Here is a 256,586-nt window from a genome sequence, read left to right as displayed (position 1 = left end):
GGATTCTGCATCCTATAGCCATCTTTGCAAATGCTGTTTCTGACAAGGTCTTCTCTAAGATGCCTGGGTTTTGGAGATAGTTGGTTGGCTCTATAACTGTGACTTTTAACCTCTAAAATGTCTCTAGTTCTAGTTGACTGCCCCAGGAATAAGATTCAAAAAAGCATCTTTATTTTCTAAAAGTGACAAGTACTTGAGAGGTTTCTTTCTTAAGCTTGGAGGGGAACATTATAGGAAAAATATACTCCTTTATAATTCTTTTTTAAACAGAGTTGGAAGCTTTGGCTAATTTAAATGAACCCAGGAAACTTGTAGGGAGCTTTTGCAAAGTCAGGTGAAAGATGCTGCAGGCTTGGATTAAGGTGAGGGTGGGGAGAATGAGAGAGTTGGGAACTGGAGAGAATGGAGAAAGACGTGTGGGATTGATAAGACTTGGGGAAAGACTGAATTGAGCATGGGAAGTGAGCAGCGAGTCCTGGGTTCCTTACATGAAAACATGGAAGATTGTCCATGAAAAGAAGCAGTTAGGTGGAATGTCCCTTGGAAATTATTTATTCTGCATTAGTGATGTCAAGAGGTCCTTTGTGGAAAGTGTCTGGACTGTATTAGAGAAAATCGGGGTGGGGTGAGGTGGGGGTGACAGGTGTTCTTGGTGACTCAGAAGGTGGGTTTTCCTCCACAGATGTCTCTGATAACGGATTGGGGCATGAATGGGAGCAGAGGTCCATTCCGGAGTCCCCAGAGAGGTGACATTTTTTGCTTGAGCTCTGCTCAGGTGTGTCCTCTGGACTCTGAGAGTTTGGGGGGTCAGGGGGAGGGCATACCTCACGCTCCAGGGATACTATGACAGAGATCATTCTGTGGGAAGTGAGGGCAGGGCTGAATGGCTGGAGGGAATATGCTGGGAACGGAATTACCTGTGAGAGGCTACAGATGCAAACAGACACGGCCAGACCCTGGATGAAAATAGAACTCTGACCCACATTCTGAAGCCACCAGTTCAGGAAGCCAACCCACAACCCTTATGACAATCAGCCCCAAATGGCTGGGACGTGATCAGGAACTGCCACCTTCCCTAATGTTTGTCCCCTCCTTCCAACTGAGGACCAATCGTAGAAAGCCAAATATGCTCCCTTAACTAGTCACATAGGATGTCACACTGGTTCCCGCTTCCCCAGGTCCACAACCTCCAATCAAAGCAAGCAGAAGCTTTCCCTTTTCGACTACAAAGCATTCCCACCCCTCTGCCTGCCATGGAGTCTCTGCCAGTGCAGGAATGATGCGGACCCCCTGCTGCCAGCCCTGACTAATAACCTTTGCTTGTGTTCATTTGGGTGGCCTTCCTTTACTCCCACACCTGGCCCCATCAGGGCCACCGTGGAAGATACCTCACTGGGGACTTCGGGAAGGGAAGGTGGACTCAGACCTTGAGCTCTTGGTATATCTCACTGTGCAGGCAGAGGGCTGACACTTCATCAGAGGTGATGCCGGCAACAGCTGGCAATTTGTTCAACACCTTCCCCGGGCGGCAGAGATGACTGAGTAAGAGCAGGGCCTTCGGCTGGGACCGACTCTCCAGGAAGTGATCCCCCCAATAAATCTAGTGCCCTCCTGGCACCACACGTGGTTATCACAGAGTTATTGACTATAGTCCCATGCTGTACTTTGCATCCCCCATGACTGTTTGATAACTGCCAATTTGTACTTCTTAATTCTTTCACGTTTTTTCACCCAGCCCCCCAACCCCACTCCCACCTGGCAACCATCATTTTATTCTCTGTATCTATGAATTTGTTTTTGTTTTGTGTTCATTTATTTTGTTTTTTTAGATTCCACATGTAAGTGAAATCCTATGGTATTTGTCTGACTTATTTCTCTTAGCATAATACTCTCTAGGTCCGTCCACATTGTTGCAAATGGCAAGATTTCATTCTTTTCTATTGTCGAGTAACATTCCATGGTATATATGTACCACCTCTTCTTTATCTCGTCATCTATCGATGGACACTTAGGTTGCTTCCGTAACTTGCCTATTGTAAGTAATGTTGCAGTGAACATAGGGGTGCATATACCTTTTCAAATTAGTGTTTTGGATTTCTTTGTATAAATACCCAGAAGTGGAATTGCTGGGTCATATGGTAGTTTTAGTTTTAATTTTTTGAGGAACTTCCATACTGTTTTCCATAGTGGCTGCACCCATTTGCAATCCCACCAACAAAGCACAAGGGCTCCCTTTTCTCCACGCCCTCGCCAACACTTGCTTTTGTTGATTTACTGATGACGGCCATCCTGACAGGTGTGAGGTGGTATCTATCTTATTGCAGTTTTAATTTGCATTTCCCTGATGATTGGTGACGTTGAGCAACTTTTCATACATCTATTGGCCATGTATATGTCCTTTTTGGAGAAATGTCTATTCAGGTCCTCTGCCCATTTTTTAATTGGATTGTTTGTCTTTTTGGTGTTAAGTTGTATGAGTTCATTATATATTTTCGATATTAACCCCTCATCAGACGTTTCATTGGTGAATATCTTCTCCCATTTAGTAGGTTGTCTTTTCATTTGTTGATAGTTTCCTTCACTGTGCAAAACCTTTTTAGTTTGGTGTGGTCCCATTTGTTCATTTTTTTCTTTGGTTTCCCTTGCTCAAGGAGACATATCCAAAAGAATATTACTCAGGGCAGTGTCAAAGAGTTTGCTGTCTATGTTTTCTTCTAGGAGTTTTAGGTCTTACATTGAAATCTTTATCTATTTTGAGTTTAGTTTTGCATACGGTGTAAGCAAGTGGTCTAGTTTCATTTTTTGGCATTTAGCTGTCCAGTTTTCCCAACACCATTTGTTGAAGAGACTGTCTTTACCCCATTGTATGTTCTTGCCTCCTTTGTCATAGATGTGGGTTTATTTGAGGCTCTCGATTGTGTTGACCAGGGTACTTGTTAAACACACAGACTTCTGGGCCCCACCCCAGATCTGATGAATCAGAATCTCTGGCAGTGAACTGGGAACCTATAAGACTAGCCAGCTCTCTGAGTGATTGTTCTGTCAATTAAAGTCTGGGGACTTAGGCGTTACTGCATCTTAGGTACTTGAGCAATTACAATGATGACCAAGAGCCGATACCCACTGAGGGCTTGTGTGCAGATGCATCCAAGACAAACAAAATTGCAATAAACACAGAAATGGAGGAACGAAGGGCTGTGGGAAGAAGAGATGAATTCCAACCAGGAAATCTGAGAATGCTTGAGGAAGAGATAGAATTTCATCATGCAGACATGGAGAACAGGCCAGAGGTGACCAGCAAGAGAAAAGACAGTATCTCTGTTAACTTCTGCTGCATAAAAACCACCCAAAGCATAGAGCAGAGCCCCGCAGGGGCTGGTGGTGGGGAAGATGAGGACCTTCTCCCTCCATAGGAGATAAGCATAGACTCAACACTGTCCGTAGGTCACTTATGACAGTGATATAGCCCATTCTAATGTCCAGTGAGATGCCACCTGCCTATGGGATAGATAGTATTGTCCTTGTTTCATGGATGAGGGACCAAGGGCCAGAGAGGCCCAGGGGCGTGCTCGAGGGCTGCAGCTTAGAAGAAGGACTTCTGAGGTTTGACTATGGAGTTTGTGAATCTGTGGGGAAAAAAGGGGATTTCTCTGGAGTATTTGAGAAGAGGGCAGCCCCATTGATCTGGCTTTTTTGGAGAGTGGGTTGTGGTGCTGATTTGTCACTATGGGAAACCTGATCTCAAGGCAAGGTGGGCTGGTATATGTTTAACCACCACCTCTGGAGACAGTAGGTGCCCTGGCTTATAGCATCTGCCGATTACTGTGGTGTAATCACTCCACCATGGCCCATTTCAAGCTATCGACATGATGCCACTGAACAGAATAGATGGGAATAGATGCACACAGGTGCTCTGTCAGGCTGGAGAAGCTGCCCCAGCACCCTTGGCCAAGGATGTGGATGAAGAAGGATGCCCAGCAGTCTCTGTGATGGGCTGTGCCATCCTTACAGCGTATCCTCATGCCTTTTCTGAGGAATCTGAGCCATTTGCAGCTAAGAAACCCTGAGTGTGTGGGTGGCGGGGTTCAGTGCTTCTCTTCTACTCTCTCAGAAGTGAAAACATTCAAGATCTTTGCAAGACTGGAGTTTGAAAAACAACTGGGCTCAACATGGTCAAAGGGGCTCTGTGGGCCACAGAGAAGAGCCAGAGAAGGAGAACCTCCTGACCTTCAGGACGTCAGGAGGAGAGATGAAAGGAAGGCAGCAAGAAATGAAAGGGTCTCCCAGCTGAGCTGGGCCTCACCGTGGGGAGACAAAGCAGAAGGAAGGAGGAAAATCCACTTCAACAAGCCTATGCAGAACCATGGCAACCAGATAATTAAGTAAGAAATTATTATAATTTCAACACACAAATAAGTTTTGTGCTGTATGATTTTTATTTGGAATTACATGTAGGTAGGGCATGCCAGATGCCAGGTGTCTTTTCTTGTTCAGGGCACCACAGGGCTTTATCCAGTCCCACCTCACTGCCTGCTGACCCACGGGTGCCTCCTCCAGCCCCTGCCTTCACTCAAACATGGCTGCTCCTAACTGAGCACCATGTCTGTAGGGGGAGAAGGAAGGGGCGTTGTGACTTCCTGCTAGAGAGGAAGTCCAGCTGTCTCTCTCTGATGGCATCCTCAGTGACAAAGAGGGCCAAGATGAGGCAAAACACACCTCATGAGGGGCACACACAACTTGTATGCGGAGAGCGTCCCACCAGCAGACACACTAGTACCAGACAGAAACAGAGGGAGCCACAGAGAAACCTGAGATCCTGTCCAGGGGTGGGGGACCCCTGTTCCTTGATTTTCTTCCCAGTCCCAATATCCAAGGACATTTGGTACTATCGTTATTATTATCATCGTTATTATTATTATTCTCCAGTGGTGTCTCATGGACCTCAGGGCGAGGACAATGCCTGGCACATAGCATCCTCTCAGGGAATGTAGATTCTGGTCATGTAGATGCGTAAAGCAGGGACTTCGTGTGATCTGATCCGTGGAGGACAGACTGAACATGATTAGAGGCAGGAAGCGAGACCAGGAGAACGTGGCAATAGGTAGCAAAGAGCCAGGTGTAATGATGAGGATAAAAGGGGAAGGAACACTCACTTCTGTGCCCTTCCTCCCCAAATCTATAACCCCATCGGAGTGTGAGAAAAAAACATCAGGCAAACCCACATTGAGGGACGTTCTACAAAATACCTGAGCAGCAGCACTCCTCTGAGCTGTCAAGATCATCAAAAACAAGGAAGGACCAAGGAATTGTCACAGACCAGAGGACCTAAAGAGAACTGACAACTAAGAATAATGCGGCATCTTGAAGGGGATCTTGGGACAGAAAAAGAACATTCGAGGAAAACTAACGAAATCCAAGTCAAGAGTCAAGTTCAGTTCTTATTAATGTACCAACGTTGGTTTCTTAGTGGGGGCAAAACTACTATGATAACATAAGATGCTACCATTGGGGGCACACTGAGAGAGAAGGGTATGGAACTCTTACTACTATCTTCGGACTTCTCTGTAAATCTAAAAATATCCTAAAATAAGTTTATTAAAAAGGGGGTAAGGGAGGGGGGTTGGGGAGAGGAGACATTGCTCTCTAGTGGACACTGGGCAGCATTGTGGACAAGGTGTCATCTGAGCTGTTGAAGAGCAGGCCAGGTTTGGGCTGCAGTGGGTTTATAGTGGGAGGAGCCAGAGCAAAAGACCTAGAATCAGAGAGGGTGTGGTTGTCACCAGGACGCCGCTTGTCTTGTTGTGGGGACAGAGTCCTAGAGAGCAGTGTCCAGGCTCTCGGCCTCACGTGGAAAGGTGCTGGCTCGGTTATTAGATGGCCATCAGCTGTAATCAGATGGCCATCCGCTGTGGCTGGGTGGCCATTGGCTGTTACTGGTTAGCCATTAGCCACTAATATAACTGCTATGGCTACGCTAGGGGGATGGTTGGTTGGCAAAGAAGTGGATGGCAGGTTGCAGATCGTGTGGCTACTGCTTCCTGTGTCTCCAACCCAGCCACCAGCGAGACTATAGTGGTATGAACCCCCCACCCATGGCTCCGTTGGCGTTCCTTTTTGGCCTCACCATATTCTGTGTCCACTCGCCGAGAGCGGGACCAGAGACCCTGCATTACACTTGTCTTCCTAGGACATGTGGACAATGATTTCAGCTAGTCTTATTTGCTTTTGACTCAAGGATTCTCCAAATCGGGAGGGGATTCGGCAACCCCAGGCCTCATGAAGGCATGTGCAGGTTTCATCTGCAAGAAGTGTGGTCCACAGGGCAGTGATGCCCAGGGGCTCTGCCACCATGAGCTCAGGATGAGCCTGGGGGTGGGGGAGTGAGGGGATGAGTATCAGTGGCTCCCTCTCCCTGCCCTGATGAAAAACAAGTCTGTTGGGTTGACACAAACACCTGCACGTGGATGTTTATAGCAGCTTTCTTCCTAATTGCCAAAACCTGGAAGCTACTGAGACGTCCTTCAGTAGGTAAATGGTAAAGTGTGGTCCATCCAGACAATGGAATCTTATTCAGTGCTAAAAAGAAATGAGCTATCAAGACATGAAAAGACACAGAGGAAACTTAAATGCATATGACTAAGTGAAAGAAGCCAATCTGAAAAGGCTGCATTCTGTAAGATTCCAACTATACGACATGCTGGAAAAGGCAAAACGATGGAGACAAAAAGATCTGTGGTTGCCGGGGGTGGAGAGCAGAGCTGAATAGGTGCCGCACAGAGGATTTTTAGAGCAGTGAAACTATTCTGTATAAAACTGTATTGGTGGATACACGGCATTACACGTTTGTCCAAACCCCTAAAATGTACACCACCAAGAGTGAACTGTAATGTAAACTGTGGATTTGGGGTGATTATCATGTGTCAGTGTGGGGTCATCAGTTCTAGCAGATGTGCTAATAGGGGTGTTGACAGTGGGGGAGGCTGTGTGTGCATGTGGCGGGGCAAGGGATGTATGGGAAATCTCTGTATCTTCTTCTCAGTTTTTCTGTAAACCTAAAATTGCTCTAAAAACATAAAGCCTTGAAAACAAAACAAAACAAAAAAAACCCCAAGTCTGTTGGGGTGGAGTAGGGGTCCAGGTGAACCCTCTCCGGTGCAGGTTCAGCCGCTCAGCTCCCCTGGAAAGGCCCCAGCTCTGGTCTGTCTGGGAGGTTTTGCCTGAACCGAAGTCATTCCAAGGCCCAGGGGAGCGTGGATTGTCAGGATCCTGGAAGCACAGCAGACGTAACTTGAGACTCTTAGAGGAGTGATTTGTGGAGGAGTCATTTGAGCTGGGATGTCACTGACTTCACCATGTGGCCTGAGTCCCACCCTGGCCCTCTCCATTTTCTTGCAAGTCCTCCCTACGGTAGATGGGAACATTTTGTTAAATATACTTCCACACATGCACTGCTCCCTCTTCATCGTATTGCTGCCACTGAGCTTGTCACTGGGTCCCCTCCCTGGCCTGGAGGTCAGAGTTCGTGTAGTGTGAGCACCATAGGGGAGGGAGTGATCGAGCTACTATGCTGACGTACCCCTTGGTGGGCATCTCTCCTTCCATAAAGTCTGAAAAATAAGATCTCGAAGGCTCCTACCTGCCCTGCAACCCTATTCTGTCCTCATGATGGCTGCTCTGGAGAAAGGAGAGGCTGAGCTGCAAATTCTTGTTCTGTCCATTCCATCTTGATTCCCAAACATCTGACCTGGTGGTAAAGATGAAGCTTCAGGCCACAGGTCAGTCTGCCTTTTGAAAGGAGTCAGACAGTTGCTAAAGGATTCATGCTGCTTCTAAGAGTGGACGACTGTTTGTCCTACAAAGCCCAGTCTGGATTGTCCCCGTGCAGATGGCAGCTGGTGCGATGGGACCCTAATTGGAAGAGGATCCTGTGACCTCCAAACCAATTAAATGATTTCTCAGGAGCTGGGAACAGCTGTGTGACAAGAACGCTTATGATTGTCGCTTTGGGTAACAGGTGAATCTTTTCCTCTCATCAGAAATTGCTTTAGCGATCGCCAGAGGTACCGACAGTGGGTGCTGCACAGTGTCGGAAATTGGTCTCAGGAGAAACTGGAAAAGTGACATTAGCGACATCAGTTTTTCGACAGAGGTTCTAATGAGGCAGAGCTGGGTTGCTGGGGAATACTGCTTCCAGCAATCAGGAAAGTCGCCTGGGCCAGAAATGGGAGAAGGTCCCTCAGACCCCAATCCTGCTGCTGGAACTGCATTCAAAAGTGTCCCTAGAGGCTTTTTCAAGGTGATAGAATATTTTGTATCTTGATTGTGGTTGATGGTCGCACGATTATATACATCTGTCAAGTTTACATAAAACTGTACACTTCAAGGGTCTACGATGTGTAAATTGGTCCTAAATTTCGACACATGTACAGTTGTCCCTTAGGCCTGCCCCACTCACCCAGACCTGGGGAGGCCTTGGTGCTCTGATGTTACCCCCATGTCCTGCCTACAACTCCTGGATTTCCATGGATAATGGTTAAAGGAGGGAAAAAGGAGGAGAAAACAGGGAGATGGCTAAGTCGTTTGCCACCTGGGCTGCCCTTAGCATCCCCTGGGGGCTCTGACGACCCCAGGCCCAGGCCACAGCCAACCTACCACGTCAGGCTCTGTGGGGCAGGGAAGCAGTTTCAGGATTTGTAAATCCCCTGCCCGAGCCTCACCCCGTGACAGCTTTGTGGTAACATTCAGGACCACTGCTCTACAGTTAGGAGAAGTGGTCCAGCTTTTTGATCCTTCATGATCATGCGTTTGGAGATAAGACCACCAAAGGATCCATTTGGGGCCCTGTGCTGTCCCAGCCCGCCATGCCCACCCTGTAGAACATGGGTACACTCTGATGTCCGTCTTGCTGCTGCAGGACACTCAGGGGTTTCTCCCTCTCGTGTGCAAGGACTACTTTGCAATTTTGGGCTCCCCCTGCCTCCTGCCAGCCTTCCCTCTCGCCCTGAGATGTGTGTACATATCATGTCCTCAGAGGAAGAACATGGAACTTGAAACTGAACTCTGGTGAGGTGCCCCGGGGGGCCCCCGGGAGGCCAGGGCAAATCCCTTGGCCTCTTTGAACCTTGAGTTTCCCATCAGCAAGATGGGGGAAATGGATGCCAGGCATGGAAGGACTCACTTAGGAAACAAGCATTCAGGCGCTAGTTCATATTTTTCATGGACGGCTCCTGGAGGGCAGGCAGGACCTCATGGCCTTCATCTCTTGGTAGAAGTCACCTCAGGAGTCACGGTGGTCTTCTCCAGGAATACCCTTCACTGCTTGCCCATTAATTATTATGAAACCTCATTTCTGATGGAGAAAAACACCCAGCTATTTTCAGGCCAGTGGGTTTACTCGGAGTTTGGTGCAGGCCTCTGTAACAGCAGCTGGCACCTGCGGGAGGCTTCTGAAGTGGCCTAGATTTCTAAGTGCTTCTCTGACCTAATGGAAAGGCTGCCACCATGGCCGTGCCCGCCAGGAGAGAGGATGCTGAGCCCTGCCTCCCACAAGTTCTGTTCCCTTCCTGCGTAGCACCGACGGGCATGAGGCTGTTCCCTCCAGAGGGGAAAATTGGGAGGCTCTGTGGGGAGCGGTGTGTTTTGAAGCTTTTTCCGGAATTGATTGTTTGAGGGACATTTTTTTTTAAAGGTCTTTTCTTGAATGTTGGCAAAGTGGCCAGATTGTCAGGAAAAAGCTGTGACATGGACACGGTCCCTTGGCCCTCATTCGGTTCCCCCACATTCTTCAGAGCCTTAAGGAGGCTGCCTGTCCCACTCTAGGGCAGCATGGCTTCCATTCAGGGGCAGCGAGTCTGTCCACGCTGTGTACTCTACTTGGCAGAATGGGAGAGCTTGAAACAACAGAAATCTATTCTCTCACCATTCGGGGGGCTGGAAGTCTGAGATCCCTGTGTCCCACACTCCCTCTGATGGCTCCAAGGGAGACTCCTGCCTTGCCTCCTCCGAGCTTCTCTGGTTGCCAGGAATCCTGGGCGTTCTTTTGTTCGTAGTTGTGTCACTCTGATCTCTGCTGCTGTCATTGCATGGCCTCTTCCCTGTGTGTCCTCTCAGAGGGACATTAGTCACTGGATTTTGGGCCCACCTAACCCAATTGGACTTCATTTTGACTAATTATATCTACAGTGACCCTATTTCCGAATAAGGTGTGAGGGGACCTGAATTTTGGGGGGACACTATTTAACCCGGTACAGCCAGTGTCCCTGGGACCCACTGGGCCGCACGCCTGCAGTTTGGCCAAGGGAAAATCAAGACACAAATCTGTATTCCAGTTTCCCCATTGTCCTGCCCGTGTGTTTTAGATCTGGCTCCGAGTCAGGACCTAGTCAAGGTTTGGGCATAGCATTTGGGTGCAAGGCCTGATTAGTCTTCCTTAATTTAGAATAGTTTCCCCAATTTTTTGTCCTTTGTCACATTGACTTCAAGAGACTGTGATCAGCGTCCTTACAGAAGGTCCCACCTTCTGGATTTTGTCAGATTGTTTCTTCCTAGTGTCATTTTACTTGCTTCTCTTTCATGCAAAGTGGGAGTTAAGACTCAAGTCTTGATTAGACTCATTTTTGGCACGAATACGTCACAGATTATTTTCAATTATTATTTTTTTGATAATAAAAGCAATTCAAATCATTGTGGAAAAATTGAAAGAAAAAAAAGGTAGTTCGCATCCTACCATCCCACAATAAATCCATTTTGGTGCGTTTCTTGCCTGTCTTTTGTTCTCTGCATATATAGAAAGAGCGACAAATAGAGAAAATACATACATATTCTTTGTAAGCACAAAATGAAGCTCACAGTTTCTCTGTGTGGTGAAGTGTGTGTGTGCGCACATGTGTATATGCGTGCCATCCATTATTTGATCAGTTTTCCTATAATTGGGCATTTGTGTAATTTCTAATTTTTGTTCTTTACACATTTGAAAAACATCCTTGCCTACAAATCCTTACCTACCTTTTTTCTAAAACGGACCAGTACCATGCACAAGATTTTTGATGCACATTGACAAGATGCCACAGCAAATTAATGTATACGTCAACCAGATATGAACCTGCCCATTTTGCCAAAACTGCACCCAACCAGAATTTTCTTTAAACATTATTTGACAGATGAAAACATAATGCTATCTAATTTTAGTTTTTTTTGGAAGCCGAGCATGCTTCTGTATGCTCCTTCACCCTTTGTGTTTCTTTTTAGTTTGATTTTATTCTTTGTAGTGTTCTTTATTAAAAAGAGTAAATCTTGTGTCATAGATATTGTTCTTATCAAGTTGTGAAAGGAAAAGCCATCTCCACTTTCACTCACAGCCGCTCTCTCCTTGGCGTCTCTGCTGGAATCCGTGACCTGTTGAGAGGAAGAGAAGGCGTCGTGTGGAGAAAGCCCTTGGCACGATGCCTGGCACACAGGAGGCGCTCAGCAAAGCCTGGGCACTTATTGCCCTTGCAGATGTCCACCCCCGGGGGACTCCAATGAGCCCTCAGGATGTGCCCCTCCTGTGACCACAAGGACCCTGTATAAACACCAGGATGAAGCTCAGAGCCCCTCTGGACCTTGCCTCCCCACCTCCCACTTCATCCGTCTGTCTCCATTTGCTCCTCGTGGGTCCAGATCTGCTGGCATGTTCCTTCGGCTGAACTACAGACATGCTCCTTACTTTGCAGCAGCCTGGTCTGCAAAAGCCCCACCCCAGAATCACCGTCAGTACGAGGTACCTGGCTTAGAGGGCTGCACCTCTGAGAGCTGCTGAAGGTGGGAGCTGGGTGGGTGGAGAGGGAGGTGCCTGCCTCCAAAGAAAGCCTCATCCAGGGCTCCACCAGGTTGATATATATTTTTTTAATTTTTAATGGAAAGTAGGTAGAAATTTTCTGTTTTAAAAACTAGCCTGCAGACAGAGCTTTTTTCCTATGCTCCCAAAGCAACTTCTCTAAATTTTGTGCTGGGTTTTCCACGTCGCAGTCGCCAGCGCTTTGTCCATCTCTTCCAGCCAGACTGCGAGTGCCCGGTAGGTGGAGGCTTTCCCCTTTTGTCGTGGAGTCCCCAGCACCTGGGACGGTGTCTTGCACAGGGAAGATACTGGGATGAATTGCTGACTCTTCTTTCCATAAATGTCTGGAGTAGACACATGGGCTCAGAGAGGAGCAAGAGACCCACATGTTTCTGATATCAGGCCCCTTTGGACGCTAATGTCCAGCCCTTGCTGATCTGAAACCTGAGCCTGGGCTATGGAACAAAGCCCAGGGACTTCCCCTGCCCCCTCAGGTGTTCTTGGGTTTTCATTTCTCAGGTATCCTGAGTCACTTTCAGTTCATCTTGTCCTGGATTAACTTTAAAATGCAACTAGTTGACTTGGAGGAAGAGAGCAAACGCCAGGGAGAGATGGAGTGGGTCTGAGTGAGCTCTAGGGCTGGGAGGACACCAGGATCAAGAAATTAGAGGGGAAGCAGAGACGCTGTAGGCAGAAGAGGCTTCAGGGAGGGTTGCAAGCCTGAACAATTTACAGTACCCCTGTTCCAGTTCTTCCCCATCCCCCTACGTGCTTTAAATCATTTAGGCTCTCTTTGCACTAACCATTCTCACAAGAAAATAGCTGGGTTAGAAACCTGTGGACAAAGAGAAAAAGATGGGACACAGTCATTTATTCTCCAATTTTCTCACTCCTGGCCTCAAGGTGGCAAGATGCCCTCCCTCTCCCTATCTGGGCCCTCCCCAGGAAAGATGCAACTTCTAGGAATAGAATTCAGTTATCACTGCCCCCCACCCCACACACATACACACCACACCAAACACTCTTCCTAGCCCCAGGCTAAGAACCAATCGGTCTAGTTGCCCTAGACCTTGCCCTCACCTTTGAAAGTAGTATCTTTATTGAACTCTCTACAAAGTATCTTATTTGATTCTGCTACTTTCCACCTTCTGAAACCCTAGCTGATACAGTTTTGTTTGGAATTTTTCCAAGAGCTGTTCACCTGTTCTGAAAATTGTGTTACCAGTAGCACTGCCATGGTGATATTTGAGTTGCTAATTCACCCCATCTTTCTCAGTCTGCCTGGCAGAGCAGCCGCGTTCGCATGTGTCAGCGCCGGTTTCCAGCATCATGGTGCTCAAGCATTTACTTGTTGAAATGAATTTTATTATGCAAATTCCTTTCCTTTCCTTCCTTCTTTGTGTTGCAGTTAGGGCATTGTAATCATTGTTTTCAAAACCATGTGTATGGGTGGATTATTCCATTCAGGACAGCGAAAAGGGCATCATAAAATGTTACAAAGATGAGTCATGAAGGCTTTAAGCTGGAGAACCCCTGCTCTCTCTGCCTCTCCCTGCAAGACGCCTGGACTCACTTTTACACTGACCACATCAACAATAAGCAAATAATCATAGTTGCCACTTGTGAATGTCTTCCATGTACTCTGCTGTACATACGATTTCTCCTTTATCACTGTCCTCACCACTCCACATTTACAATTTGATGTATGATAATACCTGTCCTCACTTCCCTTTGCAGCTATAATAAAAGTCAGTATGATAATAAAAAGCACTAAATTTGAATCACGAAAAAAACAACAATAGATACGCTATTAATAGCCCTTCCTGGAACAGGGTTTGGCTGTGCTAAGTTCCCAATTATAACTGACCGGCTTGACCGTAAGGGACAAATCGCTGGGTTCAGGCATCACACAGACCAACCATGCCCTACAGCAGCCCTTCCCACGCCAGCACCCCACTCCTGTCCATCAGAAGCAACACTCCCTCTCGCTGAGGCTGTCACATCAGAACTCAATGCTTAATTTTGCATTAATGTATTATTTACATATAGCAGTGTCCACCCATTTAAAGCGTACAGTTTGATAAGTTTGAGTAATTGTCCGTAAGCATGTGACCATCATTGCAATCCAGACCAGAACCATCCCCTCACCTAAGAAAGCCCTCGTGTCCCTGTGCGCTCACACCCCAACCCCACCAGCCTCATCTGTTTTCTGTCATTATAGTTTTGCCTTCTCTAGAATTTCACATAAATGCTCTCATATAATACATCGTCTTTTCTGTAAAGCTTCTTTCACTTGACACAATGTTTTTGAGCTTCTTCTGTGTTGTTCCATGTATTGCTACGTTGTACCTTTTTGTTGCTTTTTGTTGCGGAGTGAGCACCCATTACATGTATATTCTACAATCTCTTCATCTTCTCGCCAGTTGATGGACATTTGGATTGCTTCCAGTTTGGGGTGATTGCGAAACAAAGCTGCTGTGAATATTCACACGCACATCTTCGTGTGAACATACGTTTTTATTTCTCTCAGGTCAAGATCTAGGGGTGGAATGGTTGGAGTGCATAGTGAGCTGATGTGTAGCTTTGAAAGATACTGCCGTACTGTTTTCCACAGTGGCTGCATGCATCATTTTGCATTTCCACCCGCAATGTATGAGAGCTTTGCCAGTTTTCGTTGTTGTTTTGTTGGTTTTAGCCATTCTGATAGCTGTTCTGTGGTGTGTTGCTGTCGCTTTACTTTGCATTTCCCTGCTGACCAGTGATTCTGAGCATCTTTTCATATGTTTATTGGCCATTTGTATATCTTCCTTGGTGAAATGTCTGTTCAGATCTTTTGCCTTGTTTTGTGTTGTGTTGTTCATCTTTTTATTATTGACTTACATGATGCTCAATTTTTACCAGCTAAATTTTCCCTGTGACCCACTCTGAGGAAGGAAGTTCTGGCTTATCTCAACTGCTTTATCTCCCTAAGAGAGACAGATTTAGTAATACTAAAATTCAAAATGTGTCTCCCTCCAAGTCATGCTGACCGTCACTAAGTTACCTCTACTTCACTGTGCATTTTAAAACCAAAAAAGGGTTTATGATCTGAACCCTAAGCGTGGTTAACATGACTTTTACTTCCCCTTTTCAAGAACATAAATATGTACCAATATTTGTGTAGAAAAACACACACAAAAGCTGACACCTGCTTTTTCTTTTCTTATGTCAACTAACGTTGGGTGATCACAAACAGAACTTGGAGAAATGTGTTCTAGAGCTAAGTCCCTTAGCTTCTTGACACTCTGATGGGTTGTTGCTCTGAGTAAAAAAAAAAAAAAAAAAAAATCCTTACTGAAATTTATGCCTTGGCTCAAGTTGCTGAAGTTTCTCATTTTTACATAAAGCCCTAAACATGCTGGGATACCCTTCTATACATTTGGTCTATGCTTCATCCAGTTTCCTGATGGGACACAGACTAAATCTAATAAGCTTAATAACTTAATAATAGTTACTATTTCTAGACTGCTTACTGAGTGCCTGGCCCCAGGGGCTTCGAGTCCATTCTCTCATCTGGTCCTCACATGAACCGTGATAAATACTGGCTGTTATCCCCACATACAGGTATGGAAGCCCAGGGTTACAGACGAGAAGTAACTAACCAGCAGGGGCAAGGCCAGGTTCGAACATCAGATCCAGTGCTGCTAACCTCTCTGCTGCATCGTCTCTCATCTGTGTCATGCTTGCATCATCCATCCAGTCTTGCACGGTGGGCCCTGTGCTGCACACACAGGCAGGCTCTCCCGCTCTGTTTGCCCTCACTCTGTTGGATGAGTTGGAAAGCTAACCCTGCATTTCCTAGATTCCTTGGCTGGGGATCTTGGCTGTGAATGAGGTCTGCCAGTGACATGCTCCCATGCCAGCTTAGGAAGCGTTATGGGTTATATTGTGTCCCCCAAAAAGATATGTGGAAGTCCTAACCTCTGGTACCTATGAATGTGCCCTTCTTTGGAAATGGGGTCTTTGCAGATGTAATCAAGTTAAGATGAGGTGTTTAGGGTGCCCCGATGCAATATGACTGGTGTCCTTGTAAGGAAAAAAAATGCCTTGTGAAGACAGACACACAGGGAGAACTCCCTGTGATGACAGGCAGAGATGGGAGTGGTGCAGCTATAAGACAAGGAACATTCAGGATTGACAGCCACCACCAGAAGCTAGGAGGAGGCAAGGAAGGATTCCCAGAGCTCCAGAGGGAGCGTGGCCCCTCTGACTCCTTGATTTCAGACTTCCAGCTTCCAGAACGGTTGTTAGACCGCTCAGCTTGTGGCCCTTAGTTAAGGCATCCTGAGCTGACTAATACCAGGAGGAGGACACAGGCAGAAGCTGCTGGTGGGCAAACTCGAGTGGGTGTGAGCTGCTGCAGGGCCCACCTCCCCACCCACTGCTGTCATAGCCTCGTGGCCGGAGGCCGTCACGGCAGTGTCCTGACTCTGGATCTCAGCTGGGAGGCTGGACCACGAAGACTGTCATCGACTGGTGGCCCCCAGACTCCACTTCCTCAGTCCTTCCAGCAACTTCTGTAAGGGCTCAATTCTCTATATTAAATCCTTTTCTGCTCTATTTCCTGTACCAAATCCTGACTAACACATGTTCCTAATGCTGCTAAATATTGGACAGACTTGAAAGAGGAGACGGGTCTCACAGGGCAGTCAGGGCGAGCTACAATCGAAACACAGCTGTAGGGGTGGAGGGTTTCAAACCTGCCTTGGCCTGCCATTGTCTCGCTGATCCCCAGATTAGGTCTTTTTCTGTCTCCCACCAGCCTGCCTTTCTTTTGCAGAGCTGACATCCTAAATACGCCTCACCCCAGTTTGGTTGGCAACCTTGTTCTATTGTCAATTTGTTTGTTCTGGGAACTCTGTTTCCCGAATCCCCTTCCTGGTATGGTTCTGAGTGTGATTTGGCCAAAACTGAAGTTCTGCGAGACCCAAGAGACAGAGGCAAAGCAGCAGCTCTGAAGGCTATTGTTGGTGAGAGGCCCTGAGAGAGGGGGGCAGGCCTGGGGAACTCTGCTCGGCCACACCACCCTTATCCTGGCCCCTCTCCCGACTGCCTGGCCCGCTGACCGGCAGCAGCCCAGGGCCACTGCCAGCTGCCTCCCTGTGACCACCCCCTCTCCTGCCCCCCAAAGGCCATAACCCCTGCTCATCCCTTCTTTGCACATCCTGTTTTTCTTTGTCCCCAGACAAGGGCCACCCTCTACTCAGAGTCCCTGCATTCTCTCCAGTTTAGGGCTTTCTCTCTTCCTTTTGGAATGAAAATGTAACAGGGTAGATTTTGTTCCAAGCCTCTACCTTACTCCCATTTGCTTCATGTGATGAATGTAGCTCTGACGCTTGCCCTATTTTGAGGTTGAGTGCTGGGTTGTGGGAGGACAAGCAAGGATTTAAGGGTCACAGTTGGCAGCAGGATCCCCTGGGGACACTTATAGGGCTGGTGGATGCATTTGGTACATCTCAAAATGCCCAAAGCCAAGGGCAGATCGGAGGGTTGACAAAACCCTGATAAGAAACACCACTATGCTGGCTCTGTCTGTATTGATTAGGGGAGAGGGTTGTTATGGTGATGGGAGAGGGCTGAGAGGGACCGCTTCGTTTTTCATGCGACTGTTTATAGGCAGGGCATCGCTTGCATGAATCACTGTAAAAGTTTTCTTCTTCTTTGAGCTGTGCTTGAGACAGGATTCCTTATCACCATGGACACCACGAGGGAGGAGGAGGCAGTTTTCTAGGTTTTCCAGAGCCAGTCTGTCTTCTTGGCATTGCCCAAAGACCCACAGGGAGCCCACAGGGTGGGGAACAGCCAGGGCAGGTGGCTGGGACTCGACGTGTTGGATTGGTCATTTTTCCATCCATTTCTGTGGGCTCTAGAATTTGTACATTTTGGAATGAAGTGTGTGACAGCCTTTCTGAATTAGTCATCACCCTTTGATGGGTCCAAACTGTTCTCACTTGCAAAAAAGACAGAGAGCCTGGCTGGAAAAAGCACTTGTCACACTTGTGTCATCTGTCCTCAAGGAAAATCCTGGACCTTAGAAATCCTTTTCTAATATTCCAGCTGACACAGCATTTCCGCTCATTTTGAAGAGTCCTTGGGAAACCCTCGCAGTGGCTGTCACAACACCTCTGTCTCCTCCTGAAAGCTCTGGACCACCCAGCCCTTCTCGCCTCGGGCTCAGGGAAGCAATCACGTTTCCACAGAACCCAGGAAGACTCAGGCTTGATTCACACACGCTGCTCTTGACTGCTGGCATTATCCTTGCAGACGGAGGCTGTAATTATACCAGTCACTCTGCCAGATAGACCTGGAGTATCCCCGTGATTAATGGAAGCGATTCACTCAAAACACAAGATGTCTCATTTTCCAGTTGGGTGTACAAGCAAAACACCGCAGAAATGTTGTAGCCTCTACCCCTGCAGCTGAAACGTCCCAGCGGTTTCCTTTCATTTCCATGCAACTGGAAACAGCAGGGGTGTCTCCTTAGTATCCAAAATTATATTCAGGGTGGGAGGGTCAGTGGAGGAGGCAGTAGTTAGAGGTCGCAGGTGGGTTTCTAACAGGTTTTTGGAATATCTGTTTTCAAAAGTCATTTTATATAAGTTCACTGCAGAAACGTTGGAAATTATTTTAAAATAATGTAAAAGAAACCAAAAGTCATCCATAATCCCTCCAGCCACAGAGAACCCTTATTGGCATTTTTGAGTATCTACTTCCATCTGTTTTGGGTGCATACATATAGTAATAACACACCTAAAATATTTTGCTTTTTAACTTTTTTGTTCTGCTTTAGCATACCCAAATTATTAAATACTGCCAGTCAACACGTAGGAAGCATTAGTTACATACCAGGACCAATTTTCTACACTGTACTGATTATCTCATGTAAACCTCTCAAGTGCTAGAAGGAATGATACTTTTAGCTCTTCCATTTTACAGATGAGGAAACTGAGGCACAGAGGGGTTAAAACAACTTGCTTGGGGTCATTAGTTAATACCCGGTGGAGTTAGGATTCAAACAGTGGCAGGCTGGCCACAGAGCCATGCACTTAGCTGCCACCATGCTATGCTCTGGCTTCCAGTGCCAGCAACCATCCTAGTGAGCTGTAAGTCCCTGGTCCTCTCTGTCACAGCCTGGGTAGGCCTGGCACCAAACAGGTTATGCAAACCTGTTTTGAGCACCTACTATGGGTAAGGTGCAAGGTTAACAAACACGGGGTCCTGTCTTCAAGAATCTCCAATTGTAGCCAAGAGACAGACACCATTTCCTGAAAGCATGGCATAACCACAGAATTCATGAAAAACTTCCAAGGAGCACCCTGAGGGCAACAGTGAGAACAGGCACCTGCTATAGGCACCAGCCAGCAGCCCAGCTTTCAACCCCTGAAAAACGGGGGACTGGCTCCAAAGAGTTGGATCTTCACGGGGTCAGCCTGGCCATGGCCAGAGCAGTAGTGGCACTTAGAATCACACAGTGGAAGAGCCACGGTCCTGGGAGGTACACGGGTTGCCATGGTGCCCAGATAGCAGGAGGGGACCAGCTAGAGAGGAGCCTCTATGCTGTTGCCTGTACCCCGGCAGGAAGACATTTATGGGGGAGGATAAATCCAGGTAGGAATCAGGGCCCACCTCAGCCCCAGGAGGACAAGAAGGGGACAGCATTCCTGCCCACGACCTGGTCGCACACAGGTTGGGCTCTGGGAAGGCTGAGCTTTGAGTGACAAGGATGCTCAGGGCAGCTGATGCCACACTCCCAGCCTTGGCCAGGGTCACTCGTCCTCAGAGCTTGCAACCGAGTGACACCTGGGACAGGTTGGGCTACCAGTCCTGTGTTTCCTCTCCTTCACTTGCCCTACTGTGTGGATGAGAGAAAATGGGAGATGTGGAACCCTTTGAATAGCTGAAAGCACCCAGCCAAGGCAAGAGGTCTATAGGTGTGCTTTGCCTGCAAAAAAGTGGGTCATCTTCATTAACGCACGTCTCTTGAAAATTGAGCCTGTCTCCCTCCAGGTTGGTGCCTGGGCTGTGCCCCTCTCTTGTCAGAGAAGTATCGGTGTTGGGGAAGCATCTACTGGTATAATTTCCTGCTAGTAATAGCTGTGGCCCCCAGCATTTTCTCCCAGCAGGTGCTGGGTGGAGAGTCTCTGGTACAGTCTCACTGAATCCACACAGCAGATCACTAGGGCCTTGGAGACGACTTGAATGGCTTTGGGTTTTGCCCAGAGGAGCTGGGCAGCCTTTGAGAAATCTTGATTTGTTTTTGACTTAGGTGTTAAAGAATTACTCTGGCCGCGTAGAGAGCAGACTTGGGGGCAGGGACAAAAGTGGATGTGAGCAAACTAGTTTGGAGGCTGTTGGTGGTCCAGGAACTGGATTCTAGGTAGGTTTTGAAGGACAAGCTGACAGGATTTCCTGATGTATCGGATGTGATGTGTCAGAGAAAACAGAGGAGACTAGATGACGCTAAAGTTGACTTTATATGGAACCGATTCTCAAAGTGCTGCTGTGCACGTTATTAGAGTCTCTGATGGCCGTTGGGAGGTAAGCCAGGCCCCTCTTCATAGATGGGTAAGCTGAGGCCCAGAGAGAGAAGGGGCTTGTCACGTACTGCAGCTGTCGTTTTCTAAGCCCGTGTCATTGGCTGTGCGTGAGGCATTTGTCTCATTTCTTATGTTTTGAGAGAGTCCCAAGAAGAGGGCTATGCAGGCCAGGAGCTGGGGAGTGGGGCTGAGGCCAGCCTGAAAAGAGGGAGGGCACCCACGGCAGGCCCGGGCTATAGTAGGAGCTGTCTCTGCAGCCCTGCCCTGCCTGGCAATGTCCTTTGCCATCAACAGAATGACCACGGTGTCAGCGGGGTCCTCCCCTCTGGCACTAAACTGCAGGGTAGATTGTCCTCACTGTCACCCACAGCTCCTCTTCCAGTACCTTCTCAGGGTGGACACAGTGAGATTCGTCCGTGACATTCAGAGGTCTCTGTCCTCAGAACAACTGGGGAAACCCAGACCCTTTGAGGGTATTTCAGGGAGGAACTGGGAGAAATGCAATACCTGATGGGGCGCTGAGAAAAGGCGTAAGGCACCTTGTCACCCAGTTCACCCCAGTCATGGTCGAGGCCAGAATAGAATCCAGCCCTTGTAGTTCAAGAGACTTCAACACAGGGGCTATTTACAGGCTCTGGGCAGGTTAAGGAAACCCAAAGACCAGCCACAGTGGCAGCGGTCGCCATTCTTGGTCCTGCAGATGTAAGAGGCAGGACAAGCTATTCTCCCTCTATGACTAAGAGCTGGTGTGTGGGGGAAGGGCTGCCCCATGGGTGCTGTGGTCCTGAGGTCACAGCCAGGGCCAGGGCAGGGGCCCGACACAGGAAACCTGCCCTGTGCTTCCATTGGCCAACCTAGCCGGCATCCAGATGGAGAAGCTGAGGGAACCCCTGGTGATGCAGGCAGTCCTGAGAATGCACTTTCTGGTACCCAGGGCAGGATGAAGGCAAATAACCAGAGACGCTTTAACCCCGAGGCAACGTGTACTTAAAAGCCTCATTGATTGTTCCTTACTGCTTACTGTAGACCTGTGCTTAAGCTGCAGCTGCAGAAAATCAAGTTCTCGGGAAAGAACATCCTGGTAGGAATAATGATGAGGTAGTAAAACCCAGAGAATGTGAAATCTAGACTCTTGAGCGCTTTCCAAAAACAAACTTAGATCATCATGGGCTTCAGATGTCAGAGACCTTCCAGAAGGCAGAGGAGCAGACATGAAAACTTTGAAGTCATTTTCAGCTCGAGTATTGACAGGTATGATGCAGTATTTTCCAAAGCGACTGATTTATTTTTGGTATAATGGAAATATAAATCATCTTTCCAGGCCCATTATATACTAGACTATAAACTGGGACTACTACTCTAACCCTTTTCAGGGCAGACCCATCTAGATAATTGGGATGGTGTAGAAGAGTCTTAAAGTCACATAAACTCAAAAATAATTAGAATGCTTTGAAACCAAAAGGAATTCATTGTGAACTATGACTAAATACATGGCCTGCTTAACGTAAAATATATTTTTTAAAAATTAATGCTTTGTTATGCCTCTGTTTCCCCAACTAAAATTGAGATCTCCTCAGGAGAGACTGGCTGGTCTTTAAATTTGAGCAAAATTCACAACTGACTATGAAATCAAAGATCAATACGTATACTATAATTAAACAGCTGTGATTTCCACTTTTTCTTCCTTTCCTTTTTGCATGCCATTTCTTTTAGTTCTACATAGCAAGAAAAAGGATGCAAAAGGAATTTGAAGCCTATGTGAAGGCTTGTGCTACTGAATTAAACCAAAGACATTCATTCATTCATTCATTCATTCATTCATTCATTCATTCAATAGTATTAACAAGGGACACGTCTTCAGTATTTACCCCAGGCTAAACACTATGCTAAGAACTTTAGATGATTATCTCACTCAATCTACATAATGACTATATGGGATAACCACTAATATTACTACTTCATAAGATTTTTAAAGAAATATTTATTGTGCCAGACCCAATGCTAAATGGGGAGGAACAGAAAAAATAACATATTGTCCTGGAATCAAGGGCTTAGTATTGTGGAGGCAGAGACAGATGCATGAACAAAAACATGCATTAAAGTGTTATGGGAGCCACCAGGAGCAGCTATTAGGGTCTAGTTAGGGGCAGAGGAGGGACTGGTCCCTTCTCCTTAGAGTTATTCAGCTGGCTTAGTCCTGGGACTTTCCAAAGGGTTGAAAAGACATAGACCTAGGACTGGGATTTCAACAGACCCTTTTTTAACCAAGGTTTTCAGCCAACTCACTTTTTCCCATCTCCTCTGCTTGCAAGTCCACCTCCCCTTGCACCCCCATTACTGTGTCATCCCCTAGACCCTTGGATCTGCTCACCTCAACCTTGGAAAGAAAAGCCCAGTACTTTTCATCACATGTAGTGATGTAAAAAGTATACTCTCTTAACGGCAGGTACCCTAAACCCTGTCAGGAAAGCCAGCCTGGGAAACTACCATGACCAGCTTCTTAAAGGCAGAGCAGGGAGGTTACAAAGTAAGAATTCGAAAGTCATGGTTAAAAACGAGAGAGTAAAAGGAATTTGTTGTGCTCTTGACAGGAAGAATAAAGGGAAATGAGGCAGAGAGAAGCCAGGATTATTGAGAAAGTCCCTTGGGGAGAAGGTCATAGAAACAGATGGCCCATGCTGTGGCCAAAGAAAATTTCTAAAATGCGGACGTCTTGTGACCAGTTGTAAGTTGTGAACCCTTTCTTCACATCCTACCATCACTTCCCCAACACACACACACTCACACTCACCTCACGCACGCACACGCACAGGCACACACACTTTCGAGAAGTCTACCACACTCAGTAATACCCTGATGCCTTTTGGTAGGAAACTGAGGGCTGAGCCTTGTGTGGGGTAAATGCCCTGTGGCATAGTGACGGGGGTTGGATGCACAAAAAGAATATGAAAATATCAGACTTTCCCCAATTTTACAAAAACACATGGCCATGTGAACACTTTGCTGGGTGTCCCACAGCCAGTGGCCCTGGAGTTGAAGCTTCATTAGCTTTCTTATAGATCTGCCTCTGGGTAGATGTGACCACGGGAAGGCCAGGCCCCACTTGGAAACCCTCAGAGGTCATGGAGGGGCTTTGGGCTCCGCAGGCTGTACAATGGTGGGGAGAGGGTTGAGTCAAACTGATCTAGATTTTAGGGGCAGGCTGCATAGACTGATCACTTTCCTAATCTCAAGAGCAAAGTCTAACCTCGGAGGAGGAGAGACCGGGGTGAAGGAGGTGCTAAAGGCAGCTACGGTCAGATCCTGGAAGGACGAGGCTGAGACCTTGTGTTTCTGGAGGGCATGGGAGGCAGGATGACCACAGAGCTGCAGGGTGATAGGAGCCCGTTCTGCACAAGCTCTCACAGTCTTATTAGAAAATTGTGATGGAGAGATCCCCTGCCCTCCCCTTCTTTCCAGGGCACACGGTACGATCCTTCCTCCACTCTGATTACCCTCATTTTGGAGCTCGGACAGAAGCTAATTCGAGGGCTAACATCGTACAAGCCACTTTGAGTGCAATTTAGAGCTCAGCATGATGAAGGGAGCCATCGGGTGTGTGATTATAAAGAAGCATTCCAAAATAATTAAGGTGTGAAAGGACAGGCCTTCCTACTTAGGGATGAGTGGGTGGACTGGGCGGTCAGAAGAAATGGGGTCACAGCTCACCCCCGCACTCCACAGCTCCCACCTCTGCACACCCACCAACAGGGAAAGCCAACTGCACTGCATTCCAGATGCCCAGCAGCGACTCTTATAACCCTCAGCACCCCTCTCAGCCAGGTGTCTCTGTTTCCTATGGCCACTGTGACAAATTACCACAAGTTCAATGGCTTAAAACAGCACACATTTATTTTCTTAAAGTTCTATAGGTCAGAAGCCCAAAGTGGGTCTCAATGGGCTAAAATCAAGGTGTCTGCAGGGCTACGTTCCTTTCTGGAGGCTCTGGGGAGAATGGATTTCCTTGACTTTCCAGCTTCTAGAAGCCGTGGACGTTTTTGGCTCGTGGGCCCCCTTCCATCTTCAAAGCCAGCAATGCCAGTTGAGTCTTTCTCATATCACATCACTGTGACATTGAGTCTCCTGCCTCCTTCTTCCACATTTAAGGACCCTTGTGGTTACATTGGGCCCACCTGAATAATCCAGAATAATCTATTTTAAAGTCATTTGATTGACAACCTTACTCCTCCCCAGCCATATAAGGTAATATTCACACATTCCAGGGATTAGGGAATTAGGCTGTAGACATCTTTGGGGTCATTATTCTGTTTCCCATAATAGGTAATATTATTATCTCCTATTTTCCAGGTGAGGAAATGAGGCACAGAGAGGTTGTGTGACTTGCCCAAGGTCTCACAGGTGGTAAGCAGTGGAGTTGGGATTCACGCAGGCCCAGGATGCCAGACCCTGTATTCTTAACCTTTCACCATGCTTCCATTTAGTCCTTGTTCGTTCATTCAACACGTTAGGGAACGCCTGTGTTCGTGGAACTGGAAGGGTGTGGAGTACAGCAAAGGTAGCAAAAGGTCCACAAAAGAAATGCAATGGCGGGGGTCATGGTCAGGGATTGCACGTGCTATGGAGGTACAGGGGTGGAAGAAGCATACTGTGTACCCCAGAACAGAGCTCACTGGGTGACCATCTCCCTGTGTTAGGTCACAAGAGAACTGGGTTCAAATCCCAGCTCTGCCACTTATATCGCTGTGCGTTCCCGCCAGCTGCTTGATCTCTGGGCTTCCTCACCTGCAAAAAGATAATGATGGAACCCACCTTGTAGGTTTGTGGCCTCGGCTAAAACGCCATAGATGAAGCGCCCAGCTGTGCCCAGAGCACAGGGGCATTCCATAGGTGCTGCTGTGACTTCTCTCTCCTGGCTCCTCTCCCCAAGGACACTTAACTTCCCACAACTAAGTATTAACAAGGGAAATGGCGGGGAGATTTCTGGATTCTGAGGAAGCAGATCCAGGGAAGCCAAAAAGCACCAGGCAAGAAAACAAGGAGTTCTGGTTTCCTCTGTCCTGGACAGTCCATGTTAGACTGAATTAGGGAAAAATGCCTCTGTGGCTAACACACACTTTAAAAACACTAGTGTTATACTTTACTTTCTTCTATCTCCCCCTTCCTTTCCTTTCTTCCTTCCTCCCTCCCTTCCTTCTTTCCTTCCTTGTTTCGTTCTTTTAGAAAGGGTTGGAAGAGAGGGCAAGGAGAAATAAAATGCCCATTAGAGTCAGAATTCTTTGGTTGCAAGCCACAGAATCTGACTCTGACTAACTTAAATGAACGTTAGAATTTGGTGGCAGGACATGAGGTGACACAGAATTGGAGACAGAGCTGAGTATCTGGGTCTCAGGAGGACGGGAGCAGGGCAGCTGCGGGGATCTAGACAGAGGAAAGACTGGAGAGTCTGTTCAGTGAATACTCTGGCAGTGATACCCTGAGTGGAGCCCTCCCCACCCGCTCCCAGGCTTGGCACTGGGTCCACTATCCATCTTCCTGGGAAGCAGGGTTACCTGGGACACTTGCTGGCTCTTTGTCTTGGCAGGTAGGGAACCTTGACTGAACTGTCCCTCCATACCATCTGCAGAGGGCAAGATGGGTTCCCCAAGAGAGAGAATCAGACAGTGGAGACAGGAACAGATGCCAGCAAACCAACAGCAGGCTGGGGCACACCCATGGGCACCGTTTACTAAATTTGTAAATGTATCTTTCTTCCCCAACCCCTTGTCCAGGACGCTCTTTCACTTCATTTATTCTATTTGTACTGCAAAGTATCATGTTTGTGGCTGTTACCATTTTTTAAAAAAAAGCAGGAAAAAGAAAAGCTTCATGCTTCTCAGGGCTTGGGGAGAGAGAAACACTTTACATATATGTTATTATGGGGCCAATTGAGTTTGGTCAAAATGGGACCCTGAGTGTAGTGCCCTCCTGCTGTGTTAGTATCAGGACCAGCATGTAACAAAAGACCAGTCTGGTTCAAGTCCACATGTTCCAGCTGAGACACAGGTCTGAGAGGCTCAGCTACCTGTTCAAGGTCACATGGCAATTTGGAGGCAGGATCATTGCCAGCCCTTTCCATTAAACGACCTTAGCCTTTGGAGTTGCAATGTCTCATGGGGCGAGGGCGAGCTCCTCTTACCTGTCAGGCACAGCCTCGCCCCACCCTGGACTCGGATGTGAGTGGCGCCGCCTGGAGTTGTGCGATATGTGATGCTGAAACCCCGCGCCCTGGGGTGGACTCCTGGGTGGTGGGAGCAATTTCTGGCTGCTCTTGAACTGTGTACCCCCACAGAAAGGGAGCCCCGCTTGGGAGTCCCAAGTCAGACACCCTCTCCCTTGAGAGTCAGTGCCCCTGAGGGCGTGAAACAGGAAAAAAGGAGAAAGAAAAAAGAACTGCCCCCCTCCCCACTCTGATCTTACAGAACAAGGCACATTTCTCATTTTGAGAGAATCAAAACCCAAATCCATCTCACCCGGAGACCAAAGGAAGAGACAAAGTCAATAGATTTTTTTCTTCTTCAACTGTTGGATCTCGTTTGAAAAGAGAAAGGATTTCTTTCTTTAACAAAGAGAGACAAGTGAAATGAAAAGTCCCTCAGCATGGGAATCCAGAGCGTGGTTTGCCCCAGGCGTCCAGAACCTGAGGGAAGCTAGGCTGTTTCAGGGCGTACAGGTTATTTGAGCAGTGGGTACAGAACTGGAGAAGGCTTGGGTTTCCAGAAGAATTGGGGTCTCTTGTTATCCCATGACTTCCAAATCACATCCTTTGGTTTCAAGGAAGGCAAGGTGGGGTGAACAACTCTAAGCGAAGTTGGCTCTGCAGCCAGCCTCCGTGCCCTTCCTCCAGTCTCTGGGCCTAAATGCTTTGCTCTAAAGTGGTTGGAATCTAAACCCAAACACCTCAATTTACCTTTATTACATTGCTAGGCTGTCTTTGCAGTCCAGGTTTGTCTTCATGAATAGGCCACTTGAGTTAAAAACAAAGCAAAATGAAATAACCCAAGACCCACCAGCAAAATGAAGCAAAACCAATAATGTGTTTCACCAGGAATAAAATATCCTGTGATTTATTTTTAAACCCAGACACACATTGCTTCCGTATCACGTATGTCATATATTCCTCATTTTTTTCTTTCTGATACATTTAGCTATCAATCGGTAGGAGGTTTTCAGAGTAATGCTCAAACATCGTCTTATCCAAGAGGCTGCCCCTATTCTACCCCTAAGAAAATAGACCCTAGTGCCTGGCATATATTCAGTATTCAATAAATAATTGGAATGAATGTATGACAAATTCTTTCACTGGAATTTGCACCTAAATGCACCCGGGGCAGTTGTGCTGATGCCCAAAAAACAAGTGGGTCATTCCATAATATTCCTCGACTAGCCCCCGAGGTGAATACAGTGGGCACAGTTTGGGAAACGATAAAAGAAATGGTACCCAGGTTGCCACTCTGGAGGATTTACTGTGCAGTTTGGGGGGAAATGTACTAGGGATGGCCACAGCCACCTGTGACACAGGTGCCACGAAGCAGGCTAGCCAGCAGAGAAGGAACCTGGGCCTCTGATGACATGGAATGTTGATTGTATCTTGCTCGAGGTGTATACTCTTCTGTCTCTTGTTATGTGAAATAACAAATGACAAATCTGGTTGCATTGGGGGTGTCAGCGACTTGCAGCCCACCATTATCTTATTTAACTAAGGAAGAAATGCAGGCCCAGAAGGACAGCCGTGGACCTAGTCTCTGAGATAACTAGTGGCAGTGTGAGACAAGAGACTAACCTCCCTTCTAACATAGGCCTCATCCTGTCATACCACAGGTTCTAGAACCTTCTGTCATGGCCCCACCCCCAGCAGCCCAGAGCCTCTGTAGTCAGATGTGTCTAAGGAAGCTCATCTGATTTGAATCCAGCAGGCAATCTTCCATCTAATTAAGCAATTATGAGCAGGAAGCCTACATCCCTGGAGCCTACCTGTGTTTTGTGGTGAGTCTTTATAAACCCTCACTGGCTGTTGCGACGGATGCCAGGGGCTGCTGAGACCTCCGGAAGCGGGGTCCTGCTGAGCCACTGTGGGGGCTGTGGCAGTGTCTGTTTATAGAATCCAAAGTCTGCGTTGGGATAATTACCTCCATGTGATTGTCAGATCAATGTGTTCTGGGCCAGAAGGTCTGTTGTTTCTTTGCTTAAGGGAAGAAAAATAAAACCCTTTGGAGATGCCCAATGACTGTGAACTTGAAAAGAGCCTGACTCCTAAAAGTTAGTGAACCAGTGTGGTGAGGCCAGAGCGTGACCAGCAGCGTGCTAAACAAGTGTGCTTGGGGGTGAGGCAGAGAAGAGCCTGGAAGAAAACGTGTCGGTTTTTCTGCTTTCCTCACACACAGACTACATAGACCCACACCCCCACCCCCACACGCACGCAAGGGTGTGCAATTTGCTCAGAAGCAGGCAGCAGTGGGCTTCTGATATGGCACCCTCTGTCACAGGCAACTGCTGTTGGGGAAAATTCAAGCCAGAAAATTCAGGAAGGAGACAGCTCGGGAAAAGCCGGTCCAAACAGAAGCCACGTTCACCGTGACAGCGGAGCCATTGCTGTTGGTCTCCAGGGTCAGCTCGTGAACAATCATATTTCAGCACCAAGGCAAATGTCTTTCTCTCACAAGAACTCCTCGAACAGTCTTCTGCTGCTGCTACAGGTGCCACCTGCCACATGCCTACCACTCAGCCAGACAGCGCAATGCTGCTGTGTAAGTGGGAGGTACCCCCAGCAGAACAGCATTTTCCCTCAAGACCAAAGCAGGGGGTGAGGTCCTCAGGGAGGTGCTCTGTGGGCAGGTCTGAGGGGTCATGTACATTTGTGGCCCAGGGGCCTGTTTCCCTGAGTGGCCCTGTGCAGGGAGTAGTAAGTATATGGGGTGGGGGGCAGAGAGTACGAGTAGTCTTGTGCAAGTGTGTGTGTGTGCCTGTGTATGTGTGTGTGTACACATGCAAATGTGCATGGTTGTACACAGGAAACTGTAGGGATTTGTATGTCCCTGAATGTAGGAAATGCCTCGTGCTTTGGGGGAGAGCAGTGGACCAGGAACCTAGAATCATGCTAATAGAAATGTGAGCCAGAGATATGTAACTTTAAATTTTCTAGTAACAGCATTAGAAAAAAATTAATTTCAAAAATATATTTTATTTAACTCAATGTATACAAAATTTTCATTTCAGTATACAACCAATATAAAATACATAAATGAGAATTTTACATTCTTTTTTTTTCTCTTATGAAGTTCAAAATCTAGTGTGTATTTTATACTTACAGCCACATCTCAGATTGGACAAGCCACACATCAGTGTTCAAAGGTCACGTGTGGCTAACGGCTACCATACTGGACAGTGTGAGTCTAGAGACTTGAATTTGAGTCTCTGCTCGATTTCTTTCCAGCTTTGTGGCCCTGAGAAAATTATTTCTCTGTTCTAAGCATCGGTGTTCCCATCTATATAATGTTAATTAATAATAGCCCATCTCATGGTTGTCGTTTAGTTAGTGTCCTGCATGTTGCCAGGTACCTAAGGGGCCAAATCAGGGCTGCTGGACTGGCTTGTACAGTGGTGTGTTGGAGTTGGGCCATATTGTTTCACCATAGTCAATTGTTAAATATTCAGGAATTTTGTAAACTGGTATTCAACCATGGGTCTCTTGAAATCAGCCATGTGGGAGAACGTTCATACCATAGAAATGGGCAAACGCTTACCAATCAGCCCCTGCCACTCCAGAGAGCTGATTGTTAAACATTTACCTGCACACCACTAAATGTGGGTCTATTTGTGTGTGATTTCAGGGGCGATTGTGGGCCAGAGGCTGCTTCTCTGGCCGCCTCTTCAGGAAGACAGTTAGCAGAGGTATTCAAGTGACATCCTGTCAGTTTCTCTATCTAGTTCAGTAACATTTCTGACAACAACTTTCAAAATGGAAATAATTTTTAATGCAAATTTTTAAATTATAAAAATAAAGCTTCATTTTAGAAAATGTTTAAAATAGGAAAAAGGAAAAAAAATAATTCATAATCCCTCCCACCCTAACATAATCCCTGCCACCATACTGGTGGTGTTCCTTGCAGTCTCTGTCCCTATGAATACATTTTGTTCTCATTGTGATGCTCGTCTTGGCCTGGTTCCCCAGAAAGCAGAGTCTGACACAAAGTTTTCTGTGCACGTATTTTATCGAAGAACGTGATTCCAGGGAGCAGGAATGAGGGATGGGGGAGCAGAGGAGGCAAGAATGCATTACGGAATTAGCCACAGACAAGTGCAACTGGGTGCTGGATCCAAAACCATCTGAGGAGCCAGTCATATGAAGACCTTCCATGGGTGGGGGCAGAAAGAGAGAAGCATGTTTCCATGTGCTCCCAGCCCCCATGGTCAAGGCTTTTCCCTTGGGAACTCCACACAGTTTTGGACTGCCCTTGCTAGATGCTGAGTGGTTTTCCTCTAGCTCCCAGGCAATGGCATTAACAGAGAAACCCCAGGGGGGAGAGGCAAGAAGCATGGAGCACATGATGTAAGGTAGCAACTGTGAGAAGCTGGCTGGAGTTGACCCAGAACTAGTTACCCCAGCATTGGCTAGACTAAGAGACAAGTGGGGCAACTGGACCTGAACAAGTGTTCAATACAGTCTTTGTGATGCACGTGTAATTTTATCCTTTCTTTCCCCACTGAACATTATATATTTTCCATATTGATCAATAGTTCTCATAATTTTTAATGGCTGTTGGTTAATTTTCCAAGTAGATGGAAAGAGGTACATTTTGAATATAACTGATCTCTAAACATTGTGTCATTTGCAAAACAGTGATGTGCCAACCCACTGAGGTGACCTGTGAAGGGTCACTTTATATCTCTGGCTTGGAAGGAGGTGCCATTCTTTAAGTCAAATGGGTAGTGGTAGGGCATTGACCTTCTTGCTGACACTTCTGCTTCTATTTCAAATACCTTTGGAAAACATTGATGATTGGAAGTTAGGAGGAAAAAACTCTACGGATTTCAAGTTTCCAAATAAAAATCTATCCCTTTTCTCCTTCCCCCAGAGCAATACTTTTAGGATTGCTGGAGAACTCTGGATAAAGATGAGCTTAGGATTCCATTTGCACTCATCCACTCAACAAATTATTTATTGAGCACCTGCTAAATGTCAGATATGTCACCAGGCCCTGAGGACCCAGATGACACAGGCATGTAAACAATCAAAGGTCACCATAACAATGCCGTGATGGTAAGCTCAGACACAGGAAGGCAAGAGGAGGTCTGACATTTGTTCATTCACAGATTGTAGTCATTATGAATTACTGGGTAACAAACTGCCCCCACACTTAGCTACCAAAAACAACAATAAATATTAACACACCGCTTCAGTGCATTAGGAATTAAGGAGCAGCCGAGCCGAGTGGTTTTGGCTCAAGGTCTCTCGTGATGCCAGTCAGAGCTGCAGTCATCTGAGGTCTTCACTGGGACTCGAGGATCTGCTTTCAAAATGGCTCTCCTCACATGGCTGTTAGCAGCAGGCTTTAGTTTGTCACCATATGAACCTGGACTGCTTGAGTGTCCATGACATGACAGCTGGCTGCCCCAGAGAGCAAAGGATCCTAGAAAAGGAGATTGAAGCCAGAATGGCTTTTATGACCTAGCCTCAGAAATCACACACCATCACTTCCACCATATTGTGTTGGTCCCACAGGACAATGCTATTCAGTATAGGAGGGGACTACCTAAGGGGTCAACATCAGGAAGTGGGGATCACTGGGGACCATCGTGGAGGCTAGCTACCATATTGGTTCATTGATTCATTCCATTGCCATTTATTAAACACCAGCCAGGAGTCTGGCTGAGGTTACCAACATGGCTGTGAATAATTGAGTTCAGGGACCAAGTGTTTGTTCAGTATCTCCAGTGCCTGGAACACAGAAAGTCCCAGTAAATGCTTATTTATTTTCTAAAGGAAGCAAAATGTAGTGGTTAGAAGCTGGACTTTTGGAGTCAGGCTCCCTAGGTTCAAATCCGGGCTCCTCTTCCCTACCCTGATGATTTTCTAATATATCCTGTGTAATAAGAGTTGGTTTAAAGGACCCTAATTGATACACTCAGCAATTTTTCCACTAATAGCCTTTTGTTTTTCAAACTCCAATCCAGGATTCCCACATTGCATTTAGTTGTCATGTCTCCTTAGCCTCCATTAATCTGGGACAGATTCTCAGTCTTGCCTTATCTTTTATGATCTTGCGACTTCTGAAGAAAACGGTTCAGGCGTTTTATAGAATGTCCCTCAGTTTGTGTTTGTCTGAGGTTTTCTCGTGATTAGTTAGAGATAAAGCATTTTGTACAAGAATCCCGGAAGTGATACTGTGAGTCATATCTGGGATGCATGATATCAACTTGTCTTGTTTCCAGATGTTGACTTTATCTCTTAGTTAAGGGGGTAGAGGTCTTCTTGGTTTCTACTTTTCCCTTTGTGGTTAATAATTATCTTGTGGGGAGATGCTTTGAGACTATGCAGATATCCTGTTTCTCAGTCTTTTGCCCACTAATTTTAGCATCCATTGAGGATTCTCTCAAACAACAATTATTACTGTGCTATTCATCTGTTGCTGATTTCCTATTTCTGTTATTTCTTCTACCTTTGTTCATTGGAATTCTACTGTAAAGAACTGTCCCTCTCCTCCTTATTTATTTATTCAAGCATTTATTTATATCAGTATGGACTGGTGGATTTTTTTCCTATGGGTTATCCATTATTTGTTGCTCAAATTATCTCAGATTTGGCCAGTGGGAATGCCCTCAAATTGGCTCCTGTGTTTGTAGAAAGTTGTTTTTTAGTTTTTGTTTTTTATTATAAAAATAACATATGCCTGGGTAGGGGGGACATGGGACCTCTCTGTACTATTTTTTCAACTTCCTATAAATCTATAATTATTTTCTGAAAGTAAAAAAAAAAAAGTAACATATGCTCATTGAGAGAGACGGATTGATTATTAGAGGAAGACAAAATAGAAGACAAGCAGAAAATGTTGAATTTTTTATTCTGGCTACCAGGAAACAGGAGGCCAAGAACAGCTTGAGTGGCTGTTTAACCAAACAAACTTAAGGTTTTGGTCAAGGATGGATTTTCCGCCTCCACTTTGGGTTGCCCTGACAACCTCCTCCTTCTGGTATTGACATTATTATAAATAAGAAGGAAAAAAAACAGGCAAATGAAGAAAACAGTTATTAGAGGTGGAACCAGTGGTGGTCTGACTTACTTCATCTTCGGGGGTGTGTGTGGAGGGGGGGTGTCCAGGGAGGAGCCTGGGAGGGGCAGAGAGCTTTGGCACTGGTGCTATAGACAGAGGCATGTGGACCAGAGGGAGAGACGGGGTTTCCTACACAGGCTTAGACTTGCGCATGTGTGCTAGAGACATCAGAAACTTGGGGAAGTCATTCAGTGCCAATTAAACCTCAGTGATTGCATATCCTCATTGCCTCCCCTGCTCTTTTTGAATTTGTCAAGGATACTTAGAAGGAAAACCCAGAACCCCACCCTCAGGAAATGGGGTTCAGCCACCCACTCTTCCTGCAGGGCTCAGAGTCAGCACATCAGCCTGGGGCTTAGACCCCCTCTCTCCTTTTCCATCACCAGAAGGGTTGGGACCATCACAGGAGAGTGGAAGAGGGAGTCAATAGTAGTTACTACTCTCTTCCCTTTCCAGATAGGGAAACTGAGGCTGACACATTGTTTCATTGAAGTCACAAAGCTGAGAAGTGTCCAGGATTCAAACTCAAGACTGATCAAGTCAAAGTATTTGCTTGGTGATTACGTCAGTCTCTCTGTGATACATAGTGGTGGTTCTCGAACTCTAGCTTGTGTCACAATCCCCTGAAGGGCTTGTTACTCAGATTGCTGGGCCCCATCCTGGAGTTTCTGATTTGGTAGATCTGGGTTATGGCTCGGGAATTTGCATTTCTAACAAGTTTCCAAGTGGTATTGGTGCTGCTGGTCCATGGACCACACTTTGAGAGGTGCCCTTGGACCTGGAGTCTAGTCTTTGTCAAACAAGGAGTAGGACTAGATTTTTGGTCTTCGTGGTGTTCTGAGGACCCTACATGTTTTCAGAGGTGCCTTAGCCATGGGGCAGGGATATGGTTGAGGGGGTTCAGGTCCCCCATCCTGACTTCAAGCAAAGTGCTCACTTTGAATCTCTTTACACATTAGGGTTCCACGTGCGATTTTACTGGGAAAAAGTTTTCTGCTATTGAACATAATGCCAAAGAATTATAAACTACCGACCTAAAATATGTTAAAATACTGCGCTCCTATCGCCTATTGCTGTGGCTTAAAGCAACAACTATTTTAATACATGATTTTGTGGGTCAGGAATCTGCTCAGCTGGGCAGATCTACTCCTCATGGTGCCCAGTAAGGGTTACTCAGTGCTACTCAGCTGGTGTCCAGGATGGTCTGGAGGGTCCAAGATGGCTTCCCGCACACGTCTGGAGCCTTGCTGGGGGTGGTTGGACATGGCCTCTTCAGGATGGTGTCCTCGGGGTTGTTGGTCTTCATGCAAGTGTTCCAAGAGACAGAAAGTGGAAAGCGGTGCTTTGTTAAGGCTTAGAAACTGGTACAGTGTCCCTTTGTCATCTTCTATTTGTCAACATAGTCCATAGACCTCCCCGTCCCCAGATGCAAGGGGAGGAAGCACATGCCCACCTTCTCAGCGAGCAGAATGTGGTGTGGCTGTCTGTGAACTCAGAAGCCTTATCCATTCCCAAACCTTATACTGATGGTGAGATCCTGATTTTCCAGCCAGTTGTGGTAAAGGAATGGGACTTATTGGGGTGAGTGTATTTTGCATGTGGGAGAAATCTAAATAATTTGAGGCCAGAGGGTGGAACCCCTGCTTTTGAAGTCCACTCATCTTGCTGGCGGAAATCCAGGCAGCCTCATAAAAAGCCCCTGTAGAGAGAAATCCAGCCCCCCACCTCCACCCTAATAGCTCAGCTAAGCTCCCAGCCCACAGGCAGCCCTAACTGCCAGCCATGTGAGTGAGCCACGTAGGAAGGTGTGGTCCTCCAGCCCCAGTCCAGCTCCTTACCCGACACCACATGGAGTGACATGATGCCAAATAGTAATGGTTAATGTTTTGTGTCAACTTGGCTTGGCCCCTGTTCCCAGGTATTTGATCAATTAGTCTGGGTGTTTCTGTGAAGGTGTTTCTGGATGAGATTAACATGTAAATCAGTAGACTTTGAGTAAAGCAGATGACCCTCCAGAATGTGGGTGGGCCTCATCCAATCAGTTGAAGGCCTGAATAGATCAAAGACTGACCTCCCTTGAGAAAGAAGGATTCTGCCAGCAGAGGGCCTTGGACTCAAACTACAACTCTGAGCTCAATGGAACTCTAGTTTCTGATGAATGTTAGCAGGTCCTCAGCTATTAAAAAAAAAAAATGTTTTCATGGTCAATTATATTTGGGGAAATGCTTGGTCAAACAATGCTTAAAATGTCTCTGTGTTGCAGAACTTCTCATATCTTGGCCACGGATCTCTTTCTGTATAGCAGAAAGCTGGAGAAGGCGGATCTGGGCTTATTGCAAGCTTCCTGACAGCGAATATTTACTCTGTTTTGAATGTGGGTCATCCTGGTCGGTTTCCTCTCTTTTAGAGGGTCTCATTTATGGGAGAAAAGGGTCTCCTTCTTGGGTAAAGGGAAAGTGATGCATCGCTTTGTTCTCTTCCATCAAAGCCCACTGTGGGCCCAGACGGAAGACTCCTATGAGAGCTGTCACTCCATTTCAGCCCTCCCCCAGCTTGCCCCTTCCGCCAGGAAGTTTGGACCACTCTATTAAATATTCTAGAGCAGAACCAATGAATTATGTATGCCCTTTCTGCTGGCAAAAGATGCTAATGAGATGCTAATGCATACATTAGTGTAATTTCAATGCAATTCCTGGAGGCTTCTGTTTTGCTCAGGGCCATTGCCCCTGCCCCCTACTGGCCATGGGAGAGGGGGTGGCAAAGGGGCCAAGGAACTGAAGACTTCCCAGCCAGCTCTTCTTGACGATGGAGACCAGAGGACTCCAGAGACTGCTCTTCTGGCAGCAGGCTACCCTTCTTCCTAGATCCAGTCGTGGAACTTGGAGAATGAATATACAGAAGGCTGTTTTCCAATCACACATGCAGCGCAGCATTCAAGTCACCTCCTCCAGGCTGCCTTTCCTGATTTATCCCTACCCACTGTACCCTCTCCTTTCCCTCCAGGCTGAGAGTATGTCCCTCCTTAGTGTTCTGAAGTCCCTGTGCTTATGACCAGCATAGATTATGGGGGGATTCAATCATCTGTCTCCTGCACTAGAGCCTGAGCTCCTGAGAACATGTGTTCAGTGTCTTTCTTCTCTTTATCTCCAGGAATGAAGAGGGTGCTTAGTATATACAGGATGTTCAGCCGTCGTTTGATGGGTTGAATTGAATTGTTCATATGTGGTTAGTTCAATTCAGAAGGAAACTTGGTTATTTTGAGAGGGATTAGTCTTTGCCTTCCATCGGTTAAGCAAATTTAATATGCAAACAAGACACAGGTAGCGAGATGTTAAGCGCTCGCAAAAAAAAAAATCTTTCCCAAGCACTTTAGCAGCCTCCATTTGATAAGCAGTTGGCTAATTTCAAATGATTTAAATGTATTTATTCAAGAAAGTTCAATAGGACTAATCTCTATTTGGAAAAATTCTGTTAACTCTTGTTGTCCTTTACTTTATGGCCTTAGAAGTAATTCATTTTCATTTCATTTCCCTTCCTTCCTTCTTTCCTTCCTTCTTTCCTTCCTGCCTTCCTGCCTTCCTGCCTTCCTGCCTTCCTGCCTTCCTGCCTTCCTCCCTTCCTCCCTCCCTCACCTTCCCTCCCTCCTCCCTCCCTCTCTCCCTTCCTCCCTTCTGTCCTTTCTCTTTATTTATTACTTAACCTTCCCACTCATTTAGATGGGCTCTTGCCCCCAAAATTAACAGAATAAATAAGAGTTGGGAAGTAAATTGATGGTCATGTATCTTGTCTTTATTTCTGCCTTGCTTTCACATTGCAGTTGACGCTGTTACAGCAGAGCGAATAGTTAGCTCTTCGCTGCCCATGATGTAGACCATGGGCTGGCAGCATCGGGCATGTCCTGGGAGCCTGTTAGAAATGCAGACTCTTAGGCCCACTCCAGATTTCCTGACCCCTGGGGGGTTCATATGCATGTACATGTCTGAGAAGAGGAGCTTTAACTAACCTGGATAATGTCCCCGTCCCATACCTTGTAGATGATGTGGGGACTGAACCAAAAGGAAAGCCCTGAGTACATTCCTCTTTGCAATTTATCACATTAAGTAGCCTCCACCTTCTGCACACTGGATCCGCACACTAGACGCGGTTCCTTGTCTGCCCCACCCCCACACCTCCTGCAAGGGGCAGCCCTACATACAATACGAAAGACTATACTTACATTGTACCAGGCAACGTGCCAACTGCTTTACACGTGTGCTCTCACTTAATCCTTACAACACATCTATGAGATAGGTACCATTCCTAACCCTCTACAGATGAGGGACCTGAGGATTAGGGGGGTGAAGCAGGTTGCTCGCTGCCACCCTGCTGGGCGCAGTACTGGCCTAGAGCAAGCGTCCTATAATTGAGGGCTGTTAGCATCCTCCTCTTTCTGGGGTCAGGGTTAACTGGCTACGGAACAGTGCGGTTGACTGATACACTGCATTGTGGGGACCATCTTGTTTTCAGCCCTTGGTGGACACTTGAGTGGCATTTCCCTTACCTTGAGCCGAGGGCCAGGGACAAAATACCTCATTGCCTGCCCCATCCCAAGGCTGCTCCAGCTTCCTCCTCCACCTTCGTCTCCTCCCCTTTCTACTCCTTCCCGGTCTCCTCCGTCATCCCCTCCTTTGCTTTTCCGTCTTCCTCTGCCTCCTTCATTCCTTCCCCTTTTCTCTGCCTTCTCCACCTGTACTCAAGCACTTGAACTCCACCCAGTTCCTTTTTCTTCCTTGCCCCTTCCTCCCTCCTTTTCCCCTGGACTCCAGGTAAAGAATTCCGGGGATGAAATTGGTGGCGGTGGTTTTGTTGTTGTTATTGTTTGGCCAGCCAGATTTTTCAGTCCCTCCTCCCCCGCCCCATCTTCCACGTAGGTGGGAAGGAGATCATTCAGCCTAAGAATGTGAAATTCTACAATGAAAGGCAATATTAGGAAGAGGAAAGGTGGCTTGTCTTACAGATTTAGCAACTCTGTGGGGGAGGGGGAAGGAACTGAAGGGTAAGAAAACTACAGGGACTGAGGAGGGCGGGGAGAGAGACTAGAAAGAAGGGACTCCAGGGTGCCCCTCAGACACAGGGCCTGATTGTTCTGAAAAGTGACTCGTAGGAAAAGCACAAATATGCTTGACATCATCCTCTCTACTTGGGATGTGTTTGTCACCGGCCACTGTGAAGTGAAGGAGGCGCTGACAAGTCCTTCTAGCAACTGCAGGACACAGAGGGACAGTGATATCTGTCTGTTATCAGTGTTGCTGTTACCACCAGCCCACCAGTTCCTAAGCTCCCTCGTGTGCCTGGCATTTGTTACGTTCTTTCCCTTTGTTGCAGGAAAGAGGGTCCTTGGCTTTAGGCAGGAAAGAATTTAGGGGCGGTCCAGGGAGAAAAGCAAAGGTGGTTTATTGTGAGGTAGTCCACTCCACAGGCAGACTAGTGGCTGCCCTTAGGCAAGAGAGCCCCATCCTGCCTATGGAAGTGGTTTTTATTAGGCAGGCTTTTTAATATGGAAATAAATGGGGAGAATCTATGTCTCTTAGTCTCAGAAATGAAGGGTTTTTGTGTGAATTTGGGTTCTCTCCAGAAGTGTCATGGTGCTAGGGGGTGTGTCATTTAGTGTGGAGAATGTATTACAATGACCATATAATGTTGCTGGAGGTTAGCTGGAGATGAATCTCTTCACCATCTTGGTCTTGGCCGGTTCTGGCTGGTTTCTTCGTCTCATCTTGATTTACTGGTCCTTTGTCTTTGGCTGGTGGTTAGTGGTTTTTCTTGGAGGCCCTGCCCCCACCCTGTCTTACCTAAGCCTCACAAACTGGGCAGAGTAGGAAACTGAGGCCCATGTTGTACTGACGGCTGTATAATTTGGCCTGGAAACCACTAACCTAGGCCTTGGGGAGTGGCACACGATTTTCTGTCCCCTGTATATAAAACTATATGGCTCATCAAGGATCAGGGGAGCATAATGGTTGAATTAATTTATTGTCTACTTGGAAGAGAAGACACATGCACATAAATTCAAGGTCTAATGAACTCTACAGGCACACAAGAGATGTGAATAGGTGGTATGACAAAATGCCAAATTAATGGCAAAGATGTAGGAACTATAAGATCTTATTAACGTTTATTTATTAAAATTGCAAATGTCATCAAAAGATGGGCAAGATACATTTCATACACTTACAAGTAAATTATTATCTAGAGCCCATTCTTAGACTAACAATAATGAATTCTGAGTATCTTCAGGTCAAATGTAACTCAAAACTGTTTTTTACATTCAGTATTTCTTCAAATAGGATTATCTTTTTCTAGAAGCAATCACGAGGCCTAAGAAGCTTTTCGACAATGGAAAGGATTTTTTCCTTCCCTGTAATGAGCAGATTAAAAGCTTAATCCCAAGGTCTGTCTCTATGTCCAAGTATAATTGTGGTATGAGTCACACCAGGTGGGCTTTTTAATATACACTCAAGAACTATGTCATTTTGGGGAGAAAAACAAAATTTTAAAAGTGAACAAAAGAGGTCACTTTCAGCAAAGTTTATACCCTGGAAGGGAAGCCCAAAATAGGTACTTCTTAATATCAGGCTCCTAGGAAAATACTGATTTTGCTGCAGGCCACTCAGGGCCAAGATTGCTTTGCGGCAACTTCCGTTGTCTTTGTTACTGACCTCTCAGACATGTGCAAAGATCAGCATGAGTCTTTCGCCCATCAGTGCTAGGCTCATCTTCCTGGTCAGCAAGAACTGTTAAACAAAAATTATGCGTGACATTTGCTACAATGGTCACATTGCCTCTTCTGTCTCAAATTTCCCTCTGTTTCTGTCTTATAAGGACACTTGAGATTGCATTTAGGGCCCACCAGGATAACCTTAAGATTCTTAATTCAATCACCTCTGCCAAGACTCTTTTGCCATAGAAGATGACATTCACAGGTTCCAGACTTTAGGACCTAGATATATTTGGGGGCCATTGTTCGGCCTACCACACAAGCTAATGAAAACATCAAAAGGCACACAGAAAACCATCATTTAGAGAAAAGGCCATAGAACCCCCCTGTCCCTGGAGATCATCATAGGAAATAGTTTGGGGCATATTTTTCTAGATTTCTTTTCATGCATATACTAACAAATGTATTTCTTTTTTTCCTTGCATTTTAAAAATAAAAAAAAGGGATAACTTTTTATACAACCCAGCAAATTGTCTCTTTCATTTAATAATGTATCTTTGTAGCAAGCTCTTTAAGAGGGAAAGCGATTTACTTTCATGCTGCTGTCTTCTTTGATATAAAAATAGCAACGTTTCAGTAAAGCAAGTGACTTTTAAAAAAATTCCATTTGAAATAATCTCCTAGAAATGTCAACGTTAGCTTTAATTCATAAGAGGAATGAAATTTTGAACCAAAATAAGAATAGGGGCTAACTTAGAATTTAGTATTTTGGGTAAATTAGGGAAAGGGCATTCTACTTATATATGGTTGTAGCATGACATTCCTGAAGGTTAAATTACTTGAAGTGTGGCCAGTTACTGTGAGAGTCAATGCTTCCATGGTATCAGTTTAAGCATCCGCTTTAGCGGTAGAGAGATTAGGAAACCTGAAGTGGAATCCTGATTCTGCCATTAACTAGCTGTGTGACCTCGGCAAGTTGTATTCAATCTCTGGGCCTCGGCATCCTTACCTTTGAAGTAAAAGGGTTGGACTGGAAGTTGTCTAAGTTCCTAAGGATCTTTCATTCTGCAATTTGGGATGGGTACCATTCTAGCAGGCTAGAGACCCCATTTTGAATACCAAACCTTTTACTAACTTGCTATGACCTTGAGCTAGACAGTCAGCTCCGCTGGACCTCCGTTTATTCATCTGTAAAATGGGTGGGCTGGACTAGAGTGTTCTCAAGATCCTTTCTAACTCTCACGTTCTAAGATAGTGTGTCTCAAATTTCAGTGTACCTAGGAATCCTCAGGAGATGTTAAAATGCAGTTGGAATCAGCAGGTTTGGGGTGGGGCCTGAAATTCTACATTTCTAGCAAGTTCCCAGGTAAGACTGATGCTGGTCTGGAGACTGCCCTTTGAATAGCAAAGCATTTGGATTTTGAAATGTCAGGAAACTTTGTTAACAACTTGGAAATTCGTGAAAGAAATTACTGTGTGTCCCTTGGGTGGAGGAATGGTCTGGTATTACCTGGTGCTCTAGGGGGGTGTGCCTTTGTCTTTTATTCAGTTCTGTAAGAGTAGAAATTAAGATATGGAATATGGATAGCAATGGGATGAATTTTGTATAATATTGGTACAATGGATTTCAGCCCTGTAGGAAAAGATTCTAAACATTACTTTTTCTTTTCAATCACTTTTGCACAATTAGCAAATTCGTTTCAGTATCCCTGCTTGCCCACATATGTATATGTTCTTGCCCATATAGGTATGTGTTCTTCAAAATTTCCTTTAAATAGGTTTTACCTTTTTTGAAAATTATACGTTAACATCATTGGTCCTTAGCAATTCATTTATTTATTAAATAGCAAGAAACACTTGCAGGGCAAGGGTGGGGGGTGTTACAGGATGGGAAACAAACTCCTCTAGGAAAGCGGGTGGTCAGGCATCATGCTTTCCTGATTTCCAGTCCACGTATTAGGTGAGGAAAACACACTTTACCTCCAATCTTGGCCAAGTAATTAATTCCCCTCCCAGGGCTAGATCACGAAATGGTGGAACACAAAATGTTGTAAGAAGATGCCTTAACCGTTAAGTAGCAAGAGGTTGAGAGACCTGCCCAAGGCCAGTGGGGGGCTGTAGCTACTTTGGGATTCGAACTCTGACCTCAGGACTCCCCCAGCGCTCTTTACACCACCTGCCGCCTAGTTTATTTTGAGGTCGCTAAACTGATGGCTCTCACACATCGTTAATTGTATGAATTTGACACCTCGAGGTGTCTACAGTCTTCTCGACGCCAGACGCGGGGTAGAGGGCGGGGCCAAAGGGCAGGGCGTGGGGAAAGGGGCGGTCTCTGGGATCGGGGGGCGGAGCCCGGACCCGCCGCGCAGACCGCCCCGCCCCACGGGCTGCCGGGAGTCGGCGACTCGGCTTCGCTGCGCTTCCCGGGGCTCCGCCTCCGCCTATCTGTGTCCGTGGCGGTCGCTATCGATAAAGTTGTTGTTCTGCCAACATGGCGGCGCCCATGGTGACTGATTGTGTAGTGTTCGCCTAAGGTAGGAACCGAGGCGTAAGGAGCCGCAGGCCAGAGCCTCGGTGCAAGTTACCCCCTGACCGGGGCTCCGCGGGACGAGAGACGAAGCCCAGTCTCCTCTCCCCCGGATCGGGAAGTTAAAACTTGCTGGGAACAGGAAGGGAAGGTGGGGACTGGGTTAGGTGGTTTCGGAGCCGTGCAATTTCCGAACTGGAAGTCTCTTAGATCCGCGTCTTTAGACTCTGTGAGCCATACACCCCGTTGATAGCTCTGGGCCCCTTTCCAGAAAAACACACGTGCACACATAGGTTTGTACCCAAGTTCCTCTTCCGCACTCTTACCCTACCCCACTTGATCCCCGGATCTTTGCTCCCTGGGCGAGGGGTTTGGACTCTGTTACAGGCCTGCATCTCTGTGGCCCACAGGTCATTGCCACAGCATTTAAGGGCTTGAAGAGCCTCAGAGACCATTTGGGTTTACCCCCTCATCTTAAGGAGAAGCTGAGGGTCCAGGCAGGAAATAATTTGTCTGAGATCAGACAGGGAATTTTAGTAGTTGCAAAAGCCAAGATATGTTTTTTTGTTGTTGTTGTGTTGTTTTTTTTCTTGGTCACAAAACTTTGTTTCTTTAAGATTACTTTTTCCCAGGTACATTCTCATACACTTTGTTTTGGGCGCATCCAAATGACTTCACGTGCTTCTCCATATGTTCTGTTTCTTCGCCTGGCTTCTAGGTTTCTCTGTTCGTATATGACTGTCAATTTGGGTCCCGTGAGGCCCCTCCGTCAGTGATAACATGCCACAACCTCCACCATTCTCAAAAAACTTAACCTTAAGCCCCAAATGAGGTTGAGGTCAGGGCTGACTCTAAACAGAAGTGGGGTGGTGGGGATTGATGCTTTGGAAGGATCAGCTAATATGGTGGAAGAAGATAAGATTCCAAACATCTGGGAAAGGAACTGGAGAAGACAGAGCTGTGAGAGAAAAGGGCCAAATTGATCATAAACACAAGATATGTGCCACACCTTTCACATGTATCCGATGGGCATAGTCCTCTAATAAAATGGCTGCTCCTTGTTATCAGGAATAGGCAGTACCTATCAGGGCTTTGGTTGTGGAATGGCCAACATAGGGCCTGGGATGTAAAGGACAGGAACTGAAGCGAGCTCCAGGAAGTTCTGTGATAAATAATAGCCCTGAATACACTATATACTGAGTCCCACTGAGTCTTGGGAACCCTCTAATACAAAGAGTGTGAACTTTTCCTAAAGGGTCTTGACACATACTACTATGTAGATTGCAGCCCAGAGAGGGGAATCAGTTTACATTCCCACCAGCAGTGTATAATAATGTACGTTTCTTTTAACAGGTTTTTACCAATCTTATAAGCAAAATATTGTCTTAATTTGCATTTTTTGATTAGTTGTAAGTTGATCTTTTTCATATATTTATTAGCCATTTGTATTTCCGCTTTTTTTCCTTTGCTTGTTTTAAAAATTAAGTTTTTAATGTTTCTCTTCTGATATGTGAACTTTTCTTAGAGTAGGATAATCTTTTGTTGTTGCAGTTTTGGCAGTTTTCTCTCGGCTTAATGTTTGCTTTCTAATTTTGTTCATGGTGTTTTTGATATACAGATGTTTTACATTTAGAGAGAGATTATTAATATTTTCCTTTCTGAATTCTTCCATTGCTTTTATTCTCAGGACAAAACATCCTGCACCTTGTAAAGAATTATTAAGTACTCATCTATATTTTTGCCTTGTTTTATGGTATTAAAAAAAATTCTTTATATGGGATTTACTATGGTTTGAGGTGGAGCTCTAATTTGAATTTTACCCCCATTCACTGAATAATCTATCACTTTCTAATCTACTTGTTCTTTTTTCTTTATGAACTTTAAATTTTTTAAAATACCCCGATCTGTTTCAGGATTCTATAGTCTATACCATTGGTTTGTGTAAAGGAAACATTCTTAGCGAGCCAGGTATTGTGCAAACATTTTTAGAAAGCTTGTTCTTGTTGTGTAGACAGGGAATGCAGTTATGCATTGTTTATAATTTGGTGCATAGTATAATAAATAAGTTATAGAAACAGGATTAGAGTTTTAAGTGAAAGAATGACCCTCGTATTGCTCATATTGGTGACCTGTGTGCACTCTTTGGTATTTCATTTGTCATAATGGCTAACCAGCATTGAAACCAAAAATTTGCAAGACTGCAGTTCAGGTCAGTTTGTATTTTTATCATTTTATTGCTTCCCATTGTTTATATTTGAGAGGATAGTTCAAAACACTCTACTTATGTGTTCTTAGGGAATGTAGTCTAGGAGAGAAACAGCAGGCATCTTTCTGCGTGCCCTTTGCTAAACTGGCATTCTTTGACTTGTAAAGATAGAGAAACACTGGCAGGCAGTAAGAGAACCATAAAATCCATGACCCTTGTAGGTCAAATTATGTAGAAACTCAATTCCTAAAAATAAATGCAATAGCCTTAATTGTACAAAGTCTCTCTACATTAGGTTGGTCGTATGGAATTGCTGATAATTCAATTGGTTTTATATAGTTCACCCTTATATCTATAGTCATATCTACTTACTTTAAAATAGCCAAGCCCAATGTATAGGGAGTTTTTTGTTTTGTTTTGTTTTTTGTTTTTTGTCTGTTTCTGATTCCACCCCCAAAGAAGCAAGAGGTGTTAAATACAGTGAGAACTGGTACGTCAAGAATTGGTATGGCAGACCAACATGTAAACTTGTAAAATGCCATCTCTGTGATGCCATTTTATGTGAGTGTGAAGTTCACTTACATAAGCTTGTAATGAACCCTCTTCTTAGCATTTGTGACCCAGTACCTTTGTGAAACAAGCCAAACCCTAGTAGATACGGAAAACATTTTGAGAGAATGGAAGAACTAACATCAGCTTAGAGAGCCAGGCTCTTCCTATATTTCTATCTTGGTTTTGATAGATCTATTATGAAAACACGGCAGAGTTTTGACCATTTATTCATAAATCTTAATGTTTGATGACCTATCACTTCCACCTTTTTAATAGTGATGCAGTATGAAACCTCTCCCAGGGGATCATTTCTGGAATTCACCTTTGGAGGAAACCAATGAAATATTCAAATTGAATTTTGAATCACAGCTGGATATCCTGGCAGGCCCCAACCTATGGGTTGTATTTCTAAAAACCATAACACTCACCACTGTTACATGTATATGTTTATTTGTTTGCTTTCTACCTGTTTTTCTCTACTAGTACATAAGTGCCGTGAAAGAAGGGCCTTTGTTTTTGTTCACTGCTGTATCCCCAGTGCCTTGAACTATGTGGACCTAGTGGCACTTAGTAATATTTGGTAAACGAATGAAGAACTGAATGAATAAGCAGTCTTCTAAATAATGATTATTTCCCGGTTCAGCCTACTGAGTATATTTAATTCATAATATATATGAAAAATGTTAATAATCGCTCAGAGTCTCTGGTCCTCCTGGGAGACCTGTGTGCAGATCCCTTCTGGTATTTGAGCCTAAGGCCAAGCCAAGATATGCTTGGAGCTTTTCGAAGCCTGGACTCTAGGGAGTGAAGCCTGCTGGACAGGCCCTGGGCTGGTCTAAAGGGAAGGGAGGGAGGGGGCTCTGCTCCCCCCACGCTGTCTGTGAGGTTGTGGCAGGAGCTGACCCAGGCAGTGGTCTCCATTTGTTCCTATGGGGTTTTTGTATCTTTGGGGTTTGGGGTCACTGAGCACCTTTATATTTTCCATTAAAAAGATTGTGCTTAGCTCAACTGAACTTCTGAAATATTCTTTTCAGGGAAAGAAATCATCAAAAGAACAAGAGGAAAGCATGTGAATAAGCAGGGAACACTGGGCTATGGTGACTGGAAGGACAAGCTCAGGAGAGGGTTCCAGGCAGCTCACCACTGTGCTTTCTGCCCTCTTTTTCAGGGTCTTTCCGGTTTTCTGAAGAATGGCTTCTGCTTGGCAGAGATTGGGTTTCTATGCCTCGCTTCAGAAAAGACAGCTAAATGGTGGGCCAGGTGTCCTCAGTTGGGGAATGAGGGTGATTCCAGGATGGACCAGAGGCATTTACAGTGCCACGGGACAGTGGACGAAAGAGTATACGTTGCAGACAAGAAAAGATGTTGAGAGATGGTGGCATCAACGAATAAAAGAACAGGCCTCAAAAATTTCAGAAGCTGATGTGAGTATTTTGATAGATTCTGAGAGGGTAGAGAAGAGGGGTTAAGGGTGTGGACTTGGGGGTCAGACTGCCCGGTTCAAATAGTTATTAAGTATGTGACCTTGATCCAAATGATTGAATCTCTCTTTGCTTCAGTTTTCTTACCTCAAATGGACAGGGATAATAGTAGTGCCTGCTGAGGCCTGGGATGCTTGTGAAGGATAAATGAGATCAAAGAAAGGTTGCGCATTTACGAGTTTCCATGTGGTACATAAGGTCCTTGCAGATAGCACCACACCGGGTATTCTGGAGCAGCTTTTCCTGGGGAAGCTCATCAAGACAGCAGCCATAGCAAGTGTGGGGTCCCTCGTGGTCCATTGCATAGTGGGGCAGCACACAGGGATCTGGCCCGGTCGGATATGAGAGATATCTGGGCCCCCTCAGTGGTGGAACTTTCAAGCTGCATCGTCCGAGAAGTACCTGCCCCTCCCCTGCTATGGCCTTGGCCTCCAATCCTGTTCTGCTACCTCAGCATCATGGTTTGGGAGGTACCAGGCCTTCCCCAGAGTGGTCTGAGGCTGGAGTCCAACCTTGCAGTAGCAGCTGTGTGAGTTAGTGGACCCATGGCTTCTGGGCCATAAGCACCAGCTCAGTTCTCTACCTGATTTGCTGAAGTACTTGGCTGGAGCCAGTTTCCATGGAGCGCTCTGCGGGAGGCTGGTCCTTCTCTGCGAGGCCAGCCTGCTGGGGATCAGGCTTGGATGCATTCCCAATTACTGCTAGTCAGAAAACCTGGTCCTGAGAGAGGGGTAGCGTCTGACAAGTGAAATGATAAAAAGGAAGGTTTGACTACAATGTATAATTATGCGATGAAAGCTTGACTTTACTCATTAGGAACTGAAAAGCCTTCTTGGCAATATGATCAGACTCATCTGACTAAATGTATCTTGGAAGCGAACGTTAGGGAGCAGTTTAATTCAGAATAAGGATCGTAAAATTAGCTTTTTTTTTCTTTTGGTTTAGATTATAATTCAGTGACTTCCAAACATTTTGAAGTTGTGATTTTTTGATTTTGTAACATCTCATTCTTCTTAAGCGCGTGTGTGTGTGTGTGTTAATGATTAAATGGATAAAAAAAAACTATGTTTCAGTAATTGGGTAAATAGCTTTAGGGACATTGTGGGTGATCCCCTAGTGGCACTCTGTCAGGGTTTGAATCCGGGAATGGGGAGAGAGCACCTGATGAGGAGTCTGGAGCCTGGGGGGGGGGGGGGGGGGACTGGCTCTGCCCCGGAATCAGTGTGAACTTGGCAACGTCATTAACCTCCTTGATCCTTTTTAACCTTCGCCTTGTTTATCTCGCGGAAGTGTTTTGAAAAACAAATGAGAAAATGTGACCGAACGCATTTTATAAACTGAAATGTTATAGAAATGAAAGATATAAGAGGATAAAAATGTGTGGTATGTCTTTGTTAGGAACTGAGATTTGAATGGATGCAGGTGGGTGTTGAAATATTTATAATGGACCTCACTGTGCTATTAGATACATTTGAAACCCACCCGAATGAGTTTCTAGAAGTTGAATATTTTGCCATCATCATCAAGATCATCATCATAAAAAGAACCTCCGTTTAATGAGTATTTTGCTATGTGTTAGACACCATCTGTCCATTTATTATCTCATTTAATCCTGAAACAACCCTGAGAGTAGGTATTATTATCCTCTTTTGTGGGGGTAAGAAAACTGAGGCTCAGGGGGAGGTTTGGCAGTTTGTTGAGATGCACAACTAACGTGTGGCAGAGCCAGGATGCCGACCCGACACCTTTGATCCCACGTTTCCTGAGCTCGTACTCTCACCCGGACCTTCTTTTGCCTCCCCTTTGATTTAGAGATTGTAGACCGAGCCCAGAAAGGCAAAGGCATTTGCCAAAGGTCTCAGGGCAGCGGCAAAGCTCAGATCAGAACTGGGGCGCCAGGCTCCTCCCTACTGAGCCCTCCTCTTTGTCACCCTCCAGGCTCTTCAGAGCTGGATCTACAAAGAGGCAGAAGTTATCTTTCTCCTGACATCAGACGCTGGCAAAAATAATAGGACCCATTTATAAAGACCATCCTTTTCCCATTGCTTGCAATCTTAATTTCTCTTAAAGGCTGAGATTCCTACACTTTTATATAATTATAAAAATTTTCCTTTCAGTCAGATTCCTGCTTAGAACATTAACTCCCATTATTCCTTCTCTTCTTTCCACCCACAGAGGATAGAATGCATTTCACTGTCACAGAGGAAAATGACTTAATTCACACAGGACGCAAAAGGCAGGGGCAGGCAATAAGCCGACCACCTTTTCTGCAATAAACGAAAATATTCATGAATATTAAAGACTTTTGCTAGCAATACTTTTCTACATATTTCCTTAAACTCAGTTTTGGAGTTTGGCTTAGCTACTATGTAATGAATCACTCACTTTTACATAAATGTAATCTTTGTGGGACAGGCATGCAAAAAGGAGATGCTAATGAAGAAGTTAGATGTGGAAAATATTTGGGACAAGAGTGATTGTTAAATAAACAATATAAAAACTAAGTATATCACTATACTAAAAGCAATGTGATTTTAATAAAAGAAAAATAGGTTTAATGTAAATACGTTAAAATGAAAAACTAGAAATACTTGATATCAAAGGTTTTCTTGTTTTTTACGGGTCCCAAAGAATTCTGTAACAGCTGTTTTCCCATGTCCCTAGAAACGAATAGAGTGGAAGGCTTATTTCTGATTCTGTGCCAAGTAACAGAATGAGGTCTTGCACCTCCTTTGAGAGACTTGTTTACAAGCTGAGAGGATTATCTGTGACTTGACTTCTTAAAGACAGTCCTCACTGACTTCTGAATCTCAGGTCCTCTGTCACACTCCGAGGTTTTCCAAAGAGTTATGGATCCGCAGTTTCCAATTAAAGTGCGTGATCAATGTGCTGCTTTCCATCCATTTATATAAATCAATAGCAGTTGTCACTTCAGCATTTCAAGATGATTTTCTAGTTTGTGTAGAGTAGTTCCAGCCTCCTTATTTATTCCCTTTTCCCTTTTCTTCTTTCAGTCAGCTTTACTTACCACTCGCTGGTAATTTCTAAAGGATGGGCAATACGGAAAAAAGTCTATTTTGCCACATGATTGTGGCTCTGTTAAAAGTTTGTAACTTCTTTGCTGAAGGAAGTTTAAAGCAAGGGGTCAAATGAGATTTGGAAAGCATCTGATTTCTTGTTTCTTCTGCTCCCCTGGTTACAGTTGGCTGTGTCAATTATCAGTCATGCAAATACTTAGCAAAAAACATAACCCTCCCCCCAACATATACCAACTTTCCCTGAAAATAAGACCTAGCCAAACAATCAGCTCTAATGCATCTTTTGGAGCAAAAATTAACACAAGACCCGGTCTTATTTTACTGTAATATAAGACCGGATCTTATAATATAATGTAATATAATATAGTATGTAATACCGGGTCTTTAGCTCAAACCAGGGCTTTGAATTTTGGGTTTTGACATTTTTGTCAATTTACATTATGGGGACAATTTTTTAAAAAGGCAACTTCAAAATGTTAAATGATGACCTTGAGTCAAGTGTGTGTGCAGGGTTCGCAGTAAATGCTGAATAAATACTCATCGTCATTCTTGACCATTCTTTCCTAGATGTCCAAGCCCAAGTTTTACGTGCTCTCCATGTTCCCTTACCCTTCTGGCAAGCTGCACATGGGCCACGTGCGCGTCTACACCATCAGCGACACCATCGCACGGTTCCAGAAGATGAGAGGGATGCAGGTGAGGGAAGGTGCCTACGGGACAGCCCTTTTCTGCTCACTCAGGACGAGCATGTCATAATGTGTGTTCAAGACAAATGGAGAAAACCGATTATATTATAGTTAGGGTGAGGACAGCTGTGGAGACAAACATGAAAAGGTCAGTGTTTCCTTTTATGAATTGGAAGACATTAGAATAAAGCTTCTAGATTAGTTGGGGGGGCAGCCATGTGTTGGATGTTGTGCTGGGGATGGAGATGGGGTGGGGTGGGGGGAAAGGTAGCCACAGATGTGGGTAACACATGATGCCTCCCCAGGAACTAGTTTGCAGCCTGATGAGGGTGAAACGCATAGATAGCTAATCACGTATAGGGGTTGAATCCGACAGTATAAATATGGATCAGATGTAGTGAGTAGGAGGTGGGGCCACAAGATACTTCTCTCTTTGTATTTGATATTTTCTATATTCTCTAAGGAGCATGTAAAATTTTTGTAAGAAAAAATATTTGGAGAGTAACAGCTCTGGGGGAGTTGGTAAAGGCTCCACCAAAGAGGGACCATCTGACATGGATCTGATAGGATGACGAGGGAGGAGGAGAAAGACCCTTCGTTGGCTGATGGGGGTCAGGCCCCTTCCCCGCATTGCCAGTTACCCCAGAGCCTGCTCTGTACTCTTCAGTGACACATCATCTGTCCGATGAGGTGGGAATAATCGTTGTACCTTCGTTAACTGCTTACAGAGAGGCAGGATGGAAGAGGGAGAGGCTGAGAGCACGGACCACGGAACCAAAGGGCTAGGATGCGCATACCTCCTCTGAACACTTCCTTCCTGTGTGACCTTTGACGAGACACTTAATTAACCTCTCTAAGATGCAGTTTTCTTTCATCTGTAAAGTGGAGAGAAACTAGTACCTGCCCATTGGCCTGTTGTAAGGATTCAAAGAGGTGACCATGAGGCACTTGGCACAAACCTGGTGCGTAATAGTAACCAATAAATATTAGCACTGCCAGCGGAGGGCTGGAGACTGCTCATGCCTGCTCAGTCCGGCTCCCGGGAGCCCTTTGTGCAGCTCTGCCCAATTCTGTGTTTATCAGTCACCTTAGGAGCTTAAAATCCAACGTGTCAGGAGTACTGATACCATGGAAATCAGCAAACACTGCAAATCAAGGCTTTTTCCTCCAAAGAGCTGGTTGTTAGACCGTAACTGGCTCTCGCACTGGCTAATATTAACCTGTCAGGGCCTGTACAAATGATATTCGCCATCTCCCAGTTCTTTGTAAAGTTTTTCTTTTAGAATGTGTATCCTTGTCACAGTTGGTTTGAAAGTTTATGCTGAATTGACGGACGTTCGCAGCAAGAAGTATTCCTAAAAAGGAAGTCAAGTTACAAAGTCTCGTCTCTTTGTCCCTTGAAGAGTTAATAACTTTATACTATCAGATTCTGAGATTTGTGTTCTACTTTAAGATGGCCAAAGGTGTTTGTCTCCCTGGTTTATGCCAGGTGTCATTTCCCCTAGACATTGCTTTTCATCATTTCTGCTGTGTTTATTAGAAAGAGGCGGTGTGGAATGAGTTGGCCCTTTGCCTGAAGTATAATTCTTTAACTGTGATTCTTCAACTTGATTTATCTCTTTATTATTATTATTATTATTATTTTTTACTTATGCCAACTTATTTTGGACAATTAGTGAGTGCAGACAAATCACGGAAGATGAAGCTTTTACAGCAAAACTACCTTTATGATAAGGTGCAGAGAAGCCTGTGGGCAGATAGGTGGTTGCGGGGGCATAGGAGGGGATTCTAACTTCCTTGGACGGATGAGACGTTACAGAGAAAGAGCTCAAGGCAGAGTTCCAGGCCCAGACGTACTGGGACCCTTGTAGGCAGCTCAGGCCCACAAGATGGCATGGAGTCACCTACAGTCACAGAGGCTCAAGGTCAGGCTGGATCCAGGAGTTGGACAACCTTTCCAGCTGAGTGACACTGCACATGTCACTTAGTGTCTCTGAAGCTCATTTTCCTCATCTTTAACGTAGAGATAACAGTAATTCTTCTCTCATGGGGTGTTGTGCAGGTTAAATGAGTTAGTACATGTGTCTGACACATAATAAGCCCTTAATAAATGGTAGCTGTGATTATTATACTGATGTGATTTACTCTGAGAAGTCATTCATCACCATTTGTTTTATTTTTTATTTTTCAACAAACAACGAATATGTGTTGAATGCCTATTACGTGCCAGACTTTCACCACCATTTAATAAATGAATCCCTGCCCTCTTCTGCCTGGAGTCCTGTGTGGAGCTGCCTTCTGAGAAGCAGCTTGACTGCAAATCATTATCTGCAATTTGTATTATTTCTCCTGCGATTTGATTGGTGCCTGAAACCACCACTTGCTATTTGCCTTCGGTCTTAGCCTGTGTGATCAGCAGGCACTTATTTTTTTATTTCTCATAATGCTATTTCTTAGTGTACCTTAGAATTACCTCGCAAATCTCTTTGTTCTTCAGTGTTAGTTGCTCTGTGTAAGATGATGAGCGATCTTTTGGGGTTATCCTCCAGGTTTCCCTGACATTAATTCCGTGTTAATTTTTATAGCCCATACTTAAATCAGATCACCCCAAATATAACTGCCAAATTTGGTGAACGTCTGTCCTGCCGTTTTCAAGTGATACAGCAAAAGAGAAACAGAAATCTCTGTAATGGTCAACATTGTGCAAGCCTGTTCAGCTGCCTCTTGGTTTAAAATCCTTCTTTCCCAATGTCGGGACGAGTCAGGGGAGGGATAGCTAGTCTGGAATAACAGGGTCTGACACGTGTATTGATTAATTCATGCAATAGTCATTGAGCACCAGCTTTATTCTAAACACTGGGCTTTCTACAGTATTATAGAGAAACACAGTTGACCTTTGAACAGTGCAGGGGTTCGGGGCACCAGCACCACCCCAGCGCAGTCAAAAATCCAAATATAACCTTGGAGTCCCCAGAAACTTAACTACAGTCGGCTCTTGGTATCCATGGGGGATTGGTTCAAAATCAGTCAGTAGGCCTAAGAAAAATTCAGCCAGCTTCGACTCTTTCCACAGCTTGTTAATTTGATGGTTGGTTTGCTTTGTTCTTGAGTAGAGATTTGCGAGGTAATTCTAAGGTACACTAAGAAATAGCATTATGAGAAATAAAAAAAATATGGGAGTGACCCATGCACCAAGTCTGCTCCCTTCAAGGCCACCAGTGACCTCTGTGGACAGATCTCTGTCCTCATCTTTCTTATCCTTAGCACCATGTAAGACTGTAGACCATTTCTTCCTCCTTGAAACTCTGTTCTCTTGGCGTGAGACTCCACTCTTCAGGGTTTTCTCCTGCATCTTGGCTTCTTCCTCCCAGTTTACTCCACAGGTTTTTCCTGCTCCACTCCATCTTTACATATTGTCAGGCTGAGAAAGTTCCCCTCTGTTCCTAGTTTGCTGAGAATTTTTCTGATGAATGGGTGTGGATTTTTGTGAAATGCCTTTATGCACCAGTCATCTTCCGGAGCTGATATGTGATTTTTCTTCTTTAATCTGTTAACATGATGTTTTATGTTGATTGATTTTGTTAAATATTAAACCAACTTGGGGTTCCTGGGACAAATTTCATTTGGCCATGATGCATTTTTTTTAATGTATGTATGGCTCTATTCAATTTTTTAATATTCCTATGTGCATGAGAGAGACTGATCTGTAATTTTCTTTTCTTGTAATGTGTTTGTCTGGTTTGGATATCAGCGTTCTGCTGGCCTCATAAAACAAGCTAGAAAGTGTTCCCTAACTATTTTCTGAAAGCATTATATATTACTGGTATTATTTCTTCCTTTATTGTTTAATAGTGTTCACCAGTGATGGTACCTGGAAGTTTTAAAATGACAAATTATAATTCTTGAATGGAAATAGCACTATTCAGATCTTCTGTTTCTGCGTCTGTTTTAAGTTGTCTTTTTCTGTGAATTTGTCCAACCTACCTCAGATTCTGTTCTGGACTGCCTTCTCATTTTCTCTCTGTATACTTTCCCTAGTTAGTCTCATCTATCCCCTTTACTTTAAATAGGATAATCTTTAAAATTATAAATATTTCCAACGACAAAGTACAGAGAACATTATGACAAATACCTAGACCTGCCATCCCAATATAATAGATATTACCATTTAATCACATTAACCTCAGCTTTTCCTTTTTTAATTGTTCAGATACAGTTGTACCTCTGCACAATGGAATTTCAGTCCTCCAGTTCAAAGTAACCACTCTCCGAAGTTAGTGTATATCCTGACCTTTGTGTTTTCATGCTTTTACTCTATATATTGTTTAAGGATACATACACATACTTACATGTAGTATTGTGTGTTTTTAATTTTATATGAAAGATATCTTAATATTCTACATATTTTTTCTCTCAGTATTTTGTTTCAAGGTTATCCTCTGTCTCTAGAGCTAGTTCATCCATGATAAGTGATGTGTAATTATGACAATATTTAATTATCCCTTTTTGCATTGATAGAGTTTTAGGTTGTTTCAAATGTTTGCTGCAGTGAACATCCTTGTACCTGACTCATTAGCCTGTGGGAGAAATGCCTTGCTGGGTCACAGAGTACATGCACCCTCATTATTATTACATCTTGTCGAATTGCTTTCTAAAGTGTCAGTGCCAATTTATACTCCTACCGGCAATGAGTGACATTTCTTACCACCCTGCATCCTTGACAACGCTTATTAGCACTAGACGTTTTCCTCTTTGCTAATTTGGTATATAGGAAATGGCATCTAATTGTGTTTTTAATTTACATTTTCTAGAGAAGGTGAGATATTTTCATATGTTTATTGTCTGTTTAAGTTTCCTCTTCTCTGATTGGCTTGTTCTTCTATGATCTGCTTACTCTTCTCTGATTGGCTTGCCCTTCTCTTATCTGCTTGCTGTCCTCTGATTGGCTTGCTCTTTGATTGGCTTGCTGTTCTCTGATTGGCTTGCTCTTCTCTGATCCACCTTGCTCTTTGATTGGCTTGTTCTTCTCTGATTGGCTTGCTCACGTTGTGTGCCAAGTTCCTCTCAGATTGTTTGTCTTTTTCATATTGCTCTATAGGAGTTCTTTATGTAGTCTGGGTTTTTGTTTCTTTGTTAGTTAAACGCAATGCAGATATCGTCTCCCAGTCCATGGTTTGTCCTTGCATTTTGTGAGCCCAGCCAGGCCACAGATTGTAACTTGAGTTTGAGAATGGGCAAGAATGATGATTTGGAAAGATCAGGATTGCGTTTATTTTGGTTTCCTCCTAAAAGAAGTAAGTTGTGCAAAGGAGAGAAATGAGACAAGAGTGTCAATGGGTCATAGGGCTTCCCTACGCTCTTGCTGTAGCATAGAGATGTGCCTGAAAGCCATGGTTGTCACAGTTTTTTGGGGAAAGCTAAAGTTTCCAACAGCTGAGCAGACCACGGACACACAAGTGCATTGAAGTCCTAAGCCCAAAGCAGAATGTGAAGCGATTGTGGAGGGCCGTGCCAGGCAGATAAATCTTCCAGCTTCCAATGGGACTCATGTGGACTTTATAAGTGGAGAGGTAGGTGGTTTGAGGATGATGAATTCATTGGGAATCAGGAGCGTTAGTCAGTCAGTGGTCTACCCGCCTCCCACCTCATAGATTTGTTGCAAGGTTCGTGCAAAATGATCAATGAGAAAACCCTTTAAAACTGTAATGTCATTTTCCAGTGTAACCCAATGAATAACAGCAATAATAAGGTAGTCCTGAGGTTTGGATATTTAAACGGGCTGCTTGAAGCCAGAGATAAATTATTCTCTCTCAGGAATCAGAAAAGGCTGTACTGCCAATCGGTTTCTTCATAAACTTGTACAATGTCTGATGACATATTTAAAGTTTAGTACCATATGGTGATCTTGTTGGTTTTCATATGTTGTATGCACAGATGGTTGGAAAGTAAAATTACCCACCTCCCACCTCGGCTGGTCTCCCCAGCACCTTCTGGGCCAGAAGTGAGGTGATTGAAGCATCAACATGCCCAGTCCCCCTCGCAGACTTGGGCTCATTTGTCTTGGGCAAAAAGCCGCTGGGCACTGCCCAAGGGGAGTTTCCTGCTTGGGCCTCTTTGCTGTTCCCTGCGGAGGAGGAAGGACATTGAGGCTGTGTGTCTGGCAGCTGCGTGATCATAATGACATTGCCTACGAATGTCAGGAAGCGAGGGTGCGTTCTTAGCCACTGGACAAGACTCTGCATCATGTCAGTTTTCGGTTTGCCAGCCAGTCAACAAGTGTGTGTACAGAGACCAGAGTGCATGGCATGGCATTTAGTTTTCAAATTTTCAAATCTCTGTAGCATCTGAAAGTAGAATGTGGGTTTTCAGAGCTAATGTTCTCAGACATAATTTGAGAGAGAGAATGAATTGCTGGTCCAGTGTCTTGATTGGAAACCGGCTGATTTATCTGCCTGTCATGTCCCTCCATGTTCCCAGAGGAGGGCTTCTGCTTTGGGTCTAGATGCTGTCACTTGGGTTTTTTTACTCTGAAATGTTTGCCTGAATTTGATCCCCAATCTGTAATAATGGTGCGTTATTACACTTGCTCAACAAAATTAAATGTTATGTTTCTCATTTCTTGCAAATAAACTGTAGAATCTACTCCAGAGAAACCATGGCACGCTCTGAAAATAGTTTTTTGAGAAGCAGTTACTGTGGCTGCTGTCAATTAGAAGCTGAGTTGGTTTCAGATATAGTTTTGTTTTATGATGAAAGGGTGAGAAGCTGATCGTTCTTAGGAAATTGGGTGGCTCTCTCGTAGTAACCACTGTGCTACTTCTTTCTCCATTGGGAAGTCAGATACCAGCTGCCTCAGCTTTCTTCCCCTCTACGTCCAAAGTCTTCTTAACTACTCCATCTCAATTCCTGTGTTGGAAGAACTGTACCATACATTGCCTGTTTTTTTTTCCTTCCTAAAAAAAATTATTTTAAAATTGTACACAAAATTCCATATTCCCCCTTTAAAAAAATTAACAAAAACATGACACAGATAAGACTGCAGTCCCCTTCGACCACCCCCTTGGGCAGCAATCCCTGGTATTTTCCAGTGTATCCCTCCAGAGCCTTGTCTGTACATTGTCATATGCAGCTGTGCTATCCCCTGTATCCCTTCTCTTAGTCTGCTTGCCATCCATCCTGCTTGACAACCGTGATTCTGGAGGAGACATTTGTTTTTGTTAACTTTGGGTAAGACTATGAAATATTAAGAAACTTTTAAGATTTTTCTAACTTTATGTTCATAGACAGCTTGGGTTAAAACATCTTTTTGTGTGAATTTCATCTGACAACAAAATTAGAAATGAATAAGTACATTATGTGAATCCAGACAGGTTTTTTGTGGCTGTCTTCTGTACTGACTTTATTTAAAAGTAGGGATGGCTCCTAAGAGAATGTTAATAGGAGATGCATTGAACCGCACCATTTTGGCGGTTCCAGCCGAGAAGCCAAGTGGGGCTTAAGTTTTCCCTTCTCGTGGAACGGTTACGCAACAGATACGTTATTCTGCCAATGAAGCAGCCCAAGGAGAACTAAAGCGCAGCTGGAAGCTGCACTCCTGCGTTGTCTGTGGACGTATTGAAGAACTTTCAAGTAATCCAGCACATATCTCCCACATGGGATTTTGTTTTTTCTTTTAGGTCTTGAAAACTAAAAAGAAAAAACTGCAGCTTAATAGTGAATAGAAGGGAATGTTTTTCATCTATGGATTAAACAATACTCAAGAGAAAGCTATATCCTAACGGGTGTTTGTTTGAGTTGGGATTCTTGGCTACCAAGGCACTAAAACCCAGCTCAGATCAACTTAAACAAAAAGGGAGGTTTTGTTTTTGTTTTTTCCGGATCCTGATGTAATTTACAGAATCGCAGGCAGTGTTGTAGGAAGCGGGCCCACTAGGATGGGGACTGAGTCCTTGGAGCATGTCAGGACCCCCGTCTCTGTCCACCTCCCGTTTTTGCTGCTCTCCGTGTACCGGCTTTGTTTTCTCAGCCATCTCCACCAGGTGGAAAGCAGGGCCGCTTGGAGCCCTGGTCTCATATCCCTGTTTATTCTGACCAAGGAGAGAAGAGAGTGTGCCGTCGTCATCCTGGTCTCTGTTGCACACCCCCCACTGCACCCCACCTTCCGCTCCAGACAACAAACAGCGTGGAGAAGGATTCTGGCATGTACCCCACTCTGTAGCTAGGGACGGGTTTTGTGATTGACGGACCGCAGCAGGACGGTATGAAGTTGGAGGAGGAACAGTTGCCCAGAAGAAGGGAGGATGGTGTTTGGAAGGATGGGACGCTTTGGGTCTGCCATATTTAGCAAGAGGAAAAGCAGCCTCAGGTCCAGAAGATCAACCGGATTGGGTGAGGTCTGGTCAGGTTCCTGAAACTACATAGAAGAGACATACCCAGGAATGTTAGAAGCTTTTCAAAGGACATGTACACACACACATGCACACTCTCTCTCTCTCTCTCTCTTACATATTTTGTACAGATATCCATGAAATGTGAAATGAAAAGAAAAGCAGGTCGTAAAATTGTATAATAGGTTCTATTTCCGTAAAAATAAGCCAGCAAGCTCTTACGTATGTGTGCATATGTTTGTGTATTTGTGTTTGAGTGAGGAGGAAAGTGAGGAAGGATGGCAAGGCTGGTGTAACTGGTTACACCAAGGACTCAAGAATGGGGCCGGCAGCCAGGGAAGCAGGTCGCTGTGCCCGTATGTATCACGACTGTGTCATTTCACTTGTTAAAATAAGTTTGCCTTATGTTTACAATTTGAAAAACATCCAGTAAATAAAAACAGAGAGGAGCCTATTCAGACTGTCCTCAGGAGGGGTGTGGCTGTGGGGACTGAATGGGGATAGCTTGGGGGTCCTGTCATCTCAGGCTGGAAAGCCAGGGCTGTCCAGACTTCACAGGTTTCCAAGACTGGGAAGGCCAGCATAGGACATGGCAGAGCAGCCTCTTCTGAGCAACCAGAAGCTGGCGAGATCCACAGCACTGTTTGTTCACCAAGCTCATGTATATACATCCCTTCCAGAAAGCAGATCAGAGTGGGTCAGACCCACACAGAGTGAGTCAGACCCACACAGAGTGGGTCAGATAATATGGCAAAATCTACCAGGCAGTGACCTTGCCCAGGGCAGACAGAGGTCAGCCCCTTCCTGCCCAGCACACAGCTGGCTGCCTTCTGCTCACGGACTGTGTCTGGTCCAGGCAGCTATGGCAAGAACAGACAGCCTGCTTTCAAGTGAAGCACCTGATGTGAGCCATTCATTTTGCAGGAAAGAAGAACCGCTGGGCCCCTTTTATGGAAAAGAGGGCCAGGTAGCTGGCTGGCCCTTTGAGCCTCGTGGTCTGGTTGGTTTGGTTAAGAAATACCTGTGCTTCGTGCCAACCTGCCACAGACTTGTCATACATAACCCACTCTTAGGAGTGTACATGGGTGAGGACATGTGTGGGATCAAGGTGTGTCTGTACCTGTTATCAGTCAGCCACTGTAATAAATGTGCCCAAAGACGTGGGCTGAAATCTTGACAAAGGAACTGGGGCTGTGTGACCTTGTGAGGCGCTGAAGACCAGGGAAGCAGATGAAGCAGCTGCCACAGCAGCCAGCAGTGACACTTCCGGGGCCTGTGGTGTGCTGGGCACGTGCTGGGTGCCCACAGGTATCGTGGCGTATAATTCTCAACAGTTTGAGGTGGCTGCTTTCAGTCACAATTGATGGTTGCGACTTGGAGTCAGTAATGTGCCTCCGGCCCCATGGCCAGTGAGTGGCAGGCTTGGGTTTGGGGCCTGTCCCCTCAAACCACACAGCCTCCTGAAGAGTGAGCCTTTGTTGGTGTTTCCTACTCACGAGCCTAAGGAATTACAGCAGCTCTGACTTTAGATACATAGTCTTCGTTCTTGAGGTGGAATTGTTCCATCAGACTGCTAAAACCCCAGAAATAATAGCGTGCGTAATGGAAGGATGGCGTTAAGGCAAGTGGCTCCTGCCCCTGAGTGGGGTGTGCCTGTTCTCTCACTGCTACCTGCTAAGAGGGACTAAGGAGAGGACAGATCTGGGAACGGGGACGGGAGGGTGAGTCCAGGCAGTTCGGGACACCGTGGTCGTAGGTAGTTAAGGACCTGAAGCAGAGATGGCCGTGGTGATACTTGTGTGTACCTTGCAGAGTCCTAGGCCAGGCAGGGAGATGGAAGAACACTCTGGGGCACAGTGCGGAAAAGCAAAAAGGAGATGGAAAAGCACATGTATAAACAGTATCCCGATTTTAAAAAATTGGATATAAATTTACCAAATTTAGCTGGTTATATACGACTGTATGGCGTAATAGAAAATTACAGGTGAGTTTTAACTCTTTTTGGAATATTTTTCTCATTGTACCAGATTATTTATGGTGAATACGCATTACTTCAGTAATCAGGGGGAAAGTTATTTATAAAAGAAAACAAGACCTGTTTTTTTAGTGAAAACTGTCTCTTTCTGATACGCATGGTGATGGATGAGGTGGTGCCAGCAAGTACCTCTGAGTTTTGTCATTATCCCAAGGAAATTTCTGTGCGTGATTACAAACCAGCCAACCAACCAACCATCCGACCAACCCAGCTCATGGCAGTGGACAGACCAGGGGCTTAATAGGAAGTAAGATGGTTGGTGGGAAAGAGCTGTTTTCTAGAAAAATTGGAGTCTATGGGTCATCCTCATGCACAGGTAAGCTTCAGAAATCTGCCTGGAAGAGAGATTTCTGGGCCTGGGTTTTCAAAGCAGGTGTCTTTCCTGACTGGATAGAGACCCTGGTCTTCCGATGCTGTCCCTCGGTGCCACAGCACGTGTTTCAAGCGGTTGTTCTCGTTCACGGCGTGTAAGTTAGGTTGACAGAACTTGCTATTGAAGCTGCCAGCTGAGTTGTAACTGGTTGTTCATTTGCAGAAATGAATGCCTTACTTGCCTATCCTGGCTTAAGGTAATTGCTTCTGGTGTGACCTAGCTAGGCTGCTCACACTTGCTGGGCCACAGTTGCTCAAACTGTCAAATAAGGGGGTGGGGGTGGAAGATGTATCTCAAAAGCCTCTTTGAGCTCTAAGATCTTGGCATTCCCTGTTCTTTGGAGAGTGGAAATATAGGAAGTGATTTGAAGTGCTGTTGCACACTTGAAGGGGGCTAGTGCAACTGAGGAAGTGAATTTTTAATTTAAATTAATTTAAATTTATGTAACTACATGTGGCTGGTGGCTACCATACTGGCCCATGGGCCAGATTTGGCCCGGCCTGACTTTGACAGCACCGCTCCTTAATTGGAAAATATTAACATGAGGTGGGCATTTTGAACAATACGTTTTTATATATACATACTTTTGAAATTGAAAGAAACTTTTTATAATTTCAGAAGAACTGTTAAGGTTCATTACAGACAAGACAGATAAGAAGAAGAAAATAAAAAGTGTCATGAAAACACCTACTCAGAGATAACTGCTGTCGGTGCCTTGGTGTATAACCTTCTAAATTATGGCACAGAGAGCCAACTGGCTTTCAAAACCACATTTTGAAATCGTCCAGAAAGGGATAAGGCATGTTAGTAGGAGGAAATGCCTGTTTATGGCTCGGAAGAGAATACAGACGTACGTCTTAGCAGTCTGCTGTGCCTGATATTTCTTGTTTGGGTACTAGGTCATCAACCCCATGGGATGGGATGCATTTGGACTGCCTGCCGAAAATGCTGCGATTGAGAGGAATCTACATCCAGAAAGTTGGACTCGAAGGTATGTATTTATAGGCATGTTCAAACACCTCTACACAGAAACCTTAAATTTTTTTAAAAAATCTGTGCATGACTAATAGAAAACAAAGCAAACAGAACACGGTGGCCTGCCAAGTGATACACAGGTTATGTAAATATTGGTATTTGTCTTTTACTAAGAAGTCACAGAGAGGGTTTTGGGTATTCGTTCATGTGTTTATTTTGATGCTTTGTTATATACAAGTTACTCTGTCTTTGAGTATTTGCATTTGGAAGGAAAGAAGGAGAAGGTTGCATTTGTTAAATTTCTACAGTGCTTCTCATTTTCTTGACCATAGTTTGAGCTATATCCATATTCCACATTTGAATTTTCCCTGAAAATTCTGTTCATGTTTTCCTTTACAACTTCGAAGCAAGAGGGCTTGGGCATTTGATGTAGGACTGTATGGCCAGTTTATTCTGGGCGTGGCTGTCTCCAAGGGCACGCTCCCGACCCCTCCTGTACCCAGGCTTCCGTGTCCCTGTGGGCTGGCAGTGCCCATCCCGCCCCCTCCTGATAGAGTCTTGAGGGCCTCATACCAGAACCCAGCAGAAGGTTCTGGGCCCACCCCGTAAACTTTCCTTCCCCACCCCACCCCTCTGAGACATAGAAGCACAGTTCCAGGGTCTGGCTCCTGTATCCTCACCTTCCTTTGCTTTATCTTGACCAAGGCTACAATGTAAAAGCATCCATGGCACCATTCAGTTCTCTAGGGGAAATGATCAAATAAAGTGGATCAAATAGGGCTCACGTTTGATGTCAGCTAGACCAGGGATTGGCAAAGGTATGGCCCATGGGCCAAATTTGGCCCTGCCTGGCCTTGTAAATAAAGTTTTATTGGAACATAGTCACACCCATGTGTTTGCATATTGCCGATGGCCGCTTTCATGCTACAGGGGCAGAGCTGAGTAGCTGTGACTGAGACCATATGGCTCACAAAGCTGAAAATACTAGCATCTGGCCCTTTACAGAAAAAGGCGGCTGCCAACCCCTCTACTAGAGAGTAGCAGCTAAGAAGATGACCCCTGAATCAGGTCACCTAGGTGCAAACCCTGCCTTCTTGCTAGCTAATCACCTTGAGCAAGTTACTTAACATCTCTGTGCCTCAATTTACTTACCTGTAAAAGAGGACAGTCATAGTTCCTACCTCATATGAATGGATAAAGATTAAGCACTGTCTTAGTCAGCTACTAATAACAAATACCACAGTCTGGGTGGCTTATAAACAACAGAAATTTATTTCTCACAGTTCTGGAGGCTGGGAAGTCTAAGATCAGGGTACCTGCAGATTCGGTATCTGCTGAGGACTCGCTTCCTGGCTCATACAGTCATCTTCTCGCTGTGTCCTCACACGGTGGAAAGGGCGACGGAGCTCTCTGGGGTCTCTTTTATAGGGGCCCTAATGCCATTCATGAGGGCTGTGTCCTTGTGACCTAATCACCTCCCAAAGGCCCCCACCTCCAAATACCATCTCATTGGGGGTTAGGTTTCAACATATGAATTTGGGGGGACACAGACATTTGGTCTATAGAAAGCCCTGGGAGAAAGCCATGCCCAGAATAAACTGGGCATATATTTCTACCTCAAATGCCCAAGCCCTCTTGCTCCGAAGTTGTAAAGGCAAAAATGCTTAGCATAGAACCTGGAATAAAATAAGCTATTGTTAGCTAATCAAAGATCACCTAGAGAATTTTTTCATGGCTTTTCATATTTTCAGTCTGCTTGAATGGAAAGAGGATGCAGTAGAAATGAATGAGTCCTTTTTCTTTAACAAAAAGAAAAAATGATGTATTTTCTTATCTCATTTTGTATTAAAGTTGATAAATTCACTTTTCTCCTCTTTCCCAAATATTGGACAGTTTTAGACTTCAGGTTTTGATTGTCAAAGCACTAAACCAGGTTTCTTTTGGATTCCCACAGTTTGACTGTTAAGGTTTTTCTCTTCAGTGGATTTTGAACTTGTAAATGCTTGGCCCAAATCTGTGCAGGATACAGACATGTGAATGGTCCAGCAGTGCACAGAGTAAGGAGTCTGAATGGACAGAGGAAGGGCTCATCCCCAGGGCCAAAGACCATTATGGTTTCTACTAGATTCTGTATCAGTCCAAAGAATAGATATCTTTTAATATGCAGACATTTTCGTTGATTCTTAGTGATTTATTTTCCAGTTTCCCTTCACATTCACATACATAGTTTGTTTCTGGCTCCTCACCCTCTAGAAACCAAACTTTCTTCCCTTTGTTCCACAGTAATATTAAATACATGAGGAAACAGCTAGATCGTCTGGGCCTGTGTTTCAGCTGGGATAGGGTAAGTCAGCCCTTTTTCCTGGAAGCTCTTTATTTTAATGAAGGTTCTGGCTGCACAGGACGTGGTTGCCCGGGGCGCTGCACACATCTAACATCATATGCACCATCTTTGGTTTGGGAGAAGAGAAGGGCGGGAGGCAGAAAGCAGGAGGAACAGGGTAGCGCTCAAGGAAGACGAAAGTGTCCCCAGGAGCTAATTTACCTACAAACAAGTAATTTTCTGTGGGATTAAGCTGAGAGTGTTAACTTTAACTTCGCAGTTGGCTCTGATTTATGTGTGGCAAAAGCTTTGCCCAAGGATTCCTGCTGTTCTCAGCAATAGTTTAAAAACATGACGGGACTCTATTTAGAAGTGATGAACTATCAACCCATCTGGTCCTCTTAGGTGATTGGGTGTTAAGTCAACTGACCATTTATTCACCTTTAGTTCCAAGCTCGGAATTGAGGCTCATAAGAACCCATAGAGATTCTGTCACAAAAATCCTTTCAAACTGTGTATTCACTGGAGAATTCCAGACTTGGGAGGAGTGCACTGAAGACCGCTTGGGTGTCATAGACAGTCACATAAGTATGGCTGAGCGCTTCAACGCTCTGGCCAAGGCTCACCCCTTAGACATTGATGGGTCGCCTGTTAGGTGACATGGACTCCTGTTTGGCCTCTCTATAAAGGACACTTCCAATGTCGTGATTTGTCTTAGCATCCCATTTACTCTGCAAAATGATTGGGGTTTTCATTGCGGGGCCTGTCAAGTTCAAGTTCACATCGTTTTATTCAGAAGAAGCACCTGGAACACACTCCAGTCAGATCTTGTTCTTTTCCTTCCCAACAATTTCTTAAATGATTGAGATTTGATGAGCAGTGAAAAAGCGAAAGTCGAACACATTTAAGCAATCCCTGATTCTTTTGTTTTTTTGGTAGCTTCTTTAGATGAGGTCATGGGCCGAATCAAGTTCTCATTGCACCACTGATGCCATTTTAACCACTTACTTGCAAGCTCACCAGTGTTTCATTTGGTGGAGGTGTGAAAAAGTCCTGTCCCCTGGGTCAAGTTGCCCTGAAGTGCCAGTAGACAATCACTAATAAGAGAATTGAGTCATGCCCGGAGCATTCCAGAGATGAAATTGCAGCTTCTTTAAGGACAAAAGTGGACTTGTTAACCCCCAAGGATGATAACTAGCCTAGCCCTGCACAGGAACAAAAACCAAAATGGTTCAAAAATTAATGGATACTTGTCCTGATTATCCTAGAAGATTAGAAAATACAGAAAAGTATAAGGAAGAACACAAGTCAGGCCACCAAATTTGAAATCCTGGCATGGTTCCTTGCAGTCTTTTATTCTGGAATTATAAACATTTACGTAATTTACTTTTGTAAAATTGAATTCGTAATGCTTTTTTTTTTTTTTTTTACCTACTATTGATGAACATTTTCCCATTTTATCAAATGTCCTTTGCAAAAGTGACTTTCTGTAGCTTTAATTTCACCTGGTATTTAGTAACCACTGCTGACCCACAGCTGTGGGTCTCTCCTGGGGCAGTTTTGTAGGCTTTCTCGAGAACACTGCCTATCGGTCGGTGCTCTGTTCACTGTCCTCCATTTTAATCATCTTCTCACGACTTTGATCTTTTTCTTTGAAAGAACTTCTCATGTTTGTTTTCCACATCACTGATTCAATTTCAATAGAATCAACGTTGCTTCGTATAGTTTCTAATGCAAATATTAATTTTGCTGTTGTATTTTTAGATTTGTTATTCTTTTTCCTTATCTCATTCAGTGCCCATTTTCTTTCTCAAGCCTCTTGGCCAGGTGCTTCTTTTCCTACTTATTTTGTTATCTCATCTTCACAGACCATATATGGTCAGAAATTTTCTAGAGAATACAAGGAGATGCTCTTGAAAGTTATTTTTGCTTCCTGTTAATAAATCATTTTCACCAGTTTGGAATGCTGTGTTCTCCTTGTTTGTTTCAGAATCTCTTCGTAGACACCTTGTGGATTTTTTTTCCCTTTTCCTTAGTGGACTGACTAGTCTAGAGATCCATCAGCCTGAGAGGCGGGGAGGGGAAGCTCGGTCACCGTCTCTGCCTCGTTTATTTCTATCTGGGTTTGGGGAATCCACTGCTCCTGGTACATCGTTCTCTTTGGTCTGATCAAGCACTTGTGAGTTGTGGCATCAGATACCCCTGACTGAGTGCTGCTGAGCCACCGCAGCCAGGAGTGTCCCGTTTATGGACTGTCCATCTGCCACATAGCCCACTGTCCCCTCTGGGCCTTGCCATTTGGAATAAAGGGTGCTAGAGCCCTGGTTCTCAACCTTTTCTTAAAAGGGGGAGATGCTATTTGGCTTTTTCTTCAATCTGGTCCCATCTGCCAAAATTCCTTGGCATTTCTGGCGTGGTGATGGCACCTTCTGTTGTTGCCAGCACTGGTGCAGTCCCCTTGACCCCCATCTTTAAATTCTGTTGGTCATTTTAATGAGAGAAATGGAAACAAGTTTAGATGCGTGTGTTCTTGGTGCCCTCCTGCCCAGAATTCCACAAGTGCTTTTTGGTTAAAACCTTACAATCTGGTCATAGGGAACAGCAAAGTGAGGAGGTAGAGGACTGGTTTATTTAACTGGCGAGGCAAATCTGTGCCCTTTGCAAGGTAACATTCCTAAAGTCTCAGAAAAACCAGATAATTCAACAGATGGCTAGCTGATAATTAGCAGAATGTTTTAAAAATAAGATGGCTCAGAAGTGCTATCTTCTTCCTCCAGATGGAGAAAGCCCATGTTAGAACCTGGGTCACAGCCTCATTCTGCCTGCCTTTCCCTGAGTGGGAATCCCTGTCGGAATGGCCTAGCCCTGGAGTTGCATTCGCCTCTCTCTTTCATAAAAGGCTTAATTCTCTAGATTAAAAAAATAAATAAAAAATCTACATTTCTGGAATTAATGCGTTTGTGGTGAGCCAGAACGATTTTCAAAGGATGACTTTTAGCGTATGCTGTTTCACTCTTTTAGATGTTATTCTCCAAACAGGCTGTATCATATTGAGGAAAGGGAAGGTAAGAAACTGCAAGCTGAGTTTGAATAGCTGAAGTTCTACTGAGCTGTGGTCATCCTAGGACAGTGGAAGGGGCACCTCAGAACCGAGCGCTAGCAGAATTGTTCCCGGGACAGGCTTTTGGTGCCATCAGTGCTGCCCAGCCTGCATGAGGCAGGGAGGCCGCTGAGGCATCTGCACAGATCTCTGTGCTTCTGTTTCTCTCACTTTCTCTCCATCTTTCTTCCCTTTCACCGTCCTCTTTCCATTCCCTGTTCTCTCTCGTCCCTTTTGTTTGACCCACCTGTGTTCTGTTTCCTCTCCTTCTTCCCGTAGTCTTTCTCTCCTGCCTCTTTTTTTTTTTTTTTTTTTTAAATACTGTATTATGGACATTTTCCAGTTTATACCAAAAAAGTAAGTGTAATATGAGGAGCCCCCAAACACTCATCCTCCAGCTTCAGCAGTTGCTATTACGTGGCCACTCATGTTTGATCTAAGCTCCTCCATGCTGAGTTATTTGCAGCAAGCCCCAGACACTGTACAACGTCATCTGTAAAGAGTTCAGTATTTATAGCAAAAGGTGAAGGCTTACTTTTCCCTCTCTCCCTCCTTCCCTCCCTCCCCTCCTCTTTCCTTCCTTCTTCAGTCACAATTCCATTATGATACCTAAAACAATTACCGATAATACTGTAACATCATGGCATTGCAGTCATTTTGCGAATTTCCCGGGTTGTCTTGTAATTCTTTACCCCATGGGTTGGTTTGCCTGCATGTCTGCGGGTCTTTGTCGAGCCTTTTATCCCCAACTTCCATATCGTTATGGCTTGGGAGCAGTACTCTTTTCATCCAAAACACACAAGGTCTTTGGACCATACCTTCATGATTTATTTTCATGATTTGTGTGATTTTCATGATTTGTATGATTACAAGAGTGAAAATTATTATTGCTTCAAGACTCTTACCTATCTTGGCATTTTATTTACATAGAAGACTAGATGTTTGGTAGGAAGGATTAAACACAAGAAATAAGGACGGCTCCAGGATAACAGAAATATATATTTTTAACTTTTTTCTTTTCTTTTTACTTTAAGAGAATTCAAAGAATAGCTTAAGACAAAAAGAACTTGGGGGCCAGTGAGTGCCTGAAAACATGGGAAGATTCCCATTGTGCGAGCTGGGAGCAGTGGTTTCCTTGGCAACGTGTAACAGGCACCCAAGTGTTTGACTCTGCAAGGCCTCTTTCAAGTGCCTACAGAGGTGAAGCAGTTTGTCTGGCAAATCTCCGGCTCTGGATTACTTGTCCCTCAGAGTCAGAAATTTAACCGCATTCCAGAGGTCTTCCTCTGGTTAGGAGGAAAAAGGCGTAAAACGCCCTTGTTTTAGCTGAACTGAATTGGCAGCTCACGTTTTAGAGCTGACCTATTCACAGGAAGGTAGGTGCTGGTGCCTAAGGGTTAGTGTTCAGAGCTGCAGTCCCCTTGAGGTTGGGGACCACATCTCATCACACATACATCGCACATGTTCAGCTGACCTCATGCAGAGCGGTGCCAGCTCAGTACTTAACAGCCTAAAACATGCGAGAAAGTGTTCTGCTGCCAGGAGAGCGTTCTTGGCCTCATCAGCCCCAGCTAAAGAAGGAGGTCTCTTGGGGCTTCTCGGGAAAGGAGGCAATTTGAGCAAGCAGTTTGTTTTATCTGCAGTCCACACCGGTGGGCATGAGTCCAGCTGTGTCATCCCTGCTAAGGATGTGCACGCGGCTGATGGGACCAGACTGTCCCGATTTGATGCTTTTGAGGTGCTTTTAGGAGATGGGCTCTTAGACGCTCACCTCAGAGGTCTGGGTGTGGATAGTAGGTCTTGCCATTCAGACGTGCTGGGCAGGATGTGTTGCACCTCTGAGCCTCAGCTTCTCTCCAGGGAAGTGCTTCCTTCCTGTGGTTGTTAAAGAGATTAGATCATTCTTTCAATGCCTTGGAAAAGAAGAGCATAGGGTAAGGGGGGTGGGGGTGGGAGATGAGGGTAAGGGGGATCAAATATATGGCGATGGAAGGAGAACTGCCCCTGGGTGGTGAACACACAATGGGATTTATAGATGATGTAATACAGAATTGTACACCTGAAGTCTATATAATTTCACTAACAATTGTCACCCCAATAAATTAAAAAAAAAGAAAAGAAGAGCACAAGCTGTCTCTCCACGGCTGACGCAGGCTTCCAGGTCTGCGTCGTGTATCAGCGCGCACGGCCTTTGATCAGTAGAATGGGTGGGTGCCTGTCGTTGTGTGGGTACAGGGGGCTTTAAACGTGTTGGGGAGCGATACCTGCACGGTCTGGAAGGTGTTGTTGTTACTGCATGAGAAATAACAAGGATGAATTAAGGGCATGCTTACACCAGGGGTTCTGAAACCTTGGCGAGCATTCCAGTCACTGGAGGACTTGTTGAACAAAGCGCAGGTTTCTGGGTCCCACCCCCAGAGTTTGGGATTCAGCAGGTCTGTGATTTTGTTTTTCTCTCTGGAAAAAGAGGATCTTAGGCATGAGCGTGCTCCCAAGCCTTATTAGCTAGGAATCAACATACAGGCCTACCATCCATTCTGTCTGACATAAGGGAGAGCATAAATAAATAATAACAACAATTTTTTAAAAAAACAGGCAATGTTTTTGCAAGCGCAGAATTATTTTTGACTGCTTTCACTGTGAAATATTAGACATGTATAGACCAAAACATACAACATGTATGTATAGCTTCATACATTATTGCAATGCATGGCCACCACCTGGATTAAGAAATAACACTTTGCCAGCACCCGGGAGCTCTCTGTGTGTGTGTCTGTTTCCAGTCGCAGCTCCATCTCTCTCCACCACAGGAAATTGCTGTTCTGACATTTATGACCATCACCGCCTTGTTTCCTATATTCTTGTAGTCTTACCATTTACAGCCATTTACAGATGTTTTTTAAAGTTACAGAAATAGGCTCACATAGTATGTCTTCTTCTGTATCTAGCTTTTTTAACTCAACATTTTTTTCTCCAATATAGCTTTTTTTCAAACATTCGGAAAAGTTCAGAGAACAGTAAAATCAACACTCGTTTGCCTTCCACCTAGATTCAACAATTGTTGACATTTTGCCGTATTTGATCATAACTTGAAGACATGGGGGCCCTGGGCCTATAAGTATTTTGGCATTCCTCTCTGAAGACTCAAGAGGAGCTTCTTCATAACCACAATGCCACTTTGACAACTAAGAAAATTCACTGTAATTTCATAGTATTATCTGATATCCAATCTGCATGTGAATTTCCCAGTTATTCCAAGAATGGCTTTTATAGCTATTTTTTTTATCCCAGACAAGTCTCCTGTATTAATTTTCTGTTGACAAATTACCACAAACTTAGCATCTTAAAACAACACAAACGTATTATCTCACAGTGTCAGTTGGCCAGAATTTGGGTGGGCTTCCTGGGGTCCTCTGCTTAGGGTCTCACAAGGCCAGAATGAAGGTGTTGGCAGAGCTGTGTTCCTTACTAGATGCTTTAGGGAAGAGTCTGCTCCCTTCCTCATCCAGGGTGTTGGCTGAATTCAGATCCTTGGTGGCTGTAGGACTAGGGCCTCCCTTTGCTGGCTGTCAGCCAGGAACAGGCTCTGATTCTCACAGCTGCCCCCATTCCTTCTATCTTGCCATGTGGTTCCCACTAGTAACAGTGGTCCAGTCCTTCTCATGCTTCAAATCCCTCTGACTCCCCCTTCTGTGTCTCTCTGACTGCAGCCAAAGATCCCTGCCTTTACCTGCCCATTTGATTACACTGGGCTCACCCGGATGATTGAGGATAATCTCCTTATTTTAATTATGCCTGCAAAATGCTTTTAGCCACTTAACTAACATACAAGGATTCACTGGTTCCAGGGATTAGGATGTGGACATCTTAGTGAGAGGTCATTCTTCCTACCACATTCCCCTACCTTTTTAGTTTTTAATGATTATTATGGACTGAATGTCTGTGCCCACCCCTCCATTCCTGTGTCGAAGCTCTAACCCCCAACATGAAAGTGTTTGGAGATGGATCTTTGGGAGATAATTAGGGTTAGATGAGGCCATAAGGGTGGGGCCCCTCCTGAAAAGATTAGTGCCCTTATAAGAAGAAATGCCAGAGAGCTTGCTGTCCCTTTCTGCGTGCTCCCAAAGAAGAGGTCATGTGAGGACACTGAGATGGCAGTCACCTGCGAGCCAGGAAGGGAGCTCTCACCAGAACCCAACCTGCTGGCACCCTGATCTCAGACATCAGCCTCCAGAACTATGAGAAAATAAATTTCTCTTCTCGGAGCCATCCAGTCGCTGGTATTTTGTTACGGCAGGCTGAGCAGACTCATACAACGGTTTTGACTTTTGAAGATTTTAGTGCAGTGGTTTTGTACAATGTCTCACGGTTTGGATTTGTCTGATTGGTTCTTCAGGTATCATCAGTTGCAGTTACTATGGCTACCTAACACATCACACCAAAATTTGGTGGCTGAGAACAGCACCAACAGTCATTTTGCCCATGTTTCTGCAGTCTGGGCAGAGTTTGGCAAGGATAGCTCGTCTCTGTGCCATTCAGCGTGATCGGGGGCAGTTCGGAGGCGAGGGTGGGAGCCGTCTGAAGGGCCTGCTCACTCACATGTCTCGTAGCTGGGGCTGGAGCAACTGGGGCTCATATATAGGTGTATACACACACACACACACACACACACACACACACACATGGTCGGACAATTACGTTTACGAACTCATTCTAGAAAAAGTGCTACATACTTCATTGCTGAATATCACTACAGTCACCTTCCAAGTACTCCCCTTGGGAAGCTATGTGCTGATGCCAGCGTCTAGCCCACCTTCAAAGCCATTTTGGAACTCTTTTTCTGGAATGGCCATCAGAGGTATCGTTGTATTACCCTTGATGTCCTGAATGTCATCAAAATGTCTTCCTTTCAATATTTCCTTTATCTTCGGGTAAAGAAAGAAGTTATTGGGGGCCAGATCAGGTGAGTAGGGAGGGTGTTCCAAGACAGTTATTTGTTTACTGGCTAAAAACTCCCTCACCGACAGTGCCCTGTGAGCTGGTGCATTGTCATGATACAAGAGCCATGAATTGTTGGCGAAAAGTTCAAGTTGTCTAACTTTTTCACGCAGCCTTTTCAGCACTTCCAGATAGTAAACTTGGTTAACTGTCCAGTTGGTACAAATTCGTAATGAATAATCCCTCTGATCAAAAAAGGTTAGCAACATCGTTGCAACAAGTTCACAAACTTAATTATCAGACCTCGTGTGTGTGTGTGTGTGTGTGTGTGTGTGTGTGTGTACATATACACACATATAATGTCCAGGGTTTTTAGTTGTGCTTAGGGGAAAGAATAGGTAAAGGTACATTTATCTATTCCATCTTCCCAGAAGAAGATGGCATGTATAATTTTTAAAATCCTCCCCTGTCCTGTGAGATTCTGATCTGGGCTTCACTGTCTCTAGCCCTTCCTTTAACAATCATTGGACTGAAAGATCTCCAAAATAATTTTCTATACTTTTTTGTAAGCCTGTATTAGGTTTTGGTCTGTGTCACATGTGAAATCTTTGAAGCTGTGACAGGTTTCTACTACTCATTGCTTATGGGGCTGGCAGGCAGCAGAACAGCTCCGTTTGGGCACTGCTGTCACTGTTTTGCATCAATGCAATTAATGAATTGATATTTGCTCTTCCTCTGGATCCATGCCCATGTCTAACCAAGAGCTTTCATGTTACTCAGGAAACCCAGACAACTCACATCTCAAAAAATATCTTTCAGATGACTCTGTCCCGTTGATCCTGAAAATTTCAAGTACCTTGCAGATAAAATTAATGTTTTTTTTCCTTCCAGAAAAATGCAACAATCGTGGAGGGCTGGTTTGGCTTGGATAGTTGATGGATAGTTGAAATACTGGCATCTGTTCAAGCAGACCGATACCAAATTGTCATTCAAACCCATTAGTCTCATCTGTAGTTTAATGGAGGGTTTTCTGTTCCCCACTGTCTAGTTACAAAAGCTCTCTGTATTGTTCAAGACTGCCTTCATGAAATTCTTGTCAGCTGGCAGAAGACAATTACCAGGAAATTAAGCAAATTGTTGCTTCTCGCCCAATTGTGGATAGTTCTCAGAATCTTGTTAGTTCGTAGCAGGAGACAGCTTTTAGATTTACCATAAAAACAACAGTGCTCCACAAATAATGATCAAGAAAATAGCAAAAAGCAGAGCTTACTGAGCCGGCTGATTTCAGTTCAGGAAGACAGTGAGTTGTCTGTAAAGCTGCAAAGACTGTGACTCCCCTTCTATTAATGCTGTTCCTCTAAATTGGCTTCAAGAGCATGTAGAACATGAACCTTTCAAGTCACTTGAAACTTGAGCTGTAGCCTTGGATTTGAAAAACAAGACCTTTAAGAACAAAATGCATGTTCTGTAAAAGTACGGTGTATAGCATTGGTCATTTTCAGTTTTCGTTAAATGCTTATTTTCTGTCTAAAGTTAGTCCTGAGGTGAAGGAAGGTAATTATCTAAAAATGAATTCTTAGACATAAATGTTAGGTTCGTGATTAATTAGTTACCCTGTTTAACACCTGTTTCTTCAACTTCATAAAGGAAGAGAACAGGGAAGACAAAGGAGACCAGAGGCAGAAGGTTGGCATAGATGGAATTTAACAGATGGTTGAAGGAAGAGAGGTGAGACATTGAGGCCCAGAGGAAGTGGCCAGTGAGGCTGAGGAAGCCTGGGCAGTGGGAGTCGTGGGGAATGACAGCTCAGGAAGGAGCAAGAGGTGGCCATGTGGTCAGGACGGGACCCCTGGCTGGGCCTCTAGATGACGAAGGGTTAACTGGAGAGGTGGGAGGGATGGGTCGAGGGCGTGTTAAGGAGGGTGGTGGGTGGCCTGCCTTCCCTTGGAAATAAATGGAAATGGATGAGATGGGGTGGGGATGGCAATTCAGAGAAGCTTGCTTGAGAGAGAGAAGAGTCTTATGAAGGCCTATGAAAAGGCCTTCATCTTCTCAGTCAAGGAGGAGAGGTCATCTTTGTGCCACCGAACCCAGTGCTGATATGTTGTTGGTCCTCAGTAAGTGTCTGTGGAATAATTCAATGACTGAATGAATAAACAGAACCTTGAGTTGGGTGAAAACTCCATTCTTTCTGTTCTCGATGCCCTCCCCACCCCCATTTTCTCTCTATCGCACTAGCTGATTGGTGAGTCTCTTAGAATAAGGAGGGTTTGCAGACCCTTAGTGAATGTTTTCTCATCGGTGGAGGAAATGGGAGAAACAGAATTCTGAACCAGCCTTCTACCCGGGAGTTCAGAGACTGATCTCAGCTTCAAAAATATGTCTCCTTTTGGGACAGTCATCATTTGTTTTTGGTGTGGAAGTTGCTGATGGAGATAAACTGATTCTTATGCCTTTGGGGATTTGGAGGTTCTGCACACAGGTTTCTTAAAGCACTTGGTGCGGCATGAATTGGGGCAGCATTTCTCATGTGAACCCACCCATATGTGGCAACATGCAGTATTAATAAACTAGAGTGCGGTTCCAAGAACTTTCTTAGGAAGCCTGTTATAGTTAAGAAAATTAGCAAGGGCTCTGTCTCAAGGCTTCCTTTTGTTTTTAAATACAGTGATACTTGACCACTGAATTTTTTTCTTTTTTTTTTTGGCCAGGATAATGCAAAACTTTTATAAAGTAACTGCTTGACCTACCTCTGTATACTTTTTTTCCTACAAATTTTAGTTGTTTACTTTTTTTCTTTTTTTAATTTTTTTTAATTTTATTAGTTTTAGGTGCATAAGACAAAGCAATACTTAGACGTTTATCATTTATATCCCTCACACTGTGTGAACCCCCCTCCCCCATCCACTGTCCCTCTGACATTGCACAGAGCCATTACATTTCCACTGTCTCTATTCCTAATGCTGTACTCGCTTCCTGTAACCATATATATATATATATATATATATATATATATATATATATATATATAATTATAGTTGGCATTCATTATTGTTCAGCTTCAGGTGTACAGTGCAGAGATCAGGCATCTACATCATCCCTGAGGTGTTGACCACTGAATTTTGATGTATTTGTGGCTTTAATGAAGACACCCTGAGCACCTGCTGTGCGCCCATACTGGGTGTCACGTGGGGTGTCAGGAAGGGTCTCTGGTCCCACTCCCACATAAGAATGCAGGACATGGTGAGGCCAAAAAGGAACACCCACGGAGCCATAGATAGGGGAGTCACATCACTATAGTCTTGCTGGCAGCTGGGTTGGAGACACAGGAAGCAGGAGCCACACGATCTGCAACCTGCCGTCTGCTTTTCTGCCAACCAACCAACCCCACTTGCTAGCTGCAACCCGCCGTGCTAACGGCAATCTGCGCTTGCTAGCTCAGCCACCATCTTCTTGCTAGCCCCCCATTTTTTTGCTAGCGTAGCCACAGCAGTTATATTAGTGGCCAATGGCTCACTGGTTACAGCTGACGGCAAACTAGCCACAGCTGATGGCCATCCAATCACAGCTGATGGCCATCTACTACCCGAGTGAGCACCTTTCCACGTGAGGGCGAGAGCCTGGAACCTGCACTCCTGGCTCTGTCCCCACACTGGGCCAGACAGTGCTGGGAAGACAAGCTACCCCTGTTCAGATCCCTTCATCCTCACAAGTCACAGCATCCCGGTTCTCCGATGAGGAAAGTGAGGCCCAGAGAGAGGAGTCACTTGCAGGGTCACCAGCGAGTCCACAGCAGAGCCATGCTCAGGCCCCCGTCTTGGGCCTGCCGGTCCTCTGCCCCTTTGATCCGCTGCCCTTTCCAGCCCTCAGGATCTGAGAGCTTGTTTGGGAAGGTGAAGAAAACTTGAGGACTTAAATAATAGGGCCAAAAAGTGTGTCCTGAATTCACTTGGCATGTCAGACTCAGTCGGGTGGGAGCGTGGAGTACCAGCCTCCCTGTCATTCCCCTGCAGCCTGGATGGCAGCCTGATTCCAGCCGCTCCTGTGAGCAAGGGAGCCTGCTGCTGCTGGGTCCCCGCTGGGCTCCTGGCGTTAGCATTCTCCTCTCACCTGTGTGCTAAGCACCTGCCAAGTACATTACATGCATTTTCTCATGCAATCCTGTATCCGTCCCAGGATTTGGTCCAGTTATTGGCCCCTTTTACAAATGTGTTAGTTATCTATTGCTATATAAAGAATTGTTCCAAAACTTAGTAGGTTAAAACAATGAGCATTTATTGTTTCACAGTTTCTATGGGAAAGGAATCCAGCTGTGGCTTAGTAGGGTCCCTCATAAGGCCGCCATCAAGACAAGGCTGAGATCTCATCTGAACTCCCGACTTGGGTACAATTTGCTTCCAAGGTCACTTGTGTGGATTTTAGCTGCTGGACAGAGGGCTAGTTCCTTGCTGACTGTTGGCCAGGGCCTTCCTCAGTTCCTTGCCACATGGGCCTCTGCATAGGGCAGCTCAGAGCGTGGCAACTGGCTTTGATCAGAGCAAGAGAGAGGAAGAAAGAGGCAGAGGAGGCCTAGACAGAAACCACGGTCCCTTCATAACCTCATCTTGAAGTGGCCTCCCCTCACTTGCTATGTTCTGTTTGTCAGGAGCCAGTGTCTGGGCCCAGCCCACACTTGAAGGAAGGGCATTTCACAGGGGCATAGCTATCGGGCGGCAAAAATCACCAAGGGTCATGCTGGAGGCTGCCCGCTCCACTAATGAGGAAATGCGGCACAGATCTGGGGAAGTCACTTGCCTGGTATCACACAGCCCCGAGGTAGGGTCTGAGCCCTCACGTCCTGCCTCTGGGACCCCATCTTCCCCCCGCCCCTACCTGACTCCTGCTTAGTACTTACAGACACAGGTGTCCACCTGGCCCCTTTCACTCATAACAGCAACTAGGAAGGTGGGCAGGCCAGCCCCGGCCTCTTACCTGGGGACTGGGGACAGTGACCCCTCTTCCCCCCATTATATTCCCTGTGGTTCTGCATTTAGGCCACATCCTCCGTTTTAGAGCCTGGCTCATCCACACTGGTTCTGTGGTCACATGCTAAGGTTGTCAGGGGCCTTGGAGGCGGCCATGTGGATGCCCCTCCGTCGTCACCCCAGGACAGTTGTCTGTAGCACGTCATCTCTAGTTCCTTAAACTCCACTGTGGGGTCTCAAGGTGCATATTCCAAGTATATTGGAAGTCGTCTCACCAGGCCAAGGATCGCTCCACGATAGACTCAGCTCTTCTTCCTTCGAATCTAAACTGTTGTAAGACCTAGAAAACTCTAGGCTAATTCCCAGAGGAATACACAGTCAGTGTACAAAATCAGTGAGGTTCAGAAACCTGTTTATAATTTTTCAAAAAGTCACCCACAGTCAGTGTCATCCTGAGGCAACCCGGTGTGTGTTTCAACGTTGGCACCCCCCCACCCTTCACCAACATTCTAGGTTCTGTGAAGAAGTCATTACGTTCTGTGACAATCCAGGGGCAGGGCAGGACCCCGTCTCGTGCAGTACCTGAGAGGAGGTGTATTTGGGAGGAAGCTCGTTGCAGTGGTTTCCAACCCTGGCTGCACAGGAAAGGTCTGGGCGCCGGGAACTTCAGAAGCTCCGTTCCCACGTGCAGCCAGGTTTGAGTGCTGAGTGTTTGGAGGACTTCGTGTAGGCGTGGCCACGAGGGTCCTGGGCTGGCAGGTTTTCTCGGCAGCCTTCCTCTTCCCTGTTCCAGCACAGCGAGTGCACAGCGCCTTGCACCGGAACCTTGAACAGTCACCAGCGAGGACCATCCGATGCAGACCAGATGTGTCGTTTTTTTCTAAGCTGCCCCAGTATGAATCCCGAGGCCGATTTCTCTGGCCTTTGAGCTGTGCTGTGCTTTCAGAACCTCCCCCTTTTAGAATTAGAGAACCTGGGAAGGAATAAAAAGCAAGGTTTCCACTGCAATAAAGAGCAAATGACAAAAATGCACGTTACAAAAGATCATCTTTCAGAAAGGCATGTGAGTACCTCGCTCCTCTGCTTCCAAGATTGATTGTTTTGAAGGCAGATGCTCGTGGAGAGGCTGAGGAGAAGGGGAGGCGAAGCCTTGTCACTGGAAAAGGATGCATGGCAGCTGCTCATCTCTCTCACTGTGTTTATTTTCCGATGTACAGGGCGGCTGGAAAACTGACTTGACAAACATGTTTTCTGAGATTTTTGTTTGTTTTGTTTTGTTTTGCTATATCCTGATAGCTAACCTAAGTAATTGTGAGGTTCATGCAAATTAAACGCACATGGCTTTGAGTGATGTTTGCAGTTCTGTGATCTGATACCAATGACTATCAAAGCTGCAGGGGGACCAAGAAACAAAGACCTGGCTGAATCCTGCCAGAGCAGAAGTTGGGGGTAGGAGGCCACCTCGCTGGTGGTCCCTGCGATGGGCTGCCACCAGAGGTGGCCGGGAGCAGCCTGTGTGGACTTCTCCATCTGGGTCATGGTTTTGGTCTTTCCCTTGTAAACACCATCTCTTTTTAGTCAGAAAGTGAATGTTTGGTAAGGGGTAGTGATAGTAAGCTATCTTAGCCCAGCCCTTTCCTCTCCCTTCCCCCGTCCCGTAGCCTAACGCATCATCCCGCCGTTTTGAGTGGCGTGCTGCTGAAGCCAGCCTCATTCCTAGACAGGCTGCGTCAGGCCAGAGGAAGTAGCACCGTGGGTCCCTCCTCTGTGCCCAGTGTGTGCTTTATGTACATTAGCAAATTCATCTTCATAATAACCCTCTCAGATGGCTTCTTATCCCCGTTTTCTAGATAGGGGCACTTGGCTATGGCCACAGAGCTAATGATGACGCAAGGACTTGAACCCACGTTAAATGGCTCCACAGTAGGCTCTTTCCTTAGCTCGTTCTCTCCTCTTCCTGGAGCAAGGAGTGTTAGCCTGAGGAGACCTCAGGGAGGTACAGAGGTGACTACGGCGGTGACTTCCTTCACAGACCAAGCGCTGTGTCATGGCAGGGACAGTAAGTGGGGCTCAGGGGCTCAGCCTTCCTGGATTTCGTCATTGCTGAGTCACCGTGCTTCAGGAACTCCTGGCGAGGCTGGCTGAGTGATTAATTCGTACCGTCTGAGGCGTGGGCAGCAGGTCTCCAAGGATGACATTTTGAGCCTCGCTTGGGTTCTGAGGGAGCTTACCTTGTGTGTTGGGCTCTGTGTTTGGCTGTGAATGTGCAAAATATTCTTCATGCCAAACAAAAGCAGGTATTGTAGAATGTGAAATTGCAGTGTGGGAGAATGATTCTGGTGGAGGTCCCAGCTGTGTAAATTCGGTCTCTTGGCAGCTGGATTGTTCTTTCTAGAGCTCAGGGGGATATAAAAACTGACACCTTTATGTGGATCTATGTGGATGTGGCCGGATTTCTGTTGCTTTTGGAGCTGTAACTTTGGGTTACCTGGCTTTTGTTTTAAAAACAAGGGTGCATTGACGTAGGTGTTGGCTTGTTTGGGAAGCAAGCGAAGGAAAGCACAGGAGTGGAAACGGATTTTGACTTCTCTAGTGTCTCACGGAGAAGCTTTCCCACGTTGGTGCTATCCCACAGCTTGGGGCGGAAACCCCCACACCCCACAGACACAGGGCTCCCCTTTGGGGTACAGGCAGGGTGAGGCCAGAACATTGGATGCTTTGGGCCGGATTCCAATGGATGCTCTTTAAACACTTAACTTGGTCAACAACCTTTTCATGGGAGGGAGTAAACTTACGTATCAGGAAAAATGGTATGCCTCTCTAACTTCAGTAGGAAATTTATTACATGAATTTATGATGGGAGATTTTCCAGGTCAGACAACTACTGGGAGGTATATTAGATAAGTTGAAAGTTTAGATAGTAAAAGCAAGCACTCATTTCCAGTGAGTAGCATTATACGGGTGTTACCAAGGTTCAGAATTGCATCCGCCTGCACCCCAGACTTGCCAAGTCTCAGAGTGAGTGGAAGGGGTGAACTCACTGGAAATCAGTGCTCAACAGAGATGGGGTCACAGCAGCTGGAGAAGGGAAACCTAAGCAAATCCACTCGCATTTCTACCTTTCCCCAAGTGTTTTCTCCCTTTTTATGGAATGCCCACCAGGAAGTTGCTTGGCTCACTTAATCTGCCTGAGGTTACAGACTCAAACTAAAAAGACTGAAACACATACAGCAGGGTTCCTCCCCTTGGCACTACTGACACTTGGGGCTGGATAATTTTTGTTCTAGGGGCTGTCTTGTGCATTGTAGGGTTTTTAGCAGCATCTCTGGCCTCTATCCACTAGATACCAGTAACACCCCACACCACCACCCCCACAGTTGTGACAAACAAAAATGTCTCCAGGTATTCCCAGATATCCTTGAGGAGCAAAAGTTTCCTCGTTGAGAATCCTTTAAGAACAGGAAGGAATGGCTGGTAACATCTTTGTGGGTACTGAAACCCCAGAGACCCTTGGCTGCAGGGCTGGGTTTTAAGTAAGCAGTTCCCCGTGAAAATGTGCAAAGGGAGTCTCAATTTCTAGCCACACTAAAGTTAAAACTTCTAAGCAGTTTAATTTCAGAAAGATGGCTTTGATGATTTTTACTGTGATGAGGCATTAGAAGACTAGAAATAGCCGTTTTGTTTTTGTTTGTTTTTTTAATCAGCAAATCAAGGGAGGTTCCCGACAGATGCTATGACTTTTCTAGGAAATGCATTTTTGAGCGGAGTCTCTCTACCCCCCACAACATTTGTGGTTCTCGTGAGGCTGGGTTCCTGGGGGGCCTTGCGAGCACCTGGTCTGGCATTTCTTCACTGAGTGGACAGTACTGAGGGTTGTGGGGAGGCCCTGTGTACAGCAGATGGGGACACAGGGCAGGAGCACAGTTCCCGTCCTCGGGCTCCCCGTCCTCTGGGCAGGTGACTCAGGCACTTCAGCGTGAGGGGACAGTGCAAGTGTGGTCAACACGCGTTACAGTAAAACCATCGGTGTTCCTACAGGCAGACCCAGGGTAAGTTCCAGAGACTGAAAATCTCCCTCCATAAGTGGAAGGCAGGGAAAGACTGAAGAATGAGGCTGCCACTGCCATCTGGTAATTAATAGGGTTTATTAAGGGAAACTTCCATACGAGGCATGTTGGGTGGCTGCACGACGAACTGGATTCCTGCGCCCCCTTGGCAGGAGCCAAAGAATTATATAGCATAAAAAGGGGCGCGGGGGACAGTCACAGGTCTGAGGATGTGAATGCTACCAGGTACAGGAAATTACATGCTTGACCAGGCCAGGACAACAAGCTGTTTCAGGAACCAGTGGGAGGCGGGAGAGGGGTGCTGATTTCTGTCAGAATGAGCATCGGTTATGATCACACAGTCTCCAAGGGGGTTGGCAGTGAGCACGCTCCCCCTTCTGGTCCGGGTCCAGCTCACAGTCCAGCAGTGGTCACGTCATGGAACATTCTCTCCTCCAGGCAGGAAGGGAATCATGCTCCTGGAGCAGTGGCTTTCAAGCTGTACTCTTAGCAGATGGCATTATTTTTCTTCCAATGACATATACAGAAATCCAATATGAATAACACAGGTCAGACCCAAGTTTGAAGGCAGGGGTGAGGGGAGGCGGCCTGCATCCCCCACCCCTCACCTCACCTTGGAGCTGACACGTCCAAAGAGAACGCACTTTGCATTCACGTCTGATTGAAAGTAGGCTAATGCTGGTTGGATAGTGATTTTTTTTTTTTTCCTGACTGGATTTATCATCTTTCTTCTATTTTAGGTAAAAGTGATTTTCAAAACCGTAAACCTACATAAAGATAATAATGCTGTTCCATCACTGTGTAATTTTTACTCTCAATGCGTAGAAGCAGATTCAGGGCTGAGAAAACACATTCATACACACATATAACATATGCATATATATTCACTGGAATATTTTGGTATTTTATTATGAAAACCTTCCATATACAGAAAAATTGAGAAAAGAGACCTCTCATCTCCTAAATTTAACAGTTGTCATTATTTTCTCATATTTGCTTCACATGTTTCTTTAAACTTCTGATGTATAATAATTTTAAGAAACAAACATATCTATAATAACAAGGTCTGGAAACGTTTTTATCACATTCCTCCTCCTCTCATCCCAGTTCATCTTGTAGACCAATGCGATTAGAATGTAGTTTGTGAAACCAAATGAGGGATACAAATCTGATTCAACGTGCAGGAGTTCCTATGCCTATTGAGGGTATTTTTCATTCAACAATAATTTTGACGTGCCTGGATCTGAGCAGACAACAATGAGCAAAATGAAGCATAGCTCTCACCCTGGGTTTTGCTAGAAATGCGAGTTCTTCAGTTGCTTGTCTAGAAACCTGAGGAAGGGGAGTTCTGTGCCATTCCCTCGGGGGAGATGGGGAGTAGCCGGTGAGGAAAAGGGTGGGATGAGGACGAATTTGGAGGTTTGGGGGAGCAAGCCCGCCCAGTCTGCTGGTCCAGTTCTTGACTTGGCGAAGCGCGTTGTGTATGAAGCCCCCTGCAGAGTGGTGTCCATGAGGCTTCGGGAGCTGGTCCAGGCTGTGCCACACACGTGGCCCAGAACCAGCTGCGGCCTTGTATGGCACTGGCCTGGCAGGGGCCAGCTACAGTGTGGGCGAAGCTGTTAGACTGGCTGCTTGTTCACTGTCAGCCTTGCAGGGGCCGTGGAGCTGGGAATCGGAGTTCTTTGTGTTCCAGTAGCCATTCCTCTGCTGGTTTTATAAATCAGCGCATGAAAGGATGTAATACATTAGAAGCTTACATAAGAGTCATTGCCCACTGGGGGCACGGGGAGTTACCTGTCCCCTTGCTTGGTTCCTGCCACACTTGCCCTCCCATCCTGGTTTCAGCTCTCTCCTCATTTAGTCATCTGAGAAAAAGCTGAGTTGTTTGCATTTTTCCTAGAACTGTGCCTTCTATCACTAGCCCATAACCAAAGGAACCATTGGGAATCTCCACCGTCCTACGTCCATTTCTGCCTTAGCTATTTTTGTGAAGACGCGCAGTAGAAAAGGAACAGCGTGAGTGTAGAGGTCTTTGTGCTTTCTCGACTTGATCAACTGTGAACCTTATAGGTTGGTTAATCAACAACCTGTTTTTTAAAATTCTGTAGCAACTGGGTTTTCAGGACAGAAAATAACATTTTGGGAACTTTCAATTTAGGCTTGGAAATACAAGCCAGGTGACTTCCAACTGACTAAGGTTAATATTGATAATGTTTTTAATGGGTCTTGCTAAGTAGACACCAGCCTGATTCACATAATGGGATAAATGGGACACAATGAGCTAAAGGAGCAGGTTATATGTAGAAACACAAGGTTTGTTTTCAAATGAGGATTGTATAGAATAAATACTCCTCTTGAGTTTTGTGATTGCTTTCAAAATGAACGCCAGACATGGATCCTCTTCATGGCCCCCAGAATGTTTGTGCTCACAAAAGTGGGAATACCCAATTTTGTACAATGTAATTCACCTGTTACTTGCATGGGTGGAGAGAGGGGGTGTGCAGAAGACTTCAAGTTGATTTTCTCACCATTAAACACGTTCTGGGAAGGTGGGAGTGGCATTTCAATAACATCTGTCTTCCCAGAACAAATTGCTTCTTTCCTCACTTTATGAATTGGCCCGGGTTGGTACAATGTTTGCGGAATGATTGATTTTCAAAGTGAATTGCAAGGCTGATGCGTATGTTGCGGGGGGGAGGGGGGGGCAATGTTTACAATGGCCTGTGCGTGATTTTTTCCCCTCTTTGGCAGGAGATAACGACGTGTTTACCAGAGTACTACAAATGGACTCAGTACCTCTTCACTAAGCTCTACGAAGCTGGACTGGCCTATCAAAAGGAGGTAAGTGCAAGTTAGTCGCACTTTAAACATTTTCTAAATTTTCTCCATCTTCTTAGAACACATCATTGTTAAATAAAAAACAAATAAAGCTGTTTGCACAGTAGACTTGAAAATGAATACTGTGTCTAGTTTGTGACTAGTCACCACAGACCCAGGCAGTGGCGACTGCCTGGTTTTGTTTAGTGGCTCCAGGGCAGGGCTGGGTTCTTCTTTCACCCTTGAATCCCCAGCACGTAGCAGTGTCTGGTGTCTGTACTGAGATCTAGGAGGGAGCACAGGAAGAATGCAGGCTTCTCAAACCCTCGCTCAGCTCCCTCTCCCAGCTGTGTGCCGCTGGGTAACGCAACTTCCAGGACTCGTGGTCTCTCATCTGCCGCGTGGGGTGGTAACATCATCCTGGCAGGGTCTTGGGAAGAGAGAGAATATTTAAAGAACAACTGTCACGGTACCTGTACATAGTGGTCTCCCAAGAAATGGAGGTACTTGTTATGGCAGGAGCTCAATAATGGTAGATAAGCCTTAGCTGGTGGGGGATGAAGGGCCTAGAACTTCACTGCCCAGGATTTTAGCCACTAATGGTCTGTGGTTGTTGATATTTAAGTTTAAAGTTAGTGGTTACCAGAGTGTAAAGGTGGAGGGGAGAGATAGAAGAGGGTAAGAGGGATCAAGTATATGGTGATGGACGGAGAACTGACTCTGGGTGGTGAACATACAATACAATATAGAAATGACATATTATAGAACTGTACACTTGAAACCTATATGATTTTATTAACCAATGTCACCCCAATAAGTTTAATAAAACAAACAAAAAAAGAGATTAATTAACATTAAAATTAATGTATGTTAAGAGTGACTCAGGTCCTCAGGCACACTAGCCCCAGTCCCGTGCTAGTGGCTGGTATTGGACAGCACGGAATAGAACATTTCCATCATCACAGACCGTAACACTGGTCTAGAAACTTCGGAAGTAACAAGTAGAAAATTCATTGTACCTTTATGCTGGAGACATTCTCCTTTGACCAGACAAGTTTAATGACATAGAATTACACTTTCTTCTCTGTGGGTCACGTCACACTCCTTGGTCTTACAATGAAGAGTGCGTACATAATCATTATGTCTTAAGTTTGAAAAGTTTGAGAATCAATATAGAGACAAATGCAGAAGTCACAACCTGAATTTCAGAATAAAACAGAAGTATCTTAAACATTGAGAACATAAAGATAATAATAGCTGACAAAAACCAGGAGGTGAAATTGGGGAAGGAAGTAGAAGCAAGTGTGAGATGATCCCTTCATCTTTCCTAGCGAGGAGTCATGGGTAAACAATTGGAGGTTTACGTGTTTGTTTGTTTGTGTTTTAAGTTAGAAAGGTATTAAAGCTAAAGGTAACAAAAATAGCCAAAACTAGAAGAGAGGTCAGGAATGGGAGGAAGGCTGTATGACCATGCTGAATATCTCATCATACACGGCAGAGGGTCAGCAGAACTGTCTAAAGATAATATACAAAAATAGAAGTATAATTTTATTACTTAAAGTTATAATGGTTAACACCAGAACTAATGAACAGAACCTGCTAAAAGTGGAGGTATATTTTTATAACCACTTCACATAATTATGAATATTCTTTGATACTACACCAAAACTCAACAAGCAGTGGCTTCTTAAAAATGGTAGTTGCAATGTTGAACCTGAAACATTAATGAACTTTTTATACTCTGTTATATTAAAATCTATTGGTTTAGCTTGCACTTGGAATGGATTTTTTTCACCTGTGCATATTTATGTAGCATGATGTTTGGTCATTTGGAAAATACTGGTTCGGTGATTTATACAGATCTTCCAAATGTTGGTATATTTCATTGTACAGTATCGTTAGGAGAGTCTTTAAGTTTTGGGAAGCTGTGAGCTCATGGCAGATACAAGTTTTCCAAAATTCTAATTTTCACTTGTAAGTTCAAAATTTATCATTGGCAACAGATCCCAGCAGCTGTTTTCCTTGGAGTGACAGGTTCATTCTGTGTATTTTGAGAAAATGTGTGCCATGTACCTAAGTCTGAATAACCATAGTCATTCTTTCATATAAAAATGCAGTTACATGAAAAAAAAGTGGTGAATCCAGCTCACAATTTGGTCACATTAGTGCTTTTTCTCGAGACGATCTTCACACTTTGCTATCAACAGAAGTCGTTATGGCTACTTCCCCTTTCATTACAGAACGTACTAAAAAGATGTGTACTCAAGACTTAAGATTTCATGAAATTAATAAATGTTACTGCTTCATCAAGGCCATTCTTAGTGAAGCTGGCTTTTTTCCCTTTATACTAGGAGTGCTCAGGGGTGAAGAGCCCAGCGACCACGGGTACCGTTTGGTGGCACTGCCCCGATTCGTGCTGCAGCCAACAGTCTTACCGACCTTTGTTTTTCACTATTAGTGCAAATGTGAGCATGATGAAAAAGGCAAATGCAACTTATTATAATGAAAATAGTTTTGGCCTGTAGACCCCTTGAAAGGGCCTCAGGAACCCCTAGAGGTTTATGGACACACTTTGTAAACCACTGTACACAGTAAACAACTCCTACCCCTGCTCTCATCTTTAAGAATATTAAAATGTTGGTTATTTAAACTATTATGTTAAGTTTATTCTTTTTTCAAAGAAAGCGTTGAGTCCCTGCTAACATTTGAGATGAATTGAGAGTGAGAACTTTGTGGAACCAACTCGTAGAGGTCGGACAATTAAGTTTGCGAACTTTCCACTGTGCACTTACATGGTGGAAAGTTTGCGAACTTAATTGTCCGAGCTTCATACTAATGTTCGAGCACTGTAGACTCTCCTGGGTCAGTTTAACTCCAAAAACACCATAGCGGTTCCTGTTCCCAGAGTCCAATCAGGCGAGGAACGGTGGGAGACGAGACCACCTGTCCAAAGTTCCTGACTGCAGCAGACCAGCTCGTGTTGTTAAAGCATGATTTTCAAAGGAAACATGGCTTCCATACAAATACAAAATGAACATTCAATTCAATTAATTAATTGAATAAAAATATTTTATTCAATTCATTCATTAGTGAGAAAACCAGTTACATGTTCAAATGAGATTTCAAGGAATGGGGATTTATAGTCAGCAGAATGCTGAAATGAATTTGCCAGTAGCATCAAAACTGCTTAATACCCTACAAGCAACAAACCTAACTTTTAGGGCTATCTTTTCTCTGAAACAAATCATTTGCATTGTGATTGGATGGGAGTCATTTGCATTATTCTCAGACAAAAACTACTGGCCTTGCTATGTATGAGTTTTCTACAAGTAAACCTTATCCCTTGTGCCTGAGCAGGATTGTAAAATAACTTTGCCTGCTTCTGAGTTTTGGGTAACTTTTCTTAACACATTATTCAATATTCAGAAGCAAAAGGGTGGGAAGAGAATTCGTGGGAACATCTTCAGAGTTTCCCACTTCACACAGCAGATGCGGTGCTGACCCAGCAGCTTCCCAGACACTTTCCCACGACAGCCGCCCGTGTTCCAGGCGGACGGTAATTATGTCCAAAGGGGTTTCCACACTGGACTCGCCATGGGTCCCCGCAGAGGGAGGGAGGTATCATGCGCTACTTTACATACCCCAAGTGACAGCACGACAGAGAAACACTAATCAAAGTTACAAGACATGAAAGGGCCCCAGCAAAGCAGAGGCGTAAACCACAGGAGGGCGTAAACAGTTCTTGGGAGAGTGTAAACAGCTGTGTTGGATTACCCAGCGTTACCTATCCTCGGTTGCATGGTTACTGTTCATTTTATGTACATGGGATATGAAATGATGGGACATGTTGACGTAAGGCAGACGTTTTTCACATGGGGCCCCTTATGTGTGCCGTGCAATATTCTTCTATAGGACACTTTATTTTTATATCTGTTTATTGTCTATATAAGTCGAACTTTTGAATATTTATTATGTAATCCTTTACAGACCCTTGCATCTCTGTCCCGCACTCGGGGTTTGTTCACAGCACATCAAACCCAAACAGGAGCCTTCACCCCATCGCGGCTGGATTGGATCCAAAGCCGATTGCAGGCAGCGTCTTAGGAACTGAGTAGTTTTTTCTAACGATGGAAGGGGATCCATGGGAGGGTCCCATTGCACAAACACAGCCATCCTGCTGCTTCCAGCGGTCTGTCCTCCTCAGTTGTTTCCAGATCAGTGTGACACTCCTCATCCCCCAGTACACATGCCCCTGGGGAATAGAGTCCGGTTTTCCCTCTGATCACTTCTCTCGTGGAAACAACCTGTATTCGCTTCCTGTTGCTGCTGCTGTAACAAAGCACCACAAACTTGGTTGCTTGAAACAATAAATTTATTGTCATACAGTTCTGGACATCAGAAGTCCACGGAACGGGTCTCAGTGGGATCAAGTTAAGATGTCGGCAGGGCTGCCTTCTTTCGGGAGGCTGTGGAGGAGAAGGTTTCCCAGCCCATTCCAGCCTCTGGAAGCTGCCTGCGTTCCTTGACTTTGGACCGCCCCCTCCATCATCAAAGTCAGAGTGCAGTATCTTGAAATCTGTCTGACCCGTGCTTCCATCATCCCGTCTCCTTCCATGCCTCTTCTGCCTCTTGTTCCTCTTACAAGGGCCTTTGTCATTACACTGGGCCCACCGGATTGGCCAGCTTGACACCCCTCACTTCATCATATCTTCAGAGACCCTTTTCATGTAGGTCATGCACTCACTGGTTCTGGGGATCAGGACGTAGACATTGGGGTACGATCGTTCTACCACCACAAGCCTTTTCTGCCTGTTTCATAGGCTGTGGCGAGGATGAAACATGTAAATGCTTGTGGAGAGCCTGGAATGGTGCTCGACACGGAGCAGGTGCTCAATGAATGCCCGCCTGCGCATGCCTGCAGCTACGTGGGGTCCCGGAGGTATTTAAACTGGAAAAACAGAAAGTAAACAAAATTCGGAAGCTTCCTGGCTGGTTCGAAGGCAGCCCATCCGTGGACAGGTGTTAGGGAGGAAGCAGTGTCGATTAGTTTTTGGATTTTCATTTAGAAAGTTTCATCTAGTTTTTGACTTAAATGTTTCTGGTTTATTAATTTCTTAAGTCACTATGAAAGTGTCATAAATAGAATGAAAAAAAAAAGGATACATTGTTCGAAGATCAGAGTTAACCCCAATCTGAAGGATTTTGCTCTTGCTCTCACAAACCGAAAGTATTTTCAGCCATAAATATGAATATAAAGACGTCTCTCTTTGAGAGAACATTAATTTCACCTCTGCGGTTTAAAATCACTTTTTCTGTGGATGCAGTTAGTAGAGAGAAGAACGATGCAATCTTGTACTGGGACATTCTAGGGAACCATGGAGAGCCACCTAACTTTGTGAGTTTGTCTTTGGCTGTCTCCGTGATTGCAATGGCAGCTGGGGATGGGATTCGTGGTCCTGGGACAAAATGCCAGTGAGTTCTCACAGCTGACACACACATCTTTGATCTGAAATGCCATTTCCTTGGATGTTTTTCCTCTTCCCCAAGACTTTCATTGGGGAGAAAAATTGCTTTTATGTTTTGCTTTTATTTGTCTTTCAGTTGACCCCAGGGTTTTGTTAGAATGTGTAAACCTCTTAGGAACACATCTTCCTCCTTGTGTTCTGTAACCTAGAGCCTGAGAGATACCAGGCATGTGGAAAATGCAGAAAAAAAAAAAAAGTAAAGTCCTATTTGTTTTTGCAATCTGCAGTACTGAGTGTTTGCTTCTCCCTTATCCTCTGAAGTGTGCAGGGAGCAGAAAGCAAAGGTGGAGGCATACAGAGCTTTTTTTGGTCCTTTTTCTATTTTATAAAGTTTTAGTTGTACATGGGATTATTTTGCAGGGGTCTGGGATGGGGGTGGAGTTAGGGGGAGGGCTCTTGAAAGAATTGTCTACGTTTCTAAACAATACTGGCTCTCTCTTTTTCCTTTTATTTTTAAGTGGTACCCCTCCCAACCCCTGATACAGACAATAATAATAGATAAGTAAATCACCCTGGTTTAGGTTTATTAACCTAAAGTTTTTAGGTCTGAGGTACTGTTGTCCTATATTTTGTCTCTGTATAGTTATGGATTCAGTGCTTGGGGGAGCCTAGAATGAGGGGGTGAATCATTCAATGCATCTCTTCCCCACTCCAACTCTAGGCTTCCCAGGCTTAAATTTTTCAATGGGTGTACTCCTTTCAGTTGTAAAATCACAACCCACAACCCACAACCCAAGCCTATCCTCTACCCCTACTTTTTATGTAATTTTTAGATATGTCTCTGGGTTAGTCAGGGTCCCAGCAGGAAACAGAAGGTAATAGGACTGTTTTTGTGCAGAGTTTAGGGAAACCCACAGGGATGGTCAAGCACCTGGTACTGACAACAGAAGGAAGCTTTGCCACCCAGACTGAAGGAGCAATGTTGGGGTGCGGTTACTGGAACCGGGAGAGTGGTAGCTGTAGCAGCAGGAAAGGCCTGCCCAGCAGGGGCTGTGGCCTTCTGTGTGCCAGCCAGGGCCAGCTGGGAGGAAGCCAGGGTGCCTCTCATTGGTTGTACCCAGCCAGAGAGCAAGGCACAGAGGTCAAGTTCCTGGGGTGCACGAGAGGGTGGCAGGAGGATTTAGAGTGTCAAATGGTCAACAGTCAGCACAGTCTCTTAGTAGAATTGCTTATTAAAATTAAAAAACAACGTGCATTGAGTCAGGCTATTTTAGTGCCGAAACGCATCTCTCTGCACTCGCCATCTTTGTTCTAAGTGGTACCTAAGTGTCAGAAAGGGGTGAATGCATGTGGCAGGTATTTATTTTAAATGAAGACAGACATGAATGAGAACGCCATGGAGAGAAATCTCATAGTGGTTAAGACCACAGCTTCGATCAGCCAAATAAAACTATTCAGATAGGTCTCACAATGTTGTTACCTTTGGGGAGCAGGTGTTGATTGGGAGAAGGCACAAGAGAATGTTCCGGGGCTCTGGGAATGTTCTGTATCTTGATATGAGTGATGGGAAAAATGCACCGAGTTGTGCACCTAAGATTTATTCACATTCCTCTATGTACGTTATACCTTAGTTTAAACAGAAGTTTTTAAAAATTGCAGAAAAAAACTTGACAGTTACAGTTCCTAGAGCCCTGAGTTCCAAACCTGTCTCCATCACTAACTGACTGTGTGACCTGAGGCAAGTTATTTAATCTCTCTGTTCCTCAGTTTTCTCCTTTGCAATATGAGGATAATAATACTGTAACCTTAAAAGCTTGTTGTGAGGATTAGAAAAGGCAGCTTGAGAAAGGCACGTAGCACAGCTTCTGACAGATGGTTATCACTCAGTACATGTTAGCTATTTACATTAAAATAAACATTCGTTTCCTCTAAAAGAATCCAATTTTACTAAGTTCTAGTTGCCATTTTTTCCTTCTTTTCCCCATTTACTAAAATTTCCAATCCAAGTTCATCTTTTCACACAAGAACATACAGACCTGAGTGAGACAAATGCCTACAGGCTTCCTTTCCAAGCCTGTTCTGATAAGACCAAAGCACAGAGGCCGTTCACATGTGCTTTTTTCGCAGCTTGCTTGTGGTTTCCTTGCCAAGCAGTACTCCAAGCAGACGCTCTCAAGTCTCAGAGCAGAGGGAGTGCATTTGCAGACCCTCTCATGGGTGATTCCTCAGTATACTCACCAGATTGCCTCATTTTGTTCTATGAATTATAACAGGCCTTGGTTAACTGGGACCCAGTGGATCAAACAGTGCTTGCCAATGAGCAGGTGGACGAACATGGCTGCTCGTGGCGTTCTGGAGCAAAGGTGGAACAGAAGTACCTCAGACAGTGGTTCATTAAGACAACTGCTTATGCCAAGGTGAGTGTCAGCCCGAAGGCTCCCCAATAATACCATACGTGTTGGCAGGCAACACCAAGGTCTTCTGGGTATTGGAGTGCCTTGTGTTGGGGGTGAACTCTAGGAAGGGCTCTTGGAGCCATGGGTGTACAGACAGGAAGCGCCTGAGCTCTGTGCACTCGCGTCAGGGGTGATGGTAGAGTCTTTCAGCTGTCAATCCAGAATGGCACCTGGAGGTCATTGTAGGCTATTGTTTGCAGACCTTTCCATACCCTCAATTATTGTACTGCCACAGAGGCCAGAAAAATATTCAGCTTTATCCACAATTACATGATCAATAAAGCTAAAAAGGAAAATAGCATCTTCTTCTGTGTGGTTCTAGTAAGACCTCCAGAAAGGTAGAATGACATTTCAGAGTGAGGAGCTGGCTGGTCTCCATGAAGGGAGGCCAGAGTGAACTGAACTAAGCCAGGAACCAAAGCTCTGCATTTTAACTCCTGTCCCTAATTAACACTCTAAACTGGTGTGTGTCCCTGGACCTCAGTTTCCTGATCAGTAAAGGGAGAGGGTGGGACCGCGTGGTCTTGAAGGTACCTTCCGGCTCTTCATATGTTCAGGGATTCCAGGCAAAGCCAACTACTGAAAAGGGGGCTTCCTTAAAATCACCAATAGCCTGGGCAAAATACATTCTCGGTATGCCAGAACCACTCTGCAAGGTATCCTTTGAGCTTACCAAGTTTCAGGATATAGAATTGAGAGATCACTCCCTGAAACTTTAGAGAGAAATGATGGAGCAAATCAGGGACACTTCCCTCAGCAACCCAACAGTCTCTGTATCCGTCAGCGGAAGACTGGACAGAAACAACATCTGGAAAGGTACAAGCGTCATGAAGGCTACTGGCCGTATGTCATGGTATTTCTTCCTTCGTGGTAGTCACCATAAGAAGGGTAGTTGTACCCTTCCATAGTAACCCATGGGTTGCGCTGTCAGAATTAGGTACTGGACTGAAATGGACTTTAGGTCCGATCCACTACTGTGCTTATATGCAAAAAAAGCACAGCGTTATAAAGAATCTCTGATCAGGACAAAACTTTGCTGACTTAGAATTGCACTACACCCCCAACTCACAATACCAATGTTATGTGAATGTATGACCCCCCAGTTTTCTCACTCAAAAGACATGTCTTAAATGAGGCTATTTTCCCATTGTAATATATTTAGAATGCGGCGAAGAATAGCGTATGGATTTGGAAAACTACTCATTAGAACTTGTTAACACAGTGCCTTGTTCCTTTTAAGCACACGGTAATATTGAGAGACTGAATGAGAAGAACAAAGCTGGGGACATTGCTTCCTGTAACATCCAGGCAGTGGGAGCCCGTAACTGCTGACAGGCGGGCTCCATTACCAGGAGGGATGCCAGGTCACCTCAAGGACCATGTCAGATGACTCTGTAACGGACATTGTTGTAAAGCCACCTAATTAGCTCTTTTGTTTTGACCTCTGCTTCACATTGGAAATGTAATAACCTAACTGAGGGGCATTATTCTTTAAATTGTCAGCTGTGAATTTTCGACTGTTCCGCAGAAATGGTTAGTAACCATGGTGACTCACCTGGTTCTTGCTGAACTCCTGTGCAGATTTATTGAAAAAGCTGTCTTTAGAGGTCAGAACTTGGTTTGCCTTGAAAATCAGGAGAAGAGGCAGTGGTGTGGGAGTGGTCTGGGAATGGTAGAGGTGGGAAGAAATCTGTGTTCACGGCAGGGCCTTGGCTGAGGGCTACGCACACACACAAAGCAAGACTCCATAAGGCCTAATAGAAAATGATTGCAGGGGGGCTGAGAGGAGAACAGAGATACCAGGGGCTGCACAGTGTGCAGAGATCTTAGAGTTATGGCCCAGCCAAAAGTATGCAGTTGAGACCCCAAAAAGGCCATATATTAGACATATGGATGACACCCTAAGACTGATGACAAAATCAAAAGACTCATCTCAGTAAATAAAAGTAAGCCTGACACGTTCAAAAAGAACTTTAAGAACAAAACTCAACACCTTAAAAGGGTGACAACATAATCTAGACTCCCTGCGAGGTTAGTTTCATCTGCAATGTTTAACATACAATAAAATTACTAGATTTGCAGAGAATAGAAGGATAAGGATGAGATGATGAATCAGTTAATATGCTTTCAGCTTCAAGTAACTGAAAACCTGAGTTATGGTGGCTTAAGTAAATGGCAGGTAACTTCTCCCACATAAGAAGTCCCAGTTGCTGGGACTGAACGGGGATAGGGCTCCGAGTTGGCATCTCAGTGGCTCTCTTGGTCTTACTGTCCTGCCTATCTCCTCGTGGTTGCAAAATGACTGCTGCAGCTCCAGACATCACATTTCCATTCAAGACAGAAAGAAACAGAAGGGGCAGGGTGAATGTTTCTTTTACCTGGAAAGCAAGAACTTTCTTAGAAACCCCCAGCAAATTCCATTGGTGTTCTGTTAGCCCCAGTTGTGTCATATGGCTACCCCCAGTTTCAAGGGAGACTAGGAAAGCAAGTTCAGACTTTTTAGTTCCTACAGCCAAGATGATTGGGGGAAGGGGGTGGGGAACGGGTACTGGGGTGGCCAGTGAGCTGTGCCCCCACAATTATCTTTAGAGCTTTGTATTTGCATGTGATTTGGCAGCTCTGAGGGCTGCCTCTGTGAGGTGCAGCTGGTGGTCTGCTTGGGAGCGTGGCTGTGGAGAAGCCCTCCTTCCATTCACTTAAATTCCAAATGATAAAGACGATACCCGACGTGAAATTTTATATGGAGCCTGGAAATATAAAAATCCTCTATTAAGGCTGCTCTGTGATATATTTGATGTTTTTCCCCTCACCCCTCACCCAGTCTTCCTAGGATTGTTTGCTTTGTGAAACGCTGAAAGTGATTTCAGCCACGCTTTCTGTGAAAAAGAAAACTTGCAGTAGGAGTATCTGAGGAACATGAATTAGTCTCGGCAGAGGTGTGTGGGAGGTGTCTTGTGGGCAGCACTGCACTGCAAGAGCAAGGGAGGGCTGGGCTGGAGGCTGATGTACAGAAAGCCAGAGGGATTCAGAGTCCAAGGGAGCACACGCCTCAGGACCTGGCAGCAGGGTGACAACTGGAGGGCGAGACAAACAGAGCCGGCTTCCCATTTGAACTTTTCTAATAGATCTGTGGTTAGGATTTCCACGGCTGCCTGCTCACGTCCCTTGGCCACAGGGGCACTGTGCGTGGACTCCTCTTTGCCGTTAAGATGGACACACCATGCCATGCTGGGACTTAGCCCCACACCACTGTGGTGGTTACGTTTTCCAGTGTCAGGAGTTCCCTGGTGACGGTCACCTGGAGTAGGAGCCAAGTTCATGTTCACCTTGTACTTCCTCCTAGCTTGCCCTGGTCTGATCAGTGCTCAGACCTGCGCTGCACCAGCTTATGTAACCCTCACGGTAGTCCTTCTGTTGTCCCCATTTTACAGATGAGGAAACTGAGGCTCACACTGGTAATGAGTAACAGCACTGGGATTCAAATCTGGATGCTTGAGTTCTTAACCGGTGGTCCGTACTGCTCCTCGGGTAGTCTGAATTTGTTCCTCCTTTCCCTGGACGTTACGGAGAAGCTGAGGTCCCTGCTTTTAAGGAGCTTGGAGGCTAGTGTGGGAGACAGAGGCAGATGTGAGCGGTTGCGTCCATGTGGGATCGTGGGACGAGGGAGGCGAGTGGGAGGAACCCCAGGTTTGCCCAGTGGTCGGGGAGGCATCACCCAGGAGCTGATGGAAGATGGGAAGTGCAAGATGTCTGTAAGGGAACGTTCTGTTGCCTTCCAGACGTGCCAGAAACGTCACGCCTCACAAGTATTTCCAAGTAGAATTTCTGCTGGCAAGAAGTAGACAGGCAAGGATGAGGCGTTATGAAATCAGAGGGGATGGGAGGTAATAAGCCCCCATTTCCCTGCCCCCTCACCCTGTGCCTCTCCTCTGATTTTACCTGGGAACTTGCAGGTAAAATAGAGATGCCTTTGTAAGAATGCATTGGTCTTGTTTGAGCTCGCAGAGAGTGAAAATACGGGGTTGGAGAGGCGAGGAGGTGAGGGAAGGGAAGTGAGGGTTATGACACGAGCTCTTTGGGAGTGGGACAGGAGGCTGGAGTAGAAAGACAGCCGCAGAGGAGCAGTGCTGCCAGGGTCCCGATTCCAGCCTGTGGCCCTGGGTGCCTAAGAGTCCCCTGTACTCTGGAATCGGGACCCTCGGGCACCCTTGCTCCAGTCCTGAGGCCTTGAGTGGCCTGTGAAAGCACTTGGCTGTCTCCTGAAAACGGCCTGCAGACTGGCTTTCCGGGATCCTCCGTCAGCCGGGGAGAGCAGAGGAGGCTCAGGCAGCCCCAGGAAATGCCTCTCTGCAGCAGCAACCCAGTCACGCCTGCACTGCCCAGAGGGCTTTGCAGAGGATTGGTCAGTGAAGTTTGGCGGCCTGGCCCCACTGGGGCCCCTGCCCCCAAGAAAGACCCTTGGCCCAGCCTGGGCCTTCACGCGTGGGGTGCAGAGATGCTGGCTGAGGAGCCGTTTCTGAGCAAGTGAGAAACGTTCAGCTAAAGATTGTCAGCATCTCTACAGGGCTGTGTGATAAAAAGCTGTGAGGACTCAGGCCAGCGCCAGACTTCATGATGGTAACAAGGGTGTCCTCTTAAAAGCCCCATGGCTTTAAAGCGATGGCGGCATCCATCCTTACACCCTGTGGTCAGTGAAGAAAAGTATTTTACTAGCTAGTGAGTGATAGGAGTGGCAGAGACCATGCTGACTCTGGACCTCCGGACACTCAGAGCCGCCCTCAGAGCCAGCTTCCTGCTGGAATTCTCCCCTGTGCCCCCCACTCTTCTTTTAGTGACAGCAGACTCTGCTCCTGACCCCAGGATCTGGCTTTGATGCCCTGTCTCACAAAGCTGGTTAATTGTTAGAGTCTGCTCCTTCTTACATAATATCTTACTTCTGTTCTCTGCTTAACCTGCCTCTCCAGGATCTGTTCTCTCCTAAGCTGTAATTTGAACTCCGTTCTCCCGCTTCCATCCTATCCTATCCTCTCAGTCCTCCTCAGGGTGATCCAAGGGGCAAAGGGGGAGCCACCCCCACCCCTCAGAAGTTCTTCTGGGGGTGGGCGTGGGCAGGAGCGGGAGGGTGACAGAGACAAAAGGAAGTAGGCAACTTGAGAGTGACAGCTCCCCAGCACTTCTCAGGCAAGCAAGAAGCTGCCTGGAGTGGATCAGGAGACTTGTGTCCCCACCACAGCCACCCGGGGGCAGGCTCTTTAATGTCAGCTGGGGAGAAGGTGGCCTGCTGAGAGGAGGCAACTGGTTGGCTGTGAGCGGACCTTAAGGGGAACGGCTGCCTGCAAAAGTTCACCAGAGTTGGTGCAGGGCCGGCCCTGGCCCTGGGAGTCAGAAACCCATGGGGTTTCTAGATAATACAGACTATCAGATCCCCTCGCCCTCAAAGCAGTACTTCCTGCGCACCCCGGGGATGTCCTCCACAGATGCCTAATCTGTTGATTAGGTGTTGATTAGGGCATCTGTGTGACGGACCCCCTTATTCCCTTGACCCCAGTTCTTGCCCACAGCCAGCTGTCCCGCCCATCGGGCACACGCTGTGTGGTGCTCAGCCTGTGACAATGAAGTAGAACTTCTGAAGGAAATGCCAGTTTCCAGTGCAGCACACACGCTCTTCAAACAGGAACGTTTCCTTTGGTTTTTAATTTTCTTTCTAAGATAGAAGGAATGACTGCAATGGGAAAGCGGGAGAAATAAATTAATAATATACTTCTTACGGTATATTGACAATTAAATAAATTGTAAATTTGATGAGGAGAAAATGAAGACAGAACTAAACATTGTGTCTTGCTCTCAAGCCCCGAGCGGCTCCTGAGCTCCTGGTCAGGTCCTTTTGGAAGGTAAAGGCTTCCTTCCTTCTTCAAGTGTTAGCCTGAACTCCAGTGGGAGGAAAGAGATTAATACGTTGTTGGGGGGTGAGGGGGTCACTTGGGGGTGCTAGGGAGGGCAAGTGGGTGTCACCAATGAACCTCTTTAGCTTAGGGAGTCATTTGAATTTTAAAGCTAGAAGAAACCCAAGGGAACATTGAACAGGAACCTCTCCCACGTTTAGCTCGTTTAGCTCGGAGCCCCCATGCTTTTTAATCCCTGCCCTAATCTGGAAAAACAAATGCAAACAAAAAAGCCCTAATGCCTGTCGTTACTGCAGCTTGAAGATACAAAATCAATTTGATGTCTAAAAACGAAGGAAAATAAAAGGATAAGGTGTTGCTTTATTTCAAACAGTGCACACATCTTTCCCCCTGCCTGTTCCCCAAGGGGCTGATTGCCAGCTTGAGGACTCCTTAAAAATGACAGACCCTGCCCATCCCTCATTTTATAACTGAGGCCCCCAAGCCCAGCACCCAGCTTGAGGCTCAGCAGTCCCAGGCCTGCGTTCTTTCCACGTGCTCTTGAGCACTGGTTCCCAAGCAACCAAGCATTTTGCAGCAGGAAGGCAGGGAGTTAGCAAGTTAGGAAATGTAATAGGGACGAGGAGAGGGCACAAATGGCCGTGAAAGTAATGGAAAGTGCCGTGATTAGAGGTTTTCTGGTTCTTGATGGAATTGGCTTGCTGAGCTTTCAGAGCTGGAGCTATGCCATGTTCTGCATCGTCAGTCCCCTCCAATGACCTCTCTTTACCTAGGGCTTTCTGAGCCCAGCTGCCTGAAGAACAGGGAGATGGAGACTGAGCCAGTGGCCGAGACTCTGTTGTTAGGGAAACAGTCATTAACAGATGCACACAACGCTGCGTCTCCTTGTTTTGTTTTCAAAATAAGTGATCTCTTACAGACAGGGACAATTTTTCGTGTATCTTCCCATTTCTCTATATATTTTGCTTACTAGACCAGGGTGGCTAAGTCTAAGTGTCAGATTTGCTCAAAATAGAGATTTCATCTTTTCTGGGCTGTAATAAGTTGTGAATTCTGGTAAAATGCAAACTCTGGTTAAAACGAATATGTTAACAGCCTTACCTTAACTATGTAAACACGTGGACACAAGTACACACACTCCTATAGTTTTTCAGTTCTGACACATCATAGCTTTTAAATTTTGTGCTCCTCTAAGAAAGAAAAACGCTGTCAATCAAAGACACCATTGATTGTAAGATATGTCCCAATTTCAGGGTTTGTGGGAAAAAATGTGCATCTTAGAATCAATGGAAGATGGGATATAAGTAAGATAGAAGAACATAGGCCAAAATGTTAATAGAGAACTCCCTGGGGACTTAAATTGATTTGCATAATTGTTATTTCCTTCATCTTCTTCTGTCTTTTCCAAAGTTTCCGTCATGATTATTACCATTTTCATCATCATAAAACAGTCTGATAGCAGGGTTGTGTCACCATTTATTTACACATCTTCTCTAGACCTCAGTGTCTTGGAAAGAGATGGTCTTACGTTCTTGCCACTTTTTAGTTGGTAGACAGGCTTCCAACTTGAAGGTAACTGAGCAGAATGTCCCCTGAGATTGCTATCTCCATGTTGGTTTTTTTCATTATTAGCCTAATAAAAGCTTTCAGTCTTGCTCCCACGACTCCGCTTTCGCAGAACAAAACCGCTTTTTCAGGCGAAGGTGGCCCAGTGCCATCCATCGGGCTTTGTATGACATTCACAGTGTAGCCATTTCATTTCTCCCGCCCTGTCCTGTAGGGAGTAGGTACAGCCTGTCGACCCAGAGGCAGTGAGGTGACATGGGTGGCCTCTGGGAATCAGAAGCTGTCTCATCAGACAGGTAACTCTGTCATTAGGAGAGTTTGGCCTCTGTCCTCTGCATTCTTAGAAGTGTGGTGTTGACATTTCAGGACCTGAAGTCACCATCTCTTAGAAATTAGTGGAATTAGAACAGTCCTACTGCTGAACAGGTGGATGATCTGGGTCAGAAGGAGCAAAAAGGCTGATAGATGTGGCCTGAGTTGATATATGGATAGATGGATGGGACGAGATGGGCCAAATTGGTGCCAGTGCAGCTTTGGTTTCCTTCACTGTATCCTGTCCCACAGAGTGTGCACATGGGGCCACCCTGATGGTCATACCCAGAAAGTTCTTCCTTCTTTCCAGCCCCTTGGAAGGCCTTTAGTCGCACTTGGTTTGTCCGTCTCTTTGGCATGGCTCTGAGTGTGGGTTGGTGGGTACCTCTTCTCCTCTTGCCCCTGCAGTCCCGTGAATCCACGTGTTATTGGCCAGTCGCACGTCATTAGCAGGATGCCTTGCTCAGAATTGATTATTTCCATTCTGGGTTTACAGCACCTTCACTGGCACGGAGATTCTTGCATGTCACAACTGTATTTGTAAACAAATGTTTTGCACTGAGGTGCCAAACAAATGGATTTTGCTAGGAATACATACAACATTACAGAAGAGAGGTTAAAGTAGGGCTCTCATGGGAGGTAAACATCCTGCCAAATGAGAGTCTTAAGGTATAAATCTTTGTGCACAACTTCATGCCAGAGTCAAAGCAGAATGAAACTAGGATGAGAGAGAAATTTTATTGCTCTAGAATATTCTAGAGGGGACATTAAGATTTTTAAACATCTTACTGCCTTCAAAATTGATTTTTCTTTATTAGAGCCCAGGTATACTGTGTGTCTTTGGAGTGACTGCATTGAAATGATTTTTAAAAGAAGAATAAAGACGTCTTGGCAACAAGAAAAAGTTTTAGAAAAAATATATACAAATAGCAATTCAAAAATAACTGCTAATCAAATCACACTGGTTTAGAAGTAGGCTGAGTGTTAAGCTTTTAAAAAGTGTCCGTCTTAATTAAATCTTCTCATTAAATCTTGTCTCTTCCATTCTGTCTCAAATCTGTGTCCGGCTCTCAAGGTTCTGATTTCCCAGCTCCCGTCTTAAGTAGCTAATAAATCCACTTGTTCTGAAAGGTCTGGATTGCTCACTTTGCCTAACTTTTCTTAAGCAAGGTCTTCTAAAATGTATCATGTTTTTAAAACCACTTCTAGAATTCTCACTTGTGGTCTTGTTGCACTGTGTTCTTAATGCTTTAGCTCATGGACTGTCATCTCTTAGGCAGTATGGATTTATTCCTGGCATTATTTCTGCTTCTTTGAAGAAAGAGTCAGATTAGCCATGTTTTATCTAATCCTCTTTTTATCCCCAGCTTTTTAGTTTTAAAATCTTTCTCTTTCTTATTCCTGATTACGTTTTGTGTTACAGAAGCCTTTTTGATTGGACGGTTGCTTCAGCCCATCTCCCGCTAGTTCCTTTTCTTAAGCATTGGCTCATATTCAGACTCATTAATGTATAGCTCTGTTTCGACTTCTTAAAGCATCTGCATTCAGATGGTGTACCTCTCCTAGTGAAATGATAGGTAAGCCATAGTGTCTCTGGGTGTGCTTAAATAATAACCACAGGGAAACTACAGTTTGACTTCAGGTGAATGTCCAATACAGGAATTACTTGTAAAAATTGAAGGAGAAGCCCATTTATATTATTAATTTCTAGGTCTTGCATTTGGAAGAAGTTGTCTTTTGTTTAATTTACACAAAGAGACTGGAAAGCTGAGCACGGTGGTCCCAGAGCAATCGGAAGATCTGGATAATTCATTATTTGGGGCCTCCTGTTGACACGGTTGAGTGAGCCGTTTTTTCATCTATTAAAGGAGGGGAGTTGAATAAATTATTGGTTTCCAAATTGTATTGACGCCTTGGGAGCTGATCGAGAGGGCTTTGAAGAGAGAGCAGGGCATCTCGAATAGCTCAGCTTTCAGCTCTTACATATTGGGTTCCCTCAGATTTTATTTAAAAAGGGATTTCATAGTCCTTAAAAAAAAGTCTCAAAACCTGCTATTTCCCCAGGTTTTTGGATTCTGTGAACCAGTAAGATTTTTATAAATTGAGGTTGGCCAGGGTGGGGAAGGGGTTACTGCCAACTGTTTGCCAAATGTAAAGAACATGAAATGAGATAACAGCCATCTACCGTCACTGTAATTGCAATACCATGAAAGGAAGAAAAAGATATAATGTCCACAAAAACCTAAAGCAAACAAACAAATTAAAAACAGCTCCTCAGATTGGACAACTTAGCACTGTAAACACTCCCCACAGTCTTCTTGTTGCTGGGGTGGGGAGGGAGGACTTGGGGCCAGCCCAGGGCTGAGGGAGGGAGAGGCTATCTGGTGCGTTGGGTGGGTGTTCTGGAAAGCCCTGTTCATCAAAAATCGGCCATGAATAATGTTCATTTTACAGTGCGGACTAAGAACGGCTTGCTGGGTTGTTCTCCAGATAATTGATTTCATTGGGCTTATTTGAAAATTTCTTTTGGTTTTTAAAAACATTCATAAATTTGGTATGGTTTTAAGCAGGAGGGGTTTTCCCCACAGTTAGCATATCAATACATTCACATTTCATTCTGTTTGAATCTTTTGTCCTCACTGAGATCTGAATATTTTAAGGAAAACACCTCCCCTAGAAGTATTCTAGCCTTGACAATGCAATCTAGAGAAAAACACAAAGAGAGGACTGACAGACTGTGGCTCAGTAATGCAGGGGAAGGGAGAGGTATAAAGTGCTATCAGAATTGGACCCTGTCAACCCCGAATTTTCTGACAAGAAACGATAGAGTGGGCGACGGAGCTAATTTTCAAATCCGGTTACGTCGCTTTTATCTGATGGAAAGACATCAGATCCCATGAGACCACATGTCAGTTTGCTTGGAAGTTAAATGGAATCTCATTGATTACTGGAGAGGAAAAGCCATGGGTCATTTTCAGTGTACCAGTTACGTGCTTGTTGGCACGTACGGCCCCTTAAATTGTTCCATAAGTTGAAATGCTCTCTAGAATACATAATTTTATCAGACGATTGATTAATAGTTTATTACCATATTGTGTCATTATTATATTAACATGTAATTAGTATATCCAAGGTTTTACACTTACAATGATATTCAGCTAATATAGATACACATCAGCATGTTGAAATTTTTAATGTTTTTTCATGTTAACTTTGTAGGTTTATTCAGGGCTGATTTTAGGATGTTGAAATTTGTTAAATTTGTGATAGTCCCTAGGAAACTTGGTTGCAAACAACCTGAAGTTACTCTGGTTACCTTAAGGCAAAAGGAGTGGATCAGAAGAGGATCAGGTGACTCACAGCTGGATGGATGGAAGGCTGGTGACCAAGACTCAGGCAGGCATCGGGGAGAACCAGGGTACGGCTAAGATCTTATCCCAGGAGGGGTCTGGTTAAGCCATTGCCGCCATTGGGACCAGCGTCTCAAGCCTGTCAGTTCAGGTTTGGCATTTAAGCCAGCTGACCCTGTGCCTCTGGGTCACCCCACGGTGTTCCAAGACTGTACTGAGCCTATGGTTGCTTACACTGTTTAGCTGTGATGGAGGGGAGCGGGATGGGGACAGTACCCCCTTTCAAGCTTCCATAGTTGGTGATGGGGCCCTGCCACTCACCCACCTTACAATACCCTCTGAGAAAGAAGAGACGTGAGGTGCTGAGCGGCCTGAACAAGAGAGATCTCTGTGCCATTGGGGAGAGAAGTTCTGAGGAAGTGCATTGGATTTAAATGAGGGCTGAGTAATGAAGTAAGAGACCTGAATTTTTGGCCTGGCTCCCATTCGCTAAGTGGTGTGAAGCAGATAGCCAAACCCCTGGGGACCTCTGTGTCCTCATCTGTAAAGAGAGGGAATTTTGATGACAACCTCAGCCCTATGACTCTATACCCAGAGCCTTCTTTCCAGGAATAAAATAAAAATATAAATAAGATAATAGGAGCCGGCAGATCTCTATTAAGTGCCTCTTCTGAGTAAGAGAAGGATAAGCTGACACTCTCTGAAATACAGACAAGGGGAAGCTGAACTTAAGTACCGCCATTGGAAAGTAGTCGTTGATGGTAAGGCATAGGAATGGATATGACTTAGCCGTCAGCTACACCTTGCTTCAAGGGCTGCTTTCACCATACTTGTGCCACCCCATACTTGTAGGGTGACTTAGGGGAAACTTCTGAGGCTTGTTTCCTCATCTGCGACATGGAGTTACTCTGTGTACTTGACGTGTGCTGTTGTGAAGGTGAAATGAGGCAACATACGTATAAGTGCCTGGTACGTAGGATGTGTTCTACAGAGGTCATTATTTCCCTTCCTAGGTGCCTGGGGATCTGGTCTGTAGTACTGCTCTCTGATTTTCTCCCTTGATTCGAGGGAAATAAATGGGAATTGAATGAGCGTTTGCCTGGTACAAGGCACAGCCCTAGGCTCTGGGCCTGCTGGGTTGTAAAGAAAAAGCAGAGCGTTTGCAGTTGGGCCAGAGAGGTCACAGGCCAGCCTCTCCCTATGCCCTACTCTCTGGGAGCATTGTGGGATTCAGAGTTAGGACCTGTGTACAACTGTTAACTTCAAAGTGAAAACGGCCTTGAAAGCTACTGAAGCTTAGAAAATCTTATTAGACTTCTAATTTTACCAAATTTCTGGACATTGAGTTATCCAATTCTTCAAAATATCTTTTCAGGTTTAAGGCAAGACAAACAGTAAGAAATTTTAGAGCACCTGCTCGGATGGCTAAAGTTTCTTTTAGGACTCATTTAGAAATTATTTTGTCTTTTAGCAACTTATGTTTATCAATAAAAAAAATCCATTTTGTAGGCGTGCAATTAAGTGCTACCCACTGGGAACTGGACTCCTGGGACTCCTGGGACTCCTGCATTCCCCCGCCCCTTGCCAGCACCTGGGGCAATTGCCCCCGTAGAGGGAAGAACTCCTGGTCTCAGATAAAGGCATTTTGACCTCTACTAAGCCAGGAGGGAGTCTGTGCTCTGATGAAGGCTTTACAGTCAGAGGGACGGCAGGCCATGGAAGCCGTGAGCACAAAAGAGGCTCAGCAGGGTTCCAGGGGATGCCAGCCCATGAAAGTGAGGCCACGTTAGGCCTGTTCGTCTGCCGGTATGTTAATCTGAAAATAAAAGGGCCTTTCAAAGTGAGCAGCGACACGGTTTTATTGAGATCAATAAGAATAGCTATTTGGGGAACATTATTTGGGCTTCTGCCTGAGTGAATGGGTCCTGTGTAGCTATTCTTATCGATGTCAATAAATGCTTGTTGCCTGTCACTTTGAAAGGTCCTTTTATTTTTAGGTTAACACAATACCAAACTTAGTGTAAGTTTTTACATTTTTTTATTGTAAAATGAGATGCAGATAACTATATAAAACAAATAGGTAGCTTATGGAATTATTTTAGTGCAGCTGCCAAGTAGGTCAAGATACTGAATTTTGCCAGCTCTCCAGAAGACCTCCATAGGCCCTGTCCCAATAATTAACTGCCTTGCCCTTAAATTATCCACTCTTCCAAATTTTAGAATAATCACCTCCTCATATTTCTCTAATGTATCACCTAAATGTGCCTCCCTACACACTACAGTTTATTTTTGCCCTCAACTTTTTTTTATTTGTGTCTTTTAAGTATTTTAATCACTGGTTTTCCTCTTCATCCCTTTCTTTTTCTTACCGTTTATCTATTGAAGTACCTGGTCTCTTTATCTTTTGCCTCTCGGGTTTCCAGGTTCGGGCTGATTGAACTCTCAGGGGCAGTTTGACATGTTCCTGTGTCCTCCAATTTCCTGACACTTTTATTACACCAAACACAGTGTCTTCTGTGTAGGAGCTCAGTGGCTGTTTCGTAATTGAAATTGACAGGGACCTGGTAACTCCGATATGTGATTCATTCATCATTTGGACACCACATGCCATGTCCTGATTTCCCAAGCAGCTGGTTTTGGGGAAAGAACTTACTCCTAGCAGCATTTACCAATTCTTACCAACTGACTCGTTTTTCTCTCTCTCATGCGTCTTCAGGACAGAATATCAAAGCTCAGATCCCAGAGCTCCCTTCAACCTCTGGGTCAGGCTGAAATCAGTTGTTCAACGTTTCAAGTCTGTCTTGTCAGTAATAGAAACTGCTTTCATGTTTCTTCCTTTTTTTTTTTTTTTTTTTTTTAGCATTCTTAAACTGTCACTTGCATATATGGCTCTGTGAGCTCATGTTCTATTATGAGGTCTGACAATTAAGTTCGCGAACTGATCCTAGAAAAAGTGCTACATACTTCATTGCTGAATATCACTATGGTCACCTTTGAAGTCCTCCCCTTGGGAAGCTATGCACTGACGTCAGCACCTAGTCCACCCTTCAAAGCAATTTTGAAACTCTTTTTCTGGTATGGCCGTCAGAGCTGTCATCATATTACCCTTGATGTCCTGAATGTCATCAAAATGTCTTTCTTTCAATATTTCCTTTATCTTCGGGTAAAGAAAGAAGTCATTGGGGGCCAGATCAGATGAGAAGGGAGGGTGTTCTAATACAGTTATTTGTTCACTGGCTAAAAACTCCCTCACAGACAGTGCCGTGTGAGCTGGTGCATTGTCGTGATGCAAGAGCCATGAATTGTTGGTGAAATGTTCAGGTCGTCTAACTTTTTCACGCAGCCTTTTCAGCACTTCCAAATAGTCAACTTGGTTAACTGTGTGTCTGGTTGGTACAAATTCATAATGAATAATCCCTCTGATATCAAAAATGGTTAGCAACATCGTTGCAGCAAGTTTGCGAACTTAATTGTCAGACCTAGTATGCTATCCACCCATTAGTCACTTAGTAGCCATCTCAGTTACCAGAGAAAGACCACATTCCGTAACTTTTATTGCAGTGTATTGTTATAATCGTTCTATTTTATTATTAGTTATTGTTGTTTATCTCTTACTGTTCCTAATTCACAAATTAAATTTTCTCATAGGGATGTATGTATAGGAAGGTCCAGGACTATCTGCAGTTTCAGGCGTCCACTGGGGGTCTTGGAACATTTTCCCCCTCAGATAAGGGGGACCGCAGTATTTGCAGAGCATGTTAGGGACTCTGGCACCTCCTGCTTTGTGCGTGCCCAGCCCCGCAGTCCTTAGATGAGGTCGTGGTGTGGAGGAGTGGGTGGTTAATGCATTCTGGTGGAATGAACAAATGAGTGGACACATTTCTGGTCAGCTTAATGGTGTCCATTATCCACAATTTCTGCCTCAGAAGAAATTTCTGGATGTTGAAGCTTCCAGAGCCTTCTGATGAGAATGGATGGATAGGTAGATGACAGGTACAGATGATAAAGAATCCCTGCAGTTTGGGGAAAAGAATGTTGTTAGTAAATGTGGTCGTGGTTCCGTCACGTCTGTTCCTGCAGCCTTGCATGAGAGAGCTATAACCTTGCTCGATTCAAGTTCATGGATCTGAAAGTGAGCTACCAAACCTTGGTGTATGAGAAGAGATGTGTGCAGAAGCACTTTATGAATTACAAAACACTAGACAAAGTGTCATTATGTTGCCTGTATTAATCATAATACAAACAGGAATTTTAAATTGGACTCTTCACATTGCAAACACGTGATTGGTTTACTTCTGTTGAAAGACTGTGTCTCATCATCAAATGATAAGGGTTGGCATGTGCTTCAGGCCATAGAGAATATAAAAGCCTCCATTTTATTTAGGATTAAATTTAGGATTAAAAGTAGACAAATAACGATGAAAACAAATATTCACTTCTAATAGCAAATGTTTGTAAAATCAATGTGATGGTTTCCTTTACGCTAATTTTTATTTTTCAGTTGCAAAGATGTGATATATAACGTTTTATATATGTTTTATATAGGTGAGTTGTAGAACACCCATACCCATGAATGGCTTATCTTAGAGTTTCAAAATTCATAAACTTGAATTTCTTTTGTTTAATTCCAAGACTGTGGGAGAGAATGCATTCACCACATTCATGAAAGACGTTAAGTGTGGTCTTTCCTTGTTAATTTCCTTTCTCCCGTGAAACCTTGGCACACAGAAGACAGACGTTGGTCAGACCCAGCTCACTAAATTGAGTCACGATGAGCACATCTGTTGCAATAACCTTTGCTGGGCTCCTCTGATTGGCAAGGGAACGAGAAGAGGGCTGAGTCTTGAGCCTCCTTCTGTCCCCACCTGTCCTTCCTTAGCAAGCCCCACATCATTTGTTTTCTCAAGCTTCGTGCTTCCAGCTCTGTTTTCCTTTGATTCCTACAGGCCATGCAGGATGCCTTGGCAGACCTTCCGGAATGGTATGGAATAAAAGGCATGCAAGCCCACTGGATCGGGGACTGTGTGGGCTGCCACCTGGACTTCACATTAAAGGTGATGACGCTGTAGCCTTTCCAGCAATTAATGCTCACAAATCCCCTTCTGCGTCGTTAGAACGCGTTGAAGAGACTGGCAACTTTGGCCTCCACAGCAGTGCTGTCCAGTAGAAAGATTGCGAGTCACATATGTCGTTTCAAATGTTCTAGTAGTCAATTTTTTTCAAGTGCAAAGAAACAGGTGAAATTAATTTTAAAAACATTTTATTCAACCCATTATATGCCAAATATTATAGTTTCAAGATGTGATCAGTAAAACACATTTATTAAGGAAACAGTTTACACTCTGTTTTAGTACAAAGTGTTAGAAATCTGCTATTATTTTACTCTCACCGCATGTACTGGCCACATGTCACGTGCTCCATAGCCACTTACTGCTCTGGTTACCATATTGGACAGCGCAGATACAGAGGGTCTTTGGGGGTCCATAAACTCCCCCAACGCGTGTGCAAAATGTCTGTGTGGGCATTTTCCTGAACAGCGGATCCATAGCTCTCGTATTCTCACAGGGGTTCTGTCACGTAATTGTCATTCAGTTGATGCCTAATGTATGCTTCTTCCCTGAAAGGCGTTTAACCAGCCCTAGGAACACTCAGTCATGAGCTCAGCTCAGGCTGTCCTTTCTTTCCTCTTCAAAATGGTATTAACTTCAATGATTGTTTTTCTGGCTAGAAAAGTAGTTGCCTCTGTTTTATACTATACCTTAAATCCCCGGGGAAATTATAGTTCCTTTCTCGGGACAGAACCAATAATACATTGACAGTTATTTTTGATTTGTGAACAGAGGAGCCAGGAAGACAGGCCGGCATCTCTCTGAGCATGCGTCAAGCACTTTCATTCCGGGGAACCAAGCATGTCTGGTGGTGGGCACAGGGTGTGGGGGGGTGGGGGTGGCTTCAGGAGGATGAACTGTGATCCTTTTCTTTCCCGCCCTCCTCTGCCCCTGCCAGGGACCATCTACGGCTCCCACACCCAGAAACTGCACCCACGGTTTGGGATTGAGGAGGGGAGGGAGCAGGGGACGTACTGGGGAGCACGGCAACCCAGGGGGACGACTGAAAACTGACATGACTCTGCTTTGCCCCTGCCAGATTGATGGGCAAGTCACAGGAGAAAAGCTGACTGCCTACACGACCACCCCCGAGGCGATTTATGGCACCTCCCACGTGGCTATCACTCCCAGCCACAGACTCTTCCACGGGCACAGCTCCCTGAGGGAAGCCCTTGAGAAGGCGCTGGTCCCTGGCAAGGGTGAGTGGGCACATTGAGGCTCGGACGGGGACGCGTGCTTTACACGTACATTTCAATGGGGCTGCATGGAGTTCACGGTCTGTCACATACGTCGTCTTATGTGATTTGTTCTTCATCTTAGCCTGACTTTTTTTTTTTTTTTTTTTTTAACATGAGGGTGAAAAAGAGCATTAAAAATGTTAAGTTACCCGCCGATTTCACTTTGAGTTACTAGGTTGTCTACTTCTTGAGTTTTCTGGCTGAAAGCTCAAATCTTTCCCTTTAAGTATAATCTAGATTTAAAACTCTTTTTCTAATAGGAACAGAATCTTCTGCTCCATTTATAATTCCGTCATCAAATAAAACTGCACTGACAAGGACAGGAAGGAAGTCACTGAGAATTAGAGGACACATTTTCAGCAACTTAAACTTATTGTTTTAGAGAAGTCACATAGTCATCTGAGGTGACGCACAGCGTCCTGCTCAATACAGGTCTTCATAAATAGATTGCGCTGACCTGGAAATGGCATAGCAAGTCTTATTGGTCAGTGAGGACATGGGGCATGTGTACGCGTTAGTCAGGATTCTGTGGGTACAAGCGACAGGATCCATCTCTAGCTAGCCCAGAGGAAAAGGAAACCGTACTGGAAGGCAGTCAAAAGCTTGCTGAATAGAAGAACCACTGAAGAACCAGTCTGGAAGAAGACTTGGACCAGGCAGCCATGGGAGTTTGGCAGGAGGCATGAATTAACAGTCTCTAGAGTACCACTAACCGAGGGACTCTGCTGTCACCTCGCCCTCAGAGCCTGGAGTACTTGGCTCTGATTGGTATAACTGGGGCCCAGTGGCCTTTTTCTTGGCCAAGGGAAGACCAGGTATCTTTCCTGACAGACCACCAAGCCTCTAACCAATGAGGAAGGGATAGCTCTCCAAAACAAACTCAGAGGGTCTTCCCAGGGGAAGTGGGTGTGGATCGTAGGGGACGGAAGGCAGTAGCCTATTGATTAGAAGGCTGTCTCTGGAGAAATGTAAATGTTTTTATAAAAATCTCACCCCGTTCTCGTTTCATAAACTTCAACACAAAGCACACAGCCTGAATTATTGGGGTGTGTTTGAATTATTTAACTAACAAAAATGTTTTGGGTGGTGATATAAAGTTTTTTTAAAATTGCTATTCTTCAGATAACCAGAGGAAAGATTTCTTGACATCAGGTTGGAAGGCTAAACAACGTTATCCCAACTTATGTCTGCTTAAGACTTCTAATTGTTTACTTACAGCATTAAAGGGAGGGTTCAAATCGGTGAACATTATTAAGGAACCTACTACATGCTAAGCACTCCGGGATACGTAGATGACCTTTCACAACCCTGCCTTCCAGGGAGTCCTAACAGAGGACAACCAGATGTATATGTAACCTGCTCTGGCACAGGACACATATTATGTGGTTTCATCTCATTTGCTGTTGTATATTGAAATAAAAGACTCTTTTGAGTTAAAACTTCAGTGTGTTGATAAAATCCAATGTAGCGGTCTCTTTCAGTTTTATATTCTACTTACTCAAAATGAGATCTTTTCAACTGTTTAGTGTAAAGGGAAAATACACAGCTTTTGCTGTCAGGGACATTTTGACGTTCAGGAGTATGATGGTTGAATACTATCTAAAATTGAAAAACTAAGAAATGTACACTCTTAGATTTTTTTTTTTTCTTACAGTTAATTTGGGGTCACAAATTAAAATGAGGTAATATTAAAAGGGGATTAATGAGCTAATGAGTTACAAAAGATGGAGTTCCTGACATGAAAGTCATTCTGTAAATTCAAAACATTTTCGTATGTAAAAAATTAAATTATTTTAGCGTATGCAAAGAGCAGTGTTTTCATGGTCGCGTGGGCATCAGCACATCTGATTTGCCCTGGTCATTTTGTTTTGGCCCTGACTGGCCTGTTAACTTCCTTCTCTCTTCTTTTTAATAGTCTCTGAAATAATTCCAAATGGAACATTACACTTGGCTCTGAATTTTCCAATTCTCATTTTCAAAGTGGAAGTATTCTTTTTGCAGACGTCAATTTATTAAAAGTCTTGAGGTTAATTTGCACGTCAAGTCTCTGGATTTTGACATGTGGCATTAGTCCCATGAAGGCCAAATTGCTTTGAGCATAATGCAGTTTTCCCAAAGGGTGAATTAAAATTACCATATGAATATAGATTTATGCCTCCTTTGGCCTTTGAGGTCACATGTTAAACCTGAACGTTATATCACTGTTGTCATTTACCCTTGCCAACTGGTTCAGATCAGGCAAGCGGCTTGGTTTTTCCTCGAATGTCAGGTTTTAGGGTGGCGAGTGTTAAAGCAGTGACCACTGAAAATTATGGCATCACACAGTTGTGACTGGCTCCGAGGAGGATGGTGACACACGTGGGCAGGGTGACGCAAGAATGGCAGAGTGGAGGCGGGAGGACCAGCTTACCTCATTAGTTAAGGTAGGAGATGGTGAAGACCCCAGAACAGCGTCGTCAGAATGGAGGGGCGGGAAGAGCTCTGAGAACTCTGGAAGGGTCGAGGGCAGAGACGACTTCCTGGTTTCTGGCTTGACAACTGGGTTGCTGACGTTATTGATTAAAGGTACTCTTTTTTGCTCAGCATGGCATAATTTGGCAGATTCCTTTAAGAGAGCAAAAAGTAAGGCCCTTCCCTGTAGAGTTCTTGAAATCGAGTTTTCCATAATCATCGACGTTGCCTTCCTTTTCTCAGCTGACCTCCTCTCACTTAAGTCATGTTATGTAAGCTCTGACCTGATAGGAACTAGAAACCATAAAAAGCATCAAGAGGGAAATATCGTCAAGCTGTTCTGGCTTTTCCTGGAGTCTTTTCTTACATTCCTAAAAGGGAAATATGCAAGCCCCAGGGCTTTGGAACCACACATCACAGCTCTGAGTCACCAGTGGTCTGTACAGCGCATTTTTCACCAAGAGGGTACATGAGGTCATCTTAACGGGTGCCTTAGAACCCTGTTGTCCTTGACGCATTAGAGAGCAGGAGCTTCGTCTCCTGGAAGTCCCGGAACATTAACTAATTGCTGACTGTCGTCTACTCGCGTCTCCACAGTATCAGCATGAGCGTGGGGCAGAGGGTGAAGAACAGAATCCTGTAGACAGTAGCTTGCTCTTCAACCAAACTGCTTCTGCTAGCATCTGTTCAGCACGTGTTAGTATGGGTGTGACGCAGAGAGAAAAGCTGTGCTCAGATAACCAGGAATAAATAAAAACAAGTAGGTTTCTTTGCTTCTGGACATCTGAGAACCTTTGCTGTGCTGATGTTCATCGTGACTTCCAAAGAGAGGACGTCAAGTGGCACTTTTCACACTTAGTGACCACGAACCCCATTTCCGCAGACCGTCCCTGGAAGCCAGCTGCACAGAGCACTGCTTTGCTGAACAACGAAGGAAAGCCACGTATCGGCTTTACTAGAAGGCATGACAGACCTGCCTTCCTCGTACCGGGGGCCGTGAGAGCAGCGGGCACCTACCTGCCCTGCAAGTTTCCTTTGCTGTTTACAGTGTTTAGCTGTTGTGTGGCTGCTGTGTGAGATGCTTCAGTCACTTCAGATTTCCTACAGCTTCCTTGGCTTTTTGCTTCACATCTCCCGGCATGACTGCTGAGAAATACCGAGAACACTAGACCTGCTCAGGAACTTCAGGTTTTAGTTTTGTTCTTTTTAAGACACCGATTTTTGACCACGTAAAGCAAGCATACAAATTGCTACTGTATAATCATTACAAATCTGCTCATATTTAAGTGTCAAGACCGATTTTCTTTTCTAATTGCAAAACTGTCATAACAACTTTTATGTGGAAAAATGAAAAAAAATCCAACCCTTAAATGCAGTGCTCTACATTTAAAAAATATTTTTCTCATAATAACTTTATTGAGATATAATTCACATACTATAAAATTCACCCATTTCAAGTGTACAGTCCAGTGGTTTTTAATGTATCCACACGGTTGTGCGACCATCACCACAGTCAATTTTAGAACATTTTCATCTTGCCCCAAAGAAACCCTATGCCTTTGGCAGTCGCCCAGCCCTGGACAACCACTGATCCACTTTCTGTCTCCGAAGGTCTCTTGTGGACATTTCGTATGAATGGAATCTTAGGATATTTGCCTTTCTGTGACTGGCGTCTTTCACTCAGTATAATGTTTTCAAGGTCCATCCGTGTTGCAGCGTGTCTCAGTACTTCATCCCCTTTTATGTGACAATAACATTCCAGTGTGTAGATACAACACATTTTATTTATCCATTCGTCAGTGGATGGGCATTTTGGTTGTTTCCACTTTCTAGCTATTACGGATAATGCTGCTATGAGCATTTGTAGAAATTTTTGTGTGGACATATATTTTCATTTCCTTGTGTGTCTGTCTAAGAGTGGAATTGCTGGGTCTTATGGTAACTCTGTTTTTAACTGGTTGAAGAACTATCAGAAAGCAGCTGCACTGTTTTACATTCCCACCAGCAGTATATGAGGGGTCCAATTTCTCCACATCTTCACCATCACTTGTTATTGTCTGTCTTTTTTTTTAAACATTTTTTAACTTTTTTTTTTATTAGTTTCAGGTGTACAAAACAATGTAATAGTTAGACATTTATCATTTATATCCCTCGCACAGTGACAACCCCCTTCCCCCATCTACTGGTCTATCTTTGACTGTGGCCACCCTGGTGGGTGTGGTGTGGTGTGATACCTCATAGTGGTTTGATTTGGGTTTACCAGATGGCTAAGGGTGCCGGGCGGCTTTTCATGTGCTTATTGGCCATTTGGGTTTCTTTGGAGAAGCGTCTATTCAGATCCTCTGCCCACTGTTTAATTGAGTTGTCTTTTTATTATTGAATTTTAATAATTCTTTATTCTAGACACAAGTCCCTTATCAGATATATTATTTATAAAAATGTTCTCCAGTTCTGTGGGTTTTCATTTTCTTGATGGCGTCCTTTGAAGCACAAAAGTTTTTAATTTTGATGAAGCCCAGTTTACCTATTTTTTCTTTCATTGCTTTTGCTTTTGGTGTTATAGCTAAGAAACAATTGTCTAGTCAAAGGTCCTGAGAATTTATACCTATGTTTTTATCTAAGACTTTCATAGTTTCATATCTTACATTGAGGTCTTTCATCCAGCTTTTAGTAAACTTTTACATATGGCAAAGGTAGGCATCCAACTTCATTCTTTTGCCTGTGGTCGTATTCCTTTTTAATTCATGTTCCTATGCACGTGTATCTTAAAGATCCAAGTGCTTCTGTCTTTATTTTTTGGTCTTCACTTAATATGATATCAGAAAATATTTCTTTGTTCTTATGAAGGCTTCACAATTGTTTTTAATCCATACATAATATTCTATCTACTCAATGTACTATGGTTTCCTAAATCCTCCCTGTTGGAGTAAATATTTGGCCTTTTTTTGTGTTTGGGGCTGTTATGGAGATAGCTGCTATAACCACTTATGTCCACGTAGCATTTTGCCTGTGGAATTACTTCCTCAGGAGACCTTTCCCAAGAGTGGGATTTTTTGGTCAGAGGTTATGAGCATTTTCCCATTCCTGTTACATGTTGCTTTTGTTGGTTTCTGAAAGGGCTACGTCCGTTTACGGTGCCATATGCAATGACACATGAATTTCAGTGCACCTTCACAAACATGGATGTTACCCTTCTCAACATGTTTGCTAACTTACCAGATATAAAATGATACTACTTCAGGATTAATTTCTATCTCTCCTTTTAAAAATTAATTTGTGTTTTTTAAAACCCAAGGGATATATGTGTATTACATGAAAAGTCAAAAGTATTACTAACAACAATAGTAACTCCCCAACTACTTTTCATTATTTTGAGTATGTGTTTCTTAGTATATAAGTTTGGTGGCTCTGACAGAGTCCTAGAAAAACAGTGATTTTAAAATACAGGAGTTTGTTTCTCGCTCACATGAAACTCGGAGTGCAAATGACAAGTCTGCTTCGGGAGCGGCCAGGACCAACGCTCTTTCTGTCTTCCTGCTCGGCCTTCTTCGGGCCTTGCCCTTAACTGTGTGTTCTAAGATGTGTACACTTCATCTGCATTGCAGCAAGAAAGATGGGGAAAGAAGGTTGTGCTCCTTTTCTCTGAGAGAAAGAACCAGAAGTTGTTTCTGCACGTGCTCTGTGGCCACACCTAGTGCAGGGGCACAGGGCAGCGCTGCCATTTGCGGTGCAGCCATGTGTCCAGCTGAACATTCTCTTGCTAAATCAGAAGTGGAGTCACATGCAGAGTCAACTGGCAGTCTGTGTCACGGCCGCTGCTCTGGTGGAGACCTGCGTGTGTCTGTAATATGCCGACATGGCTGTCTCTCTGCTCACCACTTCTAAACGTCATCGAGTGACTTTTACTCTTCCCTTCACCATCCCGCACCTTCCATCCTCCTAATAACATTGCATCATAATTGCAGAGTTCACAAATGTACACCTCTTCTTTGAGATGGGACAATATGGGATCAGAAGTAATTGAGATGTGTCAGTCCTTAGGCAGCTCGGGCAGCAGGTGCCTCTCAGCCAGAGTACCATGGGTGCTGGCCGAACCTTAGCCATGGAGACCTGTGTGGGTCACAGCTCACTCTGTCCCCACCATACCCCATCCTGTCTTCCTGACACTGAAGATGAAAGAAGATCAGCGCTGGCTGAGATGCCTACAGAACCTCTCTTTGACCTCTTTGAAAAATGAATCCTAATCCCTAGGCTTATTTTAACTTTGGGGTTTGGAAAACATATGTTAGATAATTATATAAAGTCTTAAAGCATGGCAAGGGTAAATAGTAAGCATTCATAAATTACAACTGTTACTAATTTCTTATGTTACAGTCAGTTCAAGTGAACTCACTGACTGAGTTTAGCCTTTCCTCCCTTCTTCCTTTGGGATTTTGCTTGGGTCTCCGTGCTTGCAGGGAAGATTCATGGACGTCTGGCTTATCTCCCCGCCGCAGTAATTGTAGCAAGCTTCACTTAAGATGACACACTGTTTGGATACTTCCAAATCAAGTGTTTTATTATGACCACATAAATATTGTTCCCAACTGAGCCACGTATACTGTGATTACATATTCCTTTTAATATAACTTTATTTTTCCTGAAGTTCACGTCATCATTTTTTTCATTTGCTTTGTATTCTTTGAATTTCTGACTAAGTCTTCCCACACCCTCCCAGAAGCTCTTTAAAACCCTGTCAATACAGTTTTCTACACATTCCAACCTGCCAGATAAGGTATTGATTCCCTTTTTATCCTGAAGATGCTTCCAGGGGGCCTTCTGTCCTGCTCACATCTGACAGTTCACACTCCAGGCCTCTGCTACACAGCTGTCATCCTAGGATTTCCCTCTGTCTTTGTTCTGCAAATATCCAATCCTCTTCCTTTGTTAGACCCTCTGTTTCCTGGATCCCATGTCTGTCTCTTTCTTGACTTACCCTCATTTTGCTGGAACACACTCTCCAGTTTCTCCTAAGAAAGGGGACGTGGGAAGGAACTGTTTAGTCTTTGTATGGCTAACCAGTCATTTTCTACTCTTCTATCCATTTCCATCTTCAAGTGTTATGGTTTGGAATTCCAGATGTCTCCCTAGTTCTACCATAGATACATTTCTGTGTTGCTCATTCTTCTGTATATTTGAGGTATTTTTCAAGAGGAAAAGAGGGTGGTGGGAATGTCTTTTCTCCACCATCTGGAAAATAGAAATGCCATTTTCACTTCTTTTGTTATTAGTTCATACAGGTGAACACTTTCGTGTATTTGTTTAATCTTTTGATTTTCCAGTGGTGTGAATTATCTATCAATACCTTCAAAGAACAAATTCTTTAGCAATTAGCACAAAACACCGAAGGACTAATGCTTATTTTTCTCACCTGTTTCCGCTGAGATTCGGGGGCCCCAGCGGACAGGCGTCCACAGTTCTTGCTCTCATTTTCAGATTGCCTCACGCCTGTGACCGCTGTGAACATGCTCACCCAGCAGGAGGTCCCTGTCGTTATCTTGGCTAAAGCTGACTTTGAGGGCTCTCTGGATTCAAAAATAGGTAAGCAGCTATTCAGATGTGATCAGAATAGTGTATTTAGCAGGCTTCAAATCAGAAGACTAGCCCATTGCTGTCAAGTGAAAGAGCTGACTGTTGGTTCCATGCTCTGTTTTGCCTCTTTGTGAAAACAGACGTCCCTTATTTAACAACTACATTCTGAAAGCATATCAAGTACATCGCACTTTGCTAGCTGCTATTGAGAACAGTAAAGGATATCTGGCCCGTGGATCTTGCCAGTACGTCCCGTTGGTGAGATTTGTACCTCTGACGTGGGGAAACAATACAACTCTGCTGAAAACCCAGTCTCAGGACTCAGAGCCAACAGCAGCTGCTGAGATGGGGGTTCAATGCACAAATGATCAGCGTGGGCTGGGTTTTGGGTGAGGCCTTTGTGGAGGAGGTGAACTTGAGCTATTCAAGAAAAGGATCATGAAACAGCAGTAAAATGGAAGGCTTATTTAGAGCTGCAAATTGGATACCGTTGGCAGCCTTACTCATTCGTCAGAATTCTAAACGATCACCTAACAGGAAGTCTGTGACTGTCCTGAGGGATGACAGCCTACGACAGCCCTGTCCAAGATCTGCCCCCAGGGTGGGCCCACGTGGCTCTCTTTTCAACGTTCCTACTGTAGATTCTAGCCAGTCTCCAAAGTGCCAAAACCCTGCAGAGAAAGTTATCTCCACACTCTATTTCCTAGCACACAGAAGAAATAGCATTTCTTATCAAAATCATGTTTTTCCTCACAATTCTCAGATCTGGTTTTTGACAAAGTGATTTGAAGAAACACCAACACAGAAAAACATGTTAAGCCAGTCAAGTCATTCTCCGGCAATTTAAACCTAGAAAGTATGTTGCTTAAGGGAAGTAATTCCTTCCACTGCTGTTATGCCCTTTGTAATTAGTTAAATTCATTACTGTAACTAGCCAAGGTAAATAATAAAGGAAGCTCTTATTAATGTGGCTTTTTTTTCTTTTCTGTTGGTATATTGAGCCAAAGTACCAACACAATGTTGAGAGTTCTGAAGGGAAAATAAATCTGACTTTTTAGGTGTGCATGGAAAATCATTTTTCCTGTTGTCTAGATTTCCCGCAGTTACATAATTAACATTTTCTAAGTTATTGCCCCTTGCTCTCCAAGTAGAACAGAGACAGATAAATAAGAGACAATGCAGTACTTTTGCCATGTCACCTGCCTGTTACAAAAACAGGTACATTCCCCTGAGCTCTGTGTGACTATCCCCGAGGTCCAGAACATTCTTTGTGTGGTCACATAAATTCTGTGTCACAATATCTGCCTTTGACTATTACTCCTAGTTACTCCAAACCATGCACTTCTTGTAAGTGACTCTTTTCCCTTCTTGACCACGAGCATTTTTCGGTAATAGTTATTGCTTGCCATTTTCCCTCACTGGTCACTGTTCTTCAAGTCCACTGTGAACATTTATTTGCTTCATTAGGTGCTTTCTGTCAGTAATCTCAGCTGGAACACCACAGAACTTTCCATCTCCCCACGAAGCTGTAGAGCAAGTCTCCCAAACATGAAATCGCCCTTGTAGGCCCATGTTCCTGAGAGGCTGTTTTCGAAATCTGAGTTAGGCATTTTGTGTATTACCCTTAGTTTGGTCTCTCTCAGTTGTCACAAGATGTATTGTGTCAGTGGACCCTGCAGTGGGAGTTCTCAACCAGGGCCAGTTTGGCCACCAGGGGACATGTGGCAATTTTAGAGACATTTTTGTCTTTCACACCTGGGGGGGGTCGGGGGGGGCTACTGGTGGAGACCAGGGATGCTGCTCGTCATCCCACAGAGCACAGAGTAGTCCCCACAGAAAGTCTGGAGTGTTAATAGTGCCAAGGAGAAACCCTGCCCTACAGAGCCAACATCTGAGAGACCTGTTCTCGTGACAGCTAAAGCCGAAGCAGCAGGCCTTGGCCCTCCGCATGAGTGATTTACTTCTGCTCGGCTCCATCTCCTCAAGGGCATGTGTGGGTTGGAGAATAAATGTCTCTTCAGAATGTACTGCTGCCTCTGGGAACAAAGCACAGTATGAAATAACACTGTTGCCAGCCTTCGGCTTCCTGATGAGTGGATTTTTCTAGGGTGCTAGGAAATGCTGGTGGTGCAGCCCTGCTTCTCAGGAGAATGCCACTGTCCTCTGTCACTGAGGGAGTTCAAAGACGAGGCTTCCCCGGATGCTTGTGATTTACTGTTTCAGTGACCAAAAGCACCCCAAATCGCATATTTTAGAATTACCACAGTTTTTAAAAGTAAACTAAGCAAAGGAAAAGGTTTAAAGGAAATAATACCAGTGTGGTATGTGGTCATGTTAGGGCGGTGGGTTTCTCCAGGACTCTTCTCCTTTCCCCAGTAGATGTCATGTGCTTTTATAACTCCTCTAACTGAAAAGGGTAGAGTCTCCTTTAAGAAGCTAAAGCTAAGTGTCAGGGCTGTCAGTCATTTTGTGATCTGGGCATTTGCAAAGGAGACATTTTGTGTTTCTTCCCCTCTTGATAGGAATTCCCAGCACCAGCTCAGAGGACACCACCTTAGCCCAAGCCCTGGGCCTGTCCTATTCCGAGGTCATTGAAACGTTGCCTGATGGCACAGAGAGACTGAGCGGCTCCGCTGAGGTGGGTACCCTGTGGCCCAGGCCTAAGAACTTACTTCTCAATTCATGAGCTTGACACGTGTCTGACGAGACATTTTCCTGCAGGTGCCATTTCACTCATCCCCACCCCCAAGAATCTTGCAGCCTTGTTTCTTAATCTGTGAAAACAAAATAATATTCTTTTTCAAGATCTAGAAGTTTATCAACTCTAAGTCAAACCCTATCCTAGAATAGTATGATTATCACAGTAACTAAACTTTATTTTGGGACTCTTCTGCTGGAGAAAAAAGGACCTCTGCCAGGGAAATGTTTATCCATGAGCTTCTGCAGTGTAAAAACATGGATGTGTAGAGAAGACTGACTCTTAAGAGAGCTTGTGAGCATTTGCGCCTTAATTGTGTATGATGGTGGGAGTGTAGGGCGTAAAAGTGTAAGTGGTTCCTGAGTAGATAGCCCTGTCCTTCCGAAGACACTTCAGACCCTTAATGAAAAGAGCTGCTCTCGATAAGCATAGCTGTACTTCCCGATTCCTCTGCCTCGTTCCTGGAAGCCCCTCGATGGCAGTGGGCAGACCGAAGTTATCTCTGTGCCCCAGTGCCGTGCACAAGCCTGGCACAGACTAGGTGTGCAGACCACCTTCACTGAACCCGTTCCAGGGCACCCACGATCCAGGCTGTCGGCAAGCCACGCTGGCCTGGTTCTTCTCATTAGTTTCGTTCCCTGAGAAGCGCCAGGTGAAAGGAGAATTTCTCTTTTCTACTATTAGTGTTCTGCCCTGTTTTCTATAAAGGCGAGCGTCTAAGGGCAAAAGGAGTGGTTCCGGTTTTTCAAACTGGGGGCTCAGTTCACTCCTCTGCTTGACTGAATTCCTTCTGCTTTGGGTAATTCTGAGTTTTTCTCTCCTGGATATTTGCCCCCCGGCAGAGGAGTACTCATTAAAAATACATATCATGCAGTGGTTTCCTGGCAGCTAAATGCTGATATTTGATGGCTGTCTGTAGGCAGGGTGTAGGAAGGCCCCAGAACCAGGGCCACTTTACCCATTAGATGTCCCAGGGGACAGACACAGTGCCTAAAGCACAATGCTTTTAGGGGCCCCCCCAAAAGGTTTCAATTTCTTTTAAAATCAGAAGAAAACAAGTGAACTTTTTGGGTTCAAAATTATTTTCCTCTTTCTTCCACGTCGTCCTAAAATATAATTTTTAATAATATCTCTGGGAGGAAGGGACCCACAGGGCCAAAGCTCCTAGGGCTCACAAGTGCCATCACGAGGCCCTGCCCAGAACCACCACTAAGCACGCCATCCCAGGTGGCGGCGTGGGGATGGTGACGCTACTAGGAAGGGAACAACAGCCCCTCTCTTCCTTCTCTCAGTTCACAGGTATGAGCCGGCAGGACGCATTTCTAGCCCTGACTCAGAAAGCCCGGAGTAAGGGAGTGGGTGGAGACGTGACAAGTGACAAACTGAAGGACTGGCTGATCTCGAGGCAGCGGTACTGGGGCACGCCAATCCCCATGGTCCACTGCGCGGCCTGCGGCCCCGTACCTGTGCCTCTGGAGGACTTGCCCGTGACCTTGCCCAGCATCACATCTTTCACCGGCAAGGGAGGCTCCCCACTGGCCACGGCCTCGGAGTGGGTGAACTGCCTCTGCCCCAGGTAAGGAACCACGTGCTAGCACCCTGCTGAGGTTTCAGACTCCCTCCTCCCTCCTGGTGCTAACTCTGCTCCCTTCTTCCGGGACTCCCACCAGGCTGGAAAGAATGCCATAGGTCTCTGGGGACCTTTGAGAGAAGGTGCTGGAGTCTGGGGCCCAGCTTCTGTGACGGGCGCTTTCTCCTCTCCTTTCTGAGCTGTGGGAGCAGCAGGTCAGTTCACATTTTTCCCAGAAGCATGTGATCCAACTGAGGGAAAAGCTACACATTTTCATCACAACTTCCTAAAAGACCAGTCTCTTCTGCTTTATATTCCAAAGAGCTACTTGGAGATGAGCGATGTTTTCTCCTCTTCGCCTTACAGTTTCCCCATCTTGTGACGGGTAACAGTGGAGGTTTTATCCCGAGTAGCAGAGTAGAAGCTACCACAGCAAGTTTGCTCAGGGGTTCGTTCTTTAATATATTGAAACCCACCGTATTTCCTTTCTTCTTATGGAAGTGAGATTATGTTTTTCTGTCAGTTCACTGGCATGTCTCAAATGTAATTTTTAGGATGCCATACCAGCTGATTACACAAATAAATAACCGATACCAAGCTCCAGTATATTCCTTTTTCCCTCTATGGAAAAGCCATTTTTCTCTGCTTTATAGGTTCATAGTGAGGGTGTGCTAAAGTGATTTAGTCCTCTGTCAGCACAGAGCTGAGTCGCAAAGTTTGTAATGAGGTAACCACACACCAGGCTGTCGACTCAGACAGTCATGGATTCAGGTCTGGGCCCTGCCCGTTAAGTAGCTGTGTGGCCTTGGGAAAGTCACTTGACTTCTCTGAGCTTTGGTTCCCTTACCTGGAACTGAAATAATCCCCTTGAAGGGCTGTTCGGAAGACTACGTTAGCACACGTACTCCTGCACAGTGGCCCCCAGCAACCTCTCCGTAAACTGACGTGTCACCGCCATTTACCAAGGACTCACCAGCAATTCTCCCAGGTCCTCAGGCAGGTAGTCTTGGGATTTGAGATGGGGCTTGTAGGAAGGGACATCGGAAGCGCTGGGCCATTTTAAGGTAGAAACACGGGCTCAAGGAAGGAAATAACACACCCTCTTTGTTGAGAAGCAGTGGCAGGGCTTCTGGAGACGTTGGTGGCCTTCAGTGGGAATGAGGTTTCCTACCTGGCTGCAGACTCCTGGAGGGCAGAGCCCAGGCCTTGGTCTTGGTCAGGCTCTAATGAGCACCCAGGGCTGAGAGCCACTGGGCCAGCGTGCCAGACGGGATGGCACAGCGCTAAGGACCACAGGAACCAGAGCCCAACACACGTGGAGTCCTTCCTGTTGAGCTCCAAGACGGGTTTCTTAACCTCTCTGTACCCTAGTTACTCATCTGCAAAGTGAGCACATGAGTAGTATCTACCTCATAATCCCCAGGGTTACTGGGGATTAAATGAGATAGTGCCCGTGAAGCATTGGGCTCGGTGCCTGCTCCTCAGTGTTAGTGTTACCACCGTGGGAGCTAATAATGAGAATGACAGCACCATCACCGTCACCATCATCTATTCCTCCCACTCTCCAAGCCGCGTCTTCTGCATCACGCAGCTTTTAGTGTCAGCAGAACGTGTCACTTGTCTTCAAGTCCAGCATGACCACTGAAAAGAAAATCAGCATGGCAGCTTTTAGCCAGATGCTAGTCCTTTTCTCAGTCGAGTCTTGCATTTTCTTCCTAACTTGTAAGGGTGCGTGCACTCATGGTGAGGGAGGAGAAGTAACCTTTATCTTCTCATTATTTCCCAGAATAGTATCTGTGTTCTAGTTGGTTGCTCTCCAAGTAAAAAGACCTGGCATTAACATAGAGGCGCACTGTTGAGATCGGTGTCTTAGAGCAGCACAGGGGTGACGGGGTAGGGCACAGGATGAATGGCTGCTACTCCCAGGACCCCCCACGGCCCCCAGTGGGAGCTCCCTGGCTAAAATGCAGGAGGACCCTGGGAGCCCCAGAGCCCTTCTCCCCCCCCCCCCCCCATCTGGGGCGCCTGTCTCTCTGCTTAGCCATTTCCATTGAATAAGTGGGCGGTGGGGAGTGGCTGTTTCCTTTGGTGATATTTGTAAAGCCATTATAAACTGCTTCACAGATGCGAGATATAAATGCAACTCTTCTTTTACTTAAAAATTAAAAGCAGACTCAAGCCCCTGCATGCTAAATTAGCAGAAGATTCATCACTTCCTCTTGGCGGCTCCTCCCGCCCCTCCTCATCCTACAAGAACCCCAAGGACTCATATTGCCAAAAGGGCGGCATTTGCAGGGGTGGTCGGCCCTGCTTCCATGCCTCAAGAGGGAGAGCCTGGAGTCTGAGCTGTGTTCTTCTGTGGCTTCTCTGCCACAAAGGTCCCTGGTAATAGCTGACTCAACCCATCCACTGCTGATTCAGGCCTTGAGGGATCTTCAAGGGTGCCGAGCCCCCTCCAAGACTCGGCTTGATGAAGGGCACCGTCTTGGGTACCTAGAAGTTACGGTTTTGGCACCTGCTTCTTTCAGTCCTATAGGCCCAGCACTCTAGGAACGTGCTTCAAGTTGGTTCGGCAGTCGGGCCCTTGTGGAACCTGAGTCCTCTCCACGCATCTCCATCCCGAGAACGAGGATTGCTTTTTCTTTTCAGCCCCTCACACGCCGAGAATCTCCACGCACTTTCTTGAACAGTAGATCTGTCTTTACCCTTCTGTCAGGAACCTGTGTTCAGGCAGTGGTGTATTGGTTAATGTGTACTATACAGCTCTCTGGACGGGGGCTTCGGATTTGTGTGTTTGCCGATTTCTGTGGTCTGTAGGCTCCCACCGAGGGCTAATTTCAGGCCACCAACCTGATGTCACTTGTCACGGTGGGTGGAGCTGATCCCAGTGGATGCTCACAAGCTGGTGAGTTGGCCCCAGCACATCACTCACTGCCTTTGGGCCTCAGGGATGATTTATCTTCCTAAGGTCGCTGCACTGGACTTCTGCACCCCTCGCCCTAGAGCACAGATTAAAAACACACTCCAGTGCATTTTTCCAAGCAACATTTCGCTACATTTGCTTTTCAACTTCTCTTCATCAATTGATTTGCCTCTTAAGCATCATAACGCAGGGTGGAGCTGAAGACAATCCTGACGAGCCTGAAATAGAAGTTCGTGCACAAAAGAGACACTTAGTCCTGTCTGGGCCTTTTAGGTTGCTAGGTTTTCTACCAGATTAAATTCAGAGAAGTGGAAAATAATACTTTTAATTATTGAAGACTGAAACTTTTATTTTGTAAATGTCTTTAAAGCGTCACTGTACAATACAATGCAAAAAGAGAGCTTTCTCTGCACTATCTTTTCATGATGTGGCATTGTTCTTATGACACTTTAAATTCATACTGATTGCCGTAGCTTTCTCAAAAGCTAGTGGACAACTGCATTAATATTTAAAAAGGAACCAACTGATGAGCTTCATTTATTTCTTAGGTGCAAGGGAGCAGCCAAGAGAGAGACAGACACGATGGATACCTTTGTTGACTCTGCTTGGTACTACCTCAGATACACCGACCCTCAGAACGCTCACAGGTAGAGCCCTGCCCAAGGTTTTGAGCATGTGTCAGTCGGGGTCTTCTAAGAAGTAAACACCAAGGTGGAATTAGATGTACAAGAGATTTATTGGGGGAAATGCCTGTGAAGCATAAACTGCGAGGGGGCAGGAGTCGGCAGGGAGAGCCCTTAGACCCACCCTGCTGCAGGTTTGACAGCTGTGAAGGGAGAGGTGGAAGGACGGGGGACTGGGTCAGAGAGCCTCAGACCACAGTGCAGCTCTGAGAAAGTCTCACCCAGGCCAGCAGGACGCCCTGAGCCAAGCTTGTCCATTGGAGAGTCCCAGATCGGGCTGAGATGACTGCTCTGGTCCTCTGCGTGTTCGAGGGCATGGCCTGGCATGAGCACTGACTGGATTTAAAGATAGAGAAGCTAGAAGCTATTGGTCTGCTGTGCTCCCTGAAACAGACTCTCGTAAAGGGAGTGTTGGGAGATTACTAAATTAGATTCTTCACAGTCAAGTAAATCCCAAGTACAAGAAAAAGCAAAAGCAAAAAGGAAGGAAGTGCTGTAGTAATACCCTTCTTGGCCCCGCATTGAACTGCATTTATACGATCGTAAAGATTTAATGTTATTTACTTAACTGAAAATAATGATGAACTGTACAGGGAGTGTGCAGTGTAGGATGTGAGAGAGGTGAGAAGCATCACCTCTTACCACATACAGTCAGTAGGTAATTTCTAAAATTGGTAAATCAATGAAGAGTACGAACATCTTTTTTAATAACTGCCAGAAGAAACAGCTGAAAGAATTCAAAGTGGCTAAGGGACAGACCCTCGGGGAGAAGGGGTTTGTGAAGGAATAGGGCTGGAGACCATCGTTCCGAATTGTAAACCTTTCAGTGCTGTTTGATTTTTCAGTTATGTGCATGTATTTCTTTGACAAAAACAGATATATAAGGGAGAGAGCAGTCAGTAGATAGGAAGAGAGAGCGAATGAGAACAAAAGAAAACTATCACAGAGCACAGGAAAAACTATAGCATACTTCAGAGGCCTTGCCAGCTTGCTCTTGTCCGTAGGACAATTATTCTGAAACCCCGTAGCCCATGTACAAAAATAAAATAATGCCCCCTTTAGCTTCACTGGTTCTAAAATAATCTATTTCCAGGCAGGCAGGTGCTCCTGTCACCCCATCCCCCAATCCCGCCCTGGCATTTGAGTTCAGGCCATTTGAATAGGACCCGGAGTAAGCAGTAGCCAGCAAAGGCAGAAAGGGTGCAGGGTGACCAGTGTCTGGGAACGGCCAGGGTCTCCCCAGTGGACCCACCGAGGGGCCCCTCTTCTGGGTCTTCCTTCTAGAAGGGGCTGTGGTGCATTGCATTTAGCAGCAGCTGGCTTAGGATGCAAAGGGACTTGGCCTTCTGACCTCTCAGAATGCTTCAAAGGATAAGCTTCTCCTGGATGACAGAGAGCCTAACTGGCAGTGACTGCCTGAGACCTTCACAGCCCCCACTTGGGGAATACCATATAGCACGTCGTTTTCCTCACAAAAGCCGCTGTTCATTTCAGCACCGTCTTGAGTTTCGCTAGATGGTTTCTGGGGTAGATCGTAATCTGAGCTATAGCGACTTTCAGCATCTCACCCCTTAATTTGTCCCAAACTTGTTTTCGGGGTGAATACCATCCTTGACTTCCCTTTCTTTTCTGTCACCTGGATTAGCAGTTGGATTGCTCTAGAAAACCATTCTTCACAAAGAATAAAAACTTTTTTTGGTTTTACCAGAATACTGGCATGGTGACTGGAGGAGAGAAAAACCAAGCTGCAGTAAGATACTGATGCAAGGTGGTTGGCCAGGCTTCCCTGCTTAGCGACAGGCACGTGCTTCCAGCCAGAGCCAGAGCCTGCCAAGCCCATGCTGGGGGATAAAGGAAAGCAGTGCCCTGAGGTGTGGGCAAGAGAACTCACAACATATTGAAACCATGGAACGCAAATCCTCCAAAGACAAAGGTTTTCTTCTTTGGATGGCCTCCAATGGGGACATTCCCCTGGAATGAAGAGGTCTTTCCCCAGCTAGCACTGCTCCCTCTTCCCAACACAGACACACACACACACTCACAAACATACACACACCCCAAGAGTCCCAGCCAGAAAATAGAGGGAAGTGCCATTTCCTTTCCTCCCCAGCATCCATTAGGACCAGGGAATATGAAGAAACCTTTCTTTTAGAATCTCTGTGGACTGAAAAGTCTCTATTAGGTGAGAGAGTTGTTGGGCTCTTTAATGACAGTTACCCTAAGTTGGCTTGTTGCATTCAGGAGGCCATATAGGGGCTCTTGCTGGTTATCTACATTTTAAGGCTACTTTAAAAATAAGATCAAGTTTCTGTTTTAAAATGAACATTTAGTATCTACAAGATAGTCCCCATTGTAAATGCCACATCGCCCCCTATTGGTAAGAACTAAAAAATCTCGGTTTTTCTGTCATAATAAAAATTAAAATAAATCTAGATATTCAAATATGCATTGTACAGAAATCCCTTTTTTGCTGGTGTGTTTTCCTCTTGTCCTCATCTTATATGAAAATGGCATTTGTTAAAGTATGTCAGTAATGCCTCCTGAAGCAGTTTTTATAAATTGTATAAATTAACACTGATCTGATATTTTTCTCCTTTGTTATATAAGCTTTTCTCATATGCTTTCGAAAGAAAAGTCATTGTTTTTCTCTGACATAATTTATTTCAGGACATATGCAAATTACAATCAGTCTGTCATTGATTCATGCACTTGTAGCAAAGTAGGTTTTTAAAAAATGACTGTTTCTCTTTCTTCCAGCCCTTTTAACACAGCGTTGGCAGATTACTGGATGCCTGTGGATTTGTACATTGGAGGCAAAGAGCATGCGGTCATGCACCTGTTCTATGCGAGGTTCCTCAGTCATTTTTGCCATGATCAAAAAATGGTCAAACACAGGTGAGCATTTATACTGCTTTGCAAAAGAATTCAGTACCACAAACAGAACCTTGAAGCCGCAGTCAGTTCTTCTGAAGCTGGGTAAATAATACTAGCACGTCGCAGAAGAGTTCTATTTTTCAGGTGTACTTTAGAGGTCATTGTCAGCCTTCACTGCATGAAGTGCGTTTCTGTTGCTTAACTGGTTCTAGCAGGTGGTGTTGCTCAGATGGGATCTCGCCTTCAGCTCTTCTCCATGTAACTGACTTCAGTAATTGAGATTTGCACTGGGGAAGCAAAGAAGAGCGGTTTATCATGTTATGCGGCTTTTTATAGCTTCTCATGAGAGGTCATGTTTACCATCTGGTCCCTCTGTAAGCTCTGTTTCTAAGCTCGATTGAATTCTAACTCGATATTTCAGTATGATTAAAGTATAGAATGTAAACCTATTGATAAATTATTTTCCTGTTGGCCTATAATCTGTTTCCCTTTATGTTCAGAAAGTTGTACGTGTGTGCTTTTCCCCATGAAATACATCATTTATTTAAAAGATGTATTTGATGTATTACACAATTCAAAGAAGGAAATGAACATCCATTCACCCCGTCCTCAGCTTAAGAAATGGGGTATTACAGGTCCCTTGGGATCCCCGGGTACCCTCTCTAACCTCCATCTTCCTACACCAGGACCCCTCCCCCAGCTAACCCCATCCTGAATCTTGAATTATCCCTTCTCTTGGTTTTCTTTATAGATGTATCACCTCTGTATATATTTTTCAACAATATGTATTGTTCCGTTTTCCTGTGTTTGAACTTTTAATAAGTGGAATGTTTCATGGATTCCGTCTTGCTTTCCTCGCTCAGCATTTTTTGGGATTCTTCCATGTTGCTGCATGGAGCTGTGTTTCATCCTGCCTCGCAGCTGTGTGGTATTCCAGTATATGGAAAGGGATTCCATGCCACCATTAGTGGCCGCTGGACTGTTTTGTGCAGTTATGAACAAAACTGCTGTGAACATTCTTGTACTTGTTTCCTGACCCACATGTGTCAGCATTTCTCTGGAGTGTGTACCTAAGAGTAGACTTGCTGGCTTGTAGGGTTTGCACATTTTCACCTTTACGAGGGAACACCAAACTGTCTTCCAAATGGTTTCTATAAACCTACACTCCCACCAACAGAGAGAGGTCTCACATCACTGCCTATGTCTTCATCATTACAACATTTAGTATCAGCCAGCTTTTAAAATGTTCCCAAACTGGGGTTTATATAGTGGATCACTCTGTGCGTTAAATTGGAATTTAAAGACACTGCTTAACTTACTGAGGTTAAGCATGTTTTTAATGTTTAGGGACCTGTGTGTTTTCTTTTCCATTAGATCCCTGTTTGTGTCCTTTGCCCTTATTTCTTCTGGATCATTTGTAGATTGTTGCAATTCTTGAATTATTGTGGATGCTTTTTGAGCAGTATGGATTGCAAGTATTTTTTCCCAGTTCTTAGCTTGTCTTGTTTTTATGATGTCTTGTGATGAACAGAAACTCTTAATTTAATGTAGTAAATTTTAATAACCTTTTATTGCTTTTAGTGTCTCAGTACCATTAGTGGAACAATCCATCCATTTCCCCATGATCTGTAGTGCCCTGTCCATCATAAATCAAGTTTTCATATGTATGCGCAAGCCTATTTATAGGGTCTTTATTCCGGCCATTGGTCTGTTTGCTTTTTGCTGTGCTAGTTATTTATTGGCTTTCTTGGTTTAATTTTACAAGTCTTAATGTCCGGTGAGGGAAGCCCTCCTACTTTGTTCTTTTTCTCTGGAGTGTCAGACCTTTGTTCTTCCATGTAAATTTCAGATTCAGCCTGTCAAATTCCATAGACATATCAATTGGAGTTTAATTGAAATTGCATTGAATCTACATATTTGCTAATATCTTTTCTCACTCTTCTTGCGTTTCTGAATCTGAAATCTTTGCCCTTTTATTTGAAATATAACTTTAGAATATCTCTTATGTTCTTTAGTGAAGATCCATCTGTTCTTATTTGTCTAAAATACACTTATTTCAACCTCATTTCTGAGTTTGCTAGCTCAGTGACACATTTAAAACAGTGTTGTTAATATATGGTGATGGAAGGAGAACTGACTGGGTGGTGAACACACAATGGGATTTATAGATGATGTATTACTGAATTGTAACAATTGTCACATAATGCTAAGCGAAATAAGTCAGACAGAAAAAGCAGAAAACCATATGATTTCACTGATATGTGGTATATAAACCAAAAACAAAAGAACAAGACAAACAAATGAGAAACAAAAATAAAACAGTGTTGTTGTTTTTTATGTGTTATGTGTCTTTTTCACTTGTTTTGCATCAGGACAATAATTCAGGCTGGCTTGTCTGCCACACTGCCAGGAGCATAATTCCTGGGAAATATATATATATATATATATATATATATATATATATATATGCTGGTTGTGTTGTTTTTTTAATATAGCGTCCTTTAGAATTTTTTTCTTACAGTGAAAAATTTTTATATTTAGAATTAGCCAGCTGGACTCAGTTTAGATGATTCCAATTTTGTTGGCAACGTCCAAAGCACCATAGTCAGGAGCCAGTCAAACATAGGCTTTCTCTCCATCAGGCCTGATTGGGGTGCTGACCTCGGCCACGTCAGTGTCATAGAGCTTCTCCCCAGCCTGTTTGACCTGGTGCTTGTTGGCCTTGATACCATAATGAACACAGTGTACTGTTGTCTTCTATCTTCTTCATGGCTGACTCGGCAGTTAGGGGGACCTTGCGGATGCACAGTGGTCAAGCTTCTTCCTCCAGGGGGCGCTCTTCCGAGGCTATTTAGGCTGCCTTCGATCCGCAGTGTCTTGGGCCTTTAGAAGGTGGGTGACGTGAGGATCTTTTCTTTTGTGGCTGTGAACACCACCTTGCAGCACTGCTTTCTTTGTCTTCAAAGCCCTTGCTTTGGCTTCAGCTTTGGGAGGGGCAAGGGCTTCCTTCTTCGCTTTTGGGTGCCATCTTCATGAAAAGTTAAGATATTTGTTAAAATTGCAGAGAAGTAAAGGGGGAAAATATCTGATTATCTCCCTGTCCAGATAACACTCGTTAACAACAAAAATGAAATAATTAAAAAGTAATTAATGCTTGTCTAAGATTAAATTTTTTAGCTGCACAGAAGGTGAACATTAAATCTCCTACCCTCCACTCTTCTAACAGTTTTCTTTTGATTTCTTCCATGTTTCTATTGATACGTATACTCATTTTTTAAAATGTTACTTATATATCTTTTGCTTTCTTGAATTAATGATGTATCTTGGTGATCTTTTTATGTTAGTACATACAAATCTATTTTTTTTTGCTAATTTAATATTTTTTAAAGTTATTTTTTAAATTCAAATCTATTCTTTTTAATGTATTCATAATACTCCATCATATGGATACATAATTTATGTAAGCAGTTACCTATTTTTTTGATTGCTGTTACAAAAAACATCCAGTGACTCTCTACATCTATATTCTTGGCAGGTATTTGGGATCATATCTGTGGGTTCAAGTCCTAACACTGGGGAATGCTAGGTCAAAGGATTCGTGTTTTAAAGTTTTTGATGGATAAAAAATATATTGCTTTTAAAACTTCTGTAATGCACATTAAAATCCAGTTTCATTAAAAAGGAGCACATTGAAAGCTCCCTCCCTTCGCTCCTCCTCTACAAGCACACACGGGTTAAAATCTACTGTGCGGAAAACTAATTTAGAATCTAAATTAAATACTTAAAATAATTGTCTTCTCATTGGTCACAGAGAGCTTCATGGGTAAAAATAAACTGGTCTACATCAGAAGGACACCAAACACATGAGCATCAATCCTCAGGTAGTAAGTTAGGTAAAATGCTTGTACCTTGAGTTATAGAATTTATGATTCTGCCTTGCATCTCTTCTCTGTGGAAAGTTCTCTGTCTCACTAGAGAAAGATTACCCTTGCGGATGGAAATCGTGCCCTGCTATGTCACAGTCTAGTGGATATTGTACACTCTCAGTGAATATTTGTTTAAATAAATTGAGTTTAACCCCTTCATATAAATAGTTAGAAGTTTATGTTCTTCAAAGGAAAAGTTCTCCTCAGGATAGGGAGAATTGGACAGAGGTTAAGGTCAAAGACCAAATACAACACGAGAAATATTTCCTTCTCATGGAGGTCTGGAAACAAAGACCATAAATGATTTCTGGCTCCTTAATAGTAGGGCACATTTCTCCAGTTTCTGAACCAGTATTTGTAGAAGTAACAAGTGAATCCATACATTATTCAATGGCTAACTATTTTAAGGTATAGGACAGGGCCTGGCTACATTTATGACTTCTTTACAGTGGTTTGAAATTATATTCGAGGAGAAAAAAGGTTTGCAGAATTCCGATATCATTTTTAAATACAGTTTTTGGGATGACTTTGTTTCTACTCAGTTGAATTTCTAATTTGCAAAGCTGCCAGGTACACATGGAACTTACTTTACTGTCAACTTTAAGGGACAGCTGTATGGCGTAAATGGAAATGTATCTCTGTGGCATTTGGGGTTTTTAATAAATTCTTTACAAGATAGTAAGATTCTGTACCAGGCCTTCCCCCCCAAAAAAAAGACAGAGATTTATTGTAAGTACTCAGAAGTCTGATCTTTTTGAAGGAACCGGAAGCCATCTTTTCTGTGTTTCTCAACACAATCAGCAGGATTCCTCCCTGTTCAATCACATCAGGGCAACAGCAGCCCCTGAAAACTGCCTCTGAGCATCACCTCTTTATCGGAGGTGTTTTGGTACAGCCACAAATGAAATGAAAATCGACCTCTTCCTGTGATGCATCGTTCAAAACGCTCCAATTAGAATGTTTGAAAGCCTCCAAACAACTTTATCCAGCTGGCCTAGGAGGAAAAATTGAGACCTGTCAACCACATGTGTCTTTCTCTGTATGTATTAGCTATTTTTTCTAAAATGTGTTAAATCAGAATCTTACGTCTACTTCTGTACTCCTTTGGAGTAGCATTGTCATTTCAGAAAGATATTTGAGACTACAGCTGGTCAGCTCTTGTTTTCACTTCTCGGCCCGTTGGCCACTGTCTCAAGTAGTAGCTGTAGACGGAGCCCCAAGACCTCTGTCCCCTGCTCAGTCGGGCCACTGATTAGCATCTGCACAAGAAACCTAGCTCCTTTGGTTCTCAGTGGCCTCATAAGTTAGGAATTCAATCACCTCTGAGCCCCGTTTTCACTCTGTAATTCTGGTTAAACTTCTTCAAATATAAACAGCAAAGGTTCTAAACACTACTAATCTTTCCTGTTTTCTAAAAGCGCCCTGGCCTTTTCTTTCATCACTTGCACAGTTAGCTGTGCAGTTTGAACATTCAGAAGGTTCAGAAGGTCTCCTTACTGTTTACAAAAAGCTGGCCTCTGGGTTGGGTGTGCCACCACTGGGACAGCAGGTGCCGTAGTTGTGTGTCTGAAACACCAGGTTCCTGATTAAGTCAGACTTAATGTCAGCAGGACATTTGTCAAAGAAGGATCAAGAAACACTGTAAAATGTTTTCCTCTCCGGCAGGCAAAGAAATACAAATTAAACAGCAGTGAGGTGCTGTTTTCCATATTGCAAAGAGGCTGGGACGAGAGCTTGCACGCTGGTGCTGCAGAAAGGCAGTTTGGAACAATGTTTCTGCAAAGCATTTCAGCAATCGATAGTGAGAGCCTTAAAAATATGCACATTTGGACACACTAATTGCACTTCTATAAATTTATTCTAAGGAAATCATCAGAAATGCAAACTTAGGCACCAAAGTGTTCGCGTGTTATTTCAGAAGCTAAAATTTTAGCTGCAACCAAAATGCCCCAAAATGCTGAGAAAGAATAAATCAACGATAGCCCATGTGTATGGAGGACTCTTGCACAACTCTTTAAAATTATGTTATAGAGAAGGTTTAGTAACATGGAGAAATGCATCTGAAGTGATGAGAAATAAAAAAGCAGGATACGAAGTGGTAGATACAGTTTGTTTATTGCTGTCTTTGTATGTACACGCACAGATATACACATACAACATGCAAGAGAAAAGACTAGAAAAAATTATGCCAGTGCATTAACACGAGTTTTCTCTGGGTGGTGAACTTTATTAATGATTGTATTCGTTTTTTAATGTACTGCTGACTTTTCCAGATCTTTTTTTTTTTTTACAACAGTGATGTAACTTTATAACAACAAAAAAAAGTCATTTACAGTAGATATTCTGCATCAGGGAAATGCGCTGAGCCTCCCAGTTTGATTGGTGGGTGCGGGGCCGGCATGAGCTATGGCCGGACATCAGCACTAAGTGGACACTACAGAGGGCCGCGTTGCCATGGGAGAATGGGGCGTGGCTCACCGCCACTGACCCGAGACGAGGAAGCCTCTTCTCTCCCTTTGAGACAGAGGCCGAAACACGAGAATCTTGTCAGTTCTTGCTGTTGTTGTTGAATGCAACTCAGAGAGACACTAAATGCCCTGAATTGAAATTCTCCCAGCAGTTTGCAGTCAACAGAGTGGTGGCATCAGAAGCCGCTGCTCCTTCGTTAATGGCTCTCTGCTGACCAGGGAGAAGTCAGCAGGTCCTGGTCCATGGAGCTTTTTCTTGCTTCTCTGATCACACCGGAAATGGAGCTCTTGGGAGAAGAGAAAGGAAGGGAAGAGAAGGGAAGCTGTTTCGTTTTTTGTTTTTTTCAGTTTCAGGTGTACGAAACATTGCAGTAGACATTTCACCCCTCACTAAGTGATAACCCGCCCCCATGCATTGCCCCTCTGACATCATATTTAGCTGTTACAATCCCATTGACTCTATTCCCCATGCTGTACTCCACATCCCGTGACTCTATATATTAAATTATAGTTGACACACAGTATTATTCCGCCTCAGGTGTACACTGCAGTGGTCAGGCATCTGCACCATCCATGAAGTGGTCTCCCTAGTAGGACATGTGCCCATCTGACACCCTACAAAAGAGAAGAGACGCTTTCCTTGAGTCTCACGTATCAATAAGGCCTCCTTCCGTGCTGCTGGCTGGCTGCTAGGAAATAGCGATGGTGGTGATTTAAGAATGACCTCGGCTTAATACTTCGAAACTGGCTAATGACGTGAGCATGACGTCCTAGACACAGGGCGGGGAAGAAGAGGAAGGTGAGCTCGGTCAGGAAAGTCCAAGCTCAAGACTGTTTTCAGAGATCCGTGCTGCCTGTTTTCTCTTTTCCCGATCTGCACAGTAGCGCCTGACCAGGTCAGGAGTGGGCGGCAGGCCATCTAGGGCTTCACGTGTAGGTCAGTGTCATCCACAGTGACAAGTTAGGGCTCTGCTGAGTCCTGAGGTTCTCGTAGCCGCATCTTAGATAGCACATTCCTTGTATGCAGTGATTTTTCACGGTGCCTGAGGTAGCTATCCGTGTTCTGCAATGCCTTGTTTTTCCTATGAATTCGCAACCCTCCTCACCCTGCCCTCCTCCTCAGTTTCTTCCTCCTCTCCATCTCTCCCTTCCTGCCTCTCTTCCTGCCTTCCTTTCTTGATGGGACAAAGGTGGCCTTCAGTGACCAGCGGGTATCAGCTGTTGTAATTTCTGAATTAGCGCAGCCCAAACTATCGAGGAAACATTGAAGATTCATCACCTGTCATCATTCTTCTTGCCTACGGCTGTGCTGCAGCACACGCCACGTACCCACCTCCAGGGGTCGTAAGGAGAAGTAAGAAGGAAGCCGACTCAGAGAAGAAAGAGCACAAATGTGTGTTCATGAAATGAAACCATCCAGGACCTTCTTCAAGGCAGAGGTCCTGCGTGATGCCCCCGTTTTTCATGGTCCCCAAGTCAGAAGGGGTTTGTTGATGGTTTAGAGTTGCAGGTTTTTCATGTTCTTTTAAAGGCCCCTGCTGTACTCAGTCACTATGATGAATGAATCACTCAGTTGCGTACACAAGTTTGTCCTACCATTTGTTGAGTGAATGAATGCATGAGCAAAGGGAAATACGTTACACCAGTCGCGATAATGATAATTATCTTGATGATGAACTTGGCCATGTGGTGTGATCTCTGCTCCAGCAGGACTGGGTTCCAAGTCCAGCAGGGCCCTTGCTGTCCCCTTGACCCTCATTCCCATGCAGCAAGTATCACACTTGGTGCTTCTTCCCTGTGGTGGTGACAGTTATTTATGAGCCTGTCTTAGGCCGCCCATCTTATTGTAAGCTCTCTGATGAATTGCAGAGTGCTCTGTACCCAATTGTCGCTCAGATGGATGTTGAATAAATAAAGTGTGACTCTTCATTCAGAGCTGAACTACACATGGGGGTAGTTGTGAAACCAGATTCCCACAGCCCTGTCTGTGGAGCTTCCCTGGGGGCCCTGGAAGAGTGTGTGTGTGGGGGGGGGTCACTGGGAAACAAGCAGGATTCCAGGAGCTGGGAAGCACCCCTCCCCCACTGTGAACTTCCGTACAAACACTCCTGGGGTGCTCCCTTGGTCCTGCTGACCATCCTGTGAACTTGAAGTGGACAGACTTTGAAATCTTTGCACCTCTCCCTGCAAAAGGGTCATGGCCGCAACTGGAAGCCATAGCACCCCTTGCCTGCCCTTCATTTGCCTCTTTCTTCCTTCATCTCTCGTCCCCTCCACGCTGTCCCCACCTCTGCTGCTGGCAGGTTGATTTATTCATGGGAACAAACTTGATTGAGTTCAAACCAGTTAAGCTTTCCTGCATCTAGTGTGAACGAGGCACAGGGAGGGGTCTTCAGGGGTTTTCCTTCTCCTTCCTCAGGAAGAAGGCAGACAGAGAAGCAACTCACCTGAATGCACAACAAAATTTAGTGTCTGCCAGATGCAGTTACAGGTACCACACTGGACACACCAATAAGGAAAGAGCAACCAGTTCTGGCCGGGAAGGCCCGAGACGCCTTCCCAATGGAGGTGGCATTTGAGTCGCGCCTGGAAGGAGTAGAGCTTTGACAGATGGGCAGTTTTGATGGCACTTCAGGGAACTGGGTGAGTGAGAACATGGAAGCGCTTATGGGCAACATGTGGAAGGAGCAGAGGAAGTGAAAGGGAGTCAGAGCAGTCTTTGGTGGCCACGCTGAGGAAGTGGAACTTGATTTGGAAGGAATTGATCTTGAGATACGACTAGACTCTTTGTTTTCCTCCCTCACAGCTCTGAGGGCCGTCAGGCATTGCTTTGGTTCAGTGATAGCAAGCAGGCCGGCTCCCTGCGGGTAGGCAGTGCTTTGCCCAGCAGGATACCCCTTGCGCTGGGCTCAGTGCCAGACACACAGAAGGCACTCAGTGTACACCTCCTGAATACAGAAACACTAGATTTCACTGGTGGCGCTGCTTTCTGCGAAAGTGGTGCTGAGAATTCTGAGTCTCAGTCTGAGCCACCCGGGAAGTGCTGCCCTCCCGGGATCAGTGATATCTGAGTGGTGGGAGGCCGGGCACCTGTGCCACGTCTTCCATTTCTGCTCGTGGTAATCATCTGAGACGAACCCTGCAGAACTGCAGCCCTGGGGGAAGAGAGCCCGTGAGCTTCAGCCACCAAGTGATGCTGTGTTTCAGAAAGTACAGCTTACGTCATTTCACTAGCAGGCCTGTTTTGATGCACTGCTACGTGTGGAGGGACGCCTGCCAGCTTTGGGGACACGCCCCTGAGATGCCTCACAGTGAAAGGGTTAGGAGTGGGTTTGAAACAGGCACAACTAATCGGCGGTGTCAGCAGCCAGGCTAGTGGGGCCCTCGATGGGGAGATGGTGCCTGGAAGGGGTTCTGGGGCCTCCCGGAGGGTGGTCATTCTGGTCATTGCCTTGGGTGCTGGTTACACAGGTGTGTTCATGTTGTGACAGTTCATCAAGTTTTACCGCTAGGATTTATATACTTTTCAGTATGTGTGCCGGACTTCATTTAAAAGTTTACTTTAAAAAAAAAAAGAGAGCATTGTAAAGGAAGAGGGCCTAATGCTGTGCTCCGCTTCTTGTAACTATATATATATATATGTATATATATATATATATAATTGTAGTTGACATTCATTATTGTTCAGCTTCAGGTGTACAGTGCAGTGATCAGGCATCTGCATCTTCCCTGAGGTGTAACGGCTGTATGTGATGTCAGAGGGATAGTAAATGGGAGGGGGGTTCTCACTGTGTGAGGGATCTAAATGATAAATGTCTAACTATTACATTGTTTTGTACACTTGAAACTAATAAAATTAAAAAAAAAAAAAAAAAAAAGGGCCAAGTTAGGCTGCAGCCTTGGGCAGAACGGCTAGAGTTAGGGTCAGATGGCGGCAGGTTGTAATTCTGCCCTCTCCCAGAAGGTGGCGGCGTTGTGCTACTTGACAAACTGCACGAACAGGATTCCTGTTTCCCCGCTCCTTGCGGCTTAAATACTACTGATTTTGATTTGTCTTTAGGATTTCGATTACTCCCTCCCTCCTTCCATCCCAAAGGCATCTTTTGTCATTTCTCTTAAGAGTGACCAAAGCCACGAACTCACAGTGAGAGCCGAGAGGAGAAACCTCCAAAACTGGTGCCCTGGGGACACTAGAGCCTAAGACAGGAAAGTCGTCCTCTCAGCACTGAGCCAGCAGGGGAAGGTTATGGGCTGTTCTTTTCGTGTTAGGCAGCAGTGCGTACACACACACACACACACACACACACACACACACACACAACAAGATTTTTAAATACGAAGGCCCGGAATCCTTTTTTTCTAGCTGACCCCCATCTCTTTCCCAGTCTCTGTTCCACTCCATCCCCACCCCCACCCTGGAACCGACTAGAAAGTTTCCTTCCTTTTAACCACCTCTGCCCGCACAGCCGTCATGACGGGGGCTGCACACTGTACAAAGCAGGGGCCTTTCCGGAGGCCTCAGTCAGTAACGGCTCATCTAAATCAGCCTTGCTGGAAATGAGACCCTATTAAATTAGCAAAGCCAGCGCCTCCTACCTTCATCACTAGAGCCCCACGTTTGTGGCTGTTTGGCCTCTTGGAAGTTACTGGGTTGTTTGAACTCAATAAAAGCCAGCCTGTGTAAGGGAACCCGAAGGCCTGAGGGTTTGCCTATGGAAAGGGGTGTCAGGCTGCTGGTGGAGAACGTCACTCCATCTCCCACGAGTGAATTCTACCTACGCTCGTTATAAACATGAAATGCTCACGTATGTTATCAGTAGACGTCTCCACGAGTCATCCTTTGAGTTTGGAATAGCTCTTGCTGACACTTCAACGCTGAATCAGGGGGATTCTTCAGAACAAACCATTCCAAATCTGAAATAAAGCCATGTCAGTGTGAGGGTCGACCTCTATTTGTCCTTTTATGAGAAGAAGTTTATATTTCACTATTTAGCCAGTAAAGGTGTGACTAACATGACTTTAAAAACAGGCACTGTAAATAAATTATAATCCATCCATGCTGTAGAACACTAGATAACTATTTAAAAATGAGATCTAGCTATATGGAGTGTTGTGGGAAAAAACCCATTCATATCGTTAAATGAAATACCATAAAGTGATATGTATTATGATCCCATTTATTTAAGTCTGCCCTCAAAATCTATACAACCATATGCACATATATATAGGTTTGTAACGGCCTCCTCCGGGGGAAGTATGCCTAGAAATAGGGGGATAATGTTTGAATTTGAACAGGAAGAGTATATTCATATATAATTTGTATGACTTAAACATTTTTTAAAGAACGTAAGCAGGCACTATTATATGGTTAAGGAAAAAGCAACCTGCTTGAACAGAGCCCAGCTTAAACCCGCTGTGGCCTCTTGAACCTTTATGCTGGGTTCAGCATGTAGCTGATATTTGTGTGCTTCTTTAAAATTTATAAGTATTTTCATGCAGTCATTTCATTTAATCTTTCCAACCACCCTTTGAGGCAGATTTTTACCTCCATTTTACAGATGAGCAAACTGGTGCTAAGAACAAGTAAGTGACTTGCCTGGGCTCATAGAATTCGCCGAGAAGGAGAACTGAAATTTCCCATCCAGGCCTTCCAAATCTGACGCCTAGCACTCTTTCCACTTGTGGAAAATAGTATCTGCTGAATTGACTTGATTTTCTTATCACTGAATTACAAGGAGCCGTTTTCTCAAGTTGGGTTTACAAGTAGCGTTGCTCAGCCACCTGTTTTCATGGAGGGCGGTTCTCTGTCCGTCTGCTGGTCAGGTCTGTATTGCTGTTTTCTTCATGCTTTGAATGCCCACCCCACCAGTTTTCTTTTCCTGTCATCTTTTCTCAGAGAGCCTTTTCACAAGCTGCTAGCCCAAGGCCTTATCAAGGGGCAGACATTCCGCCTACCATCTGGTCAGTACCTACAGAGAGAGGAAATAGATCTCACAGGTAAGAATGGCCCATCTGGTCCCATCCAGGTGCGTGCAAAGAACTGAGGCCAGGCCTGAGAGCCACTGACAAAGCCCGTAGATGCCACCACGAGGCCTTGGCTGGGTGGAGAATTCAGGGGAGGGACCTGTTGGCCTCTTGGCCTCCGAGCCTCATCTTGCTCTGGGCTGGCTCCCTCCGAAGCCAGGCACTGGGACTGGCGTCTGCTCCTCAGCCCCATCCAATCCGGCTGCAGTGTCAGCTTCGTTTGTGTGTCACACAGAGCCAGCTTGGGCATTACCTCCTGTCGTAGCCCGTGTTTGACAGCCCCTCTCAGGGACAGAGCCCCCAGACCCAAGAAACACTCTCCTAAGACTGGTGCACCCCCTGTGTTTCTCCCCATGTGGTCTCGAGGTGCATTTCGGAACCTGCGAGGGCCACCCCTCTGCTTGCTCCCAGAACAGACCCGTCTGGCACTTCCCCAGTGGAAGACCTCCCCCTGACTTCCTGGACTTCCCTCTTCTCCCAGCTTTCCCAGTCATTCCATCCACTCCGTGTTTTCACTCTTCCTCAGAGTTATTTCGTTTGGTGGCATGACGAGGACATGTCATGTGCACCCAGCGCACAAACGAAGTAAATGACATGGTAGAATATGGGGAGGGGGTTGTACCTAGAGGCAGCTGCGAGAAGCCCCCCGCCCTCTGGCCATGAAATTTAGAAAAACCAGTGCATAGTAGATGAGATTAGGTAAACCCAACACCCCTTAAATGGCAGGCAACCTTCCAAGCCAAACACTAGAAAGAAGGCTTGGGTTGACGCGGTCAGTGAGTTACCCAATTAAAGCATTAATATGTCAAGTTGAGAATGGTCAGAAAGCAGCTGGCGTCGCAGAAACTGGCAGTGTTTCTCCAACACGGACCAGAGGGGAAAGGAGCTAAATCCGGGGCACATACACATCAGCTGTTAGCGACGTACTCTGTGTGATGGGCTGGCCTGCCATGTGTGGTTGTGCAGTGTGCACACTGGACAAAGGCCCCCAGCCGAGGAGGTGACCAGGTCCTGAAATCTAGCCACTTGCCAAACCATACACTTCAGTGCCACACCTGCCAAGGGAGGACACCTTTTTCTAACTTCCCAACTTTTCTGCCTAGAAAGATGCCTTTTCCTTAATTCGCACAGCAGTACTGTGCAGGCTAGCCACAGCCTGGCGGGGGTGTGCGGGTGGGGAGCAGTGTTCCCTGAGCCTCACCACAGCCCGCATACAACATCTTCTCCCACTCTGATGTCATCGGCTTCTTCCCGTTTCTCATGCCGACTTGTCCCCCAAGTCAGAATACTTGCATCGTCAAGGGAAAGTCTCCATCTACTTACTGGGTGTGCTGCTCATGAAGTATGGAGTTGGCTTTTAGGTACCTGCGTCAGTTCCTTGGGAGTTTGGTTGTTGTTGGAGTCGGGCATTATTTGGCTGGAAGGCACAGCAGTCCACCCAAAGGCAGGTTTAGGGTTTAGCACGAGGACATGGGTGTATCACCCAGACACAGCTGCAGGAAATACAGCCGGACCTCACTCTGTGTAGGAAGTCACCAGGCCACTCCTTTCTGTTCCCTTCCCTTCCTTTTCTTCCCTTCTTTTCCCTTCCCCTCTCCCTCTCTTTCTCTGTCTCCCTCTCTCCCTCCCCTAGTGCCTCATCCTGCTACTGTCTGTTCTCCTTCGTCCACCAGGCTTGGATTGTGTTCTCCCATTATTTGTTTACAAAGTGACCTTGGAGAGCCACTGTGCCAAGTCTTGCCCCATCTCTCTAGGACTTTTCGATTCCAGTGCCCAGCTACATCAAAACGGAATCTGTCTCTTGGTTCCAGTCCCTGACAGAGCGGCTAAGTCTTGTCAGATGTCCTTCCTGGTCCCAGCCACTGGGGCTTGGCAACAAGGTCACCTCGTCCAAACACAGCCATTTAAGGCTTCCTCCATCAGCAGCGCCCGGACCATTGGTGTGTGCGGGTGGGGAGGAGACGTTGCCCAAGGAGACCGGGGCGCGGCAGGCTGGCCCTGCTGGGGGACGCCACATCTAATGTGAGCTCAGCCAGTTAACTCCAGGGCCCTGATACTGCAAGGTCATGTTTCGGTGCCTGCGACACAGACGCCGAGACCAGGCCTGGAGGTGAAGTGGCTTCCCAGGGTGCTTTGCTGTTTGAGTCCCTGACTGGTCAGCACCAGCTTCCACAGGAGACTGTGGACCCATAAAGAAAACAGCAGTGTGTGCGAGTCTTTCTCATCCCCTTTTACTTCCCTTTTTTTGTATCTGAGTAATTTACTTTTATAAAGGGGAAAATTGCTTGGTCTTATTTTGTGGTTGAGAAAAAGCTGTCACGAAAGGAAGATTGGTGGTGGGAGGTGGGCCTCCTTCAATTAAAACCATTTTTTATAATATAAGAGAGGGAGGGTAAGAGGCATGGGAAGTGAATTAGTGGGATTCTTCAGAATTGCCCGCCGAGTATTTCCTCAGCAAATATATTTTCGTAGGACTGAGTTTTCTGATTTTCCCAGAATCACGCACACCACACCTGTGTGTTACTTCGGTGTCTAGGTTCGGCTCCTGTCCACGCAAAGACGAAAGAGAAGTTGGAGGTAACGTGGGAGAAGATGAGCAAATCCAAACACAACGGGGTGGACCCGGAGGAGATGGTCGATCGCTACGGCATCGACACGGTCCGGCTCTACCTGCTTTTCGCCGCCCCTCCCGAGAAGGACATCCTGTGGGATGTGAAGAGTGAGTCTCCTGCCTCTGCCTGACCTGCCTCCTCTGTGATCTGCCGAGAGAATCCGAGCAAGCGGACGTCTTTGCAGAAGGCAGTTGTAGAGGAAGGAGTCTAGGATCAGGCCATGACGCGAGTAGCTGGTGTCCCGCTCTCAGGCCTGTAGCCTTCTCAGCCCGGTGCTGTCAGATGGAATGAGCCCCAGCGTCCCTTGGGGAGCTCGTAGCTGTGGCAGAGTCCTGGTCTTCACCCCGGACCTGCTGACACAGGGTGCAGGGACCCGCCTTCAATGAGGCTGTGGTGTTTGGATGCGGGTCCCACGAGGACCCCACCTTGAGAGCATTTCCTTAGAGCCAGACTGGCTGCTATGCTACCCTTGGCCCACTGTGGTCCACAGAGGCCAGGCCCCTCTTGACTTACCCTAAAAGGTTTTTTTTCTAGAACAGTGGCGTCGCCCCTCACCAGTCCAGAAAACCCCGCCTGGGGCCTGGTGTTACCCGTGACTGCTTCAGTCACCAGAGCAGCCTCTAGAACCCCCCTCGGGAGATGTGTCTCTCCAGAGTCATTTAGCTCTAAAATGGCGTGAGGTAAAATCATCTTGGGTATCTGGGTGTCCTAGAATAAACTGTCCAGCAGTCATTCCTTCCTTCGTGTGGTCTGCCCTGTGTGTTACGGGAAGCAGAAATCAGATGGCTGGCATCACCGTTTATTTAGACGTTCTGTTCCTAGTGAGAGGTGTGGCCTGGAGCCGTAGTCACAGATGCTAGTCCTAGAGCTGGCTGCATTCGAATCCCTGGGGACTTGGAAATGCAGACATTTAGGCACAGGCTCTGACTCCCTACCCCTCCCTGCAGGGTGGGCTCTGGGAATCTGCTGCTAACAAGCCTCCCAGAGGTCCTGCTGTGCATCCAGGCTTAAGAATGCCTGGTCCAGTCGCCAAAGTGTAAGAGACCTCGACTGGCCTTGATTTGGCTACCGTGTAACCCAAGGCCACGAGATGAAGCCATTCGACTTCTCCAGATCAGATTAGCAACTAGATTTGATGAACTGTGTGAAATAGGTAATCCCCACGTATCTGACAAGGTCGTGGGTTATGTTAAAACCCCACGCGCTGTACAGACCTGCAGCTCCCAGCGTGGTCTGCGGACCGCTGCCACCGCACAGAACCCGTCCTCGTGAGATGAGAAACGTGTACCAGTGTGAGTCACCTCCAAGCACCGTTAGTACCACAAACACTTGTCACAGGAAGCTTTCTTAATCAAAGAGGCAGTCAGTGGGCAGCACTTTGGTAGGCCTGCCATCCAGTGCTCTGAATGTCTGGGGTTCTGTGATGTGATGGCATCAGCCCAGACCCTGGAAGCCAGGGAGGACCCTCCCAGCTGCCGTTGGACAAATCCGTCAGGGCACCATGTAGTGCCATCTTCGATTCCCAGGTGCTTTTCTCGGCTTGGGTAAAACCAAATCAGGCATTCTCATGTGTCTCTTTCTCCTTCTCATTTACTCACACAACTCAGCCGACGCCCTGCCCGGTGTGCTGAGATGGCAGCAGCGTCTGTGGTCCTTGGCAACCCGATTTATTGAGGCCAGAGCTTCTGGGAAGGTTCCCAGGCCTCAGCTGCTGAGTAACGAGGAGAAAGCCGAGGCCAGGAAGCTCTGGGAGTACAAGAACACGGTCATCTCTCAGGTCAGAGACTTTCCAGGGGACACTGGTTGATTCTATGACTGGGCACTCGTCTGCGTGGCCCACCTTCTCTTGGGGCAGGTCGCTGTGGGTCTTCATCTGTCCTCATTCTGGTGGAGCCAAAGGACAGACATGCTCATGAGAGGACTTGCTCTCAGGAGATGGCTGTCTCTAATGATGTCTTGCATTTGTGCTTCCTGGATCTCAGGAAGCTGCCCACTTTCGACGTCTCCGTACTTAACACGTCCAGGCAGAGAACCAAATTCAGGATCACGCTGATGACACACTACATATGTTATATCAACAGAAACAATTTTATAGTTGCAAGCGCGTGGAGAGACTCTGTTCTTTAGCCTCCTTATTTTACAGATGGGGACAGAGATGAGGCACAGAGATGTTAAGGTCTTGGTGAAAGTCACACAGCTAGTGGGGAATGGAGCAGAGATTAGAATCCAAGTTCCCTGATGCTCAGCATAGCGGTGATTTGCCCAGTTAGTTTGTTGCACAATATCTCTGTGAGTTATTGTGGGATAATTTTTGCAAATAAATTATTTATTCATGTTACCTTCTTAGGAAATAGTATGTTATTGTCCAAATCATTTAAAAAGATTCTTCATTGATAACAAAACCCTTTAAGTTTTTATCTAGAAGTCTACCATAATACCATAACATTTGCCTTTTGAAGGACTTTGTGGGGGGAAAAAGGTCGTATGTCTCTGAAAAGAAGGCATTTAGGAAATCTGAAGCTGTTTTTAATAGGTACCAGATACCCCAAATGCTCCTCAGGTTGAATTTTTTTTTTTTTTTTTTTTTAAGATGTGCTGATTCAAACTTATAACAGCAGCCACAGTCCCTTACCTGGACTTTGGTAGTAACTAACGCCATGGAAGGAGCAGGGTTGTCCCTCTGGTTTGCATAACCTGGAAGTGGCCCTGTCCAGCAGGTTCTCATTTGGTGACACTTCTTCAGCTTTATTTCCGTCCTCTGTCTTCCGGTGTGGAGACACGGAGCTCAGTGAATTGAATTTCGTGATCTGAGTGATGCCTGAACGATTGCTTTCATACCACATATTTTCTCTCTGGATTTGGCAAATTCTTCTATTCTGTCAGATAATAGAATTGGGATATTTCAGCAAGTTGGGAGCTCCTGACATCTTAAAGATGTGTTATGTTTCTATATTCTTGCCCGAGGTCAAAATTGAAAAGCACACAAACAGGAAATAGCTGACAAGTCCTATGAGTGTGCTTATGTCAACTCCACATTTGAAAGTATAAAACCAACCTTGTCCCATCTACTAATAATCTTCCTTGTGAATTAATGTCATGGGACCAAGGAGAAGCGACCTCCTTTCCCTGACCTCCTGTTGACTTGTCATTTTGGTGTTTGCCCATCAGTGGGCCCCACCTCCTGTTCAGGTTGTTAGCAGTGTTTTCTTAAGGACCTACTGTGAGAACCAACACTGTCCCAGACGTGAAGAGGAATAGCTCGAGTGGAAACATTGACATGATTTTAAAACTCGCTGTCAGCACATTATAGTGTTGAAATATTACCATGATTATTTGAGATAGGGACTACTTTTATAAATAGCTATGATTGCATTCATTTAATTTCACATTTTGGAGATTTTTTGTGGAAAGCTTAAAGGAATTTTGAAGAAAATGAATGATTCAACTTTTACCCATAGGTGACCACCCATTTCACAGAGGACTTCTCACTAAATTCTGCAATTTCTCATCTGATGGGACTCAGCAGTGCCCTCTTGGTAAGTGACCTGTCTTTGGTTGCGGAGGAGGGAGGTAGCCTGTAAGGTCTCAGATCGGGGACAGAGCGCAACACCATGGTGTCACCTTCTCAGTGTGGCTCTATTATCTGCAAGCAGTTTTTCTATAGTCACAACCTAGTTTTATAAAAACTGGAAGTTTCTTAAAGATTATGTGGTCCAAACCCCCTCCCCCACTTCACCCCACAGTTTGCAGACGAGGTCACTGAGGCCCAGGAGGTTAGATGCCGCGCCTGGTTGACGAGCGACAAAGCCAAGAGCAGCCTGGAGCCTCCCTGGCTTCCAGCCGTACTCTTTTCTTCATGCTCCCCCTGCCTGATTTCTGGAACTAGCGGTGATGCCCACCCCCTTGCCATCATTAACGTTTGACATCCATTTAACCTAGGCCAGTCAGGTTTGTTCTCACTGAGAACAAAAATCAGCCTTTGCAGTATAGCCTCGTTTCCTTACGACGCGCAACTACCATTTTTCTTGCCAGGTAAGGGACTTGTCAGTAAGTGGAGCTTAGGCAAGTGGTTAGTTGTTTGCACAACAACAACACAAACAAAAAACGTGCATTAAAATTATTAACAAAGGCTTTTTACAATTATTGATGTAAGAAACGTCGAAAACTGTAGGGAAGATTAATGAGTTTATTTGAACCAATTATTACCAGAAGCAAAATCTCAACGATTAAGAAAATTCTCCAGAGAACGGCAGTTTTGCAGCTTATTTTATACATTAGAATCAAAGGAGACGGAAGAAGGGTTACATGAAATCCATTGGTGATAGATTAAGGGGGTGGGAGAAAGCAAAGCAGGGAAATCTCTGGAATTGGGCAAAAAGTAAAACAAAGAGACACGTACTTCTTTTGTATTGGTGGGTACAATGAACCTTAACAGCGTATGAGACGTTAATAATGAACCTTTACAGGTATTCGGGGAACAAGATAACAATGAGGAGTTGTGTGGCCGGTGTGGTGGGTGTGCCCTGAGGGGTCTGGAAAAAGGGATTATTTTGATGATCTATGGGTATATTATCTTAGATGCAAAAAAGACAATAAACAGGCCCACTTAAGATAAAGGTTAACCTTTGTCAAGGAAGGCACAAGCCAAGGATGTGACTACCAGCCATGACCCACTTTTAGTTAGGAATTTGCATGTTCATACCATCCCATGTGGTTAATTCCAGTCTCTGAGTTGTAGCGCCCATCACACTGGCCTCCCCTGAGCTTGTCTGGTTCAGTATGTGGCCCCTTTTTCGTCCACATAGCGAAGCCCTCTCCAAGCTTTTAAGAACAATGGAAGAAGTTTACAGATTTGACTACATAAAGCTTACATTTTTAGTATTTTAAAGCATGCCGTATTGAAAGATAGATAAAAACTGGGGAAGACATGTATGACAAATATATCCGACAAAAGATTAATATCCTTAGTATATAAAGAGCTCTTACATGTTAATAAGAAAATGACCTAAAAATGGTCAAGGGATGTGAAAAGACAATAATTCACAGAAGATGAGATAGAAATAGCCAGTAAACTTGTGGCAGAAAAAAAAAAAATCTGCCCCACAAGGTATCATGAAATGCGAATTTAAAATGAGATGCTATTTTTTGCCTATCAAATTTGCAACTTGCAGACTTTTAAACATAACTCTTCTTCGTGCTATTGCAAAGACAGTGAGACCAGTTGTCACACACCAGTGATGGGTGTGGTTGATGTAGCCTCACCAGGAAGCACTTTAGCTGTGAGGTCCTGGGGTTATATATACCCTTTGACCCAGGGTATCTATTGGCAAGTGATGGATAATCACGGAGACTTGGAACCCCAAATGTCCACCAGTGGGGAAATGGGGAAATGCCTTACGTCACATCAATGGGAAGGAAATGTGCCACCACCACTGACATCTTCTCTTCCACAAATAATGTCAGGAACTGCTCATGATCCAGGGTTAAGTGCAAACACATGCTGTCAAAGTGTCCACATGGTAAAACCCCAGTCGTGAAAATGTTATGTGTATGAGTGTGCATAGTCACCTATTTTTGCATTTTTGGAGACTGGGATAAAATACACTGGGTTTTTTTCTGGGTGATACAACTCTGAGTGGTTTTGTATTTCTGAAATTTCCTGAGCTGGATGTATGTTTGTTTGTTTGTTTGTTTGCCAGGAAAAAAGGGCAACTATTACAGAAAATTAAATTAAAAAATGAAACTTCTACTCCCGGGCAATTCATTTTGTCCACAGCCCTTCTGGGAGAATTTCTCTGTACCCTTAACCGTGAAGTTGTACTCAAACCTCTTAGAGATGATTTTGCAAAGATCACACTGTGATTGGAAAACTCCATTCTTCCTGAGCGCACTACTCTCCCTGCACCTCCGCGTGTCACTAACCTGGAAACTCCCCAAAGCTTGTACCCTCGGATTTTAATGGAGATTTTAATGGAGGCACGATCCGTTACTCTCTCCATTTCCAGCCCCTCTCTCCTCTGGAGGATGAAAGGGAGGGAACTGACAGTCCCAAGCATCTAATCATGCCTTGGTCTTTTGGTGACCAACCCCCACCTAGCAGCTATTCAGGAGCTCACCCAGAGTTGCCTCATTAGAACAGAAGATACTCCTACCATCCAGGAAATCCCAAGGGGTTTAGGAGCTCTGGGGCAGAAACGGGGCAGAAACCAATATACATTTTTTCTATTGTTTCACACATTTACCCATGCATTTTTTAAAAAGACCATGTGTAGTATTTTGGGCCTCTCTCAGCAAAATACATCATGTGGGTCCTGCTGACTTTTAATTTTAACAAACGTATCACAGAATTAAACCAAAATTGTTTTTATACAGGGTGTTAGGAACATGTGCCAAGCGCCCCAGCCACATTGGGCTCGTTTACCATGACTTCCTCAAGTGCCTTGAGAATTGCCGGCCCCTGTGAAATCCTAGTGGCATTCTTGCTCCAGCCACCTCCAGACAGCCCAGCTCCCTTTCAGGCCATTCCTGACTACACGCCCCAGCTCACACCCAGCCGCCCTGACCACCCGTGGAATCCTGTGACATCCTTGATTCATTCGTTGGTTTCCTCTCCAATTGACCGTCAGCTCCTTGAGGGCAGATATTTTATTTTGTAAAATACAATAATAATATTCGGGACATTTTATCCCTAAAGTCTGGTATATAGTAGGTATGCCATAAATGGAAAGTATATGACTGAGCTAACTGATTAACCTCAGGAAGAAACTGTTTACAGTAATTGGTGAAGCTGTTGAAGAGAGTGGGAACCCCTGAGATCCCTGAGTGGGCGGGAGGTTCCACATTGCAAAATCTTTGAGCAGTCTGCATTTCTCATTGGTCTGCAGCGCACAGGAAACCAAGCAGAGGGGTTAAGAGTTTCACTTACAACCGAGATTCTAATCCGGACTCTCTTGGTTTGGTTAGTGGTGTACCCTGGGGCAGATTACTCTCCCTCCCTAATCTTTAGCTGCTTTATCTGTCCAGTGGGATAAGAATACCGCTCTCGCCCTCATGAGACTTAAATGAGTTAGCATCAGCCTGAGGGCACAGTAAATGCTCAGTTAATAGTAATACACTTGCTGGTACTGCTGCAAAATTTTTTTTCTTGCAAAAGTGGATGGCTTTACTAATAGTTACTGTATTTAATGATCCTGCACTCCAAAGCTGTTTCTTCTCCTTTTTTAATTAAAAAACATTGTTTTCAATTGCAGTTGACATTCATATTAGTTTCAGGTGTAGGGCATAGTGGTTAGACATTTATATAACTTATGAAGTGATCCCCCAATTAGTCTAGTACCCCCAGCACCACATATAGTTACTACAATATTGTTGATTACATTCCATGTGCTGTATTTACGACCCTGTGACTGTTTTGTAACTGCCAATTTGTACTTCTTAATCCCTTGAACTTTTCCACTCTGCCCCCTCCCACCTGGCAACCAGTTTGTTCTCTGTGTCTCTGAGTCTGTTTCTGTTTTGTTTTTTTATTGTTTTTTTTAGATTCCACATATAAGTGAGATCATATGGTATTTCTCTTTGTCTGTCCGACTTATTTCACTTAGCATCATACCCTCCAGGTCCATCCATGTTGCTGCAGCTATTTTTAATACTATCCTTAAGCGAGGAAAGTTCTTTGTCCAGAGCAGAATTGGCTGGTAAAGAGGGTTTCTTCCTACCTGCAGTGTCTCTGAACTAGACGTGTTAATGGCCGTCCTAGCCCAAGCTGGTTGTGTACGCCTCCGTATCCTCACGCTGTTCTTTTCTCTTCCTCAGCAAGCTTCTGAGAGAGTTGTGCTCCACAGCCCCCAGTTTGAGGACGCTCTGTGTGCCCTGATGGTGATGGCTGCTCCAATGGCCCCTCACATAACCTCCGAGCTCTGGGCAGGTAGGTGGGCGGGTCTCTGATTGACCAGTAACACTACCCAGGTGTGCTCGAGCCTCGTGCCGACCGTGAGTTGGGATTCAGATGTCCTCAGCCACGGGGCGCAGTGTTTGCCGTCGGTGCTCATCTCGTGCTCTGAATAGTGGTGCTTCTTCGTCAGTGTGGCCACCGCTGCCAAGGGAAAGACACTTCCCCGCTTTCAGCAACGTGCCCAGACAGATGTGAGCACTGGTGTCACTACTGCAAATCCTCTCTCAGCGTCCCGCCTCCTCGTATCCACATGTCATGGCCCCTTGTCATCTTTTTATAGAAACTCCTGTTTAGTCCCCCTTTGTAGGTAGAGAAAGAGGTACCTGGGCATACAGTGCAGATCTAAACTTTATTCTCTGAGGCTGTGATTCAGGCCTCTCCACCACACCGTTATTCCTGAACTGGGCCCCAAAGCCTTCTGACTGCCTGAGGCTCTAAAGGGTGAAATGCTGCAGCCTCTGCCCCAGCCACCGCTCTGGAGACCTTAATTCTGGAGCTCTGGGATTGAGTGGAGGGGCAGCCTGGGCGATTCTGCTGCACGGGCAGGTGGGGGGCTGTCCCTCGACATAAGACCTGGTCCTCAGCCGGAGCCTAAGGCAGGACTTCACTGTACTTGCCGCCTCTTGAGAACATTTTACAGGCCTGTTGGTAATTCTAAAACGCCATCGCTGGGATAGTTACGTCTGCTCCTTTTAAGAAATCATTGGAACATTCTTAACCTTAAGCCATCTTTTTATTTTTTAGATTTTTATTAAAAAATATAGCTAACGTACAACATCATATTAGTGTCAGATGTACACCATAGGTGTTCAACATTTCCATACTTACAGAAGTGATCAGCGTAGGCCCAGCAAGCCTCTGACCCCGTCCTGTGCTGTCACAACATTACTGACTGTATTCCCCATGCTGTACATTACGTCACCTAAGCCGTCTGCGTTAACTGTTAGTTCTCCCTTGTCCTTCTTCTCATCTCTATTTTTTGTTTCTTTTAATACGGAACTCCCTTTTAGAGTGATATGAGGTTTATAGTCTCTGCCTTTGTTTAGAAGAAAAAGAATTCATTTGGCATTAAGTCACTTTGCCCTCGTGATCCTCAGGCCATTCAGGAAAGCCAGTTCAGTGTTAGCATGTGTCTACTGTGCCGCTGGGTCCTGGGTCCCAGCGGGCATAGGAGGAGGGGTGTTTGGCTGTGCCCCCCGCAGTGGCCCCAGTGTGGAAATGGAGATGAAGTGAGCCGCTGCTGTGCAGGGCTGGACGGTGGCTGTGCTGGGCCCGGTGCCGCAAACCTTGTATCCGAGGTCTCCTGTGACTTCTGGGGATGGTAGAGGAGCTTGCAGGAGGCGGGCAGCCTAGACGGATGTGTTGACGTAATGCGTTTACCTGGGGGCCTCTGAGAAGGCGCAGACCTCATGGCAACCCTTCCCACACATCATGACTGAAAGCCACGAGGTGTCCCAGGGACAGCATCGGTTCATGGAGTATGTACTACTGGCCATTAACTCTACACAAAAAGTCACTCAGTGGGTGCTCGCTGCTTGAGTCTTTCAGAGACTAAAGTGAGCTGAAAACCAGGAACCACGAGAAGGAAATGCTAGCTGTGCTGTCCTGACGTGCTCCCCATGAGGAGAGAGCCCTTGCTGGGTGTGTGATTCTGTGATGAGTTCTGTGAGCCCAGGAGGGGAATCTATCAGTCTCATCACCTGATGAGTGTTTTAAACCCAGAAACCTACTGCCTTTGTAGGCTGAAAAACTTAGAGCTGTCATACTAATAAATCCGCTTTTTGGTTTGGACTTTTCAATTATTTCAAAAGTGATACATGTTAATTACAGAAAATAGAGAGGAATGATGAGTCTTCTCCGCAGGAGACCTCAATCCTTCCTTAGCTTTGGGCTTTAAAGGGTATTGAGCCAGTACAGGTAAGGGTTCAGAAAAGTCTGTTTGTGCCTCAGTGGGTTCAGCCCCGAGAATTCTCTCCACATCAGGAAAACTGCAGCCCTGTGCGCTAGGGCCACTTCCCAGCCTGGGCTCAGACTTTCTCCGTGTACTTTCCACAGGCCATCTCCTGACTTGACTTACGTCATGTAAAGAAACCATTGTATTTGCCATGCAAATGTTAGGTATTTTTACTTCCTTAAAAAGAGCAGGGAGGCAAAAACACTGCGTAGAACCCAGGGTTTGAGTTTCTGTTCCTCCCTGGCAGGATGGCCCCGCTCCCGTCTATATGGAAACACTGGCAGGGTTCCAGGCCGCTATAAATAAGAATCCTGATTGCTCCAGGAAGGCTAGGCTTCCTCATTTTTTTTCAACATGGAATTTGTAACAGCTTCTACCCAGAACATTTGTGTCCAAGGTCCTTTCATCTCCCAGGCATCCTGTACAACTGCCATACGGAGGTTTTGGACTTCTTCCCACTACAGCTGGGTCACAGGACAAACTAGCCTGGACCAGCCTGCTGAAATAAAGGAACGATTCTCTCCCTTCTGAGACCTCTGTCTTGTATTTAGATACAAGAGAGTCTTAGGAGGATCCCTTCCGAGGAACAAGCCAGCAGTTCCTTCCTGCCTCTGCCCACGGGCACATCTGTTAGAAATGAAGTAGGTTCGTTAATAAAAGCTCAGGAACCCCAGGGCCCAGGGGCGGGCTGGACCCCGGAACACATCTTTTATACCACTCCCTCCCCAGACCCAGAGGGCCCATCGCTTCCCTCAGAGTGACTCCAGCACAGGGTTACAACACGAGTGCCAAATAGGAAAACATACAAAGCTACGACAAGTAAATCTGTGTCACTGGCACAGAATCAAGAGGGGGGTCAGCAGGATAGAATGGACCCGCGCTGCCCCGAGGGGTCCAGGCTGGGCCTGTCTGTCACAGTCCATGCCAAGAGTAGGACTTGTGCTGCGAATGTACATCAGCTGTGTCACTAAGCACACGTTTGAGTTAGACTGACTAGTAATTTGGTAGCAAGACTTTCTCAATGAAAGAAGCAGTGTGTAGATTCACATTTTGGCTCAACTTCTTTACCTCATCACAGAATAGTCCTGAAACTACCTCTGGTGTAATACGTTATAAAAGAAAAATCACAAACCAGTAGGGAAGAGAAGGTTTATTCAACAAATTGGGTTTTGAAAATTGACTGTATATGTTTTTAAATAATATTTTTTTCACATTATACACAAAGTAAATTACAGGTAGAATCAAAAGTTAAATGGGGAAGAAAATGAAACCCCAAAAAGAAAAACCAAGAGAAAAATCTTGAACTAATCTAACAGTACGGGAAAACTTTATTTTAAAATATCTTTTCAAATTAAAAAAGTAATAAATGTTCCTTGTAGATAACTCATAAAACATTAAAAAAAAAATCACCCAACTTTTCTCCCTCCCAGGGATAATCATTGCTAATGTTCTGATTTATTAATTTACAACCTTTTATCTGTTCACATAAATTTTTAATAAGCTAGAGTCATATTACCGTGTTTCCTTGAAAATAAGACCTAGCTGGACCATCAGCTCTAATGCGTCTCAAGGGCCGGTCTTATATTAATTTTTGCTCCAAGAGACGCATTAGAGCTGATGGACCACCTAGGTCTTATTTTCGGGGAAACACGGTATATATATTATTGTGTATCATTCTTTTCCATGAAATTAATTTTTATTTTAGAATATAGGGAAAAAAGAGCATTCAAAACTATATGTACAGCATGATCCTAGTGATGGCGGTAGTTTTGTTTTGTAGGGTTGGTTCATACATACAAATACTCATTAAATACATAACATTACAGTCTTTCAAACTAAAAATTTTTAGAGACGCTATCTATTTGAACTTGATTTTCTTTATATTTTGACCTTTTACAAATTTTCTGCAAGGAGCATGCATTATTTTTGTCATCAAAGAAAATCATACAAAAAGGTGTCATTCTTGGCCCGGTGTTCCTGGCGCTGGTGTTGCTGGGAATCGTTGCCTGTGGCCCAGGCTGGGCCTCAGACCCTCCCCTGAGCCATGGGCCCATCCCTCAAATGCATCTTGGGGTCTCAAGGGTAATAACCAGGGGGAGGTGGGCAAGGGCCCTCCACTTCCACCACCCCTGGAAGAGCCATCCACAGCGTGAGGGCTGTGCTGCTGCCATGGCACAGCCCCAGCCTGGGCACACTGGCTGTATTCCCACGCCCACCCCTGCCCAGGGCCTGCCTCTGGGAGGACGAGGAGGCAGTGGGGTGTGACCATGCTGGTAGTGCCCAGGCATCTTTTTCTGATGTGTGTATTTCCTGCACATTTGGGGGCATCTCTTGTGATCATGAGATGGGCAGAGGCTTTGAAATCAAAGCTTTCCCTGCTGGGAAGCCCCTGGTGGGAGTCCCCAGCACTGACAGGTGGCCCTGTGTAACCCCGTGGTGCCGAGCAGGACCGTCCTGGCCGCAGCCACCTCTGCTGTGGGGTCTGCAGCGTGAAGCACGCTGGGAAGCAAGACTTGGACTGCTTTCACTGCCCACTGCTTCCTCATGTTTGACGCACCTGAGCCAAGGACAGCTCTTTCCAAGATGATAATTAGTGAGAACCCCTCCCCAGAGGGGACGTTTAGCAGGAAGCTTGAGAACCCTCTGAGAAGGTTGCGAAGGAGCACCGCTGTTCTCGGCTTGTTGGCGCCTGAGACTGTGAGTGGGGCGGGAGGCCTTCTCAGACCACAATATTCACGGGCAGGAAAGGAAGCGAACGCAGTTCGTTATTTTGGGATCAGCTCTCAGGAGCACACACACTCCTTCACCAACAGAACTTCAGAGACCAATGAGCAGTCTTGTTTTTCCAGGTGCGCAGTTTACAACAGCATGTGCATCTGTCTTCACAGCTCTGGGTACTGTCTGGGGGCGGGGAGAGGGGGAGCTGCCTATAACCTGGGATAAGCCAGGCAGGAGTAAGTGGGGAGCAGCTGGTAGGCTGGGAAAAGCCATGGTGCGGCCTCAGGAGCCTCCTCACTCGGCTCCAGCAAGGTTGTGTTGGGGTGAGAGCTTATCCTGCTGCCATGAGCCTCACGTGTGCTCAGTGACCCTCTGGCCTCGACATTGCAGGCCTGGCGCTGGTGCCGAAGAAGCTGTGTGCTCACTACTCCTGGGACACCGGCGTGCTGCTCCAGCCATGGCCAGCCGTGGACCCCCAGTTCCTGCAGCAGCCCGACGTCGTGGAGATGGCCGTTCTGGTGAGTGACCTCCGCAGCCCCCATGGTGAACCTGCCAGAGCAGGCCACTGTCCTGCCTGCGGCCCACAGACGTTGCCTGGGCTTGGGCCTTTCTGTCAGGTCTTTGTGGCCCAGCCAGCCCTCAGCCCCACCTTCCCACCTGTCTTTCCCTGGCCTGTGCCTTCCGCTTGAGGTCACCACATACCAAAAGTAGTGAGCATTGAACCCTCTCGGCCCTCAAGGGGTTGGAAGGTGGAAAAAATAAACCTGTCCTGCATTCCAGGTTCCAATCGTCTTCCTTCCCAACTGTGTTTCAACCTCTCAAAGTTCTGTTCAGCTGCTCTTAGTTCTTGTGGGGAAAGGGGGATGGTGAGGAGGCCGGCAATGCAAGAACACCCACTCTGAAAGATGTATTGCAGAGGCCACATAAAACTCCTCCTCTTTTGGTTTATTGGGTCATTTTAAATACATAAAAGTAGTTTGTTATTTAAACCTTTTATAGAGCAAATAGCTTATAGTTTATCCTTGATGTAATTTTTACATAGCTAATTTATTTAATGTGAGACACATTGTAAAGATCTCTCTTAAATATGCCGATATGGCTGAAGAGGGCCAGGGGTGGACCTTCTGGCACGTCTCCTCGGAAGCTCACATGGGCCAAGTAATCTGCCTCCAAAATTTAACTTCACTCTTATCCTATAAGGTAGCCATTACCATTCTCAGTTTTTTCAGCTGGGGAAACAGGCTCAGAGAAGTTCGTCACCTAGCCCAGGTTTATTTGTTTACTCATCAGTAATTACTGAGTCACCTACTCCAGGCTCTGGGTGAGACTCTGGGGACACCAAGTCACACGCGACAGGCAGGGTCCCTACCCTCATGGAGCTTAAAGCCTAGTGGGAGAGAGATAGGGGAAAATGAAAAGGGAACAGAAATGTAAGTAAAATTATTGCACATTGTGAGAAGTGCCATGAACAAAACACCTGGGGGCTGAGGGAGAGCCCAGCCTCCGCCCACCAGGCCCTGCCCTTGGGCGTCTGTGCAAACTCTGGGCCCGGCAGGCAGGTGGAGGCTTGGAGAGACACCCAGGAGATCCGACTCCGTCTCCAGACCACCTCCTCCGGCACTTAGTTCCCAGCTGCCCCCACTCTGCCTCCCCACCGAGGGGAAGAGGTGGGGCTGCACTGGCAGACTTCCTCCAGAAATCCTCAAAACCAGAAACAGCCTTGTGGCACAGAGGCAATTTCTTGAACTTCAGTAATCTTATAAGACATAAATATCCTCTGCGCAATTGAGAAACGCCAACTTGAGACACGGAAGTTTTAGTCTGTCGAAATGTCTTTCCCTTTTCAATGACTACTGCACAAAAGAAATTGAGTTTTGATCATTGGTAAAGTAATTTTAGCTTATCATTGAAATGAAAACCGCAAATTTGAAATATGTGTAGGAGTCACAGCAAACATGCCAACTTGAGAACCTGTGGTCAGGACACCGTGCTACGTGCAGGACCTCTGTACAGGTCTGTGTTCCGTCTCCGTGTGCTGTCAGGCGGTGCCAGGGCCAGAAGTAGAAGCTGCAGCCTATACAGTGTCATTGGGGTTAGCCATGCCCATGTCCTCTGTGCCCATGGCATGCGGGGCTGTGCCAAGCACTAGGGACACAGAGCCCAGGGCCCCACCTCGTCTTCATGGAGTTTAGCACCCAGGAGGGACAGTCAGGGGCACATGAGTTGTCACACACACAGGGAGTTGGTGTAACTTTGAGGTTAAGATGTAAGAGCTTAGGAGTCGGACCATCCCTGTGTAAATCTCAATTTTGCAAAGTAAGTTCTTTAAGCCTCAGTTTCCCCAGTAGAAAATGGAGATGAGCATAGTGCCTGCCCAACTGGTTGTTGGAAGAATTAGGTGGGATCGTGCCAGGAGGTGATCAGCCTGCTCCTGGATGCACTAACGACAAACCCACTGACAGGTAGTAGGCACCAACTAAGGGCCAGGCAGAGCCCTGAGAGCTTTCCAGATACTAGCTCATTTACTCCACACAACGGCCCTGTGAGGTGGGCCTGTTGTTACCCCATTTCATAGACAAGGCAGGTATGTGACTAACTGCATTTTACAGGTGAGGAAACCGTGGCAGAATAGGGCTTACTAACTCGGTAAATGGCAAACTGCTGCTAGCATCTGTATTGTGGCTTCTGGCAGATGGTGATTGCAAAAGGCATCGTGAGGAAGGGGCCATGGGACCTTGGCTTTGAAGGAAGAGCAGGATTTCCCTTGTGGAGCAAAGCAGCAAAGGCAGGGAAAGCCCTTGGCGACACTGGGACCGTGAGCCTTAGAGGGGCTGGAGCAGAGGCACAGGCAGGGCAGCTGTGGAGAGAAGGCCGGACTCCATATCCAGGAGGCGTGCGGGCTGGCGGGGGGTCTGAGCAGGAGAGAGGATCCATGAGGTCATCCCATCACCACTTGCTGGGGTGGGGCTTTGGGCAGGTGACTTCACCTCATGTGCCTCAGCTTCCCCATCTGTAAAATGGGGGCGCAGAGGCTGTGCTTCTGCCTCACAGGGGTGTGGATAAACCGGCTCGCTCAGGGCCTGTGCAGCACAGAGCAAGAGCTCACAGGGGCTTTATTGTTTGCAGCCATTGTGGGGCTCCCTGCCAGTCAGGGCATAGGGATGGGGCAGGGGGAGCAGTATCGTGGCCAGGGACCCGCCAGGCTGCTGCTGGAAAATCCCAAGAGAACAGGCTGAGTGAGGAAGTGGAGATGGCAAAGATGGAGGAGCAGAAGCTTGCAGGGCCACCAAGCAGGGACCGGAAGGCGTCTCTACAGTGAAACAGCCGCTGTCTGAGGTGATGTGAAAGTATTTCTTCCCCTTTGAGCCTCTGAAAGCCAAGCCCCAGGTTACGTCCCAACCAGACTTCTATTATCCACTTAATTACTACTTTATACCCAGAAAGTGGGGAGTGTGGTTGTTACCCACTCACCCCAAAGGGACTGCCCTGGATAAGCTACTCGGGAGTCCCAGGGAGCCAGAGACCATGAGTGGGTGCCAGGGCAGCGTGGGGAAGCACGCCGCATACGACGGCACACCCAAAGGTCACATGCCCTCCCCTAAGTCCCCTCTGTGGACAAGAATGACTCAAATCCCTGGGACAGGCCTTGCCAGTGACGGCTTAGGACCAGCCCCCAGGCTCCGGGGAAGCACCAGAGGTTGACTGGGTCTAGAATTGGGGTCATTGTTGTGCTTAGGTCATGCATCAGACAGGACATCTCACTCTTCCCATCCTGGCCGGGAATCTTGAGAAACGCAGAGGAAGTCAGATTTAGCGAGCTGGTCCCTTTACACAGGTTACCTCCCTTCACTCACCAACTCAGAGGATTCATCCTTAAGAAAACCGAGGCCTAACGTCCCCCAGCTTGTGAGTCCAGGCCTGAGAGTCATGCTGAGTCTGACCCTCATCAGAGAACATGCTCTGTCTGCCCCAGCACCCCCCACCATGGGTGGTGGCCAGAGGAGACGTCACCCTGGGCATCTCTCCCCTAGAAAACGAGTAAGAACAGAGACGGGAGGGCTGGTGCCACGACTCATTATCCAGCGCACATTCTGAGAATTCCACGTGGGAGGCCGAGGACTTCACAAGGGACATGGCTTTTGTGTGACGGGTGGAAGGTCTCTTCTGAGGTCTCAGTCACACCACGCACATGGCCTTGAAAGTAAGCAGCTCCTCATGGCTTAGAAACGCGAAGGCAGAGCAACCAGTCTTTCAAAGAGCACATCCCAGCTCCGCGGCTTCAGAAGACACACACCCTGCATCGTGAAGCCTTTTTAAAACAATATTTCAGGACACACTGTTTTATTTGTCTCACACCCAGTGATCTAGGCTAATGCAACCAATAAAAATGACCCAAAGTTCTAAGGAAATCTGAAAAAAAGAAGTGGGTGGTTAAGGAACACTTGATAATGTGCTTTGGTTGAAACTTGAGAAATTATTCCTAGTAACTTTTCATAATTCAGCGACTGTATTTTCCAAGTAAAAAACAGGAGTTGTAGTGAAAGAAATCTAAGTATTCTTATGGGAGCAGTGGGATCAAGAGTTTGAAGGATGATTGTTCAGAAGCTATCGGGGCCATGTGGTCACTTCCTCAGTGGCAATATTAGTTCATTTTTGATGTGAAGTTTGTCCTTATTGAACTAATATTCAGTGAATGCCCACGGGCGCCTGGAACTGTACTGGTCCATTTTAAGCAAGAAGAGTTGTTTATTTCCAAGTCCTCACACTCGAGTGCCCCCTGCTGGAGTCAGTCATCAGAAAGGGAGGTTGACTGAGGTCCCCAGAAATTAGTCCACTTGAGACCTAAGTAAAATCCTGGGTGACACCTTCTGTAGCAGATCTGAACTTAGACTTGATACTCAATGACGCAGTAATCCCTCTTCCCCTGGAAACAGCCTAAGCCATCTCATGCTGAGGATTTGGGGCATGATTTCCACCATAGCTGTGATGGGGCAGCGCTCAGGAAACAAGGTGACACTCACTCCAGGTGCAGGCACTCTGTGCTCTCAGTGCTGGGGTCTCTCTCTCTCTCCCCCTCCCCCCTTTCCCTCCCTCCCTCCGTCCTTCTCTCTTCCAGGAATTAATTCTGTCCATCTAGTTGCACTCTGTACAGTTAAGAAGCTGGGCACTGCCTTCTCCTCCTTCCCCACGTTCCCTTCCCCAGACAGACACGGCGGACCCTTTGCAGGAAGTGGTTGTTGGTATCTGGCTGCCTGCTACTCTCAGGACTTGCCCCACTGTTTGTCTCTGGCTTTTCTCCTTCTCAGATCAACAACAAAGCCTGCGGCAAAATCCCTGTGCCCCAGCAAGTCGCCCAGGACCAGGACAAAGTCCACGAACTTGTTCTCCAAAGTGAGCTGGGTGTCAGGCTCTTGCAGGGGCGAAGCATCCAGAAGGCCTTCCTCTCCCCCAGAACTGCCCTCATCAACTTCCTGGTGCAGGAGTGACTGCCGAGGGGCTGCGGCTTCCACAAGGGCCTCTAAAGGACCTCCTTCCAGGCCAGGGATGGAGAAGTTGCTGGCCCGTATTCTGATGGGTTGGCATCCATAGTGTGCCTTCGTGGTGTGGCCTGGGCAGGGGCGAGGGTGGGTGTGGACAGAAGAGAAACATGAGCACAGCGGGAGGGGGAAGGCAGCCTGCCCCCCGCCCATTGCGGGGTGAAGGAAGCCATCTGATCCCTTAGGACCCCACCAGATACTGCTGGGTGGGAGCAGGAAGGAGAAAAGAAAAGCAAGTGAAAAAGAGCACCTTGCCTCTCGAACAGCCTGGGTGCTTTTGGATCCCCGAAATTGCACTGCTTTAGGCCCACCCCAGGAACGTGAGGCTAAACTGAGAACCACACGAGGCTTGGGAGCAGCATGGACAATCACTGTTGAACGGTGACCGAGCCTGGGCATCGAGCTAGATGGAGAAGCCACGTGGGTCATGTCCAGATACCCACTGTGTGTGCAGTGGACACCAGAGTTTTCAGAAGTTGCTCTGAACCAAAAGGCAGCAGTGCTAGTCCCTCTGCCAGCGTCCCCCCTGCTCAGCTGTGCTTTGGGGGTTGCGTCCTCCCCAGCCAGCTGGGTGCGCCTGCTCCGGGCGAAGCACCGCTTCCTAACCACTCCCTCAGGGCATAACATTTGCTGTGTAGTGAGGCGGAACCAAGCTGCTTCCACTGGCACATGGAACCAATCTCAGAGCCCACCGCAGCCCCACAGGGAGTCTGCTCGTGCAGGCCCCAGATGGTGATGCCGCCATTGAAGCGGCCCCCAGAGCAGCCGTTGCGAAGAGCAGGATCACCGCAGAGGCGTGGGATGGATGCCACCCGGGCGTCGCCTTCTGCGCTCAAGCCACAGCAGCCTGGCTGCGAGGGCGGTGGCCAGGAGTGGACCTGTGTCGTGGGCGCGTCAGGGTAAGCCTGGTCTCACGTGAAGTCAGTAGTTAGATGCTCTTACCAGAACCGGCCTGAGCCACTGATTAATGTTTCATGGGGGACGTGGGGGAGAATCGAGCCCTTTTGTGATGCTGAAAATCTATCTTTGTTCTCTGATATCCTTTTTCTGAAGTAGCCTCAGCTGTATTCCCTTTGCAGTTCACTAGTTAACAGATGACTCTTCTTAATGTAATAAAATGTTTGTCATGTATGACTTTGGGACATCTGTGATGTTGGAATCTCCACCATAGTCCCATCCTGGGAGTTAAATCAGGAACAGATTGAGGTCTTCTGTCACCGTCAGAAGCACTGGCTGTGGGCCTGCGTCCACATGGAGGGTTATAAAGTGAGACGCATGTGGGACCGTCAGGCACGTTAGCAGCAGCAATTAAGTAACTGGTTCTCAGACTTGGCTCAGACTTAATCCTGCGCTCAGTCCCCACGCCCACAAATCCTGATCTAACAAGTACACGTGGGCATCAGGGCCTCCTAACTGCTCCAGAGGGGAACCACTGGATGAATTGATGCATTTGAGCCGTAATGTCTCACTCGTCCCTCCTCTCCCTCTCTTCAGCTTCCCTGGGTGAGTTTGGTCCAGGACCCAAACATGAGGTGGCGTTGGAACAGAGTCGGACCAGAGGGCAAGGCGGGGGCTCAGCTCTCAAGCAGGGTTTAAGCGTGCCCAGAGCTGACTTGAGTATACACCGTCCCACTCTGTGTATCAGCAAGTGTGTATTAAATACAAGCACACGAAGGAGGGTATTTGGTATGCGGAGGGAGGTGGGAAGAGTGTTTTTGCTTGTCTTGTTTATTCCTAAAGTAAGCTGAGTGGTCTTGAACCCATCAACAAAATGAGGGTAGGGAGCCCTTTATCTGCACGTGATCTGGCCAGCAAGTGGGGGCCAGGAAAGCCTCAAGGCTACGGGACTGACCTATGTGGCTTTGGAGAACTTTTTCTCCCAGAGGATAAAACTTTTGAAAACGAGCTCAGTGGTCCTAAGAGATAGTATAATGGAAAAACTGAACAGAAAACTCTCCTCCCTGGGGTGAGAAGATGGGGTGGGAAATGATCTCAGTCCTTTAGTAACTGCCTTGATTAGGTCAAAAACTGGACTCGACAAGTTCACTTGCATTATGTCATTTAATTCCCACAAAACCCTAGAGGGAAGGAAGTATTCTCTCATAAATATGAAGAAACCCAGTCTCTGAGGCTCAGTAATTTGCTGTTTCCACAGCTAATAAGAGCCAGATCCAAACCCAGGTGTTCTGGCCTCCAAATCCCCTGATGCCACCCTCCGTTCCTACCAGTCCCCTCACCTACCTGCCCCTCTTTCTTGCTGGATGTATGACAGGGAAGTTGAGTGGGGGCCAAAAAACCGGCATTTTGCACAGACTGGGGCTCCCTTCCTGTGAAGTCCTTACATCTGTAAAGCTGTGACATCACAGCAGTGCCCTCTGGACAGGGACAGGTGGTGGCTGACAGGCCAGGATCACAGGGCTGGGGGTGAAGGTGCCAAACCAGTGGAAGACCCGAGCTCACGGGCAATGTCAGCGTGACTTCTGTCGGGGAAATGGCTGAAGAGAGTTTGTGCGCAGGGTAAGTGTTCCCTGGGACGCCCACAGCAAACACCACCACAGGCGGCACCAACTGTCTGCCAAGGAAAAGGAAATTGATCTTTGAGCCCCCAAAACAGTAAGTGACTGGGGAACAGCACCGGCATGCTTCATCACACCCTAAATACACACCTTGAGGGAACTGGTTAAGAAAAATAGGGTGTAGGTGCTGTTGGAGGTGGGGCGGACGTGAGGGGAGCAGGGTGGGTGAGTGGGGGCGTGGGGGGGGAGTGGCACTGAGCAGACCACTTGCCCCCGCACCTCCCTCTGCTTCCTCTGCAACCGGGTCTGACAAACCCGATATGGCTGAGACTGAGAAATTTGATAAGTCAGAGAAGACAAACACAACAGGAAAATCCACTGCCTTCAAAAGCAACACCTGAACAGGAGAAGCGAGCGGGCGAATCGTAAGGAGGCACACACTGCCAGCATGCACCATACGTCCCACAAGCACTGCCCTCTTTTTTTTTCACTGCTTGTAGCTGCTGAGCTTTGTAAGATGCAGAGGTTGGATCAAGTTTAAATGACTGTGCTGCGCCTTTTCACACCAGAGAACCGATGACACCGAATGCTGCACCTGCCTCCCCATCTGCCTGTCTGGCTGGCAGGGAAGGAAAAGGTGCATGTTGGCTGAAGGCAGAAGCTGGGTGGAACAACAGTGAAATCGAGAGGAAACACCAAGCTGGTCCAAAGTGTCCTGCCGGCTGTAAAATGCAGTTTCATCAGAGTGCCATTTTCATTATTGTTCAAATGCTTTTTATTATTGGAATGCACAGTTTTTTAATATGCAAATAAAAAGTTTAAAACCTGAAAAGAAAATAGGGTGCAACCAGTTAATGGACGACAAGGCAGCTAGCAAACAGTGGTTTTTAAAAAATGTATAATGTGGAAATTTGCTCATGAATAAAGCCGTATATATACGTATACAACGCGATCCCGCCCGTAATTTTTTAATTCCAACCTTACAAAGAGAAGAAAATTTGCCCACAAATCACTGGTTAAGAGTCCTACAAGTTATTTTTTCCTTCTGTTTCCTTTTTTGCGTATTCTAATTTTTATTGGCCATGTAGTTTTTCAAAAGTGTGGGAAAACATCAAAATGTACAATTTTGTGAAGATCCAAAAGAGCTAAGTGCCTGTCCAACCTTGATTTGTCTTTTTTCTCCCAGCCTGGGACCTACCTGTCTGTGGGGATGGATGTGCCCCAGATACAAAAACATACTCCTTTTGTTGTGTGAATTGGAATGCAGAGCAGCTAAAAGCAGCCTCCCTGAAGCTATTGTTTGCACGTCCTCAGTGTGGGTAGGTGTGGGAAGCTCCCGTATCTCCCAGCTTTTGGATCTACCAACCTGGAGGACAGAGAACGGAAGGTAACATTCCCTTCATGGGACTCCCCTGTTATTGGTGGACAAAGCATATGGCAGCCACGGGTGGGAACCGTGGAATCAGGGAGACCTAGGTTCTGTGACTATGTGATCCAGTAGCTGTGTCACCTAAAACCTCATGACCTAGGCAAGACATGGAATCTCTCGGAACCTTTGTCTCCTCAACTGAACAGGAATAACAATACGAATGGGATTCTAGGATAATGTGAGATTGTGTGTATAAAGCACATGGCAAATAATAAGCTCTCAATACCTGGAAACTGCTTATTATGATTAATCTTGCCTGAGTAAGACTAGGCTGATGTCTAGAAGGGGTTATCTTTGGTCAAGAAGAAGGGGACGTTTGGGAGAAGTTGCATCCCAGGTACAGACGTCAGTCCTGGCCATCCCAGGCCTGCGGAGGAGAAAGGGATTTAAGCAGTACATTTGGAGGATTTGGGTCCAGTTGGCAGAACCTGCCCTGTTACGAGGTATGTTCACCTCATGCCCTGAAACCTTAGTAGTATCCACTCGCCATGTTCTGATTCCAGCCTCCTCCCGCGTAGTTTCTGGGAGACCCATCCTGGTGACAGGATTTCTCTCTTGGGCTGGAGACCCTCTTTTCCTTAAGCAGTGGCCGGAGACCACGACAAGCCTGACAAGGACCCTGGAAGACCCCAAAACTCCTTCCGGCCCCATTATGGCCATCTGCTTCTGCCTGAGGACACATGGGATCGTACCATGGGAAAGAATGGAGCCAAGGACCAAAAACCAAGAATTAGAAACCGTCACCATGAGCCCAGCCTGAGTCCTCAGATCAAGTGTGGCTTGGGTGGTGCCCAGAGTAGAAGGTTTCCCTGAGTGGCCTCTGTGTCCTTCCTGCAATAGCAGTTATTGGAAGGGTAGCTTGGGGGTTGCTGGGGGTGGGGGGGCGGGGGGGCTCTCGACTGGATGGAGGGGCCATCATTCTTGTTGCCTCTGCTGCCTTGGAGTCTACTAATTAATGGTCTGAGGCCACTGGGAGCAGATGGGCCAGTGTGTGAGCTGGAGGAGGTGTGGGGCCAAGTGGAAAAGTCCACCAGACCTCTTTGCAAGCCATTCGTGTTCCAGGGGCCTATTGACAGGCCAATGCTCAGAGAAGATGGCCTCCAGACCCAAAGCTGAGCATTACAACTTGGCTGTGGTTTTCATTTACAGGTGGTTTGGTTCCTGAACTGAGTCCCAGAGGAGGGGTTATAAGGCCACTAGTGCACGTGGACATGTGCTGCATGTAACTGGGCCGACAACACTTCCTGCTGGGCCAGAGCTGGCCATTATGGACCACTGGCCAGAGGGCATGGTTCCTGCACCAGCTGGCCTGGCTGCCACTGCCAGCTGTCCCTTCAGCTTTTCCCATCCTTAGGGCAGCCAAGGTTATGAGGTCATTCTGTGTACCAGGTAGCGTCTGAGGGGCTTTGCCACTACTCTCCAATCCTCACATCAATGCTACAAAGTGGGAATTCTGACCCGTATCCTATCAATAAGGAAACTGAAGTCTAGGAAAGTATAGAACATTACCTGCGTCACCATATTAGCTCTTCCTGCCAGGATTCAGTCCTAGGTCTGTTCACAGGTCATGCTTTCTCCACAGCTCCCAGCTGCCTTCCCAGGAGGGAAGAAGTAGGGTGTCTTGGGAGGAAATACAGCTTGTTCTTGTTCTTCTTTCCATCCAGGGAATTCTGAACTAGAGCTTTGGCAGCTGTCTGGCCCTGCAGACTTGTCCTTGAGGAAGGAGCCAGGCTTTTGTACCCTGAATCTGTCTGTCATTGGCTTTGCCCACCTCTTCGGGAGGGATGGGAATCATTTCCCGGGGACTCCCATTGGCTCAGGGCAAGTTCCCAGAGATGGACACGGCTGAGCCATCAGCAACCAACGTGCACAGCAGCTGGGGGCAGGCACATCCGCTTGTGAGGAGGATCTGGGTTCAGTACCCACAGAAGGACCACAAGGAGGAAAGGCGACAGTGAGTGTGGGGGTGAGGAAAGGCCCTAGACGAGAGCCAGGCGCAAGCAAAATAGAGTGCAGGATGGAGTCTGAACAAACTGACTGCCTCTGGCTGCCTTTATGCCAATGGGCTGCCGCTTGGGCCGTACCACGCACGGGATTCAAGGTGATGGAGAGACCAAACCAATAGGTGTTATCGTCCTGTTCCGCAGATGACAAAACGGTTGCTCGTAGAGCCTATGACTTGCTTGAGCCCACAACAGTAAGTAATGCAATATCTTGAACCCTCCCCCCAACCTGTGCTCATTTCCCTCAGAGCACCCCTCCCCCTACTTTAGGGAAAGCCCTGTGCTACCTCCGAGCAAAATCAAGCTCAGGAGGTAAATGTTCTCAATTGTGAGCCCCACTGCACCGTTTAGATCCAGGGAAGGCATGGGGTAAACAAAATGAGAAGAGTTTGCTTTCTTCTTTCTTCCTGTGAGAAGAACAAGCGGAAAACATCTGTTTCACGGGCTGGGCCCCTGTCTGCCGCTCAGAGGTGGGCGGCTAACGGCTCTCATCCAAGCTGGTGAGTTTGGAGATGGGAATCTGGGGTGAGCAACAATGAGCAAGGAGAGACCCCCGCAGGGAGGGTGGGTGGGTGGTGAAGCTGGCAGAGAGGGGAGAAGCTGGGGCAGTCAGGGAAAAGCCAGTCCTTCCGGCAGACCCAAGGGTGGGGCCAACAATTGTCCAGAAGGGTTGACCTCACTCCAGGCCTCCCTGGCGTCACTAGGCCTGCCCACAGGAGGGAGGGGGTACAGGGATAATGAGGCCCCGGGGGGAGGTGGTGGCCAGGCCTGCTAGAGTCATGGGCCTGGAAATCAACACTCATGACTCACCTCCCAGTGTCGTAAGCCCTGAACTTGAATTCCAGTTCCTGTTTGGCCTCTGGAAGAGCATGGCTACACGAGACACCCTGTGTGTAGAGCCCGTTCTGTGATTCCCCGGTATCAGCAACAATCACAGTGACCATTCATTGAGGATAATTGTGTGCCAGCCCCTGTGCTACGTGCTTCACCCCAGAAGGGGCCTTGCTCGAGACCACACACGAGAAGATGGCAGAGCCAAGTTTCCGACCTTGCTCCACCACATTGCTTCCCAACGGCCTCTGCAAACCAGCCCTCGAACCTTCTGGATTTTTAAGACAGTCCTGGCTGATTTCTGACTTTCCCTCCAACTGTCCCCAAAGTACCCTGCCAAGCCCACACCTCCTGATTTGTGCCTGGCGAAACTGCCTCGCTGTGGGTGCACACCTGGCTGAGCACATTCCCCGTGTCCCAAGGCACCCCAAGTCATCGCGTGCCTCGGGAGAGATCTGGGCTCTCTTTGAGGAGCTGTCACCTCTGGCCACAGACAGAGTCTCCTTTGGGCCCCATCAGTAGGCCCTAGAAGTCGGGGTCAACTTGGCTCAACTCCACATACCTCTAGGAAAATCCTGTGAAAGTGGGGTGGGGAGACCTGGCCTGGGCCTGTGGTCACAGTGAGAGCTCCCCAGCCTGGGCCATTATCTTCCCCAGATCATTCTTTCCACACGTGACAAAAGAACCTCATCTGGGATTACTGAGGGGTGCTCCCCCGCCCGCCTCACTTGCAGGAGAACTCACCTGCCAGCCCTGCTACAGCTGCACCCTCATGGGCCCTCAGAACCTGAGGAGAACTGAGCCTGGGGAGGGATCCCCCTTCCTCAGACACTGTGAGGTGAGGCGGAGTGTGGAGTGGGTGTAATGGACACAGTGGGGTCAATAGGGGAGGTGGGGCCCCCAAAAGGTTGATGTTGTTCACTGGGTCAGCATGTCACTCATGAGAGAAAAAGTAAGTCCCTTCCACAAGAAACAGGGCCAGGGTGGGCCCGTGAGGCTTTGTCAGGTGGCTTCAGAGGGGGCTTGCTGTCAGTGGGCAGGCGGATACCGGGCAGCCGGGGCACAGAGACAGGCTGAGAGAAGTAGCTGAGAAGAGAGAACCTAACCCAAATGTCACTGAATATCTCCATTATTACTTGTCAATTAACCGCTTAGTTGCCAGTTAACATCTCAGTTTCCAGGATATGTCAATTTTCTATTAATATTTTAATTGACTATTATGGGCTGAGTGTTTGTGTCCCCCCCTAAATTTCATATGTTGAAATGCTGCTCCCCAATGTAATTTGGGGGGTCATTAGGATCAGATGAGGTCATGAGGGTGGAGCCCTCGTGAGTAGGATTAGTGCCCTTATAAGAGCGTGTGTCCTCTCTCTGCTCCCTGCCATGTGAGGACACACGTGAGCAGTCCACAGCCCAGAGGAGGGTTCTCACCAGAACCCGACCATGCTGGCTCCCTGATCTCACACTTCCATCCTCGAGCACAGCAGAAATAAATGTCTGTTGTTTGGAAGCCACCCAGTCTATGACACGTTGTTCTAGCAGCCGGAACTAGAACAACCACTGACATCGTCATCAGCAAACATCTCTGGTGTCATAGATGTAGTGACCTCTTAGTTATCAGTTACCTCGTGATTACCTGTAACACCTTAACTGTGCACCAATACCTTAGTGGTCTGCTAATATCTCGAGTGTCTAACCAATAATCTTTAGCAATAAAAATTATCATCCAACCGACAATCTTTCTATAACATAGAAACCCCCAAACCTCAGTGGTCTCACACAGCAAACGTTATTTCTCATGCCCATAAATCGAATCCTCTGGAGAAGGGACCAGGGCAGGAAGTTCTGTACCATTTTGTTCCAGCTTGATGGAGGCTCCGCCATCTTTTGCTCTTGGCTTTCAAGGTGGCCCTGGGCGTTGACATCCAGCCTGCAGATAAGGAAAGAGAGACGTACACATTCATAAGGAGGTTTTTATGCATCTGGTCTGGCAATAGTATGTCCAGGGGTTCAGGACAGGCCTCCCCACGATGTGTTATGTTGGCATATGAATTATTTTGAGCCGAAGGCAATCAAGACCTGCTGGCTCATGAGAAACTTTCATCTTTCCCTTAAAGAATTTAAATTAGGGGACTTGCCCATAATAAGTTATCACCAGAGATAACTTTTTATGACTTATCTACAGGGCAGGGCAAACTTCTCACTACTGAACATTTGCTCATCTTATTGTCTCGCCAATGATCTTCCTCCCTCTTGAAGCCCCAGGCGCCTTACCTCACCCCTAGCTCAGAATGTCTTATACACCCATTCTGTCTCTGGACCTCTCCTGCCTGTCGGTTCTCTGACTCTCTCATGTAGGCGGGGTTCCCATACATATGTGTATAATTAAATTTGGTCATTTTCTCTTGTTAATCTGTCTCATGTCTACTTGAGTATTACCAGCCAAATGAGCCTTAAGGGTAGAGGAAAATTTCTTCCTCCTCCACACATGCATCAATCTTGCTTACTTTCTTGGCCAGAATTCAGTCACCTGATCTTAGGGAGCTGTGAAATGTGGTCCCGTCTGGGCAGCCACTTCCCAGCAACAACTCTGCATAAGGCAAGGGAACCCAAATCTTCAGTGGGCAGCCAGCTGCCTCCGCCACCAGAACAATTATCATTTCTAAACTCTTGGTTGTCTGTGTATATGTTAGTTATCGTCTAAATAGCTCAGTTGTCTGCTGACACCTGGATTTACAGGCATCTCCTGAGTGACAACTGTTTACCGTCTAAATCTGTCAAAGCTGCTCATTGTGGCTCTAAAATAGCTTTCAGTGAGACTCGGTCATCAACTACCCTGCCCTTGCTCCTAGACTCCAGGTCTCGCTCCACGGAGATGTATGAAATCACAGACCTGCTTTGGGCCATTTTCTAAATGACTGATCTTTATTCCAAAGGTTTGTTTATTGGTCCCCAATTCTCCCCATTCTCTTTCTATGAATTATTTTGGTTTGTGGAGTGTTGTGAGATGATTTGGAGTGTTTTGTTGGTTTGGAGGGTGTGGGACATTTTGAAAGGTAGAGAAAGGCATGCTTCCCAGATGCCCTCAGGAAACCTGGGAAATTCTTCAGATTCCTGCTTCTGAAGGGTCATGGCTGTTCATTCAGGGTGGAAATGTGACACATCCCTGAATGCTTCACTGTGTGTTATCCTGGAGACTTACATGTCACCCCCCACTTCACCTTGATTCATCCACACACATACACATGCACACCATATGCACACCACACACACACAATACATACAACACACAACACATGCACATACCACACATACTACATACCACACACCACATGCATAACAGACCACATGCATACTCCACACCACAACACACACCACATGAACATATTACACACTACACATAACACACATACACCATATACGCAAAACATGCTACATATAGCACACAACACCACACATTCAACATATAGTACATAACACATGCACACACTACACACATCTAGCACACACGTGCCTGCACACCATACATACAACATATAACACACACCATACCACACCCCCACACACATACAGCACACACACACACACACACCACACAGACAACACACAACACACACATGCACCACATATACACAGTCAAGGGCCTGCTTTGGGGAAGGTACCTGGTAATTTATTTTTGCCTGACAGAGGATGAGCCTCACAGCCACGTGACTGGGGGATTGAGGAGAGGGCAATTTAGTCTTGAGAATTAAAGTCACACTGTGCCCAGTGGATTGGGGGTGAGAAGACCAACCAGAAGGCTTTGGCAATGCCCAGTCCAGCTGGAGAGCTCACCCAGGGCCTGCCACAGGCAGACCTCAGGGAGGGAAGGGCTGGAGTTCTGGGCCAGGGCAGGGCGTGGAATGAGAGGGGGCAGATCCAGGACTGCTGCCAGTGGACAGGCCACGGGGACCTGTGGAAGGGAGGAGGCGGGCATGGCTTGATGCCTAGCACGTCCTCAGGGAGAGGGTGCTGCCTCGAAGGGAGAGCCAGGAGGGCAGCTGCATTCAGTGACCCAGAGCCTACAGGCTGAGGGGACCTGGTTTGGAAGGGTCACTGTGCACCCCTGAACCACCACACCTGAATGCTGCTTTGAAGCCTGTGAAGATGAGACCCTCAGGATCTCAGGATCGGGTGGACCATGAACACATTCATTCCAATGGGGCACGTCCCAGGGCCCGCCCTTGGGGGATGATGCTGAAGTGGGTCAGCCAGAGTACGTCTCACCCTGCCTGGTCCGGGGAAAGGCCTCTGTGGGGCACGTGCCCTGGGGAGGCAGATGGGGGAAGGTCCCCACTCCACATCTCATGTGTCCTTTGCAAGGACCATGACACTCTTGGCTGCAGAGCCCTCGGAGGTCTTTAGCCCAGGGATGCTCAGTTGCCTCCCAGTTGTAAAGCTTTGCAGCATCTGGCTGTGAGTTACCACGCACAGGGAGGTGTCAATAAAGTTTTATTGGCACAGTTCCATGCTCAATTACTTATGACTTGTCTGTGGCTGCTTTTGCAGAGTTGAGTCGTCGTAATAGAGACGCCATGGCCCACAAAGCCTAAAGTATTTACTACCTGGACCTGTACAGAGAAAGTTTGCTGGCACCTTGGAATGATGGAAGGGACACTGGGCTTGGGCCCTCTGAAAACTTGGGTTGAGTTCTGGTACATCCATTTCCTGTCTGGTGCCCGTGAGCAAAGCTTTGGCCTCTCCAAGCCTCAGTGTCTTTATCTGCGAAATTAGGTGGCAAGGCCCATTCTACCTAGTTGTCATGAGTATTGAATAGATAATACATTGATTATACCTCTTTGTATTATTTTAGTGGCTATTTTAGATACTACAACTTGAAACTTTAACTGATATTAGTTTTGCTAGCGTTCATGCCGGACCCCTTCACAAACAATATACGAATTGAACTGTCCTTACAGTATCCCCTCCTGTCCTTTGAGCTATTGTCAAATGACTTCTACAGACGTTATAAATCCCACACAAATGGTATTATTTTTGCTTTAAACCGCCAACAGTCTTTAAAGAAATTTTTAAATGAAAAAAAAATCATCGTTTTTGTTTTACCCAAATACTTAACCATTTCTAGTGTTCTTGATTCTTCCTGCAGATCTGGCCTTCAAGTGGAGATAGTTTCCCTTTGGCTTAAAGAATTTTCTTTATTCCTCTAGTGGCTCTGCTGGCAGTAAATTCTTTCAAGTTTCCTCAGTTTTTGTTTGAGAAAAAGTTTTTCCGTATCCTTCCATTGGATATAGACTTCTTGGTGACACTTTTTTCTTTCAACATTCCATCGGCTTCTGGCTTTCACTGTTTCTGATGAAAATCCATCATCATCTTTTTTGTTGTTTTTGTTCCAGTGAAGATATTTTCTTCCTTTTGGCTACTTTTCAGATTTTCTCTTAAACTCTGTATTTTAGTAGTTTGAATAGGATATCCCTAGATGTGGTTTTCTGTATGTATCCTGCTTGGGGTTCATGAGATTCATGGATCTGTGGGTTGATATTTTTCATTAATTTTGGGAAATTCTTCAAATAGATCTTCAAATAGGTCTACCCTATTTTTTCCCTCTCCTCTCTTTCTGATCTGTCACTTACATTTATGTCACACCATTTGATATTGCCTCACAGTCCTCTGACATTGTTCCTTCCTTCCTTCCTTCCTTCCTCCCTCCCTCCCTCCCTCCCTCCCTCCCTCCCTCCCTTCCTTCCTTCCTTCTTTTTCTTTAAATAGATTCACATGTGGTTGTAAGAAATAATACAATCAGATTCTGTACACTTTACCTAGTTTCCCCCAATGGTAACAATATCAAAACGAGAATCATGAAATTAATACAATCTACTGATCTTATTTAAATTTCCTCAGTTTTACTCATACTGATCTGGTGTGTGTGTGTTTAGTTCAATCTAATTGTATCACAAATGTAAGGTCATGTCCCACCACCGCCATCAAGGTACAGAACAGTTCCGTCGCTATAAGGATCCCTCGTGTTGCCGTTTTATAACCACCCCACCCCCTACCATACCCCTACCCCATCCCTAAGCCCTGACAACCACTAATCTGTTCTCCATCTCTATAAATTTGTCATTTCAAGAATGTTATATAAATGGAATCATATGGTATGTAACCTTTGGGGTTGGCTTTTTTCTTAACTCAGCACAATTCCCTTGAAATTCATCCAAGTTGTTGCATTTATCAATAGTTCATTTCTTTTTATTACTGAGATATAGTCTATAGTAACCACATACTGTTGTTTCTTTAACCACTCACCCATTGAAGGATATCTGAGTAGTTTCCAGTTTGGGGCTATTATCAATGAAGGTGCTATGAACATTTCTGCAGAGGTTTTTGTGTGAACTCAAGTTTTTATTTCTCTGGGATAAATGACAAGAGTGCCATTCCTGGTCATATGATGATTGTATATTTACTGGCATGTTTTTGAGTTCACTGATTCTTTCTTCTCCTATGTCCACTCTACTGTTAAACTTATATAATGAATTCTTCATTTCAGATACTACATACTTCAATTCAAAATTTTCTGGTTTTTTATTGTTGTTTCCATTTTTCTTTTGAATTACTCCATATTTTCCTATAGTTGTCTATTGTTTTCCATAAAATTTTAAACATATTTAAGTAGTTATTTTAAATCCCTTGTGTGCTATTCCCAACATCGCGGTTACCTATGGGTTTGCTTCTATTTTTGCCTCTCTTTTCCTGATGAAGGATCACACATTCCTGCTTCTTTACATGTCTTGTAATCTCTTTTAGTGTGTGCCAGGTTAAGTCTAAACGCAGAACATGAGGTGGATCAATTTCCCCTCAGAAAGGACTTGCCCTGTCTTCTGTCAGGAAGCTAGAGAGGGGCTGGTGGCTTCACCGTCTCAGGAGTTGAACTCTGCGGGAGCTCAGGCATAGTTTTGGGAGCTTCACTTTGTTTCAGGTATTGAGTGGATGTCACGCCCCTCCCTCCAGCAGATGTGGTCTCTAAACAGGTGGCTGAGGAGATTTGGCAACCTTGACTGGTGTCCCCAAGAAGTCTGCTAGATTTCTAAAGGACGTTGTCCTTTACCAAGCCAACCGCTGTTCATCTACCTTGCTTCCCTCAGGAGGCCTTCCGGAACCTCTAGGCTGTGTTAGGGTTCCCCCGCCACCAATGCCACACACCCCGTCGTGCTCTGTGCCTTCGCGACATTGCTTTGGCATGGCGTGGGTTTGGACTCTGTCCTGCCTCACCACGTATGCTCCTTGGAACAAAGATTGTGTGTCTTCCCTCTCTGTTTCCCACCAATACCTAGCAGTTGCAAGTTGGGTCAAAGCTAACATTTAATAAATGTTTGCTGAATGAACAAACCGACTTCTGGAGGAGTGTGTTACCAGACAGTGGAGGGCCGATGTGGCATTTAGGACAGGGTTTTGCACCGAGTCTTCTGTGGAGTGTGGAGCAGAGAAGCCCTTGACCTGCACGGCCAGCCCTTGTGAGGGACGTGGCTCTATCAGGCAGTTACAAAAAGGTGACAGCAAAGTGATGAGAGGCATGGAAATAAACACTAACCTTGCTCGTCAGGTTTTGAGGATGGTTGTTGTGGGGTAAGGGAAGCATATTTGGAGCATTTGATGCATAGCTAGATGGAAATAAGGATTCCCTTGAGGGAGAAAAGAACATTTAGGCCTCGTCTTCCCGGGATGCAGGATAGGATAAGCGCGGAGGTGAGCAGCGTGTGACCCGGAGGCGGCCTTGCCCACCTTCTCACTGACCACGGCACGTTGGCACCTACCCACTTTCACTTTGAAAACTTGTCTCCAACAATGTTTCCGTCGGGACACATGCCAGAGTCATAAGACATATGTGACGAAATGAGGGTGGGGGGCCACCCATTCTGTAGGAAAAAGGTGGTCCCCATGACTGAATGATGGGTCCCACAGAGTGCTTGTGAGTTCCCCTGACATGGGAGACAGAAGCACGTGCAGCAGGATGCAGCCTAACTGAGATGGAAAGACACCGGCTTCTGTTTGGAGGTTGGTGACGAGGGTTCCTGGGACAGGAGGAGGCCTCCGGCTTCCAAGGGTGGTGGGAGTCGGGTGAAAACAAGGAGGCAGCCTGGTCCCCGCAGAGGGGGTGGCATGTGCACATGCCAGACAGCAGGACAGTACTCAGCCTCTTTGAGGACCTGACGGGGACACAGCGAGTGAGGGCAGGGGACAGTGAAGAGGTGGGCGGGAGCCACTTTAGCCACGTTAAGGATTCAGGATTTATTTGAGGTGGGTGCTGTTTGCAGTTCAAGAATGCTGACTGCAATGCATATTGGTTGAAAAACTGAGTGAGTGGACGAACGAATACATATTATCAAATAAAAGAGATGAGAGGCGCACAGACATGAAAAGGGAGATCTAGATAATTTATTGAGGAAGGGAGAGTGAGGCCTTCCATCAAGGCCAGAGGTGCTGAGAACGTGGAATTCTTCATCCACTGTGTGACGGTTCCCTGTGCATCTGTCTCCCGTTAGCCTGGGGGCTCCATGGGGCAGTGAGCATGTGCGCTGCACACCCAGCATGGAGCACAGGGCCTGGCACCAAGTAGATGCTGAACACACACTTGTTGAATGAAAGAATCGAATGTTGTGAAAATGCCTTTTCCAGATCTGCCTCCCTGGGGGATTCTGAATATTCATGAAGAGGCTGGTTGAAGGCTAGCGGAAAGACGGCCATGTGCCACTTGTGCCAGTGTGCAGGGGTTTTCTTGTATTAGTTTTCTGGGGCTGCTGTAAAAAAGCACCAGAAACTGAGTGGTTTCAACAACAGAGATTTATTCTTGGGGGCTGGCCCGGTGGCTCAGGTGGTTGGAGTGCCATACTCCTAATGCCGAGCTCGCCGGTTCGATTCCCACATGGGCCAATGAGCTGCACCCTCTACAGCTAAGATTGTGAACAATGGCTCTCGCTGGGCTGCCGTGAGCAGCTGGAGGTTGGCGTGAGCTGCCGTGGGCTGCCAGGAGCGGGCGGTGGCCAGAGTGAGTGGGAGCAGCCGGCAGCTGGGGAGCGCAAGGCTCATAACACCAGCATGGGCCAGGGAGCTGTGTCCTACACAACTAGACTGAGCAACAATGGCTTGAACCAGAGTGTGGGGGTGGGGGGTGGGGCAGGAGGCTGAAGAAGGGGGGAAAAAAGAATTATAGAAATTTATTCTCTTGCAGTTTGGGAGACTGGAAATCCAAAATCAAGCTGTTGGCGGGGCCAGGCCCCCTCTGAAGGCAGCGGTGGCTGTTCTTCATACTGCTTGCCATGCAGGTACGTGGCTGTAGCTTCCGCCTCTGTCTTCACACGGCCCTCTCTTCCTGCATCTCTGCATCTCTTCTTATAAGATTTAGGGTCCGCTCTACTTCAGCATGACCTCATCTTAGCTGATTACATCTGCAGCACCCCTGTATGCAAATAGTGCTGCATTCTGAGGTTCCAGACAGGATGGGAATTTGGGAGGAATACCAGCTGCTCTTTTCTGTCTGATTTTTCTAACTTCCTGCCTGTGTTCCACACACCCCAGTCCCCACAACTCTCCTTGAGGGGGGATCTGATAAACTATCCTTGCTAGGATGCAAGTGGCAACAAGACTTGACGACCCATTTAGAAAAATGAAGTACCGATTTCTTGGTGAATGGTAAAATGACCCTGCTACCTACCCTCTTTCACCCCTTCCCTGTTCTCTGATCTCATAACACCCAGAATCTCTGGTGAAGGCCATGATCCCCCCGACCCTGACAAACAAGAAGAGGAACAGTCGACCACACCCCAAAGCCCTTTATGTTTTTCAGTGTCACATGCCACCTCGCACTGAATGTGGGAATCGCCAGCTCATTGAGGTGCCCGTAACGGGGACAGACAATTAGGTGGACGTGGATTATGACAGGCTAAGCTTGGTGTCAGCACGCTGCAGCACAGGCAGCACAAAGGCATGGGGACGCAGTGTGCACCCTTCCCGAGGGAATTTGTGTGTCTTCAGAAGAGGACAGAATGATGACCCCAATTATGGACAGGCATTGGCATAAGACTCTGCATATGACTGACCTTGCCCTCCAGGCAACACACACTGGGGCTGTTTGCTACATTCCCATGGATTTCTGGGAGCTCCAGCTCTGCTGATTTGGGTCCTCTGAGAAGCAAATGCCAAGGTGACATGAGACATGTGAGAGACCTGTTGGAGAAAAGGCCTGTGCAGCAGAATGTGGAGGGAAATGAAGGAGGCTGGGAGAACCCTCAGAGGGAAATGCGGGTTGACCCCTGTCAAGGAGAGAAGGAAGGTCTTGGGCTACGTCTAAAGGAGTCCTTGGGTCAAAGTCGCCTGTCAGACGACCTCCCCATCCCGTAGGAATGGGCCTGCCGTAGTATCCCTGCCATGCTCAGCTGTGGGCAGGGAGCAACCCGTGGGAGGTGTGGCCTCAGCACACCTGGGTTCAGCGGGTGACCTCTGGGGCATCAGGCAATCCTGCTCCCCACAGTAAGAGATGGGTGGGTGCACTGCCAGGTGAGTTAAGAGCACCAGCGGTCCTCTCCCAGCCCTGCTATCAGCTTGGCCCCTATCCGGGTAAGAAGCCTGGGGCCTGAGGATCCCAGCTGGGTCAGTTCTCAAGAAGGTGGCGCTGCAGGAGGAGTCAGTCGTCCCCACCCAGGCCTCCCGATCTCCTGGGGAGAAGGGCAGCCAGGGCAGCCAGCCCACAGCAGTGCGAGTTTCAGTGAGGCACTTTACCATCAATAAGGATTCGATGTCTTCAGAGGAAATCAAACCATGAAATCATTTTCAACACAAAAGGCCCATTTATTTAGACAAGAGAAAAATAGTGGCTCCAACTAGTCCTCAGATGTGGTAGGCACCCTGTGGACCATCCACAGCTCTCAGGGCATGGAGCAAATCTTTTTCATCCTTTTTTAATTTTTTTTTTTTCTTTACAGGATTAGATTATGAGTATTCCATACTTCTCAGTATTTCCCCTTTTGAGTTCCCCAGTAGACTGGTTGTGCCAAATTGACCGAGCATGACACACAGCTTTGGCCATGGGCCTACATTTTTATCTCCTAAATGGTTGAGGCTTAAAGGGGAGAAGAGTGGGTGTGAGGACGTCAGCAGATGTGACATCTGGCAGACAAAAATAAACAGGGCATTCTTCCTTCCTGTCTGTAGGGCTCATATTCTCCGAGCGAGGAGTCATTTCTCCCTCCAGGTAGCAGAGGAGAACTGCTTCACACCCAGATTCTCAGTTCACAGTTTCTCTAGCAGCTTCTAGGGTTCCCTCAGCCTGCCCGCCAGCTGTGAGGTGCCCCTTTTGTAGCTCACACCCCAACCACGTTGGCTGATGAAAACGTCACAGGCATTTTTTTCTTTTTGACGCTGCTTTACAAATGTAAGCACAAATGTTCCCAAGGCCTCTGGCCTTCTGCAGTCACCCACTTCTTTATTACCTAAATAAAATAGACCCAGCCCCCAACTTCCCCACCAGACTGAGGAAGTCACGCCCCCTCGCCACTGAAACTGCCCTGCCAGTGTTGCAAAGCCCATGGACACAGCTCCATCCTGCTCATAATTTACAGACACTCTTTGCTCTCGTCTGCTCCTACCTCCCTGGCCGCTCACCTCAGACTCACATTCAGCTCTCCCCTTTCTTTGAACTCTTCAGGGTTTTGGTCCTGGACCCTGTTCTTTAATGACACCTTCTGCCCAGGCAAGCTCACTCAAGCCCACAGCTTCAAACAGCAATGACTCCAAAGCCAATGGCCAACCAGACCTCCCTTCTGGCCACTCAGATGGCTTCTTTGCCTCTCCTCTCGATTTTGCTCTCCATCTCTGTTTCTCTCCAAAACTGCTTCGTTTCATTAAATGACCCATCACCTGCCGCCCAACCCTCCCAGTTGCTCAAATGGGAAACGTAGAGGGAGTCTCCTTGATTCTTCCCCTGTCCTCCTTTCCCACATCTCCGCCCACAGCCTCTGTCTGCTCCACCTCCCAGGTATCTCTGGCCCGTCCACTGTTTTCTTGCTCTAGAGTCCTCCCCGTCACCTCACCTTCATGCCCATCTCCAGCTCCCACCCTTGGCAGCCAGCCCCACGCCCCAGTCCATTCTCAATATGGCAGCCACAGTAATCTTTTCAGAACTTAGCCCAGGTCTTGTCACTTTCCTTGTTAACAGTCCCCAGTGGCAAACCTGGTAATGGGCCAGTGAGCCCTCACCCGCCCTGCCCCTGCCCGCCTAGCGCCCGCCCCCCACTCTCCCAGTGATCCCCATGCTCCGGCCACACTGGCCTTGCTTTCAGAACTGGGCACTGCCCCCATCCCCACCCCAGGAAGGCTCCTCCTGGTATCTGTGTGCCTGGCTTTTTCTCCATCTCCAGATCTCCCCTCAAATGTTACCTCCCTAACCACCCCCCTGAAAATTCCTTCGTTGTACAGAGAACTTTCCTCCGCCCCTTGACTTCATCTCCCCCTTCTAGACTGTGAGCGGCCTGCGTGTGTTAGTGGTGGGGGGCACGCCAACTGTTTATAACCCAAAGGCTAAGTAACTGATTGTTTCCATCTGCTCCGAGGGCCTTACTCTTAGCCATACATCAGCGGCTGAGCAGCTAAATGATACTTGTTCTCTTGCAGCTTCACCTATCTCCCACCCCATTCTTGGGTGAGCCCAAGGTCAAGGCCATGTGCTTCTCTTCCCAAAAACGACTTCTGGGAGCTGACGAGGGGCAATGGAAACTCTGTTCTCCTTCTAGAGCAACGTTTAGCACTCATGGCACTTCCCTCCCTGTGGTGGTGACTACTTAGTATTTGGAGCGCTAATACAGGTCCACCCTGCCCCCTGGGAACAGTGACTGCGCTGGGGAATCACCTGACTCAATCTGGGCCAATCAGAGTTTCTTCCCAGGCATTTGAGTCTGAGACAGAAAAAGGAAAATCAATCTTCCAATGAGCCCCTGGACTCTAACAGGCGGGACCTCCGTAGGGTTGGCGATGACCAGCAGGCCGCCTGAGAAGCCAAGGGCACGTCTGTGGTGAGCAGACGAGAGGAGTGAGGGAGGGCACCCGACTGAGCACCTGCCCTGTGCACCATGACATGTGCCCGCACCCAGCCATCAACTTCCTTTTTTCTTAAGCGATGTGGAGATGGGCCCCTGTCACTTACAAGCAGAAGAGTCATAAATATTACAGAAGGGAAGTAGGTGAAGATTCAGCCTATTGATGATTAAATAATGGGGGATCTTTATGAAAAAAATAAAAATAAAAATAAATCCCCTGCCGTCTAGCCTCTCTGGAACTGGTAATGCTCACCAGTTCTCTGGAGAAGAAAAAAGGGATAACACGTTATGGCAGCTGGGATTTTCTTGTGCTCTGACCAAAGTTCCCTATTCCCAGGCATCTGGTATATGTGGCAATAGCATCGAAAGCCTTAACGATGAGGCCCATACCCGTTGACTCAGCGCTGCTCTTGTAGGAATTCACTCCAGGGGAATGAATAATCGCGTTATCCTGAGATTTATGAACACCAGTGTTCATTGCAGCCTAGAGTTGAAACCGACTCAGTGGCAGGGGACTAGTTTCATAAATCATGGCCTGCCACTGCCAGAAACGGTTTTAGATTGTGCTTCTCGGCCTATTTTTTTTTTTTTTTTTTTACCTCTTAGAGGATGTGAGGAGAACTACCAGCCCTCTCCTTGAGAAAATGCACATCTGTACACTTTCACAAAATTTAGCACATTCCAGAAAACTCAAGGACCCCCTGAAGCTCCACTGAATGAATTACTATTTGAAAGAACCATGTAACAATATGTGTCTGTGTCATTGTACTCGGTGACATAAATTAAGTAGGAAAAACATCAGACTACCAAGCAGTCTGTGTAATAGGATCACCATTTTGTAAACCAAAATCATTTCTGTCCATAGACATATATTCACACTCATACATATGGCGGCCCTGGAGATGAGCCACTCAGATCTCCCTTCAGGAGAGAACCTGCTAGCCGAGGCCTCCAGCAGCAGCATCGGAGCTGAGGCCATGCCCTCTCCCGGCAGCCCCCAGCTAATGACTGAGCATGGTGGGGTACTAGGGCTTGGTCACTTCTCCCTCGCATAGGACTAGGTAATCTTTGTGCCGGAGCTCTATGTTGTGTTGGCCAAAACTCTGGGTCTGAGGCTCTGCCTATCCAATCCTCCTTCCTTCTCCCTCTTCTCTCGCAGGTGTTGGACGGGCATCACCACCTTTGGCCTCTCTCACCTACTCCTAGTCCCGCCCCTCTTTATATTTCACAGGTGACACTCTGGAGAAATCACTCGAACTGTAACTGTCTTGGCTTTTGCTTCCCAGGGGACTGTGACGGGCTTTGATGTTCTTCTGCGTGTTTGCCATGCTTTCCCAATCTTTGTCAACTAAAGTTATATTATTTTTGGCATCAGAAAACATGTTTTCTTTTACTTGAAACATAAATATGTATACTGATGATATTTTTATATTTAAATATGCTCTGCAGATGTGAAGGCCCATGGCTGACGAAATTCATTTGCTTAACGAAAATGTAGGATCTCATTTACCTGCAATAGTTGATCTTCGATCTCACAAAGACAGTATTCTCAGCAGCAGCAGCAGAGCTCACGGCACAGAGCGCCATCGCTGGCTGGGGTGGGTGCACCCTCTCTGTCCACACTGGGGCCCTCGCCCATGCCCCAAGTCCTTCGTCAGCCTGTTCCAGCATTCTAGATTCTCTCTGTGGGGACAGGGCTGGACGACAGGGACACACACTCTTTTGCTCCCTCTTTCCCAGATCCCAGGCAGACAGAGCCTCTCAAGGGTCAAGCGAGGTCCTGGCTGCTTTGAATCATTGAGGCTCCCAGTATATTTGAAAACAAATAGCGTTAAAATAAAGTTCAAAGTTTGTGGTATATTTTAAATATTTACCTTGAACAAAATAGGATGCTTAACACACTCAGACTCGCATAAAACTTCCACAGTCATAGCCTGGTTGCAGGATTTGTTTATTTATTTTTTAATATTTAATTCCTTGTATACAACACAGGCAATGGGGCTGGTAAGGGACAGAGGCATGAAGCTTATGGTAAATGTCTTCATGTTCCAGTCTTGTTGGTGCTTCTCTGGTCACCAATGGAAGACACTGATGAAAGTGTAAACCTGGGGCCCTGTATTGAGGGCTGACAGCCCTCTTGGGCTCTTGGTAGACACACCACCTTCTGCTTCTCTTAAGCCTTGTTTTTTTCAGATGGGTCGCCGACTCAGGGGTTTCATTTTTAGCTTTCTTTCTCTTTCCTATCTTTAAACTTTGTTGGCTTTACCCCCCAAACACAAGCTATAATCTCCGCATATCTGCTCTAAAGGATTTACAATAAATGATTAGAATTATATAAAATAGAAAATAAAAGTTCCCCATAGTTCTCTCCCCTGCCATCCGGATAACCACTCTTAACGGGGTGGTGTATATTCTTTCAACATTTTATTTTAAAGATAAAATTAGGAAATATTTGGTCTATATCAATCTGTGTGTGAAGCATGACACTAAAAATCGTAAGCGTGAACCCAGCACCCCCTTTAAGAACTGGAATATTCTTGAGGTTCATGGGTTCCCCACCCCAGTGACACAGGGAGGTAACCAATACCTGAAGTTTATTTATTATGTATGTATATCATTCCCTTGTGTTTCCCTATACTTTTGCTTGCTTCAGAACTTTATAAAACTGTCTCTTGCTCTAAGTCATCTCTTGGGACATTTAGGATGTATCCATAATTGTGCACAGAGCTGTAGTTCATGAAATGTGTGACTGGAATATATGTATATTTTTACCCATTCTACCCTCAGTGGACTTGGGGGCTGTTTACGGGATGCTATTACTGACAGCGCTGCATGAACCATGTCTCCCAGGGCCCGGGTTTCTGTGGGGACAGCTGTGGGAGTGGAGTCACTGGGCTGAGGTCTACCAGATGACTGTTTCCAGGGCTCCTGCGCTCATGTCTCCAGCAGTGGAGGAGATCCATCCCTGCTCTACATCTTTGACAGGACTTGGCGTCGCTGGACTTTGCGATCGATGCCCATTTGATGGGGTGTGAGGTGAGCAGCTTTCTCTCACTACATGCCAGTCCTGACGGTGGGGTCAGGATTAGTTCCGGGGTGACTCGACTCCTGAGGCTGCCTTCTGGGAGTTAGCTGTTAGAGGGCGTTAGGCTGGAATGCAGAATTGTGCAGCTGCTTTGGAAGACAGTCGGGCAGTTTCTTACAAAACTAACTATATTTTAACCATATAATCCAGCAGTCTTGCTCCTTGATATTCATGCAAACGAACTGAAAAGCTTATGTCCACACGAACGCCTGCACGTGGATGTTTATAGCAGCTTCATCCACAATCGCCAACATTTGGAATCAACCAAGATGCCCTTCAGCAGGTGAGTGGACAAATAAAGTGTGGTCCATCCAGACAATGGAATATCAATACTTCCATTGATAGAAATGAGATAGCCAGCATGAAAAGACATGGAAGAATCTGAAATGCCTAATGCTAGGTGAAAGAAGCCCATTTGAAAAGGCTACACACTGTATTATTTCAAATATATGCCATTCTCTAAAAGGCAAAAGTACGGAGACAGTAAAAAGATCAGTGGCTGCCATGGGTTGAGGGCGGGAGAGGTGACCAGGGGGAGCACAGAGGTTCCCATTAGGGCTGGGCAGGCCAGCATCCGCGGACACACACACACACACCAGCTTCAGTACCCACGCTATCGCTCAGACGATTTTGTTACAAGAGGTGGTGTGGCATGGAGCCGGGCTCCCAGGGTTCCAATCCCAAACCCACTGCCTCCGAGCTATGGGACTTCAGGCCAGTTCCTTGCTCCTCTGTGCCTCAGTTTCCTCTTCTGTATAATAGGTGGATAACAGTGGATAACAGAACCTACCTCATGAGTTGTTAAACACTGTGTCTTGAGGGTTAAACACTGTAACATACGTCGGGTGTAGAGAGTGGTGCAGGGCACAGAGTAGGTGCTCTGAAGTGTCAGTGACCATTTTCGTTCTTCCTGTTCTTGTTCTGACTCATCAGCGGTTCTAGCACTGACTCCGGTGACGTGGTAACCAGGGGAAAGCAAGGCAGAATTCCTTGGTGTTGATGAAGAAATCCAGGCAACCAAGTCATTTCAGCAGCCTGGTGAAGTTCTCGAGAAGATGCCAACCTCACGGGTGCTTCTCCCACAGGTAAGCTTGCCCAGGTGTGAAATGGTTTATAAGTCATCCATTGCTATGGCATGGAAATAGCAAAAGCATGCAAGCAGAAGTCTGTGAATAGGGCACTGGTTAAAAAGTCCATGACTCACCCAAAGAGAAATATTAGCCGAGGCAGCTGCATGTGAAATGATGTGAAAAGATTTGGAAGAGGATTGTGAAGTGCAAAAAGCAAGGGGCAGTGCAGTTTTACGTTCTGTGTTAAAGAAAAAAACAACACAAAAACGCACATGCCAACGTACTTTGGTAATATGATGGTGGTTGTCTCTGGAGGGCACTCTGGCAGGCTGGGGCTCAGAGGCAGGAGAGACATGTTTTTTCTTCACTCTGCTGGTTTGCACCTTTTGAGTTTGAAGCCATATACATGCAGAACTTTTTTTTTTTTTAAGAGTAAGCAGAGACTGGAGCTGATTCAGAAATCAGCACTGCAGTTCACTGTGTCCTGTTAAACATCTTTTGCTGCTCTCCAAGCAGATGGCCCTGGGAGGGGTTGGGCCGGGGCCAGCAGGCAGCCTCCCTCCCCTGTGGGTGTGTGGGGAGCCACGTGGGGCCCTGTGGCCAGGCACATGCCTCCAGCTGGGTCTTCTTGTGTGGCGGGAGGCCCGGGGTGTGGGGCTGCGGCTGGTGAAGAGGGGGCCCCAGCTGCCTGGCAGAGGCTGCACACACAGTGTAAGGTCATGGTCCTAAAATCGACATCTGGCCTGGGCAGTTCTGCAGGGCAGACATTGACACAAAGGCTCGTTCTAAGCACCAGGAAAGGGCCTTCATCGCAGCTGCTTCTCTCCATTCACAGGGTCATTCCACAGTGAAAGTCGGGGCCCAAGTTTTGGGAAACAGATTCAGAGGGGCCAGGGTTTCCTGGCCTGCTCTGGGCATCAGTGGGATGGAAAGAGCCCAAAGGAACCTGGGTTCTTAATTTTTCATCCATCTGCTCAGCTGAAATATAAAGATTCTTTTCAGAGCTCTCCCTGAAGTGACCCTCCAGCTTTGGGACACACACAGCATTGTGTGCAGGGACATTCCCTGTAGCCAGCAAAAGGGACAGAAAGGCCCTTTCAGTTAACTGCAAAATAAGCAGGGTTCTGTCCAAAGACAGGGCTCTTTGCTTCATGGGTCCCTGCTAATTCATAGGCTGTCTGGGCACTGTTTACTGCCTACGGTCTATTGGAGTAGGGTTTTTCAAATGCCCTTTTTCCAAACAATTCTTTATACATATCTATATTAAAAAAAACCATATATGTATACATGCAAACAGATATTCTTAAATCAAATATTCTTTATACATTCAAATCTGCATGCACACACATATTTATATATAGTCATACTCTTGACTAACAAGATATATGATGTAGATCAAATATTTGGTACAAGGTAAGGAAATAAGATCTACAGAAGGTTTACAGTGACAACGTTATAAGAGTATAATATAGCTTCCTTTCTTTGTTTCTCCAAATCTGGGTCACCATTAAGTCCAATGAACTCTTTCCACCTATAGATGGTAACACCTGTGCTCCCTTTTCTGTTGTGATTCATTGATTCATTTACTAAGCATTTTGGGGGGCCCTTCCACATACTCAGCACTGATCTAGGTTCCTGGGATATAGCAATGAACAATGTGGTCAACAAAACATGGCCTGAGGTTTGCACTCTAGATGTTCACTGTGGTGTCAGGTAAGGGCAAGGATGGAGAGAGGGGAGTCGAGAAGGACTTTCTGGGGAAGTGACCATTGAGTGCAGACCTGAGGGGTATAAGCCAGGCGTCACATGGATATCTGGGGGAGCAGGTTCCAGGCAGGAGATATGGCAACTCCCCACCCTAGTTACATTGCACTCACTTGGCAAAAGCCAGCCCTGGTGAGACCCAACTCTCCACCTACAGTGCACCCACATCTGAGCCACTGAGCCTTGGCTGCAGAATAACATGCCACTGTGCTGATGGCTTCATTGAAACTCATGCCCAGAATCTCGGGGTGGTGGGTGGGACCAAGGGGGAGCCTTCGTGTTTCCATCACGCCACGCTTTCGAGGCCATTCACTCTCTCCCTTAGATGGCTGGTTCCCAACAGCAATCTTGCCTGGCCTCGCGCTCAGCTAACTCTCCTTCATATTTCATTGAGAAAATCAGAAGAGCTACCTACCACTCCCAAGATTCCAACACCTGTGTACTTACCTCCTTCATTCTTGCCCAAATCCTTCCTCCCTATTCCCATGGAAGAAATACGTGATGGCACCCATCCCCAGTCTGCTACTCGACGTGTCACTGCGAAAATTCTCCCCTCTCCTACATTAGTAGTTCTCCTCCTTCCGACCTTCATCTCACTGGATCATCCTCATCAGTATAGAAATTTGTGGTACCTTTCCCCATATTTAAAAATAAAAATTAATTGGGGCCAGCCTGGTAGCTCAGGTGGATGGAGCACCGCACTCCTAATGCCGAGGTCGCCGGTTCAATTCCCACATGGGCCAGTGAGCTGCGCCCTCTACAGCTAAGATTGTGAACAACAGCTCTCCCTGGAGCTGGGCTGCTGTGAGCATCCATAGGTTGGCATGAGCTGCCACAGGCTGCTATGCTGCCATGGGCTATGGTGTGCTGCCATGAGCAGCTGGTGGCCAGCGTGAGCGGGCATGGGCTGCTGTAAGCAGCTGACTGACGACCGATGCCTCAGCCACGGGGGAGCACAAGGCTCATCACACCAGCATGGGCCAGGGAGCTGTGTCCTACACAACTAGACTGAGAAACAATGGCTTGAACTGGAGTGGGGGGAAGGCGGAAGAAAAATGAATCTGAAAACCCTCTCTTGATGGTACTTTTCTCTCTATTCTACTTTACCCAACAAAACTCCTGGGCGGGGTTGTTTAGGTGGCTGTCTCCAACATCTCTCTTTCCATTTGCTCTTCAAGTCTTTGCTCAGCTGTCACTGCCTCCCTGAGAACGTCCCTGACCATTGTTTTTAAAATTGCACCCCTCCTGATGTCCTCTTCCCTGCTCCCTTTTTCTCCATAGCTCTCATCACGTTCTAATATACTCTCTGAGGCATGTATCTATTTTGTTCATGGTTCAACACCCCCTTCTCCAGAACGTAAGTCCAAATAAGACAGGGGTGTCTCTTGTGTTCACTGCCATATCCCCAGCACCAGGAAAAGGACGCAGGGCATCCTAGGTGCCCAGTGATGTTTGCTCAGTGAGTGAATGAATGCATGGTGAGGGCAAGGCCCAGGAACAGTGAGAAAGTCAGTGTGGCTGAAGGGGAGTAAGCTGGGGGCATAGAGGGAAATTAGGGTGTACAAGTGGCAAGAGGTCCGATCATGGAGGGTCAAGGGGAGGACCTGACACTAAGTGTGATTCAAGATGCTGCTGGAGGATGGAGGGTTTGGAGCTGGGGAGGGACACGATCTGACAGATGTTACTGAGATTCTGGGCAGGTCAAGTTGAACATTCCACATTTCGTTACACAAACGAATCAAGTATTCTCTAAATAGTGAAAAAAAAATTCCACATTTCATGAGTGTGTTCATGGGCAGACAATTTTTACATCTGCATGCTCATGAAAAATAGACTTCAAGACTAAAGGAAAGCTGTGTGTTGATACTGGCTTCTGTTACCTCGGCGGGGCCATGGAATGAGCATTGCCCTGGCCTGGCTTCCCTGGTAAAATAGAGCATAGGACAATTCTTACTCAACAGACAAAACAACATATTATTGGTAAGCACTTAAACAAAATGATGCATGCTCTGCCTATTTACTGATAAATATCTAGCTGTTCAGTAGCTCATTTTATAAACAACTGGTGTGGAGATATTAATCTACAGACGTTTCCAAGCACACAGAACAGTCCAAACCAGCCTATTTATATTAAATAACCACGCTGCCCTTCTAAATGCAGGGTACAGAATTTGAAAGCATCTCTGCCCTTAAGAATTAAATACAGCAGTAAAACATCCAGCGGCCCCCTGGCCATTTCTAGCATTTCTAAGTACCCTTTCACAGCGGTATATTATGAGCTGTGATGCTCATGGGACTTCATCTTTACAAGCTGTTTTGTAAAAGTACAAGGAGCTCCACTGACTAGGAGGGGGCAAGCTGGTTTGGTCAGGAAATGTGTGGATCGTGGGTTCAGGTGCATGTGTTTAGTTGGTGGAGATGGTGCAGCTACTTCTAGACCTGCAGTGGAAGTGGGGCATATTGTCCATAGTTTCTGAGCACTCCAGGCAAACCAAGATGGGGGCAAAGGAGGGGGGCAGGAGGGAACCATGGAGTATGAGCCTAGGCAGCTACCCAGCTAGGATGAAAAGAGAAGACTGATTTGCAAAAGGCCCCGGCTGGTGTCTGTGGCTCCTGCTCGGGGTTCCCAGCTGCAAGCACTGAACACCCAGAGAGCTGGCTCTGGGCTCATTAGACTTTGCACAGGGTCGGCCTCATGTTCTTAGTGCTTTGTCACCTCCATCCCCAATACTAAAGGGTTAGGCTAAGTGGGCCACAGCCTTCCACTCTCATAGATGTGCTCACCTCTGTGTGCACCAGGATTCTGCTACAGTGCCCTGAGGAAACATGGGACTTGGGACTCTAGTGGCTCCCAAGTGTGGCCCCTGAGCCAGCAGCATTAGCACCTGGAAACTTGTTAGAAATGCACATTCTTCATTTATACAATGGAGTATTATGCAGCCATAAAGAAGAAAGAAATCTTACCATTTGCAACAACATGGATGGACTTAGAGAACATTATGTTAAGTGAAATAAGTCAGAAAGAGAAAGACAAATACCATATGATCTCACTTATATGCGGAATCTAAAGAAAAGAATAAGTGAATGAACTAATCAGAGACAGTTTTGGAAACATGGAGGAAAAACAGAGGGTTGCTAGGGGGGGGGGGGGGGGGGGATAAGGGGAAGGTGAGAGGTTTTGAAAAATAGTCGGTAACCACAAGATGGTCATGGGGGTTTGAAAATTAATTTGGGGAACCTACAGAGGGATAGTGGATGGGGGGAGGGGGGTTCACACAGTGTGAGGGATATAAATGATAAACGTCTAAGTTTTGCTTTGTCTTGTGCACCTGAAACTAATTAAAAATAAATAAATTAATTAAAATGGAAAAAAAAAAAAAAAAAAAGAAATGCACATTCTTGAGTGCCCACCCCAGAGCTGCCGAATCAGAAACTCTGGAGGTAGGTAGGTCCAGCAACCAATGTTTTAAGATGTTCCCTAAGGAATTCCGATGTGTGTTCAAGTTTGGGAATCACTGATCTAGAGCAGCTCTAGGTGATGCTCATGGGGCTGGTTCATACTTCGAGAACCACTGCTCTGGAAATTTCATCAGCAAAGTATTCAATTTATGAGTAATCCTGTTATGAATGAACGAGTATTACTGAATACCCGAGGGCATAACAATGTTGAATAATGATTGCCTCTGAACAAGGGGATTGTGGGCAAGTTTTAAGAAGTTTATGTTCAAAGTTGTTATCATAAACATGTAGTATTATATACTTTTGTAGATTAAAAAAATTAAAAGATATTCTAAAAGTAAAACTATCTCACTCTAGTATACTTCTTTATAGCAGTGCTTCCCAAACTTTATTGTGCAAATAAACCACTCAGGAATCTTGTTAAAATGCAGATTCTGGCTCTGTAGGTTGGGGTGGGGCTCGAGATGTTGCATTTTCAACAAGCTCCCTGGTGATTCCTCTACTGGCCCATGAATCACACTTTGGGTTTGCAGAATACAAAGCATATTCTTGTATATTATTTGTTCCTTGTCACATCACCGGCAGATAGATTTCCTAATTCACTTATTCAACCATTAGATATTACTAAGTACCAGGTACTGGGCTTACTGATGTGGTCTAATGAGGTTGAAACCCAACCAACCACCAAAAAAGCCTTATGTAAACTGATATAGTAAATAATTAAAATAGTGATCAGAACTGATCAGGAAATTAGAGGGAGCTGAAAAAGAACAACAGGAATGACTCTGGGAAGGCCTCTCTAGGAGGTGATTTCGGCAGGGATGGGAAGGATGAGCCAGAGAAGTTCAAGGACAGGCTCTTGGCACACTCCAGGAAGCTCCTGCAGCTAGAGCTCAGGGAGGTAAGACCCCCAATCAGGTGAGGGGGAAGCAGGGCCTGCTAGGATGGGAGCCCTGTGGCAAAAGCTCTGATTTCAATCTATCCCACGTAGCTTGGAGGGTGTGAATCAAAAATGGGTTCGATAGAAAGTCACCTCACAGGGTGATCTGATCATAAATTCCTAACTGGGAAGGTCAAGGTGGGTGGTCAGGCCCCAGGCATATAGCTTTTTAGTAAAATTGTATCTTTACCTTAAGCAAGCCCTGCCCATTGTTTCTGTGCATCTAGGGTTAACACAATGAAATGCCTCTTTTCAGACCCTTCCTTCTAAAAAAGCAAGACCACATAATCTTAATTATCCTGTAGTCTGGTGGCTGCTTTCTCCCACCCTCATGTAATAACCATTCTTAGTTACCTCCTTAATTCCAGATGCATAAACGAAGCTGCAAACTGTCATTTCTGGGGAAGCATTTATCTCAAACTGTTGAAATCTTGATTCCTGGCATAGCTTCTGTTTGGCCCAAATAAACTTTTATAAAATTCTCTAAGGTTTCAACGTTCTTAAATTGACAAGGGTTTAAGTAGGGAAGTGACTGGTCTGATATTTGCCTTAGGATCACTCTGGCTGCCGTGCGGGAAATGAAACCTCTCCTGTCACCTCGGAGTTGGTGCTGGGAGCCGGGGGCCATATGGGGAGGATCCCGAGTCAGCCGCGCCCTCCAAAGTCACACGGATCTAAATGGGGGTCAGGATTGCTTATATGATAAGGAGCCATCCGGACACGCGTTTTAATTGCTGCCCTGAGGACCTCAGAGGCCCGCGCCCCGGGAACGACGTGATCTTTCAGAGGACTTGGGCGCCCATCCACGCTCTGTTGGTCACGACGGCATCCCGGACATTTCCCTTCTGTGCCTTAGTCTCCCCACCTGTCAAACAGGACCTCGGGCCAGCCCACGGGTGACACCCCGGGGCCTCCAACCGTGCACTTTGGGCAAGTTGGGCGGCGGGCACCGCTGGGTCAGAGGCGGCATCTAGAGGCACACGCGGGGTTGGCTTCCCGCCCGGGAGACTCGGGCACGGAGGGACGAGAAGCGCGCGCCTCAGAGACTCCCGCAAACTTAAAGCGGCACGTTCTCGGGTCCACGCAGGCTGCCCAGGCCTCCTGCCAGAGGTCACAGCGCGGAGGTCGGGGCTCAGCGCTGCCAGAGACGGGGCAAAGCCGGGACTCGCAGGGGGCGGCAGTGGCAACGGGGAACCCCCGCGCAATCCTGGAGCTGGAACGCAGACGAGCGTGCGGGACACTGTCCCCTCCCTCCCACGACTCCCCAGCCTCGCCGGGGACTGGCGGCTGGGCCAAGGTGCCGGGCGCAGACCTGCCCGGGGCGCCCGCCCTCCCGCGCGCCGGCCCCGCCCCCGGCCGCGCCCCCGCCCCCCGGCCGCGCCCCCGCCCCTCGCTACCTCCTCCGCCTCCGCCTCCTCGCAGGCCCGGGAAGTGCTCGGCCAGCGACCGAGCGGCAGGGACGGCGGTCGGCGCACTCACTTCCGTGTCCCGCCGCCCTTCGGCCCGTGCGCGCCCAGCCACCGCCGCCATCGGACAATAGGCCGTCCGCCCCGGCTGCGGAGAACTTCCTGCCGCGTCCCGGCCGGCCCGTGCGCCGCAGACCGCGCTCCCTCCTGGCGCGGGCCAGGATTACAGCGCCGGGGCAGCCGCCGGGGAAGCAGCGGGGACCGAACGCCCGGGACGTGCCTGCGACTCTGGCCGCCGCGCCTTTGCTCCGGCGGGGCGCGTCGGCGGCCTCTACACTTTCCGGCGGAGCCGGCTTCACCCCTACTCCGTACAACGGCAGCTGCCTTGTGGGTTTCCGAGTTTGGTTGCTTAAAGAGGATGTGATTTTTTTTTCTTTTCTTTTTTCTTTTATGATTTGAAAAAGAAAAGAACCGCACAGCAAGCTGGGACAGCGAAGCGCCACCATCTGCCCCCACGTGGACACCTCCGAGGGGAAAGGGAGTTGGAAGCCAACTTGGTCCAGCTGGCCTGGAGGCCTCAACTTCGGCTAGACTCTAAGGCCTGGGTCATGACTCTCACGCTGGGCAGGTGGAAGGCTTTACTTGTCCTGGGCTGGACTTGAGCCCCCGTCCTCCAGCATTACCCCCTCCTCCCGTCCAAACACACGCATCCACACTACCCTGCGCCTTGGCCTACGCCCCCTCACCGCTCAGCGACATGGATAAGTATGACGACCTGGGCTTGGAGGCCAGTAAATTCATTGAGGACCTGAACATGTATGAGGCCTCCAAGGATGGACTCTTCCGAGTGGACAAGGGTGCAGGCAACAATCCGGAATTTGAGGAAACACGCAGAGTGTTTGCCACCAAGATGGCCAAAATCCACCTCCAGCAGCAGCAACAGCTCCTGCAGGACGAGACGCTGCCCAGGGGGAGCCGAGGCCCCGTCAATGGTGGAGGCCGCCAAGGCCCACAGGCCCACCGGGAGGTTGGTGCTGGCAGCAAGCTGACCATGGATGGTGCTGCCAAGCCCCCGCTGGCTGCCTCGACAGTAGCTCCCGGGACACCCACCGCCATCACTGCTGGGCAACCCTTGTACCTACCCCAGGAGCAGAGGGCCAGGCAGTATGTCCGTGGCACGAGGCCTGGCAGCCAGAACTGTGGTTCCAAGGAAAACATGGCAGGTTCTGAGATGTCTTCTTTTCACCAGCTGGGCCCCTGTGAGGATCCTTCCTGCCTCACCCATGGAGATTATTATGACAACCTCCCCTTGGCAAGCCCGAAGTGGGGTGAAGAGCCAGGAATGACCTCCGGCATCAGGCTTGGTGTAGGGAGTGGGTGGCCTGGCCCCCCAGGAAGTGATCCACCACTGCCCAAACCTTCCAGGGACCATCACCTGTACCAGCCTCAGCTCTCCCCGAGTTCCAGCAAGTCATTCGAGAGTGGCCAGGATGCTGGTGGTTGTGGCCGCAGCAGTGAGAACCCAGCAGGTCTTTGGACCACTGCCTCTTCCCAGCGGGTGAGCCCTGGCCTTCCTTCCCCAGGCCTGGAGAACGGGGCCCACCTGGGGCCCGCTCAGCCCAGGACCCCCTCTTTCTCAGCACCACTGGCCCTGAGCTGCTCCAGTCAAGGAGCTCTGCCAAGAACAAACTCGGGGGTGGGGAGTGAGGTTTCAGGCATAATGCCCAAACCAAATGTGGACCCTCAACTCTGGTTCCAGGATGGCCCCAAACCTTACCTTTCTAGTTCTGGCCCATCATCCTTACCAGCCAGCATGGACAGTTTGCAGCTGGGTGCGGCCCCTGGCCTGGGTCCCAAGCCTGGCTGTACTGACCCTGGCATTGGTCCCAAGCTCAGCCCCACCAGCCGTGTCCATCCAGTGATGTCCACCCTGCCTGAGTTATCTTGTAAAGAAGGTCCCCCTGGCTGGTCCCCTGATGGCAGCCTGGAGCCTGTGCTCCCAGAGAGCCCCAACACCCACAGAGTGAAGCTGCCCTGCCAGACCCTCATCCCAGGCCCTGAGGTTGGGCCCTCGGCCGCCGAACTGAAGTTAGAAGCCCTCACCCAACGTCTGGAGCGTGAGATGGACGCTCACCCGAAGGCTGATTACTTTGGTGAGTGAGAGGTTGTTGGTGGCGTTGCCCACAGTAGGTGATGGAGTCCCCCACAGGGGATGCTGTAGCTCTCCTTGAGTGGCCTGCCCCTCCCTCTGGCCCTCCCCATTAAATTTGGCTTCCTTTTTCAGCGGTTTCTTGTGCTTCAGAAACTTGAAAGCATGCCTGGGCAGAAAGCAGATCTTGCAGCTGGGGGTTACCCATGTGTGAAGGGTGAAGCAGGGTGGGATTGCTCGTGACTGCTTTCAGAAAAGGGAAGTGCTATGACTTTGGTTTTCAAGGGTTTCGGGAGTGCCTTAGAGCCCATACAGTGACAGGTCTGTTCAGGACTTGAATGGCAGCAGCTTTCCCAGGTGCCAGTACCCCCGAGTGGTGGTGCATCCATAGTTGGTTGGGCCAGACAGGTCCAGCTATTTGAGGACCAGTGGTGGGTCAGGGGCTCTGTGCCGTCATGCGCGCATGTCTGTCTGTCTGTCTACAGGTACTGTGTGCATTTGAGGCAGCTGTAACAGGAGCATGGAAGACTGTTCTAGAGCAGTGGTTCTCAAAATGTAGTAGTCTTCTGGACCAGCCCCATCCCTTTGCCTGGGAACTGGTTAGAAATGCAAATTATAGGGCCCCACCCTAGACCTATTGCATCAGGAACTCTGGGGTGGTACCCTGCAATCAGCATTTGCAGAGCCAGCCAAGTGGTCCTGACATGCCGGGAAAATGGAGCTCTGTGGACTAGGTAGGTGCCTGCTAACTCAGCCCCCATCCCGGTTCCAGCCAGCAGCCAGGTGACTCCGTATTCGGGGCTCATACTAGGATGCTCCTTGCTGGGTTTGCTTAAACTTGCAGATTGGGTTTTATGCTCTTTTTTCAAACCACAAACTCTTGGAGACTGCTGGCTTCAGCTTTTTCTCTTCACACAAGAGTTTGGAGGCAGTGGGAAAGCAGCTATATTCTGTGGAGTAACGAGGGAGCTGTCTCATAGGAGAGCTAACTAGAAAGAGCCTATTTTTAGAAGAGTCTGAGGGTTGTTTTTTGTTTTGTTTTTCTCATTTTTGAACTCTGGATTCTTGGTGTCACAGTTTCTCCCTATGAGGCCTGAGAGCCCTGGGAAGTCCAGTCCCACTGGGATGACAGCTCTGCCGAATGGAGGAGGGCAGGGCAAGGAAGGCCTCGGAGGGGAAGAGGCTGCCTGGCTGCTTTCAGTTCCATCCTCTCTGAATGGACGATTCTGTCCTGAGGTGCCCAGAGGGGTCAGAGGCGCCCTTGGTAGCTCTGTGTTCTTGCTTCTCCTGAGAGCTGCGTGATCACTGCTCTCACACCACCCTGGGCAGTCAGAGGTCGGGGTGACATTTGTTGGTTTATGTTTTGGAGCATATAAAACCGTCTTCCTGAGAATTGTCTCTTCTCCTTTGCAAATTCCCCCCTTTGAGAATAACGCTTAGTTGGACATACTGTGGGTTTTTTAATTTAAGCTTTCAATTTTTAACTTCAAGCTCATTAAACAACGGGACAGCAGTTTTATTTTCTCAGGGAGGCAAGTTTACATTGAGATCAGAGTGGGCGTATGAGCTAACACCCTTCATTCATTCCACACGTATTCATCGAGCACCTGTGCCGGCCACGGGCCACGCTCTGTTCAAGGCCCTGGGGTACATAGTGAACAGGGCAGATGGAAACCTCTGCCTGCCCAGCAGACAATGCAGTAGAAGGAGACAGGAGATGAAAAAAATAAGCCAGTTCCAGGGAGAGAAGGAGACAGAGGAGGGGACTGTGCCACGGGATGGGTTGCCATGGAGGGTTCCAGTTCTAAATCGGGGGGTTAGGGAAGGCCCCATCGAGAAGGTGGCTTCTGAGCAGAGGCTTGAAGGAGGGGAGGGAGTGGACCATGCGTCTCCCGGGGAAAGGCTGCTCTCAGCAGGACAAACAGCAGGAACAGAGGCCCTGGGGCTCGGCTGTTCCAGGCGCCGAGCTAGACACTTGACGTGGACTATTGTGGACTATGTAATTTACTCATCACGACAACCCAAGGAAGCAGTTTTGTCTTTCTGCCCATTTCACGGAGGAGGAAACTGCAGCTCAAGAAAGTTTGCTTACTTATCCAAGGTCTGGTGCTGGGTAAGGCTGCGATTTGAGCCCCAGGGTTCAGCCACCATGCCCAGGCTTCTCACGAAGCTGCCCCCCAAACTCAGATTTAAAAACCTCATTCATTCATTATTTGTGTTTGTTTTTTAATTGAGGTGAACTTCACGTAACAAAATGAACCATTTTAAGGGGAGCAGTTCAGTGGCATTTAGTTCATTCACAGTGTTGTGCGGGCACCACCTCTGTCTAGATCTAAAATATTTCCATCACCCCAAAAGGAAACCCCGTACCCGTAAAGCTGTTGCTCATATTTTATTTATTTTTTGACTATGCATTATATTCACATGTAGAAAATTCAAAAGATGTCAAAGCACATACAGTGAAAAATTAGTCTCCTTCCCACCCCCATTTCTAGTCGGGTGTCCCGAGCATGGTGAGTCTATATGGACATATGAATATAATGTGCGTCTCCATCGGTGGCGACAGTGGCCTGCTGTGCAGCTGCTCTTTGCCACCGAACAGTGTGTCTTGGCAGTTGTTCTCCATTGGCATGCGTTGAGCTGGCTCAGTGTCACCCCTGTGTGGATGTGCCCCGGGTCACATCAGCAGCCCTCATGGGGGACCTTTAGAAAGGGCTGTCTGCAAGGTGCGAGCAGAGCTGTAGGATAAACTCCCAGGGCTGCGATTACGGAGCTGGGGGTTTTGTGCCCTTCCCTGCTGCCGAGCTGCTCTCCTTGGAGCTTGTGCCAGAGACCCCACCGTGTAGCAGGGGCCTGTCCTGCGCCAAGCGTCCCTCAGCCCTAATGGGACCAGCTGTGTGGCAGTGGAGAAAGGCTCTCCTGTGAGCATCGGGCAGTGAGTTCCTGGCCCGAGCCCAGCCATGGGACCGTGAATTAACCCTGTTCTCGTCCAGCCTCTCCCCCTTCTCTGGAGTACGAGGAGGCCAGACCGGCTGAGAGCTCCCCACACAGATGCCTTTTCCTTCCCTAGATCTGGTGGTATTTGAATTGTGTCTATCCAACACACTACATTTGTTAAAAAGTGAGGAAACTTTACTTCCAAATAGAAGAATATGTGCTGATACAGGGCTCTCACCAGGGAGAATCAGGGGAATATAACTGTCGCCTTCAGAATCGCTGTAATTCTCACCAGAAGCAAAGCCAAGTAGATGTTTGGGTTGGTTACCTCGGCCCCATCCTGGGCTGGACAAAGGTGCCCCTGTGAGTGTTTGACCCTGTGGGAAGAGCTCGTAAATCTTGCCACCACCGCTTTTGAGAACACTGAGGTCTGAAGACACCTCGGTTTCCAGTTATTGATCAACTCATCACCGAGGACTCTGGCACTTTCCGTGGCTGCCTCTGTGGATGTGGTACCGTGTGGCCATAGGGAGGCATTTCCCCCTTCTTCCTTCTCCGGGGCTCCTCTGGCCTCTTTGTGTCTTTCTGTCCATGAGGAGAGGGAAGGACAAACTTGCTGCCGCTTGGAGGATGTTGTTGGGTTTCCCGTCTTCCCAGGCCTGGCTCTGGGAAGACTCAGCTGGTGCGTGTGGCTTGGCTTCTGTTTTAACACCGCTGTTTACCCTGCAGAGGAAGTGAAGAGGACGTTGTGCCTTTTGTTTAATCTTTCCCGCCTTTTCCTCCACGGTGCCCATTTGTCTTCCGCACACTGGGCCTCTCCTTCCTTTCTAAGGAAGAAGGACACAAATAAACCACCTGTCACAGGCTGGGTTTCCTAGGAAGCGGACTCGGAGACAGTTTAGTGTGCAGTGGGCTTCTTAGGAGGTGCTTCTTGGGACCCCTACCTGTGGAGGGAGGGAAGGAAGTGGGGTGGGCAGAGGAGAGCTCCACCCGCAGTACAAGCGGCCTGCAAGCCTGGCTGGCCCCGCTGGGAGCTGGGGAACTGCAAAAGCCCCTCAGAGTTGTCCCGAGTTGAGGCGAGATGGCCTGGCTTTCACATTGCCCATGGATAGGTCATCATTGTGGGCCACCTAGGGAAGGGGGTGGCCTAGAATGAGGTGGCTCTTTGCAGCCTGGTGGACAGGTGAGGGCCACCTGCCGGCTGCACCGCCAGCAGCTGGGCCACAGGTCCTTTAGTGAAGGCAGAGCTGGGTGGCACATTGCAGTGTCCACCACGGCCCCCTTTGTTGAGCCGATCAGACCCCATTGCACTGGGATTCGAATCCCGGTGACTGTGTTGAGTGCCTGTGACGCACCAGGCTTTAAAAAAGTGCTTTCTGGTGTGGGGACAGAGCCAGGACTGCAGCTTCCAGGCTCTCGGCCTCACGTGGAAAGGTTCTGGCTCAGGTAGTAAATGGCCATAAACTGTGATCGGATGGCCATCAGCTGTGGCTAGTTGGCCGTCAGCTGTAACCAGTGAGCCATTGGCCACTAATATAACTGCCGTGTCTACGCTAGCAGTAAATGGGGGCTGGCAAGAAGATGGTGGCTGAGCCTGCAAGCGCGGATTGCAGTTAGCAAGTGATGGTTGGTTGGCAGAGAGAAGTGGACGGCAGGTTGCGGATAGTGTGGCTCCTGCTTCCTGTGTCTCCAACACAGCCGCCAGCGAGAGTATAGTGGTGTGACTCCCCTATCTATGGCTCCATGGGTGTTCCTTTTTGGCCTCACCATGTCCTGTGTTCTTATGTGGGGAGCGGGAGCTGAAACCACGCATGACACCCTGCATGGCACGGCACTGTGGTTATTTCACCTTTATAGCCAGACACCATTGTTCTCTGTTTGCATTGAGAAACGGAGTCTGGGACGTGCTCAGGAACACACAGGTGTAAGTGATGGTGTTGGCACACCTGTTGGGGCGCTGATGCTTGCACAGTAGGAGTAGGTGGTCTCTCAGGTCCGAGTTGGGTGCCCTCTGTCTGTCCCTCCTTATTTCTATCGCCACCCAGCTGCTGTGGGGGTGTCAGTGGTCCCCTGCGCCTCCTGGACCTTTCCCCACCATGTTCAGGACCCTGGACCTGTAGCCCCTGCACCTTCCTTCCGTGCTGTGGGCGAGTCTGGGGGCTCAGTCACTGCTAACAGCACCCCGGAGAGAACCACACTGTGTCCTGGAGGGGAGAAGGCCCTGCCAGGCTCTGTCAGGCACCAGCAGGTGGAGGGAGAGGTTGGAAGTTGGTTCCAGGGTCTCCTTCACCAGGTGAGGGGATAGGTGGGTCCCCGCCTTGCTGGCATGTAGAGAGTGAGAGGCTGGTTTGTTTTTCATTTCCCTGTTTTAGAGGACAACCTGCTGCAGTATTTAAGCTTAGAAAACTGCAGCTGCCACCCGCCTTAGCCTGGGAGCCTGAAAACTGGTGTGACTCCTCCTGGGAACAGCCCCGCCCCTGCCAGGGGCAGGGAGCCTGTCACACTTGACTGTTCTAGCAATGCAGGAGGCTAAATACGCAGTCCAACCCAAGGCAGGAACATGGAAAGGTCTTACCCCCTCCTTATCATCGGACAGTCTCTGAAACACTGAGCTGCCCAACGTCTTCATGAACTTTTAAGCACTTTTTATCTCATTTTATTAGCAACAGATGCTTGAATATGGGGCTTAAATCCAGCCTTGAATGAAAAAGTCAGAGTATTTTTCACATAGAAGGAAACGACGTGGGCCAATCCTGTAATAGGGTGGCCCCTCCAGAATTTCTGGACGGGGACCTGTGTGCTCCCCAGAGGCCCCTGGTGCCCCCAAATATCAAGCATTTCAGTAAACCCACACCTTGTACTGAAGTAGAAGAAGATGGCGGGAGATCATCAGCCACCTGGCAGGTGTGATGACCTGGGAAGTCACCTGCATTGTGCCCCGATTTGGACCTCCTGAATCCAGGCTTCCATTGCCATGAAAGTGAATTTCTGATCCCCCAGGTAATGTTTGTGAAGGCACACAAGACTCCAGCTCTCTGCTTGTCTGGCCCTGTAGGTACACACCCTGAGATCTGGGGACACCTGGCCCGTTAGGAATTGGGTAATCTTGCCCTCAAAATCAGGAGGGCATATGCTTTTTAACTTTTTATGGATGTGCAAAATACACACGTTGTACACATTCACAAAGTGAACACACCCCTGCAGCCGGTGCCCAGATCGAGACAACATGACAGCAACCAAGAAGCCCCTCACTGCCCCCGGACAATCACTGCCACCCTCCAAGGGTAACCACTGTTGTGACTTCTAACTGCACACATGAACTTTTGAGCTACCGTGTGATTTGAATTAACTTCTAAAACATTAAACACATTTAAAAACATGGCAGGTTTGGGGGTGGGTGGTCAGCGTGCAGCTTGGGCTGCAACAGCAAGGAGTGGGTGACCTCAGTGTGGCCAGCTCCAGTGCTGTCCGCTGGGCTGTCCAGTTCGCTCTGTAATGGTGGCTGCTCCCAGGTCTGTGGTCAGGGCTTGGACACCATTTTGGTTCTCCGTGCTCTCCAAAGGGATGGACTTTGTATCACACCCTTTAGCCCCACGCCTACCTGTGAGCTATCACCGCAAGACTGCTCTTCAGAGGTTCCCGGGGGGACGATGAGCAAGCCCCCATACCTTGTTCAGAGTGGTTCGTCTGCTCACTGATGGATGCACGAGTCAGGGCCCTGTGCCCCCAGCACCGGGCTCAGTGCTGCGGGGAAGGACGCTAGAGGCTCAGGCTCAGGCCACTGCACTCGGCAGTGACACCCCATCCCTCTTACCCCGTCCTGCAGGCCGCTCTCGCGCTGTGCCCCAGCCCCCGTGCTCACTGGCTCCCATCATGCCAGCCTCATTGGTGGTCCCTGAGCTTGTGGGCTTCCTTCCCACCACTGGGTTCTTGCCCTTGTCTTTCCCTGGCCAACGTCCTTCTGGCCAGCACGGTACTGCCCGCCCCCGTCCCCCCTCGGGCAGCAGGTTTCCAGTATAGCTGTGCAGTGTCCTGACATCAGGTTCCCACGGCAGCTGCTGCTCCCATCAGGCTGTCTCTGAGGTCTTCCCTCGGGATGGTATGTTTCTGCTGTGCTCCTGTGGGGCCAGGAAAGAACGTCTTAGCCATTCAGTCCTTCTGCTCTTTCCATTAATCTAGAGCATGAAACCAACTTTTTGACATGGCCGTTCTTGCCAGATTGGTTTTTTTTTTTTTTTAAGTTGTGTTTCTTTATATCTGTTGATTTATGACGCCCACATAAGAGAAGGCACTGTGGAAGCAAGGCATGCATTTGGGAGCGAAGAAAGCAGCTGTTCACAGCCCCAGGTGTGACATTGGGCAAGCTGCTCTTTCTCTGTGCTGAGCTGGGTGCTTCTCGGCTCAAAGTTCCGTGGCTGTGGCTTGGGGTGCAGCTGAGAGCCTTTACTTTAGCTGATCAAGTGACAAGGACCTGGGCAGCAGCGTTGTCAGCCATGGCGAGAGCCTGGAAAGGCAGGGAGCGGAATGGCTTAGCATCTCAGCCTCCTTCCAGACCCGAATTGAAAAACAACTTTTTTTTTTTTTTTAAGTTACAGTTGCATTTTAAATTGTAAGTGGTAATGGTTTATGCTTTAGAAATTCTGGAAAATACATACAATTAAGACAAGAACCATGAATCACTGACATACCTGCGACCCTTGGAACAATCAGTGGTAAGATTTTCTGCAGAATGTCTCCAGTGCAAAGTCACGGCCAGAGCCCATTGTGATGCAGGATGTGTCCTGTGCTGTGGTTCTTAGCTCTTTGGCCACATGTAGAAGCATTTTCTGAGCTGCAGGCCAGTTTGCACTGAGTGTCTGATGAAAGTGAGACTAGAAAGGACTAAAGATGTACTTTAGGAAACAATCAAATATGGGGAGCCATTAAATTACAGTGCTCCCCCACTCCAGAGGCCTTTGAAACACTTTATAGCTAAACTTGGGGTCCTCAGGGTGGGAGACGGCAGGGAGCGCTGGTCATGGGGCCTTTGATTGGTGACCTTGTTTTTGCTGGCCTGTCCCAGGCCTTCTCCGTGGACTCCTGTGATATCCTCAGTGGTGCTGCGTCTCAGGCTGGGTCATTACATGCAGGACGGTGGCCTGGGCACTGTCAGCCCTGCATAGTGGGGGCTCGGTGGATGTCTGCTGAGGGAATGGAGGGACTTCAGTCAGAGTGTGAAGGGGGAAGGAGAACTTAGGTTGTTAGCTGGGGTTATGGCTCCGAGATGGTTTTGTGAAATTTGTTGAGGTCTTGTTCCATGCCAGGAACTTTTCAAATCATCTCACATGCATTAACTTGTTGAATCCTCCCAGCAACCCTATTTCATAATCCCCATTTTGTAGATGGGGAAACTGAGATAACGCACAGGTTAAATAACCCAACTAATACATTTATTAAGGAACTTTGCGGAGTGTGGCTGCTGAGTCTGAGAACTTGACCCCTATGCTGGGCAGCCTCTCAGCTCCTGGGAGGGTGACTTCTGACAAAGGGAACTACAGGGGGCGCTGTGGCCACGAGTATGTCTGCGGTGAAGGCTCCCCCTTTCTCTGGTGGAACAATGGAAAAAGCAGAGGGTGCCCCAGCTGGCTGGAGGAGCTGGATCCCTCTCTTGCTGCCAGGATGGCACCCGGGTTCCTCTTCAGGCCAGGGGTGGAACCAAGAAGGCTCAAAGGCACATACATGGCTGTGCAGTGGCCTTGACTGTCCACAGCTCCTCAGGCCCCTGACTTCTCACGTTCCTCTGAAGAGTGTGGGTTAGGGCAAGGGGGTTATGCTCTTGGGGTGCTCCTGTGACACCCCCAAGTGTTGTGGGCAAGGATAGGGGAGTGCCAGCCCCCACTTTTCTTGGGAGCAGCTAGGAAGCCTTGGTCTAAGGGTCAGTGTCAACCCCAGGCTGAGTGCAGAGATGGTTGAAACCAAACATTGGATGAAACTATGCTTAGAGCCCATCTGGCAAACTGAACAGAAACCTTACCTAAAACAAAACAGGCCTCTGAAATTTCCAAGGCGCGTCAACAGCAGGGTAGTACTTGCCAGCAAATATTTATATCTACTCCAGGTTTTGTTTTTCATTTGTCCCCTCCCAGGGAAACCAGCTGGACACAGAATCTCAGGGGCATGCTGGAGGGCTGGAGACTTTCTGCTTGAGTGTTCCAAAGGGAATACTTTAGAATCCATGGCCAGGTTTTATTTTTAAGTTTTGAGGGACATGAGTTTAGACTTGGCCAAGTTCCTTCCTCATCCTCCTTGTTCTGTGACTTGTCTCTGCGCGTCTTAGGAGAGTGAGGGCTGGTCACTCCCGGTTACTGGAAGTCTGTTGGGAGCATATCAGGGGCCTCTATCTTCCTCCCTGCACACATATATTTGTAACCTATAGAAAGTTCTGGAAGCCTGCCATGATACTGTCTGTCATTCAAAAGAAGAGGACTTGAGTTTAACGGTCTGCCCTGCAGCTGCTCCCAAGAGGTATAGAGACCCAGATAATTTTTGGAGCAAATGGACAAGTCACCCCTCTTATAGTGCAGGCTCTGGGCTAGGCGCATGTGACGGTCGTTTCAGCATGATACGACAGGAGCAGGTTTATCTTTTGCTGCCTGAAGCCCTTCTGACCACAACAGCAGCTTCCCTGTTCTTCCTAGCCTCCTGTCAGCTGAGTTTATGGTTTCCTTTCAGCGGGTGGAACCAAGTTGTGGCCCTGTTTGGTCACGTGATGGTCTGGGGCTCGCCCAGGGGAAGGGGTGGAGGTTTTGTATCTGTTGAAATGTCGCCTGTTCTGTCCCCCTCTCCCCGCCATAGTTCACATTGCTTCCTGATGATACAGAGGGTATTGGATTTAGAAAGAGATGGATTTCAGGCAGCTCAGCTGACAGCGGCCAGGGCTGGGCTCCAGGGATTTGCTGACAGAGCTATCTTTACCTTGAAGGTGCTGACAGCCGAGAGAGCAAGTTGCAGGCCTGCCTGTGCCACTTTGGCTGTGCCAGCTTGGGCACCTGGCATCTCTGTTCTATCCTCCGTTTCCTCACCTTATGGAGAGTGGATGTCCTGAGCTCATCCTTAGCCTGTCTCCTTTCCCAAGCTGCGGGATTCAGGACTGTAGGCTGGGAGCAGGCTCCTGGCTCTGAGTGACCGAGGTTAGAGGCAGGATCAGCTTCAGACACTGTGTGGGGTACATGTGTGTCAGTTGAACTTGGACGAGTAGCCAGCAAGAGAGAGGAGAAGCCTGGGGTGGCGAGGGCGTTAAAAACCCGTGTGTAAATGGACACACCCTGGGCAGCAGGCGAGTGGGGAGAGATGGCAGGCACATCTTTGAACTGGCCCACAGCTCGCTCCGTGAGGCCATGGTGTCCCAAGCAGGGTGACTGATAAGTGCCCTTCTCCCACCAGTAACGCTCAGTCATCGTTGGCCCGGCTCGTGAAATCAAAACTATGTTCTTTTAGGAAAGAAATTTAAACTGTATGATACAGCGGCACTTGAGAAATAAGGAAAATGAGGAAATAAAACCAAACACGGAATTAGTGATAAGATTTGAAATATAAAACACAGGGCCTGGTCTATAGAAGTTACTCATGAAGTATTTGTTGAATGAATGAATCGTGGTGTGTATTTATAATGTTATGCAATCAGAATGAGAAATTGAAATGTTTTGGTCACAGTGCCACAGTTTGCTCAGCAGTCGTGGGCTGAAACATAGCGCAGTGTTCGCCACACATGCGGTTTCTCCATGACTTGTGCCCAGGGGTGGCTGAGACGCCCTGTGCTGATATATTTGTCAGACCCTGACAACCTGTCAGAGTTGAAGGATGAGCTTACTGGGCGAGGACTTGGGTGACATGTCTGGTGGCAGGTGGGCCAGACTCGGGGTGGAAGCTGAACATGGGAGGTGCTGAACCACCAAAGTCTGTAAACGTGCAGATGTCCTGTCTGCTGGGCAGACTTGACACATGACCACATTTTGAGGAGAAGGGAATTTCAGTCAGACAGCATGTAAGCTGCATGTGACCTGTTTCCTGTCTGGCTTGGCTCTGGGAGCTCTGGGAGTCATGAAATGGGGGTTGCGGGCGTGAGCCCCAAGTGGGTCACTGACTTCGCTGCTGGGTCCTCAGGACTCTCACCTGCCCCTCCCATCAGCCCCTCTCCAGACCTTTCGCTCACCTCTGTCCAGCATCACATCCAGTTCCAAGCCCAGATCACCTATTCCCTCAGCAGCCATTATGGAGCACCTGCTGTATACAAGAGGCTGAATTAGGATCAGTGGGGCTTCCTTTGTGCACAGACCTGTTGCCTAGCTCCCCCTGCTGGAATGTGTGTTCCATGGGCGTGGGTGTCTGCTCTGTTCACTGCTGCATCCTCAGGGCCCAGGGCAGGGCCCGGCCACAGCAGATGCTCAGTAAGTCCTTGTTGAACGGCGAGTGAACGTGAGACCAGTGGCGGGAAGAGGACATTCCCTGACCCCTGATGAGTGCCATTGCTTTGAGTGGGGGTTTTCCTGCTGTGGTGGGCGTACCCCCCACCTTCATGTGCTGTCTTCACCCCTCAGCCTGACCAGGAGTGACTCTACTGAGTTCTCATGTGGACAACTGATGACTGGAGGGGCCATGGACCATCTGGGTGGAAACTGTGCAGAGCTCAGGGCCCAGCTCACCTAAGTCCTGCGGAGTCTGGGGTGGGAGCAGGGAGATGTGCTGGCCGGCACACATATTTTTATTTGAGAGGCCATTCGTATATTACACGAACATCAGAATTTGAGGAGGCTCTGGATCTATCCATGGCAGAGTCTGCCCTGGGCAGACTGCTCAGTGTTCTTGTTCCTCAGTTTCCCCATTAGGAAAATGTGGGTATGGTTGTGAGGGCTGAATTAATTAGTATGTACCTGTGCTGTCCAGTACGGGCGCCACTAGCCACAGACCATGCTCAGTGCTTCAAAAGGCGGCCGGTCAGAATTGCAATGGTTCACAGTGTGAAATAGGCTCTGGATTTTTGAAGACTTGGATTGGACAAAAAGTGTAAATAACTCATTAATATTTTTATGTTGATTACATGTCTAAGTGAGAATACTTTGGATATGTTGGGCTAAGTAAACTATTAAAATTAGTTTCACCTGTTTTTACTTTTTAAGCATGGCTACTTAAAAATGCAAAATCACAGATGGCTTGTGTTATTTTTCTGTTAGACAGGCTGTGGCACATGGCGACTGCTTACTGTACCAGCACTTCCCATGCTTATTTTCTCAAAAATATCAAAGCGTCTTTACCTTGCCCCATCCGAAAGGCAGGCTCAATTGATTTGTTCAAATCCACAGGTGCTTAAACGAAAAGATTGTCATTTGTCCAAGGGACACTGATTTCACGATTACTGCCTCCCTCCCCCACCCATGAGCCCACTGAGGGTCGTGTGTGCTCAGAGACAGGAGGTACTGGGGTCCTAAGCTGGTGTCTGCACGGGGGCACGGCACAGCAGGTGGTAATGTAGTTGAGCCAGTTTTCCAGAACCTTAGAAACACACTCTGTTTGGCAAGCACAGGCAGAGAGCATCCAGAGAGACCGCCCAGCCCCTTGCTGTCGTTAGAGAAGTGAAAAATGCTGTTTCCTGTCAAGCGAGGTGGGAGGGGGCCCTTTGGGATTTGGTTTCTGTGGGGCCCCAGCTGACAGGTTGCCCGCACCCCAAACCTCTAGCCAGGCTCTGGAGGCCTTGCCTGGGCCTCGGGGACGGTGGCCAAGTCGGGGTGGCTTTCCAGGCAGCTTCCAAAGACCCGATTGTCTGGGGCCTGTTCTGAAGCAGCAGAGGCTCTCCTCTCAGGTGGCCGGGCTTAGACAGAAGTCCTTTGTTGGCCCTCCAGGGAGGTCAGCTTTAGAGCTGGCAGTGCCTCCTCTGTGCATAGCCCACCTGTGGCTGCCACCTCCCCAGGTTACCTGTGCCTGACAGTGGGCATGAGGGTGTGGGCAGAGGCAGCTCTGCCCAAATTTACATCCAGAGAGTGAAGGAAGCACAGGGTGAGGGGGGTGGGAAGAAAGCAGCCCGTGCTGAGTAAACAGGCAGGGCCCCAGCCCAGCTGTACCCTGTGTGGGGTTTTCATCCCTGCACTGGATACTCGTGCGCAGGCCCAGTGCCTGTCAGTTGCTCGTCCTCCTCTGACCGTCACGAGCCCTCCCCCATTAAGGGGAGGGGCTGTGGACCCTCACTTCTCCGTGGAAGGAGTGTCAAGGAATTTGTGGCTGTGTTTTTGAAAAGTCACATTTACATACAGTGACATATATAGTTTTCTATGAGTTTTGACAAATGCGTGCACCCTTGTGACTCCCCCTCCTGTCAAGATACAGAATAGTCCAACCCCAGAATGTTCCCTTCAGGCCTCTTCTCAGTCAGTGGCTCCCCCCAGGCAACCGCTGTTCTGATTTTTTTCATCTTTTTTCAGTTTGCTTGTCCTAAAAGGTAATACGAATGGATTCATCTGGTATTCACATACAGTTGATTCTTACTACTCACAGATTCCGTGTTTGTGAATTGGCCAACTTGCTAAAATGTATTTGTAACCCCAAAATCAATACTCATAGCTCTCTGGCGACCATTTGGGGACATGCACAGAGCACGGTAAAATCTGAGTCGCCCCACACGTGTTCCCAGCTGCGGTCTGGAGGGCGGGGGAGTGACGCCCTGCCTGCTTGTCTCAGCTCTTGTTCTATTCACAAGTGTCCTTTCATGGTCTGTTGAGTGTCATGGTGGTTTTGCACATGTTTGTGCTCTTTGTTGGTGATTTCTCTGTTTTAAACAGCCCCCCAAGTGCAGTGCGAAGTGCTGCCTGTTGTTCCTGAACGTGAGAAGGCTGCGATGTGTCTCCTGGAGAAATATGTGTGTGAGATAAGCTTGGTTCAGACGTGAGTCAGACTGCTGTTGACGTGAGATCAGTGTTAATGAGTCAACCATACGTACTAAGTACTGTCTTTAAACAGAAACTCGGATGAAACAAAGTTATGTATTGAGCAGTTGATGAAAATGCTGTCACCAGAAGCTCGAGGGAACCTAGCCCTGTATTTCCTTTAGGAGCAATGGTTCAGTATTCGCTAATTTGCGGGGCTTTATGGAAGATAACGGTAAATATCTTAAATTACTGCATCACATGGTGTGAAGGTTTCTTGAGGCTTTTGTTACGTTGTGCCACATTTATGCTTCTACTAACAGTGTATGAGAATGCCCTTTTCTCTGCACCCTCACTGACACTATTATCATTGTTTGCCATCTTTGCCAGTGGGTCAGTGACAGGTGGCATCCCACCTTTGTGTTTGATCCCTGACGTGGCGGCACATCTCCTATGCAGGTTGGCCATTCCTGTTTCCTGTTAGAGCTGAGAAAGCTAATACTGACCTCAGAATGGAGAGGCTGGAAGTAAGGGAAGGACAGAGTGGCTGAGCCCAGAGGCTGCAGGAGTGAGGGGCGGGGTGCAGGGCTTGCTTGGGGGGACTTTGAACTCTTTCTTCCTTTGGAGAGTGGAGGGCAGGGAGTGATTCAGGCCAGAGAATGGGAGTGCCCTGGGCAGCAGTTAGTCTGTGGGCAGTCTGGCGAGGCGAGCTCTAGCTTATGGTGATTGGGAAATCGTGCTAGAAATTTCCTTTCCCACTGCAGTGAAGTGAAGCCATAGTTGGTTTGGCGCAGCTTTCAGAATGAAGAAAGTAGCCTGGTGCAATGACCCCATAGCCCAGAATGGCCCTGAATACTTCCTTTGTGGCTTGGTGAGAATCCACGCCTTGACTTGGGTACCACAGGGTGCTTGGGAGACAGGGAGGCCGAGGGTGCCAGGTAGGATGTGGTTTGTTGCATTATCTGCATCCATGATTCTCAACCTTGGCCACACCTTAGCATCACCTGAGGTGCTTTGGCTCCGCCCCCAAACTGGAACCAGTACCTGGTCCCTGGAGGTTGTGGTGGGCACTACACTGATTCCCACAACCAGGCTTGAGAAGTGGCCATCTTCATGGGAGGCCGGAGCCCAGCACCCACTGCCTCCTGGGCTTTTTCGTGAGCTTTAGTGTGGCCAGGAGGAAGGCTGTCCCTGGGATCACTGGTCTAGCTCTGCCCCCAACACTCGGTCCATCTTCCAGAACCTGTTGACACCCAGAGCCGCCCAGGTCCACAGGCTGCAATCTTCAGCTGAGAGAAAGCCTTGCTCAGCTTGTGTCTGGAATAATTGATTCAGACAGGCTCCAGGCAGAGCTGCCCCCTCCCAACCCACCCCAAACCTTGACTGGATGCCCTGACCCTTGCCTCAACCCCCTTTCAGCACAGTAGGTGGTTCATGGCTGTGTGAGCCTATGTGATTGATGTGCAGCAACCAGGCAGAGCTAAAGAGGGCACCCCCATGTCCAGTGAGGGGAGAGGGCAGCTTCAGGGGGGCTCCTTTCCTCACACAGGAGCAGTCACCCAGGTAAGGCCCAGGTGTGAGCTGGGGATTCAGAGCCACACTCATTGGCTAGCCTGATGGAGCCTTTATACTTCAAACCTTATCGCAAGAACAAAAGAGCTGCTGGGTCATCACCCAGGTTGGCTGTGCATTCAGTTAAGGAGGGCTCCGGGGTCCTCAGCCCGCTGACCCTGGGCAGGAGGCAGGAATTCTGGCTTTTCTGGCCTCCTTGTTTGTAAATCCTGCCTTTGCAAGGGAGTGGGGAGGGTGCCATGACCCTAAACTAACTTTGTCTTTTGGCTTTGAGTGTGCAGAAGATAATTTAATACCAATTTGGGATAACTTATTTCACAGGGAGTGCTTGCCCGAGCCAGGCTGGGTGGTGTCTGCATTTGATCAGTTGGGTGATGTCCTCGGTCCTCAAATAATGTTCCTGGAACTGCTGCAGGGGGCTGGGGATTCCGGGAGGCAGAGTGGGCCCAGTCCCACCTCAGTTATCAACCACAGTGGTTAGTTAGCCTTTTGTCTGTTATATATATTTGAGGTTCCACCGATACTTTTCTTTTGAGAAAAGTTTCTCCCCCCTTCAAGCAGTCTGAAAACCACTGCTGTGCACAGAGAGGCCAGCCTGAGTGACATTTCACCAATGCAGTTAATACGGCATTGAAACAACAACCGCGGTGACGATGACAACAGTAATAATACAATGTCAAGTTCCCTCCGGAGGAAAGCTTTCCGTTTAGTCGTGGAGAATTGAAAAGCTTTTAGGAAGGCTTGTTATATTGCTTTGGCCTCCTAAGGACATGACATTAATCACGGTAATTGTAGCCTTTGTCGTTGGTACCCAGCTTTTCTTCTCTCACATGGAAGACTGTGGGTAACGCTCTGGACAACTGCCCCAGGCCCTGGCCCGCCCAACTGTAGTCTCCCTGATGAGAGCCAGTCAGCCTGGGAGGGGCAAGTACAGTGTTAACGTAGGCTCCCCATCTTCAGGAAGTTGTGCGTGGGAGTGTCACCACAGGTCTGGGCCTCATCGCTTAGTGACAGTCCTGGAGCCCCTCTGCAGGAAGCCATGGCCCTCTTGGACACTCGGCCACCCCTTTTAAGCCCAGTGTCTCTCCTCTGTCCTTCCTCTCCAGCGCCACACTCCCTCCCTGGGTCACGTGGTCACTTCCCACCCGCTCCTGGGTCCCAGGGGCCCCCTCGGGAGTTTCCTTGCATCCAGTCCCTCCTCCTGCAGCCCAGCTGGCTCAGGGCTGTCACATGACTCATCCCAGTCGTGCACATGCCTCTGGCCTTCCTGTCTCTGCGCCTTCTCTTACCTTTTCCTGAACCTAAAACGCCGTCCCCTGCCCCAGCTCTGGCTTTTCAGTGCATTCTTTCAGTGCTCATTTGGCACCTGCTGTGTGTGAGGCACTTTGCTCACCCTCTGTGGGGACACTCGAATACACTCCCAGCCCCTCCCAGCCCCGTGCCCTCAGCAAGCTTCGTTTTTGACACAGGAGAGATGTATATTACAAGCCTCACCTGGCGGGAAACCACAAGCCACAGGAGGTGAGTGAAGTGCTTGCACCACCCGGTGGCTCGCGGGCTCCTGTTGTACATCTTTTAAAACAGGAAGCTGGCCCTGTCCTTGCCCTTTCCTGTGGGAATGTCATTTTTAAAAGAATCCTGTACAACCGCTTTGGAAGGCAGTTTGGCAGTTTCTTACAAAACCAAATATGCAAAAAAAAACAACAACCCCAAAACTAAACATACGCTTACCATATGATCCAGCAGTCACGCTCCTTGGTACTTACCCAAATGAACTGAAACTTACATCCACACAATCCTGCACACGGATATTTATAGCAGTTTTACTCATAATCGCCAAAATCTGGAAGCGACCGAGATGTCCTTTAGCAGGTGAATGGATAAATAAACTGTGGTCCATCCCGACGATGGAATATTATTCATTGCTAGAAAGAAATGAACTATAAAGCCATGAAAAGACATGGAGGAAGCTTAAATGCATGGTACTAAGTGAATGAAGCCAATCTGAAAAGGCTGCATTCTGTATGATTCCAGCTGTGTGACGTCCTGGAAAAGGCAACACTATGGAGACAGTAAAAAGATCAGTGGTGGGCAAGGGTTAGGGGGAGGGAGAGATGAATATGCAGGGCACAGAGGACGTCTAGGACAGTGCGACGACTCTGTATGACACTAGTGGTGGACGCATGTCATTATACGTTTGTCCAAACCCATGGAATGTACACCACCGAGAGAGCCCTCATGTAAACTGTGGACTTGGGGTGATTATAATGTGTCCATGTGGGGTCATTTCTCACAAATGTGCCACTCTGATAGGGGATATGGGGATAGCAGGCATGTGGAAAATCTCTTTACCTTCCATTCGATTTTGCTTTGAACCTAAAACTGCTTTAAAAAGTAAGTCCTACTTTAAAAAGTGCCAGAAGTAAACAAACAAACAAACAAACAAACAAAAAAGAATCCCCACCTCAATCTATTAACTATTAATGACCTTTCAGAAACTCACCCAGTTCCCTAAGCTCCCGGGTAATACTGTGGGGCAGAGGCCCTGGCACACACACACTTTCTGCGAGGGCGCCTCCATAGCCAGGACCCCTAGGCACATCTCTGCTGGGGGCAGGGGTGGGCGTGGCCTCCGAGCAGACCTGTAGCCAAGCCAGGGCTGTGTTCCCGCCAGCGAACCGTCACCCCCAAATGTGAAAACGTTCAGTTTGGAGCCCCTGGACCTTTTCTTGCCCCTTACTCCCTCGGCCCCTCTTCTGAGTGCCGTGGGCTGGGCTGGAGAGGGCGGGGTGGAGTGTCAGCGCAGCCTCAGGCCGGCTACTGAATCTTTGGGCTTCAGTTCTTCATCTGTCAAATGCTGGTAACACCTGTTTCGTGGGCTTGCTGTTCAATGCGGTAACACATACAAATTGTGTAGCGCAGTGCTTGGCACAGAGGGTGCCTAACCGTCCCCACTAAAGATCGAGTAACAGGGACAGGGTTGACCTCCTGCCTGAAAGAACAAACAAAATCACAAACAAAAAAAGTGAAAACCAGACAAAAGATATGAACCAAAGCTTTTCAAGATCCTAGCCATCAGGCAATGGAGGGTAGTGATTTTTGAAAGACGAGAAGGAAGTAAGGCAAGCCCGGAGATTACCACAGCTTCCTGCCTCGAGAGAGTTTCCAGGCCTCGGCCCAGGAGGGAGAAGGGAGCCCAGTGGACTCCTTGAGTTGAAATACAGCTGAGAGTCCGGGGCGACTAAGGCAGCCAGAGCTTATAGGACTCTGGAAAAATCTTTACAAAGCACATATCTGATAAAGGACTTGTGTCCCGAATGCATAGAAGAAATTCTCATAACTCAGCAAAAGAAAGAAGAAAATGGGCAAAAGATTTGAATAGACACTTCAGCAAAGAAGATAGGGGGTGGCAGATAAGCATATGAAAAGTTGTTCAGGCACATCATTAGTCACTAGAGAAATGCAAATTAAAACCGCAATGACATGCCACTGCGCACCTATTAGAAAGGATGAAATTTGAAAGGCCATCATTCCGAGTGCCCGCAAGGATATGGCGAAACTGGAGCTCTAATACACTGCTGTAAGATGATAGAAGTTCTTTGGAAAACAAGTTGGCAGTTTCTTAAGAAGTTAAATATGACACCGACCATAAGAACCGACCATTCCACTCCTAGGTCTTTACCCAAGGGAAAAAGAAATATATGTGCATACAAACACTAACACTTGTACACAAGCAGCTTTATTTATAACAGTCCCAAACTGCAAACCACCCACATGTCCGTCAGCAGGTGGGTGGGATGACCAGTGTTGGTCCTGCCACATAGTGGAATAGTACTGAGCAGTGAAAAGGAGTGGGCTCTTGGTCCACGCATCAACGTGGATGAGTCTCAGAGTAATTATGCGAGTGAAAGAAAACAAATGCAGAGGAGTGCGTACTCTAGAGTCCATTTTTATAACCATTAGAAAAGGCAAACTAATCCGCGATGATAGAAAGCAGTTCAGTGGTTGCCTGGGGGAGGGAGGAGGACGGAAGGGCGGAGTCACAAAAGGCACAGGGACATGTGGAACGGGGGTACTGGGTGTGTTCATTGTCTCCACTGTGGTGATGGTTTCCCAGGTGGATACAAATGTCAAAACTTAGCAAATCGTACACTTCACATGCGTGCAGTTTATTGTATGTCACTTACAGTTCCTTAAAGCTGTTTGTAAAAGACCACTTTGACTGCAATTTGGAGAATGGATTAGTGGGCAGTAAGTCTAACTGCAGGGGGAGAGAAATGCACATCCCTTCCTGTCTTCTGCAAGTTTAACTCCTTCTTTCCCTCACTTTTCTCTGGGTTTTTAAGCTCCGATTATTATAGTAATATGTGATGACATTGTTTTACTTTCCTCTGTTGGGCATTTCTTTAAAATCCTGTAGCTGAGGGGCCGCGTGGAAGCAGAGCCAGTCTCAGGAGAACTCAGCTCTCTTTCTCACTTCTGTTTCTTCTGTGTACTACGTACGGCTACTCACACTCATAACACTTCTGACGCCATATGTGTGGTTTTCCCCACACCCATCAGTTCTGACACTAGCTGGGTGTCCTGAATACAATTCACTTCTGATGCTACGAGTTAGCACAGACCTCACATAAGGCTGCCCCACCCCCACTTCCGATGCCAATCACAAGTGCAGGGTGTCGCCTGTACTGACTGACCAGCTATAAATTGAGGTTCCCACAGCTCCCTCCTTGGGTTTGATAATTTGCTATAATGGCTCATAAAACTCAGGGAAAGACGTATGCTTTCCAGTTTATTATAAAGAATATAATAAAGGATACAGATGGACACCCAGATAAAGAGATACATAGTGCGCGGTCCGGAAGGGTCCCCAGCACAGGAGCGTCTGCCGCATGGAGTTGGGGTACACTACCCTACAGGCACATGGACATATTCACCCACCCAGAACTCTCTCTACGCCCCATACCTTGAGGATTTTTACGGAGGCGTTATCATGGAGGCACGACCAGTTATTAACTCGTTTTCCAGCACCTCTCTTGTAAGGGTCTGAAAGTTCCAAGCTTTAATCGTGGCTTGGTCTTTCTAGTGACCAGGCCCCCTCCTCCAGGAGACCACCCAGAGTCACCTCATTAGAACATAAGGCTCTCCTATCACCCAGGAAATTCCAAGGGATTTAGGAACTCTGAGTCAGGAACTAGGGTCAAAGACCAAATAAATACTAGCAGGAACTGGGGGCAGAGACCAATATACATGTATTATTATTTCACAAGCCTGAGCCTCCCCTTAGCCCACTTACTGAGCCTCCAGCATAGGACTCTAGGTGAGATTGGTCAGCTCACTGATCGGCAGTGGCAGATTCTGGTTTCCTGGCTCTGTGGGTGACCATTCCATGAGGACAGGGCCACAGTGCAGTCACTTTGCTTCCCGCTAGCGTCTGGAGAGAGGGAGTGACGGAGAAGCATTTGTGCGGTGAATGCTTCAGCTGCAGTGGCCCTGGCAGAAGGTCAGAACTGAGGGTCCTTGTGGGGGAGGCCTTGTGGTTGAGGTCCCAGGCAGAAAGACGGCCTGTATGCACGGGCTGGGCCAGAATGGGAGGTGGTTCAGGAGATCTGAACCCCAGAGAAGGTAGTGTGTGGGGGTGAGGAAGGAGCCCCCTGTTTTGTTTTGTTTTGGGGGGGCATGTGTGTGGCTGGAATAGCCACAGCTCCCAACCAGAGAGGGATAACAGGACCTTTGAGTTAGAGCCTGGGTTCAGATTCCATCTCTCAAACCTGCTAGCCATGTGACCTTCAGCAAGTTATAGCACCTTTCCTTCTAGAACTTGGGTTTTAGAAAAGGGGGATGGCAGCAGCTCCTTCACTGGAAGAAAACTGCCAGCCCAGGACCTGGTAGATACATTATTTCCTAGAACATGCAATTTACTTTGATTTTTTTTTTCCTACCAAAGGAAGAATAAATCTGTTTCCTGCCCACATGGTACCTTTCTGTCCGTTTACCAAAGGCCACAAGGATGAAATATTTTCCTGCCTACGTGGCTCCTTATGGGATCTCCCTCACTCCCTGACTGACGGTCTACAACACAAGTGACTTCCTTCCTTGCTTTGTATCTGTGCTAGATGGTCAGCGTGATGAGAAAGGACCGCGCTGCAGGAATAGGAGAGAGTGGGGTGGGGAGAGACTGCAGTCAGTAGGTCAGAGCTTTCAGCTCTCAGATAAGGAGGAAGCAGAAGAGAGTGTCACTCCGCTGGCTGCAGGGAGCAGAGGAAGGCCTGACGTTGACAGATAAAGTAGCAGGAAGCCCAGGAGGCCTGGGCAGCTGTCCGTGTCCACTTGAAGACGCTGTCCATCCTGTCACTCACTTTACGAGCAGGAGTGGGACAGCTGCTCTGATTTTACTCCCCAGACCCTAACAAGGTGAGTTCACGTGTTCATCGTGAACTGCCAGCGTCCCACGGACTCAGGAGATTGCTTTCGGCTTTCCTCCTTAGCGAGCTGTCTTGCAGGCTGGTCCTCTGCCTGCATTCACTGGTGGACCATGGAAGGGCTGACCATGCCGTTGATGTGCACCGCTCTGCTGCCCTTTGCAGCTAACATTTCTATAGTGGGTTGGGCGAAGAGGCCACGGTGATTGACAGAAGAGATTTTGCTTTTGGGGGTGGCTTTGTTCCGTGACGGTGAGCAGACTTAATTCATGTTGCTGTGACGTGCCATCCAGTCTGCTGTGAGTGCGCTTCGGTTGCTGTCTGACAGACCAGCTCTTTGTTGCTTGGTGGAAAGGTTTAGAGTCAGGTCAACCAGAAGACTTGGGACGGGTGGTTTGGAAGGAGACCTCGCGGTCACCACATAGTGTAACCAATACCTTGCCATTGTTTGCTATTTGACATTTTTCAGGAGCATTCTCCTCATCATTGCATCTGAATTACGCAGCTGCCAGCACTCAGCAGAGGTCCGTGGAACCCATTTGTCTGTTTTTACGCATGTTTGTTGAGGGCATACTAAGTGCACTTTGTCAGTGGCTGGGGGTGTTCAGAGGTGAAAAGACCGAGTCTCTGTAAAAGGCACTTAGTGGGGGGAGGGACATGTGTACCCCAGGTACGAGGGGGTGAAGAGGAAGAGGGAAGAGCTGCGTGTGGAGCTACACGGGAAGCGATTCAACTCGACAGTTCTGTGTTGAACACTTGTATGGAGTCCACTGTTAAGACAGGGCCCCTACCCTGAAGGTACTTCCCGCTCACTAGGAGAGGCAGACAGATGCCTAGGTAACCAGTAACCTGTCAGCCGGTAGGTGACGTGTCCGTTGGCGAACACGCCAGTGTCATCGCTTTCACGTCCGCACGCTCCCACGGGCTGGACACCCTGGAGGCCCCGCCTTCTTCAGTGACCAGCGCTTGGGCTCCCTGCAGCAGCTGCCAGCACCACTGGTTTCTAGAGTGATGAGCCTGCTGAAATGAGCCTTAAAGAGTTGTCATGACAGAACCCTGCTGTCTTCACGTTAGCCTCCCTGCCAACTGGCACAGCTCCGAGTGTTCCACTAAGAGAGCATTTTGCCCAGAACTGATGTATTTCCTGACTTAAGAGCAGCCTAAGTTGTATGTGAAATTATGAGACAAAAAGAAATGCTGCCGCCTCTGAATTCCTTGATGTTTCCCATTTCTTAGTGATGGGGACACTCTATTGACTCTCCTGCTTGCTAGGTACAGAAATACCAGCTACCCAGTTGTCTCATCCTGTGCACACACGTGTGTGCACATACGTGCATGCACAGAGGCACACGCACACAGGCAATGTCCTAGTGATCAATGAGAAGATGGAAGAAACAGCACTGGGGAGCTTTCTGGGGTGTTGGAAATATTCTATATCTTGACTTGAGTTTGTGTTACATACATCATTGGCCAAAACTCATTGGATGGTAGACTTATAATTTGTGTATTTCACTGTTTTTGAATTTTATCATGAAAAAAAATAATGGTAAGCAAATAATGAACTCTAGTTAGTGATTTGCAGGCAGAAGTGTTCAGGCTGAAGTGGACGGCTGTCTGCAGCTTACTTTGAAATGCATAAAAAATAAGGTGGGTTGTTGGATTGATTGCAGGATGGGTGGCAACATGTTAACAGTTGTAGAATTGGGGTGGTGGGCATATGGGTGTTCCCTGTGTGATTCTTTCAACTTTTCTGCATGTCTGAAGGTTTTCGTAATAAAATGTTGAAACCAAAGAGCTACGAGTTGTGTCCTCTGGAGCTTTCCGTAAACACATTCCCTGACAGCCAATTTCCTTGGCTGACACTGAACTGTTCCTACCGACGGCCTCACCTGCTGCCCAAGGGAGTTAGGTGAAGTGGCTAAAGGGCCGTCGGCTCAGTGTGTTCTCTGGGGACCTGTTCTGGTTGGCGTGGTTGGTTTTGGTACATTTCAGGAAGGATGTGTTAGCTAGACTTCCTCTGAACATGATAAAGTTTATCAACTTGGATGATAGGAACTCTGACACACACAGCTTTCTGCTTGTAGGCAGAAGGCAGGGGATTTGCAGCTTGAGAAGGGCCGGACAGATTGGAACTAGAGTTAGAAAAGGATTCCTGAGCCCCCGCTGACCAAGGATGCAAGCTGGTTACGCTGCTGGACGCGGGGGGAGGTCTTTGTATATGTGTGTGTACACATAATTGATTCTTCAAAAATGTTAACATCATACCACATATTTAAACATATTCAAACTTTTTTCAGAGTAGACTTTTTTTTTTAGTTATAAAATAATGCCTGCTCTAATAAAATTTTTTTTTTTAAATACAAAAAATGCAAAGAAGTAAAACCAGCCATAATTTTATAACCTAAAGAAACCACTTGTTACATTTTGGTATATTTCTTCCCTGAACGTTTTTTTTAACTCCTGCATTATTTACACGATTGCGATGTTTTTCCTTGGACCGTAATGGGGAGCTCTGTTGAAGACTCCAAGGCCTCCTGTCCGTGGCCCGGCCCGAAGCCTGGGCTGTTGTAGCAGACATTCCAACTGGGTCCAGACAGACTTTCGGCTTCTTCTCAGGGTGAGACCGTGGGAGGCCTGGGGCTTCCTTGAGAACTCACTGCATGTTGCAGGCACTTCTTGCTGAACGCAGTCACATTAGCATCCTTCTTATTGTTTATGTGTCTGTTTGTGGAGCATTTGCCAATTGAAGGGGGCCTGTGCTAAGCACTCTTCATGTGTTCTCTCACCGTAACCCCCAGAAGGGGACCATTACCCCGCTATATAGATAAAATGCTAGTAACTTGTGGCATTATACTTTAAGACCAGGCCTTCCAGTAGGCACGTGGTATGTAAGGCACATGAACTCTCCAGAACATTTTGGTTTGCAAAGCAGCCTTTACTGCTGTAAAGCAGGTGAACTAACCCCTTTTTCCTAATTAAGAACTGATGCTCAGAGAACTTACCAGGTTAACTCAAGCCACGTGGGAAGGGAGTGGGTGGGAGGCTCCAGGTTAAAACCTGGCTCTTTAGCTTCTGGGTCACCATGTTGCCTCAGAGCCAGAGGGCTGGAGGGATGGCAGAAGGCCTGAAGGACTTGAAGGGACAGAAGGTGGGTGCAGGGTGCAAGGAGGGGAGTGCATGAGCAAGGCTAAGAGCTGAGACGGGTGGGGAGCGTGTTAGGAGGTGAGGGGCCAGGTAATGGGGAGGGGACACGGAAGAACAGCTTTGCAGTAGGACAGGCCTGGGCTTGGGGCCTGATACTTTTGTAAAAAGTGAGGATAGCAAATCCTAATTGGTGGTTCCCTCTGAGAATTAAACGAAATCATTTAGTTGAAATTTCCCGACCTGCGTGCTTGGCATATTATAATCATGGTGCAGTGTTTTGGATGTTGTTTTATAAACAGTCGGAGCCTTTGAGACCTTTGGGCAAGGAAGTGGGTTGACAAAGCAGGGGACAGCGTGGGGAGGGAGTGGGGGGCCCGAAGTCCAGCCCGGGGGCTAATTCCTGCAATTGGAAGGACTGATGTTTGAAAGGCTGGTTGGGGGAGAGAGCGTGAAAGACATTTCAAAGGAGTAACCCATGGAATTTGGCGAAGGGCTGGCTATGGGGAGGGATGGGTATCTGGCTTTTTATGACTCAGTTTACACTGTTCCCTCCTGACTCACTGCTGTGTTCTTGACTTGGCAGGTACCTGTGTGAAATGCAGCAAAGGTGTGTTTGGGGCCGGCCAGGCCTGCCAGGCCATGGGGAACCTCTACCACGATGCCTGCTTCACCTGTGCAGCCTGCAGTAAGTGTGTGGGAGGGTGTGGGGTGCTGAGGATCGTGGGGACCAAGAAAGGGAGGAGAGGAAAGAGCATCCGTCCTGGAGACACTTGGCCCTCGGTCTTCCATGTCCCACGGAAAGGCAGGACAGTGTCATCTGGTTTCGGGCCGCCAGCACTGAGCCCATCGGGGTGACTGATCACAGTTCCCGGCATCGCCTGGGATGGACTTTGGTGATAAGTTGAGTGGATTCGCAATGATCTCTAACAACATCAGGCCTGGAAGGTCTGTCAGAGGTCTCAGAAGAATTGGGTGGGGGAGCTCAGGGATTCACCAGTGTCTGCGTGTTGTCACTTCTCTCTCCCACCCTGGGGACCAGCGAACCAAAAGGGACTGATTGGTCAGTTGCCGCAGTGTGAGGCAGGGTGCCTTTATAACTCTTTGACGCTGATCTTTGATTTGGAGGCTGCTGCCCAAGTGTCCAGTGTAAGTGTGTGTGTGAATGCCTGTGTGTGTACATGGCACAGGCCTTGGCACCTATCAGCACACTCACCTGTGGGAATCGTGTCCTCTGGGACGTGCATTGGGATGAAAGCAGCAAATCAGGAGACCAGGCCTGTGCTCAGCTCAGCACACTGCTCACTGAATTGATGGCACCCACAGATTCTAACACATTGTAGGATGTTTGCCAAGCCCGACCAGGTCGTGAATTGTGCTTGTTTTATGTCTCTACTAAAGCTCAATTTTGAGGAACATTTTTGAAAAATGTCCTGCTGATGTTCTCCAATTCTGTATCAAGGTTAGTCACTGTCAAATAAAAGGAGACATTGCAACAAAGCCAAGTGTTGGGGATGAAGGGGTCTTGTCTGGCCCTGTGGTTCTCCGTCCTGCCTGCTCATGAGAATCACTGGGGGGTGGGGGGGCAGATTTTAAAAAGCATTGATGTTCCAGCCCCACCTTGACCAGCAGAATCAGAAGTCCTGGGATGGAATTTCTGGAGTGGGGCAAGTGTACTGTTCAAAGCTCCCCAGGTGACTCCAGGAGGTGGCCAGGGCGAGCACCTTGGATTAGTGCCAGGCTCATTTTAGAAACCTCCGGAGAAGGGGAAAGAGAGAGACTTGCTCTCAGTTGGCCTGTGGCCCCGCCCTTGAGGTCCTCCTGATTCCCAGTCTCAAGTGAACCAGGTGAGCGTGGAGCTGCCTTCTCACCTGCCAAGGCGCACGCCCGCCGGCGTGCTAAGTGTCATGCTTCAGTCCTCACTGCAGTTTCCCATAAAACACATGCCTGAGGGTTTACGGTTTGAGTGATGGTCAGTATTCAACTTTGTAGGGAAAAACTGTGGAAGACTTAGAAATGGACCAGAAAGTCTTCTGAGCATCCTCAGGGGAAATGCAGTTGCCTGGTTCCTGAATTGTCTGGGTCTCTGGGCCTTGCCTTGTCTTTGAGCTTTGTTACACGCTGCCCGTGGTTCTCGTTTGTGACAAACTGTCTGGTGAAGGTACAGCGGACTGTCGTCCTGTGGTGATTGGCCACTGTGGGTTTTGCATCCTTTTAGTAAGTTTATTTCAGCATTTCTGATGGCCTATCCTTGTATGGTTCTTTGCAGTCTTCCAGTTGTAACATCTTACTGGTTCCCTCATTCACTGATGAGTTAAATAAAATCTTTGACATGCAATCATACCTTCTTTAAAAAATTATCTTTGACTTTTGGCTCCTGCAACTGTTTCTCGATATTTGTTCTATTTTCCAGGAAAAAAGGCACTGTTAAGTAGAAGCTGTTTTTCTTCTCAGGCAATTATCATTTGAACTAAGAAAGTTGTTGGACAAAGAAAAAACATTGATGAGTCGGTTGCTTCCCCCTGTGGCTGCTTGACTAGCTGTCAGTTCCTTAATGGGTTGAGTTTATCTTGCTTTAAATTATGATAAGCACAAAGGTTTAAGTAAGACAGACGTTTGGGTTTGAGCTCGGTCTAGCAGTTAAGGCCCTTGTGGTCTAGGCTGCATTATTACTTCCTCCTAACTTATCACGGTGAAGCTGAATTTCTCTTTTCCACCTTCCTGTGTCCGATCCTAATAGAATCTCCTGTCTCTGCTCACTTCATCCGTTTAAATTCTGTCCAGCCTCTAAGACCCAGATGAAGCACTGCCTCTTCCAGGAAGCCTTCCCTGTTCCTGTTGCAGGAAGGAACCATTTCTCCTGAACTTGGCATGCCCTGCTTTCTTCTTGGTGCTCTCATGTAGGCTGTGAAATCCACTCTGGAACTCTGGCACGAGCAGACTGGGCCCTAGAGCAGCAGTGCCGAAAGAATGAGGACGGGGGGCCTCCATCAGAAAGTGAGTGTGGCAGCGTCCTGTTTGCCAAGGGCCTGCACACACTCCGCTGTGTGTAAGCATTGAGCTTCCTCCCCACTGCTAGGAGCAGTTGGAGACCCAGGCATATGTCTGAGCAGTTTCTCTTGGACACTAGAAGTAATTTCCTTTGTTCGGTTGACTTATTGCAGCCCTGTAACTGCTTTCGGCAGAAGGAGGAGCCGGGGAGCTCCGTGGCAACCACAAAGAAAAATTGAAAGGCAGAAACCTGTTATGTTATTCTAGCACAGGTATTTTCCCTTGTATGGTTCTCCTTCTAGGTTTTGTCCAAATTTATACAGATTTGTCCAAAATTTCTCCATAATTTTTAGAGTTGTAATCACAGCATTCAAACAGTATTGTATCCTTTTTGATTTAATATTTTGTCATAAATTCATCCCCATCTCTGCAGTCTTCATAATCATTTTAACAGTTAACGTCGTAACCGACTGAGTTGTTCCATGGTTTTATGGCATTGAGCTCGTTTCCGGTTATCACACACAGCCCCGGTGATTGTCTTTTGTGCATGTGACTTTTTCCCCCCGCCTATGCTGAATTGTTTCCTTGGTGTTCGTTCCCAGAAGTAAGCTTCAGGGTGCAATCTGTGGGTGTTTCTGTGGTTTGTTAAAGTTCCTTTCTTTCTTGACATGCTCCTGGGGGGCGGGGAAGTGTGTTTCGTTGCCATGGAGATGTGTGCAGTGTGTCTCCCTTCGCCCCCGCAGGTTCTGCCCACCTGAAGTGGCCATGCCCCCCGCTGGGCTCTTTCAGGAAGCTGTTGGAGTGGGCGGGCGGGTCAGGGGAGAGGGCAGGCGTGGCCTCGGCTGGCAGCCACCACTGTGTGTCTGGACACTGTGTGCCAAGTGGCCTGTCTGAGGAGAAGCTGGCGCCCATCTGTGGCTTGAGAGAGGTGGAATGAGAAGGAAGAAAAGGTGTCCTGGACTTGTGGGGTCAAGTGGAGTTCCCCTTGGCACCTTCCAGAATAGACTGTGGGGAGAAAGGAGGCAAGGCTCTGTGTTCCCACTCCAGGCAGTTTCAGGTCCAAAAAGTAAGATTTTGTTCATTTTATAAAGATGAGCCAAATTGTGTCCTTGAGTCAAGGGGAAGCCTGTTTGCCGTGCCATGGCTTGTTCATGGCTGCTATTATTTTTCGTCTGTATGAGTTGGAAAATGCTGGAGGGATTCCATGGGCTCTCCCCCCCGGAAGCTTACAGTAGACCACCAGGGTGCCCAGGTCCTGGGGGAGGGGATGGGGTGCGGGCAGTCCGAGGCCAATGGGAATTGGCCCAGGGCTGGCCTGAGCACAGAGGAAGGCCAGCTGGTGTCCACTCAGGGAACTTCTGGGATGTGCGAGTCAAGGTCAGAGCAGGTGACTCTCAGTGCCGCACCCTAGTGCTTACATTCTTGGGTGGGGGGTGCTCGTGACCTGCCAGGCCTACCTTAGGGAACAAAACTAAGAAATTCAGGTTGTTGCCTATCCCACCTTCCAAAAACCAAACACCATGCCTGTTAAACACTGAATGGATTTTGTAGTGAAATCTTACACTATAAATCAGACCGAATCAGGAGGAAGTCTGTCTGCGTCAGTGGGAAGCCTGCTTCTAGGACCCAAAAAAAGTGCCATTTCATTACTTCAGGTAAATAAAACAACTAGAACTTAGTCCAGTGTTGTGGAACAGAGATTCTCAATCAGTGGTTGGTGGCTCACCACCCAGTAAGTTCTGAAGAACAGGGTTCTTGTCAGCTATTTTGTTTTTCTTATTAAGTCTGAATACTTCCTCTGAAATCCCGTTTGCCTTCATCGTTGACTTTGTAGATTACCTCGCTGACCCAGCCTTTGAAAATGCTCACAGATTCTGAAATAGTGGGGCCTGAGCTAGGGAGGTCTTCCTTTAATTCACGGGAGGCCTGCCTCCTTAAAACAGTCATCACAGCGTTTGTAAGTACAGTGACCCTCGCTTAACATCTCCGATAGATTCTGCAACTTCAAGTGAGATGATAAATAACGAAACCAACTGTACCGTAGGCTAATGGATAGAAACAAGAGTTGAGTTCCTACAGCATCTCATCAGCATTATAACGAAACAACAGTATTCGAGGGCCTGCTGGAATTTACAGGTGAGCTTTTGAGCTTGTTGTCAGCCCCCGCCAGCCTGAACTCTCGACCCTCAGGAGCTCACTAAGTCCTGTAGTGATCGAGTGACGTCAGCATGGTTCTCAGACTCATTTTACAGACAGGCAGACATTGGCTTGGAGAGTTTAGTTTGCTTGTAGTTGCTTACACTGCTGTTAAGTACCTGGTGGTACTTGAGCCCAGCATTGTTTGGACCCTCAGCCCTTGCTGTCAGCACCTAGATTAACTTCCTTGTGCTTAGAGAGGCTGCGTGCTGAAGAAAGGAAGCTGGCCCTAGACATGGGGTCTTCCTGTGATTTCTCAGGGCCAGCTGCTGCCTTGGGGCTGTGTGATGGCAAAGGTTGGGTTTTCGGATGCTCTGGAGCCGTGAATGCAGAAGAGCGGCCTGGGGCCTGGAAGAGGGGGGACAGGCCTCGATAATGAGCTGCACCCATAGCAGAGAAATGGATGACGGGCTTCGATTAGCGGTCTCTTCTTTCTTAAGGCCTTTGATCCCTGGATTTCTGAGCCACTGTGTCATCCCGATACTTCTCATTATGTTCAGCATTTATGCGTGAGCCGAATGAGTCACCCGGATCTAAGGAAAAGGCTGAAGACCAAGAATGTGAGGAAGGAGAAGTGGGCAGGTCCTGAACGAAATCAGTGGGCGAGGCAGAAATCAGGAAACGACTGAGATGGACAGCTGGGCAAAGGGCTGTGCGGGCCAGAAGAGAGCAGAGGGCTGACTTTTACGTGGCATGCTATCAAAAGTTCTCTCGTTTCCGTCTCTAGCAAACCCAGTTCTGAAGTTGGGACCAGACTCGGTTTCCCAGAGCAGACTTTGCTGATTCAACCAGAGGCCACGAAATCCCTGATGTAGGAGAAAATCAGATTCTTTGTGCTGGGGATATCAGTCTGGGATTTTTTTTTTTTTTAACTATACTGTAGAGTTAACTCCAGGATAACCTACATCATTAGTTGTTAACCACATCTCCATGCCAAGCACATGTATAGTTTGGGATAGAAATATGCATTTTTTTCCTTCAGTAATCCCAGCCCAAGAGTGAGACCTGGTGGCACCCTATATGTCACCTGTCTCTGCACCTCTTAAGAGGAGAGTGGAGTGTGTGCCGATGTGCCGGGGGCACTACACCCTCATTAGCATGAAGACGTTGCAGTGGGCGCCTCATCTCAGAGCCAGAATCCTGTGTGTAGGGAGGAAGGTGTTTTTTGGAGGTGTGAACTGTATTCTGGCATCAGATACACTACTTGGGTCTCCGTGACTCTCTTCGTTTTGCTAACAGCATCTCTCCTTTTCTCTCTTAAGTGATCTTTCTCTCAAATGTTCTCTTAAATTTCTGTCCTCAACTCTGGCCCTGTGATGGTTAATTTTATGTGTCGACTGGGCCATGGGGTGTTCAGACATTTGGTCAAACATTATTCTGGATGTGTCTGTCTGTGAGGATGTTTCTAGATGAGGTTAGTAAACTGAGTAAAACAGATTGACTGAGAAAAGCAGATTGCCCTTCCTGTTGTGGGTGGTCTCCCCCCAATCAGTTGAAGGCCGGAGTAGAACCCCTCAGGCTGACCCCGTGATTAAGGGAATTTGAGCTGGGACATCAGTTTTTCCTGCATTTGTACTAGAACTGCACCATCGGCTTTCCTGGGTCTGTAGCTTGCTGACTGCAGATCTTGGGGCCTGTCAGCCTTCATAATTGTGTGAGCCAATTCCTTATAATAAATCTATCTCTACACACACACGCACACGCACACAGTCACTGATCCTGTTCCTCTGGAGAACCCTGACTAATACAGGCCCTTTCATCTTCCTTCTCCTTCACTTTCCCTTCCCTCCTTACTTCCTCTCTGTGTGTTTCCTCACCAACAATTTCTTTTGCACCCCTGGTTTCTATTGATGTTTCTATGCTTCCGTTACCGGCTATAATATGAGCCACCATCTATGGAATATTTGATCTGTCTTCTCATGCCGCCTCATTTGCCTCCCAGTCACACTCATTTACACAAGAGGGAGTGGGGTCTCACAGTGGTCGCACAGCTGGTGCGTGGGGGGCTGGGGTCCCAACTCAGGTCCCGGGGCTCTGCCTTGCCACACACCTGTGGTCCTCACCCTGTACTGCACATCAGTCACAGTCATGAGGAGCCTGTTACGATGCAGACCCCTGGGTCTCCCCACAGAGATGCCAGCTTCCTGAAGCCCACAGAGCTGGGACACAGGCACGTGCAAGCGTGGTGAGCGTCCCCGGGAACTGATGCCGTCCGCGGGGAACCTCTCTGTGGCCCTGCAGCTGGCCTCACCACCCACCGGTCTGTACCTTCATTTGGCCTCCAGCTGTCTGGCTGCTTTCCTGAACTCTAGACTCGCATGGCCCCAGATGGCAGCCAGTGGCCACATGTGGCTGTTGAGTGCTTGAAATGTGGCTAGTGTGACTGAGAAGTTGAAATTTTTATTTTATTACATTTTTTTTTAAGGTTATTGGGGTGACAATTTTTAGTAAAGTATGTAGATTTCAGGTGTACAATTCTGGAATACATCATCTGTATATATCACATTGTGTGTTCACCACCCAGAGTCAGTTCTCTTTCCATCACCATATATTTGATCCCCTTAACCCTATTTTATTTCATTTTAATTGTAGTTTAAATTTAAATACCCCAATGTAGCCAGTGGCAACCATATTGGACAGTGCCAGTAATCTCTAGTTCCTAAACCAGAGTTCACTTTTTTATAAGAAATGACCTGTGAAGTTTATTATTTTCAGTACTTTATACATCACAAAGACAATATAGTCACTATATGTATATGTGTATATATATATATATACATATACAACTATATACATGTATATATACACATATATGTGTGTATACACACACACACACACATATATATATATATATATATACACACACACACACACATATACATGAAGAAAATCACCCATAACCCCATACCAAAACAAAAGGACTCCCTTAACATTTGGGTTTTTTTTAAATAGTGTAATCTGCCAGTGATGAATTCTTTCAAATTTTGAATATCTGAATTCATCTTTATTTCACTTGGGTTTTAAAAGATCTTTTTTGCTGGATTATAGAATTCTAAGATGATAGTTTTTTCTTTTAGTTCTTTAAAGATATTGTTCCATTTTCCCCGTTGCATTGTTTTCAATCAGAAATTCAATGTCATCTTTATCTGTGTTTCTGTTGTCTCACAGTTCACTTATGCTCTTTCCAGTATTTTTTTTTTTTCATGTCTGATCCTATTTATTTGTTACTCTTAGAAGATCTGATTTTTTACTAGACTTAGAGGTAGAAGCTCTCAGAGAAGAAAGCCTATGTCTGTCACTTGACCGTCTGATCCTGCCGTTATGTTTTGGTCTCCTTCGTTCTTCTGGCTAAAAGTTTAGCATATTCTGTGGTGTCTTCCTTATTTTCCTTAGTACACTGTTTCTTCAGAGCAATACGTCGATGTTTGTGTTACAGGACGCGTGGAGTAACAGACGCTGAATCATGGGTACTTTGGTCCTAGGTTTCTGACCGTCTTTGTTTAGGGGCTTTCTCACAACATACGGGCAGACATCATCTTCTTTAGAGAGACTGAAAAGTTCGCGGACTCTGCTAGCTGTTTTGGGATGAGGCATAGTAGTATGAGTGAGACCAGGAATATCTTTCTCCCCCTTTTTTACAGTTGAGGACACTCCGATTGGCATCCACAATGCAACCCTGAACAGATTTGCACTTCTTTTCTCCAGTTCTCCTTGGTCTTAACAGGAATGCCCCTTACTCAGCAGCAGGCAGACACGGCTGTGGGTCATGACACCCTGCTTCATGGGGCAACCTTGTTCATTGTTCCTACCAATGATTTGAACCATATAACCCTTCCGTTCTTCATCTAGAATGTCAGCAGCAACTTCTGTGGCCACACGCTTCTCATAAAACATACGAAGTTTGCCTTCATCATCCACTTCAATGAGTTTTGGCAGCCAGTGGCTGAGAAAGAGACGTTCAGCTTCATCCTGAAGCAGTCGACTGCCTCTGAGGCACCACAAGAGTCTTTACAGTTTTTAAATTCTTTTCTTCTCTGTTTCCTTTTGGACAGTTTCTATTGTTAGGCCTTTAGAATTACTAATCCTTTCTCCTGTAATGCACAATCGGCTCTTAATCCCATCCAGTATATTTTTCTTCCCAGATATTTTAGTTTTCATCTTTAGCAGTTGAATTTGGGTCTTTAAAAAAATGTGTTGGGGCCAGCCCGGTGGCTCAGGCGGTTGGAGCTCCGTGCTCCTAACTCCGAAGGCTGCTGGTTCTATTCCCACATGGGCCAGTGGGCTCTCAACCACAAGGCTGCCAGTTCAATTCCTCGAGTCCCACAAGGGATGGTGGGCAGCGCCGCCTGCAACTAAGATTGAACATGGCACCTTGAGCTGAGCTGCCGCTGAGCTCCCAGATGGCTCAGTTGGTTGGAGCGCGGCCTCTCAACCACAAGGTTGCCGGTTCGACTCCCGCAGGGGATGGTGGGCTGTGCCCCCTGCAACTAGCAATGGCAACTGGACCTGGAGCTGAGCTGCGCCCTCCACAACTAAGACTGAAAGGACAACAACTTGAAGCTGAACGGCACCCTCCACAACTAAGATTGAAAGGACAACAACTTGACTTGGAAAAAAGTCCTGGAAGTACACACTGTTCCCCAATAAAGTCCTGTTCCCCTTCTCAAATAAAATCTTAAAAAAAACACACAAAAAAACGTGTCTTCCATGCCACTGTTTAACTTTTTGGACATATGGAGTACAGTAACAATTTGTAATGTTCTTCTCTACTAATTCTAATGTCTGTGTCAGACCTGAGTTGGTTTCCATAGATTGACCGTTGTCTTCATTACGGGTTGTGTTTTCCTGCCTCTTTACATATCTGGTAATCTTTGATTGGATGCCAGACATTGTGAATTCTACCTTGCTCTGTCCTGGATATTTTATATTCCTTTAAATCTTCCTGAGCTTTCTTCAGGCTGCAAATAAATTAGGTGGAACCTGCTCCTTTCCAGTCTGGCTCTTACTTTTGTTAGGTGAGTTTGGAGCAGAACTCAGTCTAAATATTCCCCACTCTCAGGGCCGAACCTTTCTGTGTATTTCACTTAATACTCTGTGGATTATTATGAGTTTCTCCAGTCCAGCTGGTGGGGATAAGCACTGCTTCCGGCCCCCCCATGCACACCAGGCACTGTTCTCTGTATCCTTTGGATGTGTTTGACCCCTAGCTGTGGTTAGTCCCTTCACACTCATGTGCTAATTGTGCTCTGCTGAAACTCAAAGGAAGATCTCTGCTGAAACCCTAGAAAGATCTCCTGGATTTTTTCTCTGTGCAGCGTTTTCCTCTCTGATCTGGATGAGAATGGTTTGGAATAGTGAGAATGGCACACAAAAAGAACGGCTTTGTAAAACTGTGTGAGAACACAGGACTTGGGAGTGGCTGGCGAGGAGAGAATTGCATTGTCGAGCAGGCCACTCACAGTGTGGCCTTCGACCAGTGCTGGCCAGGAAGGAGGAAAGCACAGAGACGGAGGCTGTTTAGAAACTTTCATAACAGTTTGACAGTACGCCGGGGCTTGGAGTTTGTGTTTCATTTTTCCACATTATGAAAATGAATGTGACAGATGGAAATTAAAGTTAAAACAAAAACCCAGCCCTTTGCCACAGGTCAACTGAGAAGGAAGGAGTGACCTGGAGGAGTCGGACAGAGGAGGAGATGGTGGTGGATGTGAGTTTTAGCTCAGATCGGTTTCAGTGCAGGAAACAAGGTCCTTGAAGGGATTCTGGCAATAACAATTATGCCAAATAATAGGAGCCAGTACTGTGCCAGGTTCCCTACTCTGATCCCATTTTGTCCTCTCCACAACGCCTTCTACCAAGGAACCCAGGGAGTTGGGTGACCGGCCAGTCTCTGGTTTCTGGGACGTGGCAAAGCCATGGACTCCACCCTGAGCACCTTTTCACTCTCCCGGCTTCTGGCTTGTTCCTCGGCCCACTGAGTGGAGGAGCCTGTGAAATCCAGGGTGATCTGTTTCATTTGAGCTGGACTAATTTGGTTGGTTTCTTTCTGGTGCTCTGTTATTAGCAATACATTGTAAGAGTTAATCTATTTTGGGAAATGTGGTTTGAAGTAGAACTTTGTGCAATGATGGAGATATTGTATAGCTGCCCTATTCACAAGTGGCCGCCAGTTCCTTGAAATGCTTTGGTTCAAGTACTCCAGCTGAATTTGTAAAGTTACTTTAATTAATTTAGATTTACATATGAATAGCCATCTATGGCTGGTGGCTTCCGAGACAGCACTGGTTGAAATGACCGATTGGGACAGTACAATAGAAACCAAGCTAAACGATTTTTCAACTTCCCTTTTCAGGACTCTTCTCATTGTTGGGAAAACCTCGCATTTTTACTTTTCAGGGAGGTATTTTGGAAACTGAAATTTGTGGTGAGGTCTTACAGCTAAGGGCCAATTACTTTTCCAGAATAGATGAGTCACTTTTATTTCTAGAGGGAAGGGAGAATGGGGAGTATTGCAGGTTTCATTTTATTTGTCAGATGAGGTGGCTGACCTCTCTTTGTGACATCCTCTCCTGCTGTTTCCTTCGTCAGGCCACACTGGCGTCACCTGCATTTTTCACTTTTCAACTGAAGGTGCCCGAAGGCAAATATAAAATATTCATTGACTGTGTCTGTGGGAGGTGGCTTTTGGGGTGGATTCTTGATGAGCCTATATGCTTATTAGTCAATATTTTATAAACTATTAAATAAAGAACAACGTTGGCTGCTGTGTTCTAAAGCTCTGGAAAAACTATTTTTTGGTCTGTTTTTGGTGTGCATATTACTCGCTGTTTCTTGGTGTGAGGGATTCCTCTGCCAGAAGCAGGATGATTCTGAAACTAGAATTATGAAGGTGTCACATTGACACACGCCCTCTTCCCTCCACAACTTTGTTTGAGGCTAATTGTTCCCCGGGTGGTCCAGCTCCTAGCCCTTTTGTTTGACCATGATGAATCTCATCAAGTGGAAATGCTGGTTCAGAGACAAGCCTCAGTGGTTCTCAAAGTGTGTTCCCCGGACCAGCACTGGACCAGCACCGCCAGGATCACCTGGGAAAGGCAAATTCTCAGTCCCCTCCCAGACCTACGGAATCAGAATGGGCAGGGGGTGGGGGGGATTGGGTGGAGAGCAGGCAGCGATCTGTGTTGTAATAATAGAGCCACGTGGTGATTCTGAAGCATGCTAAAGTTTGAGAACCACTGGCCTAATATTTTGGTGCTCAGCCCTGCACCATTCCATTTGGGCCTCTGCCTATGTGAGCACAGCCACAGCCACAGCTGGCTTCTTGGTGTCACACCTCCAAGTATGTGCCGCCATAGGGAGTGAGGACAGTGAAACTTGTCCCCACTCTACTCCCTTGAGGTTTGATTGGGAAGGCCAAGAAATCTACCTTCTTCTCCCTAGTCTGAGAGAGATTCCTTCTGGTTCAAGGAAATAGTGTAGTGTGGTGGGAATTGGTGACTGCACCAAAGAGACCTGGCTTCCAATCCCTGTTCATCTAGTTAGTTTTAGCCACATAGGCATGTTGCCTGACTGCTTTAGCTTTTGCATAATTCAGTAAGTGGAGTTAAACTGCCTAAAGTGCGGGTCACATTATTGCAGGATTTATGAAATGACTGCAGCCAGCTGGGAGTTCTCCGCGGGTTGTGCTGTGTCAGCCTGTCCGGGTCCTGGCTGTGCTTTGGGGCCACCTAGTGGTGTTTGGCTGCTCTAGCTTATATATGTCAATGAAGACGATTCTAGGTCCTGCGTTTGAATGGAACTTTCTGGACAGTGGCAGTGATTTCAGGAATTTCCAGGTTAGCTGCTGCCTGTTTCTTTGGCCAGATCTGGAGTGATTACGTTCCTTCTGCCTCCCTGCTTCTCAAGACGAGGTTACTTGCTGTTTTCTGCCTGACCTCTTGTACCCTTCAGCCATCAAGTTATATCCACACGTGCACCATCGCAAGAGATTCTTGCAGAATTGTCAAGATAATTAAGTGAGATACAGTGTAGGTAGAGTGTCCAGTACATGGTGCTTCAAAAAATGAGAATTCCTTTCTCCGTTCCCTGGGAGGAAGAGAGAAACGGGATTCCACACATAGGTGTGCACTCAACAAGTGTCCATAGTGCAGGTGGGCTCATGGCACGGGGGACAAGCATGGACTCCAGGTCACACAAACCTGGGTTCCTGTCCTGCCCACTCACTGCCTGGGCGAGCCTCTCAGAGCCTTGAAATGTACAAAATGGAGCTGATAACGTTTAACTCATAAGTATCATGATTTTTGTGGAGAGAAAAGAAAACCCGGACGGTTGGGAGCAATCCTGGAGTGTCGTTTCCATTGGTTCCCAAGAATAAGCAATCCCTGCCTCCTGGACAGAGCATGGGTTTTATTTCTACCTTGTTCTTTAGTGAGCCCTTTCCACACTCGCTGAAAACCCAGGGGAGGGGGCAGGGAGTGTGATGCATGGATTTCCCTGTAAAAGGCATCTGGCAGGACAGGGACAGAAAGAAGGGCTAATGAGGCAGTAGCGTGTGGCAATGTTTTTAAACATTTCAAAAACTTTAATATATGAAAGTTCTAAGTACAGTACTTGAAACATAGAAAGCAAGCAACAGATGTGAGCTTTTCCTCCCACTGACAAAATACAAATCAATACATCTGGATGTGGGATTTGGTTTTCTAAACTTAGGTGGTCCTTCAAAACTAAAGTAAAAACTGGAGTTTGAGTCCTTCAGAGCAGACGGAGGCCCCACCCTCTCAGGTCTGTGGGGGCGTCCTCAGTTTTGTTTTGTTTTTTTTTTTGAGTAAAGGAAAAGCAGATGTAGCCACTAAGCTCCTTCCTTGGCCTCTGGAATCCAGACACGGGACTTCCCAGCTTTGGGGACTGGCAAGTAAGAGGGTTTGTCTAGCCAGCTGCGCACTTTTTAAAATGATGATCAAAGTGATAACTGCTCATTATTAAAAGTGTGGGGGAGTGGAGGAAAGTATGAAGAAGCAAACTAGTGAACGCCCCCCCCCCATCATGCAGATGTCACTGTCACTCTTGGGCAGATTGCTTTTCCAGTCTTTTTTCTTTGAATTTCTTCTTTACATAGTTGAAATACACTTTTCTTTTTTAACTTTTCATGTTATTTCATAAAGATTTTCTTTTTCTTTTTTTAAAAAATATTTTATTGGGGAAGGGGAATAGGACTTTATTGGGGAACAGTATGTACTTCCAGGTCTTTTTCCAAGTCAAGTTGTCCTTTTAATCTTAGTTGTGGAGGGTGTAGCACAGCTCCAGGTCCAGTTGCTGTTGTTAGTTGCAGGGGGCACAGCCCACCATCCCTTGTGGGAGTCCAGCCAGCAACCTTGTGGTTGAGAGCCCACTGGGAATCGAACTGGCCCATGTGGGAATCGAACCGGCAGCCTTTGGCATTAGGAGGATGGAGCTCCAACTGCCTGAGCCACTGGGCTGGCCCAAGATTTTCTTTTAGAAATTGAAAAAGTATTATTTTGCAGATTATAAATACGGAATCCTAGAAAAATTTAATCTAGAAATGGATGAAGCAAAAAGTGCAGTTTCTTTCTCATATCATCTACCAGGGTGCCTACTACTGGAAAAAGATTTTCAGATATTGAAATGTCTAAAGTAGTAAGTGAAATTTCCCTTTAATACAACCTACCAGTGCTACATAATACTAGATAAGTTAAAGAAAATAAATTTGTAAAAGTGAAAGTGAAATTTCCCTGTTGTGCTAGCTACCAGTGCTAACCACTACCAGTTTTAGTTGCAGTCTTCCAGGTTTTTTTCCTTTTGCATATTAGTGGTTTGTGTGTGTATGTGTACAAGTTACTGAAATGGAACTGTACTATAAATACAGTTGTCCAGCTTGCTTTTATTCACTTAGTAATGTATTTTGAGTATCTTTTTGTAGTATGAGCATTTTCCAGTATCACTAAAACACTTATTTGAATGGTATTTTAAATGGTTACATAATATTTTGTCATTTAAATATACTCTGTCTCATGTAGTCATTTGTCTAAGGCTCTCAATATGGAGCTAAGTAAATATGCATTCACATTTCAGATTCTTTCCCTAAGCTGAGTCCCAGATAGCCCCTCTGAGTCAAAGATAAACTTGAAAGTTTCCTCTCCAGGCAGAGTTAACATTTTACACTCCCATCGGTAGCTTACAGAGATATACAATCACATAGGACTGTCATCATTTAAAAATCCGTTGTTGATATCTTTCCTAAGTGAAAATGCTCTTGTTTAATTTGTGTTGCTTAGACTACTAGAGTGTTCAATGCTCTGGCATGTTTAGTGATCTTCCTCTATGCTTTTTGGAACAGAGGTAATCTGCCCTCTACTGGAACAAAAAATCAGTTCCCAACTCAGATTCTTTAGAACTTCTTGGGCCCAGTCCTGGACCCAGTCCGGAGCTCCACGTTCTGCAGGCTGTGGGTCAGAGGCCTCATCTCTCTCCAGGACGTCCTGTGTGGGTGTTAGGCGGCCTTCTCGTGCCCTCCAGTGGTCTCATCGGCAGCTGCAGCCTCGCCTCCTTTCCTGTCATCCGAAGGTTTCTCCCAGAAGGAAGCACTACAACAAGGGAACCCCACAGACAGGGCTGGACCTGGGCTTTACTTGCCCACAGGCAATATGGAGATTATTCTCCTTCACAGCTGAGCAGCACCTGTTAAGATGGCTGTTTGTGTCCTTGTCGCCTTGGCTTTTGGGGAGGGACTGGAGGCAGCAGGTCAGTTTTCACCCAGGTGCCTGGTGGGGACAAAAAGTGGAGACGATACTCCAGTCCTTGTTTTTTCCCCCCTAAAACTTTGAGGCCTCTGGAATCTTTTTATAGAGGGGGGAGTTATCAGTAAATAAAGTAATGAACTTTCATGGCTGTCAGGGGCTTCTGTTAGAAACCTTGAAATCACTTAGCTATAAGTGCATGTTCTAATTACACACTAGTTTAGCAGCATCAGGAAACACTTGTGAAGGTTCTAGGACTTTCCAGAAGTGAGGGTAGCTAACTTTGAGGAAAGGACAGAAGAGAAATTTTGGAGACGTAAAGACTTGTAGCCTTCTAACATATGCCCCTTTGCCCTTTGCACACTGCCTCAGTCGATTACACTTTGCTCCAGGCTATAAAAATGATACTGCGTTTCCCCGAAAATAAGACCCAGCCGGACCATGAGCTCTAATGCGTCTTTTGGAGCAAAAATTAATATAAGACTGGGTATTATATTATATTATATTATGTAAGATGGGGGTCTTATATAAGACCGGGTATTATATTATATTATATTATATTATATTATATTATATTATATTATATTATGTAAGATGGGGGTCTTATATAAGACCGGGTATTATATTATATTATATTATAACCGATCTTATATTATATTAGACAAGGTCTTATATTAATTTTTCCTCCAAAAGACGCATTAGAGCTGATGGTCTGGCTGGGTCTTATTTTCAGGGAAACACGGTATAGTCATTGCAGAAAAAACTAATTAAAAATAACCCATATCCAATACTCAAAGATAATTACTGTTAACATTTAGTATACATCTGATGTGTATGAGCATACACATAATTTTGCATACACATAAATTATATAGGTGTGTAAGTATGTATACCCATATCTGTACACACACACATTTATATCCCTTTTTAAAGTATTTTAAGTATCTCTCCGTACCATTAAATCTTTTTTTGAAAATACAATTTTTTTATGGCTGCATACTAGTATAAACACCGTAATTTATTTTACAGGAATTAGACATTTGGTTGATGCTCATTTTCATAGACTATTATGATAAATGATGCTGAGATGAAAATCCTTTAAGCCATCAAACTCGATAATTTTCTTAGGATAAATTCTTACAGTACAATTTTTGGGTAAACATAATTTGAATTTCTAAATTCTGTTGATATTTAATACCATATTTTCTCTTAAAAGCTTGTTTCAGTTTCTACTGTCCTCGCAGAGTGGAGAATGCCTGTCTGTCAATGTCATTTAACACTGAATATTAACCTTTGCCAGTCTGATAGAGAAAGCATGGAGTACTAGTTGAATTTGCAATTTCTTTTTAAATCATGAGCAAAGTTTAAGATTTTCTTTTATATTTGTTGGTCATTCACACTTCTTTTGCCATTTGTCTTCCTGCTTTTTTTATATTGGACTGATAATTGAGTTATTTGCATATATGGGTTAAATTCTTTGTTGTCATATAGTGCAGATGTTTTCTCTAGTTTGTCATTTGCTTTTGGTTTCTAGTGTTTCACCTAAAGAAATGTGTGTGTGTGTGTGTGTGTGTGTGTGTGCGCTTTAACTTACATATATAGTACCTACCATATGAATGCATCATTGAGCAGTTTTCCTTATTTACACATCAGTATATTCAGTTCATAATGATAGGTACAAACCCAGTTCATTCATTTTGATGGCTGTGTAGTATCTCATGCTGTGACCAGAACTCCAAATTCTTCCTCAATGTATGTTCCAGGTTTTCTATGCTGGTGACCACTGAAGATGCTTCTGGGTTTCCAGGTTTTCCTTTCAGTGCTGCAGTGAACGTCCGTACGTGCACCTCCTCTGCACACAGGGAGAGCTTCCCAAGGGGCACCCCAGGCGTGTGCTGTGGGGAATGTGCATTTTCAGCTCTATGGGTTCTTGCCACACTCTTCCCAAAGGGGTCGTGCCCGTTGACACTCCCGCCAGCAAGTTTCCTCTCGTCCCACACCTTCACCAGGACGTGATATTGTCAGGCGGAGTGATTTCTTCCCACCTGGGAATGAGGTCACATCTCATTGTGGTTTTAATTTGCACGTCCTCATTGCTGGTGGGGTCGAGCATCTTTCAATGGTTATTGCCTAGATAGAGTTGAACAGGTTTTCTCTTCTTTGCACCTTCCCTTCCTGTCCTTTGCCCATTTTTTCCATTGGGCTACTTGTGCTTGGCTTATCAATCGGTGGTGGTCTTTCCATGTTTTAGATACTAGTACCTTGTTGTATGGTTGATAGCCATCTTCTGGTCCTGGGCATGCCTTTTATTTCTTCAGTTCAGCAGTTATTGCTCTCAGACCATAGCCATTTCTGCACAGTATGTAACAGATTGGAAATTACCTCCAGGAATGGAGCATGTACTCAGAGTATTAAAAAGTTCTATAGAAACCCATCAGAGAGTTGGGAAGACACTGAGTCAACAGTGGGTCTGGCAGCAACAGACACCACACAAAGAAGGGTCTGACCAGGCCAGGAGAAGGGCGGGACCTTCCTGATCAGTGGGGGACAGAGGCAGGAAAGTGGAGGTCAGCCTCAGAGTCAACACCCTTGTTTGCTAACCTCAGCCTCCAGTCCAGCCTCCGAGTCTGCAGCCATGCTCACCTGTGGCCAGGGACACACTCTTCTGCCTCTTCTGTCTCCTGGGTCTCTCCATGTGGCCTGTGGCCTCAAGCCCGCTGGCCTCTGGCCTTCTCTTTCTGCCTCCCAGCTGAGGAGCAGTTTGGCTTTTCAACCGTTTTGACTTTTGAACTTTGTGCTTGTTGTTTTATGTTGAACAGAAGTTTATATGTTTGATGTCGTATTTGTCAGTCTTTACCTTTATAGGATGTGCTTTTGATGTCTCACCAAGAAGTCCTTTTCTGTGCCAAAGTCAAAGACAGCTGCCTGGGAGCATTGGAGACCTTGCTTCCCAGCGTCGTCATCAGTTTGGGCTCAAATAAAGTCTTATAAAAATTATGTTAAAAAAAAAAAAAAAGACAGCTGCCTGGATTTTCTCATAATAGCTTTTGTTTTTCACACTCAAGTCTGCAGTCCCCCTTTTGTAGTTGTATTCCTGTGGCCGTTCCTCTGCAGGGAAAGTTTTCCGCATCGGCTCCGACCTCCAACAAGTTCACGTCGACAGTCTCTCTTTTGTCACCTCGTGTTCTGCCTGTGCTGGGGACACTCTGTTTGTCAGGAGATTTCTCTGTTAATATTTGCAACACTAGTGATTCTGGTTTCATGTTGTGGACCCTGGGGCTTGATTCCACTAGTGTTTAGAATGCCTTCAGGTTTTGAAACTCCCATGGAGTCTGTTGCATATATTTTGTGCCTGTGTCACTGGAAATGTTCTCAGATCTGGCCGTGCTGCTAAGGAACGGGCCCAGGTTTCCCCGTAAGACGGGCCCAGGATCTCCCATAGGGGAGCTTCCACTGGCCTTGAACACATGACCCATCGTGTTTTTTCATAAGGGATCAAAGGAACTGATAACGTTAAGTCATTCTTGTCAGTGGCCTAGCTTTATGGAAACTAAAGTTACATCTGAAGAGTCAAGGTGCTTTGAATTTTTCCCCACTCCTGCTCACCCCATTTCGATCAAGAGAAAACAAGAAAAATTAGTATCCTTCCAACCATGTGTATTTTCTATAGTTCAGATTTTTAAAAATCTGAAAACAAGGAGGAGATTTATAGGACTTCCCTGATAGGTCGTCACCAGCGTCCCTTGGAGAACATGGCAGAGGTGGCAGTCCCAAATGTCTGGGAAATAGCAGCTTCACAAAGGACCATTGTGCGGTACCTCTTGTGTGTGCCTCTGCCATCCTGCCACCACATACCTGGCTGGCTTCTTTCTCAGCAGAGAAGACGTGTGACAAGTGGGCGTAGGATGTGATTCCCAAGTCAGCCCTCCGTCTTCCCTCCAAGCAGTAGCCCCCAAAGGGCCCCAGCCCACCGCCTCCCCCCGCCATGGCCAAGGGCCACCAGCAGCTTTCAGTAGTCAGAAACTGTTATCCACAGTTGGCATTTTTTGCATGTATATTTCTGCTTAAAGCGATTTTGCCTTTCTTTTCTTTTGTTTGTTACATAGTAACATTTTCTTTTGACCCTGTCTTTATGTTTTTTTTCTCAGGCCGGAAGCTGAGAGGAAAAGCCTTTTATTTTGTCAATGGCAAAGTATTTTGTGAGGAAGACTTCCTGGTAAGTTTGTCACCCAAGGCTCCCCTCCCTGCAGTCCTGACCAGAGACAGGCAGGGAACATGCAGAGATGCCCTGGCTGGGAGAAGAGGGTGGTTCTTGCTGTGATCCGCAGCGCCGGTGGGAAGCTGCACTGCCTGAGAAAGGGGTCCTGACTTTGCTTCTGTAGATGCATGGGGTGGCCCATGTTCCGAGGCAAGCGACAAACCACAGAGCTTTGTGCTTTGAAGGGACCTTGGGGCCACTCGACCTGTCCTTTTGTTGCTTTGCCCATTTCTGCCGACTCCACCCATCTCTGAAACCTGCGGCCTGAGGTCCAGGCCTTCCTTATTCCTCACTCTCCTTGCTCTCCATGGGGATCCAGCCTCTCTCACCCATCGAAAGTCCGTCCGTGTGCCAGTGACTCCCAGATCTGAGCTCCAGGCCTGTCAGCACCTCTGAGGCCAGCTGCTGACATCTCACTGCCCACTGGACAGTCCTGGGCTGGAGCCCCTCACATTCCACTTGCCTGAAACAGAAACATCACCTTGCCCTGGGTCCTTATCTCTGAGACCTGTGTCCTGGGTTCGTCCTCGACCCCTCCTTCCTGTCTCTCCCAGAATGCAGCCAAGCACTGAGCCTTGTGCCACCATGACCTCCCTGGGCCTGCTTAGCTCACAACTTCAGCATGGCTTCCCCGGGCTGGCCTAATGGCCCCCTCCACACTGTCTGCGTGTCCACTGGGCCTACCCGTGGCTCAGAGCATGCGCAGAAAAGCTCTCTGCAGTCCACAGCCTCCCTCCCAGCCTTGTTGTGTCTTGCTCACTCTGTGGCTTGCCATTCTCTGCATGCCCACCCAGCCTCACCTGCCTTCCTTAGCTAGCGCCGTTTCCCCTGCTTGGATGTCTCCACCCTCTCTTTGCCCAGGGAACTCCGACGCCTTCCTCGTCCCTCCTGCCCCCACATAGGCTGCACCCCCTCAGTGCAGCCCCCACGCCCTGGGAGAGCAGTTGGTGCACAGCATGGTGTCCAATTACAAGTCTTAATTCCCCCACCGACTATATGCCCCCAGGGAGGCTTCTGGGGAAGAACATGCTTCTCCACCTTTACCTTGTCAGACCCGAACACAGTGCTGAGCATACAGTGGGGCTCGGGGAATGGTCGTTGAACTGAGCCTGCATTTCAGGGACAAGGGACGTGAGACTCAGAGATGGCCTGGGGCCAGCTTCTTTGCAGATGTGTGGGTTGATTCATTTTGACTAGCGTTTGCGGGGCACGCTCCGGCAAACCCAAACTGGCTTAAGCAAGAAGGAAGTTCATCCCAGCAATGCCCTCAGGAGTCATTCTCTCTTAAGTTTTTGGCTCTGCCTCTCACCATGTTAGCTTTAGTCTCAGGCACTGTGTTTTGGCCAGATGGTGGCAGCCCTCCAGAGTGCCTGCCCATCCAGAAGCCTCCACAGACACCTCCTGGAGCCTCATGGGCTCTTCTTGGGTCACATGACCATCCCTGGGCAAAATCAATGGTGCTGGAGGAATGCAAGGCTCTGATTGGCCAGGTCTGAGTCAGTGCCCCGTCTTAGAATCCAGCCTGGGGTCAACCCTACAGGAATAGTGGGGACCACAAGGTGGGGGTGGGGTTGGAGCCCAACTGAAAATAAAGAACTGTTGTCACCCGTAGGATGGGGGGGGAGGTGCCAGGCAGCAGAAACTTCCACTACCTGGTGAAGAGTTACAGAAAGTGTCTCCTTTTCTTTTTTTCTACCTCCTTTTCCATTACATTTCCCCCCATAAGTTGTATTTGCAGTATCTAAACTCTAGTATCTTCCAGTGTGTAGTATCTAGTATGTTTTCTGAAGAGCGTTCCTTATTTCATGACTCCAGCTCTGTGTGTGTGTGTGTGTGTGTGTGAGTGTGTGTGTGTGTGAGTGTGTGTGTGTTGTGTGTGTTTTGGTAATGTAAGGTAGATAATATTCAAGTTTATTTGAAGCTAACTGTAAAAGGCATTGGCTTTTTAAACGGAAACAGACTTGAATTCGAATCTTGTCTTCACCCCGTATTGGCTGTGTGACCTTGAGAAGGTTGCTTAACCTCTCTGAGTTTCCCTTTGCTTCCATTTGAGAAATGGTATAATACACATTGCAGAATTGTTTTAAGGATTAGAGTGGTGGTCTCAAACTTGAACATGCATCGAATCTTCTGCAGGGCTTGTGAAAACAGATTCCGGGCCTCCACCCCCTGAGTTTCCAGTTCAGTAGGTCTGGGTGGAGCCCAAGAATGTACACTTCTTGAAGTGCCCAGGTGATGCTAGGGAATTCCTCTTTGAGAACCACCAGCTTAGAGATTAAAGCCTCTCTGTGCACAGCCTCTTACACAGTGTGGCGTATCATGGGTGCCAGGCACAGTCATTGTTAGGGCAAGTGCTCTGAGTATTTGTAGTGGCTTTTGTGGCAGAGAATAGCCCGATTCATCACACAGCTGTGTTGTCCTTGGGGAAATGATAGATTTCTTTACAGAGTGACACATCTTTCTAAGAAATTCCTTGCAATGCTTGTGTCTGGCAGGGACGCAACTGGATTTGTCCACCCTGCCTGGTTTTTTTTTTTTTCTCCTTCCTCTTTCACAGAATTTATTTTACACCTATTATATCAAAGAGCATTTTAAACACAGACATATAAACTCCCTAACAAGATAAAGCAAAGGCAAAAGTGTTTATCTTGAGAAACAAGATACACCAGCACTTATATAGTCTGCATATGTTATTGCACTTTAACTTTCATAATTTGACAAAGCATTCATGAAACAGTCTGCAGACAACTAGTTTTAACAAAGAATATTTTTAAGCAGCCGTGACTTTCCTAAATTGTGTGTTAGGTAAGAATTTTACAAACATTATTCACATCAGCAGTAATAATGGAGCTGGAGAGCATTGCGCCCTCCCCAGGCTGCAGGGCGGGAACCACCACTTGCGTGGTGGGACCTGTGGCCCTTTCCAAGGCTCTTGCGGCCTGCACATGTCAGCCCTCGCATCTCCCTGTGCGTGTGGACTGGTTTGCTGAGCCACTGGGTGTCAGGATTCCCGTCTGATAGCTTTGTGGAATGGATCAGGGAGGATAACCTCGAAGAATGTGTACGTGGACTCTCCAACCCAGTCAGAAGAAGGACTCTCAGCCCCACGGTGGCGTCCAGCTCGCTCCTCGGCAGCAGACTGAAGGCTTCCAGCAAACTAGCTGGTTGACACCGTGATGGACAGGCTTGCCGTAGGTCGCACCCTTAGGAACTGGGCATTTGCGGCCACCACAGCGCACACGAATCCGATATATGACGTAACCATGCTTGGCCTTGTGTCCCGGCCTGCGTGTTGTATCTGGCCGGGCAGGGCGGGGGCGCCGTGGAGCGCGGAGCGCTGGCGGTACTGCCTGCAGTGCACGCTGAGAAGAAACCGATTACGTCGGATTGCTGCTTCCTCCATAGCTCCTGGGTGTTGTACCTGCACGCGCCCATCTTGGCTCACCTGAGGGCTGTGGCCAGACAGAAAGGCTGCCCTGCCTGGTTTCACTTTCTTTTCTCTTTCCTCTGCAGTACTCTGGCTTCCAGCAGTCTGCTGACCGGTGTTTCCTTTGTGGCCATCTGATCATGGACATGGTGAGTAGGGTTAGCCGAACAACATATTGACTCACTGGGAGGGGGAGGCACTCAGAGCAACAAGAACTCAATAGTCAAGAGCAGTGTTTCTTGCCTTGACTTGTGGTTCTGAAAAGCAGACCCTGTGCCACGCAGCTTGCTTGCGCTAGTAGAACCCACACTGTTGGCTTTTCTTGGTGTCAGCGTCCTTGACCCTCCAGTCTACACAGTGCTGTGTTTCTGATCATGTTGTCTCCCTTGGGCTTCCTCTGATTTTCTGGGATTCTGGTGGTGTCCCAGATGCCAAATGGAACCTGCTTTTACTCCCAATTACCTTGGAGTCGGATGCAGAAAGTCAGATAAACATGTATTTCCCCCTGTCTTCTCCTCGGCTCAATCTGTTCCTAAGACGAGTTTTGGGGAACTGTCATTAGTTCTGAAACAGTGGAACAAGGAACAAGTTTTGTACATTCTCTTCCTTGCTCAGCCACCGGCTCTCTGAGCTTGTCTTGGGCCTCAGTATCTTTATGTTTTCAGTGGTGACGGTTTTCCTTCCCGGTCTCCTTATAGGCTGAGGTGTGGGCTTTAAGGAATAGAGTTCTTATTCTGTCTCAGGCATCAAATTGGAGATCAGCTCTGTAGGATTTCTTTAATATACTGGTTAGAGAGATTATGATTATGTAACATTCTTTTAGTTGAGAAGAGTTTAAACCCCTCTCTAAGCTGACCTGTTAATTCATTTCTGGAGGCGGGAATTGCTAATTGTTGCTATTTTCTTTAAATTTTACCTTTTGTTGAGAAACTCATAGAATAAAGGGTACACCTCTTAAGTGTATAGCTGAATGAGTATTTACCCATGTACGTACCACCCAGATCAAGGTACAGACCATTTCCCACATCCCGCACCCTAGAAGGCTCCTCTGTGGCCTTCTCCCAGTCAAGACCTGGCCCCCCCACACACAAAGGTGCCCACTGTTCTGACCTCTCGCCCCAGATTTGTTCTGCTGGCAGCAGAACTTCATATAAATGGGATTATACATATAGACTCCTTTGGATCTGCCTTTTCTCACTCAGAAAAATGTTGCTGAGATTCATTCATGTTGTTGCCTGTGTTGGTAGTTTATTTATTTTCATTGGAAGTAGAATTGCATTGTAGGCATATAGCAGTTTATCCATTCTCCCGCTGATGGAGATTTGGGTGTTTTGGGGCTACTTATGAATAAAGCTGCTGGGAACCTCTTGGGCATGTCTTTGATGGACATAAATTCTTATTTCTGTTGGTTTTATACTAATACGTATAAAACCATGAGCCAGAGCCACCCCTGTTCATAAAGAGAAGTGGCTCTGACACACCACAGCAGAGTGTATCTCTGCGAGCGGTGTCCTTGTCATAGCCCAGGCGTCCCTGGGAACAGGGCCCTCCACCCGTGCCCCGGGGAGGCAGGCAGGAGCCACACGCCCTCACTCCTGCCCTCCCCAAGAGCCTGCCAGACTCCACAGGTGCCATTTCTTTGGCAGAATTTGTCTTTGATTTTAGAGTCTTGATGAACCCGTCACATATCAGGTCAACAGTATCCAAATTTATGCACATGGTTCTACTCTGTTCCTATTTCTGGGTGTCCTAAGCCTTCTTTGAACCTCAGGGTGTTCCATTTATTTATTACTTTATTACCCCCCCCAAAAAAAAAAACAAACAAAAAAACAACTTAGTGGTTTAAAGCAACAGTGATTTATTATTCATCTTGATTCCAAGGGTGAGAGACTAGACCAGGGCTCTGCTCCGTGTGGCGTTGGCGGGGGTCACGTAGCTCAGCGGTGCTCAGCTGGTGGAACAGTCGAATGTCCAAGATGACCTCTCACGCTGCAGGCCTCTCTCCCTGTGGCAGCCAATCTCATTCCATATCTAGCTTGGACTCCCAAGCTGGAAACCCTAGAGGGAATGAAGAAGCTGGAAAACTGGAAAAGCAGGAAGTCCTCCCATCTCCCCAGGGCTGCAGTGTGTGAGGTGTGGGGCTGCCACTCTGAGGGCGCTCGCTCTGTGTGGCCCCCACTCCCGAGTACTGACGACCGTCACATGCATCGCTGGCAGGTGTGTTTTGGTGCCACCTCGCTGATGCTGATTCCCAACTCAGTTTGTGCTGACTTTCAAGACCCAGCCAATTGCGTAAATAAAACCTCCTATTGAGTCAGCGAAGATTCTTTCAACTGTACACCACAGAAAAATCCAGACTCATGTTAACTCAGACTTCCACATGCACCAGAATCACTTTATTAAAACAGCAACTGCTGGGCCTTCCTGCAGAGCCAGTGATTCAGGAGCTCTGGGTGGGGCCCGACAACGTGTGTTGTTAACAGGTTCCCGGTGATGCTGCTGCTGCTGGCCCAGGGGCTGCACTTTGAGAACCGGTGACAATAGGAAACATGTTTTCTCTCACCTACTAAGAGGGTGGCAGGTGGGCAGATCCTTGGTGGGTGAGTTTGGTCACTCACTGACGTCACCAAGGACGTTCTGTCCGTCTGTCTGTCCTCTCTCTTGGGGTGTCATCCAGATCAGACGACACTCAGAGGAAGGATTGTGGGGCTTTCCCTTCACTGTGTTGGAAAATAACAAAGAGGCTTTGCTTGCACTTGGATCTGAGCTAATCGGGCTGAGTCACAGGATCATCGTGCTGCAGAGTCAAAGCTGCTTAAAAGGGGCACCCGGGAGGCAGGACTTAAGAGATTTCTTATGAGCTCTGCATTTTAATGGAGAGTTCCCTTTGCTCTTTCCACTTGCTGCTTCCCAATTCTGGGATGGAGCCTTTCGTGGCCCTGCTTTACATCATTTCCTGCAAACGTTTTCGGACGGGAGCTCTTTAAATTCCCTCCTGGAGGTTGATGAATACAGGAGAAGGATCCTGCTGGTCTCCTCCTGTTTAGTTGTAACTAGTTTAGCTCTTCTTGCCCCATGTCATTTGTTGGTCTTGGGCCAAGTGAAACTCCGGGGTGAGTGTGCCCCGTGTGGCGTGACCACTGATATGGTCCCTTTACCTGATGGGCGTCTCCCTCCCACCGTCCCTTCCTTGCCCATCATCCCACTGAGTCCTGGTCTCGTCCTTTGTGCCCCCAGATCCTGCAGGCCCTGGGGAAGTCCTACCACCCGGGCTGTTTCCGCTGTGTCATCTGTAACGAGTGTTTGGACGGGGTGCCCTTCACCGTGGACTCAGAGAACAAGATCTACTGTGTCCGAGATTACCACAAGTAAGGAGGGCTGGGATCCGCTCGTGTCAGTCACGGCGATTGAAACTCAGCAGAGACTGATGGCAACCTGCTGTGGCATGTCTGCAGGCAGCTGGTACCGTTAGCCCAGAGCCCAGCAAAGGCCTAATGATTTGAGGGGGACTCAGGAGCTCAGTTGATGCCTGTGCAGACAGGAACTAATTAAAGGTCATGTTTACTGGGGAAAAAAATAAACAGAGCAAATCTGCCAGGCCCGTGTCTTAGGGCTTTACCTAACGTCACAAGGCACTGACTCAGCTGGCCTCCACCCCCCTCGGTGTGCCTGGGCCTGTGCCAGGCGCCATGAAGGCAGTAAACAGTCTCTATCCCGAGTAGAGCGAAGGGGACAAATGTGCTCATTACGGCTCAGGAACAATCCTGAAGCAATACTGAAGCCACTCCCAGACAGTGAGCCTCTTTGTACGAGGGCTGGAGGGGTTTGCTTGGAGAGCGCAGGGCGGGAGGCAGGGCTGGGCCAGTGAGGAGGGCTCCCTGCAGGCCCCAGGAGCAGGTCTCCCAGCAACACTTGGCCTTGCCTTCCAGAAACACCACAGTATGCACTTGACGGCTTCTTTGCTTCTCCCCCAGGGTGTTGGCCCCCAAGTGTGCAGCCTGTGGGCTTCCCATCCTTCCACCGGAGGTAAGACGCTTCTTCAGACCCGTTCCTGGGGTCTTCCCAACATGAATTTCTCCCTGGGATAATTTATAAGATCTGTGTCCTGTCCTCTCACCTTTAAAAAAGTCCTTCTAGAATCTCGACTCTGAGAGGGTGTCCTCACCAAGAAGCCCCTTTCTCACTCGCTGCTTCCCCAGCCCAATGCCCTTCTTGTGCCGTTTGTCCCTGTAATTAGAGCAAACTCTCTGATTAGAAGACGCGCAGAGCCACACAGATGTGCGTTTTTGTCCGTGTTGACGCCGACATTCCTGAGGATAGGACTGGTGCCCCTCCCGCTTCTCAGCTAAATGTGTCCTTTTTCCTGCCAGCGTTATATCCACTCCTGATTTCTGCTCTTCTCCTAAGGCTGCCTACGTGTTGCTCAGAATCGTTTCCTCCCCCCATAGTGTGTGGAGCCCGATGGGCCCCCCAACTAGCCTCTTGTTCTTGCCTTTTCCCGGTCCAGGGTTCAGATGAGACCATCCGTGTGGTGTCCATGGACAGAGACTACCATGTGGAATGTTACCACTGCGAGGTAGGCCCCCCCCACCGCCCAGGCTCCAAAGCCTGTTTAGGAGTCAAAGAGGAAAGCATCCTGGTTGATTGGGGCCAGAGACGGGCATCAAGGTTCAGGCAAGGGGCTGCCCTCCAGAGCTGAGGACATAGAGTGGAGCCTGGTTGGTGGGGTGGTGGGTCAGCTGCAGAGAATGTGGATGTTTGGGGCATAAAGGTCTGTACTATTTTCTCCACCTTTACAACTGCCAAGTTCTGAAACCTTCGCAGCTGCCCTCCCTACAGCTGCCGAAGGGCAGGGGAGGGGATGTGGCTTTCAGGTCCTGTGTGGGGCCACATCGTCAGGCAGGTGTGCGGTTTGGGGAATAGACGTCCGTCCCTCCAGCTTGTAGGCCATTCTATCAGCCAGGAGCCTCTTTCTCAGCTGAGCCCTGGAAATTATGAAGAAACCCCTCTGGGAAACAAGGATGTTGCTGGTTGGTGTGAAGGTTGGGGCGGGGGGGGAGCTTCTGCCGCTTGTCTGTCCTCGTGTCACACCTCAGACTGAAGGAGCCACTGGTGCCCATGACTAGCAGGCCGGCCTGGGGTCGCCCCTCACCAGCCCTTGTGAAGGGTACAAATGTTTGAAGTCCCGTGTGTGGGCTTTCAGCCAGAATTAAGTGGATTCACCCATGAAAAGAGATTTATTTTTTGACGCAGTGGGTGGGGAGAACAGAGGGTGTAGGTGACAGATAGATTGATCCCAGTGCCAGCACTGTAGAAATAGCTGGGAATCATTGTCAGTGGTGCCCCAGGTGCTGGGGAGAAAGGTGAAGACACTTGCTCCGCTGTCCCCTCCACCCCCTCTGGGCGAGCGGTGTCCAATGGAAATGCGAGAGCCACAGATTCAAATCATGCGTGTAATTTTGTTTTCTAGAGCCATGTTAAAAAAGTGAAAGAAACAGGCAGGATTAATTTTTGTGATACTATTTTATTCAACCCATTCTATCCAAAATGTTACTGTTTCAACACATAGTCAACATAAAACATTTTTCGCGAGATATTTTACAACCTTGTTTAGTCCTAAGTCTTGGGAATCTGGTGTGTGTTTATACGGACATCCCATCTCATTTCCGACCAGCGCCATGTCAAGTACTCTGATAGTGACATGTGGCCAGTGGCCTGGGAACTGGACAGTGCAGTCCAGACCTTCCCTGGGGAGTACTGGGTATGCTGTGCTGGCATTTTCTGCCCCTTCACAATCACACAGATGGTTTTGGGGACTGCATTTTGTATCTTGCAGTCCTTTTATTTTGCTGCCACTGACATTTTTGCCTCGCCCAGGACTGTGGTCTGGAGCTCAATGATGAGGACGGCCACCGCTGTTACCCGCTGGAGGACCATCTGTTCTGTCACTCCTGCCATGTCAAGAGGCTGGAGAAGGGCCCCTCATCGCCAGCGCTTCACCAGCACCACTTCTAGCCAAAGCCTCTTATAGACGTCCTGACAGGGATGAAAAGCCACGGTTGCATAATGAGAAACCCACGAGTGGTCTCGGGTAGAATTGGGGTAGAGGGGTGCTTACGCGTATGTGTTGGGTGCCTTTCCTTGCTCCAGCGAGGTGAACCCTACCTGTGTGGTGTGTGGATGTCTCCGCTGCCATGCCCTCATCAGATGACTCAGGAAGACGCTCCAGTAAGCGTGTGGTGTGTGACGGGAGATCACATCAGTGCAGCTGAATGAACTTGCCTCTCCCCTCTGGGAACAGTTCACTTCAGAGGGAAAGGTGTGCACTGAGCATATTTCACAATATCCTCTGAAGAGAGATTTCAGCTGCCAATGCATCCGACCCTTTCCCTCCCTTCAGGAAAATACCAGCACGGAACTCACCCCCACCACCCCAACCCCAACTTCCCCCTCCTCCCCTCACACACACAATAATTTAGGGCTTCCTTCCACCCTGGTTCTTCTGTAGAACAGCTACAATACAAATTTGAATTGCCTTATGGTGCAGGGAAACTCTAGCATGTGCCTTGTATGTTAGGAAGGATTTCCTTGGTAAACCAGAGCCTGGCATTGAAATAAGTGAGACAGGGTCTCCACCTTGTACACTGATGGCATTCTGTGTGTCGCCTCCCCCCGCCCCCGCCAATCTTCACTCCCTTACAGGCAGCTGGGGGCCGGGCGGAGATTTGCCATTACTGCAGAGTTGCTTTGGAATGAGACCTTGGTGCAGGCGCCAGGCCTCTTTACCCACCTGTTAGCCCCTTTTCCCTCAGGAGCTCTTAAGAGTCTGTGACTTTGGAGTCGCTCCTGCAAAGGCAAGTCTCAGGGTCCCATGTGCGGACATCTCCTGCGCCTGTTGAGCTTACCTGACGATGGGCTTTTGGAAGGCCTGCCCGCGTCCTGAGAGCTAGCCCCTTATAAACAAGGGGTGTTTGTGTGTGTGTGTGTGTGTGACCTCAAAACCAGCGTGGAGGGCGTGCCTGGGATAAGTTATTACAGTCACTTCACAGGTTTCTCTGTTGCCCAATTGTTGGCACAGGCAAGATGTTTGAAGAAACCAGTATAAGGTACACTGCTTTTGTCTGTTGTTGTTTTTTTGTTTCCCTCCACTTTCAGTCTATCACACACAAAAAATACCTCACAGATAATAGCTTCGCCAGATTACAGATAAAGGAGGAATTTGACCATCACAGTGGACTCACATACTGTGTTTGGTGTGTTAAGAACCTCTGGCTTCCTGTGGGCTGCACTCCAGTGGGTCAGGGGTCAGGGCACTATAATCCGAACTAAAGGTCAGCGAGGCATAGAGCCCATAGAAATTGGGTGCTGCTGCCTTAGTCATTTCATCATGCTGGCTCCCTGGGTGGCAAGGGCTGAGGGAGGGCCACACACTGGCAAGATTTCAAGGCCACCTCTGCACTGAAGAGACAAAATGTGCCCTCATGTCACATTCCTGAGGCCAGAGGTCAATACCCCTTGGCATTTCAGTGAGAAGAATATATATAAGGTTGGTTGGCATACGCCCTCAGCTTGTAGGGAGGGCCCCACGGCCTTGTCACAGGAGTGCCAGGGCCATCTCACCACTGCCAGCCAGGTTGGGAGCATGGTCGCCGACATCTGCTCTCCACCTCTGTGCCTCACACCCAGAGCGAGGGGATTGGGTGGCTGGGGCCACGGAAGGTGGTCTGCGGAACCCAAAGGCACCCGGGACTCGCAGAATTCAGGTGCCGGCTCCACTTCTCAACCATTTGGGGGTAGTTGCCTGTAAGAAGCACAGGATTGGCAACATGGATTTTTTCACATTTTTATGAAATTCATTCTGCTGGGATCCTTTGGCCAGATGTCACTTCAGTCTAGGCCAAGTGTTTTCATCATTTTCTTTTCATGGGCTGAGCCTCCTGAAAACCCATGAACGTGCAGGGCTGGGGAAGTGACCCCTGGGTCGCACCCCTTTCTTCCCATCACGTCCTCCTCCAGCTCAGCTTGGGCAAGGCTGCTGGGCAGATGAAGCCAGCCGGTATGTCTTTACCTGTCTTTGCCAACCCAGTGCCATTTATGGCCTTGTGGACTCACCTTTGCTTCTACTTTCAAGTTCGGCAGTGACGCAAGTTGCCTTGGAGTCACTTTCAGAAGTAGCAGGGACTTGTTTGCAAATTGGATGACTAGTTAATTTTTTAAATGAAAATTTTAAAATGGCCTTGATTGGGGTGATTTCAGATCTTGCTGTAAATGGCATTTTGTGTTGTTGAAGAAAAAGAAGAGAATTTCCAGATGTCCTAGGAATCTGAGCAGCAACTTCTCTTGTTATCATCGTCCCTGGAGAGGGCACCAGGCAGGACGGTCGCACCATTTTCTCTCCTGCTCAGGCCCTTGCGCAAAAGCCATGAAGAGATGTTCACCTACTTGGTATTTTAAACATTCTGTAAGTTGTTAGCTAAATAGAATGGTAATAGGGGTGTATTTATAGGCCCCTACAAAGGAAACACAAGCACCTGGGAGACGAGGGTGAATACGTTTGTTGTAAGTTAGAGCAAATAGCCCATCCTAAGTTCCCTAGACAACTCTTGGACTTTAGATGAATGAGGACAATTTACAGCCTGATTCCAGACCCCAGAGCCAGCCTCCAGCCTTCTCCCTCACCTCGTGATCCTTGAGTTTTTCTCATTTTGTTTTGTTTTGTTTTGTTTTGTTTTAACCCCTGCTCAGGTAGGACCATTCAGAAACTGCCTGGGTGGTCTGAGGAACGCCAATAACTTAGTTTAGCCTGCTGTATCACGTGTCTCTTTCTCGCTCTCTCTCCCCCCCTCTCCCTCCCTCTTTCTCCCTGCCCCCCACCTCTGATGTTCCCTCATCTGTCATTGAGTGGAGTGATTTGTTCATCTCACAATGGAAGGGCATTAAGTCTTGTCCATGTCATGTCCTATGCCTGGCACAGGACTTTTCACTGCTCCGTGGTTAGTGTGGGCATGGAAACCTCATTCAGCTGTGTCCTGAGGTCAGCCATCGAGTCCTGGGTGGCTGGTGGGATTGTCACAGAGCTCTGGTCATCCCCAAGCACTGCCATCACCTTGTTTCCATGGGCTGGAGTCACACATACAAAAGGACACAGACTGTTGAGACTTGAGAGAAGTATTGGCATTCACAGTCCTTTGCAGGCCGTTTCCGTGTGCCACTTCCCATGTGTGACTGTTGAGAGCCATGATGGCTGCCGGTACTCTTGCAAAGAATGTGTGCAAGACTTGACCCCACACCATTGTTGTTTGATGTACTTGTTAATAAAACCCTCCGCCAGGAAACCAAATTCTTTGTGTTCCCCTTTGTGCCAGGAATAGTCCTACTTTCCCAGTTACCATCTGAAGTAACTTTTAAAAGTAATAGAAAAAAGTGAGTAAAATATATTAGCTATCTATTGTCCTGAGCCAGAACTGGACAGATGTGGGAAATTTCCAGAGTGTATGAAAATTTCAACTGCAGGGAAAGATTATTTTCCTCTGTGCCTGTTTGACTATAATTCAAAAATGTATTGTTACTATAAAATTATGCAAAATATTGTTACTATAAAATTATTTGAAATTTTACTGTTACTGTAAAATTATTCAAACCTATTACTATAAAATGATTCAAAATATCATAATAAAATTGCATCAATTTGTAGACAATTAAAGTGCTCCAACGTGATGTTTACTGGGTCTTCTTTTGTGTGTCTGTGGAGAAAGAAAATGGTGCCAGCTGGATTTGGGAGAGCCCTGGATTCTTTTTTTTTTTAGAGCCCTGGATTCTTAAAGGAACATATGGGTGTCAAAACTGTAAAGGGTCTGAGATTTTACCTAATAGTTATTTGCCTTATAACTACATTTCAGTCAATGATGGACAGACAGCATATGCGAAGGTTGTCCTGTAAGATTATAATGGAGCTGAAACATTCCTATTGCCTAGTGACGTCAGAGTGCTGTGCATTGTTCACGTTTGTGGAGCTGCTGGTGTAAACAACCTGCACTGCCAGTCGTATAAAAGTATAGCATATACAATTACGTACAGTACGTCATACTTGATAAGTGACTGTGGCACTGGTTTATGGGTTATACTAGGTTGGTGCAAAAGTAATTGTGGTTTAAAAGGTTAGAAAGAATTGCAACTTAATACTATTTATCTTTGTTTTAGAGTGTCCTCTTTCTACTTGAAAGTTTACTGTAAAAGAGCCGTGTTAATTGGCGACAGCCTCCTACATCTTGCATTACTGTCTCTTGATTTCATTTCATCACAGGTGGTTTTGTACTGTAACGTGATGTACAGGTTTGTAGCATAGGACCAATGAGCTGTACCCTCCAGCCCAGGTGTGTAGTAGGCTGTACCATCTAGGTTTGTATAAGTGCACTCTGTCATGTTCACACAGTGGTGCAATCGCCTGATGACCCATTTCTCAGAATGTATCCTCCTTGTTCAGCAGCACATGACTACTTACAAGCTAGTAAGTTGCATGCCATGGTTTCATGGGTCTTGGCAGAAGGTACTGGAGTCCTAGGTTAGAAACAAAGGACAGTTTAATACAGCAACAGCAGCATTTCACTTTATCAGCATTTGCACTAGTTCCCTGAGCCCTAATTCCTGTGGGGCCCCATGGAGAGGGCCAGGCGATAAATGCTTGTACAATGGGTCGCGTTACAAGAGGAAACTCAAGCTCAGCGAACCACAGTCTTTATCATGGGCAGTAAGCGTGCCCGACTTCTCCAAACAGAAACATTATCTACCACAGAAGACAGTTCACTACACCGACATCCTTGAAAAGATGATGTGGAACTAAGGCAGTCAGTACCTAGCTCACAAGATGTGTATGAAGGTGAGAGGTCTTTGGAGAATCATCTAAGAATTGGCCCTTCAACTGGATCCTTAATATTGAGAGTTAAGGTCACGCTGCAATGGTGGTCATTATGTCTCCTTCCCTTTTGTGTATGTTGTTTTCTAATGAGGTTATGACCAAAACGGTGAGTGGCCCTCTAGATCTGAGGCAAGCATGCACAGGAAGGCAGGACTGGCAGAGTGAAGGGGCTGAGTGTGTGGTTAGAATCCTTGGGGAGGGGGAGACGGTCAAGGTACTTGTCTTAAACAGCCCCATCGTCTTGTTGGAGGCTTCAGTTTAGTTCTTGTGGCTGCCAGGTCTGCTGTGCCACGGACACGGAAAAGCTGAGAGTGCTGATTGTGGTACCGTCTTACTTGAAAATAAAACATCTTAAGTGATGAGAGAGCAGTTACTTTGATTTTACAGACACAAGCTGCTGTTTACCTATTACTCTGATGCCACAAAGGATGACAGTCAGAAAAAGATGGTCTGGGCCAAGGTGTGCAGGTAAACCAGCTCTGATTTGGGGTGTTTGCTGGCTTCTATGATGTAAATACTCCCAATGGGTGGTTTGTTTTGTCTTTCTAAACATATACACACAGGTCATGAGGACCATATTCTTTATAATCCCTCATTCTATGGATAAAACTGAGATACAGAAGGCTGAATTTACTCTCCAGATAGCAAGTTCCCAGTGAACCAGGATTCCATCTCAGGCAGTCTCACCCCAAGGGAGCTGTTGGACCACTGGCTGTTGGCGGCCATAAGTTGACCTTCAGTGTATTTGTTCACTAAGGCTACGTGGCCTAAACTCATTGTGAGTGTGAGGAGTGGCTTATCGCTATCTCTGTTGGTTCTGTATTGGTTTCCTATTGCTTCTGTAACAACCAAATTTAGTGGCTTAAAACAACACAAATTTATCATCATAGAATTCTAGCAAATGGGCCTTAGGAGGCTAAAATCAAGGTGTCAGCAGAGACTAGAAGAGAATCCATTCTTTCCCCTTTTCAGCTTCTAGAGGCTGCCCACATTCCTTGGCTTGTGGTTCCAACACTGACTTCTTCTGTTGTCACACCTCCTCTCTCTAACCCTCCTGCTTCTTTTATATAAGGACCCATGTGATGACATTGGGCACGCCCATGAAATATAGGATAATGCCCTCAT

At 46.8% G+C, this 256,586-nt stretch overlaps 2 protein-coding genes across 4 annotated transcripts; both read left to right on the top strand.

The window, feature by feature from the left end:
- The first annotated feature begins 42,791 nt into the window (after positions 1-42,791).
- LARS2 (leucyl-tRNA synthetase 2, mitochondrial) lies at positions 42,792-163,353 on the top strand. Of its 2 annotated transcripts, none has more exons than XM_019724060.2 (21): positions 42,792-42,929; positions 46,849-47,104; positions 50,767-50,895; positions 62,580-62,671; positions 64,939-64,999; positions 84,799-84,888; positions 92,603-92,746; positions 108,863-108,970; positions 110,064-110,223; positions 118,189-118,293; positions 120,807-120,922; positions 122,275-122,558; positions 126,024-126,122; positions 128,916-129,053; positions 141,323-141,423; positions 143,987-144,169; positions 145,670-145,839; positions 147,521-147,598; positions 151,875-151,986; positions 157,076-157,203; positions 161,992-163,353. In XM_019724060.2, exons 2-21 carry the CDS (start codon positions 46,871-46,873, stop codon positions 162,169-162,171), a joined length of 2,712 nt encoding a protein of 903 aa, XP_019579619.2. In that variant the 5' UTR covers positions 42,792-42,929; positions 46,849-46,870; the 3' UTR covers positions 162,172-163,353. The 2 variants fall into 2 exon arrangements, with proteins under 2 accessions (XP_019579619.2, XP_074168611.1); XM_074312510.1 differs by lacking the exon at positions 42,792-42,929 and adding an exon at positions 42,957-43,073.
- A 31,015-nt stretch (positions 163,354-194,368) lies between these two features.
- LIMD1 (LIM domain containing 1) lies at positions 194,369-254,263 on the top strand. 2 transcript variants are annotated; one of them, XM_019724059.2, is made up of 8 exons: positions 194,369-195,960; positions 221,507-221,608; positions 241,010-241,077; positions 244,633-244,695; positions 247,784-247,914; positions 248,521-248,572; positions 249,054-249,122; positions 250,424-254,263. In XM_019724059.2, the coding sequence occupies exons 1-8, from the start codon at positions 194,565-194,567 to the stop codon at positions 250,559-250,561; spliced, it is 2,019 nt and encodes a 672-aa protein (XP_019579618.2). In that variant the 5' UTR covers positions 194,369-194,564; the 3' UTR covers positions 250,562-254,263. The 2 variants fall into 2 exon arrangements, with proteins under 2 accessions (XP_019579618.2, XP_074168610.1); XM_074312509.1 differs by lacking the exon at positions 194,369-195,960 and adding an exon at positions 196,642-196,690.
- Positions 254,264-256,586: the final 2,323 nt, after the last annotated feature.

Source organism: Rhinolophus sinicus, linkage group LG10 (genome assembly GCF_036562045.2).
Source record: "Rhinolophus sinicus isolate RSC01 linkage group LG10, ASM3656204v1, whole genome shotgun sequence".
In the NCBI taxonomy this organism is placed as follows: domain Eukaryota; kingdom Metazoa; phylum Chordata; class Mammalia; order Chiroptera; family Rhinolophidae; genus Rhinolophus; species Rhinolophus sinicus.
Note: the sequence above shows the minus strand (reverse complement) of the source record. Positions and strands in the feature narration are given on the sequence as shown.

Excerpts from the sequence above, each read along its gene's own strand:
- LARS2 (XM_019724060.2), top strand. The coding sequence starts at position 46,871 with ATGGCTTCTGCTTGGCAGAGATTGGGTTTCTATGCCTCGCTTCAGAAA. Across the intron at positions 108,971-110,063 it reads ACCTGGACTTCACATTAAAG|ATTGATGGGCAAGTCACAGG; the intron begins GTGATGACGCTG and ends TGCCCCTGCCAG. Across the intron at positions 144,170-145,669 it reads CATCCTGTGGGATGTGAAGA|CCGACGCCCTGCCCGGTGTG; the intron begins GTGAGTCTCCTG and ends CACACAACTCAG.
- LIMD1 (XM_019724059.2), top strand. The coding sequence starts at position 194,565 with ATGGATAAGTATGACGACCTGGGCTTGGAGGCCAGTAAATTCATTGAG. Across the intron at positions 195,961-221,506 it reads CCCGAAGGCTGATTACTTTG|GTACCTGTGTGAAATGCAGC; the intron begins GTGAGTGAGAGG and ends TTGACTTGGCAG. Across the intron at positions 249,123-250,423 it reads TGGAATGTTACCACTGCGAG|GACTGTGGTCTGGAGCTCAA; the intron begins GTAGGCCCCCCC and ends TGCCTCGCCCAG.